The 283332-nt window shown below is 38.5% G+C and overlaps 1 protein-coding gene across 10 annotated transcripts; it reads left to right on the forward strand.

Moving 5' to 3' along the window:
* The first annotated feature begins 38359 nt into the window (after nucleotides 1–38359).
* Nucleotides 38360–177529, forward strand: EYA4 (EYA transcriptional coactivator and phosphatase 4). Of its 10 annotated transcripts, none has more exons than XM_066315414.1 (20): nucleotides 38360–38510; nucleotides 55994–56095; nucleotides 112121–112170; nucleotides 133230–133354; nucleotides 134493–134561; nucleotides 140067–140159; nucleotides 145609–145675; nucleotides 147596–147738; nucleotides 147888–148031; nucleotides 148898–148977; nucleotides 149363–149543; nucleotides 155079–155215; nucleotides 156186–156269; nucleotides 164196–164285; nucleotides 170369–170427; nucleotides 170541–170701; nucleotides 172792–172906; nucleotides 174102–174223; nucleotides 175417–175517; nucleotides 177226–177529. In XM_066315414.1, exons 2-20 carry the CDS (start codon nucleotides 56063–56065, stop codon nucleotides 177304–177306), a joined length of 1935 nt encoding a protein of 644 aa, XP_066171511.1. In that variant the 5' UTR covers nucleotides 38360–38510; nucleotides 55994–56062; the 3' UTR covers nucleotides 177307–177529. The 10 variants fall into 10 exon arrangements, with proteins under 10 accessions (XP_066171511.1, XP_066171508.1, XP_066171513.1 ...); XM_066315411.1 differs by lacking the exon at nucleotides 175417–175517 and adding an exon at nucleotides 175557–175657; XM_066315416.1 differs by having other exon boundaries at nucleotides 149363–149525.
* Nucleotides 177530–283332: the final 105803 nt, after the last annotated feature.

Genomic DNA, 283332 nt, shown 5'->3' on the forward strand with positions numbered 1-283332 from the left:
AACAATCCTGTAACACACTAATGGCTAAAAGTGGAACCTGAGCAAGCATGCATGTTGACAGCTCTGAAACGCAGAGAAAGGAATGGAGAACATGGGAGAGGTGTGGAAGGGGCTCTTACTGACAATCATGATAAATGTTTGTGGCTTTTCTTTCACACTTGGAAGTGTAACAAACACCAGACTAAGCATTTGCAGGTAGGAATTTGGGCAATCCTTATTTAATGTTAAATTCTATGTGTAATACTATTGTGTGGCTTTATTACTACAATCTGTTTCTACCTTTCCCTCTCCTTGTGCCTGCTTCCCTCAGCTCCCAGTGCAGTCAGACATGGAAACTATGGATGACCTGTTTCTACTGACATCCTTCTCTCACATCTTTAGAAACAATCATGCATTTTTAAATGGCTGTAAATATAGTTCATGTAGTACTGCTTAAAAATCTATCCAGCTTTTATTTTCATAGGAACTTTTTTTCACAATATCCAACAATCCTTCCTGTTGGTAGCTCTTCCAAAAGAAGGAAAAGTGTCACAACAGTAAGACATCAGAAGTAAAAAAAGAAAAAAAATAATCAGAAAGGTTTTCCATGGCATTACCCAGATAATCCAGTCCACATGTAGCTCTGCACATGAGTAAGTGACCCCATGGACTGGAGCAGATCTCCACACACATGTGTAAATCAAGGCAGCACAGTTTTGTTTGCAGAATCGGAGTTCTGCTTCAGTTCTGAAACAGAGTAAGATTCACATGGTTGTGATTCACATTGAGTTTGAGCCTCAAATTTGAACATGCCAGCTTGTCATCAAGCTAGCTGCCTTTATTTTATTTTTGGCTTTTTCTTTGTCAGTGCAAGCTTCTTATATTTCAGACATATATATATTTTGCGAGGCAGCTCAGTCAGCTGAGCCAGGATCTTTCATCAAGGAAAGAAAAGTGCATTGCTTGATTCTTAGAGAAAGAAGAAAACATTGCTTGCTTTTTGGAATGCATCCAAACTGTCTGTGACACCTTAAAATACCATACAAGTAGTGCAATTTGTCATAAATTAAACTATAAATAGGCTTTAAAACACACATAGTCTGATTGGCATGCTACCATGTATAGTAGTCAATAAGCAGTCAATAATATATCCTGATACAATTCTACAGCTCTAGTGGTCTCTAAGGATTTTCCTGAATCTTCTGTGTTTAAAACGAATAATGGATTCACTGTTTTGCAGCATAATTCTCATTTTTGTTTCAATGTGCCTCCTAATTTTCTCCTCAAATCTTCTGGAAGCCATGGTTTAATGTTTTTTCATCCTTGTTCGTCAGATCTCCATAAGCAACAACCCTACCACCACAAAAAGAATCCCTAATCCCGAATTTTGACTCCGTCATTAAGATATTAAGCAAGCAAGCAATCAAATAATATTTTCTTGTAAGGAATCCAAAATAGTTCACATTTCCATAGTGATGGAAGAGCAAAAAGAAAGATGGCTACCCTTTCCAGTTCTGCATCATGTCCACAATTTATCTTCTCATTACAGGCCGAAGGCTGTGGCAGAGATTCCCACTTCAGGCATGCTGCATCACTGTCATGACTGTCTTGTTTGAGGACAAGTAGAGGATCACATTTGGACAATCAGACTAAGATTAAAAGATGAGAAACTCACTAACATCTCATGTCTGTAAAGACATGACCATTAAAAGAAGCTGTATTTCTGCCTTTCTTCTCTATCACAGCCCTATGGAATTAAGTGTCAATTAAAGGATGAGAACATAATGTGCGGCCTTGCTACATTATTCCAGAGTTCTAATCTGTGCTAGGAAAATTTGCCCAGTTTCCTCCAGGTGGGGTTCCCTCACCCAGATCCATACTGAACATCCGATATTAGCCCTCGGGAAGACTTCATTGAATAGAAGTCACATTTTAGTTATTTACAACAACTTTAGAGTGAAGAAAACTGAAAATTTCATGTGAAGCTGCAAACTGCTTTTCCGCAGAGCTGCTTTTATGACATTTGTCTATTTCTCACAATTACAGTAGAAATAAAGAAAAAACCATGAGTGCTATGTTTTATTTTATTTTACTTGAAATTTAATGAGCAGTTTTCATTATCCCTATCACACAGAGACCTTCTTCATAAGCTACACTAATGTATTGGTGACCATGAAAAAACTGAAGAGAAAAAGCAGAATCTCATCTCTGCATCTCCTAGTCAACAAAAATAATGCAGTAAGTATACATTAAAACAATAGCACTTTCCTAATTTAATATTATCTGTATGAAATGTCATATAGTGTGGTCAGCATTCTTTGAACTATAAAATAACTTTATCTCTTTAAAGGATAGAACCATACAAAGTATTTCATGTAGCATTTTATAGCATACCAATATACCTTTGAATACATGTGCCAGAGAATCAAAGAGATCTTTTGACTGCATACTATGTGATGTTTTCATTAGATACTTTCATAATGTCATGATGATTTTATAATTTATCTCTCTATAGTGTACTCCATTGTCTAGCTCTTTTTCGCAACAGCTTCCTAATGGCTAGGTGAAAGTTTGAAAACTTGGGATTACTTCTAAAAAGCATAAGCAGAAGAGAGTTGTTCTAACTGAAAACAATTTTGCTAAATAAAGAAGAATGGTTCTATATTAACTGTAGAAACTGTAGACTTCCTTAATTTATTTGTTTTCAGATCAGTTCTGCTTTTATGTACTGGAGACTGTAGAACACTGTACAAAATTCAGCCCTTTCATATGACCATATTGAAATCAACACAATGGGATAATTGTGTAGAGTTTCCAGCAAATTACATAAGCTTAAATGAAATAAAAATAACACTAGGATAAATCAAGTCCCTAATTAGATAATTGAAACTGCCTTTTCCTTTCCCTTCCCTTCCCATCCCATCCCATCCCATCCTATCCCATCCCATCCCATCCCATCCCATGAAGGCCTAGAGGATGATGATGAAATCTAAGTAGTACTTGAGCCCAACAAAGACAGAAGCCTGTCAGTTAAGGCTGAGTAATTTGACTACTTCCAATTGAAAAAAAAATACATGATGCAAAGCTAGAGCAGGATTTGAACAGAGGAAGAGTCAGCAAAATCAGAAACAATTCGCAACTTCTAACCGCAGCCACCAGGGAGAATGCAAACAAGAAGTTGTATTCCTTGGTTTGCTTTGTGTTTTGCTTTGGGAACTTTACAGACACGAGACTTTGATTTTTCCCAACCAGGAGTGGGTACACGTTGAGTTTTTAAAGTATATACTTAGGATATTTATGGATACCGTTTCCATTTCAAGTCAAAACACCACAGATCCTTCTCTGGTATGAAATACTTCTTTCAGAGAAGAAATGCCAAGTAACACTGGTGATTTTCAAGTCACATTTGGGATCTCTGCCACAGGTCAAACAGCTGTCAAATTTATTGCTGCTCCAAATCAACAGACAAAGCACACATTTTCACATCTGTTCAAATCACCAAATCAATTGTTTTGTCTTTTGTTTGCCTGCAGACTAAGGCTAAAAATGCAGTTATGGCTCTGTGTCCAAACCATGTCAGAACTATAAGAGTAGAAAGCATATCTGATAGTAAACTGAGGAAAGGCTTACAAAGATGAAAAAATGGGACACCATTTTGGTTAAGCTCTGCTTCAGAAAGAAGGAATCCATGATATACAGTCTGGCATCTGGCCTAAATTATTTAATCTGTTACACGGTTGACAGTTTTGGCATCTCTGTCTTTCATTGTTCCTTACAAATTTGTGATGCCTGGGTCACAGCCATCCCTGGTAGGCTCTGGGAGCCCTTCCCTACAAGGAGGTTGTTCATTGTTGTATCTCTAAGCAGTCTGGGGTCTCCAGCTTCAGACATAGAGCTGCCCTTGCAGCAAAACAGAGTGTGTGCTGTTAACTATTTCACTGTTACCCAAATGAAACTCATATATTGCAGTCTTAAGGTAAAAATAAAACAGAACAACAGAACAGTTTTAATTGCTATTTCTACAATAAAATTGTGGCTTATTTATAAGTTGGGATTTTATTACCTACTGCAATTTACACACACTTTATCTGGACGTTCATGGTGGGCAACAAAGGACTGCTCACATTCTTTTTTTCATAATTTTTCCGTGAAAGCATAACTGAATCTTAAAATATGGTAAAGTAGTTTATAAGTGAAATGAAAAAAGCTTACATGGAAGATTACATAAAAGACATCTGTCTTTTCAAACCATTGAGATATATAAGCAACTCATTAAAAACTGAAAAAGCCAAAGAAAAAGACAAAAGACCTTTTAATGAGAAGCCATTTTGAACAGATATTTTTCTGCTTTTCAAAAGACAGGATGTTACATTGTTCCCGGGAAGATGATCTCAAATGATCAGGAAAAATACCAACAATTTCAATGAGCACATAGAGCTTATGCTAAAGTTTACAAAAAAAACTTTGCAAGTAGAGATGTCATTTTAAATAGAATCCAGGCTCTTATTTTTCCATTGCAAAGAGTTTTCTTTTATGTCAAATGAAATTTTAAGATCACCTATGAATTTGCAACTGAGCCCTTTACTGCCAAATCTGATTCCAATCCCTAAAAAATCTGTTTCTGTAATATGGCCAGCAATGCAGTAACTTCTAAAAGGTAGCCAGACATATTGGCAAAAAATATATATGTGGTTAATCAACTAAAACTATGTAGTAGTTTGGGAACAATCAATCAATTTCCAGAACCTTTAAGGCATGCAGTTGCTGTGAGGATATCCAAGAACAATAGTAATACTAATGGCTAATGTACACAGATGTTTTTGAGATGGTCTTTCCTTTACTTTTTTATTTTCAAGATATTTATGCACAATTTTAGGCTCTACTGTTAGACAAAAATAAACCCATCACAAATAAATTCCAGATAATAATACAAATGTAGAGGGACAGTAGGTGTCACTTTGCACCAAGGTAAAATAAGCACTATCAAAAAGAGGTTTGTGTTCAACCAGTGATGTTTTCTCTATCTGTGCTTACCCACATAAGGGCTTGGAGGCTTTAACAGGGACTTAAGCAAAAATGCAGAGAACTGCATACAATGCTGGGATACTGAAAACTCCCCAAGTTAGTCCTTGAGGCATCATTGATGGTAACTTGAATGATGCTTAAACAAGTCAAAAACTGTTCTAAATGCAGAAAATGTCTCATTTTCAGTAAACAAAGCTGAGCTGCTCACTTCCACCTTCACACTTCAGTCTGCCTGGCATCCAGGAACTCTCTGCTAAATTCCTTGAGGGGCTCATTAAAATACATTGTAGAAAGTCACCCCTAAAACAGGGCAGTAAGGAACAGTAACCCATAAAACATAGTAGCACTTTCTGAAGTTCTTTAGAATAGTTGGGGGAGGATTCCAACCACTCTTATGCTCCCTTAATATTGTAACACTGTGGTCCGAGCTCTGACCGAAGAGATGTGTGACCAAGGTTCACTTCCTGGCTATATCTCAGAGGATTTAAACTCCTGTTTACCACTTCCTGAATCTTTATACATCAGGTTGCTGGCTTCCATCCTGAGAGAGGTTTGTGTATGCATATTACATTAAACTCTTCTTGGATAAGTTAGCAGACACAGCAGAGGATCCAAGAGATAGGTAAAAGCAGCATCCACGTGAGCACAGTTCCTAATTCACTGTGTGTTCTACTGTAAATTATGGAATTGCCTTTAATCTCCCTAAAAACACTTCCAGAAATTTGTGATCCAAGTAGACATAATAGCTCTGTCACATGAAATGAAAGCTTAGATTTTTGCATTTAAACCACCATAATCCTATTCAGGTCATCTGAGAATGAAAAGTGTTTGGGTTCTACAGTTTTGCTTTCCCTGATGGAACCAGCTGCTTTTCCACTCTAGAATCCTGATTCTGGTGGAGGCTATTTGCTCCTCTGGCAACAAACACTGCAGTAATGGTCTTCTCTTGAACTGGCATCATCTAGGTGTTTGGGGCTTTTTACTGGGATCAGTGGGTACTGGACTTCCTGCCTAGCAGGAAGATGAACTGAAAATGACTGAAGTATTTTTTTGTAAAAAAATCTGTAAAAAATTGTGCCAAACACATTGCTTTGGTTTTCTGCATAAATTTGGCAAGTTGCATCATTCTTAATATGATGATTTTTAAAATCAATTTAAGATGTTTCCAAAGCTACCATGGTCATCCAGATCAAGGTGGAAGATTGGGTTAAACTTTACCTGAGTATTTTGGAATCACAGCTTTTATGACATAGAACCCAATTATTCTTTTTCCATGCTTTTTCTCCTGCCGTAACTCCATTTGTTTCAGAGGTCACAGCTAAAATTTAAAAATTTTCAGGTGATATTGATTCATATTTCCTTGATAAACTTTAATAGAGCAGATCAGATTACTCTGCTCTATGAATCAGTTAACTACGCTCCTATTTATTTGCGGAGCAGTTCTTGTTTTCAGGTATGTAAAAACATTTTATAACCTCGAATATTTTTTTCCTTCTCTTAAAGATAGGCAGTAATTCTCTTGTACGTGGAACATTTGTGATCCCAAATCATTAACAGAATCTGTGTCTAGACTAAATACTACATTTTAAAGCAAAGTATTTCAAAAACCAGCTACTCCTCGATTTACATACCCAGGGCTTAAATTTTAGGTGTTTGTTTCCACTGTAGCAGATGATGATGTCATTAACACCTAAATCAGGACAGAAAAATGCCTGGTTTTAGGTGTTAGTGACATCATAACTAATTCAGGGAGCACATTGCACCCAGAACTTCTAGGCCTGGCAAGAAAAAAAACTGATGTCAAAACACACTTACTTGTGTGTGTTATCTTGTAAAAGATACTCATGTCTAAGACAAAACTAACCAGGATCTCACAGCGGAGATCTTAAAAACTTTAAAAAAATAAGTTAAAAAAAACCTGCTGTTCACAAAGAAAAGGGTTGAAAATATGTGTAAAACATATGTTTTGGTGTTTTGAAGTGGTTTGCTTCTAACAATAGAACTGCATACTCATCACTGGTCATGGGATAAATGTGGTTTGGGGAAACTGTGTTACGCCAAGACTCAAAGCATTTAATGTGAGCTTTGTTTTGGAGCAATGGCAACAGCAATAGTGAGCTGACATGCAGACAGTGGTGACTTCAAGCTTCTGAAAGCTACATGATCACTTAAGACCCAATGCTTCGAAAGTCCCGTGTGACATGAGAACATCTGACCCACTAACCAGCTGCAAGGCTTTCCCAGACTCTCCTCAGCAGATGTACCTTCCCAAGCTCTGCTAGAGCCCAAAGGAGGGTAAACTCCCTTCCTGCACAAGTCTTTTGCAACTCTCAGTGGGCTGTGCTTCATCTCTTTGCATAAACTGACTGGTTTATGTCTGTTACTGGCTTCGTGCAGCATCTCCTCAGAGGAAAAGCTCAAGGGCTGCTGGAGCCTACAATAGCTAATTAGCATAGTGTGCCAGAAAGCACAAGTACACAATTATTTTCCAAATGCAATGTGCATTTTACACAGACTTAAATATTGTGTGGCTATGGGTATAAATCCAGACTTTAGGATATATATTCTATCAATTACCCATTATGTGTATTCTCCATTTTGTGTGTCCCTGTGTACATTCACACACTTGAAGAGCCACCCATGTTATCTGCACATTTTTCCCTGTTCAGTTTTAATCTGTTGGGCCCCAATTCCTATTTGTAATGGGAGATGATGTTCAACGCAGACACAGAGCCCTCAAGAGTGTTTGACTTCTCTTAATCCAGATCCATCTTTTCTTCTCTAAGGCTCTCTGCCCCTCACCCATGCACCTTATAACTCTGCAAAATATGGCCACATCTAAAAGGCTGGAATAAACTAAGAGGAAATTTAGGGTCATCTGAGAAAATGAAACAAAGAGAACTAAGAACCTTTGAGTGGCTTTGCTGCTGTCCTGTGACACCCATGAAAGTAATGAAAGGAGCCAATGTTACCTTGTTTCTTCATGAGGCTCACACTTTGTTTTACATTAAATTCAGATAAAAATGTTCGGAATGACAAGCCCAGCAAAAACAGGTCATCAGAACAGTCTGAATTTGCTTGCCTTACTCAAACAAGTAAATATCATGATGTTAACACACAGTAAAACCCCATCATCCCCACACATGAAGTGCTTGAAGGCTTAGGTCTCCCACTGGAGACTCAAGTGCTTCAAAACAAGTAAATGGTGAGGAGAGACAGGAAAGGAGAGAAAAAAATTCTGATGAAGCATGAATGGAAAAAAGAGTGGCAATAACATCAATTGCTGAAGTACCACTTATGTTCATGATATAAGGTCTCACCCATCTGTCATTTCATTTAACAGCAGAAGGTGGGGGCAGCCCCTCCATGTCCAGTCCTGTAGTCTGCATATTTCTTTAACCTTTAAAATCACTTCCGCAATTTCTTTTAAACAGGGATTACCAAACTGGCAACAAACTATAAAAGTAAATGCATTTACAATATGCCCTCTAGATAGCTTTACTGTCACGGAAATAGTTTTGCTGTGACCATGGGCTGTAGGAGCAAAAGACTGGCAAAATTACATGGTTTGCAATGACAAAATTCAAGTTTCAGCCAAACATTCTGCTTCTAACCTACAGCCATCTCAGCTGTGAAGCGCTTATTAAGCTCCTTGCGTGACCATAGGACCTGCAGTTTGTAAATGCTGCAGGTGTGAAGGCATTGTGTGGCAGTTGTTTTAGGTTAGTGAAAGAAGATTATTATTCATGGGTGAAATATTCCATTTATTCAGTGGAAGAGGAGTAATGTGTGTGGGGGTGGAGAGTGCAAAGCAGATGATAGAAAGACATAAATAGAAACAGACTTCTTCCGAGCACCTCAGCCATTCCATTGTATTGCTGCTTCAAACTTTTAAGTCTCCACACAATGGCCAAGCACTGGGATTTTTCCTCTAATGACACAAACTTGCTGTGTCTCCTGCCACTAAACTATTTTAAAAGTTTACCTAATCTTAATTAATTTTTACTGGTAAGTAATAGTGCCAGACCATGGCTTCTGTATCTTTTTTCTATATCTTCTGTAGAGCTGAGTGTGATTAGACTGTCAACCACTCTCATTCACATAGGAAGACATCCTCAGAAAGTTGTGACTGAGAGCAGGCTTCATAAATACAGTATTATTTTAGAGTTCTATACTCCAAAGTTCGTGGAGAACTTCCGATTGACAAGTGTATTTTTCTGCTTTCAATGAGATCTTGACAGTGTCTCTGATGTATCACTATGAAGTCGTTAAGGTAGAATATATGAATGTTTACTGAATATTTTGTCAGGCCAGCAATGTAAAAAATACATTACATGTATATATACTATATGTATCAAAGGGCAGAACACTGAAAAGTATTTTTTTACACTTAATCCTTCATTTTTTAATTTTCTTTTTTAACTTGGCTACAGGCATGTGGGAGTGTGAATTTTTCACCTCCAAGCATGCTGCATTTTTAAGTCAGCTGGGGAGGGGGGAAGCAAATATGCTTGGGTTGTAATGCTGGCTGACACACGGAAGTATTGAAAAACCCCACCGAAAAAAAAAAAAAAAAAAAAAAAAAAAAAAAGAAAAAAGCATATCAAGGTAGATTGTGTGGACAAACATCTAACTTAAGTTCTAAGACAATTTCTTCTTTAAAGAGAAGTTCAGAAAACTGAACTAAGGTGAGTTAACACTAAAACCGCTCCCGACTGAGTAACACAGCAGATTCCCTTGCTTACATCTCTTCTACGTTACTGGCAGCTGCTGAGTAGACAATAATATTTCTTATTACTAACATCAATATTCTATCCCTGTGAAGCTAGGAGAAACTTAAGCAAACCTGAATTCACCTAGCATTCACATTAAAGGGAGGGGGAGTAGGGGTGGTGGGAGGTGTCTCTGCCAGGGCACCAGCTTATTTTCTGCTAGATCATGAAATCTTTACAATTGTCAGAGCCTCAACACCTCATTCACAAGACAAGGACATGATTAAGTACCGACTCAAGTAGACTAATACCTCCTCTCCAGTTACCAGCACACATCCCCCTACACCATTTGCAAGACCCTAGGCATTGATGGGAGCAAATACTGATCAGCAGCATTCCAGAAAATCACCCACAATAGCACTAAAGTTGAAAAACAATAGTTATAGCAATAGGAAGAACAACGGTACATTCATCTGTTTTTTAGCAAAGTTGTGGGTTTTGGTTTTTTTTAAGCACTTAAATATATAACAGTACATTACAAGCCTGAATCAAAAGACAAGTGGAAGAGAATTTTGAACCCTCATTTCTTTCAGACGCACATTACTCCAGGCATTTGAAGAAAGTGTTGAACAGCTTCCCCACCCACTTTCTCAAAGTGGAGGAGAAATTGCTCTCAAATGTTGGTTATAAACTTGTAATCTGAACTCCAGCCACTCGGCAGGGCTGCAGAAGAATTTACGATGTGCTAAATATTTCCTTTGTTCTTCCCAGTGGTAGCCTGCTGTAGCAATTAGAAAGCAACTGACTGCACATGTAAATTGTGGCTCTTTTCTAAAGAATTGTGGATAATTGTTAGAAGCCTTCTCAAGCAGGCCTTGATCTGCTAATTCTGCATTACTTTAGGTGTGCCTGTATTAATTGTCCGTGTGATTTTTTCTCATCTTCTAATCTTAGTCATGTAGTCTAGGTACCTTACTACTGGGACAGAAAGCAGACACAACTATCGACCCTTGCTATAATTTAGTCATTACTAACTGGGCTCCTGAATCCCTCTGTCTTTATTGGGCACCTAGGCAGCTTCCATAGGAACGATGCATCGTTCGTGATCCAAACCACTACAACAACATTTGTTTCCACTGCTGCATGAATATAATAAAAAATAAAACCCAATTCTTCTTGATTCCAACAAAGAAAGCAGTGTCTTAAGCCATTCTGTTGCACGCTGAGAGCACAGGATATCGAACCCCATGGCGGCAAATTTAATGTAAGCTTGCTATGAAGGAAATTGCAAAGAAACGTGCCTCTGAAAGACTGCAGGTTTTGAAAATAGGAAAGATAGCTTTAGGAGATATTCCCCCACCAGCAACCATTGCCTTAGCCATGACTCCAGACAAGGTAATAAGCAGAGCAAAGTATGGTACAGCCACTATAGCAGGAGCACAGGACATGTTGAAGGTGGAGGCTGCTAGCAAGAAGATAATAAACAAATGCACTAAGCAGTGACACCACTGCTCTCCTGGGAGTGAAAGCTCAAGCTGAAGAATATGTTAGTTCTGCTGGGAGCAGCTTTAGCAAGCCTTCTGCAGTCGGTCACCTCCTGCCCAGGGCTCAGTATGCAGGTGCTGGCCAGGAGCCAAGGGCAGCCCCACAACCTTGCTGCCTGTGCTGCCTCTGCAAAAGAGGTTGAGAGCAGCAAGGAAGCCAAGAGGGAAAGCTTCCTCTGCGTGCCAGCAGCAGGATCCATGGGATTTGGCCTTGGAATTCCTGTGGAGTCTTAACCACTGCATCAAAGTCAGCTCCTTGGCATTTGTATGCTATTGCTTAGCCCCCTGGCTTTCCTAATCTCGGGGATGTTGTACCACGTTTTCCCTCTGAAGCCTGAGGGAAACAAAATTCCCTAGTCAAAAAGCAGCCAACATCCATTGAAAAGACAGCAAAATACCACCTCTGGCAGGTGACCTTCAATGTAAATCACCAGACATAGAAGGTGAAAGCAAGCTTTCACATACAGGCTTTGATGAGAGCACACGCTCCTCTGTGGTGGCTTTCGCCCTGCTGCACCACCTGGCAATGTCTGGAATCAAGTTATTTATAGCCTATACAATGAGAAGTCTTGGATGGTTCAGCGTTTTGGTAATGAGATACAGAGATGTCTGTTTTGGGCTTGCAGAGTCAGACTCAGGCTGGACTGGTGTTAAGGAGTGGAAGTCATTGCTATCCAATTGCTTTACAGCAACACATGTGAAATGGACTTTGTTTGTGCACCCTTCCTTTGAAGGCTCTGCAGACAAGCCAAGGAGGAAGGCAGGCTGAATACTCTCTTTCTTCCCTAGATTTGACCCTTAACGGGCAGAGCAAAGATGCTCCACAGCCAGTGCTTTAACATCTTCCTAAGAATGCAGTGAGACACGTTTTCCAGAGCAGATCCAAACTCCTTGTGATGAAGTTGGTGGAATGGATCCCAGCTTGTGCTACTGCCTCCTATACTTTAAACGTTAGCTTGACTGAAGAGACACTCCAGACAACACTCATAGCTATATCCATCTATCACAAAAACAACTCAGTGCTATTGAATTGTTTGTGGTATTTTAAACACAGTCCTGCCATGGATTCTTTCATTCAAGACAACAAGCAGTTTACTTCAATTGGCCAGTTTCACGTTGCTGGTATGAATTTGTATTTCTTTGGAATTTTAGGGCAAATTAATAACCTTTGAGAGCAAATCACCCTCTGTGCCAGTGTAAGCACTGAATATCATTGTGGTTAGTTGTTACAGAACTAAAGGATTCATCATCCTGACACTCCAGTCTCATAAGATGCTTTGAAGCAAAACCCACCCCCATCTGCCATGTTACAGGAAGATCCTGATGATCCCATCTTTTTACAATTTTAGTAGTGATATGAACGAAAACTCAGTATTTCCCTCCTTTTGTGTCATCAGCAAAATACTGGTATATGTGTCCTGGATTGCTTTTAATATTCAGCTTTTTCATATATAAAAATAAAGATACACCAAGTGATAGGAAGAAATCAGAACAGAAAATTCAGTGGGACTTGAAGAAAAAGGTAACACTTACAGGCTACGTTCAAAAGACTGCAATCAGCACATGGAACCAAGGGCATCTATTTGATATTCTTAGTGCTCATTTATTACTTGTTTCTAGGAGATGTATGCTTCTGTCTCAGCTTTATATTGCAGGAGCACTGACATCATATGCATTCCCTCACTCCCTTTTTTTTTTTTTTTTTTGGTTTGACCTACTGAGACGAGCACTTTTCTGTAGGCTCTGCCAGTGTAAGAGGATATCACTTCTCTCCTGGACTCTAACTTTCCATCAAACTGCAGTTGTAAATCTAAGCACTAAATTGATTAATTTTTAGCACTATGTGCTAAGGCAGAGCCAACAAGGCCAAAATATGATTAACTCATTAGGTACCACAGACACATTGCAATACTCCTTGCTGCAAAGAGTTTCTAATTCAAACAGGTAAGACAGACCACAGATGTAAGGAAAAACAGAGGCAAAGCGAACAAGATAACTCATTTAAATTCTAGAAAGAGGTCCAAATAACACAATACATTTGGTGATACATCATCAAAAAATCTAAATGAGATCCCACATTTTGGCTCTTTTTTAGCAGAACTGCATAATGATGTTTGAAAGACATTGTGTCATGTATTTCCTCTTATAAATGGATTGTGGATGTCATAGCATTTAGATAAGTACTCTCTTACCCAATGATTTTAAACGACTACCATTTAGTGCAACCTCCTCATTCTCCAATGCTTGGATAAATACTGATCTCAATTTACATACTGAAGCCTAGAAAGTCAGGAGACTGGCTTAGCATTCTTCTAAAGAATTCAAGCCAAGGCAAAATTCCAGGAGCAAAATGTGTGGTTTTGCCTACTCAATAGGTGACATTTGCTTTGCATTCTACTGACCTATTTTGTAGTTATTCAGTGTTGGGGTCATCACTCTCAAGACTGAAAGTGTGTTATTTTAGGCTCAGAGGTGTAGGAAAACTGGATGGAGACAGGGGAGGAATAAGTCACCGTCTTTCACATGAAAGACAGAGCTGTGGAGAGTGGCAGAGAAAGCACAGGTTAATATGACAGCAGTGATTAAACAGCTTGTGCGATGAAAGAGAAACCCTTCTCATTAGTTTTTTAAGGTAGCTCTGTTAAAACATGGTCGTATGGTTTATTTTTACCTCACTGATCACTGCATTTAGAATATTAGCAAGAAGCACTCCAACAATGAAATTAAAGTTATCAAAGTGCTGTTAAATTTCATCCACTTGAACATCAGCTAGAGTCACAGTACCTTGTGCCAACAGCCTCTGATTATTTTTATACTTTGTTTGACAGACACTTCTGGAAATGTCTTCTTGTTTTACGTCGTCAGCAGAGCTTTCAGGCTAAGTTCCTTACGTATCTCTCAATGCTGCTAAGCTGATTGGCATTTACTTGTGCCCCCTCACTGTAAGAATCATGGAGTCTGACTTGGCAAGAATCATCTCTTTTTTTTTTCTTTATTTTGTTTTGAACTGAACAGCTGCCCTCCAAACTTAAACCCATCTGGTCTTATTCGAAAAATGAAGGGGCAAAAATTGAAATCAGTTTTCACTAATTAGAGGCAAGTTGTGCATAAACAATTGAAAGGTCTTTTCATACTTACGGCCTGACATTTCCACAAAAAGCTTAATTGCTTGCATGGGTCTAAAGGGTTATGTTCTTTTTTAAGTTGCATATGTTCTCTGCCAAATACTAGCTTGGACATGCTGTGAGTGATTTTTGGATCACCAGCAGCTCTTTCTATTTTAGGCTCTGTCACAGCTTGAAATTGTAATTAATTTTGAGGATCCTGACAATCATAATTACGACCATCCTGGTTTCTGATAAGGGTCACTTTGCCTGTTTTTGGTAGGAAATCTTTGGGTTTAGTATTGGGAAAAAAATTCCATACTGCAAACTATCACACTGCAATAAATTTTAAATTTAGAAATTAAACACCTGCCATAGAGTTGGGCAGGAAACATGGTACTTGTACCATGAAACTAGTAAAGTTTTTATAAAATGTTCCTGTCATGAATTCAAGATTCTCTGAAGCTCTATTCATAACATCAAGTAAAGGAAGAGCCAATCAAAAGTGACTTGTCATTGCAGTTTTGGATGCTTAAGATGTATAAAAGAGACAATTTCAGGTTTATGCAGGTGGATCTATATTTTTGTAACAGTAAACACTAACTTGAGCTGACACTTTAACCAACAGCTTTCTCTGTACCTGGTTAAGTTTCTTTTTGCTATTCTGGGGCTTCTATGACTCTTTGTCCATCATATCCTTCAGTCTCTCTCTAGTTTTGATTAGGAAATCTGATTAGCTTTGGACCCGAGAGATCCCAAAATACTGTACTGAATTGGTGAACCAACTGAGATTTTCCATTCCCCTGCATATTTTCCTGTGGGATAAAAAATACAAAGTTTTGAAAAACTCTCATTAGTTCCCTGAAACTTAAGAAAGATTGTGTTCTTTTATGACAGGTGAAAACTCATGATGCTTCCAGTATGGCTTTACATTTTGACTTCACATTGCTGGCAATTCGTAATAGCAATAATGGCAGGAATACTTTTACTTTCTGTTTTTTTAGAGACACTGAACTAAAAATTCACTGGAGTTGGGTAGTGAAACAAGTATAGAGTAGAAAGAAAATATTTGTTGGACCTTTGTATTCACTTCTGATGGCCCTGGGAAATAATAATGTCCCTCAGCTGTTCTGTGGGCCTTGAAGAGAGAAAAAGCAGACTTCATTTGCCTAACTGGTTAAGTAAGGACATGCGTCACACTGTAGTCACTGTTTTCTGAGATTTATCCTCCCTCTTTAGCAGCTCCCATTAATAGCAGAAGAAATGACACAGTTACAGAAAGGGAGGATGTCCCTTCTGAAAGAATACTGCTGTGTGTTATTTGAAATACAACACTCAAGGCCAGCTTGTACCTTGCAGGTTTGGGCTGATTAAGGATACTGCAGAGCCTCAGTGTAAGTAAGGAAGCAGCTCAAGGAGCTTCCTAGGGTATTCCTAGCCTGAGATGACACCTGGTTAAGGAAGTGAAGTTCTGTGCAATCCCTCGCCTGTGGAAACAGAGAGTTTGGCTGCCCCAGAGTTTAAGCAAGAGAGAAAAGCATTTCCTACCTTATTCTCTGATCCAGGGGCATTTCTTCCATCATTGAGATCAAGAGAAGCTTTTCCTATGTTTCCCCAGCACAGCAACACCAATTCTACCTGCTTTCATAGCATGTTTTTGTTTTCCCTTGAGAAAGAGTTAACCTTTAGAACACAAAACATAAGTCTGCTTTCCTATTTGTACCATATTCAACAGCTATTCCAGGAACCCTAAGCTCTAATATCATTCACATTTGAAAGGGTTATTTTAAATGTTTCTTAATAAATAATGTGAGTTTCCAGCTCATCTTTCTTCATCAAGAGTCTTCTGGTGTAAGCTAATTTGATACTAAATCCTGTGGGGAAAATACCCTTAGAAACAAACAGACAATGAAAAGATCCCATTACTTGTTAGGGTTTCTAAAGGAACTTTGTGACTTCATTTGAATCCAGATTTTTCAATGCCCAGAACTAGTAAACCTGGTTACATATTCACAAACAGAATAAATACATTCAAATCTCTCCTTATTTAACTTGGAATGGGTAAGGGGGCTTGGAACTGACCATTTTTATTCAGTGAAAAACTCAGATCTAAACATGGCCAGCTTTCATGTCTAAGCATAGATACGAGAAATCCATAGGTGATATCATAGATCCACTTCAAAGCTACAGCCATGAAGAACCTTTTCATCAGGGAGATTTTAACCTCCTTCTCAGCTTTTGACCAATCCTATTTAAATGTTTTATTTTAAAATTTCTAAGCAGCCAAAAATCTGCTGCTGGATGTGCCCAGAAACCTTTCTTTACAGGACTAAGCAGGTTGCTATTTTTTTTTCATTCATGAAGCTCAATGGGATTTGTAAATTAGTTGTGCCCTCATTGGGCTCTCAAATGAGATAGGCTCTGGAAGCCAGTTCTTTAATAACCGTAAATACACAAACCCAGCAAAACCATAACCACCAAAGAGATTGGGAGTGGCTACAGTATTTATACAATTTTGATTCTATCCTTTATCTACCTGTTTCATACACAAGGCTACTGTCTGTCCTGGAATATGAATTCTCTCTTCTTAAAACAACTCCAGGTTTTCAAATGAAGCCATCACTTGTAGTAATACTGGAAACCAAGGTGCCTTTCTTGTCTCGGGTGGTCTGCCAAGACATCTGATTGTACGCAAACTTTTATTTAGGCCAGTATATTAAAATATCTATTTTTCTCTCCCAATGTAGCCTCTAGACCGGCTGTTGCAACATTTTCTTGAGAATGAAAAAAAATAGTGAACCCAGAGTGGGAAGCACTGAAGCCACTGGGTGACTAATGACAAAGAAGGAATGAGATGTATAATAGTTATAAGCTCTAAGACTGTACTTATTGAAATGCCACTTTAGATATTCCACTTTATTTCAAAATTAATTTTTACAGCGTGTACTTGATTAAGGAGCAAGATAATGAAGTTTCACAGAGATACTTTGGCATCAAATTCTGGGTACTTGTCCTCTTCTCTTCCTCTCCACAGCTGTCCATTCAGTGTAAATGTCTCATCAGTGCTGCCATTTCACTCTGTTGTATTTTGATTTCAGGTTCAAACTATTGCACTGCACCAAGATTAATGCACATTCTGAAATATCCCAGAAGTTTCTGGCATGCAAAACATCACACATTGTGGATCTCTGCATATATGCTTTGTCAAGCCTGCAGACTCTGCTGCATGCAGCCTCTGAATGTGACTAGGCAAAGCCCTTGGGGGCACCTCACCAGTAACAGTGACAGATGTAAAAACAGAAGCATAGCTACACAAGCTCTGAGGGCAAATATCCTGTTTCTTGTGCTTTCTCATATATTTCCAGATTGGGGGATTCCTGAAAGATAAGTAACATCACCTCCTCCTATGAAGCCTTCAGGAAGGATTAAACAACTAATCCTCGGTTGTCAAAAAAAGAAAGAAGAGAAGATACCTCTTCCAGGTACCTCGCTCCAGGAGGGGACACCACCAATCCTGCTGCACTGCTGCCAGGATAAAGCATCTGTGCCCTAGAAAGTCCTGACACACCATGGTCCCTGCTCATTGTGCCACCTGCTGTGAATTCCTCCAGGCCCTGAGGCAGGCGGGCACTGCCATGGAAAGAATTACAAGGCCAAAATTTCTTTTTATGCTTTGGCCCGCGGATGCTTGAGATTAGGCAGAGCACCACCCTCTGCTGCCAAGGAGCCCTTTGCAGGCTTAGCCTTTAGAGTACAATTTCCCTCCAGATGTAAATGTGTAACAGGCGACTTAGGAGGTAACCACTAATTGTCCTTTAGCTAGTAACTCCCTGTCCTGGTCATTAAAACATTTTATATACTGCTCAGAGTATGTACATTGTAGTAGCAATTATACTGAAATAGATAAAATAAAACAGACTGATAAACTTGACTGTTTGTTTTCCCTTATTTTCTTTCCAGACTTGCTATAATTGTTTGCAATAACAGAAAGAGTAGCAATAATGCTGGTTAAAAGGGTTGTTGTTAAGGCATGGAGTGGATTCTGCTCAAAGTTCATGACTGAATTCCCATATATATCCTGAAACAAGGCTTTCAGTCTTTTTGCAAAGGGAAAAGAACACTCAATTTTCTCCCTATTTTATGTGTGCATTGTGCCCTGAGAGATATTTTGTTGGGGATTGACTGCAAGATCTGCCATGGAAATCTTCTTTAGAACATTCTCTGATTGTTCAGACTCCTGTTTGGGCTCAAAACTTTACTCTATTTTGCAACTCCCACCAGTACTTCACTGTGGTAGGACTGCATGTCCAAAATCCATGTGGTACAAACCCAGATGCAAAACCTTTTCTCCTCTATAGAAAGAGTCTGTTTGGTGTATCCTATACCAAATAATTCACTATCATTTCAATCAAAATTATGCTCAGCCTACTCAGAAGGTTGTGCAGAAATGTAGCTGAGTAACTAACATAAAACCATTAAAAAAGGCACTGCATTTATTTTACTTTAAAAAGTTTAATATGATAAAGTGGTGCCTCAAATAAAATGAAGCAAAACAAAACCAAAACACTCAGTAGTATTAATTTTTTTTCTCACAGAAATCTAACCATTCATTAAAACATCAATTAGTTTTGTCATTATCATCCATATTATTACAAACGTATAAGATTTATAGATTTTAAATCTAAAAGGGAAAATTATGGTTTATAACCCCAAAAGGACATAAATTATTCAATTACATATAACTCTAACTCATGAGCAAAATAATGCTTTTCACTATGGCATCGAGACTTGTTTAGAAAGATACAAAGAGATGGTGCAGGTTTTATTTCCTCAGGGAGTTTGATCCAATGACAAACATACCTTACATATGAAAATATGTGGGTTTCAACTTCAATGCATTTAAATTTTACACATTTTTTCTTCCTAATTCTTTTTCCTACCACATACAGTAGGTATCCAGTGCTTCTCTTTACTCTGAACATCAAAACATCACTGAACATCAACAACATGAAGCATACCACCAGTGGTCTCCACAAATGCTTAAAAGCAATTGGATTTTCTGATGTGCTCCTGGGAGGAGATCTGTTTCCAACTAGTTCAGACCATGCCAAAGTCCAAGGCTCTTGCAGAAAATGCCTTGCATGAAGTCAAGGACAACAAATCTTCTAAGATTTGAAATGCCAGTCCTAAATAGGAATTAATATCTTGAATTTATGAATAAGCAAAGATAAAGATTAGAAAAACATTGCTAAAGAGCCTGTGAAATCATAATTTAGCACAATTCTCCATTTATTAGTAAAGAAATAAATGGAATTGCCCTTACTAACTGAAATTGGTCAAGTACTCTTGAATATTTGCAAAGAAAAAGAGAAACTCATTCCCAACTTCAAGCTGACACCAGAAGGCATCTAGTTTGTTTTGTGAAGAGGGATCAGTTACATGTTTATTTACAGCCTGTGAACCAGGATGACAAAATGTGGGCCCATACCTCGGATGGGCTCCCAACGTTTGCTGTTGGAGTATTGCGCAAGAGCCCACACAGAGCATGTGGTCACCCTGCTTTTCAGGGTAAGAATGCAACTGCTCCTCTGTGGCTGCCCCAAACAGCAAAGGTGTCCAAGCAAGCCTGGCATAATGTAGCACTTCAACTCCTCTCATCTCCTGAGAGCTAAAGTTGAAGGTCTAACTATGCAGTTATTCTATTCTATAAACATGATATTTATATTTATTCAGTTAGCCTTTTAAACTGATCCTCTTTTTCATTAATTTCCTTTAGTTTCCTTACAATACTTTTGTTGTTGTTGTTGTTGGGTTGTAGAGCAGCTTCTACTGTTTGAATCATCTGCATATTATGTAGTCACAGAGCAATATGAGAGAATCCCTCCAGCCTCAAGATCTATGTTCCTGACATTCCTGTCTGGATTTCAGCTGTAATTTGCTTCCTATTGGCACTTGGGAAATAGAGCCATGGCAAAAATGAAAGTCTGTGCTGTAGTAGAGACACACTGCCTAGATGAGATCCTGTAGTTAAAGAGGTCTTGATAGAGATAAATTCCAAAATGGCATCATGGGTCCTCCCTTTCATTTGATGTGACAAAGATGTGAAGAATCCAACATCACCTGATGTTACCTTACTCCTGCCTCAGCTTTTGTCATCTCTTTGATCTTGGAACCAGAATCAAGACTCAAACATTATAAAATTAAGCATTGGCCTAACTAACAGTACTGTTTTCCAAAGAAAAAAGTTTGAGGTGTCAGTGCACCTTTATAGGAATGCTGTTTTACAGAGCCATGTTTTTTGTAGTTGAATGAGGAACAAAATTAACTACCCATTTTGCAATCCTCACATCAGCAAAACCCACATGTTGAGAATCACCAAAATCATAGAATCATAGAATCATCAAGTCTGAAAGAGACCTTTAAGATCATCCAGTTCAACTGTCCACCCAGCACTGACACTGTAACCCCTAAACCACTAAACCACATCACCCAGAGACAGATCCAGACACTTCTAAAGCACCTCCAGGTGGGCAACCTATTCCAGTGCCTGACGACCCTAACAGTGAAAATTTCTTTTCTAATATCTAACCTGAACCTCCCCTGTCTAAGGCTGTTCCCTCTGGTCCTCTAGCTGCTGGCACAGCAGGAAAGACTGGCCCCATCTCACTGCAAACTCCTTTCAGGGAGTTGTAGAGAGCAATGAGGCCCCCCCTGAGCTTCCTCTTCTTGAGACTAAACAAATCTTCATACACATGTTTTCTAGACCCTTCATGGGCCATGTTGACCTTTGCTGGATCTACGTTAGCCCATGCTTGGATTGTGCCAGGGACATGCTTGGGGGGAAAACCATGGTATCCCTAGGACAGCTGCTTTTCCAGCAGGTTCAAGAAAACCAGTAGTTTCAAAACCATTTGTTTGTACTGAGAATTCAGTAGATGCAGATTAACCTGGGGAAGAGACGTCAAAGAGGCCTGTTAGCATGAGCTGCTTTTGCTTTGTGACAAATGTGCTCTTATAGGTCTGCACAGCCCTCCAGTCAGACTGGACCTCTGTGGCTGCAGCTCATTATTTTGCTAAATATTTCTGAGCCTATAAAAGTTGAAGAAGTTTCCTGACAGGCTCTGGTTTTGGTAGTTGGAGGAAAGTATTCAGAAGTGATGATGGTACTTATTTTTTAAAGGAAGAGGCAAGGAAAGAGCACATAGATATTTCTTCTTAAATAAGAAGTGGGCAAATGTGTGATGGGTCCCAGCCAAGTCCTTAATAAAAAGGATGATGTCTGTGTTCCCCAGAGGGCTCATGACGCCACTTTGGAGTTTGCACTCAGCAAGAAGCAGCTCATATTGCACACCGCATGACACTGGATTAGGACTAACAAACATCAGGAAGTCCCCAACGGCTGCAAATTTGGCAGTGCTGTCTGAACTGGCCCACTGCAGTGCTCACGGACTTTGTGAGCTTCCTTGGGCCCAGTTTCAAGCAGATAGCAGAATCCTGGCTTTTTGATTTAAGGCATTTCACTGCTTCAAAGAATATGGAAACTGAAATAATACAGGTTGCCTCTGAAGCCCAAGGTGCACTGGCTAACTCATAGGGAGCTGAAACTTGTACAATGACTGTCTGGTTTAAATAAGACCATTAACATTCCTCACTAGCATTCATATGCATGCATTCATATTAAAATTCTAATAAAAATATTCAAACCACATCTGGGAACTAGTATTCTAGGTCGGCACCACTATTGTAAATTTCCAGCTAAGCCACTGACTTCTCAAAAAGTTTCTAATGGAAATGTTGACAGGCCATTAGCTAAGTACAGTGGTGAGAATGGCACTGACCATGAGACAGTTTAACAAATAATAAAATACTAGTAAACAGATGAGGTTTTAAGCCTATTCATTAGACTCTCTTTCTGATGAGTTAAAACAGACTGCTTATTTCTTGTCCATAAACACCCTCAGGCAGTGGAAATCAGTCATGGGGTAGGGCTGGTGTGACAAAGTTTGTTTAGTTCTAGAATACAGTAGTCAGAAATATGCAAGAAACCACATATGGTGACATAGTGCCCTTAAGTCTGTAAAGTTGGAGGGAAATTTTCTGCTTAAAAATTCTGATATGTTATAATAGCACGTGTTATCCTACTAAAAATTAGATATCTGTGGGACTAGTTTAGAACAATGGGTCTGCTAAGAATATCATTACTAAAAAGTGAGACCATTGTCAGAAACAGTCTCCGGCTGGAGGGTTGTGTGGTGGGAAAATATTTTAACGGGGTTTCCTATTAGTGTGATTGTTTTCAAGATGTAGCACTCATACTGGAATACAGTGGAATATTCACCATGTGCCTCTCTCTAATGGATGGTAAGTACTTCATGGTGATTTGGTTTTTAAAACCCTTTCTTCCTGAATTTTGCTCCATAAATTCACTGGCTAACACAGCATGTGCTTACTTGAGGTACTTACACCAGAGAAGCAAATATTAAAGAGCAGGATAGGCAGATCTGTGGAAAAAAGAGGAAGCCTCAGAGCTTAGGATACATATTAAGACAAAAGACTTTGCCTGATATAGCTCATGTGATCCAAAGCCAAGCCTACCTCTGCCAACAGTTCTTAGCCAAAACTTCTTAGCCTGCAAATCCTGACAATTTGCAACTACTCACGCATAAAATATTTGCAGTACAGTTCTGCAAGCAGATAAAATGTAGGTAAAATCTGGCAAAAGTAGGAGGGGAAAAGAAGTAAACTGGCACATTTTTATTAGTTCCATTCTTCTGTCTTGCCTATTGGTCATAGTACATAAACTTGTAACAAATATGTTCCATTAGTAGGTTTATTTATACAGCAGTATGTTCAAACCCCTTTTATATATCAGGAGTGGATTTTTACATTGATGGTGGATTTCTGTGCAACATAGCAAATACATGCTATGGTTTCGTAGTTTTGGTGTTAATGAATGCTAAGATATTTCCATGTCACAATACTTTATTTATGCCTAAAGCTTCTTATACTCTTATATTTTTTCCAGCCCTGTGAAAATAGTTTTTCCTTGAATAGGAATGGCAGAACAGACAGTTGCCCAGTGAAGATCTTAAGTTAAGGTGTAACCCACTTTTCCCACTTACAAAACTAGTAGCTTCTGTGGGCTATCCTAAGTACCCTTCCAAGACTGGTGATCCTTTTTCTTAAGAAGATCTTCCTCAAAGAGATCCCCTTTCGGATGACAAAACTGAGCAGTTTCATCCTCTTTTCTGAGCGCTGGTCTTCTAAGTGGTCTGCCTGCACTTCTCCTGCCATGGAGGTACATTTAAGATAGGCGACTATAACTATGGACATTGAGTTGTTTCTTACTATTGAGATTATAAATACAAACAAAGGAGGATGAAATTCCTCAGTTCAGCATTATGCAAATGCAACATGTGTACAGCAGTTCTGCATTTCTTTGGAGAACACAGAATTTATGCTAAGATCTCTGTGAGTACAGCCTGTTTGTCTCCTACAGAAAAAACCTAGATTGCAGAAATTATTCATGCAGATGTTTTGCTACAGTTCTATTTTTAGTTGCACTTGCCTTCAATTTCACTATTCATGCAATTTATGGAGAGATCTATGTTATCTAAAATACAAATGGAATTTGCACTGTACATATGTCAATGCATCAATGGCATGGCACTTTCATGAGTCTAAATTACAGTATCTTGGCCTAGCTAGTATATACATAATTTCGTTTTGCTTACTATAAATTCATGCTGAGTGAAATTCTGATCCAGCAGAAGTCAATGGTAATTCTGCCTTTGATTTTTATCAAGTAGCCCAGGACTTCTGTGTTTCCAGTGGGGTTTTGATTTCTTTTTTCAGAGCTCTATGTTACACTAATTCCTTTTTTTGGATGACTGCTGATAGGTGGTTCTTGCTTTGGTTGCTTAATTTCTAAGCATTATGGATCCTATGCAGTGGGGAAAACCCACTGTTTAAAGCATTCATTTCTCCTATTAATTCAGGTTTCATCAATATTACGAAAACTTAAAATGTAAGTGTTTTATTAAATGTTTCTCAGATTCCCTTTTGTGCTAGGACATTCTATTCTCCTTCTGCAAGTACTGCTTCGTGAAATTGGCAAACATCTTCTCTAGCACTTGTCTTCATAATTTCAGTGGTTTTTTACAATGTGAAATCTATCTCCTTTCACAACTCAAAACAGTTTAGACTTGTTTATTAGAAAGAGAGAAGAGCAGTACATCCGTGGCAAACATTTTCAACATTAAGAATATACATGCCTTTGAAGTTTTTTTCATCGTTCCATTATGGCATAAAGTTTCCTTTAATATAAATGTCGTTCTATGGTGTCAACAGATTTCAAGAAGAAAAGAATTTAGCAATAAACTGGAGATTGAAACTAAATTCTCTCTTGTGCCAGATTCTGCTTTGCTTCTGTAAGGCAGTCTGAGGAGATCCACTGAAACCTAGAAGACTGTTTACGGAACAAGAGCTAATGTAGTTAAAACTATTGATATGTCTGGCCTGAGTTTTGGCAGAATATCAGGCTGTCTTACTGATCAGCATTTGCTCATCTTCCAATTGTACACTCCTCTGTTTTTTTCAGTCCTGACTACCTCTTCTCCAAGCTGTCAAAAGAAGACTGGCCATCTCATTATGGTTGCCAGGGCACTAGCTCTGTACCTCACTACAAAAAAGGTATCAGACCTTTTTAGATCTCCTGGTTTTGCTGAAACTTCTACTAAAAATACCCTTCTTGAATATTGGGGCCTGGTGGTAGTGGCTGCCACCAGGGACAGAAAGCATAATGTCAGGTTCTCACATGAGGACCTCTGCCATATGAGACAAAAGTGGTCTAATTTCAGGACAACTGAACAATGCTGTGTTTATGCAGTACTTTTACCCAAATGCTTACTAGGTGAAGAAAAATATCTTAGAAAAGTTCTTAGGATAGTCCCATTATTTAATCCCATGCACTTTTTGTTGATATTCATACTCAAGCTAATAAAGGGACCACTCTCTTCTACATTGTGGAAGTGATTGAAATACACTTTTATATCAAAGTACTTCCAGAGCCACAGAATAATTTCTTCTATATTATTACTTTAGAGAGCCTGCCTCCGTAATTTTTCCTTATCAAACAGATCCTTTGTCTTTAGTATGAATCCTAGAACAGCATGTGTTGGAAGGGACCTTAAAGACCATCTATCTCCAATGCCAGCCCCTGTGAGTAGGCATGATTTGTCCATAAGTGAGGCTGCACCGGTTGTCTCGGATCACCTCCTTGTCTTGCACAAGCCTTGATGTTTCATCTGTTTTTTTGAGAAATAATGGCAAAATATGAAGCTAACAGTGAGTTTATATACAAAAAAAACATTACCAGAGGCTGTAAAATAGAATAGAATAAATTTGGCTGGTGTATGCTCTTTAGGCTTCCACAGGAGTTTTTTGCAGACTGCAAACTTTTGTACATTCACAGCTGTTTACACCCTCGACAGTGACAAGCAACGCTTTTGAACTCTTTTGTTTCAAGATGGCACACACTTTCTACATATAAGTGAAATGTAAGTGAGAAAAATTAATTTTATTCATATTTAAACAATTCATGTGACTTTACTAGTTGTACTTTTTTAAAATCTCTGACTTTGAAGGGAAAAAAGGAAGGTCAAGCACAAGAATTTATAAAAATCTTTTCCAGCTTGACTTTTCAGTGCATGGATGGAAATTGAACAGCTATTTGCGCTGAAGGGCAAAATAGAGATGTTGTGGTGATGGAAATAGAAAGAAAACAAAAGACTAAACAGCCTTAGTAGTGAAACAACTTTTCTATATTTCACAAAAGCAAAATCAAGAATTTCATGGAGGCTGAAAAACACCTTGGACCTTTGGTGTTCATAAAATTACAAATTATTATTTTACCAGACAAAAAATTAGATCAAACCAAGAATTAGAATTGTATATCTTCAAGAGTTTTTCCACATCAAATATTAGCAGCTGATTAGCAGCTTCAAATAGTTTTTAATCCATCTGTTGAAGGCAATTCTAATGGGGAAAATGCCTAGCTTCAATAAGAATATTAGAGGATGTATAGAACATATTTATCCTACATATAGAAATAAAATACATCCTTTCTTAGTGCAGTATAGACTTTAAGAACTAGAATGACCGGTTTACAAGGTTTATTTTTAATCAGAAACATCTGTATTAAGGAAAACAAAATAATATGGTACCAGCAATAATGGGGAGGTAGGTCCTAAAGACTGTAACTAAAGACACCTGACAAGATTTTTAGTAGAAGTCGCTACTTAGACAAGCTTTGTGGAAAAGTTATTTCAGAGGCATGAGTTTAGATTATGCTGGAGACCATCTTCCAGCCAGGTAAGGCAAGTAGGTACTTTGTCAGGCTGAGGAGCCAGATCTTACCAATATTTTAAGTCAGTCTGTTCATTACTGACTATACTGCCCCAAGCCTGTCTTAGATCAAAATGTGTTTAGACAACACTGTCAGGCACATGGTGGGACTCTTGAGGTGTCCTATGCAGCGCCAGGAGTTGGACTTAGTGATCCTAATGGGTCCCTTTGAAGTCAGCACATTCTATATTTCTATGACTCTATGACACAAGCTGTCTTGACCATTCAAGCCTCTTGGGCAAGTTGGTAATGCTTTGAAAACTGGCAGACATACAAGCCCTAGTCATAAATGAACCCAGGGCAGAATGTTTTTTATTCCCACTAATTTCTTCAATCCTCTACCCTTATTTCTCCATCATTCAAGCAGAAATGCAAGATGAATGGAGACAAGCGCCCTAAGTTTTATGATGTTTCATGAGCTTTTATCCTGTTTTTAATCTCTGATAGGGATAGGTTCTTGTTTTATGAGTTGAGCCATTGTTCTTCACTCTGACATAAAAATCACAGGTACCTCAAAAAAGGTATGTGAGAAGAATGAGGAAGAGGCCTTTCATGATTTGTGGTGTTTTCTTTAGTTCAATGCTTTGAGCTGAAATGGATATCTATAGTAGAAGCAATTCAACTCCATTAAGACTGAAGCACACTGCAGCGTGTAGCCCAAGCCATGTAGGGCTGTCTTGTTCATCTGTGTAAACTTCTATTTTTTAAACCTTGTGATTTTTTAAAATCAGTTAACACATATTTACAAGGCTGCTTGTAGCAAAAGATATATACCTATTCATTTTGCCCACTAACATGATTATTCTATTAGTCTATTCTAAAAGTCTATTCATTTTAACAGAGCTGCAGTGCTAATGTCACAAACAGTCCTTGTTTTCCTCTACACAGAGTATAGTCTTGTGTGGTCTATTCATGCTAATAGTTAATGGTTATTGTAACAGGAATGAAGCCTAGAGGGCCACGACACTTCAATAGGTAATGCAAAAGAGAAGATAATTCTACATTTTGGAAGAGGGGGGGATACAATTTATTCTCTAACTCTGAAAATTAGAAAAAGAAAAAAAAAGCCTAATAATTTGGGAATGAAAATTCCTACTTATTGTACTTCCCATGTTTAGAACGCATTATACCACAGGGCCAATATGGTTTGGCAGGAGGCATGGTTTCTGCTTCAACTAATGGTACTGAGGAATTGTTTCACTTTAATTATTCTATGTTTGTTTTCCTGCACCCTTAAATCTGAAGTTCTGCAGCGAGGTTCTTTAATTTTCATTTGATGGTAATTTAACACCCAATATAACAAGAGCCCCAACCTAGAGACTGATACATATTTTATTTCCCAAAGCAAGAATAAATCTGGAATTCTCTATTTTTATCCCACTGTAGTGTTAATTTCAGTTGTATAAATCTCTGTGACACATATGGAAACTTTGGTATGGAAGCTAGGGACAAACAGCACCCTGTTTGGCATCCCTTCATCTTCATCTCATTAACCCTGTGAGGACTTTACTTGCCCACCTTTGATTTTTCTTTGTTTTATTTAATAGCTTTTCCTCAGGATTCATGCAATATATGACATTTTTCTATTTGATGGGGGCTGACAGGGTTATTTTCAGAACTCATCAGTGCTTCTCTTCAGTTAGCCAGAAAGACCACTGCTGAAGGACAGCAGTATATTCTTCCCACAGGTTTCCCTATCCCAGCTACTACAGGGCATGTGAGATGGGACCTAAAGGGCAGCAGGCAATTTCTGCTTTGCAGACTCACACTGTCAGCAGATAACCTCCCAAAGTCATGAAGCCAGTACTACAGCTGATGAAAGGTTTTTCAAATTAAGATTTCTGATGCTGCAAACTTTCTCCCCTCTTCCAGTAATTGTAGAGTAATGATAAGAAACATGTAGAAGGAAATAGCCACTAAACCTCTTGATATTGGAAAGATATATTTTTTACGTATCCGTGGCTTTCTTTTTTCTCTTTTCTTGACTTTTGACCTTTTACTCATATACTTACTATTTACCACTTGCCCAAGAACTAGGGCAATTACTAATTTAGGATTCCTGTGGAGGTGTAGGAAGTCTTGTTGACAGCATTCACCACCTGCCTCTTCTCTAAACAGAGGGTTTGTTTACAGCCTTATGACAAGCAGTACCTGAATAACCAAAGCTCTGGACCTCTGTAAGGTCTGCAAACTCATATTTTGTAGTTTCCTGAAAATAATAATTCCTGCTTCATTTCCTTGTTTTTCATAAAATAATGATAGAAATATTTATGCACATTACAAGGGGTACATTTTACATCACCGATGTATAATTGTCAGGGAAATATCTAAAAACTCTTAAGTATTCCTTTAATTAAATGCAGCTTCTATATTCTGACAATACTAATGGAATTATGCCACAATGTGAGTGGAAGATGTCAAATCTAAAATTAAAGTAATCAGAGAAAAAAGACAGAAAATGAACTGGCTGTACTCAAGAGAGTAAATTAGGGCATCTAAAGAATGGTGCCTTAATCTCAAAGGAAATTATACTAAATGTGAAGTATTACTAAACTATCCAATAATCTTGCTAAACTGACATAAAGTTCTAATTTAAATGAAATACAAATATAATTTAGAGAATTAAATATAATAAATCTATAAATCTCTCAAGTATTTGTGTACAAACTACAGGCGTGATATTTGCAATACAAACGTGACACATCTTGAGTCACATCAAAGAGAAAGAGGAATAAGTATGGGCCAACATCAACACCTTTTTATGTCAGCATTATAAACTTCACCAAGCTCAAGTGTGACAAGCTTGTGACTGTAATTCTTTCTTCCATTATTATCTTGCAGATAATAATGCAGGCTGCAAGTACTACAGAACCTCAGCAGAATTCAGAGCAAGAACTCTGTCCCACCAAAGATCTCTTTTAATGTTCTTCTTTAGGCCTGTTTCTCTCTTAAAATCTGTAAGAATGTAAATTGCCAAGTACTTCTCAGAATTAAAATTTTTCTTATTCTAATTTTCATCCAAATATTAGTGACAATAAAGGTAAAAAAACCCTCATCACATTTCTACTTAGAGAGACTGAGAAAATTCTTTTTTCCTGATGGAGAATTCTACCCCCTCTATGGGGAACTAGGAGGTATGTCAGGGCAATACTGCTTTGCTTTTCCAGATTATTCTACTTGAGAATAATTGCTGAAATAATAATAAGGATTTATTTTGTAATAAATCCTTCCTTTAAGAAAATATTAATTGTTTCAGCAGTACTGCTCACTTCTAGAAATCCTGTTTCCCATTATGTTTCATTTAGAGCTGTATGCATAATACCAAACAGGACAAGTAAGAAGTGTCCTGGACACTTCAGCAAGCTTACTACCTCACTTGCCTTCCCTTAGTCTATTCCTCCAGAAAGTCTTTTATTATCACAACAAGACTTTTTTAAGCTTTCAAACAGGTGAAACCAAACCTGATACAAGGACATTGCTGATTTTCTCCTGGCACTCTGACATAGATGCTGTTACCATTCACCTTCAGAAGCAAAGGTTCCAGGAAGGAATGAGAGAAAACATCTCTGTCCCATCATCTGGAACCTGGTGGATGAAGAAAGGGCTCAAGCACTTGTCACCCTCCTCATCAATTCATCAAAATTAGTTCATCTCTGATTTTGCATAACTAACTGCATGTTTACACAACTGAAAAAGCATCTTCTCTTGCTGCCAGCTATGGTAATGCCATGTCTTAACTCCTACACTTAGAGCAAAGCCATGATACCATACATCTGAGTATTATAACTGGGGTTTATATTATCTAAGATATAAAAGTGTTTATTTATTCATTCCCACCCCCAAGTCAGTAATATTAAATTCCATTCATAATACATTAAAATTATTTTAAAACTTGTTGTCTGTTTCCAAAAACAAAACTTAGAGAAAATTGATACATTTTAAAAAAAGAATAATATTATTAATAGGATACATGATGAAGAGGACTGCTTTAAGGATTGTACTATTTGTCTGCTGAGGTTGAGTAAACTGTCTATAAATTACTCAGTCTTCACAAGCTCTGAGCTTGTGTAAAACTGTTATTACACTTTGCACATTATGTACCTCTAATATCCAATTTGAAGTTCATTTATCAACAATTATTCTTGTGTAAACAATCCATGGAGAAACCTGACTTGTTTTTACTTGTTATTGATGATCTTTCAAAACTCAGAAATTGCCTCCTCTTCAATTTCCTACTGAATTCTTAGGTAATCACCTCATCAATATTTCTCAACAAATATAATTGTTTCCAGAACAAAACTTTTGCCAGAATTTAGGTCCTTTAGGCTGGTCCCTCTCAGAGCTTCAACAGTGTGAAAAATGAAAATGTGTATTTTAAAAAAATCTCAGGATGTGTATACGCTTTTATGAAGTCAGAAGTGGAGAAAAGTTTTCCCAGAACAGGATATGGGGCAGTGAAAATGAAATACAGGCCTTTTAGGATATGTGTTTCGTTTTTTTTGTTTTGGTTTTTACCATGAAGTTCCATCTTCATTTACACAAGAGTAGAAGCCATTCAAATGCTAATAAGGCACTTACATTTACAATCAGTCCCAAGTGTAGTCAGCTAATGGAAAAAGTGATGAAGAGAACTTTGTATGCCTTTTAATGAAGTGATGTGCTATAGGACAAGGAGTGGAGATTTACACTGCTTTGTTCTCATCTGAGGTCCACTTCCCTAAGTAACCATTTCCTCCACTCTCTCTTTTTCACCATAGTAGCAAATATGCTCCAAAAGCAGGGCTGAAGAAGCCACTTGCAGGTCTCAGAACAATTTAGGAGCTGTGGCAAAACCTACACCATTTGGTTTTAATTGCTAAAAAAATGCGAAGTATTTGTTAGTAGGAAAAGAAGAATATAATGGGAAAGGGTGTGGAAGGATAAAGGTCTGAGAGAGCACATTTACCTCGATGAACCTCTGCCTGCTGTTTTAAACCACACAGGACTGCACTGGAGATGCCAAAAGAATCCTTTTTCTGTCCCAGAAAAGCTGCTGCCCAAAAGCAAAGTAATGGTGAGAAAGACTCGCAGGTACCATTGCATCAATATTCAATCACACACAGCCATGTGTCTGACAAGTTCTTCTACCCCAAAACCTGAGAAGGCACATGATATCTTCTCGTGCAATTTGGGAAAATCAGCAAAGTGCTGCTCAGGTAGCTCTTGTAGCTCTTGATGTACTGACACTGTTCTGTCAGCTGAAACAAAGTTATTATGGCCTTATGTAGTTTCACATAAGTATCTTCTCATCTTCCTTTTAAGTAGGAGCTGGTGGTTTCAGGAAATACATGGAACGATTGGCCACTTCTCTGCTGAAAGACTGTCATCTGTGCAGTCCAGCAGTTACAGTAAAAATGCCCCCACAAAACCTATGGATATACACCAAGGCATGTTCCAGTTAATACTAGAACTGAAGTCCTTCTTTACATCAATTTCAATGAGTGGATAACCATGCCAGAGGAAATTATATTAGCAATTTCTTTTGTGTGATTTTCATGAGGATGGCTGGTACGATCACTGGGGCAGGGACTGTGCCTACCTCTGCATTTATCAAGTGCAAGAAGGACCTCCCAGCAGAATGTATAAATTATGGGTAAATGTTAATAAGAGCCAAACATAAATATAGTAAGTACATTAATAACTACCAATATATTACACAAACAGATTAGACCCATTGGAAGAATGCAGAAACCATGAACATTACTTATTAATTCAAAGTACACTTATTACTTCACAGCCAGGACAAAACAAACTTCCCTCTTGCTGGAGATCTCAAGATTTCAGCGTATAAAGAATGATTTAACAAGATATATAATCTCACGATTAACTAAGAGACATATACAAAACAGACCTCTACAACTACTGTTTAAATACCCTTAAAATAAGTTAACCACTTTATTTCTAATTTATGTCTCTGAGATTCAGGATGAGGTCCTCACAGAAACCAACACCTAAAGAGTCTGGTTAGGAGTATCCCAATGCAGGACAACACTGCAGTACTTGCTATAAAGGAAGGGTAATAGCCCCCAAATGCTATGCCTGGCTTTCTGCCTACTACCATTCTGACAGTGCTACAAATAAACTAGCAGTTTAAATCCATAAATGCTTATAGATTATACTGGAGCTGTAACTTACACGTTCAGAAATGTCTGAAGTCTTTGAACAGAACATTTTAACAGGAGAAAAGAACTTGTACTTTGAAATAAACCAGGTTTTTTGAAAATACTCTTTGCCATGATTTTTTTGAATCTCTGCTTTTCATTTTACAGTTTTTCTCTGTTTCCTTTCTCTATTGCACACCACCTGCAAATAAATGAATGAAATTGCCTTCATTTAATCTTGTGCTACTAGGAGAACTGAATTCAATCATGCTTCTGGAAGTAACAGTGTTATTTTTAGTGTAATGGTAATGTAAAATGCCATTTGTAGCATCATTTGGCAATGACATTTTTACTTCTATAAAACATGTTAAAAACTTATGGTGAATCATTCCTTGCTGACTATATGTTATTATATTATAACGCAATACAGCAACAACATGATGTTACAGTGTAGTAAAAAGATCTTGGTATGAATCTGTATTTGAGTTTATTGCATAACAAGCTCTATCCTGCTGACAAGGACACTGATGAATGCTTCACTATTGGTTTCACTGGAAACCTCAACATGCCTGAAAGTTGACTAACACACACAAATACTGACTTACCCAGACCATTTCTGATCAATGACAGTAAAATGAAGTCTGTGGTTTATGCCACCTATATATGTAATCAAAAACCATTTTCAAAAGGATGAGTTTTACATCTCACAGATTTTGAAGCTGCTTTAAATAGATTTTTGGTAATATTATGGTAGCCATCTCAGAGTTATTCCACTGAAGAATCTTGTAAATGGATAAAAATAACCAGGGAGAAGTTTTAAAAGATGGTGGAAATTCCTAGAAGTAATCAGAAGTGAGGAAAGTACATCTAACATAAAACTGATTAAAAAAGCAAATTCAAGGGAATTACACTAAGCAGCAGCACAAACATTTAATGGTACAGCTTAAAATGTTCACATTTTTATAAATCATCCAAGGATTGCTCTTTATTTGTAATGAAATGAAATCTGAAACAAGTTTCTACAGCCAGAATAAACACGGATGGATGTGGGGCACACCCTCAGTCCTCCCCCAGTGCCAGAGGCTCTGGAGGTGAGGTAATGCCAGCCCTGACGTTTCTCCTGCCTCCCCAACAACCTGACCCTATGTTGTCTCTGGAACACATCTGAGAGTGACTTACAGGCTACATCTGCACAAGGAAATTTTCTGAAGATTGCTCTTCTGACCTAAGGCCATCTCTCAGAGCAGTGTTTCTGTAAAGCCAAAATTCTCATTATCAGCTCTCTCATTCTCCAGCACAGGATGGATGCCTGAACAAAGACAAAGAACCAGGAATGGTCCTTGATCCACATCACAATCTGAACTGGACCAGGGCATTTCTTAGGAGAATGCTAACTGGTGAGAACAAAACTGTAACAAGAAGTAAGCTACAGATCTGTGTGTTAGCCCTGATCAGTGTAGACATAGGTTTTGTATCTCACAAGGATCAGGGGACACATGGATCATCAAACAAATACATATGACACAACGTTTTCCCTGGGTCAGCTCTGTAGATTCATGAAACTGAAACTTCATGAAACTTCCATGAAACATGATGGAAAGGTATATTGCAGGAAGCAGAGCGTCTCTCCCATGAAAGAAAAAAAATATCCCGGTGAAATGGCAGGATACAAATTAGGATTGTCAAGCACACCTCATTCCGCCTGCACAGGCAGTTGAAACAATGCAGATTTTCCTTTGCACTTAGCCAGCTTCGTTTTAAGCAAACTTTAGAGACAAAACTTGCAGTAGTTTCAGTGGGACCTTTGTCTGCGTACGGTACGCAGAACAGAGCCCTCTCCTGGTAAGCACTGAAGATAATTGAGGACATCCCTGGCACCGTATTTGGCACGGTCTGCAGCACATATCTCTGTGATGAAGTATTGAACGTAGGCACTCAAAATAAAATATTAGAAAAGCTCAGCTATTTGGAGCCACAGAACTTTATGATTGAGGTCAGATTTGTTTGGATTAAAAAATATATGGAAATCTAAGTAACACTGAAATGATGGCATACTTGAAAATTGAAACTAAAAAATAGGTTATATAACATACTTAAAGGCACAGTTGGCATTTCAAGATCACAATGACTAGCCAGTTGTAACCTGTTTTTGAACCCACAGCTGAACCCTGCATGTTGAATTACTGAAAAGGGTGGGTCACCTTCTTTTTAAACCTGAAATTTGATAACCAGGTCAAAAGAACCCCCATTCATTCTTTCTTTTTATGACTATAAAGCCATGAAGCACCAATAATAACCCAAAGTATGTAAATCAACACTTTTTGCCTAATTAACATGCTTTTGGATTTCATACTTGAACCTGAAAATAAGAAACCGTATTTCAAAGCCCTCCTTTGGCGAAACAAAATTTGCAACAGGTACCTAATCTGAATGCAGGACATGGTATGCACTTAAATAAATCATATTAATGATCCATTGCCAAAATAGTCACTCTTTGTCATTATCTTTTCTCAGAATTACTTTACCATAATTGCTTTGCTTAAACAGCAACACAACCTTGTCACTGAGATGCAATGCAAAAGAATATTGGTTTAATTTTAAAATAATTTATTAGTATTACAAACCCCATATAGTTTTTTAGTAAAATATGCAAACATGATTCTCCGGAGCCACACTACTTATGGCTCCAATCTCACTAGATTTCACAAGGTAAGTAGGGTTGGGTCTGTAGTATTTGCATGGAAGACTTCCAAGGAAATTCCAGGTTACTCTATGAAATGGTATTTGAGCAGGATGGCATTCAGACTGCTGGTGCAGTATTGAACCAGAAGAAAGAATATGATTACAAGTGCTGTCTTTAATTAAGAGGTAAAACCAAGGATACTGAACACTTGTGGGCATTAAACAGCCTATGGCAGTTTTTCCCAGTGTAGGAGTGCCCGGCCAAATACCAGTCTAGATAATTACATCCTGCCTACTTACATTCCCATGTTGCTTTAAATGGGTAAGGCACTATTCTTCTATTCTAGTGTAAAAGTGGATCCTGCAGCCCTTCCTTGGGCTCTGTTAGGACTATTTCTAGCATGACCTTCTCCATGGTCACACAGAGTCATCTAGGTGAACTAGTGCATTTTACTACATTTTGGATTTGCCACCTTCTGAAACCACTTCCACTCATGGGAATTTACTTCAGCCTAAAGACATTGATTTAGCCAACACCACCATTTAATTACTGCCTGTGAAAGTCATACTTACAATTAATCTCTGCAAAAAATTTTCTAATTATCAGACCAGTTCCTGTGGGACTCCCTTCAGTACATATGACAATCAGTTTTGGCATGACCCTGCCCACTCTCACCAAAATCAGCAGAAAACAGCAGCATGATTCAATGGCATCGAGACCAGGCTCCTTACTGGGAGATTTGCCTTGGGACCACACCATGTACCAGCAGTGCAGGCCTCCCACACCTCCTCAGTTTGAAGCAAGTTACACGGAACAAAGATACAGATAATCTTTTTAAGTCAGCTGTATGCTTTAAGATAGAGCACAACAAATGGTTAAGTGTTTGCCTTAAAGTGATATGCCCGTTAAAACAACCAATGTTACAACAGGGCTGTTCTCCACAACAGGAATTCGCTTCACTGAAGTGGAAGGAAACCAGACTTCACAAAACCTTCATTACCATGTTCCAGTACCTCTCACTAGACCACCGTGCTGCCACTCACCAAAGTCCCCTCGAAAGGAAGGAGTTGTTAGCATGTTTCCCTGCAGAAGGAGCCTGTTAGCAAGATGGGCGCTGGCATTACTCACAACTTAAATCTGTGGCAGGATTGTCAATCATGATTATCCCTACAAATCTGAGTTTTCTCCCCTTCCAATTACTCTCTAAACTCTCATTTTCAAAATTAATTTCCTATTTCTGGCTCGTCCTACACTGTGTCAATTTGAAGGCTGACTTTAGGAGGCTTTTTTAGTTTTAAAGTTTTTCTAGCTGTATTTGTATAGGTCAAAAGAGTTTTCCAAGTCTGTTCTCTTTCTGAGTGGCGAGTCTCCCAAGACAGAAATACAGGGCTTTTACAGACTTGTTTTCATGAAGATTAAGTCATCTGAAATCTGAAATTATTTAGGAGAAAGATGACCATGTTAGTATAATTCATCGAATACAAATTATGAAATTCAAAGTCTTGAGTAAAGTTAAATAGCTTTAAATAGTATCATCAAATGCAAAGTGAGAAAAGAGGAGGCAGGTAGGAAAGAATTTTCACAAATCCATACTTTTCCCCCCCTCATTTCATGCGATTTGCTGACCTCAAAAGCTTCTAGCATTCATGACTTTTGAAGCCCAAGACTTTTCTCTCACATCTCTCTCCAAATATAGGGCCTAACTTTTGCCTCCTCTTTTAAATATTTTACTTAGACCCGTTGGAGAGTGAAGTTGACTTGACAGAAAGAGGGAGATGCAGCTGGTTGAACAAGAGCCACTCAATCCCCTCAGTGAAACTGTAGTCAAAAGATAATACAAGGTGAAGGGTAAGAGTATGAAATGTGACTAAGCAATTAGGGATTTTCTTCCGCTTCCCCATACAAAGAAGCAAAGAGGACCAAATGCAGCTGCTGAATTTCTTGCAGGGCAGAGTGCTCAGTTTTAGACCAGGAAAAGGCCTTTCCCTTCATCCACACTGACCAGCTTGAGAGAAAGGAGGCAAATGTATCCTGTAAAAGGGTACTCCAACCAGTCTTGTCATGTAGCACTTGATTATACCTGATCATTCAAACTCAGGATTACTTTATAGTGTCAGTTTCTCCTAGAAAAAAACAAAGGGGAAAAAGTGAAGTGCGGCTTCACTACCTGTACTCCAGTGGATTGGCATTAATCAATTACTAACTACCCTTCAGGGCCCCCTCCTTTGCCTCCATCACTACCAACTGCAGATGTCAGGGAGTAGCGAAGTTAAAAGGTCCAGGCCCTGGGCTGCGAGGCCGAGGACGGCGGGAGGGACACTTTGGAGTAGTCTGGTGGCCGGGCCAGCGGTGTTCCGAGCCCGGGGCAGGGCAGTGCCGGCGAGCTGAGCGGGGCAGGGCGGGTGGGCAGCGAGGCCGCCGTGCCGAGAGGGGCCGGCACAGGGAGCGGCCCCTGCGGCAGCGCCCGCCACAAGTGCGGAGCGGCGCCCCGGGGCTGCGCCGGCTCCTCGCCCCTTACCTCTGCGCTCCCGGGACGGCCTTTTTGGGCGGGGGGGCGGGAGGGGGTTACCTTTTCTTAAGGAAGTCCCGTCCCTTGCCAGGGAAACTTTTTTACGTTCCTGTGCATGAGAGGCAACTAGTTGCACTCACTGAAGTGCGAGGAGTGTTTGGCTTCTCCCGCACCAGCCTCCTCCTCCATCTAACCCCCCCCGCCCCGAATTTCCCCTCCCGTTTTGCTCCGAGTTGCGCTTTATTTGTGTGTGGAGAAAGGGGTGGGGGGGACGACTTGTAGGGGGGATGTTCTGTTTTTGCCAGAGGAACAGTGTAAAAGGGTTGCCTCGGCTCGGAGAAGGTACGAGAATAAATAAATAAGGAGCGGCCCTAAAATAAAGGTAGCGGCATATCCCGGCAGCGAGAAGGTGAGTGTCTGACTTCGCCGTCCCCGCCGTCTCCCTCCCACCCCTTCTGCTCGGAGGTGGAGGAAACGGGCTCCCCGCCGCATGTGCATGTGTCCGTGGAGGGGGTGTGTGCGTCTGCTTGTGTTTAGCGTTTATTTAGCACTGTTTTCGTGTCGCTTCGATGACAGCAACAACAAAGTTGCTGTAAAGCAAATGCGATGGGAGGGAGCAGCGGAGCCGTCCGTCGCGGGGTAGAGACGAGCTTTTACCCCGGCCCCACGCGAGTTTAATTCCAAAAGACCAAACTGGTTCTCCGTGCCGACGGGGTGACTTTTTCCACGCCCAGCCGGACTTTCTGCCTCTGCCCAGGTGATATTCCCTGCCGTTTTGCCCCCACCGCTCTTCGGCTGGGTTTTACCGGTGCTGTTGGGGTAAGCCCCAAGACAGGAGCAAGCCGCGACGGCTGCCGTCGCATTGTTCCCCGCCTGCGCCCCCCGCCCACTCCCGGTGCGGCGGAAGCGGGGGTCCGGGCTGCGCCCCGGGAGCGGCCGGGGGCTGCGGGCCCGCCTGCGGTGGGCGACACGGCTCTGCGACCGTCAGGTCGCTCTGCCGGCCGCCTGCCCCTGCGAGGGCCGGCGGCGGGGCCAGCGGCAGCTTGACCGGAGGGTGTGGAGCAAACAACATCTGTGGCCGCGGGGTCCCCTCCGGACAGAGCGGCATGAAAACACGCCGGGATGGTAGTCCCTTCCTGAAACTCTCGCTCCTCCAGAGAGGGTCCGGGCAGCGCGGGGGCGAGGCAGCCCGGCCGGGGCGCGGGCGGCAGAGGGGCCGGTGGGTTCCGCCGCCCGCCCTCGGCCCCGCCGCTGCCCCGCACCGGCAGCGCTCGGGGGTCTCCGCTGCCCGCCTGCCCCGGGGCGGAGCGCTGCGGGCGTGCCGCGGCCGGGGTGCGGGCGGCCGGGGCCGGCTGCCTCCCGCTGCCTCCTGGCCAGAAGCCGCCGGGGGCTCCGGCGGCCGCTTTTCCCAGTGTCCGGAGGCAGCGAGGACAGATCTGCCCGTTGTTTTCGTTCCTCTCCGTTTCCTCTCCCTGAGGGATGTCTCTTGCCCTTCCCCTCCCCCGCCCCGGCTTGTTTTTCTTGTGGTTTAAAGACAAAACGTTGCATTTTCGGGTCGTCCCACCGCGCCCCCGCCCCTGCCGCGGTCCCCGCTGCGCCGGCGGACGGGGCACGGGGAAGCCCCGGCGCGGGGGTCCCGCTGCCTTTTCCACCGGGGATGCGGGGGCTTGTGTTTTGGTTAGAAAGCGTTTCCACGTGGGTAAGCCTTGTGTGTGTGTGCGGGTGTGTGCGCATATTTGATCCGAGAGGAGGTAACAGGATTCTCCGTGTTCAAAACCAGTGGGCTCTTAGCCATTAATCTCCTTCTCCTGCTGTCATTACAGACACCTCCAAAGTCAGATACCCGCGGAGAACCGCCAGCTGCGTTTCACACGGCGGTTCTCCCGGAGCCGCGGGGGTTCCGCGCCGTGCCCGGCCGGACACGGGGCTTGCCCTCGGAGCAGCCCCGCGGCGCCTTCCGCCGGGAAGGGAGAGTGGGATCCCACGGCATCGCCGCTGCCAATCGGTAGTTGGCATCTAAAGTTTCATTTACATTTATGAAAGTGCCGGCCCGAGCCAAGCAGGCGCGGTGCTGCCGGCTCCGTACCCCCGGGCAGGGCTTGCAGCCCAGCGCACGGAGAGACGCGCTGGGCTCGCCCGTGGCGGTGTGAAATAGCTGGTATTTACAAAAATCCTGGGACGCACGCTGTACCAGACAAGGGAGCGACTTGGCCGGTTCCAGTTTAAGTATGAAGTCATGCTAGAACAGTAAGGAAACAGTATTTACAGTTTTCTGAGTTTTGTTTTACGGGTTTCATTTGAGAAGACTAAAAAGCGTATCTAAGATAAACTAATCAGCAGTTTAGATTTAGAGGGAGTTATACAAAGAAGGAATTTTTTCTGTTTGGCACATAGATTTTCTGGTCTGACTTCGGAGTTTGATGTTAGAAGCATGTACTTTGCAATAAATCCAGGCCGTATGTTTGCTTTATTTCCTTAACACTCAAAAGTTTCGCAAAATTGCTGTGGGTTTGACTCTTCCCCTAGTATTTTTTAAAATTTTGCCGAATAACTAACGTTTGCATACTTGCAATATATATCATACTGTGAGTAAAGTGGAAGTACAGACTGACATTTCTCTCTCTTCCCAGTGATTCTTTCTCTGATTGACATCTAACATTAGCTGGGCTATGTCTGAAACAGGTTTTTGTTTTTTATTTTTTTGAAAATCGTGGTGTTTATGTTACCAAATGTTCTTCGACCATATTTAATAGAAATGAAAGTGGAGTATCTTTTATGTATCTTTGTTCGGATAATTTGTATGCAGTTGTTAATTGTTACATGTCTATGGTGGTATTGATAATAAATTTAGTTGAAGGTTGCTCTTGCTGGGTTTGTGTTTATTAATGGCCTCATAACACTTTGCAGTATAAATTTATTCTGTATGGATAATGTCAATGGAATAAATAAATCCTAAACAAGCAACGTATTGAGTAGGGCACTGATGGCTTCTCAGTTCATTGCAGTTTCCAGTTAAAATATTTCAAACAAGGCAACTGTAGAAATACAGCTATAGATAGTATCATGTGGCATATTTTTAGCGTCTGATGCAAGTGTTAAAGTTTAACTCTTTAAACTTTATGCAGCTTTTTAAACTTTATGCAAGTCCTAGAATTAATGTTAAACATTGGCATTTAGTGAGGGAAAGGTACCTGTTTCCTTGATAAACTGGTGGTATTGGATGATGTGCGCAATCCTCCCGTGTTAAAATTTAAACAGCATTTTACTCTTAAATATGAAAGTTACCACAGAAAGAAAAAAGAATTTCCTGGAATTTCTGTTAAACACTCTAGGACACAGCTAATAGTTTTTTTTCCCCTGTGTTATCTTTTTCCTTCTTGAAAGTAAGGATTTTATGAACTCAGGGTAAAGCAGGTCTCCTTTTTATAAGGAGCGTTTATTCAGCATACTTCTATATTGCAGCTGCTGATCATATTTCATGGAGCTGTTAAAGCACTTAAAACCTAAAATTAGGTACTGTCTGGTAGTAAATATTTCAAATCACTCCTTGAAGAAACGGGCTTAAAAAAAGAGACATTTTGAAATATATCGTTGAGGAAAAGTAATCTTGCGTTGCTTTTACTCAGTGCAATACCAATCTAAATCACTGGTTTCAACACAGTGTACTTTTTCCTTCTTAATCTCCTGGATTTTTATTTTGATTTTATGCTGACTTTGGTGATATCATAACCAGCTACTTTGTTCAAGATATGTTTACGATGGCAACGCTTGAATTAACAGGTGTCTAATTAACTTCTAACATACATGTATTTCCAATGAGTGGTCTTGTGGTACTGAGAACTGAAATATAAGTTTCCTCGCTTCCTGGTCTGCATGTTTCTGGCTGTTAGTTGCGGAAGGTGTACGCTTGCTTTTTTCCAGATTTTCAATGAGTTAATTTACAGATTAGTATTTTCAAAATGAGTGATGGTGTTAGCTTTGTTTTTCAGTTGAGCATAGGAATAGGTTTATTGGCTCACTAGCTTTCACTTTTGGTACTGTCAGGGTTTTCAGGAAAATTGCAAACAGTGGGGCATCAGACTGACTGACATGTGTCACGTTGGTCAAATATTTTTAAAACTTTTGGGATGTTCACCACCAAATCAAGGTTGGTAGCGGCAACACTCAAGATGTCTTTGTTTTTTTCTTTGCACTTGAGAATCCAGTAGTATTTCTTCTATCTAATATATCTGTAATATTTTTGACATTTTGTGTTAAAAAATCCTGGCATTTATGGTATGTAACTGGAAGAAGGGTGTTGATATTCAGTCATCGATCGAGATTTTTATAAGTATGCCTAATAAGTCCTGTTTTTCTTTTTTGGATTTAAATATTGTGTAAATGTGTGCCCAACTTAACCTTTTTCTGTCATTGAAAAGTGCTAATTGATCTTGCTGACCCTGACATAATAGTATAGTTTGATATTCGAAACCTTTCAGCTTTGGCATGGCCCTTTTATCACCCCTGAGATTTCAGGGCATGGTTCTACTGAAGGCATAAACTGCTGCTCTTTGAAAAATTGAATAAAAATCATTACTGAAAATAAATTATGGTATTTTAAATTCAGTAGATGTTTTACCTATCAAAGCCTCAGGCTTTACAATATATGTTAAAAACTTTCTGATTTACTTGTATGTATTAGGTGACATTTTAGATGTTGCTGTACAGAAATCAGATTTTTATGAAATATTTTTTGGCCAATTCCACACTTCTGTGTTGCAATGTTATTAAATCTGTCATTAAATCAGAAGTGGTTAAAGGAACTTGGATACATTTTGCAGTGCAAAAGCTCAGATAAGAAGAGTGCTTATATGTCAAATAAATAATAAAATCTATCTGAAAAGACAGTAAACCTCATATTTTTAGCCTACATTGTAGTTTGCAATACCTGCCAGAAGGATTGCTTTTGGGATGCCTGTAATATAGGACCTTAAAGGCAAAAACTATTTTAAAGCATTTTTTTTCTTTTTATCTCTAATCCTGAAAAATGTGTGGAATAACTGGCTGCCTTTTTGCTTTAACGTTAAACAGTGAAAATTACTTTGATGATTGATTATCCTATATTGAAATATATCACTGGGCAGTCTCAATCACAGGATTGTGGAGGCTAGTTATCAGGCTTTTGAGCAAAATGTCAAGTGCTAATGGCTGTCTGAGGAATACTAAAGTTTAAGTATTTTATTTTCAATTTGGTAAAAATTTCCTTATTTCTCCAAGGGAAGATTATAGTGACTAGTGATTATCTTCAGAGCTTCTCACTCCATAAACCAGTGAGTCTTTTTTGGTTTTAGGCTGTCAGGCTTGGGTACTAGACACTAAAGTTTGAGTTAGGCTGTAATTAGCATGGATTTGAAAAGATGAAATTTGAAGGATTTCTATGCATAAATTAATTTGGAGATCTATATCTTTTACCTAGAACTAACTAACTAAATACCAATACAGTGACTTTTCATTAAGCAGCTGTCTGTAGAACTACACTGGAGAGCAGTTCAGTTGGATCTAATTTAAATACTGTCTCTGAGGAACTTAGTCTCCCTGGGCTGACTGAGTATCTCTTTGCACTGGGGTTGTGCAGAGCTATAGTTAGACTATTTTGGAGCAGAAAATTACAGAAAAACCTCCCCAAGCAGCCTGAAAAATATTCACACAAAGACTGATTTTTGTATAGGTGTTGACTTATTACTTATGTATTTAAGTTAGTATGAACGAGACTTTCTGGCAGCATTAAAATTAAATACTATTGTGATGTGACCCAGTATAAGCTCACATTCTCAGCAGTGTAAAAAATTACTGCTGCTTTTTTTTTTTTTTTTTTTTTTTTTAATTGGGTAGATCAGCGAGTAGCTAGTCTGCTCTTGACATACATATAATTAAACCACAAAAACATACATTAAAATACCATGAAGGGTCTGATTGAGACCATAAAAGTAAAAGAAACACAGAGCTGAGTTTGCAATTTTTCAAATAATTCTCCTCTATGACTATGTGTATATAACTATTGAAATCAATGCTGGTGCATGAGGTAATTGGAAACTTAACTTGATGTTTTGTGCCAGATCCTTAGCTGTTGCAAATTGGAGTAGGAATGCTGAAATTACTGGAGTGGTCTCACATTATGCCAGATGACTATCTAGTCCTCTATTCTTGGTTCAGTCTGTTTTTTTGGTGGCGTATTGCAATATACATTATATGTGTGAGATCACAAACACAGAGAAATGATCCTGCAATACTTAGGAAAAAAAGAGTTAAGTATAAATGTCCAAATTATATATTTTTTTCTTCCATTTCAAGGCATTTTCATATGCCTATGTTCAAACTTTCTTTTTGTAGTGTTTTATAAATGACCACAGAAATGCCTTTTACAGTAACTGTATTTTTGAAAACGATGCAGTTGGAAATATTGCTAATTGTCTGTATTCTTTTAGTTCTGTTAAGGCAACTTTGTTGTTCAAAGGAATGAATAATTAGGTTGTGTTTATTTAGGGATATTTCATGAATTCCAAGCCTATTCAGTGAAAGGCGTGAAATCCATATTAAATCCCATCTGGATGTTTCTTTTTATTCACTGTAGTATATACCCAGAACATCACCTTGCTCCAGAGAGAGCAGCTAAACCAGCCTCTGTACGCTTCAGTTTATGCATCCTGACATCGTGCTGTATGTGAGGTCTTCCTTCCAGCTCTTTTGAGTGTACCAGCATAGACATGGTCTCACAAAATCAGGCATAGCTCGGGGAGATTATGCACATTTCTTCTGCCAAGTTCTAGCAATGCAACTCAACCTAGTATTTCTGTTATGGTATTCTTAGCACAGAGAACTGGGTAGCTGAGAACTAATAGGGCTGAATGATAAAGAGGTTTTTACAAAGGCAGTGATTAAATTCTGGGAAAGAGTCTTGAAAGTAACATTTCTTGTTACCCCAAGACAAGATCTAGACTGTGGTAGGTTTTCCAAATGGGAAGATGAAAGTACTTTTCAGCCGTCTATTTTTATGTTTGTTCTAACCTGGTGTGATAGAAGGATCTAGTATAATGTTCAGATTAAATTTTTTTTCAGTTAATGACACCTTCAGAGAAGCAATTTTTGTGTTCAAAGCACCATCTGAATCCTGAGCTCACTGTGCAGCAGTATGTCTGGGAGTTACCTGCAGCATGAGGTCTTTCTGCTGCAATGGCTAGATGATGTGTTTCTTAGTAATTTCTGGTATCTAGTTAGCTATGATTCAGCTTGTTTTCCAATTTTCTGACTAAATGATAGTCTGATTTCTCCAAGGGCTAGATGGGCAGTAAAATTTTTGGCATAAAGCAAATGAAATAGAAGAGTTTGCTCCGTGATAGTTGTGAAACTGCCCAGCGTTTTGAAGGAAGTCCAGGACTGGAACAGCAGCTTGCGAGATGCTGTCAAATCAGAACTGAGTCTGACATAGTTTGATTGTAAGATCTGTAGGAAGAGATCCAGCATTTTGCTCTGTTTTTACATCATTATGTAGGGGTATTGGTTCACATAAGCATCAATAGCAGTAACCTCATGTGTGGCTAACCCTTTCTGAAGTCCTACTTCTGTCTGTTTCCTGCGGTAGAGGACAGAGAAGCGTGAAGCCGTGGTTTCACATTTGATGGCAGCGCTTCTAAAGCGGCCCCTTAACCCACCTCTGCTGGCCACTCGTTTGAGTTGGATCCGTTCTTGCTGTGGTTCACAAACAGCTGTGCTGGCAGCCAGGCAAAGGTCGGAATGAGTGGCAGCACCCGTGCTGCTGAGCCTGGCAGCGGTGCTGCAGAAATAGCTGCAGAACCACAGTCTCCGTTACCTAATCTGCCACCTCTGTTAACTGAAGTGCAGGGTCAAGTCTGCGGGGTAGGTGGAATTTTTCAGAATGAAAACATTGTCTACAAAAATGATCCCTTGATCTTTAATCAAAAAGTTGTGTTGGTGCAGGGGTTTTTGACTAAAATCGAAGTAGCTGCAAATAATTTGCAGATACGCATGCAAGTTAAAACAATGAGGAAGGTACTGGGGCCTTTGGAGGGGACAGTGATGATTTTCTTGAAGGAAGGCAGGAGTTCAGACGTGATACCAGATGACAGAACTTTTCCAGATCTTTGCACTGCTGTCCAAAAGCTGGGCTTTCAGGGAACAGGCGGAACATAACTCCACTAGAAGTAGGACGTCACTGCCAAGGGCTGCAGCGCTTGTGACAGGCAGCATTCTTTTATCACTATTCCTGGGGAAAGAAGTGCAATAATTTCTCAGAAGTGGCCATTACGTAGCTGTCACTGTAGACAAGTGCTTAATTTATGGCAACTATTTTTTATTAGTCTCCACTGTCACAAAGTATTAACTTACAGGCTATCACGTTCCAAATGCCTTTTTTTATGTTGTTCCCATATAACACGGAAATATGCAGGCTATACCGCATCACGGGTTTATGAACACTCAAGCAAGCCAAACCAGCGATATTATTTTTGATGTGAGTACAAGTTTGATTTCCAAAGATAAGTGTAGTGATGTAATAAAGTTCTGTAAGTCTGTCTTGAGTTGACATGACTTTTTGATTAATAAAGTTGAAGGATACAAAATCAACTTGGCACAAATGAAATGGATTAAACAGCAAACGAAAGCATAGATTTCACAAATAGTTACTTGTTGGTGAGTCCTTAAAAAGCATGCTATTACAAAGGGTTTTTCAGGGATCAATCATCAAATCAAAAGCTATTTATTATTTTAACAGTGACACTAAGATTAGTAAGTTCTACAAGAAGTAATAATCTTGAACAATTGCTGACCTAATAAAAGATATTTTTCTTCTTATGAACTTCCTTATACTTCTATTGTTAGACTGTAATGCCTAAAGTACTGCTACTACAAAGACCGAGGGATTGGTAAATAATGAGGGGAGCAGATTGATGAGAGTAGTCTGGCTCATTGAGTAAACTGAGAGCAAGCAAAGAGTATGTACTTCACTACAAGCCAGCAGTTTATTTAAAAACAAAACAAAACAAAACGACAAATGGAGGCCATAGCAAATGATAATGATGGTACTGTAATCCAAAAAAAGTGTAGTAATTTAAACTAAATACTCAGCAGAGTGGGTTACATTAGCTGTGTAGGTAATATGGGTGCAGCTACTACTGCAAAGCTGTACTCTTCCTTACTTTTAGAAAGGAAGCTTTAAAAGATTAGAGGTTTCAGATTTAATACCAGAGGAGTAATTAACTACTGGAAAATATTTCTTCCTGGGAATTAACCAGTTTTCATTGACCATAGGAGAATGTAGCATAGTTCGGTCATAGCTAATAAATATCTAAATGAGGAAAAGGAAATGTGGTAAAAGATGCATTGTCAAAGCAGTTGTTTTAGTTAAAATCTGAGAATAGCTGGTTTTTACAATTACTTTTTGTGGCACACTTACTGCTGGCTCATAGTAGAAGAAATTTGCCTGTAGGATGGCAAGCTCCTCCATGGACGTCGCAATATTTCAGTTGCCTATGGGGACTGCTGATGGGCCAGGAGCCGAAATGGTGCAGACAGCTCATGTGAGGATCAGCAGCATAGAAATGTAGATTACACAGGACATCTGGTATGGGGTTTTGCATTTTCTTTGTGTTGGACAAAGGTGGTACACAGAAAATTTTCTGCTTTCAGTCATTGCATTCTGATGGTTTCAGTTTGACTTGATGGCTGGGGTGGAGCAGTGTGAGTTAGGTGAGTAATAATTGTCATTCTGTTGTGTCAGAAACACCCGAGCTGCATGCTGGCACCAGAAGGAGTTCCATATGCTGGGACAGTTCTGCATTCACACTTTTTATTTCCCTTTGTTCCTGGAATGAAAAAATAACAGTTCCTCAAATGCAATATTTAAGGGTTACTGTCAACTTTAGTTAAGAAAAGCATTTCATTTCTTCTACCAAGCCAGAACCAAAGTACCCAGGTTTCATTTTGGTGAGTTTACTGTGTATTTCTTTCTGACATTTCAAAATGTTCCGTTCAAGAATTCATGTGAGACACTTGGCAGTAACAGGAGTAGCAGCTGCTGAGCAATGACTCTCACACCTAAAAAGGATGGGCATGCTGCAAACTTCCTCCTTCACCAGGATGTTTCTAGTAAGCCCAGTGAGTATTTGAGTTTCTGCAGTAACTCTCATTGCATCCTCATACTGCTGAATACCCTCTTCAAACTGTGTCGTGGATTTTAAAGCAGATAGGATGCATAAGTACTATGCTGTCACAGCTTTCATGATATCATGTGGTTGGGTTCTTTGCATGAATTTTTTCAGCCTTGTAAAACTGTTTGCTTTTACCTTGTGGATATGCTAATTTTTAGGTTATCCTAAATTCTAAACCATTTTTCTTTTAGAAATAACTTTTATTGTTACTTTGTGTCACAAGGTTTCTGAGGGTTTTTTAAATATGTAAAAGGTAAATTTGACATGTTTTTAGAGAGAGGGAATAAGAAATAATATTTTCAAGTTGACAGTGTGTCTTTAAATATTCTGGCTAACCAAGTATAGCCTTTTCCTTTTTGTTTTCAATGGCTTGTTTATAAATAATTGTAATGTTTTCTTTGGTTTGTTTGCAGCCATTTTCTATTAAAAAAAAAAAGAAAAAAATTGTCTCAGAAGTTAACCAAAATGTGCTGTGTAGTAAAAACCAAAATCCTTCTTCTTAAAAAAGTCTGGTTGTTTAAAACATTGAAATGGCCAGCTTGTACAAAAATAAACTAAAAATTTTAATTAAAAAATTGAAAAGAGAGTGCATGTATCTGTGCTATCTTTGCATTACTTGTTTGGGTTTTGTTTCTTCTCCTTGGGAGCTACCTTTCTTATCACTTTATTTTTAGAGAAACAGAGTTGGGGTCTAGATTAGATTTGTTTATAAATTGAGGCCAGAAACAGTATCAGCATTTGTTTTATTCATTCCTATCTGGAAAATTCTGTAATTGATTAATTTGGAATGAGATAGACAAAGTCTGTGTAGCTGCGTGCCTTATCTAAGCATGAGTGAAGAGGTTTCTCAGGGTTGGGAAGCCCCCAGGCATCAGTGGATTTGTAGGTCTTGTCTCAGTCTTAGCAACTTCACAGTGTATTGTGCATTGCTAGGAAAAGGGAGGTATTGCTGAGTTTATAATTCTGTATTCTGAAATTCTAAAAGTTATTCCTTCTTATTCATTACACAGGTATGGGATGGGAGGAGTAGAAAGAGTAGGGGAATCCATTTTAGTCATATTTGGGTACCTGTAGATTTGCTGCCCAGATCTGCAAAAGATAAAATGCTGCACCGACACGTTCTTTTACAAAACTAAAGTAATTGAGATCCAGTGCTTGCAGTTGTTTGCTGTTTGCCAGGAAGTCTTTCTGTTTTCCCTGGTTTTTTGTTGTATGATGCTAGGATCAGCAGGCAGATCTGTCATAGAACCTTTCTGTTCCTTACCTGATTTTCATACCCCCCTGATGCAGGGACATCATGATCTGTGCTGCTCTTTTTTGTCTTGATGTCTTGGTGCTTTTGACTGGTACCAAATGGTTTTGTAGTGGTATGACTTGTTTCTAAGTTGGAATTACCTGATGCAGAGGGGCATACTATACTAAGATACGATACTGTCTTAATTTTTCTTGAATAAAATGTCCACAAATGCTACACAAGCAATGACGACCTTCAGCAAACTCAGTTCAAGGAAGCAAATTACACTAAACTGACAATTATACAAATATTTATTGAAGACCATGCAGAATTTGCAAGACTGTGTCCAACACATGTATAGTGATTTGCATGAAAGTCAGTGATTTGATTTGAATTTTGAGGAGTTTTCAGTTTATTGTAGTTTGGTGGCATGAGTCTTGTCTGTTTTGATTACTGTATTTAATGTCTGGCATGAGTTCATATGCTCAGAAAGGAAGATAGAAATAACAAATTATGTCACAGTTAGAGATGTGGGTTTTTTCAGGAGAGGGAGAAGGTAGAAGGAAACTAGATGAGCTCAGAATTGTAAATGTGTGGTGGTTGTTGAAGACCCCATGCCTGTTCTTAACATGCATCCTTACCCAAGATCTGAAAATAAATGTTGTGTTACTAGGAACAAACACCATTTCATCTCCAACAGGGATCATAGCAATACTTCAAACCTAGCAGTGTCTGACATCGCACCTTGAAGCTGAATAATTTCAGAGGCACAGTTTCTATATACATTAGAATATATACCATATATCCAGTTTAGACATATGCACGTCCATGCTGGATACGTGCTGGGATGAGGATGCTGAGTGGGTCCTAAAGGGTGCCCTGCACTGTCACCCAAGTATTTACTGGGAAAATGAGGGCTATTTGTAGAGAAAGCAGCTGGGTGGGTCCTTTTGCTTTTCAGCTCATCCTGGAAATTCCTCCTGTATTCCTTCCCTGTTCGCAACAGCGTATGTGACTAAAACAGGGTATTCATCAGTGTTAAATTGCATGAGTTGTTCTGTGAAATCTCAGCATAATTAAGATTATTCAAAGTAAGGAGTAATCTATCTTGTCTATTCAAGCAATGGATCTGCAAATGCAAATAGATGTAGGCAGGTGCTCAGCAGAGCACAAAACCCAGGGAAGACTATTTTGTTCCACCAGGGCTTGCTGTAAATGCCTGGAGCTAAAATCGGTGGTACATGGTGTTACAGCATGATGTCCTCTCCACTGCATACCGAGGGCTCTGGGTGAAGAAGGGGCTCAGTTTTTCGGAAGTCACTAATATAGAAGTGGGAACTGGGTGTGCTGCAAAGGGTTCCAGAACACTTTAAAACTTCTCTGAGAGTAAAATTCTCATCCTCAGCAAGCTGAAAGTAGACTGAAATCAAACTGATCCAAAGACAGCCATATTTAACCCTCTACAGAGGAGAGACAAAGAAAAGGAAAAAAGTGCTAGAAGAAGAGGAAGGGAAATACTATATTCTCATTAATTCTGTAGTCTGTGGAGCAAGATTTGTTTCTATAATGAAATAGGAGGTTTTCAGGAGGCTCATTTCACTCATATTGATATCAGATAGTAGACACCAGCTAAGGAAAGGGCCTCAGCTAAACCTAAATACACATGCAAAATTCCTGAGCCATTTCTGCTTTCGGCAAGAATTCTTCTGGAATGAGAGAAGAAAAAAAAAAAAAAAAAAAAAGAGAATTAAAATTACTCAGAAATTCTGAATTAATTTCTGTGTAACTGCCAGTTTTCCTCAGGAAAGAGCACATGTCCCTGACAAGATCATACTGTCAGGATGGCTTTGTTTGGCAGACAAAGTTGAAGTTCTAATAAATCAGCATATGGTTTCTTTTTAATTTAGGTTATGTTTTATTTTTTTCACATGAGACTTCCTGTTATAGGCGTACAGACAACTAGAAGGATGTTTTCTTATGTAGGAAATTACTGAATATTAGGCAGTGCCTATTTGTTATTGCCCATACCGTTTCCCCTGTTCCTTCAAAGAAATGGGTTTCATGGGAAACAAATAACATGAAATAATCTAATTTAATGAGAATGCAGTGCATATTCACTAGTTTGTTGTACTGATTCTAAAGCAATTTTCTCATTACCTGCCTTGCATAGCCTTTCATAGTGCTTTATTTGTACTCAGATGTTCTGTAAGAATGGTGGAAACCCAAAGTGAGACTTGCCTGAGAGACTGAGAGTTTGAGCTTTGGAGCTTGTCCATACTTATTGGTTCACATCCTGCATGAATGCAGTGGCAGCTATCAACATTGAGTACTAGTACTATCACAGGTTTCTGAAGTAGAGCACTAGATAATGAGAAATTTCTCTATTTGTGACCACTTCTCTCTTAACATTTTGGCTCCCAACCTGTGGCTGTGACAGAAATGAGTTCTTCTTTGTGGCTGAATGAATTGTGTAAACCACAGAAGCATCCTTCTGCTAGGCTTAATTACCAACATGTTTCAAAAAGTGTTAACCAATATAGTATATTTGTCTGAGCTTATGATATTACTGAACTACATTGCCACAGCATCTTAGTAGAAGTAGGTATTCTTTAGATAAAGCAGAATAAAAAGAATGTGAAAATGCCCAAGATGAACATAATGTGAGGGGAAAAAAAAAAAAAAAAAAAAAAAAAAAAAAAAAAAAAAAAAAAAAAAAGTGGTAGAAGCTGAGGATAATGCTCCCTCTGCCCCTGAATTTCTTTTCAGAAGACCAGTTCCTAGTGGCCAAAGAAGGACTTTCTTCCCAAGTTTTTGTGTTGAAGTGAAATGGGAGAGATCTTTTGTCTGATGGCCAAACTCCTCTTCCAGACGGTGGATTCTTGTTGGAGATCCATATCTCCTTCTGGCCAGCTGGAGGACCTGAAGCAGCCGCTGAGATATTCTTGAGAAACATACAGTGCTTTAATGCTGGTTTTTACCTGTGGATCCCCAAGATTCACATTCTGTCCTGAGCTTGTGGAAGTTGCAGCACAGGATCATAGGAGACATCCCATAAAAAATGAAATTGCATTACACTTTCAGTCATTTATAAAGCAGTGTGCAGCAGATCCTCAGGTAGTTTATTTTCTTTAACTTATGTGTGTATCTCTGGGAGGAAACACATGTTTCTCCTCATGGTCAAGTCCTGGAAGTTGCAGTTTAAATTTGATGAAGTGTTTTATTCCCCCAGATAAAAACAAATAAATAAAAATTAGATTTAAATGCATTTGTTGATGAGGAAAGTCAGGAATCCTCCTAATTAAGACATTTCTTAGAAAGGTAAAATTTTTATCTGGGAGCATAAAACACTTCATCAGTTTTAAAGCCACATCTGCAAGGAGTGGATAAAGAGGAGAAACAGGCATTTTTTCTTCATTCTGGCTTGTCTGTGAGTTTAAGGCTTTTAACAGCAGTTTTAAAAATATTTAAACCCAGTTACAAACACTTGCAACATAATAGGGATAAGAGTGCCCTCCCTCCCTCTGTTTTTAATCTGGTTCTCTTGATGGAATAAACTACAAGGTTGAATTGGTAACTGGATTATTGCCTCATAAAGCAGCACGAGGTTACTATTATCCTTTAATTTTATATCTTTATTAGGGAGTAATGTTGGTCTTATTTAAATCACTGACTTCTCTAATGGTTTTTCTCCCCTTTTACAAATTTATAAAACTAAACCGTAAAGGATTTGGTCTAAGTGCAATTGGCATAACTGTGATTATAAAAATCTTTGCGTTAGTAGTTGGTTACAATCAGCCACTTTAACTGGGCTCAGAATGCAGCAGGATTTAGCTGTTGATAGGTATAATAATAATACTGATAAAATATTATTTCTGAATTTTATTTTGAAAAGTTCCATTTCCAGTAAAAATTGCTGAATTTTGAGGCAGTGTGAAGATGAAGAGCAGTGCCCTGGAAACTTAAAATTCAGCAAATTTGTGCAAACGATGTATTTAGGATATTGTATATTTCTGCAAAGATTTAAAAAAGCTCGTGTTTGTCTTGCAATTCAGTAAAGTAACTTTGAAAATTCATGAAAGTTAGTCTTTTTTAGAAGGCAAATAATACAAGTGGCATATTTGATGATGTGTTCCAGTAAACACACCCACCTGAATTTTGGGACACAACACATACTGTGGGTGAATCATTAGCAGTTCTGAGTAATAAAACTCCTATTGAATTTGTATCATCAGGATGTATTTAAAATTTTGATACTCTGGGGGTTTTTTTTGAAAAATGTGACATCCATCTGTTGATCTTAGTGTGTTTTGATTAAGTATCCATCAATAGGGAAAGACACATTAGTCTGTCTGTTCTGGTATAGCTCTGTATTTGAGTTAGAGTTTTATACAGAAAGTGAAGCATCTGCCACCTTCAGTGACCGACTGATAGAATTAGAGCATTTACTGTTTGAGTGTGAGCCAGGTACTGACTTTTCAGTTCGTACTTAAAAATTAGTCAAATAATTTGGTACAAATTTTGTATTTTGACCATTTTTTTCTGCAGGCAATCTTACCAGTGCAACAGCATGAACATACTACAAACTTTTAATTAAACCAAAGCAGATCTTATGTTTAAGTTTTTAATGGAATATTTTAGTATCAGTCGTAAAAATCTTTGTGTTTGCAGTTGCCTCCTTTGATTGAGACTGCTGCAGGCAATGCCATGTAGAGCTGCTTTCTCTTAAAATATTCATTCTTCATGTCAGGCTCCTTTCTGAAATTTGCCTAGAGTGGATGTTTTGAAGAAGCCCTTCAATTCCCCTTTTAAATTCATTGAACAAAGACTGGAGAAAATATTTGCAAATACAGGAGTGTGGGCTCCACATTGGCCAGAAAATCGTGGGACGTGATGACAGTTTTGGTGAAGACATTGTGGGGGAAGAAACTGTCGTCTTGGATCCCTCTGCAATTGAGAGGAAATTAAAACCATTTTGAAAAACAGGAATTATTTTCAGCTGTCTGATATGGTGAAATACATGCAACATGGTTTTCTTGCAATTTGTCTTTTCCTTATGTAACATCAAGGCAAAAATAAATGTGAATGAAAATAATTTTGAAACTTAGGCAAGAGGGAAGAAAGACAGGAGGGTGTCATTTGGTGGAGGAAAAATCTAGGTGAAACTTGAAAGCCAAGTAGACTAGGGCTATGCAATTGTGTGTGTTCTAGAAACTATCTAGTGCAAAACAAAATGAATTTTTGTGAGTTACATTTTGGGGGGTAAGTGGAAGTGTGGCGAGTAAGTGACATTTGAGATTAAGAGAGGAGATATTCACAAAGCAATGCAGGGCAGTGGATGAGAATATGTGGGTTCTATGGCTTGTTCCACATAGGTCCCATGTGGAACATGGGAACCCATAGCTCTGGTTCCTTTCAAATATTCTGCAAGTGCCGATACAGCTGTACATGTTTTACCCTCTGTTGCTTGCTGGTCAGAATTCAAAACAGAGACCCATAATATGTTTATGTTATTGAGCATAGTCCCAGGTAATTCCTTGTCATGCCTTCTTGATAAACAAATCTAGGTAATACTGACAATCAAGTCCAGGATGTTTGGGTTCCTTAATATATGTGTTTACATATTGATTTTAATGTAACATGGGCTTTGATTAATAATATGATTATTGCATATATGAAATATCCCTGCCAAAACCAATTTTTTTTGTTCTAAATTATGCAAATTTGCATAACTCCAGAATGGATCTTTCTTTAGAATTGAGATTGCAATATAATCATGTAGCTTTATAGTTAGGGTTACCATGATGATTCACAGGCAGAGATCCTGGAAAATAGAATTTTCCTATTGAACATCTCCATATTTGATGAGAATGATTCACTCTATCAGAGAAGGCATAGACATAGCAGATAATTAGGATAATGTCTGTCATTTAGCACTTTGTAGGGAACTGCTTGTTATAAACCACTTCGTGTATTTAATTTAATCCTAAAGGAATTTAATGAACGTTGGAGAGGGGACTTCATGCTGATAACTGCATAATAACCTATTTTTCTGCCAGACACTTAATGGCTAAGAGGTTATCATTAAATGTGTATTAAGTGGTTCTGTTCTATAACTGTCTTTCTAAGATGTTATCTCAAGGATTATAATTTATTGACTACTTAAACCACTGCCTGTATTCAACATTTTCACTTCTTTATTGGTTTGTTTTCAGAGCTATTTTTTCTCTTGCAAAAAGTAGAAAAAAAAAGTTCTTGTTTCTTTTGGTGTATTTTAGATAGTTCCCAAAATAATACTGAAGGTGTAGAAACACTTTACATTATATTAGTCTTCATATGGGAACTTAGGCTTTTAGTGAAACCACAACCTCAGTTAGCGTGTTTGTTTATTGCAGAGTTGCTGTAGAAGTGAGGACCGTAGACTAACATGCCATTTTTTAATCTTCTGTTTTAATTTAGAATACTGAGCTGTAAATTGAAAGGAAGACAATTTCTGCTTTTGGAGGAAAAGAAAGGTGAATAACCTCAATGGAAGACTCTCAGGATCTAAGTGAACAGTCAGTAAGTACAAATGTTGTTAAATTGAATGGATTAAATTGAACTCTGTTCAACCAAGTTGTGTGAAAGGATTTTATTTTGGATTTGAAAATTGTAGTAATTGAGGAAATCTTCTGAGCTCCTTGTTTTAAACCTTTAAGTTTGTACATTAAATGAGTGGTTTTAATCTTTTTTCCCTGTTGAAAGGAACAAGATCTTTGTTATATAAGATTTTGCAGATCTACAGTTGTTGGAGGAATATAATTCAACGACATTGGAAGAATAAAATGTTAGTGGTATGTCTTGTTCAAATAATTGCATTAAAATGTATATCCATAGTGGTCTGTCAGTTTTTCCAAATCAAGAGTTATCAAAAACAGAAACAAAGTATTTCAAATGGTCAGACTGTGGCAGATGACTTTCATGAATTTTTACAGAGTTCTCTTGGATTTTTAGGGGTTTGTGAGGATTGGTAGTCTGTCCCCCGTCCCAGGTCAGAGAGAGATTCTTCTTGTCACTGATGACATTCCTGGGATTAATGGGGTAGATATTCCTTTTCCTTTTTCCTTTCTTATTTTTTTCCTGCCTTTAAGGATATAATCTGCATACCTCTTCACCACCAGACTGCAGTTGTAGGAGACAGCAGGCTCTGAGCAAATTCAAAGCTATCTGGGCTTGCCATCTGCTGTATTGGGCCTTTTAGCATCTTACTTTTCTGCTGTTTCTTACTGGTCACAATAGGGACACATTTTACCAGTACCATGATCCCTACAACTCTCAGCCTGTGTACACAATTTAGTGTACCAAGGATGAACAAAGGGATTAAGTTTTCTATTTCTGACATGCTGAAGGAGGTTATCCATGCAATAAAATAGTTTGAATATATATATATTTAGACTTTTATGGGTAACACAGGTGCAAGGAAGTGGGAAGAGTTGCATATGTTTTTAAAATGTCAGTAATTTTCTTTAATAAGGGGTACTTCACCCCTGGCTGGGTAGCTCCTGTCTGAGACTTTATCTTGGACTAGAGTTTTATTACTGATTTTAAATGGTACAGAACTGGAAAGTCTTAACAGTGTCTTAAGTCCCCATGGTGGCACTACTTGGGACAGCTGCGCATATTTATGTATTTAAAGTGTTCCCAAGCAAAACTTTAGAGCCTGTAAAAGCTACATGGCTTCATAATTTAATAAAGTTTTATAAAGGTCATAAAAGATTAGGCAGAAGTTCATCTCTTGCATGAAACAATTTTTCTGTAGAGTATTCATGGTGTGGTTATTAATAGGAAGTAGATGAGCCAGTTAAGGTTACTGCAAAAACATCTTTCCATAATAGTTAAAATGTTTTTGCGACACTGGATGCCTGATAAATGTATATTTTAGAAGGATTTTTACTACCCCATCATAGTATAATCTCTGTAGTATTTCTCATAATTTTTTCATAGCTTTATATTACATGTGAAAATGGCCTGCAGATTCCAAATTGAGGTGAAATTTGTGCTGTGTTGCATATGAAGGTAGGATTTGCTGTTTTTACACTATAGTGTCACAGAAAATCATGATTCAAGACAAGTTTATTCTTACTCTTCACTAACAGTGTCAGAAGTTGAAGGTAATGGGTGGGAGAGCCATTTCATCCCTCTCTTTATCCAGGTGGGCATTGAGACTAAAATCTCACCCAGAGCTTGGGCATTGTCCTGGGCAAAGGAATTGTGTGAGGCCTGTCTGCCTATAGCGGGCACTAAGCCTTCGTTTACCACTTCAAAAGCCATTTCACTGTTACATTAAACTTCTCTCTCAGCCAATTTTCAAAAAAGAAAAGAGTGTCTCTGGCTTAGTTAAAAGCCACAGAGTATGTCTGCGGACTAGAGATCCCAGGAAGCAGGAGGCTTTGGTGGTTTAAACTCTAAGAAGGTATCAGATGTATCTGCTTGAAGTGTAGCTGGTGGTGTTTTGTAGTGGTTAATGTGTTCTATACTGCTTAGCTCTGGGCAGTTTCTGCTCATCAGGCAGGATTTCTAATTCTTGACATGTTCAGGGAACATAAATGCTTCATTGCAGCCTCAAAATTTCTTTTGGGACCTAAATGCATAACATTTAGAGCATTAAAATTCATGGAGCATAAGGATCTGTTGCATGTGTATTAGACAATGTGAATAAACATGAGTGCAAGACTTGTGCTCAAAACTTGTGCTGGTACCTTGGCTTCAGTCTAGTCCTTGGTTACTTTAAAGACTGCCTTTCTTTGCAGCTGAGATGGGCTAGAGGGTTAGAAGGCTTTTGCATGGTGTGTTTGATGGACAGTTGAGTTTTCTGAGGAGAAAGACTCTTTTGTTGTCCCTGGGCGTTCTGTTAAAGAATCTTTCATCCTTGGGAAAAGAAGCCAGGTACAATTCCTTGGTACAGTGAACAAGATGAATTTTCAAGTTTTTATTTAAAGAAAGGAAATGATTCTAACTTTTGAGAGTGATCATCCTCCTGAAGCTTTTATTTTGACAGTCATCTCCATAAGTTTGAAATTGCTATTATTATTTTAGGTCAAAAAAATACACCAATAAAAAATTGGTTCTGTGATTCCTATCCTGAAAATATATCAGCTAGGTGAAACTTGTATGGTCATACCTATAGGCAATTCCTCAGCATCCTTGTTGCAATACAAGAAATAAATTCTTCCCCTTTCAACTCAGTGCAGTGACTATCTGACCACACACTGCTTCAGAAATCTTTGCTCTCCAGTTCTCAGAGCCTCTGAAGAATTGTATTTGACTGAATTGAGCAGCTGCTGTTTTCTGAGATGCCAGCTTGATTAGATGTAATATATATATATATATATATATATAAATTATGACATTATGTTAGTAATTTATTTGATTTTCCTAATTTTGACCAGAAGTCAGTCTACTTGCCTAAGACTTGTGCTGTAGACCCTCTTGTGCCTCCTTTCTTTTGCCTTCTCCTGGGTGGCAGAGGTAGGGGAATCAAGTCAAGATCATTCAGCGAGAAAAAGAGTCAGAATCGGAATAGAGTTTATTACACTTTGGCTTTCCTGTCTTTACTCATAGCTGAATAGGTGAATAGCTCTATTTTGGATGAGCAGCAGGAAAATGATACAAGCTGATGCAGAGGTGAGCTGGGATGCATCAGGTGCAGCTGAGATCCAGTGGATCCTTGCAGCTGTCGTGGAGCAGTCTGGAATGAGGCCTGTCATCCTACTGTACTTTCTAGGGTGGTTGTGTGTCCGAAAAAGCTCACAACTCTCTTTTTCTTTACAATTCAGATGCAGAATATATTTGTACATCCATGCATGGAATTTCCTTTTAATGTATGGGAAGACTCAGTTAATAGCATTCTGAATGAAAAAGAGGAAAATAGTAAGATGTGTATTGCACAGATAGAAGAAAATAACCAAATGGTCCTTTTCATTTTCTGGTGTGAGGTTTGTCACCAAGTGCAAGCTGCTACTTACCAAGTGAAAGAATACTTAAAAACTCATAAGTTTGTCTTACATGGACAGATGAAGCTATGTTAAAAGTTCTCTTTGTTTTGAAATGGAAGTAAAGGAGATTTTACAGATCTTGTATTTGTGAAGAGTCTAGCAGTAGGGAGTCAAAAGCTTTTCAAGACTAGTCTTGGAGATTGTAAATAAAATGATAAATTTGTAGCACCTAAATAGTTCTCTGATGTGCTTCATTATAGCAGACGTACTTAGGATTTTGAGAACTACAAGTTTACACTCTTTGTTTTGTCTCTTTTAGTCATCACTTTCTGTTCAGTCTGTATTAATAGAAGAAGAACAATTTGGCTGCTAACCTGCTAGTTTAGGGTTTCAAAGGGCCTTATTAGAAACTGGTGTAATTTCATCCCCTGGCCCTTTTATATAACAGCCTGCATATTTAGATTACTTCATTTTAACCTAGAATTAAACAATAGATTGCAGTGCTATGGGACAGGACACTAGCAGATGTGAAGCTAAACCTGAATGAACAGGTTTTTATTTTTGTGACATTTGGACTATCATCTCCCTTGTGCCCTGGGTAAGTTATTTGTTTTTTATCAGATTGTGCAGACGGTTATATCTGTTACTTGCATTTATAGCCCACTTGCAGATGGACAATCCTTGGCAACCTTTTTTGGACAGTGTTGTTTCCCCGTTTTTGTTTTGTTTTAATGTGTGAAGCTGTCAGATGTGATCCTTTTGCAAATCAGTTGTCAGCTGCAGGCTCTGTTGCACAAGCCGTGTACCTGCACCATTCAATCTTCCCCATCTCTGGGGTGGGCAGCCTGCTAGCAGTTTGGCTGGAGCTCATTGCAAAGAAATGAAAATTAGTCTAAACTGAATTTTAAAATGCTTTGTTTTGCTGTTCTGCATTGCAGCATAGCATGTTGTGGTTCTTATCTCTGTTACATCAGTATTTGTAGGACTTAGAATATTACAAGCAATTCATCTTCTCAGGTTAGTGATGTTGCTTAAAAGTTATCTGGTCTAGCTTCTGGTCATGAAATGCTGGCAATATGCACAAATACTTCAGTTAGGAAAGCAAAGAACATTTAAGATAGGTAAGTGAAGAAATTATGGATTATATAAAAAAAAACCTGATTTCCTCAATGAGTGATTATTTACTTTTAATTAAAATCAATCATTGAAGAAAAATGCTGTAACTTCAAGTCAGCTGCAACAGAAAGTAAGAAAAATTAGCCTGTCTTTTTGAAGATTTATTTCAAAGTATTTTTTTGAGTTGCTTAGGTATTTTACTACCTCTGTTCTACAGACACAGTAACTGGCACAGAGAGTTGGCTTGCCATAGAGGATCCAAAATTATCACTCATTTTGAATGACAGTAGATCAAGAATAAAGTGTAATACCGTAATTCCTTGTCTCCCATCAAACAGGAATTTTAGGTAGAAACATCACTGTTCTCTCTCAGCTGCAAGACCTTTACATATGACATAACAACTTCTATGAACTCTTTTTTGCTTTTTCCTTTGTCCTCTACCACTTCAGCATCCTGTCATTTCTATACAATAATCCACCACTTTAAATTTGAAGGCACTTTTTTCAAACTACATCAGTAGTTTTATGTCTGTCATTTACCAAATGGGACAGACCAAATGAGAGAGCATTCAGAAGCAAACAATGCTTTTGACATACAGAGTAAACTGAGTTGACTTGTGTGTCGTATGAATTGCATATTGTTGGAGAAACGGTTTGTCATGAAAGATACAAATGTTCAGTTTACATACATGTAACAGAAATGTGCATTTTTTCTGAGTTGATTAAAATTCTGATTTGAAAGCGTGATTCTTTAAAAGCTAAGTAGGCAGTCTCATAAAAATGCCAAGAGTATTCTACAGAATAATATCCATGGCTTGTAAATTTGCAAGATGGGATGAGAAGAGGGATTGGCAAATAAACAGAAATGCTCCTGTCATTGTTACTGTCATGTTTCCCCTGGTTCACCTCCTGTCTCCTGGAAGATGTTACCGTGTCAGTATCAGAGGTTTAAATGGAAAGGCACTGTATGGGCTTTATTTAATAACAAGGAAAGCCATTAAAAGAAAATGTTCGGCTGTCACATACTGTCCTTGGACTGCTGACAAGGACTGACACATAGCTACTGTATAGTTTGTTATGGCTGGTATTTCTGGCTCCAGAGAGGCCCCATTTTAGAATTTTAGGGATAGAACTACTTGCGAAAATTGCTGCTGTTATAAGCTACAGGAACTTTCCTCAAGGTAGATGCCATTTTCTGCACAGGGGTCTCCAGGGTTCCTGGAACATGAAATTATCTTATCACTAGTGATGTTACAGCCCTGATGAGATATGGGTATCAGAGGTGTCTTCTATTGTACTGGGGCACATAACACCACGAGAAAAAATAACGGCGAAAAGTTGCAGGTGAAAAAAACGGTTTTCAAGGCCTTCTGAAAACGAGGCCAGCTTTGACCTTCTTTGAGTCCTCCACAAGGACTTGTTCACCGGAGAAAAGGTTTGTATCTATACATGCAGACGTAAGATTTGAAACATATGAGTCAGTCTAATAAAAGTATTATCTCTCTCTATAAATGGTGGTGTTTTTAGAATAAATCATCGAAATCACAGAGACATATCCCGAGCTCTGCAGATGAATTTTGCTTGTATGATAAAACATTTGTTCAAACATTTAAAATACCAAATTTATAAATGCTATACTTCTAATTGATTTTAATATTGAATTTTAACTCAGAATTACTCAGAAAATTTCCAGAAGTGTCCACATCTGTTCTATTTGTGAATGCAAAGTGAAAATACAAATTTCCTTAACACAGGGAATGTACATCAGAAGCTTAGGCTTCTGATTTTGACAGTGTCCAGGCGGAGTTAACATGTTCAGAAACGTTTTCTTCTTCAGTAGAATGGAGTCAGGGTTTTGTAATGAAAACAAAATATTCAACAACATGACAGCAAATCAATCTTCTCTAGCTTTTTCATTTTACAAGGCTAAATGCACACTGCCTTCACGCTTATTAAATAACTAAATCTACATTTTCACGTGAAAAGTGTGGTTTACACTGAATATACATTTGGCTTCTACTCATTTATAAAGGCAAGCTCTAGCTGAGAAACTAAGAAACAAGGTGTGTTTAAGTGAAGACTGAACAATCATCTTCATAAATGTGGCAGCAAATCCAGTTTATCATATCTCTCCCTTTCTTTTTTTGTGTGTATAAACAGCAGATGAATGAATGTCAGCTATGATTTTTTAATTCTTTTTTTTTGTTGTTTTGGTTGATGGGATTTCTGTCATGAAAAAGAGCATATTTTATAGTGCAAGTCTTCAGTTGTTCTTGTTTTTGTGAAACCTTACTTGGCTTTAAATTTTTAGTCTTTGGTCCTGGGCCACATGAAATTTTTCTTCATGTGATTCAGTCAAAGTATACAAGAGAAGGAGCTAAAGCAAATATCACTTACTTCTGAAATGAAAAAGAATGTTTTTCTTATTTCAGTTAGCAATGCTGTTAAAAAATTATCCAGGTTTTCAAGTTTCGGTTTGTCATGCAATCACCTTCCCTGTGGGACTACTCATGGCTTGCAGTGAAATGTGTTGGGCCTCCACCTGAGCATTTTGGGGATTTACATGGTAACAGCCTGCAGCCTGGGAGCCTTGTGTCGCTGGACATGGCAGTGTAGATACTAAATTCCATCCATTAAAAAGTCAAACTCTTCTTGTAGTTCAAAATCCAGTAATCTGTGTTTTAACTGTTTTTCAAAGATCCTTTTTACTGACTCTGTGCAAATAGGATTTGTGCATTTACTCGCCCAGATAGGATCAAGTGTGAGAAAGAACTTGCACACTAAATGGTGATGGTCATAGTGTCTCTCGAGCAGTTAGGAAAACCTCTTTTTTCCATCCATTCAAAGATTCTCCTCTGTTAAAATTCTTCCAGCAGCCTGTGCCTTGAATGCTGCACATTGCTTTCCCAGCAGTTGAGGCCTTGGCTTGAGCGGAATGTGCTGTCATTTCCTCTCCTCCTTTTTAGCTTGTTTTCTTTCAGCTGTGAAATAAACTTGATAGTATGACAATTTTTAAAACAGTGAAATGCAATGTGTGGAGTATTTCTATCATTCAGTGGGTTTTACCATCAGAGGGAGCAATGTGTTCTGTAGTTAGTTCATTTGGTATACTCTGTTTTACTTCAGCAACTATTTAACTGCATTTATGTCAACAGCCTGGCCCTGAGAGGCCCTGATGTTTTAGGGGCATCTGAGCTTCGCTTGCCTTCACTTGCTTGCCCTGGTTGCCATGGACCATTCCAGGGTACTTTTAATTTCATGGACTAGATTCACTGAGCCTTCACTGCACTGGACACAGGAGCCTCTGTTCTCAGGAAAGTCCAGCACACAGGAAAGAGTGGATGCTGTGCACAGGCAGTCAGATGCTGTATACAGGGGTACAAAGTGTTCAGGAGCTCGAATCCAACTGCAGTTTCCCTTTACATATGTTTAATCGGTTTCTAATACACACTGAGCTGGTGGCTATCCACTTCCATTATCCATTTATTATCTACTTTTCAAGAGATTAATTACTCAGGCTAAGCTCAAGTCATTGGCACATTCACAAGTTCAGCTTATGCTGAATAATCTTAAGAGCTGTATTTGTTTATGTCGTTCTGTATATACGTTTTCTTCCATGTAGTAAAAGTGGTTGTGGTGGTACTGGAGCTTCGGTGGGTTATGGACATGCAGATATCCTGCTGTTTATCCTGTGATCTAACTGCATGTCTGACATGTTCTCAAATTCATTGCCCAGGTTAAACAGCTTTGATAATGAGTTTTCATGGGGTTTTACCACATCAGTGTAAAACTAATGATTAACCTGTAGCTTCTGTAGTGTGGCACCTGCATCTAGAAGTTTCATAAAAATGAAACTAATTTTATCCTCTCATCCCGTAGCTTTGAAAGGTGCAAGTGTTTGTAATTTTAAATAGAGTGCTTATTAACAACTGTAGTAAATGATAATTTAATCCATACTCCTTGGGGCATCACAAATGAAAATCATAGGCTTTCAAGAAGCTGATACCATATTGCATTTAATGCATAACTTGCTTTTAAGTCAAGGAATCCAGAGTTTAATTAATTGAAGTAAAATTATACATTTTTATTGTAAGATAATATATTTAATTGGAAGATAGCTGCAAATTGAAAGTAGAATTAGAGGGAATAGTCCTTGTAGGATTAAGGGCAGTTATGTGATGCACCATTGGCTGATTGTTCATAAACTCTTCAGTTCTTTTCTCTTAGTACTAGAGTTGGACAGTATTCAGTTTTGATAAAAGCAAACACGTGAAGACTTAACATTGACCTAAACTTCCCAGGTTGAAATAATACCTAGTTTTAGAATAAAAAGTGTAGAATTAGCTAGCATTTTATACTTTATACTGAACTATTTACTGAAAATCTCTCGGTTCATGTAATTAAATTGTATTTTAAAACATGTCCATGGAAGCAGATGTATTGCAGTAATGATACACTTCATCTGCTTTTCTGATGCTGCTGGATATCTTCTGTTTCGAACATTAACCATATAAAGAGTTCTGTTGAAAGTCCTGGTGTTGAGCTGTGATGAATAAGACTGAATAATTGCACAACAAGATGTGCTACCAAATATAATAGATTTGAAAAAGTGACTTGTTTCCATTTGATAGTCTACAGATCTGCTCTGTATTTTTATCTAAATACCTGTATATTGATGAAAGAAGACTTAGAATTACTTAGTATATAGGCATTTGGAAAATTTTGTAGCAATGCAGCTGTAGTTAGCCAGTTATTTCTGCAAAAATTGAGTGCAGATCTAGAGCCTGATTCCAACAGAGTTATGCAGCTGTAAAATTCACCTGTTGTTGATAGCCCGTCAGTAGGTTATCAAGCAGACCTACCATCCAAAAAGCTTATGTCAGCACTTAAAAAGAGTAGGAGAAAAAAAAAGAAGTGTGTCTAGGTTGTGCTAATCACTACCTTCATGTTCTGTGGTGTATGGGAAATTGTGTGTTTTTTCAGACAAGGAAACCTTGATGTGGTCAACATGTGAAAATATACAATAATAAAAATCAGACTATAATGGTCAGGAATCTTGTACTACATGCTCCTTAATGGATGAATTAATTTCTCATGCCTACTGTGCAGGTCAAAAAGACCTGTGTAAATGTGTCTGTTCCATTTGTAACTGGTCTTGCAGTAATACTGAGTCAGTACTGCAGATATGACCTGCAAAACACGCTGCAAAATTCAACAAGCTTACCTGTAAGCATATGGAACTGAGAAATAAATGTAATTGTCCCAGGGCCAGTGCTATATTCCTTGCTGTGTGGTTTCACCTTAACGTGATGTGCACTGAAGAGGAAGGCTGCCAGATGGTTGTGAAAGGGCTGCAGCCCAACTTCTTTAAAATCACCACTTACAGAAATCTGGCATATGCCAAGAGCAGGAGCTGACCAACTAGCTGCCCTCTGATTTCCAGCAGTCTCAAGAGACATTCTTGAGGCCTTGAGTGAATATGTGATGCAGTGTCTAACAAGGAACACTGTAGCATTTCAAAACATCTGAAATGTTCAGCTGAGTGCTTCATAGTCCTCAGAAATTATACTTACTGATAGCATGGTTTCAGAAAAAGATAAGAAAAAATATGAACATCTGTAATACCTTAGTTCTTTTGGAAAATTTACATTTTCACAGAGGAAATAATCAGTGAAGAGTACACATAGGAATGCATGGGTTATGGGTGATTTTCCTGCAAATTTTCAGTGCTGAAAGAAAGCAAAAGATGGAAAGTGGCATCCATGGGGAAAAAAATGATGACTGTGAGGATACTTTGACCAAGTATATACAGCAATGCAGAAGAAAAATGAAATGCAGCAATACTGCCTGCTGGGGTGAATTATACAGACAGGGCTCCTTGGCTGTTGGTTTCACTAAGCCACTGTGTTTACTTTTCATTTTTTGTACTTTTTAGCGCTTCTGCTGTAGCAAAACATCAAAGTGCCATGACTAATGCTTAAAAAATGAAATGTGTGTCATCTAGGGGAGGCCATTGGAATATTGTCTGAGATTTGAAGCTAACTTTGTCTGTTGCTAGTATTCACTTATCCATCACTACTAGCTGCTAGGAGAGAATAGGAGAATCAGTCCCTGCTATTCTGCCGCTCAGTGGTAGCTTTTGAGCTTAATCTTAACAAAAAATGTATCTCAGACAATCAGACCATCATAGAAGTCTCAAAGCTCATTAGAGGCACAGATGAGTTAGTATATGCAGAGAAAATCTCCAGCTGCCTAATCTTTATTTTAGGTTGGAGGTTCTTGGTTGGGTTTTTTTTTTTTGGTTGTTTTGTTTTTGGGTTGTTTTTTTTTTTTTCCATATCTTTCCTTCTGTCTCTCTCAGGGCAGCATAAACAGTTACCCTTGAAATTTGGGGTCAGAGAACGGTCTTCAACGGATGCCACAGTGCAAAGCAGGCAGCAAAGGTTTGTGTGTAAATTTGTGTAGAGAAGGGTGTTTTAAGATGGTGATAAAGACCTCTGCAGTAATCTTTCCTCTGCTACAAATACTCTGTAGAGATGAGGCCTTTGTATTTGGCTACATAGGGAGGTAACTGTCATGTGAACACCAAAAAAGTTCCTGCCATTGTCTTCCACTTCTTGGTCTACAGTAAACTTTGTCCAGCTGGGGGAAAAGACTACACTGTCTTCTCATCTATAAATGTTAGTAATGTCACCTGGTAAGTTTATATATATGATTTTTCCACTTTTCCAGAAGAAAATGCCTCCATTCAAATTAGAGAAGCCCAATGAGCGATTTACCCAGTTCCAGACTAAGGTATGCTTGTGAGTTTGAATATATGAACTCCACTGGAACTTGGCTTTATTCCCAGGACTTCCCATTTAACATCATGCGGTACATACTGTGAAGGTACAATACCCCGTAAGTCAGAGACTTAATGATGTCAGATTAAAGGGGAAAACGGAGAAAAGATCCATCTTAGAAATTAAGAGAAGCTGTAGCTGCCATCCACATGGAAAGCAAATGATGGAATAAATCATTCTTGCATTCCTGGAACAGACAGGACTATTCTGCATTAGTGAAATGTGAATACAAAAAGTGCAATAATGGTATCATGCAGTGTTTGGTGCTGTTTTTCACTGAAGGGATACATGAGTGGGTAGATGTCATGTGGGCTTGCAATCATCCTTCAACTTCTTTCTTCTTTTTGTACTTCTCTTAGTTGCCTGAAGAAAGCTACTAATACACACTTTTCCAATGACAGTATTTACTAGAACACTCCTCTGTGCTTTCTCTGCTCAGTACCCACACAAGGGATGTGTAGCAAAGAAGATATGCCTTTTTGGTGCAGAGAAATAGAAATCATTGTTGCACAACTAGCATTAAAGGGTTCTAGTTTAGGTGGTATAATAAGAAAGCACGAAAAATATCTATCTGCTTCATCCAACAATCTCTCTATCCCTGTCTACCTCTGTACCACATAAAGAAACACACTTCTCACACTTGCTGTCAGTGTAAATATTTTAATGTTTTTATTAATTGATTTTAGCATCTGTTACATCTCCAACAAAAAAAAAGTCATTGTTTAAGTACTGAGGTATGTTAGTATTTTGAATATTGAATTGTGATAAGCCAGCAAACATCTGCTACTTCAGTAGAAAATCCTTGATGATCAAACTAACAGTAAACAAAGAAACAAAATACGTGGTAATCAAAAAAATGAAAAAAAAAAAATCAAAAGCAAACCCTACAGATCCTTCACTGTATTACGCAGTGGAACTAACTAGTATGTCAACTTTATGTGCCAGTGTTTTGTAGTTCATACTGGAAATACTTGTCATGTGAGCAAATTCAACCTAAGGATGAGAGAAAATCTGGCAAATTTTTGAAATGCAATCAAGCATTTTTGCACTACAATAGCATGTGTACACAGCATGTATCTGTAAATTCTTGTAATGTTTGTACTTTGGCTAGTAAGAGAAATTAGTGCAAAGAATGAGTTGAAGAAAATCATGAGGAAAAACAAAAATCCAACCCCGAGTATTTGTAATTAGCATGCCTGTAGGATGTGATGGGCTTAGAGGACAACAGAAGGAAACAACCTCAGAGAAGCTGTTAGGCTGTAGTCTTCATACTCAGAGAAGAGGAACTCCTGCATCCTTATTTGCCATACTAAAAGCACACAGTTAAGAAACTGCTGCATGATTGCATGGGTTTGTGGCTTGATACATAACCCTGTAGAGATCCTTCAGTGACTGTTGCATGATGATAGGTAAGGCCTTCAGAAACTCTAAGTCAGACTATGGTAGCAATACATTAATTGATACACAGACTTTGCAGCCCTCTGCTGTTTCTGTCCTACCTACTTGTTATGTTGCTGTGACTTAAAAGAGCCTTGCTTCTCTCTCTGAAGTACATTTGCAGCCCTGGTGTTCTGCTCAGGTTATACACAGCTTTCCATTACATAGGGTTGTGTTGGCCATCGGGATCTCAGTTCATGAAGGTTGCCCATTTAAAAACTATTCTGTTGATGTAGTTGCATGATGTTATGATTTGTTAAGTGTAACTAAAAATAATATCTCATTACTGTGGCTTCCAGTTTTTCAAGATTGATTTGAATAAGTACGCTTGTAACACTGCAATTGAATTGTACAAAACCCTCTGCATTTTAATAGGTGGACTGATTGCAAAAATATGTTAGTAATGTTGTGAGAGTTTGTGTATGTTCTGGTTTGTGAAATACAAAGTTTAGAGTATCCAGTATTTAATAAAATTTCTGCTGGTTTTCAGTGTTAATAAAAATTTCCAAGGAATGAAACTGCAACATGTATTAAAACTATATTTCTCTTGCATTGAAGGAGGTTCCAAATCTAGCCTTTATCTCTTTGATCAAAGCTCTTGTGGGCAGCAGCATATTTTTAAACTTTATGGCTCTCAGTGTAAAGTTTGAATGGTTCTGCTATTACATAGTTTTATTCAGCTTAAAATTGTTTTTTAGTGACAGAAAGTCAGTGTAAACTAGGTGAAAAAGGTGTCCCTTTTTAGCAGAACAGTCATTTGAAACTAAATGAGGGATCTGGTATTCCCATATGTGGGCATAATTACCATTCTAAGACTTGGGTTTCCCCAGTGCAGACCACAGGGTTTTCCTGCTGCTTTATAATCACATGCAGATATGGCAGCATATCTAAACTTGGCATTTTTCTGACCTTCCCAGTGGCTCTTAATCTACCTGGCCCCTTGTGTGTCCTCGATCAGCTTCCTGCTTTGCCTGCAGCAGCTGCTGAGCAACTTCACTTGCTGGTGACCAGCTTTTGCAGCTTTGGATTTGTCAGAGAGCAGCGTTGAAAGGAGAGGAAAAGGCAACGTTTTTCCTCTGTAATAGTGCTAGTGAAAAAGGAATGACCTTCCTGGAGACATCTTCCCTGTTGCTTGATCAGCGCATCCAGAGTTGTTTCCTTCCTTGCCTCCCTGTTTGTGCTGGCTCTAACTGGGTGTGCATCAGTGGATTCAAACCCTGTGACAAACAGCTCTGGCCACCAGCCATTTATCCCCATTACATCGATACGCCCAAAGACGTTCATCTGCTGGAAAATGAAATAATGTGAACAAAAGGTGCTCTGCATCTTTTTCAGCACTTTTCTGCAGTGGATTAGGCATGTGAAGATACCAGATGGGTTCTGGGATCTGATTATACTCAGGTCTCCTTTTGTCCATGTTGCATTTTACAGAGTAGTATGTTCTGTGTTTTAAGCATATTTTTATATCTTAAAATTATAAAGGTACATTAATGAAAGCTTATGCTCTGGACCTAAGTTCTCAGTTACTTTTACTCATGCATTTTATGTCTGTTATACCCATTTCCTATGGTACTATGGACCTGATTCAGAAAAGCATATAAGCATGTGCTTAATTAAGTGCTTTCCTGAATAGGTATGCTTTTCTGAATTGGAGCCCATGAGTAACTGGCATGTGGGCTGTAATATCCCACCTGGGACATTCTGGGGGTGGATATTAGAAGACAAACCAAGTTTTTTTCTGCTTTTTCTGCTTTCTGGAAGCCTCTTCCTGCTCTAGATGATTTCAGTTTTTGATAAACTGCATTCATCTGTGTGCTGAATCAGGCTTTATATTTATGGTATTCATCATTTAAATCCCTTTGTTTTGAATAAATACAGGTTGTAATTGATAGAAAGTATATTTGCATTTCATGCTAGAAATGCCATTGATGCTCTTAAAAAAATTAAAGAAAGTTTTCTTCTTAATCTGGAAATCACTTTTCTGGCCTTGGTTTTGGTATTTAGTTCAGCTTAGGGTTTTTTTTAATTTAGTGATTTCGAAGATCATGTGATCGACTGCCCAAAGTGTGTTCTTTGGCACAGGTCCAGATCCTTGTTCTCTTTTGGAAGTGTTACAGCTGTAATAAATTTGATTTCACCCTTGATAATTTCTATAATGTGTAGTAATAATATATTGCTGATTTAGTGTTGTTGCCTTTCTACTAAGGAAAAAAAAGGCCACAAATCACAAAATCACAAATGTTATTATATTTACCACACTTAAGTAGTTGCATATACATGAACTTCAAATACGCTTCAAGATTTGTTTGGTGTCTAGTTTTGGAAGGTTATTCAAATAACAAACTCTGCAGTTTGCATGTTACTTGTCACTTCTGAGAATTCTGGTTGGTTCCACTGTTTCCTTCGAGGTCTCTGTTGAGTGTTTAATAGAAAATGCAAAATAATCTAGAAGATTTGCCTCTATGTTTATAAAACACAAAATATTCTATATACTTGGCAATGTAATAGAATATTACAAAGTACATATATAAAAAAGGATCTTTGGATGGGTGGAAAAAAAAAAGTTGGCTTTTTATTTTGGTAAATAATTTAAAATTTTTGTTCTTTTGTTTGGTAAAGCTGTTCTGTGGTCTTGGTGGGTTATGCTAATTTCATAGTTGCCACATTTCTTCCAAACTGCCTTTCTGTTGTGTAGTTAACAGCAATTGCATTGCTCACATCTCAATACTGTAAGCTTATTTTTTCTTCTCCCTGGAAAAACGTTTAATACTTTACAAACTTTGCTAAAGGGATTATCTCAGGAGGGAAACTTAGCGTGGGAGCAGAGGGGAAGACTACAAAAAGGAGAGTGACCAAACCACTCCTCCCAGGTCCCAGTGTTCAGTGTGGTAACGTGGGACTTTCTCCACAAAGGCTGGTTGAGCATTACCACCTCTGTGTTTAGTCCCATTGAGGAAAATTTTGGCAGGTAAGATGGATTATGTGCTTCCCCTAGTTAGCAGTTGTTAATGTATGGGTTTGTTCACTGCTGTGCAGCCCTGTGGAGCACAGGTTGTTGAAAGGCTTGACACAGCCCCTGGTCCTCCTGCCATGCTCATGTGCCACCCCTATGTGGTCATTGCCTCTTTATTTGCATATTTAAACTTGTCCTCTGCTAGAGACTCCTGGTTGTAGTTCATGTACCTGGTAGCAAAGAAGGGAGTTTGGACTACTCCCTTTTCATGGTGTTTCTACCTGCTACCTGTTTTACAGCTTTTTAGGAGGAGGTATCAGTAGAGAAGAGACAGTTTCCTTGTACAACCTTTAGGGCATGTGATGCTGTGATCACACTGGAGCAGTAGCCTCAATTTTGTAACCCTTGAGGTGCAAGAGCCACTGAATATGAAGAGGATCATGAGACATTATAAGTCAACATAACCAGGAAAAATAGTGATTTCCTCTGAGGAAGAAATTTATTACAAGATGACACCTCTGTGTCTTCTGTTTCACCTATTTTTTATTTTTTTAATTATTTTTTTTATTTCCCTCTTCTGTAAGTAGAAAAAAAAGGCAAAAGGCATGAAACAACCTTTCAAGGGCATCTTTCCTCAGCTGCCCATTCAACCCGACAGGTTTTGCGAAACCAGAACTTTCCTTTGCTTCATTAGCTGCAAAGGAAAGTCCTTCTTTCCTTTTTGTTGTTCAGAGCACATCTTAAATAATTCAATAAGCACAAGTGATTAAGGCATTAAGAATTAAAGTAGCTTCAAAACGAGACTGTGGTAATGGAGAAGCATTGCCTAAGTTCCCAGCTGAGCAGAAAATGGGAAAAAGCCTTACCTATTCACCTAACTCTTGTGAAAGAGGGAAGGGATTGATGGAAAGAACCTAACTCAAACTCACATTTTTAGAAAAATTAATTCAGAGCAATACTTCTTGAATTAAATTTTTATCTTCACTCTTCTGTGAGTTTATCCTTAGAAAGCAGAAAGTATTTTTGGCAGCATGTATTTTACTACAAAATACTGAAATAAAAATACCAGTCCTTACTTTTTCAAGATTTGGGTCATCAGTGTCACCCTAACACTCTTTCAATTCTTCATTAATAGTTGAGTTTTCTCAGTCTTCACAGACCATAAGCTAAATAAGTAATAGAAAGACTGTTAATGAAAATGGTTTTATTATTCGATAGATGCAAGAAAAATTACTCTGAGGGGAAAATATTTGCATCAAAATGTAAATGAATTAGTGTTTCACTCTGTATCCAGTGGATGCAGAGTTGTGCTCTGTCTATAACACTGAGTGTCAAAACAAATATCTGCTAATTTCTTGGTCTGCTGCTGAATTGAGTTAATATGAACAAGTCTACGAAGATATAATTTGTGCTAAAATGATTTCACTTATTTGCTGAATTGCTAAACTTCAGGGAAGTAATTAAAAGAAAAACTGGTAAGAAGGCAATCTGGTTTTAGTCGTGGTCCCATAACTATATATAGTATAAAATAAAATTATTCCCAGAGAGACAAAATCAAAAGGAATTATAATCAATATCCATAGGAGATGGAAAGCTCCCAAGAGGTGAAATAAGCTTTTCTTTTTTAAACAGAGCTTTGAGACACTGAGCAGAATTACAGAAGTAGGTTCCTTTTTCAGTCTTTTTGCTCTTCCTCTTCCACCTCTGTTCTTTCTGATTCATGACTCTGGCAGTATATTGGTGGAAAAGAGTTATATATCTCATTTCTTTGAGAGCATTGTTTCTTGTTGCTGGTGAGTATTGCTTTCTTGCTGCAAAGGCCCTGTGGGAGGTCCTGTGGCAGAGGGATTGGAATTCGGTGTTCTCTAAGGTCCCTCCCAACCAGACCAATTCTATCATTCTAAAGGGAATGAGGGCAGGGAATGCCTAACAAGCCCAAATCTTTTCAAGTAAATGCAACCTGAAGTACCAAGCATCAAATGCTGTTGTCCTTGGACTACTCCAAGAAATCTCTGGGGTGTGTTGTCTAAAATGTAGCATCGCTCTTCCTTTGAATTTTTCTATTATTAGTATAACATGGTTTCTGTGCAAGAGACAGCAATATTGCAATTACCTGTTTGAAGGCAGGGTGGCTGTGAGCTCTGTAGCTTTTCTCCCTGTGTCTTTGCATGCTTTCTGCTTTTGTTCAGTTGCAGTCATTCCTTGCTGGAGAAATGGTTTTTCCGTCAGAAAAATACAAGTAGAGGTAGAATCAAGAGTGAGCAAGGTATGTAAGGGAGAAAACAAATTCAGCTCTGCTCCACCTTAGTTTAGTGACCAGAGTGTAATTTCTGATATACTCTGATACTAGTGATGTCCACTCATTTTGATCTACAGTAAGATGGAATTGGCTGAATTAGTAGTTGCTGCTCCCTTAAACCATCAGTACAGAGTTCTAGAGATGGTGGGCAAAACACACCTTTGATTCATACAGGCTCAGATAAATGGGAGCAATGCACTTTCCCCTAACTGTACAGCAGTTAGGTGGGTATTTATGTAAGTATCATTGTCTTTAAAACTCCACGATAATATCTCAAAATGTTTTCTTGGTTTAGTGTAAAGTTACCACAGGGAGCACTCTATAATTCTTCAAGAAAATAGGATGACATAGCTCATACATCACATTTTAATTTCTTTTTCCTGCTGTGCCAGAGGAAAACCAGAAGGTGTGTATTCTGGTGAGTACAAAAGCACTTTGCCAAAGCTTCTTTAAAAAAGAGAAGAAATAATATGATTCCATCTGCTCATTACTACTTTATCTTAAAAGCACAATAAAGGTGTAGAATATCACTTCTCTGTGTGTTACCTTTACTTTCAACTGCTCTGTAACAGATTTTTTTTGTCTGGGTTTGCTGTCAATCCAGAATGTCAGTTTTGTTTTGCTTTTATTTTTCTCCTTTGCAATGACACTTTCTTTGAGAAGTTACCACTTGAAAGAACTGGGCATTCCTGCACTATGCAGTGGTACAAGGCAGGAGTACGCAGCAGTGTCTGGGGTAGTTAAAGGACTGGAACCAACATGCTGAGCCCTGCCTGGTAAGATGTGTGGAAATGTAGATAGAGTGTGAAACTGGAGACATGAGGAAGAAGCTTTAACTGCTTTAACAACTTTAATTGGGGTGAAAAATCACAGAAATGGAATGTTACGGTTTTTTCTATAAAACTAATAATAACTACTAATAAAATTTTCAATAAAAATATAGAAACCAGAAGAACAATTAAATGGGATTTTCCCCCTCTCATTTTTCAGAGGAATAAAGCCATGGAATTTCAGAAAATAAGGAGATATCTGCCTCCCTTTTTTTTTTTTTTTTTTTTTTTTCCCCGAATTTTTGGAAGAGAAGTAGTAATTTTGATAACGAGATAAATATTATAATGCTTAAAATTTGACAGTGATTATTATTTTTTGATGATGAGCTATTAAATGAAAGTGTAAGTGAGACCAGGGCTTCAGATTAACTAAAACACAGCTATAGGAGCAGAAGATGCTACAACATGCAGCAGAACCATGAAACTGACAAAATTAAACAGTGATTTTTTTTGTATTTCCCATTTTAGGTAGTAGTTGGTTGCTGAGAATCTAGTCAAAAGGTGTTAAATGACTGATACATTAATTTTGCAAATGGTAAGAGAGGGTTAGAATAGATTTGTAGAACATAAGTGTTTGTTTTTGAATAAACATTTTGTATGAATGCTTTAAAAATTTATACAGCTATTTAACGATTTAGAGCATTATATATATATGTATAAAAACAGTTTCCAAAGTTGCACAGTAGTAATGTAATTTCTCTTTTACTTCTTTTAATAATGAGGAGCAGTTTGTTTTTATGTTTTTTATAATTTTGATAATGAACAAAGCAGAATCTATATTTGCAAGAATACTGAAGATGCACCATTGCATGATGCTTCATGGAGATAAACCAAGAGAGTTTTATCAGTTTTTCAATTTAAGACAGTTTTGGCTTTGTGCAGAATGAGAGATACAACATCACGAAGAATAGCACCTATTAAGCAAGGATTTTAACCAGTGCAATTTTAGATGTTGGCATGTAGTGCTCCATTCATTACCCATCTCACTTTTGCATAAAAGCCATTAGAAGGCTCCAGAGGAGTTCAAGGAAGATGGTGAAAGGTCTTGAGGGGAAGCTGTATGAGGAGCAGCTGAGGTCACTTGGTCTGTTCAGCCTGGAGGAGACTGAGGGGAGATCTCACTGCTCACTTCCTCATGAGAGAAAGAGCCAGGGCAGGCACTGATTTCTCCTCTGTGGTGCACAGTGACAGGGCCTGAGGGAATGGCCTAAGGTTGTGTCGGGGGGGGTTAAGTTGGATATAAGAGAAAGGTTTTTCGCCCAGAGGGTGGCTGGAACAGGCTCCCCAAGGAAGTGGTCACAGCAACAAGTCTGACATAGTTCAAGAAGCATTTGGACAATGCTCTCAGACACATGGTGTCACATGTAATGTGGTTCTGTGCATGGCCAGGGCTTGAACTCCATGATCCTTGGTGTTGTCTTCCAACTCAGGATATTTTATGATTCTATGACTTCATGGGGCACAGGGTGTTAAGGTCCTTGGGCGATATATCTGCATGTGTGTATATCTGTGGGTTTTTTCATTCCTCTGGGAAATGAGAATTGAACATCCTTCATGATAAGTTTCTTGCTGCGTATCGGTCAGACTGAGAACTTAAATATCTTTATATCTATTGCAAACTGTCTTTTTTATTTTTTATTGGAGTACACTATCCTAGCATTAAAAAAAAAAAAAAAATAAACAAGTCTTCCCTAGCCACCTTACTGGGCCAGGTGGGTTATTGCTGAGAAGCCAAGCCACAAAGCAATGGATCACTGACTTAGGGGGTTAACAATCCATCCCGTTTCACCTGATCAGTATTTCCCACCAAGTAGATGATTACAGCATTCTGACTGCCTTGTCTTTCTACCTCTTTGGATAATAGATGGAGCCCAAAAAGTAAATTCGTACTCAAAATTCTACTTAATTCCAAATATCTAAAATTGATATTCTAGCTGTAACTTGTCTGGTGATCAAAAGAGCTACCAGATCTATCACCTGTGAGTGAACTACCTTGCTTATTCCCAAAAAGAAACAGGAGCAGTGGTGTTCTGTCCACTGAGGGTTTTGTTAACAGCAGTCCTGTGGCAGAGTTCTGATGGTTTGAATGGGTCAGGGACACCCAAGGGAAGTACAGCTTTTGCATTCAAAGTATTTCGGGTGGTTTTCTATCAGTACCAAGATGTTTCAGTTCTGAAGGATAACTTGCACCTTTGTTTGGAGTCCTCTGATGTGAACAAAAGACTGCTTCAAGTGGAGACTCCATCTGTGCCTTCTCTGTGCCTTATTCTCTGTCTCTGATATATTCAAAGATTGCTTGGTGATCATGAACTTAAACATATGTGATGCTTTTCATGTACTAAGTTGTGTTTTGGTAGAGTAGTAATATGTACCAGATTGAGAACAGGCTGCTGTCATGCCTTAGGAAAATGCAGTTGCCTAAAAGTAGCACTGCTACGTGCACATGCACTGCTAGCCCACATGCACATGTTGGAGTGTTATACCCTAATAATTCAGCTTCATACTTTTTTATTTTTCCTTACATTAAGAGATTTAAAAAAGTTTTGTGAGGTTTTTCTGGAATTTAAACCGTCACTGTGAGATACAGGACACTATATTAAAGAAAAGAATATTAAATATGTTATATTATTATATATATAAAATATTATATAATTATGTTTTATATATTAATATCAATGTTGTATTTATATAGATATATATATTAATATTAAAACCTTTCCACTGTTTTGAACCTGCATGTCATTGAATTTGGCGTCACTACTTGCTCTTTGTTTTGTTTGCTCTGTGGTTTATGAAACAGCTTCCTTATCAGGCTTGTTCTGATTGGGCTGATTCACTAGCAATAGCTATTCTACTGGATTATTTTTTCTTTTTTAGTTAATTATCAAGAGAAAAACTGCAGAGCATTATGAAAAGATTAATAGGAAGTATGGTACAGCCAGGTTCATATTCCTCTGCTACCTGTGACAATTCTTGTTTTCACTCCTCTGTTTGCCGCAGTTCTTGAGACACTGGATTTGGAAATTTAGAGTATTTTCTATTAAAATATCTGAAATACATTTTTTGCAGCTGTCTCAGCTGCTTTGTGCTACAAGGAAGAAGCTGCTTACAGTACTGACTGATGTGTATGATCCTAACAAGTTCTGAGATTAGAGTTCTTTTAAACAAACTTAAAGCTGACCTTCTTATACTTCTTCTTGTCACACAGAGACAGCCATGTACCTTTGTTTATACTTGGACGTGCCCATCTCACATCGTGTGAATAAAATTTAATTTTGTGTTCTTTGCTTACAAAAATTGCTATAAATCTGTTAAATAATGTAGCTTTTGAGGTTGGGAGTAAACCCTTATAAATCTGTGTCATCAGCAGCATCTTTTAAAAGATGGCGCAAATGGTGACATCTGGGAGCCAATTCATCATTTAATTAAATTATCCTGTAATGAAATCTGCCTTAATGAGATTAATTTTAATTATTAATCAGGAGCTGACATGGACACAAGGCGCCATAAATAATAAATGGGAGCTGCGTCTGGTCTGTTTCTAAGAAAAGACCTACTTTAGAAAAGCAGTGCTTTTCATGAAGCTGTGTTATGGGTTTTTTTTATGCTATCATGATGTTTACTTTGTTGAATTTGATTTCTGTTTCAAATTTTAAGGCAGAATATTAGTCCTCTTTCTGTTGAGCAACTGTTCTTTTAATATTTCATTTGATTCAATCCTTTTATCACCATTCACTTTCATTCTTCAATAAAGAAATTCTTATTTCTGTACTTAATTATCACAAGTATATTTTAGAGGTAAGCAGTGTAGGTTTAGTTTATTGAGGCTCTGCCCAAAATGTGTGAGACTTTTGGCTAGTCTGTGCTGTCACACCTATGTTTACATGCGTTCATGTGCTCACAGTGGTGCAGCTTCTTTCACCATGTAATGTCAATCTTGTGGACTACATTAGTGTTTGTATTATGAATGCTTTTACAAGGACTTTTGTGCTTGGCCATAACAGAGGTTTTATCAAGGAAGTTTGGATGGCATAGGAGAAACAATCTTTAAGGGTACCAACCACAAATGCTCCACAAGTCTTACATGAGGAGTGAACCTTTTTGCCTTTATCTCCATTAACAAGCAGTACACACCACTGTGCACTCACTTGCCAATTGCAAACTGGTTGCACAAGTCCAGAGCTGATTATTTGCTGCTCTTAGAGTGTTTTCTTCTTGGCCTTCTGGGCTGGGCTAACCTGCCATCTGTATTTGTTTCTAAGGAGCTGCCACTTGTTTTAGTTACAGCATTTCATAAATTTCCCTTCATTGTCTCTTGTTGAAAAATCATTTTGCTTTAGAAAGAATCAAAAGACCAAAGTTAGAACAAGAGGTGTTGATGCTGAGGAGTGTCAGTAACAACCTGCCACATAGAGCAGCTCCTGATTGCAATTTTTGTACGCTACTATTAACTTGGTAGCACAACCCACATTTGGACCTCACTGGATGAGAGAAGGAGAAAATACAGAATCCCAGAATGTTCTCAGTTGGAAGGGACCTGCAAGGATCATCAGGTCCTAGGCTGAGGTAACTATCATATTCTTCAGTGGCACACAGCACTTGTCCCCAGAGCATTCCCAGTTTTGTCAGCAGTGGTGACTGGAGAAGGTAATAAATTCTAGTACCACTTTTATGTAAGCTTTCCTTCCTAAAAAACTGCATGGTCACACAATAACTGTGTGGCTTTTTAGAAAGGAGAAAGGGATTTGTAATAAAATTCTTTACACTGCCAGGTAGGTGATAGAAAGTGGCTTTGTTTCTTCATCCCTCCTAAACTCTCCAAACATAAATATACCATTACAGCAGCTGGACCTTATGATGACTTATCACTTGCATCAAGCAGTGGAAAGAGCAGAAATAGATAGAAATAATAGACTGAAATTACTTCCTCTCATTTTAGGACTGTTGAAAATTATTCGTAACAGAAATCATTTGCATTCCAGAGATTTTCTTGTCTGCATCCCATAGCATTCTTGAGTGCCAAGGATTTTGGAAAGGACAATTTTCACTCTTTTGTTGACTTTCCATAAGAGGGAATAATTGTTTACATAATACAGTGGTGTCTGGACTGTTTGTTCTGTAGAGTCCATGCCATATGATAGGAATAATTAAAAGTATTATACAGGATAATTATATTATGCTTTTTTACTGAATTGTATTATATAATCTACTTATTTAGAGTATGCAATATGATTCAGTAAAATTTTGTAAGATGCAAATTAAAGAAAGAAATGTATCTCAGCCTGAAAGAATTCTTTGCCTCATTTAAAAGTAAATCCTAAAAGTTATGACAAAAATCCATCAAAACTTGAAACATGCCAAACTCTTGATGAATTTTTTTTTCCTTTTTACTACAAGAAGATATTTTTTAATTAAAATAATACAAATTTCTCAATATGTATGGCATATATCATATACTTTGGTATGCGTAATTCAAAATGAACTTTTCATCCAGTAAGAATTTTAGGTCTCTTCTTGTCCCCCAATTCCTCTTTTATGGAATTGTAGAGAAGAGAGTTAAAGGGCTTGCATGCCTCAATGTTGTTTTAGAATCCTCTCAGGAGAAGATACGGATGATCAGTTTTTCCTAGTTTCAAAGGTATACAGAAGTGTTTTGCATGGAACTGTTTGCTAAGGACATTAGACAGGCTTGGGAGGAGAGGGTAAGTTCTCAAATGGATGAAGTTTTAATTTGAAGGTTAGGAAACAAGTGAAATGATCGAAAGAGATTGGTTGACATAATGCAAGGAATTATTCTTAATATGAATATGTCATTTTAATAGTTAACATCTAAAGATGAGAGGGTTGGAGAATATTTTGGGGAAACATCACTATGTGATTTCCTTGTTACACATTTTCAGCATCTGCTGAAGGCAGGATGTTCAACTCAAAGAATTTTTTTTTTTTTTTTTGGTATTTTGAACATCTCTACTTAGGTTCTTAAACAGAGAGCTGACTGCAGAAAATTTTACATTAACTTGGACCATGTCTGGTGGAGCATAATGCAATAGCACAGTCTCCCAAGCAGACTGCAGGGAGATCACACGTTCTGGGAATGCAGTGTGACTCACTCTGCTAGCACAGTGTGTATCCATTTGAGATCTGCATGTGCCTTCGAGCAGAATACCTTGTGCCTCATTAGAGGTGCTCTTTTCACTTGATTCTGAGCCACTGACCTCAGTGGCCAATTGGCCCTTGTGTCAGTGTGTTCTGTGAAATGCAGGATGTACCACTGTGTGTCAGCAGACAGGTTTATTATTCTGCATCTGGTGGATTCCTGCATACATGTGTGCATTGCAGTCAAACTTTAAGTTGGCTTTGTTTTCCAGAAGCTGATCCAAAGCTCACTGATGCTTAGAGGAGTCTTCCAAGTAACTGCTGTAGGGTTTGGAACAAGTCAAGTATTATAATACAGGGCTGGGAACATTCAAAGAAAAGTCACAGTTTCACACACACACACACACACACACACAAAAACTTTGTTCAAAGGATTCATTATCCAAAGGCTATGGAGACTATTTTGTTCAACAAACTGCACATAAAAATAATACTCTCCAGTCAGAAGAGAGAAAACTCACTTCTGGCATGGTGGCTTGGCAATATCTGGTTTGGAGGGTGGGTGTGCACCCACACCCAATGTGTCTGTGTTTGCAAAGTTGTCTGCTGATCCAATTCATTTGCAGCATCCAGGGAGAACTACTATTGCAAGATGTCAGTGATCTGTGGATTTATTTTAAAGGTTGTAGTTTTCTGTCCAGCTTCTCCCAGATGCATTCCATAGATGACAGATTTGAGAGTAATACTGGCTAGTCCTTATATATTTAACACTCTATCCTGTTCTTTCATCAGGCACATACTGAGATCCGGACAAATGTTTAATATCATTGTTAAGTTGCAAAATTAAACCTTGGCCAGTGGGACACCTTCTCCTTGGAAGAGTGCAGCTCTGTAGAACCTTCTAGTGTTCTTGGGCAGGACAGCCATAATGCTGTGCAGTCCCCTAAAATTGCTTTGGCTCAAATTCAGAACAGTCCCCATGCTGTTACCTTAGCCTTCCCTTGACTGCTGAGAAGTGGCTGCTCCCCACAGGATGTGGACCTAAACTCTCTGCATTTGGACTTGTACTCGTTTACCTTTTTTTCCATGTTCTGCAGTCCCTGTTGGCTCCTACTGAGTATAAAATATGCCATTTGAAACCATGTTTTCATTAGGCTTATCACCCTTGCATACTGATCTGCTTTTGATCTCATGGGGTCTGTGTCTGTTCCATAATTGGTTTGTCCACATTTCCTAATGTATAAATGGATAAGGAGATTTTAGGTGAGATATCTAACTTGCCAAGAAATTGGAATTTGTAAGTTCAGCCAATCTAGATTTCCACCCAGTTTCTGCTGTATACATGTGAATGTAAATTGGTTTCAGTCACTTTAATTTACATACCAAAGAGCCAGAAGAAGGTGTAAGTTACTATAGGAATGGATAACTAACTTACTAATGTGTGCTCCTTTTAGTTGCATTAACTGCTCATCCTTTCTCCTCACCCTACACTGTATCAGCAACATTTTTATAAGCTGAAACATATTTAGTAATTTGAATTCAGAAATTATATGTATATATAAGAATGTAGTCTACAATCTGTGAATGAGTATGAATATAAATTTGCCTATTTGATGACCGTAGAGTCACTCATACCAGTCTTAAGGCCTGTTCTGCCATCCCAAGAGTCAAGACAGGATCTAGCCTATGACATCCATGGCAGATCTGCTCTTGACTTCAGTTGTGGCAGATCAGATGTTAAAATTTTATTTCTTCTTGTTGTTGTATAAGACTTGTAGAATTAACTCAAGTCAGTCAGCTTCCCAGGATTGCCTGGTTTCAGTCAAAATTTTTTAAACAATTCAAACTGCCGTTTGAACCCCCCATCAGGAAAAAAACCCACAAAAAACCCCCCCACAAACAAACAAACAAACAAAAACCCATCAAGACTTTATTTTTCTTTTTATGAGTATTTTAAAATTGGATTTTTCTTCTCCTTGACAATATATTCATGAAATGTTTACCTGTCTCACATGACTCCTGAAAAAGAAGTAATTTTGTAGTCTTACTCGGCTTCTGATTCTCGGTTTAAATTTTGTTTTAAAAAAAAGGATACTACATTTGTTATTTTTTTAGAAATCTAAATTTGAACTAATTATTTGGATCAACCTGCAGTTTGGATATAAATCAGGGTTCCAGACAAATGCAAAAAAACAATATTTAATTTCTTTTATTAAAATAAGTTAGCTGTAAATAGTTTGAATATATAACAAAATTTTTTTCATGGAAGTCTAAAGGATTTATTAGACAGGAGAATTATTAATGGCAGATACTAAGTGAACTAATCATCATATTTAGACAGACTTTCAAAGCCATCTGGATACATGAAGGTGTTGAAAGATATACACAAGGATTTTCATATGTTACAAATTAAATTAATTGTTGACCTCTGAAAAAATAAGTTTGAATTGCCAATTAGGTTTTTTCCTGCTTAGATGCCTTTGAAGATCCATGTATCAGAAACCTTCAAAATATTAGTTTGACTACTGAAGCTCAGCTCAGCTTCTAATTTTTTGTCCATTATATGGCTTGGAAAAGGAAAAAAAAATCCTGGTTTTGCATTTTGACATTAATTGAATTCCTTTATATTAGAGGTATAAGGAATTTATTTCTACATTATTCATTTATACATTATATACATTATATACCTTTATTATACATTAGAGGCAGGAGGATTTTGTTTCCCTTGCTTTCCTGTCAATCTTCATAAACTGAAATGAAAAGTGTCTAGGAAAGCTCATTCCTGTGCAGGTGACAAAGTATTTTTCTGAAAAACAAATAATTGCAAGATTTTATCCACTATGATTAAAACAATTACCTATTTGGTATAGTTAGATTTGTAGTTTACTTCTTAGTCTTGAGGTATACTTAGACATTTTGTCTTCCTATTTGTGTGTGAGATTAAAAATGGAAGTTCTTATTCATATCTTTAGTAATGTCTCATTAACACTATTTTTTACATGCCATTCACACAGTAATTGTAGTAAGAGTTGCTGTTCATATGGAACTGTAATTGCAAATATAATTTAACATACTTGAAAGCAAATAAAAAATATTTAAATTGTAAATACCTGTACTTTGAAATGTGACTTCTCTGACAGTTTTTGTATATGGTAGACACAAGTCTTTTAAAATGTTTCGATACCTTTCATTATTTCTGCTACCTTTCCAGGTACTCTAATAGCCCTTTGAAGAAACTGGCCCTCATTTAGCAAGACAGATGTGCAGAAAGATAGCCAGAAACACCACGCCTTGGGATAGTTTGCATGAGTGATATTGGTGCCTCCTTTCCTCCTCAGTCTTACCTTGGTAGACTTTCAGACCAACTTAAAGTTGGAGGGGCATGTGAATCAGCTCATGAACCTGTTCTTCATAGCCTTCCAACCCTGTAAAATTTAAACACTAAGACAAAATCTGAAAGATGCTTCTCTGTAACCTGTTGTTTATCATAACATAACAGCCTCCACTGGCAGTGGATCAGGGACTAGGTGGTTGTTACGGTCCCTTACAACTCAAGCCATTCTTTCATAATGATTATTCTCATTTACGCTCAAAGTTAGTGAATTTTAGTTGTATTTTATAAAAATATGATGTCTTTGGGGTTTTTGCGTTGCTCTTCACTTAAATTTTTTCGTGTAGATTCAATTAGTCATGTCCTTTTGTTTAGCCAAGAAATGACTATGAAAACTCTGTTTTAGTGACTGAAATGTTAAAAACCCCTGTGATTTAGTGCCCAAAATTCCTAGGTATGTATAAAAAATCCTCTGGACTGTAACATTTTTGTAGTAACCATTTTCTGCCTTTTTACTGTTTCCACAGCTCCTGTTTTTATATTCATTCTCATTTTTATTCTCTTTGAGTTGATTTAGCCATCTGAATTTGCTCTCTGGCCTTCAGAAAATGTCTTCTGTTTAAGTTAATTTTGATGAAGAACTCCTCAGCTGATTTATTTATTAAATTCTGAAATTTAAAAATCTGTAATATTTTATTAGAAAAACAGAGATTTAATGAAAAAATTAAATTTTCCATCTTCAACTTTTAAGGACCCCTGATTTCATCTTTATCTGTGCTGAGGATTAGCTATGATAAACATCTAGAGAAAGCAAGACACAGGGGTTTTTTCATGCAGTAGGAAGCTGTATGATCTTTTCACATAGTGTCAATAGGAAGGCATGAGTTAATGCTTTCCAAATGCTCAAGGTTGATTGTTCATTCACACATATGGTCTTTGAAACAGTCCTTCAGCTCTTATTTCTGTTTGATTCCCTAGATTCTGTTGAGGTGGTAGCTGTTTCAAGCTACTTGTCCCCCCCTCTGGAATTCCTCTTTGTGCTGGTGCTTAGGTTATTCTTAAACTTGGTGCACCTCCAGGTCCTATTTGTGTTCCACTCTCAGTAACCAGCTCTGAGACAATGTGTTCTCTGAGCTTGAAAAACTAACATACTAATCTGTGGTTGTCACTCCCTTTTTGTCTATATGGTAAATCTTATTATAGAAACCAGAAATTTAGATTTTGTTTAACTAACACCTAAACTATCAGCCTCAAGGTTCAGTGTTGGGTTTCCTTTTAAGTAAAGAAAAAATGGAGTCCATGCCTCATGTTCAATTCTATTTGCTCAACATGCTAAGGATTTGGAAGAATTACAGAATTCAGATACGGGAAATGAAAATTAATAAAGATATTCAAACCCCTAACCCTCTTTTATGGACTGTGGCAGATACAGTTGACAGATGAGTGCAGTAATGTGTATGCAGTAATGACTACAATAGAGACAGTGGGTCAAGTGATGCAGTATAGGGAGTATGAAGAGAAACTGAAATATATTTCAACTTAATAAAAAGGAATATTTTTCTACCAACACGTAATAAAGATTTGGAATTCACTAGCAGTAGAGAATGTGGATGTCTTTATGCCTGAAATTATTTCATGAAAAATAAAACATTCAGAAATATTAAATAATTTTGTTTTGTTCAGATAGAAATATTTGTATTTCACAGCAACAAATCCATACAGTATGTAGGTATGTTTGAACTTCTTGTACTGGCAGATTGTTTCATAACTTCACCAGACCAGGGACTGACCCGTGGATCTACTTTAAAAATCATCAGTAACATCCACTTTCATAAGCCTGTCATTGTATCCTGTATTACCCAAAGATCTAATCTGGTAATCTAATTCGTAGTAGAGAATGAAGGCAGAGATATCACAGTTGGTATCTTCTAAACTGAGCTCTCAGCCAGCTCTGGAGTGCAGCACTCGCTGAGGAAAAAAAGAGAAGTCTATTCCTTTTCTGTTGGCAGTGGTTCCTGCTGCATTCTCACACAGGAATTCTGGGCGGGTGGACTGCATTTGGGACTGTCTGTTTTCCTACCCTGCCCTTCTGTGCAGGCATAGCCAGGCATTCATATGATTTTTTAAATGCACTTGGGAGGTTGTTTCAATTTTCCTTTTATCTCTCAGTTGTTTTAGCACAGCATTTGTGCATTTACAGCAGAGACAGAAAGCAGAACTGCAGTTACACCCAGTAACAGGGTACTGGTTAGGGTTGTGACTTGCTCTGTCCAGATGTGACAGTTTTGGGCCAAATCGCCATAAACCTTGCATGCATGCTTCTCCCAGTCAGCCACTCTGAATAGGTGATACCATTTTTCTTGCAGTGAAACAGTTCTGCTTTATTTTAGCTACATATTTTCATTGCCAAGTTGCATATTTTCTCTCTCTGCTGTGCACCTTAAGTTATTTAAAATACTCCTTGGTATTTTCTAATATTCCCTTGAACTCTTGCTAAAACTGAAGATATTTATAGCTGATTCATTTTGAATTAATATATGTGTGCTTGAAATGTTTCAAATCTCTGAAGTAATATTTTCATCCACTATATACTTTTTTTAGTAATATCTCAAGGTGTTTGTACATCTCTAGAAGTAAGTGTGAGCAGTTAAGTCTCATTTCTAATTGCACATACTACAGTGCTATGTCTTTTTTGCTGAAAACAAGTATTACAAATCTGGATAGGAGAATAGACTGAAATCCCTGGTAGAAACTTAACACTTTTTCAATTCACATTCCATTCATGTGGTGATTTACACAAATGCCTAACTGCATGCTGAATTAAACACTTACTGAAGCTGGTGAAAGAACTCACATGTGAAGAAATAATCACATGCATATGCTTTTTAATAGATTATGTTGAATACTTGTATTGGCATGGAAACCAATATTTTGAAAAAAAGTGATTTGCTTAAATGCGTATCTCCAAACCATTTCCCTGTATCCTAAAAATTGTTAAAATACAGTTATGGCTGTCTGAGAGAGAAGAAAAAGGTTTATTTGTACTCTCCTTGTAAGGCCAGTGACCAGAATGACCACATTACTTTCAAAGTTAAGAGAAAATGCTTTCAGGTACTGTGAGGGAATGCCATCAGTGGTTTTTACCTGTATTTCATTTGGGTTTAGTACTTGGCTCCCAGTTTGGACAGAAGTTTTGTTTGCATGAAAAATTTACTAGATTTTATTCTTTCATTTTGTGTGTTTATTCTTTCATTTCAGTTCACTTATTTCTCTGCAGAATAAATAAAAACACCCTATTGAAGTCTTTGCATTTTATTCTCAGTTTTTAAAATATTTTTTTGACGTGATGAAAAGTCCAGTTGGAAAAGCAGAATTCAAAGAATCATGTATTGACCTTAATTAAAACTTTGAGCAGTCTGTTTTAGGAAAATATAAATTTTGAAGTATACAATAAAAAACCTTCATTGTGGTTTTTCTTTTTTTTTTTTTATTTGAAGCACTGTGTAAGTAAAGTCTCATGGCAGTGACAGAAACCTGATTTCATTAAAGCTGCTGAATCATGTTACAGAATACTGATTCGTGGTATTTTATTCTTCATTTATATGTGCAGATCTAACTAGTAGATAAAAGCAACTTATTTTCATTTCTGCACTTGTGTCCAGAGATAGAGATGATGATGTAAAGCAAGTAGTTCTTCCAAATGCTTGTGCTGATGCTGAGAGATTTGTTATGATGATGAAGGATGTTTGCTTTCCAGCTCTAGTCACTTGTAAGATGATCCACCTTTGAAGTTGCAGTAAAAACTCTGAAACACTATATTTTTGAGGAGGGTGGTGTTGAAATCCGTATCCTGATCCAGATTTTGTTCTCACAACAGTGCAACCCCATTGATTGTAGCAGAATTGCAAGTGTGATGAGAAGAAAACCGGATGCAATGAAATAAAACTTTATACTCAGAAATTTTATTCTTTATACACAGAAATACTAAGTAAAAAATAAAACCCAACAAGGGCCAAGTTTTGCTACTGTATCATGGATAGTTCTGGATGGATACATTACTCAAGGAGAGTGTTGTCATAAAAGGCTATTAATGCCATTTTTTTCCCAATTTCAAATCTATATGTTTGAAAAATACTGAAGGAGTGTAGAATTCTTAGGTGTTTTACGAACTTTAAAAGCTTGTAGTGTTTAGTAACACTAAGTTAGTCACTCACTACACTGCAGTGAACAGTTTAATGCAATGATATTTTGGCAAAACTATCCACATTCTGCTCCAGATTACTAGGGTGCATTCCACCAAAAAAAATTATGAGTGCCCCTAAAGAACAGTACATGACCCTGTGTTTGTCTGTGTTTCCTAGGAAGAGAAAATTAACTTAGGCTTCAGCATGGAATAGCTTAAAGCAGAGGGAGAACGTAATAAAATTGCAGAGAGGGAGGAGTAACAATATGCTGCCACTGGAGGAGAAGGGAATAAAAGGCTATAGTTTAGCACAGCAGAAAAAAGAGCAAACTGTTGAAAGCTTGGATAATTTGGGGATATAGAGATGTCACTTCCTCCCTTTGCCAGGCTGTGAAATTCTTTGTAATTCCCATTGGTAAAGTTGCCAACACAAACAAAGGCAAAAATGGGAACTTCCGTCCAAGTACTCTTTTGATGAGTAAAAAGACATAGACATTCAGGGGAACAAATTTGTCAGCACCATCTTCCCCAAATCAAGAAAGAATATAGAAAATGTGTCAATTATTTATGCTAAAAGATTGTTAGAATTCCACTTCTAAGAAATTATTTTACTATCAGATCTGTATCTAAAAAATGTAAAATACTAACTTGTCTAAAAGTTACAGTGTCATCTGTAGCTTTGGGAGAAAAATGGCTGTGTGATACCAGAGGATTTTTTTTTTAACTAGCTGTTAGCCTCTTTATATGAAACGACTGAGACCTCAATTGTTATTATGTCTCAGCAGGACTTTCAGAGTATGGATTTTTTATTAAAACATTTGTAACATATTGCAAAAAGGCTATAAAGAACATTGCATCCAAAAATTGCAAAATTTTTTTTTCTTATTTTTTATATATATTTTGTTAAAAATAGGTAGGACAGTGTTTTGTAATTGCCTGAGAAAAGCTGTTTCCAGTAAAGGCTCAGTTAACTGACCAATAAGCTACATATCCAGCTGGAATGTCCACATGTAGGGATGGAGAAGCCCAAGAATTTTCACCATGTAACTCATGTTTGTGGTACTTTTTACTTAAGGCTTCCTTTCAAGTTATGTATGCAGCAAAAGTAATTTCTTTATATAAGGTGACTGGCTTCCCTAAATTTATGAAAGATAAGCTTCATTCACTCACAACCATAACTTTTCTCTGGTTGTGTTTAAGAGAGTTACTGTAATGCTAGATTTTATTTTCTTCTTTTTTTAAAAAAGAAAATTATTATTTTACCAGTGTAGTTTTAGTGTGTGCATGAATTTTACCTTGTTTCATTGAAAGTTTATATTAAAAAAAAAAGAAAATGGAATTTTTCTTACATACTTGCGTATTGAGGGGAACTGCCCTCAGTAAAAACTGCTGACTGTATTAATCCTTTAAACTGAAGACGGCCTAAAAGAGTTTATTTGCTAGGAAAGAGTCTTATAGTGGATCTTTTTCAAAGTCAGCCATTCTTTAATTCCCATGTCTCCCAAGTCAGAACCTAAACACCATCTTTTCCATCATGCAGAAAGCACTTCCCCTACCACACTAGGTTTTGCTCCAGGCACAAATAAACAGTGTGAGTCCTAGCGCTGTGCCCAGAAAGGTCGGGATCTATTGCTGCTGCTCCCACTTTTCCCTGCCCCAGCACAGGAGTACCACCTTGAAGTGGTTTGCATACCGCAGCGTAGGAATCCCTGCCTTGGTTGTCTCCAACCTGATACCTCTCCAACTTTCTGTTGAGAAAGTCTGTGGTAATTATGGAGGTGCCAGTCAGCTTTCAAAATAAACAGTGAGTTAAAGCAAGGAAACAGCCCTTGTTTTATCTGAAAGATCTATCATGCCATTCCTCAGACCATCATTTTGGACCGTGTTCACTGTAGTTGTCACGTTAGCACAGAGGAAGAGGGGGTGAGGGAGGAGAGCTGGTCCTGTCACAGAAGCAGAACAAAATCTGAAAGAAGTGCTCCATACAGGCGGTGAAGAACATTGTACACATCTGGAAAGAAGAGAGATACAAGTGGAATGACTGCATTTGGTGTACTCAAACTGGATGTTACCTAGAATGGGAGGTATGGCTGAGAGCAGTCAGATACACAGATGTTCTCGCTGAGTGTCTTTGAGCACATAAGAGTTAAAAGGATAGAAAATGGGGCCAGATGATAAGGAGTTCAAGTCAAAAACTCTAAATGGTTTGAGCTCATCCTTCTCTTGAAGCTTTTGAGATCCACTTTAAAAATTGAAACTCATTCTGAACTTTCACATACAGTCTCTCCTGTACTTAAATAAACTTTTTATTTGGTCATAATATAAACTTGGAAGATTATACTAGAGTTGACTGTAGACCCATAAATAAAACTAAGCTTTCAGAGTTGAGATCATATTTGTGCCCTCACTGATCACCGAACACATTATTCATCTTGATTATAACCCTAGAATATGTGATAAAAACATGTAATAATTAGCAGGGATTTGAAATTTTTTTTTTTCTCCTTTGGATGCCTTTTAGAGATAGGGTGACATGTATCAACTTTCCCAAAGGAGAAATTATGTGAAAAATCTTTTCAGAAAGTTTGCACCTTGAACTTGATGTGCATTTTGTAAAGCTTAGATTTTATTTATTTGTTTATTTCAAATCAGAATTAATATCACAGATACTTAAAATGTCAGGTGTAAATGACTGATAAATTAGTAGTTTTTAGAAAAAGATTCAATGAAACTAGTGGGAATAATGGAGATGGAGACGAAATATTTTGTTGCCCGTTGCAGTAATTTTATTGTGTTGGTCATTAATGTTTCAAGTTAAGGACTTGATGTTTTGGTTTAAAGGCTGAATTGCAAGACTGCAGAAATAAGTCAGAAATTACAGGTGCTCCAAAAATAGAAGACAAAATAGACCGTTTATTTAACTTTCATTTAAAAAGTGGTGTTGTAAAGTTCTTTCAGGAATGTTATTTGTAAATACGTACGGTCTGTTGTTCTTGTAAATTTTTGTTTACTACATGTAATTCTTATTATGTTTATAAACTTTTTCAGTTACCACTGAAAATCTGATATGCTCAGTTGTCTATTTTTTCTTTAAACTTAAAATTTAGCTACCTTCCATCAGTTTTTCAATAATTTTATTGAGATTTAGAATCAGAATCACAGATCTTTCTTTCCTCTCTTTTCAATCTCTTTTCTGAGATTTAGTCAGTTTTTAGTTTTTGAAAGCAGTTTCAGTTGTGAAAAACGTTCATATTTTTAAATCCAGCTAGTATCCATTGTTTTGTTATTGTTTTTTGTATCCAAGAAGGGTATCTCTGCAAGGCCAAGGGTGAACAAGTAAAGGGAAACTCGTGGGGACTGTGTTGGAACCACAGGCTTTGCTCTTAGAAGGCTCAGGCTGCTCAGTGCCCATGCAGAACGTAACACAGCTTTCGTGCTGGCTGGAAAGTCTAGGAAATAGCATTGTTTATAGATACAACCATTAGAATATGAATGATTTTATTTTTATCCCTTGATTTTATAGACACGACCTGGAGTGGGTGGGAGGCACTCATGAAATGAAATTCAAATGGTAGTTTTTCTTTCCATAAAGTCTGAATTCATTTAAAGATGAATTGCCAAAGAAAGCTCATATAAAACAAAGAAAAGAAAAGTTATGAGTCAACAAAGCCATCTTGGAGAGCGGTGTGGTAGTTTGGATCTGGGAATTTGTCATTTATCTTTGAACTAAAATACAAACTAACAAGAAAAGGTAAAAGCAGTTGAGTTAGTTTCTTGGAAAAAGCTGGGCATGTTGGAGGCACCATCATCCATTCTGTGGCTAAAATTTGCCACCCCAGGGCCTGGGTGACTTGCCAGAGCCAGACAGGCAAGGAAATGTGGACAGACCCCAAAAAGGGGAGAATCAGAGGATGTTGCAACTCTCTTGGTCAAAACAACTTCAAACCCTCTGAATGCAAGATCTACTAAAGAATTCAGGAACATACCTACTTGTATGAATTTGATCTTCAGTTATGAAACTCTTTACCAACCCAAAATCCCACAGGCCTCCTTTTCTCCAAAAGTATCTCTACTTACATTCTTTCTTTGGTGATTTTTATCATTCTATTGTTTGGAAAATATACTGAGTCAAAATGGGAAGTTGGTTGTGGTGGTTCTCAGGATGTATTAGAGAAGGTTGCTCAATGGCAACAAAATCTGCAGCTGCTGTGTGTTTCTCCCTGCAGTGTACATTGAGAAGTACTTTACATCCTATAATGAAATATGAAGGAATAGTAAAAAAGCAATTCACTTGCAACTCAGCAATGTCAGTTTGTGACATTGCTTAAAATGTAAAGGCTTGCTGATAAGGTTTTCTTTTTGGTTCGATATTCTCTGTTTTGCAGGCAAACAGTGAACAGCATCTAATACAAAGTTTAGAATAGGAAAAAATAATAATGGAAATAATTTTCACTACTGTGACTCTAAACCAAGCAGTTTTGGTTGCAGAACTGAGAAATTCAAAATACTTACCATTTCATGCTTTTATATTTTCTGAAATGACTGAAATTTTCTTTGCTAATGTCTGCTGTTTTTCTTTCTGTTACATTTGTGTACTTAGAATGATGTTGTAAATAAAGGGTATGAAGAAGCTTCTGATTTACGTGTCAATAAAAAACATCTCCGGCTTTGTAATCGCAGTTTGCAGAGAAGTTAATCCATCACAGGCATGTTGGGACAGTGCTTTCCCTGTCAGTCATTCTGAGAAAGGAGCACATGCTGTAGATGTAATAATTTTCTCTGGTTGTCTTTAGACACTACTAGTTTGAGCACCAAATTTTGGCATAGAAAATTTTTATTGCCACTGTGTGGTAAACACCTTTACAAGTGTGTGGGACTGTACTTTGCCTCCAGGCATCCAGACCTGAGAAACAATAAAATTGTCTTGTGTAGCTGGGAAAAGGAGGAAGGCTGGTCATTGTTTCATTGGTCCATTTGTCCTGGTGTTTGTGTGTGACAGAGGACAGCAACAGAGGGGTGAAGTGGTGGCAGGGAATGGCAAACAAAATGGTTTGAAGCTGCTGAGTGAGGACTTCCTGCACACAGAGGTGGGCAGAGGGAGTGGTGGTGTGCTCCTTGAGGGTTGGTGGAGTCCAAACCCAGGCTAGTTTTCCTCTGCTTGATGCCTGGGAGAAGAAGAGGCAAATTTTGTTCCTTATCTGCTCCTTCTTATCTCCACTACTCTGAGGACTCTGCAATTCGTTGGAGCCTTGGACCTCCCTGTTCATGTACATCGTAGTGCTTTCAGTCTTCGGCAGCATGTTTTGCAATAGCTTTTTCCTTTGTTTCCTTTCTTTTGGTGCTGAAAACCCTAACCAATCTTGATTAGCCACCTTCCACATCTGATGTGTTGTTTCAGCAGTTAAGAATGAGGTTATACCCAAAGCTAATGTCAGAAACAACATCTGAAAGCTGATTATGTTCTTCTCACTGCTTTAAATATACTTCAGTGGGTTTTCATTGTCAAAGAGGTGAGCCTTCATTATGCCACATAATGCAGTAAAATGAGGATTACTTGGATTTCAGTGCATGAGATTATAGCAGCTGAGAGGCACCTGTTTAAGGAAGTATATTGTATTTCTAAGGGCAAGTATTTTATAAAAATTGAGCGAGATTTCACATGAAAAAGCCTTTTGTATTTGAACTTCATTGGTAGGTTTAAGTACAAAAAAAGGCACTGGGGACTCTGAATGGATGTATTTATTAGTGGCCCTTAAAATCCTGACAGTCCGTTCTAATAATAAAGTGTGGAACCTGTCAAATGATGGCACAAATATCCTAATCTGAACTGACATGGCTTTCTAGCCCAGTTCATCAATCATGTTTTATTAGCTTTAGCAGAGCCAAGCTGCTATCTGTCATTTTGATGCTGCAGTGGTGACAAAAAAGGGTGCCGAAAATGTGCTACAGGTGTAACTTTCACTCAAAGAGAATTTCTGAGCAGCAGTCAGGCTTGTGTTTGCACGGGGAGAGAGTGCCATCTTCAGTTTCACATCCCCGCTGAAACAAGGCTGAACTTCTTAGTGCTGCCCGGTGGCTAAGGAGTGAGGAAAAGTACTGGCAGAAATTTGGAAATTTTTTTTTGTAAGACTTCTAAAGGAAAATACCAAGCAACTTTTTTTTGTCCTCATTTTAAGATACAGTTAATTTAGATCTATCTGTTGTAATAAGCAAGTTTCAGGTAGTTTATTCTTTTGGTTTGCAGTGCTGTATGAAGAAAACAATTGCCAGTGGGATCACAAACCTCTTATAACCAGGAGCACTTGTATGCCTAAAAAACGGGAGCTAGGAGGCTCTACACTGCTGTGGATGTACTGTGTTTTGTAAAAAACATCAATTCCATGTATTCTTTCCGCCCAGAACTCACTTGATGTTTTCACTGGGGTCCTGGCACTTGACCCTTGTTTTTCTTGGCTCTGTATCATTTTACAGCAGAGCTCGAGGACACTCCTCATCTCTTGTTTCCAGCATGTTAACATATTCAAGTAAATATTATCTGGCACAGACACATGCATTATCCTTTTGGGGAGTATTTGTAAAAGTTTTAAATCCAGATCAAACAATGACATCCATCTTCCTTCCTCTTGAATTTCTTTTATTCACAAGATGAATGTTACTGGCAAAATTCTTTGATCTTTTAAAAGACTTTCTGTTGCTAATATTCACAGACAAGGTAAGCACTTACAAATACCTGAATTACTTGCAGAATATATGCCCAGGTATGACTTTTCTGTATATTTTAGCACTTAATAGGGCTTTGCACAATAAGGAGCAGATGTGTCATAGTGACAGCAGGCGAGCAGGGACCAGGAAGGTGGTTTCATTAAAAGAGCCTTGGGATAAATGCAGCACATTAGATACCCACTGAAAGACAGGAGCTGTTGATGGGATGACCTCTGAATGCAAGTCATCTTACTATAAACAGGAGGGTGTGGAAAGCCATTGGACAGAGCCAAGCTTGTTTACTATCTAGGTCTCCTCCTAGTTAACTTAGGAAACTGGACTGTTCTGGGCTCGGCATGACAGTTCAAGGAAGAACAAAGTGTCTTCAGTTTTCCCGAGTTTAAAAAATCCTAGCTGACCAATGCGAAAACTTTTTGGTCCCGAAAACCTGCCTGCACACCTTAGCTGCTCTACAGTGGAAGTTAATTTGTGTGAAACGTAACAGATATTCTCTTCTCTTTTTTTGTCCTGGAAACTGACTTTGCATATCTGGGGAATTGGTTTCTGTTCTTCAGAGACTACTGAGGTAAGGCTATGATGGATTTTAATTTACAATATTGCTGCAAATGTTTAGTGATAAAATGGGAAATGTAAATGAGTATTAATTCCCATTCAGATTTTGTTTTGAAAAAGAGATTTGATTTCTGTAGTAGCAGTTTCGAACTTGGTTTTGGAGCAAGGTATTTGTTCATAGTGGCTCTAGAGTGCAGCAGTTTATATAGGTCACAGGACTGGGTACATCAGGTTCTTTCAGGAACAGCTTTTGTTTACCACAAGAGGTTACTTGTTAAGTACTGTAAGAAATAAAATGTGTCATTCTGTAATGGGGTGCAAATATCACGTTTTGTCAAATCTGTGAGCAGTTCCTCGCTGTGTTATTCAATAACATAAGAGGCACTTAAAGGCCAGTAGGCTGAGACAGGTGTCTAGACATAAGTGGAATTCAAATTAATTATCCCTAAATTACAAAAACTGTGGATACAATGAAATGAATTTATTTTCCTAATACTTAATTCAAATCCATTTATTTATTTTCTAAGTTGATTAGACATGCATTTAGAACTAAAAATGCCAAAGTGTAAATATGTTAAAGCATCGGTCCTACCTCCTCCAAAGGTCGTTGTCTCTGCAATGTCATCTATTGTTTTTAATGCACTTTGCAATTGAACAGATCGTTTTTTGGGAATAAATTGCGATTAAAGCTTTCTTCAGGACACCCATGTGTATATGCTGCTGTTGCACTCAGATGCTGTTCTCTGCCGTGGGGAGCACGCAGCAGCAAGAGCAGCAGTGCAGAGGCCACGGTGGGAGCTGGCGTGGGGATTGCTGCTCCTTAAATGTCTGTTTCATTCAGGGAAACTCAGCCGGGGTTCACTCTGGGAGTGCTGCTTTGTTATCCTAGAGCAGCAAGCACAGTCCCATGAAAGAAAGAGCGAGGCAGTTTGGTCCAGCTGTAAACAGGCATGTACATCTAGAGGGATCTTTAATAGGTAGGGAACCTCTTTGCAAGAAAGGTATGATAAATTCTTACAGCCAGTAAGTTCTCCGATTTTGTGCCTGTGGTCTGATAAGCAGCAAGCGGCAGAATCCAGTTACATGTTTCTTCTCTTGGTCTGTTCACTATTTTCTGAAATACATTTCAGCTAAACAGCTTTTGACTGTCTCAGTAACCTTTGTGCTGTTACCATTTCTTCTAATGTAAATCAAATGTAAATTTGAAAAGGGTATATAAACCAAGTAATATTTTAAATTCCTTAATTGAAAAATAGTTCTCGCCAAAACATTTTTCCAGGATAATTTGAGGTTGATAAAGGTATATCTTGTTAAATGGTACAGCAAATCAAATAGCAAAAACCTTGTGTGAATGTGGATAATACTAAGCAAAAGTACTTGAATCTGGCTTTGGAAAACATTTGTATGTTTGTATGATCGTGCACGCACATATATCTATATATCTGTATCTCTATATCTATATCTATATCTAAATCTATATCTATATCTATGTGTTAGAGTGTGCATACAAGGAAGCTAATTCATCTGTTACAAAAATTAGAAGTCAAGGTTATTTTCGTAAACAGAATGTGGTTTCTGAAAATGTCTGAAGATACTGTTAAATAGAAGAAGCAGAAAAAAACCATGTTGCATACTATCTCGTTCACATGCTCACCTATCATTTTTATATTTTTTCTGTTATTTTCTTTGCAAATAGCTCTACATAATTTTATTGAATTCACATTTACTTTGGGAGAATAGAGAAAATAATTCATACTTTGTTCTGTTTTAAACTTTGAATTGTAAAACTTATTTAGTAAATGTTATTCTCAAGGGATTAAAAATTTAACATGTTTCAGTATTTTTAAATAAAAGGAGAGCATGGCTGTATTACATTTATGTACAAAAGGTATGTGAGCAGTTTTCAGAATTTAATGCTGTAGCTAATAATGCTACTTGTTTCCTTTTTATATTTTATTTTAGTAAAGATATTTTTTAAATCATATTGCTGGAAAAAATAAATAATATACATTTCAGTAATAGCTTAACTAAAGATAATATCTGTGTGGTTTATTTCTCTTTGCAATGTTCAGTCATTGCTATGAATTAATTCATAATTAAACAGTATTCAATTATAAGTAAGCATCTGCAGGAAAGGTAAAGATTTTCTTAAAAGCTGATTTTAAGATGGATCCCTTTTTAGCCCCAGAAGGATGCAGTTAAAAATACACATTAAAGAAGAACCTTGATTGATTTAAAAAGCATAATTATGGTATTGTTTGTATTAGTTTGAACAGAAATTGCTAGGCAGAATCCCAGGATAGTAAAATTTTCATATTATTTTACCAAGAGTTAATAGATGATTTTCTTCCTAGATCTTGAAGAAAAGTCCTTTGCTTGTGTTCATAGTGAATCTGTAATTGTTCTTCACATTAATTTCAGGGATATTTAAAATTCAATAACTGACCTTTACAATCACATAAGTTTGGCTGCTCATCTGGTATAACTCATAATAAGCCTTGGAAGGTAAAATAATCTGAAGTGATTTAATGTAAACAGAGATTCTGTATGTATTACCTGTATTTATTTGCACACATGCACCAGAAGGTGCTTTTGTGTGTTTGCATGAATGATTGAACAATTCATGTTATCAAGGGTGTTCTCATGGATAAAATTAATTGTCCCATTATGAGACTTTTGCTGTGCTTAGAGTATTTGTCCTGCTATTCCAGGTGAGCTCTGCATTCAATTAGAGCCACAGCTAAGAACAAAATGTCCATGTTGCTCTGAACATTTAAACTGTTAGCTCCACTGAAGCACAGTTTAACTTGATTGATACTTGGATTTTAAAGCAAATAAGGACTAACTTTTGCCCGTGGCAAAATATCTTTGAAGTTCCATGCCTGTGCCGAGGCTGGATTAGCTAAGTGATAGCACTGGGGCTGGGACTGTGACCCTGTTGTGCTTGGCAGGTTGTGATAAATGGGGGAATCTTTCTTAACCTCATGGCCAAAACATTCCAGGATCAGGTTGAGGAGACAGGGGGAGAAGGGAGGAGAGTGGAAAGATGCAGGAGATTTGGCATGTTGAGCCGGAGACAAAGGACACTTGCTCATTTGTCTGGAATAGGAGTGAATGCACAGACTCTTGTGGGAGAAATGGCTGCACATGGATTGAAATATATACTTTATTGTAACTCCTGGGCATTGCTCTGGACGCATAAAATCCATCTGACACTGTGAAGCTGTCTCTTTTTTTTTTTTTTTTTTTTTTTTGGTTTTTTTTTTTTTTTGTTTTTTTTTTGTTTTTTTTTGTTTTTGTTTTGAATGCTTTGAGAGTTTAGGGAATCTTGGTTGTTATATTTTCCTAAACTAAAGGGGTTCTTTTTCTTTAATACTTGAGATGGGTATATAAAACCATCCAAAATAAATTGGAAGAATTCCTTATTCCAAGTAATTGCCTGCTGGCTAAAGAATTTACTGGAGGACAGCAAACATAAGACAAGTGGTATGAATTTGGAAAAACAAACCCTGAAAAAGTTAAGAGATTGCTTCTGGAAAGCTAGTTCAACTATTTTGTATATAAGTCACCTTTAAAATTAAAACATACTTTCAAATATTTTAAAATTACGCATTTTAATATAGCAGTATTAATAAAAAATACGTAAATTGCTTTGGATATACAAAAGATTGATAGCGAGATATTACCAGTCAGAATTTCAAACCTGAAAGAGGAGACAAAATTGGCCTACATGTGAGCTGAAATATGATCTGTCAAGTCGTTCTTTCTTGTGGCAGCATTTTAAGAGCTATATTGCCTCTGATGTTGTCTCCCTTGGCTAATAATGAAAAATATATTATTAGTAGATAGTTTGAGATTTATTTACATACTTTATGCTGTAAATGGAGCTGTTCTGACTAGTGCTAGGAACTGAAGCATAACCCAAGTGACAAAACCAAATTTAAATATTCAGAAAGTGATTTCTAATTGTGGTTGGTGTTGTTACTAGTATACAACCAAATGCATGTTGTATTTGAGTATAGATACTATTAATCATTTATCCTTTTATGATTCATTTCCCTGAATAACATTTTATCCCTACAATATTAACAGGTTTTTTAAATTAATGTTGTCTTGTAAATGTTCATTAATATTTGAAAAATCAAATCTAAGTCTCACTGCATAGAAGTTTGCTTCTGTGATGCTCCCTAGCATACAGTAACTATAGTGCATATTATGTGCAGTATATTTTCCTATATGTTTATTAGAAAGGATTTTATCTGTGGTTTGCCTTTGCTAAATTATTATTCTTTTACTTATATCTCTAAAAAAAAAAAAAGAGACCCATTTCCTAGCAGCATTTTTTTTTCATTTTTACTGACCTGTTCCAAAGGCACTGAAAATTAAAGTAACCAGAAACGAAGTAAATTTGGTTCCCTGATATAAATGCATGTGAATAGGTCTTAGTTTATATCAAGTGTTTGTGAGATTTTACACTGCAGCATTTTGTGTCCTTTTGTCTGACCTCTAACAAAATTTTTTTCACCAGTTGGATAACATCTGAGCCATAAAAACCTGATTATTTCATTTTCACCATCAAGTAGTTTGAACTACAAATAATCTTTCACATTCTTACTATGAGGGAAATATGTTGTTGAAGTGCTTAGTTATCTGATGTAGTTTATAACTGTTACAGCAGCTGCTAGGAATTGTTGCTAAAATTCTAAACAAATTAGTCTACTTAGAAAATTACCAAGTAAATCTCCTGTACACTTACAGTGAACAGCTGTGCTTTTTCCTAGCTTCATACAATTCTGCTCTCCCACACTACAGAAGCTGTGATGTGCACTTATTTTTTACCTTCTCCTTCCCCTTCTTTCAAAAGTTTTGAACACACTTTTTAAAATAATTTGTAGCATAGTCATTTGTATACACTTTAAGCAGGTGGTTTTAATTGGAATAGCCTCAGTGCATTGTGCAAAAAATACTAGTGCTGTACAATTAGCTGATGACTTCAGCTTGGGCTGTTTTCATAGACCAAATTATTTGTTCATGATCAGATTCATAGATATTATCTGTGGAAAAGTCAGATATTTATAGCTGAATACCTTTGATCTTCTACCAGGAGAAAAGCTACCACAGGATAGCAGAACAGTTTTTATTGTTGGGACTTTGTGGTGGGTTTTTTTTTAGTTTTATTTTATTTTTAGTGCTGTTTTAACGTAATTCCCATCTTCCACAATGCCTACAGGACTGTGCCAGCTGTTAATAGGTAGGCAGGTGCTGGGTTAAAATCATGTTCATATTACCTGCTCATATTACCTTGTTCATCTCCTTCCAACCTGTCTTATTGCTCTGTCCACCTGTTGCTTCCTGGCACTAATTGAGCCTCCTGTCCCACAAAGGCATATTCAGACTTCCCTTCGTTACTCTGAATTGTTGCATTGACAGTAACAGGCCAAACCACTGTGATCTGATTTAGGCCTGAGCTTAAATCTCTGTGGCTTATCCCAAGCTTGACAGCCCCTCTGCTCAGGGAGTGCTTTTTGCTGGAGGAGTGAATACAGCATCACCTCAGGCAGCTGTTGCTGAAGCCCATGGGGAATTTGGCAGACCTGGATCTCGCTACACAGTCATTGCAATTGGTCACAAAGAGCCTCTCTGCATTCTCAGGGCTCACCATAAATGTGCTCTTGCTTTTCAGGATTGTGAATGAGTGCAGTGAATAACAGGTATTTTTTACTGATAAAAATTATCAACATTTAGGTAATGAGGAAATCAGATGCTCTTAATTATCTGTGCATTATGTTCAGTTACATTTTCTCATCTTTCTCATACTTTGTGTTGTTTACAATACTGTCAATTGAATATGGTTGTCTCTGCTGAGAAATGAAGAAGGATCCAAAAAACAAAGAAATTACTAGAGTCCTTCTTACTAGCTGCACACTAAGAAGTGTACTGAAAATCTGCAGTAGTTTCTCTCCTTTTTTGAAGGACATGTGCAATTTTACCTCTGATTCTGTATGACATACGTGGGATGGACAGGTCACACAGGGTGGATTATGCTGGCAGACACTGCAGGTAATAACTGGTCTCCTACCATTACATCTGGCTCATACAGCTTGGGTGAAACTTCCAAAAGTGAAGAAAAGTTGGCTGAAAAGTATCTGAGCAAAATTGGAACCGGTGAACAAGTGGCTAAACTTGGAAGGGCTTGTAGGAAGGCTTTACCATGTTGTCTGGAATAATTCAAACCTCAACCTAGGAGCTTTTTTGGATTACCAATAAATCAAGCTGTCATGTAGCTGAATCCATATACAATACTTTCAGTGTGCCCAAACTATTCCATCCCATTCTGTCAGACCATGATCTGAGTCAGGTATTCATTCATTTTTAAACAGGTAGTACTGCTATGAAGAGTTTAGTGCTTGAAAACTAGTTAGTACAAAGGTCACAGTAAGTAAGGGTATTGTGAACACATTAGAGCTGGTTTGGTTTTTTTTCCCTGAGCTTTTTGAATACAGTTCAAAACCACAATCCTTGACTTTAAGGTCCCTTTAGCTCTGGGATGAAGAATGCAGCTGATGAGTATGCTTTTCCAAGACAGAGAGGATAGTGAAACTGATGGTTTTTTAGACATTGCTTACTTAACACTGACCCAGCGTTGGCGGGTTAACTCTCAATGGAGCTAAGAAACATAACATAAATGTGACCAAGAATAAGGCACATTTTCTGGGGGCTCATCTCCTTTAACCATAGCACATGGCAGTATTTATATTAAAAACACAGAAGACAAACAAAAGAGTACAAGGTGAGTAAAAGGAATTATTTGCTAAATCAGAATATTTTACATGTATGTATTTTGTCATTTGTAGCGGGGATGAGTATTTGATACATGTGAGATCATGTTGTTTTCTGCACTGGGGTATCAATATGCTCCTTGGTAGAAACCAGGATAGTGAAGAACAGAAAGAAGGAGATGATCGACAAGGCCATTTGTTTAAATTTCAGCTAAGTGAGGGATGGAAAAGTTGTGACAAGTGTTCTTTGATCTCAAGGGGAAAGACAGATTATTTTCTGATGAGGCAAAAGAGTCAGGAGAGAAGTTGTTCTTTGTTCCTGCGGGGGTCAGTGTGTAAGCTCTTGGGTGACCTAAGGGGAAGCTGGATTCGAATGAGACACCAGCATTGTCAGAACAGAGAAGTGCCTTAAGGCAGAGATACTTGACTTGTGGTGGAGAAGTCAGCATTAGCAGGAGAAATACACTGTACTGTTCCTCATACAAGTTGATTTCCACATGAAAAGAAAGCAGCATGTTTTATTATGCTTTATGGCACAGTACTATAGATCTTTAACAAAATACCTTGAAGTATTTGCATGATCTGTTTGCAACATGGCCAAGTTAACACAGCCATAGGAACATTAACTTTTGAACTTCCTGACTTTCATTGCTTTAAATTTCAGCTTCAAAGTTTACTCTTTTTTTCTCTGCATTTGTTGGCCCTGGTTGGTTTTGAAAAGCAGGAGGAAAGAAAATAAGTTCAGGTTTTCCGAGGAGGCTCTGAATTTTATGCATATAACAGGAGATGACTTGGTATTCCTTTGAATATTAAATGATATCTCCAAAGCAGTTTTGATACACCTTGTTTACTTACAGTATTTCTGTGGAGCTGAGGAATCAGATGATGAAATCTAGAAAGCATTGCACAGCATAGCTCTTTTCCTGTATTTCATTATGTTGGGGTTTTTTTTCTTGAAAAAGAGATCAATGGTATTTGGGAATGCTGACATTTAAATAGCAAACACTTTTAAAAAAATGGTGTGATTACAGCAAAACTGGAGGACAAGTTGGGAACATAACTGAAGTAAAAACAGTAAGCATTTTTCCATGTCTAGATTAAAAATGGTATCTTCTAGCCGATTGCCAGTTTGGAGATACCAGGAAGACACCAGGAAGACAATGAGGGTATACTTGCAGATTCAGCTTCACTGAGATATAATGCTGAGTTGAAAAGGCAAAAAAATCCGAAGATTTGTGTTTAGGTTGCTGTGGGCATTTTTTAAGAGATGGTGGGGGTAGGGGGGAGGGAGAGAGCTAGGAAAATAATGTGTGATAACGGAAAGGAAAAGAGAATAAGAGAAAAACAGTGTTAGTGCTTTAGTATTTTTTCCTGAATCTGAATTTGTTGATAAATGGGCTCCAGGCTGGTGGAGTTTCCAAACCTTTGGCCTTTGGACCATCTGAATGGGGAGCTAATGCCTTCCTTCCTTTTTCCCTTCTTTTCCCTTCTTTTCCCTTCTCTTCCCTTCTCTTTTTTCTTTCCTTTTTTCTTTTCTTTTTCAAAGGGAGCCAGGCCCACCCTCCCAGCTGCAGAGAAAAAGCATTCTGTGAGCTCTGAGCTATTAGGTAACCCAGGCTGAAACAAAAAGTGCCATTGTAGTATGGCATTTGCCCTGCCTGACCCACCAGTTAAGGGAAGGCATATTTCCTTCTTTCATTGTACACAAACAAAAAGAAAAAAAGAATGCCAGTTTTTCCCACAGTGCATGCATAAATGCTTTTTAAAATGTAGAAATTAGTACTTTAGGGGTTCCAATCGCTTAAATTATGACTTGACTGTTACACCCTCTGATGTTTTTAGTGAGCTTGTGCCAAAGGCAATTTAAAATGTGTTTTTAAAATGTTTGCAGGTATAAAAGATTTTAAAGACGCATAGAGGTCTGAACTGTGTGAACCCATTAGTCATGTTGCAAAAACAAACACGTAGGAAATGCTTCCACTAGCAAGAAATTACCAAGGAAGGAATGTTTAGTCCCCAGTGAGAGCATATGAATAAGAAAATTGAGGAGTTAAACTTGTCTCAGATGTTATCAATTGATGTCGCCTTAATGATACTTTCATTCTCTAAAACTTCTCAATAGAAACAGAGTTTTATATTGGATAAAGCTTTCTGATTTATGTTCTACGAAGGCTTGTGTCAATGGTAAGACTGTGCAGTGTGCCCAAAACAAATGATCATTATAGTCTCACTGGAAGTATGAAAAAGACATTTACCTGGATTGATTAAATTGCCATTAACTTCACTGTGTATGTAATGTGCACACCAGCAGGAACTCTTGTGTGTCACTGCTCATCATTCCAGCCTGGTGAAATAAGACCTAAAGGAAATGCAATGGCTCTTTGCAGCCCTTTGGGCTGTCTCTGGACTGGTTCCTGATTTGTCCACACTGTTCTTGCCAGCAGTTTGTACAGAAAATCCAAGACATTGTGAGAGTCATGAAGATTGTCATCTCAAGAAGTGGAAGCATTTAAGATTATTGCATACTTTCTAAGTCATAGCTCCTTCTTAAAATTTTCAAGTTCAATGACTGGTTCAAAGGAGCTGAGGCTCGAAAACATGCAAATTCCATGGGAGCCATCTCTCTCCATTGTTATGATCAGTGTTGCCAACAAAGAGAATTTCATGGAGGATGTCATGAGACACACATGCTTTGTCCCTCTCTCTTTTGCAGCACCATCCTCAGTGTTTCCCAACTACCTGCATTTCAGCAGGTAAGTGGAGAGTAGAAGCCATTAGTCACAGTTCATTTGATGTAATTCCCCTCTAAAATAGATGACTACTCTAGCACTGGTGAAATACATCTGTATCTTTCTTTTAGATGTAAAGGAAGCCTTACATGACAAGCCTAGACTGATTTAGATGCCTGAACTGTTGGTATTTGATACCAAATATATCCCTTCTGGATTAGTTTTCCTTGCAAGTTAGGTGTGCATCTCATAGTGGTGCAGACCAGTTACTACTGTACTACTCTGGCAGGAGGAAGGGGAGGCAGTGATGCATTTCATCGAGAACAAATCTGTCTCAAGAAAGGTCTGCATGGAAAACAGCAGTGATAGTGGAACAGCAGTGACTTTCCTTGTTCCCATCCCTTGCTCTCACCCCTTAGATGCATGGAAACATATCTGATGTTTTTAAACATGAAATCTTCTCTACTGCGGTACATAAAATGCAAAGGTCAACATCAGTGGTCCGTGTTCATATTCAAAACTTTAAAATAATTTGCACTTTACTTTCATTTATAAAAATGCATATTCAGACCTCAATCTTGTTTTGATTAGAGTTGTCAATTGTAGTTGATAGCATAATGATTTCATTGCTAAGAAAATAGAAGAGACCACTGAATAGCTAAACCTAGTTTAGGTGATGAGCAGAAATTTTGTTTCCACTAGAGAACTGGCTCATTTAGACTTTTAAGAAAAAACAAACCAACAACCAAAAAACTCCTTTAGTAGCGAACTTCAAATTAATTAATGTAGCATAGTTTTCCTCATTCTTCCATCTTGCAATCAGAGCTCTTGCAATCCATTCTTGCAATCAGAGCTCTTGTTTTCAGATCTGCTGAAATATGACAAATCTACTTCAGGATATGATTCAGATAAAATACAGCTATGTATAGTCTTTGCACTGTGAAAAATAGGGGAAAAAATCAATTTTCTGTTGCTTCAAGTTCTTTCACTGAACAGTTGCATCAGTGTTTGGGTTTTTAACTACATCAGAAATGTAATTAAAATTTGCTTGTGCACAGCTGTATAGTCTTAGATTTTCATATGCATTTTAACTTCATTTAATATTATATTTTAGTGCAAATTTTAAATTAAATAATTTTATTATTGTCACTAAACTTAAGTAAGTGAAATCCTTATGAAATTTATGGAAGTGTGGCAGAATAGTGAATTACTGTGAAAAAATCAGAACTTGGGATTATTTAGAATTCTTTTCAGATGTTTCTCTAGGTCTACTCAGCATATGTTTGATTTTGCAGAAGCTTCACTGAGATTTTGTCTTTACAGGACATACATAGTTGGAGTATTATTTCAATTCAGTCATCAAAAAACTGCTTCATTTTCAATAATATTTGCTGTTTGGTTGTGTTGTTTTTTTAATTAAATCAAAAGCATGTGTATTTTCTACATGGCTACAATTTGTGACTAAATCCTCGCTCTGTATCTGTAAGGAAGCCCTTGCCCCATTTTTATTGGTCAAGCAAATGACATTATTTGTTTTGTGGTATCAATGACATCATGGCAGCAAAGGAAATCTCTGGCAAATAATATATACAAAGGCATTGTAAAGACAGTCTCTGTTAAGGTTTGTGTTGTCAAGAGAGTTCTAAAACTCCATGTAAACACTCCCAAAGTCAGCATCTGAAAAACATTTGAGAACTACTTTTCTTTTTTATTTTTCTTTTCTTTATTTTCATTCTCATTGCAGCGTCACTAATATCCTGAGTTATATTCTTCTACCTGATATTTCCATCAGATTGTTCCCCTGCCTGTGCCATCCTCTCCTGGAGTTGTTCTGCAGACAGTCCCTTCCTTGAACAGCCAGCAGAGATGGGGTAGCTTTCTCCCAGTTTGCTGTAGGGAGTCATCCAGGCAGACAAAGTGCACTTGCCCTGTCCATACTCCAGAGGAATCACACAGGCTGAGCAAGCACAGAGATGTGCTTTGAGTTTGTCCTTGGGTTTGCAAAAAAGCACTTTTCTTTCTTCATTCTTGTCTCCTTGATGTTAGAGCCTCCACAGCTTCACCATGCATAGCTGCTTCCTCCAGGCCCAAAGCATTGCAGGCTCTACTCAGCCCTGTTGCAGCTCTACTGATTTAGGAGAGATCCTCAAGGATTAGTGCAGTGGATGAGGGAACTCAGCAGATTCATTGCCAGAATAATTTAGTGCTGATGTGGCAAGATTTTTCAGCTGTAAGTGTTAGAAGGGGTTTCTCACCTGTGTTGCATTACGAGTTTAATACCACCAGTGTGTGTGTGTGTGTGTGTGTGTGTGAGAACACCTCATAGAAGCAGGACCATTTCATGGTTTAACATTTAGTGTAATGGGGTCCAATAAAATCATGTTAAAAGATGTTAATGTTGCAAAGAAAAACATCAGAAGCAAGGAAATGCCAGAATTAATATGGCCTGTGGAAATTCAGCCTCTTACACATTATGGTGCAGATCTTATTACTTGACATCCTAGGCTTTCCAGGGGATGTCTTGTTTTTTTCAGTGAATGCACAGTTAGATTTTTCTTTTAATGTTCCCCACTCTATCTCTGTTAAAGATGAAGCATCCAAAGCTCAATCAATATAAAATCCTTCATCATGTAAATATTTATCATATATGTACTCTTATTGTAGTTCTTTGCTGCCTAATAAATGCATGTCTTTTCCACAGTAACATCGAATTATCAGACACTTTTAACAGAGCTGCTATTTGAATTCCAGTGAACCAAGCCAGAGGTGATGGTAGAAATTGTATGAAACTTCGATTATTTTAATAAAAGTTTAAGACAAATGAAATTTTCATTTTTCTACATAAATGTGATGTTTATACACCATCTTCTAAGTTCAAAGTGTAGTTTCCCAGCTTGGATCATTACTTAGGTCTTCAGTACAGCTGGAGTAGCAGAACTAGTCAGCTGCTCTGGGCAGACTGATCACTAATGACTTCTGTAACGAGTTTCACAGGTATCTGATGAATGCTTAGGCTTGTGTTTGTGGTCTTAGTCCCAGAAGAGATGAGAGCAAACTGTGGCAGTCCATCTCAGCCAGTCCCAGTATTCTTCTACTGTCCACGCCACATCCCTACATCTGTCACATTTTTTTCACTTGGCTTCTGCTGTCCTCTAGTTTTGCCACTATGGAGACCTCATTCTTCTTTTGTCCCCTGATTTCTGTTCCATCTCCCTCTTCTTTTTTTTTTTTTTTTTTTTTTTCTGTTTTTCCTCCCTTCATTTGAGTCTACATGGGTTTTTTTTTTCTTTCTGCCTGGGTACCCTGTACCCAGGGTTCTCCTGGCACTCAGAAATAATCCTAAGGCTCATTCAGCACCGGCGTCTTTGAGATGGAGAGTATTCAATGCAAATAGAGTCTTCAGAAATTCGGGAGCCAGACTGCAACTGGAGTTCACCAACGGTGTGACACAGGCCTTTTAGAATCTTACAAACTGAAATAAATGTGGGCACCATTTCACAGAAATTATACTTCCTGTGTATTAGTAACTCTTCCCTTTCAGTTTTGGGATTTTGCCTCCAACTTTCAGGCACTGAAGCCAATCAGCAGCATAATGGCTTGATATTCAAAACATGAACACAACAGTCTGTTCTCACAAATACTTGTATTTAATGGGTTTTAGCTGAACCTTTTGCAAACATTTTGTAGCAGGCAACCGGAGTAGGAAAGTTCAGTGCAGTTCAATAAAATTCAAACTGAAACTGGAATCTTACTCTTGTGAATGATTCTCAACATGCATTTAACTAAAATGGTGAGAAAACCTGTGTAAACACAGAGGGGGGAAAGGAAAACAGAGCAGGAGTAAAGAAAAAGGTTCTTTTTATAGCATTTAACACATGAGAATGTAAATAAATGTGGTGTTAGTGGAAGTTAATTATTTTGAAAACAGTCAGCAAGGCAGATTAAGAGGTAAAACAGTGCAGCTGAAGACAAAGGAAACAATATTTAGTCTTTGATCAGACGTTTTCACAGTGATTTTATGTTCACCTTCAAGGGTGGCATAATTTTATGAATAACAGAATTTGTTTTGCTACTTGAGTAGCCTTGAAGAGAAATAGTGTTCATTCCATATGGCCACTTGAAAGAAAATCCCATTCCTGTTCATTCTTTAAGAAATAACATTTTTATTCATTAAATCTTTTCTCTCAAGGAGGGACCCTAAAGTTACACAATGAAGGTTGCATTTAGTCTCAGAGGAAAAGCCAAATCTATATGCTGTGCTTCTGCACATTTCTTCAGATAATGATCATAGATAAATTCCATCATCTATATGCCAAGCAGCAAACCTGAAATATTCTCACCTTTTAAGGTATTTTGTATTCATTGCAATATTCTTAAATAAAAAATACTCCTTTTTTCCTCCCCAAATTTGTTGCATCACGCAGGAAGTGAATAATTTTGATACGACCGGTCAGTGGCTTTTCTGCTATGACCTTTCAACTTTTACCAAAACTCATCAGTTGGGCTATTTGTTGGTGACTTTTTTGGTTCTTTTTTAAATGTTTAATGTTAATTTATTCAGATAAAGCATAATCTTTTGGTTATTTCAATTGCTTTGTAATGTTGGTCACAATAAAATGCAGTAGTAGCGTGAGCTGTGGTAGGAAAACCTGTCTGTGAGTACTCAATGACTGCATCTCACATCCCTGCCCAGGAAAACCAGGGATCTTAATACATTCTGTGTATTAAAAGTGCTCAGATTATGTTAATGCGTGCTGGAGCTATCCTTGGGGTTCTGTGGTCGTTGCCCACCACAGGACATGTCATCACTTTGCAAAATCTGGGTGTTGAGGGTGTCTGGGTGACAGACTCCCCAGCAGCTTGTGAAGATCAGTGGTTGAACTTTCCTGACCTGAGGAATAAGATCTGAGCCCCAGTGCAAATATGAGAGACAGTGCTACTGGTGGTTACCACAGAACAGCAAAGAAATTGGAAAGGAATGTATAAATGCCAGTAGATTTAAAAGCAAGGAGATAGCAAAAATATGCTTTAAGTGAGTATATGCTAAAGGGACATGGAAGAAGAAGGTCAGCTAGGGTTTATACTATATAGCTACTAGGCATATACTTGTTTTTCTAATTAATTTTAATTATGTTGTGTTATTGCATTTTAGAGGTCTAAATACATTATGTTTTCAATAATTTTAAATCATACTTTATATGTGAATTGAAAATACTGTTTTTCTGGTCAAATACTCTGTAACTCGGTTGAGACCGAAGTAATACATGTCCTGACAAGGAGAGGCTGTTGTAATTTCAGGGTTTTTAAATGATTTTGAATATATTTTTGAATAGTTCCCTCTGATACTGACACTCAGGAGACACTCAGTACAGTATTCTGAATAACTGTTTATCATGTTTGTATATAATGCACACTGAAGGCATTTTGCATGGTAGATGGTCATTTGCTTAAATAGCTGAAGTATTTTGTTGTATTTCAGATGTTTGCTACTTTAGTAACAATATGGTTAACATAAAACTATAGCAATGATGTTTGCACCTGAATGTTTATGAAATAGTGCCTGTCAGGTTTGCATTTATGTGAGCCCTGACTGTGTCTCATGCCCTATGAGTGGCTCATTTCTATGAGTGACATTTGACATTGCATTATATATATATATATATTATTTAGTGTTAGTCTATATCATTTTTCTCTTGAGCCTGGTGAATGCTTTGTCATTTGTCAATAATTTCCATAGAACTGAGTCATAGTAACTTGTTTTTTTCTCTGAAATACTTTTAAAGTAGCAAATAATTATAGAAGAGTTTCTTGATGCAAGGTATCCTGAAACTTGTCATTGAACTGGCTGGTTGTAAAGGGAATGTTATTTTAATTGTGTCTCTCACACCAAGTGGGCCTCTGCAAGTGGTATTTCTAGGTGGCTTTAAAACTGGAACTTTGAAACCTCCCACAGAGCCCTGGATTTTGCATTAGCAAGCTAGTGAGCAAAATGTTTTTATCTCATCTGAAAATGCAAGTAATTTAGACTACCAGAAGGTACAATTAAATTTTTGCTGGAAATCATGACGATCCCAAGGAGATACCTAATCTGCAAGAGAACAGTTTTCTATTTTTTTTTTACAGTGATGGATTTTATCACCTCCAATCAGCCTATAGCAGTACATTGTGGAGATCAAATTGGAAGCTAAAATTCCTTTTATATATTGTAAATATGAGTGAAAACGGTGCATGTATTCATTGATGGAATAGGAAAATATAGTTAACATACAATTAGCAGATTCACAAAATTAAAAGTACCGCATGAATTATTTAACTAACGATGCACTTTGCCCCAGAACCTGGTGTTTATTATTTTGAGCTTTAGCAGGAAACAGAAGCAGTATCAGTTGGGGAAACATTTCTTGGCCAAGCTGAGAACAGTATGGCTTTCTCATTTCAAAGTGAGGACCCTGGTTCTTTGGTTTCTTTGTTCCTAGTTAAGACTACTCCCCAAGCTATTTTAGCTGGACATTTTACCTGCAAATGGAGCCTGGGGAAGTGCAGTTGGCAGCTGTTCATGGGATAATAATGAAACACACTGTTTAGTACTGCAAACCGCTGCTGTAAAGGGGGGGAAATGTTTTATAGAGATCACGGTGAGCAGAGCAGGATCTGCTTTAAGTTCTGCTGTAAGTGCGTGAACGGGGAGCAACAGGAAGTTGTGTTTCAAGTGAGAGTAACCAGCAGTGCTTTGCTTTTGCAGGTGAAGAAGCCGTGCCCAGAGTCCGATGGTTCAGAGCCGCAGAACCCCAGGTATGGCACTGGAGGGCCAACGCCAGCTGACAGTGGCGCGGTGGAGGAGGGTGAGGCCGAGCTGTGCTGTGGATTTGTAGCATCACATTTTGCAAAGAACAAGTGCTTGGATCAGTTGTAATGGTTTTCACTCTGGAAAAGGTTTTTTTTCTCTTTTCCCAGTCCAAGGTGCAGCCTAGAGTCTGCGTTGTTGAGTTTAGATGATGGCGCAACACTGAAGGGTGACGTTCAATTAAAAAAGAATCCCAACTGTTAAATAGTGTAGGGAAATTTGTGCGATCAGATCTCACTTTCTTCAGTAATCCCTTTTCTGCGTACCTGAGTCTTGAAGTTTATTGAAAATATAGTTTATTTCCAGTGTGGAAATATCCTTCATTGCCCTTACCCTTCATTTTGTTTTCACATGTGAAAAACATGCTGTGTTCATAAACTGGAAAGAAGCCATACATTCCTTTCCAGCATAGTCATTTCTAATTTCATGTACATGGGAAAAGGAAATGGATTTAACTTCCATGTTTCGCACAGGTATGTATGTGTATGGATGATTTTGAGCAAGTGAACTAGTACCTGTTTTACATCTTTTGGTGGTTAGTAAACTAATGGGTAGTTTTCTTCAATTTTTAGAGTGCTTTTTGTCTTTGTCTTGCTTCTGTGTAGAAGACTATTTCAGTGTCATAAAATCTCAGAAGCTTTCATTGTGAGGAGAGAGCCACAAAAGCAACCTGATGTTTCACTGGCACAGTCACTAAGAACTCAGAAAAGACAAATAATTCAAGGTTTGCCCCCAAAACCCATCCTTACCTATATCTTCACTATGTTCCTTAATTATTGCAGCAGGATCCTCTCAGGGTCACCTGCAATATCCAGGGCCATTATAGTATCTGCCTTGAGCTGCACTGTGCACCATCTGAATTTCTTTGATTAACTCATGTCTGTTATTAATATGTCTTTTCGTTTAGTTTGGTAAGAACTGAAAAAGGAAGAGATAGTTCATTGCCCAAGTGTGCTTTCAGTGTAGTCAGTAGCAGTTTTACCTGACTTCAGTGGAAACCTGCTTTGCCCTTCAGTACTTGTAACTTTTAAATAAAAAACTTATCTGCTGTGCTGCTGCTCTGGATTAAAATTTACTATAAAGATAAAATTCTTTCTGGGTATTTTGACACCATGGAGAATCTCAACTTAGCATAACACTCATATTCGAGTACGTAGTTTTAATTGTTGTGATTGCCCAAATGAGACTATTGCATCTCAAGCCTTTAAAAACTATGAATTCCAGTCTGACGTAATCTGACTTAATTTCATCATAGTCTGATGAAAACAAACTGTAACAAATTTGAGGACCCAGAATGTGATGTACTGTTACTATCTCTGCACATCAGGAATTTTTTTACAAGCTCTAGTTAAATTCTTCATGCTGAGTCTGAGAAATAAGATACGTTTTTTTCCTCCTGAATGTGCAAGAGGACCCGTGTTATAAATAGTCAATCGTGTTGTTTCAATTTTTGGAGTGCGTTTTCAAACAGAAACACTTTTCATTTTAAGCTCTGCAGCCTTAGTTGGAGGATTTATCAGATAGAGCTGAAATTAGTGTTCCTAACCTGAGCATACACAATGCTGCATATACAGCCTGTAGTGGGATTTTTTGGTTGAGATGTGACTTTTGGTCTTGGAGGGGAATGTCTGACAGACCTCAGGCTGGAGCGGCACTAGAGGGCTCTGTGTGGCACATCACACTTGAGAGCCTGGAGCAAGGTAATTCTTCTCTAAACAAGGCTTAAGTGAAAACACTGCACATAAAATGAAACATCAGCATAAAAATGAATGCTGGAGACACACAGCCTTACAGAACAGCTCCTGGCTTGGGACCTAAGGCCAATATCATTCATTTATTTAGCTAGCTTTATAGTCTGTTAGTTTTGGATTTGAAACTATTACAATAAATGCAGATGGAAAGTGTTTTTACAGTAGGGAAGTAATTAAATTGGGTGTGGGAACTTTGTCAGGAGAATTCTTGGAGTGACATGTGTGTATCAGCAGATTCTTTGTCTTGCTTGGCCTGAGTTTGTCTTCTAGAAAGAAACATTCAAACTGCAGATGTGACTACTAAATTTTTTAAGGGATGTACTAACCCATGCAGCATATCAAAAAATGCATTTCAGAAGTGACCAGCTATACATGCAGTAAAAACCAACCTTGCCAGCATTTATTTAGAGAAATAAATGCTGTTGTTGTCTTAACAGACAGGTAAATTGCATAGAGGGAGAAGGATCTGTAGTTAAGAATTGAAGTTATGGTGAATGGACAAGTTGTAAACACAAAAGGCAACATATGAATCTTCGATGTCACTTACAGACATTTGCATTCACAAAAAACTTCGTCTTACAAATTCTGTCAGAGTTTCTTGGGATTTTTTTTTTATCAAATCCCTATGAAGGGGTTGTGAATACTTCCTTTTATACCTTAGTGGTGGCATTATATCTTGCTGTGGTGGTATTGTGGCTGTATCAATATTATGGCATTCTTTCTTCATAATTCTGTCGTAAAAATCAAATTCAGCCTGCAAGCCGAGATAGTTGTCCATTCATACAAAATGCTTTCTGGGGATGTTGGTATGTGACACAGAGGCAGTGAATATTTGGGATTTACCAACTGTTCCACCACAAGGCTGGATCAGGCAGGAGTAGCATGGTGGACAACTCTGGCATGCTGGCCCTGTATCAAATTCATTGGCAAGGTTAGGGAGAGAAGTTCCTGTGTTCAGAGCCTACAAACATATATTGTTCTTAATTTTCTCATATGACAGGTAACTGCACAATGGTATCAATCCTGAGTGTGCTGAACAGCTCCTACATGAAATTTAATAGAAGAATTCATACAAGAATTGCTGAAGTCTAGTGCAGTGCTTGAAAGTTAACTTGTTTGCAGTTATCAACAATCTCCCTTTTTACTTAAATAATAGAAAAGCCATCTTAATTCTAATAAGGAATAATTTTGGTGCCCTAACCATGTGACCTGTGAAAATGTAGGATATGTATGATTCTGAAGTCTGGTAAAATGATAAATACGAAGTTTGAGATTCCTCTTCACACTCAGCAAGAGCATGTTCTGTTTGGCCACATATCCCATGGCAGCCTCTTTCTTTGAGATAGCATTCTGCTTGATGAATGTATCTCTCCTACCCCCAAGTCCTCCTTCTTGTACCACCAAGCCTGCCAGAGATTCCCCTGTAAGACCAAAGTCATGTCAGGAACTGAGGTGTGAGCAAGTATTGGTTTTTCTGGGCGATAAAATTTAATAGGGAGAAGAGAAATGAAATGAAGGAGAGGAAGTCACTGCAAATGGAAATTCAGCAGGGTCTTCTACTGCTTCATCAAAGTTCAGTGATTATAGGAACAAAAATAATGGGTTTTTTTACCATCTGGAGAGGATGGAATAATGCAGAAGAATGAAGAGATTTTTCTGAGAGAGTTTAAACACAGTTTCTTTTTTTCCTGGAAGGGTAAAGGAAAATGGCTGGCTATTTCACATACTTTCTCTCTTTAAACTATGGTATTTATGTTGGGATGAAGCTATCTATAGGTATACGTATGTATGCTTAGTATACATAGTCTCAAAACTATATTACTTGTGTATTTCTAGAAGGTCAATGAATCTTTGTGTCAGTAAGTTAAAATAAAGCCCTCTAGAGCAATAAGCCCTCCATTTTATTGTATGTGTTTTACTACAAACCTGTGGATCCAATATTTCCAGTAATATCCATTCTTCCTGGCTTTTACTTTACATACTTTAAAAAAAAAACCCAAAAGCAAGGGAAAAGTCTTAAATAAATCCTTCCACTTAAAACTTTATCAGATGCTGTAAGAAGAGTCTAAATCAGGGGCACTACAGTTACTGCATTGATAGCAGTTAAATGGGTTACACATCCCTATGTGTTACCAATCTGCAATTTCACCAGTGATGATCACTGGTAAATATTGAATCGTATGCGCAGATGAAGTTACACAATAAAGCGGTTATGCAAAAAAGCACACAGGGATTTTTTTTATGTGTTTAAAAAGACCTCCAATATTTCAATTTAGTATGAGTTTCAGTGAGGTTCTTAGCATAGATTGCAGCTGTTCATCAGATGATTGCTGTTCCGTTCTTCAACACCCACACTTTTGTGTGCACAAAGATTTAAAAGATACTAATTCCTGTTTCTGTTCCATCTTAAAAGTCTCTCTTAAAACTTTTGAATGAGAAGTAGGCTTTCACATTTTCTCACTGGTCTCATTTTGATACCTACTCGTAGTTTTTCATTGGTCAGGATACAGAGGGCACATACACATCCAGAGAAAATTATTGTCATTAATGCATTCATAAGTAAATAGATAGTATTGAATGTCAGTGAGAGCTACCACAGTTTTCCCATTCACTTCACTTGACGAAAGTTTTCTTCCTGTGCCATTTGGGCACACTGTTGTGGATGCAATGTTCACTATGTTCACTGTATCTGAGCTGTGCTAATGCTGCATGTATGCATTACCAAATGGTGTTTCCATGACCATTCATACACTTTAAAAAAAAAAAAAAATAACGTGTCTTCTGCATCTTATTCCAGACAACCAGATCATCATCTCATTCATTCTCATCAGTTTCAACTAAAATACACCTGAGATTTCTTTCACCAACTAATTCCCTCAACAAAACCTTAAGTCTTATCTCAGAAAGATCCCTGTGATGATTCATTCTTTCAGTGAGGCATTGGCTGGCCCATGTTTACCCCATCTAGCACTGTAACTCCTGAGCCCAAATCCAAGCTTTACAGCCATCTGAAAAATTCTGTGATGAAGCTTTCATGCCTTTTCCATGACTGAAAACAGTTGACTGTTTGCATACACATTGCGAGTAGGGTGGGATCAGCAGTACCTACCCATTCATTTGCCATTCAAGAGATGCACAGCATTATTGCATGTTGTGTATATTGTACATAGTAAAGAGGAGCTTATGATTGAGCTGCTGAGGAAGAAAAGCCAGCAATAGCTATGAAAATTGTGATTAAAGTTTCAGCAATTAGAATAGAAAAATAAATAGTACTGGTTGTGCAGTAAAAATGAGCAAACCAGTCTACCTGGCTTTCATATATGTTGTTTAAACACATCAGGCTCCCTAATTTTCTTCTCATCCATGTTTTAGAAGCTTCTAAGAGAGGCTTCTAAAAGAAAGTAAGGGTTTGTTGTCTTGTGAACCACACGTGGCTTATCTTGACCAGAGGATAATGCTGAGTCAGAAATGTACCTCCACTGTGTTCCATACTGAATAATCTGTGGATCATAATGATGTGATAAATGGGCCTCATTTGAAGAAATGAGTTATGGAGAAGACTCTGATTTAGACTTTGAAGGTGAGATTCCTCTCATCCTGAAGTAAACATGTAAGGTAGGCACTTTTGAAATGCCATTTAATGTCATTTATTTGAACTTCTTTCTATTGACATCTTACTGTATCCCTCTTCTCCTGGGAAACCATGCAGACTCCACCAGCAATCACCTGTTGATCTGCTGATTTATTGTAAGACCAACTAGATACACGATATGACCAAAGGAAATGAAAGCATTTCTTTCAGTTTTATAGATTCAGCATTACTGGTCAATTCCAGAAGGGAATACCTGCAAAAGTAAGATTAATCTTTAGCCAGGAAAGAACAAATTTTGACTGGTTTCTGGTATTTCTTGGGTTTGGGGCAGACTATAAGGAGGAACAGACACAGCAAAACAAATTTTATATGAAAAGACAGGATAATTAAATTGAAAGATTGTCACAAATAATTTTGGGGACTGGAAGAAGAACTAGTCAATGAGAGAGATGTTGTATGTCAGAGTATAGCATTCATGTCAATGAGGCCACTACAGTTACAAGCACGTCACCTAAGAGAAATGTTTGGCAGGATCAAGCCCAAACTACTCAGTCAAGACAGTGACTGGCAGAAAACATACAACAATTTTCCAATTTTAAAATAACTACATTGTGGAATAAGATTTCTCATAAAGACTGCATTCTGGGACACCGAGACTTAGCTTGCAGAAAATGTTTTATACAAATCTGGTACTTATTAAAGTTTTGGTGCACTCATTTAGTCTGCATGCCACTTAGGAATCAATCAAAGTAACATGGTAGGAGGTGATTCTTCTCATACATCTAACTGAGTGACACACAGCAACTATGACAATTGCACTACAGTTCCTACAAGGAATAGTGCCTTGCTATGCAAATTATATTTTCAGGCATGTAGTTTTCAGGCAATGCAAGTTTCTCCTTTTTTTAGATCAGTCTGTGTGGTATCTCTGCCTTCTGTGCACTGATGTTCCCGTTCTTTACTTTAGAAATTCAGCCTTCTCATTACCCAAGGCCTGTTGAAGCTGGTCACTGTCTGCCCATCAGATTTTGTTGGCTCAGGATCAAGCCCCCACAGAGTTCTAAATATATATGTATATATTTACAGAAATTACAACAATCTATTTAGAGTGCAAATACATGGTAACTGATGACATCACAAGGAAGTATTTTAATGGTTTATATTAACAGATCCCCGTGGCTTATAACAATAAAAGTAATTTATTTTTTAAATTTCATGTCTGTTAGAAATTCCTGGGTTTTTTGTTAATATTGGGCATAACATACTTTCTATGATATTAATAATAATTTATCCCTGTGATCCAAAGCCAGATCATGTCACTGTTAAGACTTCCATTAACCTTAGTCAACCGTGGGTCGGACTTTGGAATGAATGAAAGCAATAAAACCTGAGTTTTGAACAATTTATTTTATTTTTTTTTATCGCCACATTGAAAAAAATTGGATAAACAAGACGTGTTAGTGGAAGTGATCTGAAGATTTTGGAGATCAAAGTGCCTTGTGATTTTTGAGTTTTCGAAAGATAGCAGGATTTTTGGATTAATTAATGTATTTATCAAACTTTTATAATTGTTGAATCTGCAGGAATATTTTAGGTTGGGTAAATACTGGTTTTGATTGAAAGAAGATAACCTAGGATTGCACCTACAAATGTTTTTGCTTAATCAAGTAGTCTCTTAGAGCCTTATCCTAAAAATTTTAACTGGATTTTGAGCCATAAAATAAGAGTGTTTGTTCTTACATGTGCAGCACATGTAATCACAATGAGAAGGAGTCTGTTTCTTTCTCATGTGGTCTATTTTTTGCTCTGTCATATCACATTACAGCAGTACACAGAAGAACTAATTCAGACTCTGTTCCAGCTTCTTTGACCTCTTGTATACTCTAAATATATTTTACCATTGGTGAGCTTGAATAGTAAAAGTATTTGATTCCACCTACTTTGCACTTCAAATATAGCTGAAAAAATCCAAGAAGAATGTAGACAATAAAAATAAAATGGCCATTGAGATCCAGACCGCCTGTTCTGAGATTGGTTTGCTTTTTACATGAATCACATTTTTCCTCAAATATTTTTAAGTGTAATTTCTTGGCTAGATGTTTCACATTTTAAATGTAGTCAGTCAGTCCTCTGTACTCATTAAGCATTTAATTAACACCATACAGTTATTATGCTGTGCTTGTATTTAACATACTAGAATTCACCTTTTTACCATCCTACTAGGCCCGGATTAGTCATTAGAGGAAAAAAATAGTTGGAAATACAAATAGAATTGTCATGGTTTATGCCCAGCTAGCAACCAAGCAGCATGCAACTTCACCCTCCACACATCCACCCCAGTGGGATGGGGAAAAGAATAAAAAGTAAAATTTGTAGCTCGAGATAAAACTGTGTAATAATGGAAACAAAGTAAAATATCTAATCATAGTAAATAATAATAATGATGATGAAAATAAAAAAGCTGCAAACAAGTGAGGCACAGTAGAGTTCCTCACTGTTTGCTGAATAATGCCAGACCCCATCCCAGAACCCAGATAATCCCCACTACTGAGTAATTGCTCCAGTTCATAAGATGGGCATGATATTCCATGGTGTGGAATATCTCTGTGGCCCATTCAGGTCACCTGTCCCAGCTATGCTCCCTCCCAGCCTTTTTTGCATATCTTCACACTGGCAGAGCGTGAGACATAAAAGAAAAAGATGCCTGACTCAGGATAAACATGACTTGCCAAAACCAAAATATTCTCATGCTGAATCCAAAACAGCCCTGCAGCAGCTACTGAGAAGAAATTAACTCTATGGCAGCTAAGGACAAGAATGAACAAAAAAAATCCACATAAAGAGAGATCACATGCAAATAAGGTGATTGCAAGTTTGCTTTTTTTTTTTTTTTTTTACCATCTGCATCTTCCACACATTACACAAATGCATGTTGGTATTTTAGGCAGTAATATTTTAGGCTTTGCCTTCCCTCCTTATATTAAGACAGCCTTATCAGAGAGCAGTTCTGTAGCTCAGCTCCCTCCACACACAGCGTAGTCTGAGCACCAGTCAGTGTTGTTCTCCTCTGGGAACAGAAGTTAGAGGATCCAGATGACAAGGAGGGAAAGAGGCTCCTCCAAAAACAGCATCTGGCTCTTTGGCAGATTTGTCAAGCACTTCTGCTAATGGGTTTGGATTTGCCCAGGGGTCTTTTATGTGGTTACACTGCAGATGGTCTGTCTGTTCTATCTTCTCCTTTTGAACAGTTTTATTAAAAAAACCCTAAACTGATAAGGTTCTTTATGGGTCTCCCAAGATGCCTGTGCAGGCTCCTTTCTGTTAGTCTTTGCAAAGCTTTCCATATATCCAAACGTGTGTCCTGAGTTTTGTTGGCAATTCTGTACTTAGTTCTCCAGTTTAGCTGCCAAGTGATATAATTTACTGTGATCTGAGTTCGTATTATTGTCAAATTTCTTTGGGAATTTCTTAATGTCATTTGAAGAGCAGAAGTAACTTTACCTCCCCTTAAAGCATGAAATATACTTGCCTTTCACTAGCCATCCACCTTTGAAAACATAAGTTTAAATCTGGTTTTGGTTAAACGTGAAAATTAGCATGATGGTCTCAATCTAATTCATAGGGGATTTGTGTCTGCCATTTAAGAGAGGCCCAGGACTGAAGCAGCAAGTCTGTGGGAAGGTATGTTTGGCAGAGCTATGGAGAAAGGCATATGCAGTGCCCAAATAAATAAAGCAATTCCATGGATCAACTTTTTAACAGAATTATTTATTGTGTGGCGCGAGTGCAGAAGAGGGCAGAGAGGGAGAACATCCTGTTTGGTGAATTCCGTTTTAAGTTCTGTTTCAATTCACAACTAAATCTCTGTCACTTTAATTTTTAAGGGTTTTGGGATTTTATTTGCTTTTCAGTGTAGAAGTAATTGGCAGGTGACTAGACATAAGATCATGTTTTATTCCTATGTTATTTCAGGCTTATGTCTTATTTTCCTTCTAATTATGTAGATTAAATTAAATAGAAAATAAACCCCTGTGCTCTCAAAGATGTAGCGCTTTTCATGACTTTCTCAAAATAGTACCAGAGAAGCACATTCATCCCTCTTAGCATTTCATTATTATACCATGTTTCCCAACAGCAATATTTTATCCTTTGCTGAGAAACAACAATAAATGTACTATAAAAAGCAATCATGTTGTTGTGAACATCTCACCCCCTGCCCTGTCTCCCAAACCAGGTTCTTGGGGAACCAGTGGGGAACCTGTGCTAAATGCAATAAAGTTGCAGTCTTGCGCATGCAATATGGACGTGGGTGGACATAAAAACCATCAGCACTGTAGGGTTTGTTTCCTGCTACCTTGTTTTTCCCTCAGTACTTGGACAGAAGTGGATATTTAATGATTTTAAAAGGCCAGGCATTATGTCAGAAGTCTTGGTGACAGCCAGCCATTTGGTGTTTTGAACGGAGGGAGCTATGAAGGAGGATAACCAGCAGAGAGGCTGGTTCCCAGGGCTGCTATGTATGTGCTGGGGCAGTGAGGGCTGGAAGGGTGGCTCTGCCAGTGCCCTGCTGCTGTGGCTCAGGCAGGTATGCCCTGGCCTGGGGGCTGGGTTATCAGCATGCAGGCTGAGCTGGAAATGGAGGTGTTACAGATTTGCAGCTGCTACCTGCCCCTTCCTGTGGCCCAAGGGGATAATTCAGGGGAGGGGAACTGTGCCCCAGAGTTCTCAGCAATACGTATTTATTAACTCTTAGAAAAATCACCTACTTCACCCCAAATGAAAAAGGTGTGTATGCTTTAAGTTTCAAATTATAAAATAACTTGGGGAAATCAAACAGCAAAGCAAAATGAAGTCTAGTCATTTTATATCAGTTGTAAAGAACAGCCAGCATTGGTGCATTTATCAGAGCATCGTTCTCTCTCTTGCTCAGAATATTGAATTTGCTTTGAATGTAATTAATTATGCAAAGTTCTTTTGGATTCTTCCAGGCAATAAAGTCATCCTCGGCAAAATGACAAGGAGTGTGTGCAGCACTTGCCATCCAGAATGGCTGTGCCCAGCTACACTTTACAGTGATCAAATGCTGAAGCAGTTCAGTCAGCAAGTTGCATATATTGCTTTATATTCTAAACCAAACTGGTTGGGACTGCGATTAGAGAACAGAAATAATTGCTTTTGACACAAACTCTTTTGGAGCCAAACATAATGTGCTCCACATGAGGTAAACTACAGAATATTTGTCTTGGGAGCCAAGAATCAGATCAGGTTTGACTTATAAGGGGAACTTCACTGTTAAAAGTGAGATGTGTTAATGTTTCCTATGTTAAGACTGCTTGCCAGTAACTCCCTGCATTTGTATTTACCAAGAGAAGTTTCAGAATGTTTGCATTAAAATATGAATAGAGCGTGAAAACTACAAGTTTCTGGCAACTCCTGTATTCTACCTAGTCTGTCATCATAACTCATCTTTTCTGGAAGCTGATGAAGTTCTTGCAAGGCCCCTGTACTGGTGGCTAAAGAAATCACATTGAAATGAGGTATGGTCACTCTTAATACACACACCTGAAAGAGCTTCTTTTGCTTTGGACATTCCCTGGTGAAGAACCATGTTACAATAACTAGTTAGAAATACAACAGGCTTGATTTATGGTGAGTCAGACACAACCCATCTGTTGCTCTTTTTTTTTTTTATGAAAATATGAGTTCACACATCATGCTGTGACGCTCCACTGAAGCCATCAGCAAAATTCCCAGCCCATCACCCCTGATTTCCCAATTTTATATTTGCTTAAATATTGTCTGACATGAATACAGTTGAGATTATTATATTTAAATTCATAATATTATCACTGCAGTAAGCAGTGTCATTTTGAAGGCTGTATTTTAAAAAGGACAGATGAGTAATTGCCAGAGCTCATCATCTCCACATTCCTCTGTATGTACAAGGAACAGTTTGTGCTCAAATCAGACACTAAAGAAAGCCACTAAAGAAAGACTTTGTGAGATCTTCAGTCATTGGGTTTGTTACCTGTTCCTTATGTCCAACCAGGTAATCTCTCATAGATGTAGAAGGAACTCTGAAATTTCCAGCGGATTTCTCAGATGTGACTCTGAGCAGTTGTTCTGCAGAAGTGGTGGCATAGGGGGGAAGGCCACAGGCTTGCTGTTTGCATTCCAGCCATCTCCACAGAAGTGTTTGTTATTTGTTCATGACACAGCACATCATGTTGTCAGAACCACAGCATTTGCAAGTTCCCATCACATCTGGAAGTGATGAGAAGCTGTTGGGTGAACTACTCTTTGAAAATGTGGCCCTGTGATCCAAAGACTTGCATTGAGATTTTATGTATCTGTAAACTGGTAGTTTGTATTTCATGCAAGTTGGATACTTGACAGCTCCCCATGGAACTGTGGTGTCATTATCACTTTTGATTTACTTAAATACTCACATAAGGACTAAAAAAACTACTTTAGTATTTTGTTTTGTTTTGTTTGTTTGGGGGGGGTTTTGGTATTTTTTTGTTTTTTTTTTTTTTGTTTTTGGTTTTTTTTGGTTTTTGTTGGTTTTTTTTTTTTTTTTTTTTTTTTTTTTTAAGAAGCAGCTGCCTGTGTACCTTTATGTGCTTTCTGTTCACAGGCCAAGGCTTGGGATGGGCCAGTCTCTATGTGGTGTAAAAGAATTGAGCACCTAGCCCCTCTTTCTGCTATTTCAGTCCCTGGTCCTTGACACTTACTAGTGTTGGTGTTCTCTCTCTGGTTCTTGGAGTGATTTTTTCCAACCAGCTGCCTTTTACCTTGAGAAGAAGCGAATTATGTATTCAGACACCACAATACCTCTTTCCAGATACTTCCTTCAGTGACTGGAATGTAAATCCTGAGCTAAAAGTGCATTCCATCAAAACTGTTGATGCCACATTAGGATAGCCCAGAAAAGAGATCTCAAAGGCTGGGATGCTGCTGGCCAGAGGGTATTGTTCTGCACAGCTTTGCCTTTTGTGTGTGCATCAGTCTATTATATCAGAATGGAACAGTTTCCCATATAAAACTATCATTTACTTTCATCATCTCACACCAATTTTAAACTTCAGAGTGGAGAGATGATGTGGAAGAGAAGCATATGGAAAAAAAGTGCCTCCTGTTCTTTACCTTTGCAGTGTCAGCCTGCCTATTTCCCTACTCTGAATCTGTGTTTTGTAATTGAACAATCTCCTGAGCATCGAACGGGTGAGCTGAAAGTTTATGCTGAGGTAAATAACTTAGTATGTTCCACTCTCCCAATTTGTCTTGATTTTTATTTATTTATTTTAATCCTTGTTGGCTTTGGACAAGTCAGCTACATGTCCAACATGAGAATCCAGAAATAGCTCCTAAGTATTCTATGTTTTATCCAAAAGTGTGGAAATCCAAATTAATTTTACATTGTCTTTTAATTGTGACAGGGAAATGACATTCATTCCCAATAAAAGTCAGAAAGCAGTGAAAAGTTATTGTAATGTGGATTTGTGGCTGACTGAACTGCACTAGAACAGACAGTTTTCTGTGGTTTTTTGAAAACCACATTAAATGACATGAAAATGAAATAAAGTGTCTCAGTCAATCAGAAACAAGGAAAACCATGCAGTTACTGACTTCCAATCAAATAATAGTTTTCAGCAATTATATAGCACAACAATCCAAGATGTCTAAATTCATTGGTGTATTTAATCATAAGAGCAAAACTAAAACTCTAACTTTGAGGCACAAGAAGAACATTCCCATTTTTCTTTTCTGACAAAAACAAACTTGAAATTTTAAGCAATTATCTTTCACAGTATTTAGTCGTATCTTCTCACTAGAGTCACAAAGAACAAATACATATATCTTTTCTAGTAAAAAAAAAAATAGTATCAGCTTATTAGTAAAGGAATAGCTATGTACTAGATCAACAAAAGCTTCAGCCTTTGGCAGTTGTTCCTGCAGTGAGAAAAGAGGGAAGCATAAAATTAATAAAGACAAAAAATATCTGACGCCTAATTGTTAGGAAACACAGAGAAGCTCAAGGTGGCACAGGGTCAAAAAAGGGAGGGTGATAGCAGAAACTTAACTGGGGAGATGGGAATGGGGGGCGGGGAAGAAGCTGCAGTGCTGTTAAAAGAAATCTCTTTTTCTCTAGCTGTGAATGGTGTAAGTTACAATGCCGGCCTTTGTCACCAAACCTGCTCGCCCACGTTCTCAGCTGAGCCCTCTGCATCAAGTGCATCTCAGGCACTGACACTGTCTGCCTGTCAGACAGCACCTGAAAAATAATACTGTCTGCATGAGGGTTTTTTCCTCCTGATATTAGGCTTGAATAGCCAAGGCAAGAACAATAGGCAGGAAAGCAAAACTGAGATACAATCTCAACTTGTGCCCCTTTATGCCCCGAAAAAATTACCTAACGAGTCTCCATCCTCTGTAAGACAAGCAGTTTATTTGAGATCGAAAAAGCTATTAAACAAATTCAAGTACTTTTGAATTTTTCTCAAATTATTGTTCCTTTGTGCTAGAAGGACCCTCTCCACAGTGTAGTTACTGCAGTATCTGGGTATGGGTTCTTTTCCTGTGAGCTTGAACTCATGTGTTGGGAAGCTGCATGGTGGTACTCAAGCTTGTAGTAATTAGTCCATAGGGAATCCAGTACAGTCCTTACTTTATACTTCAGTTTTGCAAAGCTCAACCTTGTGATATTTTTACTTTTTTATTAACTATGTGGTGTTTCGTAACATGGTCTAAAAACTTGGATGTTTGAAGTCTTTGTTTCACTAATTCTTTGTTTCGCTCCTTTGATACCCTTTGTCTGATTGACATTGGTTGTAGATTGATGGAAGTATTTTTATTCTTGGAATATCAATATGGCTTTACTTTTGCCTCTTTCCATTACTTTTTTAATATGAATGTTGACGCTGTACTTACAAACACGTAAGAAACAGAAATTATACAGCTATAATCCACCTCCTATCCCCAAATGATTGCAAAAAGTTTAACACTTGTTTTCTGTATTGCTAAAACAATAGAAGTAATAAAATAAAACTCTGAGGAGCATTTGCTGATTTTATCCATATAACATGACATTATTTTACTGCTTCTTAGCACTGTATTGCTTTACAAGTTAAGAAGGGAGGCCTCAAGGAGAGCAGGAAGGAGGTCCAGAACTAGTATTTGTTTTTAAATCTGGCAAGCTTCCAGAACTTGTGTGTTAGAAGAGCAACTTTTGCAATATTGTGCCTAGAATAGCAAAAGTTCTGCTATTTTGGCCATCTACTTAAACTTAAGAAAATCTATAGGTGGGCTTGATGAGCTGGGGAAAACAAGATGGGTCATTGTCTCAATGAAACAAATTTATCTTTTTGGTTGTGCTCTTCTTTTCTTACCTTTTACAGTGACAAAAAAATGACAAAGGCTGACATAAACAGTGTAAAAGCACATGGAAAAGAAAATATTAACTTGTATTTTGGGGTTGATTAAATGATTGGTAATGTTACTCATTTGAGGAGTTTATTTTGGCTGTGTGTTTCGTTGCACTATTGGTGACGATCTTCCATGGAAACGTGTTGGGAAGTTATTTCTTGTGTATACACTTAAAACTCTGTATATCTTGTTGTGTATATTGTGTATATTGAGCATCAAAGAATTATTATAAGATTGAATGTATCTGTGTGTTAGTGTACATGAATTTGTATACAGCTGTATATTCCCTGGAAACCTGTCCATCGTCCAGAATCTCTCTCCATCATCAGAATCTCACCCCTCTTTTTTACTGCCCACTGTAGCCTTTGAAGGGTTGGTATAGCTTCTTTTTAACTGCATTATTTACAGTTCTTGTAGATGCAATTAGAAATGAAAAATATCTGGTCTAACTATGAATGTAATTTAAACAAACAAACAACCAAAAACCAACAACCAAAAAACCAACCAAACAAAAAAACCCATACCACCAAACCAAAACCAAAATCCCAAAACACTAGAAAAAAAAGCCTTTATAATTCTAGTGTTATCTAAAATATTGATTGTTTTAAACTTTGTTGCAGATTTTTTGTAGATTAGACAAACGATATTTGTGTATGTGCATCCATTTTGATTGGTTTTGTCAGAATAAAGGCTTGTATAAGCTAGTTCAGACTGCATATGAAAGAAAGGTGAGCTCATTTGTCCTGTTCAGAACATGGCTGAAAGATGTGCCTAAAAATACTAATGTGAGAAATAGAAAAAAAAAAAATCTACATGTCTTCAGAACAGTGCTGAGTTGAGCTGATACCAGTAGGAAACAGATTTAGCTTAGTTTGAACAGTTCTGTTATCCAACTTTCCTGTTGCACTGAAAGTTAATTTGAAATAAAGAGAAAGTCCCTGTTTGCTTAAATTCAGAACCTTCAGGGTAGCTGATAACTTAAATGGACAAGACTCCAGGTTTCTGTGAGAAAGTATGGAATGTTTAAGAGTTGGTGTTACAACAGGAGGTATGCTAGAAAAACAGGGGGAAACTAACCTAACAATAACAGTAATAGTAATAATAACAATAACAATATTCATTTTTGCCTCAGTGAAATTTAGTGAGATTCTGCTAAAGAAATATGGCAAATTTTCTGTCAAAGAATTTTAAATACTTTACAAAGTTTTGTTATGATTACTTACAAACTAAACTCAATTATTCAATTTTCAGTAGTCTGTGTCTAGTCCTTCTTTCAGTTCTCCTGTAATTTGGATTTACTTCAAATTCTGCACAAAGGAATTTGTATTTATAAAATGTTCTGGTTAGGCTGTGATTTGAAGTACTTACTTTTCATGTCAGAATATTTATTCTTTTATAAATCTTTGGTAAATCATTTCATACTTTCAATCTTGTTGGTAAAAGAAGTTTGAACTGGATTTTGGAAGCAAGAAGTTTACAGTTTAAAACATAATCTCTTTCAAGAAAATAATGTAAAGATGTTCTACTTGTAGAATTAATAAATAATCAATGGAGTTGCAAACTGTGGAAGGATCCTCCTCTTAGTCCACGTAAATAACAGTTAAACTGGAAATGCAGATGGATAACACAGTTATAGCAGCCCAGATTTTCTGTAAATAGATTTTATTCCCACTGAAGACAAGCAGTGCACAAATTACTATGTGATTGTAATGAAGGGGGAAGGGAGAAAGAGGAATTTTAAAAACAGCTATAGAAGCAAGGCTCAAGCTTTTTACCTTTAAAACAACACAACTGAAAACTATACAGAAATAGAGAGATGCGGTTGTCAAATGGGGCAGTCATAATTATTAGTCCTACTTACACCTTCCTGTGCAAGGTTGGGTTATGGTGCTGGTCTCTGCACTCTGGTGGTCTGGGGTAGGGCACAAGTTCTGTTCATCCACACTAGTAAAGACGGGACAGAAGAGGGTAGAATTTATCTTTGGATTCTCTTCCTTAACTCACTTCTGAGCATAGGCTAACCCTTGAAAATATGTAATTTCAAGCTGGGGAACAGAATATGCTCTCATGGGGAAGGCCCAGAATCCCCACACAGACATATTTTTGATTCAGACCTTCTTCAGTTGGGTAAGGTTGTCCACACGTTGGAGTTAAAGCCCACTGAGATCTGGGAGACTGTTCTGTGAAACGGGATGTTTTAGAGATTTTTCCCGTAAGCCTCTGAAATGATCCACTAAGCATGTGCAAATACCAGCTTTCAAAGACTTTAAGCGCAAAGCAGAATAAAAGACAAATCTGTCTTGCTAGGTTCCAGGTTTTTGCTCAGAAGCTGGGCAAACCTTCCTCAAAAAATAATTAAAACATCTTCTATCAAGCAATCCATTTCCTGACAAAATGCATCTTTTTATACAATGTAGAATTTTACTTACTCTAAAAAACAGTTTGAGACATTGCAGGACAGGGAAAACTAAAGCTCAGTTATGTGCCTGGCAGAGAAACAAAATATGTAAAATAAAATCGTACAGTGTAGTGTTTTAAGCACCTTTTACAGTAAACTTTATTCCACTTAAATTGGAACACACTGCATTTACTAGAAAGCAGTCTTTAATAAATAGCTGTATAAACTTAGAAGTATTAATTACTCCTTCAGAGATTTCTTTTAACCTTTTTTTTTTTTTTAGTGCAGGAAAGAACATACTGAACATGAACCTGCTTCTGATTAAGTCAGTGAAAGCAGGACTCTGATAAACATTTAGTTTGACAAAATGAATTCAAGATGTTGGAATTATTTTGTCCATTTTACAAAGCATTTTTCCTGAATCCTCCATTCACTAGAAGATAAAATTTTAGTAAATCTGTTACATCTCTCTGAGAATTTTTTAGGCTAAAGATAAACTAAATGCATCCAGAAAAGTGAATTGAATTGTACGTGTTGCACAGAAGGCAACGTGCACTTCTGTAAATAAATCACATAGGGATATATTAAAGTAATCCCTGTACTTGTTCACACAGGATGGAGCACCCAGGATCATACAATGTATACACATGATTTTGAGAAACTTTTTATTGGTTTGGATATCCTTTTTATTCGTAATAGACTACCAATAACTACAAGATGTCTTCTACTGATACAGAAAAAAATGTCCATTTATGAAGGCACTACTTTTAAAATAATTTTAGTTAACTGACTTGCCATGTCTGTGGATGGGATGCCATTTGTTACAGAAAATAAATCAGGGAGATAAAAATACTTCTCTGCACAGAAGCTTTCTTGTTTATTTGAAACAAAAAAGTATTAATTCTACAAAATTGAATTGTTTATATTCTTTGCCAAGAAAATGAGAGCTGGTGTACCTAGTTTTCTGATTAAAAAAAAAAAAATCTGATTTGATTAAGAAAACTTGATTGATTTGACTATGGAAAGTGCTTAAAATGGATACTTCTTAAAAAGACTAGTTAGGTGAACCAGTAATTTTGCTGCTAAAAAGCCACTGAAGTATTTGTGTCTGTGGCAATGATATCTGCCTGTCTGAAAAGAAATTATTGTGACTTTCATGCCAACCAAGGCGGAAAAAACACGTATGAACCTTCTAAGCTGGAACCGCCCATTAGGTATCTGTGTGCTGATCATACTTCAACAGGAAATCATGATATTTAAAACTGCCAAGTGAACACGTGGGGAGCATTACGCTGTATATGCAATGAAACACGCATTGTTTATTTTGTATAGCATTCTTCTGCTCCCTTAAATACATACAAGATGGAAACTCATAGACTTTTTTTAACCTTTAACTGCTATACTTGTACAGAAACTGCTAAACAAAAACCTGGCAGACTTGTAAACAGCCTGAGTTCATTTTATTTCATCTAACACTGATCACATTTCCAGTAGACAATAAATATAATGCACTGCTGACAGATGTGTAGAAATGCATATACAATTAGATGAAGAAATCGGGTTCAGTGCAGTTCAAATCTCAGTTTATGCCTTTGCATTTCCTTGAATATGGCTGTAAAATTCTAATTTGCTGATGCACGGCCTGCAGCAATACCAGTTTTTTCCTGCTCATCCAGAGAGCTGCTGGGCAGGCTATCCTGCCAGTGGCTTAGCCAGTGCATCTCATTGTTGACTCAGGCAGTTACTTGAGTAAATGGGTTTCTTTGCTTCATGTGGCTTAGGGTAAGGCCTTCATTTATTTTCCCAGTTGAGATATAGTATTTCCTACATTTTCTTGAATATATTCAAGACATGAAAGCCCTGAATCTCTGTCTTGAGTTAAATGAATGTAATGTAAGGGAGTAAATCATCCAGGAGATCAGCAGAATTAGGAGCACAAAAGCCTGAGAATTTCATTTTCTGGAGGGGAAAAAATCAGATTCAGCCAGCTGACCCATATTTGATGGAAAGATAGTGGGGTTTTGTTTGTTTGTTTGTCCACAGAAGGAGTATGTGTGGAGCAGAGAAGATAGGCAGTTTCAAAGTGAAACTTGAAATAAATTCTTAAGCTGTTGGGTGTTGCCCTTAACCATTTGCCATTGATTGTCATGGTCAGAATATGAGTACTTGGGAGCTGTTGTTCCTTGTATTTCAAGTCCAAGATCCCCCTAATTAGGGCTTTTTTCCTTTCGAAGTCCTGTACCAGTGTTTAAAAGATGAGCAGAACTTGCAGCTCAGTCCTAAAAGGTGTTTATTAAATTTTCTTATCTCAAAGTCTGTGCACTGCCCTACACCAGGCTTAGTGTGCTGGAAGACCCCACTGCCAAGAACATGAGACCTGGTCTTCAAGGTCTTTAAAAGGTTTCTAATCCAATTAACTCTTAAAGCGTACTATATTTAGTTTTGTGCCAATAATCACTACCAATTCCGGCCAATTCTATTGTCTACTACTAATTCTAGACATGCAATTTTCTACATCACCTGCCTTCTACCAGTGTCTCTGCCACCATCACAGCAGAAGATGGAGTCAAAGAAGAAGAACTTAAGACACTTCCCAAAAGTCTCCATCTGACTCCTACCTACTTTCATTCTAAAATCCCAAAACTACAAATTTTTACCCTTTCACAAACTAAACTACTATGTAATTAAATTTTTTGTTGTTTTTATTTTATCCGTAAGTGTTGCAAGTTTTTCCCGTGGACTAAGGTCAAAGGCAATGCTTTCCTGGGGTCCCAGCCAGGGTCTCGCCCCCTCTGGGCAATTTGAGAGTTTTTCCTCGTGCTCTGGACTCCAACAGTTACTGAACCATTCCAACTGTTCATCTCTTTCCTTGCCATCCCAGCCTTCTACAGTGTAATTGGGCTTTCACATCCTCTGTAAAACAGTCTTTCTATTGGCCTTTGGAGTATACATATGGTAAATCGTTTTCTTGTTACAGGTGGGCTGGCAACTTTGCTTATATATATAGCAAAATTGTTTCTCTGGGGAAAAAAAAAATCAGTGTAATTAATATATGATGCAAGGAATAGGTGAGCACACAGTGCAAATTGGATTGCAATTACCAGTCTAACAAGAAATGTTCCTTGTCTGCTCTGTCTTTGTCTGAGAAAAGCAGATCTGTTGTCACTGCATGAAAGCCATCTACAGTCCCCCAGTGTAACTGTGATGCTGGAATTCATTGCAGTCTAAATCCACTTGAAATTTTGCAAACTTTCCAGAAATTACATGGAAGAAGGGAAACATCAAGTGATCCAAGAAGAACATGCACATTTGTAGGAGTGAAGAATTTTCCAGATGTTACATGAATGTTCTGTTCATTCACTTGTATGGTCTGTTCCTGTAATTTACTGTGGATGCAGTAATTGCTGGTGGTTGGAATACAGATAATGAGAGGCAGAAGTTCCTGTTTTGGCTTTCTGTGTGACGCCTCACTTTGCACCTAATTTCTCTTATTTTCCTCTAAGAAACACCTATATACCCAAATTTGGTCATTTATCTGTCCATCCATATATGTGCACTACATTATGCACAAACTCTGTGGTGTGTTTCCAGGGCAATTTCATAATCCTGTGTCACTTCATAATACCTAAAAGAAAAGTGGAAAATAGTGGCATTGTTGCTGTTACCTACTTTCCTAGGTTAGGTAAAAAGCAAAGATGTCAAAGGAACCTGTACTGATTTGTTAATCTGGATGCATTGCAAACTCTCTCTATATTTTTTTAAAAAAGGTTATTCTAGAAAAATCGGATTATTTTACATAGTATCACAATGCATTAATACTGTCACCTTGGTTTTTAACAGGTCTATGGAAATGCAGGATCTAGCCAGTCCTCATAATCTTGTTGGAAGTAGTGATGCACCAGGTAGCTCCAAACTGGACAAATCAAATCTCAGTAGCACATCAGTCACAACAAATGGAACAGGAGGTAAGTATAAGACACAGCTGGCGCACAAAGTTTCGGCAGGTTTTTAGTCATATGCATTTTTTACAATAATTTCAAGAATGACCATACACCCGTTTATAAATCCAGCAAGAATTATGAAAAATTTGGCATCATACAAGTGTAAATTTCCAATTCCAACATCACTTCTTTGACTTGCACCAACTGAAGTAAGAGGCAGAAGTGAAACAAGGTGCAAAGATAGAGTAAGGAAAATTTTTGAATGGTTGATTTGAGCACAGTGTTAAATGTTTGCTTATACCTGTTGGTAACTTACAAAATAAATTATATTTCTGTGTCATACTTCCTTGATGAGTAATATTTTGCTCTTATATCCTGAGTTACATGCATTTATGTTAAATTAAAATGATTATCAAGAGATGTGCATCAAAATTAGACTTAGGATTTTTTTTTTCTTTTTCTGATAAATGCCATTTTTTGGGAGGTAATAAATTTCATAATAAAGAGATTGTTCGATTTTCCTCAGCAGTAGCTGGTCATTGCTGCTGTAGGTGTAGGTGATACTATAGGGACAGCACTGCCATGCAACTGCAACACAGATATTCCAATGCTTTTAGATCACCTATTCTGCCATAGCAGTGGGAGGCAGGGTGCCACATTCTGAGGTGCAGTTCATGAAAGTGACACCATGGATATGAGTCAAACTAGAGTTTTTTATTTAGATTTTATACATTCCTGTCTATTTTAACAGTTGGTACTAAGAAAAAAGTTTTTGGTTTGTTCTTTCTGGCCACAAGGCATACCATTTTATTCACTTTCTCTATTTAAATAAAAGTCTGTCAATGTCAATATAAAGTGGATGTGCCTGGAACGGTAACACCTCTGCAAAGAAGGGCTAAACCATATTTTCAAACAGAATCCTTAGTCCAGCATAAAGAGAAGAAAAAACTTAAAGCATGCTATTAAAGAGCACTGGTAACTGGATGCCTCTATATTATACAATGTGCATAAATACACCAGTTAAAATAATACCCATAAAACCAATACAGTTCCTTTAAAAGGCTTGACTTGAAGTGCCAAAACACTGATTTGCCTTGAAGACCGTTCATTTACACTGAGCAGACATTAGGAGAATGAATTGTTGTACCATTCCTGTTCTCAGGAGACAACATGACTGTGTTAAATACTGCAGACTGGTTGCTGAGTTGCAGTACACCCTCCTCTGCAACAAGTATGAGAGATCCTGGTACAGTGCATGCGTGTGTGGTGTCTCCATGACTGCTGTGTGACATCCCCCTCCGTTTGCGCTGGTGTTTTCTTGTCCAGTTTTGACATTCTCATGGGTTTCCCCTCACCCCAAGCATTTTTTTCCTCCCCTTTCTCAAAGACTTTTCCCACAGCCAGAAAACTGTTAGGAAGTTGCGGCAAGTAGTTGTCTTACAATGCTTTGAAAGTCATTTGATGAGCAAGGAGAATTTAACCCACTTATAATTAGCTTAGCTGTCTACATGCTCTGAGTGACTGGGATTGTCTCGTGATGTTCAGCATTGCTGGGAATTGCCAGTAGCCAGCATTGGTGGAAATCAGACCAGTGGAATTTTGACAGAATGCCCATTTGTTTTTATTTTGTTTTTAACTAGAGCATTGCATGATTACCTGAGCACAAGTTCAAACAGTATTGTTCTTACTCCTGCTAATAAGACTTGCATCATTAATCAAAGCTTATGTCTAATGTGCTGCCACATTTAACTTGCCATTTTGCGAAATTTTGGCCAAATTTTCCAAGCTGTTGTTTTAATTTATGAGTTTCTTGACATGTGTTATTAATTGTCCTAAGTTGTAAGGATGAATAATAACTCTATATGTGACATTGTTGCAGTACATATGGGATTAATCGTAGGTGTAAACATGCATCACCATGTTTCTCTACAAGTCATTGCAAAGGTGCTTAAGTTGTGCAGGTTTGCACTACAGTTAAGTAGATTTCAAAAACTTGTCCTTTTAAAAATTCCCTCAGAATTAGTTTGCCATTTGTAAAATACATGTGAAAAGAAGATTTACAAAAAAAAAAGTTGACTTGAGCACAAAGATCATTTGCACTAGAATAATAAGTCATTCCATGTGAATGCTTCTGCTCAATTACAAGATTTTAAGGAAGACTGAGATTACTTGGTCTGTCACCTCATTTAACTGTTCAGCACGTTCAGGTAAATGTGGAAGGTAACAATTTAAGTACTAATAATTAATAGTAAAGAAATATGATGTGTTACTTGTATTAAATCTGATTTTCCATAGGCGGTATAATGTTTAGAATTGTGCTTCTTGTTGAGTATTCCCAGGAAATCTCTTAAGGCTTGTTAAAAGAAAAAGGAAAAACATTCCTGTGACAAGCTGTGTGGTTTATTGTTTTACATGAGCTTTTAAAATCAGATTTGTTTCCTGTAACTTGTGTTGCACTTGCTTGTCCTCCTTCATGCCTAGTATTAGCACCTTTTGCCTCTGAAACTCTGCATTCATTTTCAGTCCTTAACACAGAGGAATGCTTCAGAGAAAATAAAAAAGGGGCAGCAGAGTAGCATTTTGCTCTTCTAAGTCCTTTCATCGAAGTATATTGCAGAAGCTGTTGCTTGTTGGGAGCTGTATTCTGAGTTAGCCTTAAAATAATGAAATTTGGACAGGGTCCCTGGAGGTCATTTGGGCCAAGCACTGCTCAGAGCAGAGCCAACTTTGCTGTTAGATGATGTCACTCAAGGCAGCATTGAATTTTCCTCCTACATCTAATTGGATTTTTCCCTTAGTGCAGCTGGTGTCTGTTCCCACCTGTTGCTTGTCCCTCCCAGGGCACCTTTTGAGGTGAAGGTGCCTCTGTTCTTTGTCATCTTTGCACCTTCCCATTAGATAGCTGCAGACAGCAATTAGCTCTCCCCTCGGCCTCCTCTTCCTAGGACAGAACAAGCCCAGCACCTTGTGTCTCCCTGTATATCATGTGCCTCAGCACCTGATGATGTTGGTGGCTCTACTTTGTCACCATGTTGTCATGGTCTATGCCCAGCTGGCAGCTAAGCAGCACACAGCTGCTTGCTTTATCCCAGCTGAGAGCAGAACTGAGAAGCAGTCTTCACTGTCAGCAGCACTCAAATGTATTTCCAGTTAGAGATTGCTTTTCATTTTATTTTTGCTCTTTCAATACATTAAACAAGCAAAAAAAAATTAGTTCGCTTGAACTGATGTTAGAATATTTTGTTTTTCCTAAGTTAGCTTTGTGCTTTTTCCCCTCTTTATTTAATGACATACAACATAAAGAAAAATGGGTCAGAGTCAAAATCTCTAGCTACACTGAGGAAGGACCTTGATGAATTCCTTACTGTCATAAAATCTGAATGCAAAAAAGTAGAACTGTTTAAAATCAAACACATATAAAAACACTTTTTATAGATATTTTCCAGCAAAACTCCAATATTGGCACTTGTTTTTTCTCAAGGTAAGTACAGGAGATACTTTCTTTTGTTTTGGATTATTTGCTGGACAGGGAAAGAAAAAAGATGGTGTCTGTGCTGATGGCAGTGCAGTGCAGCTGGCATTAACCAGAACTAGATATAATTCTAAAGTAAATGTTTCAATTCATGACTGAAGTTTTTGCTAAATATAACAGTTAAATGCTTACTATCTTCTTGGATGCAGTATTGAACATTTGTAGCTCACTATGGAGAAATACCTTCTTGAACAGAAAGAGATAAATATATTAAGTCCTTTTTTTCATGTAGGTAGGTGCCCAGACTTTGCAGAAGTACATAAAGGCATCCATATTTAGTAATCAGAAAATAAATTAATTTAGATACTTTCGATACATCAGGCAATGATGCATGTTCACAAAGCTGAGCAGTTTAGTGGAGGCCATCATTTTGTGACAGATGACCCTTGAACTTTTTCTTGATTTTTTTTTAATTGATATGATGAAAATAAAATCACATCCTTCTCAAATAATTATAGAAATGGGAATGACTGATTAAAATCAGTATTACTCCTAAGAATTATGTTTTTTCATTTTGGGTTGTTTTTGTCGCAGCTTTTTTTTTTTTTTTTTTAATGAAAAGATAATAGCTAGCAAAATGACGAGTGCACAACAGCTTGAAAAAATGTGGCTAAATTCTTCCCTAATGATTACATATTGAATTAATATTCTGCTGCTTGGAGGGAGACTATTTGGACGTAGTTTTATGAAAGAAACAATAATGAAAAGCAGTTTATATTCCAAAGACACACATTCAAAAATTTGTTACTCTCAGACACTAAATGGAATGATTTAACTGTATGCCTGAAACCAGACAGTACTACTTGGTTTGTTTGGCACTGGTGCATAGGTAATGCTGCAGGGCACTCTATCAGTCACAGTGATAAATGCATCCCAGTTTCTCTTGCTTGATCCAAACAGATGTCCCTCTGAATTCAGCACAGGTCACTTGTACAGTTGTAGACATCAGCAGTATCCCATGTGACTTCCTGAATTAAGTTCTATTAGACAGTGTGACTGGAAATGGGATGTGATTTTGTAGGAGAAGTAACTCACACAGGGCTTACCACAGGCAGCTTTACCGGTAGCTGTGCAATTTCTAATGAACAAGTCACGGTGCTCACAGTCACAGGGAAGAATAGCAAAATGCTATTGCTATTACTTGACTGTGTCAAGGGAAATATAGGTTGGATGTCAGGAAAAAGTTTTTCTTTGAAAAAATAATGAAGTACTGGAATGGTCTGCCCAGTGAGGTGGTGGAGTCACCGTCCCTGGATGAGTTTAAAAAAGACTGGATGTGGCACTCGGTGCCATGGTTCAGGTAAAGTGTTAGGGCTGGGTTGGACTCGATGATCTTGGAGGTCTCTTCCAACCGAGTGATTCTGTGTGAAATCTGTGTGTGAAACTTGGGGATGAGTTTCCTGAAATGTACAAGTCTGAAATGATACCATACAGAGTTTGACTGATGACAGGATTGGCCTCACTGTTTTTCTACAGCTGTAGGACAGAGTCTTAAGCTGTGCCAAGGGAAATTTAGACTGAAAGAGTGGTAAAATACTGGAATTGTCTGTCTGGGGAAGTGGTGGAGTCACCATCCCTGGATGTGTTTAAAACAATGGATGTGGCACTTGGTGCCGTGGTTTAGTTGAGGTGTTAGGGCTGGGTTGGACTCGATGATTTTAAAGGTCTCTTCCAACCTAGTGATTCTGTGATCCTGTGATTCTGTAGTGGGTCTATAGGTGTCGTTCTAGACATTTTTTCTGTGAGGAAATGAAATCCTTTATTTAGCTCACACACTGCCTCTTCTGCTGCAGACTGTATGAGGGATAGTGAACTTGAGGGCAGCTGATGCCGTACTTGGACTGAATCTCAACCTCTAGAAGTAACTCTCTGTCTCAGCTAAACATAAAGGGAGACTAGTAGGCACCTTTTACGCTTGATTTAGGTGACTTGAATCTGAGCCACAGTTTTTAAATACATTGCCAGCTCAGAACATGAAATTGCCCCCTTTCCCATACTGTTGCCAGCGCAGTCAAACGTGGATGCAGTGATGTTGACAGATGAGAGCTTTGGGCAGCTTAGCTGAGGTCTCTCAGAGGCGTCAGGTAACCAGCTGGCAGAGAATGCCTTTCCTTGGCCTGTGTTAGACCTGCTGGGGAGCTGTGCCAGGCTGGCTGTCACAGCAAAGGCTTCTTCACAAATCCCAGGCTGTGCCCTTGGAATTTGGATACCTGGCATGCAGCTGTTGGTAGTTGCTTGTGGAGGTCTTCATTGCCTCTTCACTCTCTGCCCTCAGGCACCAACCTGTGATATCCATAAGCATGTGGTGAATGTCCATGCCCAGCCCTAACTGACCTTCATGAAGAAATCGTGTTCAAATGGTCAGGGTTCCACATTTGCCAGTCAGACAGCTGATAGAAGCTGCAGTGTATTCTCTGCTGCTGTTTCTTACCACATCAATTGGATGAATGGTTCCCAAATTCCATTACAAAAGTCAATGCCAAAAGTTCTGTCCAAATAACATGTTAAATTACAAAATCTGCCTCTATGGTGCTTTTTGTGCTTTCAGTTACAGCTTGGATGGTAAGACTGCATGATGATCCCTAAGAAATAAATTTGAGTTCGGAGTAGACCAAACAGTTTGGTAACCTCTGAGTAAGAAGCTGACTTGTCCTGGCTGTCATTTGTGTCCTACTCTAGTTCTTTGGCTTTTTTTTTTTTCTTTCAAACTTCTCTCTTCAGCTATGGAAAATTGCTTGCCGGTGACCTAGCTCAAAAAGGCCCCCACAGACTCTGTAGGGAAAGGCAACATGCTGAAACTGTGAAAATAATTTGCTTCTATATTAGCATGAAACCATGCTATAATTGTTTTACTTGTCAGATAAAACTCTTTTTGTTATGTGCTATATGCCTTGACAGCTGATGTTTCCTTCCTCTGTGCTACTCCTAGGGAGTTGTTAGAATCAATTAGGTTTAGGTTGAAATCTCCCCAGAAGATATTCCAGTTGCTAAAACGAATAGCTGGATGAATGCACAGATACAGATCTGTGTAGATAAATGGGCATTCCTGTCAGATTCCTGTTGATTGTCTCAGTGTGGTGCTAGAGTGAACATTGAAGCTGCACGTGTGCTTGTTTGAGCTGGGCTACCCCTAGTGAGACTGGCATGGGGACTCCAGTACAAATCCAGAAGTAAAATCTCATGTCTGCTTATTCTTCTATGTAGTGTCTCTTCTTGCAGTCAAAACAGAACCCATGAACAACAGTGAAACAGCAACAACGACTGGAGATGCATCACTTGACACTTTTACTGGGTCAGGTAAAGCCATAATAAAATGACATTTTGTTAGATGCACATTAATGCAGCATTTAATAACCCTCACTAATGAACATTTGCATGGAAGCAATCTTTACAAAGCTGCTATAAAATATTATAGTATCTTATACCTAATAATAATAATAGTAGAAACAATAATAGCTTTTTCATTCTTGTAAATTCAACTCAGCAATTTACATGAGATGTGATCTTTAAGAATGCCTAATAATGATGCCTAGGACCACTGTTGTTCGCAAAAGTCTCAAAATAATGCTGTATTATGGTATTGTAGATCTTTTTTCTCAGCATTAGTCATTTATGATATTAGGGGAAAAAAGGGATTGTGTTTGCATTAGCCATGCAACAGTTTTGAACAGTTTTAAATCTGAAGGTTTATACTTCAGTGCTAATCCTTTTACTCCTGTTAGCAGTGGCTTAGTTTAAACACTGACCAGATTGCTGTGTTAGTCTCTTTCCACTGAGATGAGCTACTTTCTTTCCAGGAAAATAGTTTTACTTTAAATAATCATAGGCTTCAATTACTTCTCAAAAAAATCAAACACTGGTTTAAGTAAAGCCCTATAAATTATTAAAATGTAATGAGCTGTGGAAAAGTACAGATAATCAGCCTTCTAATCATTAAGTTGAATCCTGTTCATAATAATATTAAAAAGGAAAGGATGGAGAATAAGTTTTGCATCTGAAAATACCAGTTCATTAATGTCCTAACTGAAATGTCACCAAAGTCACAAATCACCACTCCACACTGATGCTACTATTACTTTGGTAGACTTAGGTAATCAACCCCTATTTAAAACATTCTGGAAATCACAATGTTTCTGTGTAATTAATTTTTTTAAATCGGGCGTTGGAATTGTCTTTTAGCCATCAGTTAAACCCTGAAGTTGATTATTCAGAAAAGTATAACTAAGGCCTGAAGAAAAGGTATTTTGTGAGACTTAAAGCATTTACTATTTCTGATGAGAAAAATGAACATTGTCCTCATTATAATTATACTGAGAGGAACCTCAGTTTAAAAGCTAAAATGTTCAATAAAAAATTAAATAGTCTGGGCTAAAATTTAGATTCGCTTTTTCAATCTGTTTCTACTCAGCGCTGAAATTTTATTAGTAATGATTACAAATCAAAAAATATCCAACTCTATATGTGATTTTTTCGTTCTAGGTGAAGCTTTATCAGCTTCTACCACGTGTTTAAGGCAGCTGAATTGTATTCTATGGCTAAGGCAACATTGGAGTGCCAAGAGTTGCAGCCTTCAGCTCAGGTTTAGATAGCTAAGTAACAGCTTGATTTCCCCAGGTGCCACTCACCCGTCAGCTTCTACTGACTTCAAAAGAAGTCCTGAGATCTCTACGCTTTGGATGTTCGGAAAGTTGGTGCCTCAAAAAAAAAAAAAAAAAAAAGAAAAAAAGGCAGGAATTTGAGCCTTGCACAGTCCTTTTCTGCCTGTTAGCCACCTGCGTACTCAAAAGAAATATGAACCTGATTCTCAGTTTAGTGCACAAACTCAAGCATTAAATGAGTACAGTCATTCTCAGTGGGAAATCAATAGTCTGCCTGTCTGGGTGACGTGCAGTCGTCATCATCAGAGCAGGACGCAGAGCTGCCCTGATAATGCACTCAGACGTTCATAAAAATTGACTATGTTGCTTTTGCACTTGTTTTTGCTTGTACTCCCAAATCAGACAATTTTTTTGCTCTTACTTTATGGGAGAGGTGCTAAAGAGCAGCAAAAACTCAGCAAAACCAAGATTTCTCTGATTTTTTTTTAACCTGACTGGTTAGTTGGGAAGTTCAGTGGGTTGCCAAAGACTTACTGAGCTCAGTAAATGCTGAGTAGTAGACAGATGTTGTTGCAAATGAGCCGCTTGTGACTGAAAAAATTTGTAACAAAACCCAACACTGAACAGTTTATTTTTTCCTTAAAATGAGGGACATACATGTGTTACTCCCAACTATGGCAAAGTCATGATGCCAGCACTTCTCTGAATTTTTTGAAATAAGACACGGGTGAAAAGAGAACTCCTGGTGCTGAGACACATTTGAGAGTCTGCCACGCAGAAATCCTCTCCTTCAAGCACTCTACCCATTAAAATTGATTTCCCTGCTGCAAGGGCAATCAAAACACATAACCTGTCCTGGAACTGAGCAGAAGGCTCAACAAGCCCTGTGGGGTAAAGGAGCCATCTCTGTCTCTAATGAGCAGATGTAAGTGATGGTCAAACAGATTGTGTGAGGTATGGGGCAGGAGAGACAGATTGGACTTCATAGAAAACTGATTCTGTGAACTACTGATTGAAAAGCTGAAAAGGTAAAGCATGTAGAACTCCTAAATTTAGAGTAGCCAGTTCCCCTGATGTCCTTACCCTGGCTACTGGGATTGGCAAGGTCTTGTCCAGGACTGCAGCCCATGTGTTGCATCTCATGCTCATGTTTGTGCTGCAGAGCTGCCCCAGGAGAGCCTGTGCCTCTGGGCACGGGTTGGCCTGGTGAGGAGTCATGTTGTGCACCCCCCTTCCTCCTTCTTCTTCTTCAGAGAAGTGGTAATTAGTGTCCTCAGTTTGCAGCTCTGTGATTCTGCAGCACAGTCCCACTGAGGTGGGCATTCACAGGCCTGGGAGAGGTGCACAGCCCTTAACTGAGATTTTCATGCACTGTGAATTTGTTGCAGCTGCTGTACTGTAACAGTGCGTATATATTGCTTACAGCAGTGGATTAGTTTGAGAACTGTTTCATCGCTTTAGTGGAGTGGAGACAGAGGTATTTGATGTTCTCATCCTTTTTACTTAGTATTTATTACACACAGGATATAGAATACAGTTTGTAGATATAGAAAACAATTTCTGAAGGCTATAAATGTGAACTTAGGGAATGTCACTGCTGTTTAAGCTACATTTGGTTCCCTTGCGCATAGAGATTGTGATGTCACTTAAATGGGGTCCTTTTTGCACAGAATTTTCCAGATGTATAAGGAAAAAATACAGACCTCCAGTCCATATTAATATATTGAATCCAACACATGCTATTAAAACAGTTAATAGTCATTTAAATCCTCCACAACCGCCTTGGCCATTTGAACTAAGACAGTAACTCCTAAGAGCTGGCTGTCAGTTTACCCCCTCTCTGAAAAAATGCTAATGGAACTGGAGAGATCAAGGGTCTTATACCTGCCCTGAAGGGAATTCCTCTGGTAATTTCAAGTACTGAAGTCTTAGGAATATTTGAGTTTTTCAGAGAATAAACAATTTATTTTTTTTTAAACATAAGCAACACAAAAGAGCATTTACCCCCATTCATATAATGCCTATATAAAGTGGAACAAAACCCACAGCACCCTGCCTCCACCATCTCCTCCACTGCCAGCAGTCCTCAGGGGAGGGAGACATTAAGAGGCTGTCCAGCAGCCAAAGCTGTTAGTTTGATAACCCTTAGAATTAGCAGTTTCATCTGTGAGATAGATACAGGTGTGGTCCACAGGCTCCACTCTGTCATAATGTTCTCTTATGATAGGCCTTACACTCTGTGTTTCTCAAACATCTCACAGTCTAAAATGTAGTGGACGAATTGCAGGGACAAGCTACAGAGAAACAGTGAAAAGAACAGAGGTTTTAGTCTTGCCTCTTTCTCTTCCTTACGACTGGTAGTATCATTAGGGAAAATTGGGGATAAGACCAAGGAATTTTAAAACCAGACACATTTCAAAAGTATTTTATTTTCTTGTCTGAATTTTAAAAAAATGAAGCAAAATGGCAAAAATTATACTATAAGCTGATAATGGATCACAAAAGTTCCTTGCCCTGAGAATCACCAAGGTCACTCTGCTGCTTTTGTCTTTAGAAAGGTCACAGAGCTGCAACGGGGAAGACTAATTACTCATCAAGCCTTAAATAACCAAGAGCATTCTTTAGAATTCTATGAACCAGTTAGGTTGATAGAAACAGCTATAGGTTTGTCAGACTCTGGGAATAGCTGCCTGCACATGTAGTGGATTGCTCTGTGGGTTGAGCCTAAACCACAGAAAGGCATTCTCAAAAAAAACCTCAAAAACAATATCCACACAAAATGAAATATAGCCGATTTCCATCACAGGCAAACCCTCAATATCTTTTCAAACAGCAACTCTTTTATGAAATCTAATGGCACATATTTTAAAAGTTATTATCCAATTCTTCCTTGCTTTCAAGCCATACTTAACTGCACATTTTAAAAATAAGTTAATTGTTTTTCTTCTACTGTATTTTCCTTTCAAGTCCTACAGATTCTAAATGCATTTAAACTATCTTTAAAAATATGAGGTTCTGTGTATGTTCAAAGCAGTAGATCTGAGGGACATTAATTAGGGCTGGAGTAAAAATGTATCATGTTTCATAAAATAGTTAGAAACCTAAACCTATTTGTCACTTATAAAATTCTGAATGTTCATTTCTACTACCATTATGAATAACTCAGGAAGAGGGTACACTTTGAAGTACAACTATGATTGATTAGACTAAAGAAATTCCAGTGCTTCATTGTGTACTACTTTAATCTTTTGAAAAGTGAATGAACAGCAGATGGCCTAATAAAGACACTCTGTATGTTTGCCCAGTATGGATTTGCTCTGAAGGGATTGGTTCAACACTTTAGAGTACATATATTTGGAATACATCTGTCTTAGTCAAGACAGATGGCTAAAGGAAAGGGAAACTTCCAAACACTTGGAATTAATCCAGTGTGAGCACTGCTTCTGGATGAAATTTTAATGAGTTATGACTATTGTTCTGTTAGCTTTCTTGGAAGAATGCAGCTGTGAATAGTATAGATACACACTATTTGGACAGCTACTGAACAGGACTGTTTATGCATACTTTAAAATAAAAATGCTGTTGTTAGGGGTTATTTTCTAATTAGCCTGTTTATAAAGAGTGGTAGTTGCTTTCTAGTGCTCAATCTAGTATCTTCCATCACCTAACCTAACTAAAATTAGTCACAGCCATATAAAAGACACTTTTCCTATCCAGTGTTAAAATTGAACTTCTTGTCAATGTGAGACTATAAAGGTATGGGTACGTTATTTCAATCCCATTAAATATGTTAAATCACAAGATTCTGTTTAACTATCCCTTTTAATACAACTTGCAGATTTGAAAGATCAACAGTGTGTGGATCACAGGTGATGTATGAAATATATGCCTTTGCAGTGTACTCAGAAATGTTTTAGTCAAGTTGAGAAAGAGTGACACACCCATGCTAACTGAAGAGTTCTGCACAACAGTGAAAGATTTGGGAGTTTTTAATTCATTTTTTTTAAGATGTTGCAGTTGTGGTGACATCTGCTTCCTTGAAAAGCTGTTTATTTCAATAGGCTTCTCTGTTAATGTTGCTGCTTTAGTTCACACTGTGTGGCTGTGTAGGTCTCATGGTGTTTCTAACTTTGTTTTCTGTTTTGCAGTAATAACAAGTAGTGGCTACAGTCCCAGATCAGCGCACCAGTACTCTCCACAGATATATCCCTCCAAGTTAGTGTCTGCACCTCTTCTAGTCTTTTATAGACCTTGGCTCTGGGCAGTTTTGTGGTTTGTTGCAAACAAGTGTTCAGCAGGAGAAACAGAGAAAAAGGAAAATTCTTAAGCCACGGTACTGACTCCGGTACTGGCTCCCTCTCCAACTTGTTTTTACCTCGTGTGTCTACAGAGTAAGATCCTGCTTTGTGCAGTATTGCTGCACAAGAAATACCCTTGAATATCAGCACAAAACAGAAGTAAAATAACCAGACTATTTCATTCTCAGACATCAGCATATTAACAGCATGTGCAGGGAATATATAGGGATATATTTTGAAGAAGTTAGTTTATATATAGAAATCACAATTGCATGCACAAGTTGCATACAGGGGGGGTAACCCTGCCCCTGACCCGTCCATGGCCAGCATTGCCAAATGCTTCCAAACATTCCACAATCATGAACCACCCTTTCTTTGTCCCTCTCTAGTATCATAAGATTTAAAAATCAAATAAATTGGATTAGCTTTTAATCTTATTATTTTTAAGCTAACGGATGTTGTTAAAAATTTTCTTTGCGCTTTTTTCTTGGTGGAGGGGAGGGCGGAACTGACTCTTGGGTAATCACACAAATCCAGGAGTGGGAAATTAAGGAAGAAACACCAAAGATGTTGTATGAAACTGCTGCAGTTGGCAGTATATTAGTTTGCTTGTCCTGTGATCAGTGTTGTGCACAGGGGTTCTTGACTCCAGTATGCCATCTGTTTGTTTCCATGTATTTGATACAACTGTCCATGTGACTTTGGTAGAGAGAAAACATTGAATCTAAAGATTCAAGAGCCAATTATGCTCTTCCAAGTTTTTTTAAAGCAAATTTGCGTTCATATGATGGTAGCCAAAATTTATTAATACAGAAAGTAGGTGCCTGAAGTAAGAGCACTTAAAACAGATTTTGGCAAACTATATCAGATACTTTTGGCCAAATACATTACAAGGTTTAATAGAATTTTTAATCTGCTGTTACAATTTTTTGGCATCCAAATTAATGAGTAATCCTTTTCTGATAGTAAATGCTGCCAACTGTACTGAATTAATTAGAAAGAAAAAAAAATTAAAAATTGGAATCTGAAATTTAGTCATGGCTTTTAATGGCCAGGTTTCAGTTAGCGTAATTCTGCAGAGTGTTTATTCAACTCTTGGTCCATAAAGTCTTATTTGACTTACAAAATAATCCAAGAAAAATGTTTCTCTGTATATTTTTGCAACTCTGGAGGGCAAAAAATTTGAACTTGATTTTATTCAATCTCTCTATAAAACCTCAGTATTCATAAATAAAAGACCATTTTTATTTCCATTCTATTTTCCTAGCCCGTATTTCCCGAACATTTGAAGCCCATCTGGTTACCAAAGTATGGCTGTCAGTATTTTTTATGCTGCTCTCAATGAGTAGGATCCATCTCCCATTGAAGCTAGATGCTACATGTCTGTTGAAGCAGAACCTACACAGATAACATAATGTACTAGCTTCAACATTCACCTCTGTATTTCCTCTGTTCTTCTAGTCCAAGTTTCCTTCCACTGGATTAAAAAAGTGTGGAGGCTTTTCTAATTGGAGCATTCTGATCTCGGCTGAAAGGCATTAAATCCATATCAAGACATGCAGCAGTGGCACAGCCCATCCTAAAGTGGACGCAGTAGCTTAAGAATTAAATTGTAGTGATGGGACAGCATAAAATATTCAGCGTGCCTTGGGGAATGTGGGACAGGCTGTCTTTCAGCTTATTTCAGTGAGGGATGGAATAAATCCCAGAAGAGGAGCAGTTGGCAGAATAATGAACTGCCTTTGGACGTCTTTAAACCTTTTTTCTTTACTTTATTGCTTGAATCAACATACAAAGTATTTGTTGCCACAGTAATGCTATTTTTCCTGATATTTAGGCCCTATCCGCACATTCTTTCTACACCAGCAGCTCAAACCATGTCTGCCTATGCGGGACAGCCCCAGTATTCGGGAATGCAGCAGCCAGCGGTCTACACAGCCTATTCACAGACAGGACAGCCCTACAGCTTACCCACTTACGGTATTTCACCACTTATTGTTCTTCACTTTACCTAGAACTAAAAGCAATGCTGACTGGAACAGGTTTTTTTTCTTTTTGTTTTCTCTTTTGTTTTCCCAACTGCGACAAAATATTTTAAAGAATCAGTTGAAAATTAATTTCTTATACAGATTTGGGTGTAATGTTGCCAGGCATCAAGACGGAAAGTGGGCTCTCACAGACCCAGTCTCCACTGCAGAGCGGGTGCCTCAGTTACAGCCCAGGGTTTTCCACCCCACAGCCAGGCCAAACACCCTACTCTTACCAGATGCCAGGTGAGTAGCCACCTCTAAAATCCAAAGCTAAGTATTTCTTCCCAATGCTAGTAGGCTTATGTGTATTCACTTTGATCATCTGTTAGTTTAGATCTGGTCATGGAATGCAGTCCCTATTTGCACCTGCTTTTGGATTTTTTAGTGGAGTGAAATCCATTAATTATTTTAGTGGCAAGACTGGAAGCACTTGTCATATTTACTAATATATACAAGTCTCTTTTCCTTGTTTTTATGTTCCTGAGTATGACATCATTTGATACTTGTTTTTCCTTGGATTAACATAATTTTTTAGAATTTCTCCTTAATTGATATTTATTATTTCATTTACTATTCAGTTAATAATTCATTCATTACCCTCTGGTCATCAATAACCTATTTTATTTGGATAATTTTTAAGCTTCTTATACAATGGTTAATCTTCTGCATATTACAAAGTGCAATACGAACCACCTTGAAAACAAGGACATGCCTCAATACAGATTGATTTAAAACACCCAGATATAGTCTTTTGAAAAGGTTTTTGTTTCACAAACGTAACACTAAAGTATTAGAAATGAAGGCAAAAGAGAAAAACAGTGTTTGAGAAGAGGTGAGAATGCAATAAACTGAAAAATGCTTTCTAAATTGGTGAGATAACTTATTGCTGATATCTTTGTTGCATGGTGTGAAGAGGAATGCATGCCTTTATGCGTGGAAGTAGCATTTAATTTTTTTAAAGTTTCATTACAATGTTTTATACTTCTAACAGAAAATAAAAGTTGTTTTTTGTTCTGATTCATATTCATCTTAACATGGAATATTCTAAATAGAATTTTATTTTGATTCACAAACAAGTTCTCACAGTTAATTGTATTTCTTAATTTTAGGTTCTAGTTTCACACCATCGTCCACTATTTATTCAAACAATTCTGTTTCAAATTCTACAAACTTCAGTAGTTCACAACAGGTATGAATATCACCATTTTTAATTGCCAGTTATGAAAGGGTTTATATAACTCCAGAGATAGCATGTTATTTTAATTTAAATCTTTTATGTTGAATGAGACTTACTGTGGTTCAATGCTATTTTCTGCGTAAAATTATCCAAATCTTACTGGAAGCCTAGTTGCATATTTTATCACTTAAATATTTCAGCAGCTTCCCTGTAAACTTTTAGTAAATACCTTTAAATTAAAAAAACACTAAATATTCTTATATTTTTTAAGAAAGCTAATCCAAGCACTCAAAACACTCACAAAAATCATATGATTGTACACTTAGAAATATTTAATCGGAAAAAATTTACTCATTACTGTACTTAACTGAGTGCTGTGCTGCATCTGCTGTTTCAGGATTATCCATCATACACAGCTTTTGGCCAAAATCAGTATGCACAGTATTACTCAGCATCAACATATGGTGCATATATGACCTCAAACAACACGGCTGATGGCACTTCATCATCATCAACCTACCAATTACAGGACTCTCTCCCTGGCTTGACTAGTCAACCAGGTACAGATCTACATTCAGGTGAAAACAATTTTTTGTATTTTATTTGCTGCTTGTATAAAGACAAGATTTCCATATTCAGCTTGCATGGATATTGATATTTTAAGTTTGTGCCTTTCAGAAAACTTTGTCATGTAAACCACCCAAAAAAGTCTTTCTTGCTGCTTAGTTAGGAAACTTGTCCAGTTTTTTTGCTAATTAAAGATATCATTTTGTAGACTGAGATGGTTGTCAGTATCACTGGCAGTGGAACAGTGTTGTTTCCATCTACACATTCTGAAGTATTGCTGTAAAGAATTTAAAACAATACCATTTCTCATTTAATTATGCCCAGCCATGCTGGCAAGAGCACATGGACTGTATTCAAATGTGTACAAGCCATGCTTGCTAATTCACTAATTTAATTAACCAACAATAGAGAAATCACCATTATTAGCACCCTAAAAAATTGTATTGAAGTAGTTGAATTTGCAAGAGGAGCATTATCAGGGGACATGAGGAGGCTCCCTTTGCCTGCCCAGCCCTGCCCTCTTGTGCACAGCCATCATAGCACACCAGGCTGCTACTTGTATTCCTAGGACATTCCTGAAGGGAAGTGGCAGTTCTTCATTTTTCTTCAGCACTCTCAGTGTAGTCTCTTTCAGGGACACTAGCTTCACTCAGCCAGCGTGGGCAGTGTCTACCATGCCCACAGACTAAGCATTTCTAAAAAGACTAACAAACTGGCCTTTGGATTAGGCTCTGAATAGGGGAGGAATTTTTGCTTTGGTCACAAAATCACCTTATTGCATAAATCTTCCTAACAATTGCACCATCTTACTGAAAAATACTTACTGAAAGACTAATGTATTATTGTAATGAATTTGTACAAAGGAAAGGTAATACTGTGTAGAAAAGTATGAGCAAGGAACCACACATAATATAAACTGCATACATTTGCTAAAAATAGTGGAGTTTTAACTAAATTAGTTGAATTTTTTCCTACCCAGATTTTCCTCAGGCTGATTTTTAAAGTGTAACAGTGCATGTGTTTGTGGGTGTATGTTTAGGGTGGGGTATGGATGTGGTATGGATATGGATATGGTATGGAATGGCGATGGGGAGATACATACTCCTTTCATTTTTGATGAAAAGTGTAATGTTATTCAGTAGTCTCAGAATGCAAATCTAGGAACAGCCTAAAGGTAATGTGAAATGAAGTGAAATTTCAACAGGTGGAGGATATCTATAACAGACACAAATCATATGTAAAGAATTTTTAAAAGAGTACAAAGTGTTCCCACAAGTTACCTGTCTTGATAATTGTGTATGTCCTGTGTAGTTTTCCTTGCTGCTTTGTTATTCCTTCATATTCTTATTTGAGAAAATCAGACAGTTTCTCATGTTGTTTCTCCCCTAGGTATCTGTTTCCTAGAAATGCTGTGTAAATGTATCATGTATTATTACAAGTACCATTAGTATTGAATAGAACTGCCAAAAAAAAAAAAAAAAAAAGGAATCTTTAATAGCTTGAAAGTGTTGAAAAAGTATTGAAGGCCTCACATTGGGAAACAGTGAAGATTTTTCTTGGTTGTGGATTGTTTAAGCATATGAACTTATTCTCTCGTTAAGTAGACTGTGCATGAGTTTAACAAATCCGCCCCCATCTGCTCCTTATTTCTGTGCAGCATTGCAGTGATCATGCCACCCTCTGCTGAAACGCCCACTTCGTGAATGCATGACATGCCTGTGCCCTTCTGTGTCACAGTAAAAATAAATTTCCACTGCTGAGGGGCAGTGTCTTGGAGATAATTTCAGATGTCATAGATCATAGTTCAGTTCTTTAGCACTCACTGTGTTCTCCTGCTTTCAAACAAGTCCTTAAGACTTACTCTAGCAAAAACCTAAGACTAAACACAGCAAGGCACTTCATTCTTTTGGCATCTCTACTAGCTGTCAATTCAAATATTTAATCAAAGCCTCTAGTACTATCTGCACATACAGGATTTCTCACTTTCATAATAGATTGATTAGATCATTAGATCAAGAGTTAATACCAGCTACGATTTTGTATATTGACTGTGTAAAGAAAATGAGATGAAAATTGAAATAGACTTTTTCTGTTCTTAATGACAAGCAATAACACACTACAAGTCAGGAAAAAAAGCAGACTTGTAATGTTGAAGTTGTCTTCTGGTTGCTCTGTCTGGTAAGGATATGTAACGAAAGTCAATCCATAAGGACACTATCATCCATTCCACATCTGTGTAATGCTCAGCTCCTTGAACCAGAGGCTTCTCTTCTGAGCTTGCATTGAGCCTGCCTTATATTAAGATTTTTCAAAATGCACTCATTACCACAGAGTATTTGTGAGATAAATAGGGTGTCTCCTCGGGCGCTTCATCTCAAATAGGAATAACTCAGACAGACTGGGAGGTGAGGTCTCAGGAGATAAGCACACTGGAGTATATTTGATCAATATATCAGTATGTTTTATCTGGGGCAGATAAAACTCTAGCAGAGAATATAGGCCTGGATAAAAGCTTCATGTGAAGGCACCTTGCTATCATATAACCAGGGTTAGGGGAGGCAAAACACTGTGGGATATTAGCTACCATTCCGTTACTGGTATGCAACAAAGCTTAATTTGGTACCCAGAATGAAATCATTCTCTGGGAGGTGGCATTAGGTTTATATTCAGACTGCACAAACTCTTTTTTTTCCTTCTTAAGTTGTAGAACTGTGTTTTAACAAAGAGGAGGGGATGTTCACATCATCAAACTCGAGGTGGGAAACAATGTCCTGGATATGGAAGACCCACCTCCATTTGTAATGTGGTAATTACATTTGTAATGTGTAATTACAAATAATTCTCTTTGTAACTTGGTGCTGTAATTCCTTGTCCTCTAACTGGAGCTGCTGCAAGGTCTCCACAGCATGAAAATCGTGAAAAGCTTCATATTCAAGTGTATGAGTGTAAGTGATAAAGAGGCCATTCCATATTCTGGTTTTAACATTTTCCTGTTTTCTTGGATGACTGGCACTGTTCACAGTCCCAGTGGGAAGAGGCTATGAGGTAAATTTATTAGGCATGTGTTGAATATTGAAAAAGCAAAAAAAAAAATCAAACGTTGTAATAAAAATTTCTGTCTATTATGAGCTGCAGTAGGAGCTCTTCATGATGGTAATGTTTTCAATACTCTCTGGTACTAGAACTTCTCACATTCTTTTATGTCACAGGGCTGAGTTTTTAATAAGTTTTCATTTTGTCAGCGTTTATCTCTTTTCTAAAGCAAGCAGAGGATAAGACAAGTGCAGTTTCTCCTTTAGACTGCTGTTGGTAAAAAGCAAATCGAGCAATTAAGCCTACAGTTGTTTAAAAAAACAAGCACGACTGACTTCTGCAGTTCTAAAATAGATGCATACCTTGCACTCAAGTAAGAGACAGCTGCTCATTCTGATTTAGAGATTAGTATAATGAAATAAAGTTGGCTTTAAATATCTAGACTTTACAAGGAACAGCGATTAGTTACAGTGCTGATTAATAGATAATTATCCAATCATATACAGCATTGACCCAAGGAGAAGCCTAGAGCAACTGGTAATAGCTAATGCTAAATGAAAATTGGAGTTATTTACTTCAGTTGTTGGGCAATTTCAGAGAAGATTTAGAACAGGGTTGGGTTTTTTTATATTTTATTTTTGGTAGATTAGAATGAACACATTGAGAACAGATGTTTTAATACATTACTGTGGAAATTAGTCTTGATTTTGTTGTAATGTGTTGAACTGTTATAAATAAGAAGACTTTTGTGGTAAGAATGTAAACATCTTCACTTTCTTAGTTTTTGCCTTTTTTGTCTTGGGGGTTTGGTTTGGGACAATTTTTCCACTACATCATAAAAGTCTAGGAAGCTGTTGTTGCACAGAGCTCGTGCACAGCCAGAACTTATTTTAAAGCCATTGTAGGTCTTTGCTCCACAAGGATTCTGATTTGGATGCTCCTTGTACATTTGTAATTACCCAAGTAGATTTTGTTGTTCGTATGGAGAAAGAGCCAAGATAATGTGATCCTTATTGATTGCTTCACTGCCTGCTGTGACCTTGCTGACATCAACACCATGCTGGGAATAGAAATGATTAGTCAACAAGAACTGTCTCTCTCCCCCCATTCTGTAGGGATTTGTGCCTGTGTGTCTTGTCCTTTCTCTGCATACCTCTATGAAAAGTCACTTAGCCTCTTTTACTATGTGCTTGGCCCCCTTACCTGTCATGGTGACCCTCACCTGAACTAACTCCAGTTTGACAATATGTCTCTTCTACTTGGGGACTCAAAACTGCGCATTTTTCCAGATGTGGCCTTGCAAGTTCAGAACAGAGCAGAAAAATCAGTCTCCTTCATCTGCTGGACACTCTTTAGTAAAAAAAAACAAAAAACAAAAAACAAACAAACAAACAAAAACAAACAAAAAACCCAAACACCCTCGGATCCCAACTCAAAATCAGATGCATCATAGATGATTTTTGGGAAATGTTTGTACCAAGTGTTAATTTATTCTGCATATTTACCATCGTGAGCACTTTTAAAAAATATTACCCGTGGCCCAGAAATGCTCAATTACAGACAGCTCAAGGACTCTCTTGAATCAAAACCTGTATTAGATGTCAGATAAAAGCTGTACCCTTTCCTCCTTTAGTGGAGAAAAATCAAATCGTTATTAATAGGATAAATGACGAAGTAGGGGGTTTTTGTCATTTAGTACTCAGGAACCTAGCCAAACTGCATGTATTGCTAGAAGTTTTGAAAGCTTCATTAAATGGGCAAGTCAGGGATGGGCATGAGTATGGTTAAGACCAGCTGTGCCATACCAGATCAAAGGCCCATCCAGTGCATCTCTGTGGCAGTCCTCAATGCCTCATACTTAGAGAAAGATGATCAGAGCACAGCAAGTACAACTTCATCCTCTTTCAGGTACTAACTTGGAATATTGCATTTAATATTGTGACTTCCCTCTGACAATTTATGGGCTGAGTTTTGGTGAAGAAAAAAGTGAACTTTACTAAACAGCAGGTGACATGTGAGGAGGACATGAAGCTGGAAACTGCCTGGCTTTTCTGGATCGTGGATGAGTGCCAAAGTGTGTTCCGGTAAACGTAACACTGGACTTGGAAATAAGCCTAGCTGAACTGAAAACATGGGAAATTAACTACTTTAATTAAAAAGCACTTCATGTTTTGAGAAACCATTAGTATGACTTCTAAAATACACCTTTCTTGGATATACTGATTTTTGCCTGGACTCGTGTGTATTTGTGTATATGCACATGTATATGGGTCATTTCAATTTTGGTCTTACTCTGCTAAGGCTTACAGTGTTTCATTGGTGAAGTCAGAAGTGTGTGTGGCATCTGCTGATCCTGTCTACATAAGACAGGCCACATTTCCATTCTTTTTATAAAACATTTTTACATGTCTCTTGTCATTGAGTTTGCATACAGACATGTTGAACTTTGATGGGAAAAAGTTAATTATTTAAAAATCCAGAGCTAATTTTGACATGAATGGTTGACTCTACAGGGGAGTTTGACACAGTGCAGAGCCCCTCCACGCCAATCAAAGATCTTGATGACAGAACATGTAGGAGTTCTGGGTCAAAGTCTCGGGGTAGAGGGCGGAAGAACAATCCATCACCCCCTCCGGACAGTGACTTGGAGGTATGTCTGTGGTAATTGATGAATGTTAATGTGGAGATTTCTTCTGATGAAGTGTAAATTCTGAATACTGCAGCTGTGAAAATATCTTAAAGCTAGAAGACATCATGGACTTAGTCTCACTAACTGAATGTAACAGAGAGCAGTAGCTGTTTTAATCAACATGTACAATGAGACTTTGCTGTTCTGTATGACAAAATTAGGCAGAAAGGTAAGTGTGTTTCAGCTTTGTGCTTTCTAGTGCTCAGATTACAAATCTGGCAGTTTCTCATGCAATAGAACCACAAATCTGCGCTCAAAATTGTCACATTTTCGTGTAGTTTTTTGGATAGGAAATCTGTAATAGATTTCTCAGCTTAATTACGTGTATTTATTTTTCTTTTCAAAGGATTCAATTTTTCCAGTGAAGAAACTAACTTCTTACAATTCAGGATTTCTTTTGGCTGGTTGGGTTTTTTTAATTTATTATTTGTATCAGTGAAAATCAAAATGCATGGAATTGAATGAATGAAACTGAGTTTAAATAATCAGTTTTATCCTACAGTATTATTTAAATTCTATATGACAGTGGGATATAGCACTTTTATCTAAGATATTAGTTATACAGTAGAAATAAAAATAATCTTGAATCAGTAAGACTTGCAGAGAAGTATCTGAAAGTGCTGTTTATCCTTAATTATGTTAATTATGTTTGACCCCCCCCATCACATTTCTGAAATCTCTTACAGAGCTTTTGTGAAAAGCCTTTTAGAGAACGAATAAGAAATAGTTGAAGAGTTAAAAGGTTGCTGCCTTTTGACTTTTTACCATGCATGATACACTGTTATTGCCGATTTTCAGAGAAAACCTGCTCAGTTAATAAGTACTTGGTTAAACTTCTAAAACTTAGTTGACTTCTAGCCTCCCTGGGTGGTGTGGTGGTGGGTCTGTGATGTTATTTGTTCAATAACATTTTCCTTAATTCTGTTTGCAGCGCGTATTTGTTTGGGATTTGGATGAAACAATCATAGTTTTTCATTCGCTGCTTACAGGATCATATGCACAGAAGTATGGCAAGGTATGTGAGCTGTGAATTTTGTGTCAATTTACTGCAGCTGTCTGGCCTGACTCCATACATGTTTTTTCACCTCTGTGTTCTTTATGGCTCTTATGGATGAAGTTAAAGTGTACAGTAAACCCCATTTGCAGAGGGTTAATGTGAAGAAGTCAAGGAGAGAAATGAGACACAGACCCTAGGTACAGTACATGAGGCAGGGCTGAAGCAGATGCTGCAAATGAGAGGAGAATTTATAGAGGAACAAGAATGAGGTTCCTGATGTGCGTTGGAAGAGGCATTGCAGGGAGATAATAGATGAAGTGCACAAGTGGAAATAACTGGTGTCTGGAAGAGTAGAGGCAGAAAGAAGAAACTGGCCTGTGGGTGAATTTACAGGAAATTTATGAATAGGATGAGTAAGAGTCTCACTTATTTCAATGCCAGCTGCAGATATTGTTCTTTAACTCCCCACCTTTTTCACTGAATATTTGATTTCCTTGGCTGGCTCTGGGATGAGTAATATTGGGGAGTGAAACCCTCTCCCAAGTAGTTTTAAGCATCCTCTCCCCTCCAATGAGTCCAAAAGGAGTTCAGGTCACAGAGCAGTGAGTGGGAGAGCAGGAAGGAGAATGAGGGAGGCAAAGAGTGACAGTGGCAGACTGCAAGAGCAGGAGCTCTGGGCTGGTGCTGGCAGTCCAGGGAATGGCTGCTTGGACAAGGTGAGAAGAGTCTGGTATGTAGCAACAGAAGCAGACTAATGGTAGAGGAAGAGCTAAAGGCCTGGATAAAACAAAAAATCAAATAATGTGGAAGAAGGAAAATGGAGAAAGGGGATGTCAGTATGTACATATATTGTTTTCATATATTGTTTACATATGCCTTTACATATATGCAAAAGCATTTCTTTTTAAGAACATAATAATGTCTGTATTGTCTCAGTTAAAGGGCTTGTTTAGCATGTTTTCAGCATCTTTATTCCAGCCAGAATCAGATACTTAAGAAAAAAATGTGAGAAACAGTACATTACTGAAATGCTTTCCACAACCCCCTCCTCTACCAGTGGCTTAGAAATGTCCTGAACTAGAACCTGTGGATTATAACCAGAGATGGGCCAGTCTTCCATGCAATCAACCTTTTGCGGTTATTAAAAAAGAAAGTTAACAGGAAAAGTCACAGGCCAAGTGCAAAATCTGAATTTCTGGAATGCTGAGATAAGGATAGGTACTCATGTCTTGTAAAAACAGCCTTCCTTGCTTTGCAGCTTCACAGTGCTAGATCTGTGCACTTTCCAGTACTCTGTCAAATCTCCTGTTCTGCTGTTTTTCGGACATTGTAGCAAAAGTGACTTTGTCAGAACCATTTCCAACTAATAGTTATCAAAACAAGAGAGAAACCTAGCTGACTATAAACTTTTAGGTCACTTTGAGAGTAGCCCATAGACAACCACAGGATTTGCTGAATTGTCACTGTGATAAATTTATTCCTTTCATTCTTTTTTGATTGTGCCCTTTGGATGTTTCCTAAATCAACTGTAGCACATAGTTTTAAAAATCAGATCACATTTTATAGTTCACAAAACATAATAACTTTAAAAACTGTCTTGGAAACAGCAACAGGAATATAATTCCTCTTGGTATATTAGTAATGGCATATTAACAGACAGTAATGCTGACAATAGATAAAGTGTGACATAAACCAGAAGTGTCTGAAGGGTTAGTGAAGTTAATGTAGTTATACTGCTGAGATCAACATCAGGGTTTTTTTTGTTTGGGGTTTTTTTTGGTACTGGTAGGTGACATCTACACAAGTAGGAAAAGTTATTCATTTCCAGAGCCTGTAAAGTAAAAATAGTAGACTTTTTCCTTCTTGTAGTGATTGCCATTGCTATATTTACATAGGACTTTTGTGATGAGTTATTACCAGGGAAAGTCAAATATAAATATTGTTGACTGCCAGGAAGCTAGAGCAGTAGGAAAGGGAATACAGGAAGAGCTTATAATGGGTAGGATTTAGCTTTTGCATGTCATTGTGATGCTGCCTAAATTTAAGGTGGGATGTATCTCAGCCTAAGCATCCAAGAGGTTAGAAAAGGGAAAAGTGAAAGATCCCACAGACAGACTTCACTCAGTCTCTGATATATGACATGTTTAGCACATATGGTCCTTATCTTTTCTGCATATGATTTCCATCTGTATACAAGGTCTTAATCCAGACTGAAGACTGGATTGTTATGAGAATAGGGTTACTATGAGAGTAAATGCTCCAAGAATTGTGAGGTTGTCAGAAGTCTTGTTAGCACATACGTCTTTCAAAATTCTTGAGAGCTGTTTGTCTTGGAAACATGGTATAAAATTGTTGCCTAACAGTGAAAAAAGAAACAGGGTAGTAAAAACAGTGGAGGTAGTAAATTATTTAGCTGTGATGATTTGATGTCTAATTTTAAAAATTAAAGGCATATAATGTCACACAGATGCTCAGCTATGAATACCATGTTCTTCCATATATATTTTGTGAGCTGATTTTGTATAACATAATCAAAGTACTCAGAAAAAAAAAATCTTGCAGGACAAGCAAAATTTTCTCCTTCTCCCATTTCTAATTTTCTACATGGAAATGTTGTGTCTTTATAGCAAAAATTACTTTAAGGGAAGACAATTTCTTATACCAAGTGTTCTCACTTCATCCCTAGAAGGAGTGTGATGCTGGGTTTAGAGCTAGTGGGAATATACAAACAGGCAAGGATACTCACCTTCAGTTCCTTCCCATGTACTTATTGACATGAAAACTTTCATTCCTTGCTTTCACCAGCTTTTTCCTGTTTATTTGAGTACCAGGTAAAAAAAAAAAAATCAGAAATCAGTCTTTTAATCTCTCTGTTCTGCTGCAGTTCAGGCTGCACAGCCATGCAGTGAGAGAGGTGCAGCATATTATGGCCTGGCACAGGGATCCACATGTGAGTCCAAGAGCACTTGAGAGCTGCAGGTGTATCCAGAAATAAACACTTCCAAAAACTTTCTAAAGTTTAACAAGTGATTGGAATATAAGAAAAAAAAAAGAAAGTCAAACCAGCATCTCCTTAGGCAAGGAGGGCTTTCATTGGCACAGATTATTTGGAAGGCCTGGATCCAGTAGTCAAGTTTCAGGTTGTGTATTTGTCAAGAGAACAGCAGATTTCTGACTTATGCCTAAGGATTTATGAAGCTGAGAATGGACGCTCTCCTTGGTATATACTTACTCAGCACTTTGCATGGTATGATAATAATTTGATGTTAGAATTTTCTAGGATAATTATTTGATGTCAAAATTTTATTATAACCATGTTAAAACAGAATTAGTGATTTGCTAAAGGATGTAGCTGTAAGTATTTCATTTAAAAATGGGGCAAATTGCTGCTACTTATCTGAGTGCCAGTAGAGTATATCTTTAAATCCAATTGAACTGGGAGAGATTTGGCCAGAACTTGGCCAGTGTATCACTTCTGAATTTAAAATACAAAGCTTTCCCTGAAGAATATTCCACACCTTGCTGTTTTCTACCTGTGGCTGTTTATCTATGGCTCTTGTTATGTTGGTTATTCTACTAACATAGAAAATAAAAACTACAGTACAGCTGTGTTAGGTTTCAGGGAAGCTGTGCTGCCTTCCAGCAGTAAGATCACCTCTCACTTTTCAGCTCATTTGCTCATCTGCATTGTACTTCATGAAACCAGTACACATCTATTTTTAATTATTTACTGCAGTAGCAAATTGTGAACGTTGGCATTGGAGCTGTTACATTATGACTTGTGTGGATGATGATGGTTTTTGCAGCTGAGCACCAGTTGACAGATATGGTCTTCTACAATGCTGAGCTCTTAAGTGAGCATTTGTTGATGTGGCAGGACATGTGTTAGGAGATGTCATCATCTCTTAAAAGTTTATGAGGTACATTCTTAGTCCCTGTGAACAGTGTGTATTCTTTGTTTCATTGCATTCCAATTATTCTTGCTGGTTGGAGGACAATTAAGCTGGACTTTTGTCTAGCTCCAAGTGCTTATATTTCATTCATTTCTCCCAGGTCAACCTAGAGGGCAAAGATTCCCAGATAAATGCTGTGACTCAAAGTGCAACTGTTTAAAAAAAGAATAGAATTCCTTTGTGAGCTTAGAAGACAGATTGTGATTTCCAAGTGCAAAAATCAAAAGAAATCTACATTTGATGATCATATTTTGCCATTTTTTGTAGCATTGAAATGACAGCAGGTTGTCAGGAAAGCCTCACTACTTTGTGCAAAGGGAAAGGAAAGGGCTCAGAAGCTTTTTACTGCTCACTGTCTGCTTGCCTGGTTATTAAACAGAAAAACTTTGTCACCATTAACACCCATAATGACATTCCCAAACTCACTCATAAATATTCTCTTATCCACCTGTATTAATAGTGTATCTCTCATCACCTCCAGTTGTCCTCTCCATTCACTCCCTCCTTGTCTGAGACCTCTGAGTTGATTTTCCTACTGCCTTCTAGAGAGCGTGGAACAGAAACTCCCTATGGAGTACGTGAGTTTTCCTTCATCAGCCACCAGCTACGGTTATTAAGAAGAGATGTGTTCTCTTCTTCCATTGCCACCCATATGAATTTCTCCTGGGACAAGTGTCCCCTGTGAGAGAGTGAGGGCTGAACTTAAATCTGAGATTCCTACATAATACAGAGAAGTCTCTTTAAGCTAAAATATTGGTGCTTGACTTGAGCATTTCCACTTTTTCCCCCAGGTCAGTTTTGTTTTAAGTCTGTTCAGACAGCCACCCATTGAAAATCATTTCTTAAAATTTTGCTTGTTTTCTTGTTTATTTTTAAGGCTTCATGCATGCAAATGCCTGTCACAATGAATCTACCTGACAGTCTATTTATCTCTTTGTTTTCCACGGTTTTACTAAAGTCACTTTGGTGTTTGAAATGTTTTTTGCCAAGAAATGAAATTATTTTGAACATGCACTGAAACATTACATTCCAATACATTATTACATAGATTTCTTCCACTACTGGACACTTAGCTTTTGAGGTTTTATTCCAGTTACTCTCCTCTTGATCAAAAATTTAAGTATTGGTCTCCCAGGATGTTTTTATCAAGTCTCCCAGAAGACATTCCAGTGCATGGACCAGTCTGGTACAGAAGTCCACGGACAGACAGTCTGGCTCCAGTTTAGTGCCTTCATCCTAACATAACTAAAGCAATTTGTATTTAGGTGTACAAAAGAGTTGTAGCTGATCTTGATTCTTCTGCACACTAATGATATCTGGCTAACATCATACCTCTGCAGGCCAAAGAGTTGTTCTTTGTTCTGTGAATTATCAGGGGAAAACTTCGATATTTTTTTAAATAATTTTTTCCTCTATTGTGTGTGCTTGTGTAGAGTAGCATAAAATACAATTTTGCCAGAAGTTCACTCTGACTCTTACTAAGTTTTTCAGTTTGCTGCGCTAAGATCTGTATCAACTGCAAGTTTCTTGCTTTCTTTTCAACACTCACTCCTTTGTGCCACTTGAATCAGTCTGTAATTTCTGCTTCAGGCTGAAAGACAGTAAAATTATGATTGTCATGTTGCTCCATATTGTGCAAACACTGTAAAGCCACATGACTCTTACAAATATGCTTACTTGTCTGTTTTTTTTTATGTGAAGGAAAGAACTTAACATGGCAAGAGCTGGATGTAACATGATATTTAGTTCTTGGTAAACAGTTGCAGTGCAAAGTTTTGGCCAATTTATTAAGAGAAAAGTTGTTCATATCTTGAGAATTTAATTCCAGCAATTCTCCCTAGCAGAAGTTGTTACAGGGCAATCCCATAGTGATTTTATGCTAAGCTGAAATGAATTCCCTTTGCTTTGCTTCGCTTCATTTTATTTTATGTACTGTACCTAGCAATAGGCTTCTCAGGCCTTTATCAAAACAGGAGTGTAGGAAATATAGTTTTAGTAGTAATAGTCATAATAGTCGTAATTCTAGTAGTAATAGGCATAATTGGTTACAAAACTACTATTAATAAGAAAATTGTAAGAGCTTTGTCACATTTACATCTTTCATCTATACTAGGTAAGGCAGGAAATTGTCATGTATAGTTGGTAGTTTCTGTAAAAGCAAATTGAATTATGGAAGAAATAGAAAACATTATAGGAAATTTCTGCATTCAAGAGTGCTTCTACCCAGGAAGGGATAAAAAAGAGGCTGAGATTTAAAAGTCTGAGATTCCAGTTTTGTAAGCACTCCAGTGAATAACTTACATAAATAATAATGAGTTACCACCTGTGCATAAAATTATGCACATACCTTAGTGTTCATAGGATTAAGATAAAAAGGAGTACTGCAAATACTCTCTGTTATATTGTACCTAGGGAGAAAAGAGTTAAAGTTTACAATGCACAGAAAAGAAATGCAAAAGAAAGAGACAAACACATGTTTATATGTGATGACATTTTGATAAAAGCGTTACAGCTTGATGAAGAATCTCATGAGTCCAAGGTATTTCGGTGATTTGTGTTCTCAGTGCCTAACATGAGTTTTGCTAATCTGTTAATGGTGTTCCTTAATCATCCTCTTGGAAATCTGACCTTTGCACTTGGTGCTGCCTTCAGCCGTGTGACTTTCAAATCCAGTGAATATAACTACAGAAGACAGAATGGATAAAAAATCTGTTGCTGGGCACTGCATTTGTTTTTTTTTCCTTCTGAAAGGTAGTCTAGACCACTTCAAGGGTAAACTTAAAAATATTTCCTTTCAGTGCCAGAGAATTGGGTCTAACTTTGGATCGTTACAACTTCTTGAACACTGTTCTCCCCTTCAAGTATGATTCTTTTCATGAGCAAGAGTCAAAGTATGTCAAAGTGTTTCAGATTTTATCATTAGTTATTAAGTGCTCAGATACAGAAGCCATCTTTTATTCTGTCATTGCAAAGCCCTGGCATGGTGAGTGTCTGATCCTGGTTGGGAAGGCTTTCATCTTAATGCTAGCAAATGATCATCTGAGTTTTTGTGAGATTTTGTTGCTACATGCTGGTAAACATTTAGACTTTAAATCTCAAGGTATTTAAAAAGAGATTTCTGAAAACTTGCTTATGTCAATCAGAGTTTAAGTGATTAAATATTTTTTTTCATACTTTGATGAGAAGAGGACCGCATGTGTCCACTGCAGTATGTTAAGCATAAAAAAGTTAATGGAATCCCACAACCTCAGGCAGATGATTAAGGCAATAATCAAACTAATTACTAGGTGTCAACAAAGCATCAGGGACCGTTACTCTAAACCAAATGTAAGGTAACACAAATCTGCTTTACCTCTCTCTTAGCAAATCTAGAAAAGTTAGATTAATTACTTTGCCTTAACTGTATGCCTAATGTTCTCAGACAGTGTTATTGCACATTGGTAGATTTGTGGTGTCTTGCTGAGGCAGAGCAATTTGATAGTGTGAAAGACAACCTACAAACAAAGGCAACATTTTGAATTAGTCTTATCCAGGGATGGGATTCCTGTGTTTCATCAGCAATGAAGGGATGATCTGTCACAAACAACAAACTTAGATATGCTTTCCACAGGAATCTATGTTCCTACATGCATCTTTTATGAAAAGTACTGTCCCTATTTCCAATCTTCTTTATACTTGTTTATGTTCATATTTATATATATGTTTATGGCCACCAGGGTTTTTTCCTGTCAGTTCAGCCAGATTGCAAATTGCTTGGCTTTAAAAAAATTTGATTTTTCAACATCCACAGCTCTCTGAATTTTCTCACAAAGAGAGGTTCAGCAGCATCTTTTTATAGAATTATGTTAAAATAGCTTAACACTGAAAGGATTTCGGGGAAGTTCCTTACAGTGTTAATTTTTCAGAATACTTTGTATACATCAATTTTTAAAATAATTCTGATATAACTTAGAGGTGTGTAATTAACTTACCTTGTTTTTTGTTTTGTAAGGATCCACCCATGGCAGTGACCCTTGGACTGCGAATGGAAGAAATGATTTTTAATCTTGCTGACACACATTTATTTTTTAATGATTTAGAGGTAAGAGTCAAAGGAATGCTAGCACCAGTATTCCTGATTTTTAACTTAGTGGCTTTGTTGTGCATGAGTGTTTATTGTGTGTGACATTTCTGCCTGTGTAGTCTTTGGGTTTGTCATATTCTAATCAGAGAGAGGTTAGCCAGGTGGCACTGACTTCCAATGGCACCAAAATCCTTCTGTGAAACTCAGTGAGAGAAAGAATGTGCAGACCACCTATTCCTTTTTTTGTCCTGTAGCCATCTTTTTTGGTTTCCATCTATGTAAAGCTGTCTGCTGTCATCTCCAGGATGGTAACGTACATGCCTCACATTCTTCTCTTGAAATTCTCAGTATTCATTTGCTGAGTGGGTGCCCTCATCTGTTCTTCGCTTAATGTACCTGAGCTGCCTTTTGGCTATAGGCCCCTGTTATTTGTTCAAATGTAGAATATTCTTCATTCACCATCATCAGAAGATGCATCAGAGCATCAGAGAGCTGGGGCTATGATAGATGTTCTGATGTTCTGATCAGTGATGTCTCTTGCCAAGATAACCAGGCAACCAATGTATGGTGGTATATATATTTGCCCAGGGAATATAATTTGGCAATTGGTCAGAAAAGGGAGGAAGTGCCCTCTGTTGGCAGCTCACCTGTCAGAAGCCCATGGATGGACTCTCACAGGGACAGAGAGTGGTCTGGGAAGTAGCCTTGTCAGCTGGCCTTCACAGGCCTTTTGTTTCACTCTTACAGTCTGGATCTGTTAGCGTGGACAGTGACAGCCTACAACCATGTGTGTCAAGACATGGGGTGAAAAACAGTTTTCAAATTAACCTAGGGGCTTTTCAGACCTTCTGCTGGCCTAAAACGGTTGTTTCCTTGCTCAGAGTAGATTGAAAACTTCCCTCCATGGACAGATACTTGCCATGAATGGGAGTTGGAAGACTTCAAGGTTTTGTTTAGAATCCCAGAGAAAGATCTCTGGTGAGTGAAAAGGCAAAATAAAGATAAGTGAAATTTTTCCATCCACTGGGATGTTGATTTTGTCTTTTGTTCCTTCATCAAGTAGCAGTAAAAAACCCAGAAGGTACCAGTCTGTGGTTCTCTTAGTCATCCCTTCCAGACCTCATTTATTCTCTGCTCCTTTTAAGTCAAGAAACTGGAATCTACTTCATCCCACACCTGAACTGCACTTCCTCCTTCCAGCAGAAACCTAAGAAAGTAAAGGCCTGGACATGCCTTCCCAGTGTGTGCTTTATTGCAGTCCTAGTGAGGCATCTCTTGACAATGCAAGTACATTCAGTGAACGTCTCCTTCTTGGTGCCCTGTTCCAGGTAGAGATCCCAAATAAATTTTTCAATGCATTTCTTAGATTTCTGTTTAGCAGACCTTTGCCCCTGAAAAGTGTTCAGATTTTATGTGGCGTGAACGAAATTTAAGCCAGTCTGTAGAATCTGTTCTTCAATGTTGTGCTGAGTTCAGGTGGAAGAGTTCAGCAAAATGGAACTTTGCCCTCTTTACATACCTCTTTATTCTTGTGTATGGCCATTGAAACGTCATTCTTTTCTCTCGTTATTTATTTTGTCTGTAGATTACAAGTTCAGCTGTCATAGGTGGATCATTATATTTTGGCTAATCTTCATAGGACAGTTTTAATACCCTGTCCGAAAACTCATATGCCACCTCATTACAAAGCTTGAACAGTTCCCAGTTTTAGATAAATCAAAAAATACTACTTGGGAGCTGTCTTCGAGAGTCTCCTAAATCAATCAGTTTGATTTGATTAAAAGCAATTTATATATGTATTTAATAACTGCATTTTCTACAAGAAGTTTAGTATTTTATGGTCCAGAATTCATCTTGGTCTCAAAACCAACTCTCTTACAAAACTACCAAAATTCCAAAGTTCAGTTCTGAAATGAGTTCTATGCATACATTTCAGTGTGTGGGAGAAGACCAGCAATTTTCTATCTTCTTAGAAAACAGGATAAAGTGCCCAAGTATGTAGAGGCATCCTTTAATAGGCTGCTGAACAAACCTGTCTGTTTAAATCTGTTTGCAGAGCAGATGGCCATTACTGAATATTACAGTGCATCTGCATGATGTATGTATAACGAATACTGAGAATTCCCAGAGTCTGACTTGGGGTCTCTCCCTCATCTTCCCTCCTTTTCCCATCTCTCTTTCTCTGTCTTTCTCTCTCTGTCCTCCCCCAGGGGAGCAGAAATGAGTGCTGAGCTGCTGATGACCGTGGCCATCGAGACACAAGACCTTCAGTTCTCACAGGAGGAAGTGAAATAAGCCTTTATTTGCTAGGCAGATAGATTGCTTATCCGTTCACCATGTCACTTTTTTGATGGTGAGCCCTCAGGTCCCACACCTTCTGTCTTGCTTTCATCTTCAGCCCACGGTAAACCTTGCAGCTATGGACATGACTACTGTAAAGTACTGCTGAACCAGTATTGCAGTAATATTTGTGACTCCACTCACTACATCCTCTAAAATTTTCTTTTTTCTCCGTCTTGCTTGGTTACAAACGCCACACAGCAGGTTCTCGGAAAAATAACCAAGTCATTGAAGTTATCACATAGAAAAATAAAGTTTTCCTTCCTCTATGTAAATCTGTCTCACTGCAACGACTGCTGATGCAGAAATTCCAATCTGCTGAGACATTCCCTGCTGACCCAGTAACCCATGTTCTAATCAGCCAAGTTGCAGTTTTATTTCAGGCTAGGCTGTTCTCCAGCAATTGCATTCTCAGGGTATAAATTTTAGTTAGCTTGAGAAGTATCGCTTGGGAGGGCAGTTGGTGTTTTGCCATGAAAATAGAGGAGTCTGGTGCTCCAGAAAGTTCATGTGCCTAAACAACACTTTTAGAGATGGGACTCAGATTTATAATAATAGCCAAACTAAGGCATTCTCTTTTCAACCAGGTAAGGAATAAAATTGAGTTTATCTTCATATCTCAGTATTCATTTTAAGATAGCATTTAGAAATGTTGGTAAGGCCTATTATGCACACCAAAAAAAAAACATTTCTGCTAATTGCCAGTAGTAATTCAGACATGAATCTTCCAAATCCATTATTCCTCTCCACTCTCAGGTCAATGAAGAAAACAAAAGAGTATTCATTTCAAACAAAGTGAATTACATTTCTGTTTTTATCATTATCCTACCATATTTTAAAGGAGATTTTGTCCTCTTTTTTTGGTCATTAGAAATAGAAATAAGAAAATAAAAATAGGATTTAGATAAGTCTCAGAATTTAGGAGGCAGGTAAAACTAGTTTTAACAGACACTGAAGCATATATATTAAAAGAGGTTTTCTGTATAAGAAAGCAGAGAGCTGAATATCCCGTCATTAAAAACAGTTTTGTGTTCAGCATGGTAAGTCAGTTTTTTTACTGGATAATGAAATTACTGTCCAGCCCAAGGTAATTTTACATTTGATGTGTTGATTCTTTACTCTCAAGTTTTCAGGCCCTAAAAATTGCTGCAAAGAATTGACTGCACTCAGATATAACTTAAATTAGTATTGTTTCAAGCAAAAGCTAGATCTTATACCTAGATTCCTTTCATGTATTTGCTCTAATAGGAAACGTATTTTTATGTTTCTAAGTTTTGACATTGCACTGACAGCCACTGTGACTTGAGCTTAACCATTACTGCAGCTGATGTGAAAAGTATTTTACCTTAATATTTAAATTGACAGAGAGCTTGCTTTCTTTCCTTCTTTCCCGTAACTGCTTGACATCTTTTAAAAACAAACTCAGATGTAGTGTTGTGCCACCAGTTTCCTGTTTCTTTTGAGAAAAGTAGAGAACTATCTCAAATATGCTCAAACTGCCTGCTTTTTTTTATGGGAAGTTTTTTTCCCCACCATGTAAGTGAATTTGTAAAAGGTAAACGCTTTAGTTGAAGTGGATATGTAAACAAGAAAGCAAAGAGAAAACACGGAGTGATGGGCACATGAGCTTCTTTGTTGGTCAGAAAATGTGTATTGCCAGCATGTGGAGAGAAGGTGTTCCATAGATCCAGAGGAGAAGAGGAAGGGGGAAAAGGAGGAAGCTGGAGAGTGCTGTTTGGTGTGATCTGCTATATAACATATATGTTGACTTGTATGTTAACAACCTTCTCACAGGGACAAGGGAATGAGTAATCAGAAAACTGCATGGTCCCCTCATCCTGTTCCTGGAATCAGTCAGAGAAACACAATGAACAAACTGTGAGACAAAAAACATTGAACAGCTGAGCCTTTGCCACCCACTCATATTTAACTTAATAATGAAATTATCAGCACAACAGTTACCTAGAATTTTCAAGGCTGGAACAATGTAGCTGAAAGGCTTAACAAAATCCAAACAGCAGCAGACACTCCTTATCCATCAAGGCTTTTGTGTGTCCTCCATTTAATTAGTACACCTTCATATCCACAGTAATAGTTTTTAAACTTTCACACTTAATGCTTTCACCAGTTCCAGGGAAATCTGTGAAGGTGATTAGGAAGCCATATTTTGCAAAAATATAAAATCAGAATTTTTCCCAGTAGGACTTTTTGTCTGATTTTTGAGTTCCTGTCCTACACTGGGTGAAGCATAGTTGCATTTTTTTCTGGACTGTAAATATTTGATAAGGATTAAAAAATTAGTATTTTATTTCAGCTGCCGCTCCCCTTTTACTTTTTCTCTTCATCTGCTATTTACAACCAAAAGTAGCTTCTCTAAAATATTCTATGGCTCAAAATAATCTCCTCTGACAGAACTAAAAAAAATTATTTCTCCAGTGAGGGGAAGAATGCTTCATTTCTGTTCCTTGAACACAGCACTATTATCCTGTCTTAATGGATTAAGCCACATAAGCAGAACTTGGCAACTCATTCTTTTAGCTTTGACGGAATATTATAATTGCTTGCATGATGCAATGAAATTATGTATTTGAAAATTAAATTCTATGTATTTGTTTAATACAAAATTGCCTTTTTTTTAACAACTTAGTTCATGCGAGTAAAAGTCTCTTAAGTTTTTGTTCATTGCAAAGCAAACAAAGCAGAAAGATGGAATGATAATTCCCTAAATTCACACTCTAGGAACTTGTGGCTTCCACATTTGGAAATCACTCCTTTGTTCAGATTTATCCTTTGTCTGTACGATTTACCAATGTTATGAGACAAAGAGTGGAAACTTCTTAGAACAACATACTCCCTGCATGTCACAGAGAGCATGAATTATGTGCTGACTTAAAGGGACACTGAATTTTACATGTGTCTTTGGGTTCAGATGTTAGTTCAAGCAGCTACAGAAAACAATTATGCATAAATAAAACAAGCATGATGGCTTGGCTTATATTTTTACTTTTGTTTTCACTAGAGTTTCTTGTCTTTGTGCTGTAACCACTGTGCAGATAAGGATATTTGATAGCTGTCCAATTATAAAACCATCTCGGAGGGGAATTCATTTTTCCAATGTACCTCAGTTCCCTCGAGTTGCTTCCATCCCTTCCAAAGCAGGAAATAATCAAGTTCTGTAGAAATGCTGATTATATGTGATTTTCTAGCCAAAGGCACTCACATAAATTAATAGAAGGACCTGATAAGTGTCCAAACTACTTAACATAAGTTTTATGCCTGTTGAGGTTTACCATCAATTGCTTTTAGGGAGCGGGAAAATAAGGTTTATGTGATTTTCAAGTATTGCTATACTCGGGAGACTACAATTTTTGTGGCTTTAAAATTAAAATAAATTTACTCCCTAAAATCACACAAAAAGTGCATATTGCTTTCCTAAACGTCTGTTTTAACTAGTGAATTAGACTGTGGAGGCGTTGAAGGTTATACTATTTTAAAGATGTTGATGGCAGTAAGAAACTGTGGGTGTGCACAGGCTGCCATCTTCTGGTGCAGCCAGTGGCCTGCACCAGTCATTTCTTCATCTGTGCTAAGCCTGTGGTGAGCAGAGTCATTCAGGTTGGAAAATACTTCTAACATCACCTAGTCCAACCATTAGCCCAGCCCACCGTGCTCGCCAATAAACCCATATCCCAGGAATGGTGATTGCACTATCTTATAAGATAAATTAGTAATTTGGGTTTGCTTTTTTTTCTTTCTGACAGGAATGTGATCAAGTTCATATAGATGATGTTTCTTCTGATGATAATGGACAAGACTTAAGGTAAGATACAGATTTTTTTCTTTCTTTTCTTCTTATTGTTTTTAAGATGAAATAATTTGAGCATTTACAGGAATACATTGTATTTATTTTTACTGTATTTTGGGTGTTTGCAGTACCTACAGTTTTGCAACTGATGGCTTCCATGCAGCTGCAAGTAGTGCAAACCTTTGTCTGCCAACAGGTGTAAGAGGAGGGGTTGACTGGATGAGGAAGCTGGCTTTCCGTTACAGAAGAGTAAAAGAGTTGTATAATACTTACAAGAACAACATAGGAGGTGAGTTCAGCTGTCAAAAACAAATTCAAATGCTGATCAGTCTAAGCTGCATGGTGATGAGCTGCCACCCAGGGAGGAAGCCTGGGAATCCACAGAGGGAATGGAGAGTGATGTGACTGAACCACGGGCTGTGGAAAGCTACTGACTGTAATGGCAAAGCCATGTGCTGTTGTGCAGGTGAAATGCAGTTGGGAAAACCAAGCAAGCTGCCATTTAACTTCCACAGAGCCCATTTTCCTCCTTCAGAGCCCCCTTACTGATTTGTTGAACCACTTAATCTACCTCAGATTTACTCTTGTTCTAGGAAAGATATTGTATAGTTTCACAGCACAAATTGGTTGTGGACAGCCATTTCCATCTTACATTTTCATGATCTGGTTGGTGACAACACTGTCGCCTAAACTTTCTGCTGGGTACCTGCTAGTCTGTTTTCATCAGTGGATGCAAGAAAATTCTATCACTGCCATGCCAATAGCGCCCTTTGTTGACTCTGTAGCTACACAGTTTTGTCTCCAATAAGTCCAAATCTCATTTAGGACAAGAACTTTGCTGTTACTGTTTTAATTCATGGGCTCACTTATGTCTGCACCAGCAGATTGCAGGCAATCAAGCAGCAGAGCCAAAAGAATCTATTCTGGAGTGTCCTGTGTGACTTGCAGAGACAGCCAGCCTTCTTCTGAGGAGGGGAATGTGTCAGCTGACCCCCTCAACAATAGACTGTGAGGACAAGGAATACTTAGAAGTCTTCAGTAATTGCTACAGTTACATATTTCCACTCTTCATAGTTCAGTCTCTCCTTACCTCAGGAGGAAGCAATAGGACCAAAGGGTGGTAGTAGGGGGCTGACTTTCACTTGTCCTACTTTGCCCTTCATTGATGTTGTGAATAGAGTTTTTATATATTGATAATTCTTGAAACACCGTTAACCAAAAGTTTACTGAGTTTTCTTACATCTCCTGATGCATCTAAGATTCTAAAGCGGCTGCCTTTCATAAAACCTTTAACACTGATAAGAGAACAAGTCCAAGAGCACAGGGAAACACACTGAGAGGAACAAAACACTGCAAAAAGAGTGCAGATATGTGGTGCACTGGATTAAGATTTTTATTGTCTCCCACATATCCTGCATCTGAAATATAAGCCATCCTTAATGTGTCTTCATTTGTCCTCCATACCTTATAGCCTTTTTAATAATCTTCTTTGCTCATATGTATCTGTCTATTTCAAAAGAGCTGCTAGAAAGTATCAGAAGGCAAGATTAATCCATATATTTTTAGGTTATTTCACTTCTGATTTTTGAAGGCAATCATCATCACTTGTTGGGAACATAGGGTGTGAAAGAGAAGAGGGATACGAAAGGTCAGGAAGCCTATTTCCCTGCTCTTCCATGACCAGATCTGCATTTAAAAGACCTTGGTTCCAAAAAATTCCTGTGTCAGCATTCAGTAGGCTGGTATTTTTAAATGCCTGACAATTTATACCCAAAAAGAGATTTTTGAGGACTAACTTTTAAGGACTAACTGAGATATGAGAACATAACGTGCAGCCGTTTCAAGCTGTAAATGCTGTAAAAGAACCAACTAAAACAGGACATGAAGACTAAGCCATTAGCAAACAAATATATTTCCATATGTGTAACCTGAGGCTCACACTACATGCAGAGTCATAAGCAGGTCAGTTTTAAACATAAGCAGGTACTGCAAAGGTCAGTTTATTCTAAAGTATCTTCTTTTGTGACCATCTTCATCTATGATCCTAATGATCCTTGTCACTGCTTCTGATAATTTGAGAATAACGTATGTGGGAGGAGCTGGTTTAAAAAATACGTGTTTCTAAAAGGAATACTTTGAAATACAGCCTGAGTTATATAATGAAATTCAACTAATTATTATTATTATATGAAATACTATTTGACATTCCTTGATATAGTGAATTAAAAATAAAACCTAAGATTTCCTGATTGTTGAAGGCAATAGATTTTCTCTTTGATTTTTTTCAAATTGTAGTGGAATTTAAAATAGAAACAATGACCATAAACCCTATCTCATGCAGAATTTAATTCTATTTTTCTCACTTTTCTTACATAAAAGGTCTCCTGGGTCCCGCTAAAAGAGATGCATGGTTGCAGTTAAGAGCAGAGATTGAAGCTCTAACAGATTCCTGGCTAACAAATGCACTTAAATCATTATCAATTATCAGCACAAGGTATGTATCTGAGTCTGCTGTAAAAAAAGCTTCCAGGCATGTAATTGATATTTTTGTACATTTTAAATTACAATAAATTAGCTCTTTTAAAGAACAGAACAGGTCTACTATGACTTTTGAATAGGACATAGGAAAAGTGTAAAGTGGTTTCTTTTATCCTGATTCCAGCATTTTCTGAAGATAGTATGAAATGTCTTCTCAAATGTGTGTACATTGAAAGCGTATGGTAGAATTCTGAGACAGCTTTTAATTTATTACCTTGTGGACAGCATTCTCGGAAGTCCACAACTCTCAGTTCTGTCCTTCAATGTTTGTGCCTGTTCACAGTGCTACCTAAATTCTGTATAGATACCAGTACATAAGGGCATTTTTCTTCTGTCCTTCTAAGCAAACCAGTATATCTTAGTATAAATCTTAAGTTTTCAGAAGACCAAAAATGTCTTTTAGCTGAGTTAAAAGTCTGAGTTCCCAATATTGAGACATAAAATGTATTGTTCCTCTGAAGCAATCAAACTGTGAACCCTGCTGCTACTTAGTAAGCTATGAAATATGTGTTTTACCAGATAACCTAAAAAATCCTGGTTTTAAACCACAAAAAAGAACAACAGTAGGTCATGTTGCTTTCTGAACATGTCTAGGAAAAGACTCAGTATCAAGTGTAAAGAACAAACTTGGAAAGACACAAAAACCTTAATCTCAACATAACTTTTGCAATATGCTTATCTCTTAATTGTTTATTTAACAAGGTGTGAAGCACTTCAGAAAAAAAAGTAACAAATTTGTGTAAGCTATTGTGTTTAGCTCTGTATTTCTTTCTGAATTGTTAGTCTTCAGAGAGACAGTTGAGCATTGGTAGATGAGTCTGGAAAACTGTTATCCTTCACTCAGGATTGTTAAACAATAGTCTTTTGTCATGTCTTCAACGAAATGTACAACTATAAACCTTCAGAAGGTACCTGTGAGTCAGCTAAACATTACTGACTGATACTTACTAACAGGAAATTGAGATACATCAGGGTGAAATTAGCAGCCTAGGGTCTTCCTTGGAATCTGTGGAAATGCCAGAAGGAAAAGTCATGAGTATTTACTTTCAGCTCCATGCCCACATCATGGTCATGCTCATGTTCCAGCCTGTGAGTGCATTGGGGTATTGTTTTTAAACCTGTTTAAACTTAAACTATTTCTGTCATTTTAGGAGTAATTGTGTAAATGTGTTGGTAACAACAACCCAGCTTATCCCAGCACTTGCAAAAGTTCTACTATACAGTTTAGGAGGAGCATTTCCTATTGAAAATATATACAGTGCAACCAAAATAGGTAAGAAAATTCTTCTTTCATCCATTTTGACTACACTACATTACCAATTATTTTTTTCCAGTAATAGATGTATTCCAAAACACTCTTCTGATGCTTAGCAGTTTTAATTATAAGATTTAGGCACTGAATGTGTTTAGATATGTTTATGTCAAAGAATTCCAAATTCACCTTATTTTCAATGATGCCTAAATGAATAGAGATGCAGATTAAAAGCCTCAGAAACTCCTCAAATGGTGCAGAAAACAAAAAGCTCGCAGAAAAGAATGAAGAAAAGTTTTTTGTGAATTCATATCTGAGTATAAATTCGGTTAAATTCTGCTCTGACTTTCAGCTCTATGCAAGCCAGGCCACAGCTTCACAAATCTTTTCCTGAGGGATAGTATGTCAGTGATGGGATGACAGCTGTTACTAACAGAACCTGTGTTGCTGGATAACAAAAGGGCATTTCCCCGTTCTATTCACAACTGTGTGCCTTTTTTGCATTATGGTTTAGAAATGTACGGTTTCTGGAAATCGCATCCAAAACTGTAAACCAAGAGAAGCTGTCATTCCTGTGAAATGTGATGTAGCATACAATGACGGATAGTTTTGCAGATTTTACCAATCATCAGTTCAGGAATGCTTCTTTTCTATACCTACGACAGCCTTTATAGCATGGAATGTGTCACTTCATTGACAAAAGCATTGCAATATGTTTCCTGAATTCTTCTCACAAGGGAAAAAGCGGTGCATATTCTAGCAGTGTCAGGCAAAACTATTACCTCAGTCATAATTTAATTAAGGTTTTTCATTACTACAACACTTACTGTTGCAGATACATTAGAATTAAAATGTCTACTTTCCTTGTAAGAATATTATTACAATCATAAGTAAATATTTATATTCAATTAGTCCTTCACTAACCTATTCATTTTTACAGTGCTGCTAATTCCTTTATCTTAGTGGCTTTCCTGTAATGATTAAGTAATTTCCTGTAATGATGAATACCTAATCATTTCCTGTAATGATTAGTACCTGAAACATCTTAGTGTCACTGAGGAAATCCATTGCTTCTTACCAGATTTGGCTCTTGATCCCCAGGCTGGGAACTTTTTAAAAGTAGTAGTGGCAATGTCTTACCACTGCAAAAATCCTCTGTAAGGCTTCACCATAACTCAGTTGATAGCTTGAATAAATAGTGCATTGTTTTTCAGGCAAGGAGAGCTGTTTTGAGCGTATAGTGTCCAGATTTGGCACTAACATAACTTATGTTGTGATTGGAGATGGCCGAGATGAGGAACATGCAGCTAATCAGGTAACTTCACTCTGAACTCTTATCTCATTTATCTTCCAGGAAAAGAAAGTTGCTTTGAACGAATAATGCAAAGGTTTGGCAGAAAAGTAGTATATGTTGTAATTGGGGATGGTGTAGAAGAAGAACAGGCAGCAAAAAAGGTAACCTGTCTTCTGAAATGTTGGTGTGATCCATAGCTACTAATGCAAGCCTTCCTGTTTGCATTTCTGTCACTGTTGCACAAAATGACAAATAATTTCAGTCCACAGATGCAAGCCAACAAAAGCATAATGAGATCAACTCTTAGAGTAAAATGAACCATTTGGACTCTAGCATTTGCTTCACTTCACTTTGGAAAGAAAAAAAAACACCACAGAATTATTTTTAAAACAGATGGAAAAATAATGCAGCAAAAATGTCTGACAAACTTCAAGCAAATTAAAAGATAAACAGAAGAGATAGAAAGAGTTATGGTTGGGTGGTGTTTTTCTTAAAATGCTGAAATTGGGGATGTTTCAAGAGAGGTGTTACAGAGAATGTGGAAAACATCTAAAGAACTGTGCAATTTTTTTTTTGCTAAGATAGATGAAGATCCATAGTTTACTGGAGCAAATATGATAAAAACATAATTTGCTTCAAGAAAGGCATATCTGCTAAAGAAAAAAGAACACGATGTAGAGATTGAGCACCAAATCTGTGTTTCCAAAAAAGAACTGTTTCTTACTTTCCACATCATGATAATTCAAGTCTAATTTCAGCAGGAAAGTTTTAATGTTTAGAAACAGATCAAATTAGTAATTTGTGCCATGCTTCCCAGTATAACCCCTGGAAGTGTGCAGAAATTGAATTTTTTGCCTCACAATATCTCTGCAGGACCAGTTATGTAAATCTTATTGTGCTAGGAGTAGCAAAATAAAGCACCTTCTTAGCATTGTAGTTGGAGTGGAAACAAAATAGAAATAATCAAAATGCTCATTCCAAATGGTTCCTTAATATAGGTACAGTACTGGTGATGGGTCCTTTATAATTTTTGCTAAACAGTGGTGGTTGGATTGTGTGCTTTCTGGTTGGGCATGCTTTTTCCTTAACATTGGCTATATTGCATGGATAGATGTAGAATTCAGAGAGATGGATGAATATGGTTTTTTTTCTGTTCTGATGAATTTTTGAAGGAGAATAGTGCATATACCTGCATCTCTCACAGATGCTGATGCTTTCTGCAACACAAATTATCTTTTCTTAAACTAGAAATGTTATTTTCTTATCCAGAGAGATTTCTTTTTCTGCCTGGATGGAGAAAAAATGTAATTCAGCTCTGTTTTGAAGTGTTGAGTGAGAAGCATCTTTTCACAGAAGTCTTATAGTCCTTTAAATGATGATTCAGTATTTTGCAGTCAAATAAGCAGACCGTCAAAGGATTTCCTGTTAATGCTCCTTTGTATGGGCTTGCATGCTAACAATAAGCAAGTAGTTCTTACTAAGTAGCAGCCATTTTCCAAAGAAATTATTAAGAAGGACTGTCATCTAATTATTTTAACTTCAGTTGAGCTACTAAGCTCAGAGCTTTATTGGTCTGATTTTTGTCAGTACTTGAATAGCAAAAATCAATACAGAAACACAGTGGTGTAAAATAGTTGCTGATAATCTCTAACTATCCTTGTGTGTCATATGCCACGCTGTGTCATGGTGTTCATCTTTCCTGACCTTTTCCTTCCTCTAACAAACACAGCACAACATGCCTTTCTGGAGGATATCCAGTCATTCGGACCTCTTGGCTCTCCATCAAGCACTGGAACTAGAGTATTTGTAACTATGTTCTAAAGCTGGTGATTCTTTTATATATATATATATATGTGTAAATATATATATATATATATATATATTTTTCAAGTACACTGAATTTTTATGTGTGATTCAATGCCTCTGGCTTTACACATATGAATTGTCTTAAGAAGGGAAGAAATATTTGGAATTAAAAATTCCAGATTGAAGAATTCAGATTGCTGAATGAAGTTAAAACATTAGTGCTACGTTAAGAAAGCTCTATGGTCTTATATATGCAACATTTTTAAATGAATTAAAACTGTGGAGGTTGCTGGTACACACCAAGTGAGCCCTGACAGGAGTGAACAAAGGACTCGAACTGGCAAAGCACCAAAACGCATTTTCCAGCCAACAAGGTGGTGTTCAACAACATTCCTCAAAATGGGATATATTCTCAGCACTGAGGTTTGAACCAGACTTTAACCTACCTAACCCAAAAAATCTGAATTGGAATGCACTCAGACTGTATAATGATAATCCTGTCTAGACCTGTAATTTGTGTAAATTATTGATGAAAATAATTTACTGTGACTTTATTAGCAGCTGATTTTGGAAGTGGATGCAATTTTTCTTTCTTTTTTTGGGGGGGTGGCAGGGGAGGGAAGGGGTTATATAATATTGTCTCTTTTATAAGTTTGGCAAACAGAATGTGCATATGATGTGTTGTGCCTTAAAGAGAAGACTGTGTTTGTGTGTTATAATGTAATTTTGGTTAAAAACTATGTAGATAAACAAAAAAAACCTTTGTGATAACTTCTGACATGACCAAATTTGAAATTCAACGAAATCAAAGAACAGGGCTGCACCAAAGAATTTAAGTATTTGTTGCAGTGAGAAAAAATAATAAAGGAAAGATTGTGTTTTTATTTGGATTCTGAATAATTCCACTGATTTTTTGACGAAAGTTAAGAATATATTGGGAGATTGATACTGGGGACCGCTGCCTGGAAAGCTAAAAAAAGAAATAGTACTTAACACCTTCAGCATCATTTATTGATTCTCCAGGAAGAGAGCTAAGAGCCATATTCATTAATTACTGAGTCCACTGAAAGCCGTAGAATCAGTGCATCTGCTGTGTATAACAGAACAAAGTTCCACCCAGCAGACAAAGTGTTCAGGTGGCATTACTAGAAGGTGAAAATGTGGAGTTAATCCCAGATGGGGAATAAAACACAAGTTCATTAGGAATGAAAATTTACTAAAAAAAGATCTTATCAGTCAGATGTGGAAATGATGCTACATTTAGCATATTCAGGATCAGCAGAAGCTGCTGAAATCGCTGGCTTGATGACATTGGCCATTTCAGGAGAATAGTCCACTTTGGTAAAGAAAACAGCATTTTGACAGATTTTCCATTCTGTTCCACATTTTTGTGTATTTTGTTTTGGGTCAGCATGATTTTTCTCATCCATTTTTGATTGCTCAACAAAATTACGCATGGGCAACCCTAAATGTTTTTGAATCAGAAATTTCAATACATGTCAGGCATCTGAGGAGACGATAAGGAGGGGATTTTTGTGAAGAAACATTGAGAAATATATCACCCTGACTTCCATAATTTCTATTAAAAGTTGTGGTCCATGCAGCAATAATTATCTTGCAAGTTTTGGACATCTTTCAGCTATGGAAAATGAGCAAAATCCATATTGCACACAGGGCTCTTAATGTTCCATGTGCAGCCTGAGCACTCTGAAACAGCAGCAAGTGGTTCATCTCTCATGGCAGAAGATGGAAACTACTTTTACAATTCTTAACACTCTGTGTGGAGACACCTGAGGCTGCGTGTGCGCTGACTGCGTGAAGAGGTATTTGCAAGAGAAGATGTTAAAGGCAAACTTCAGGATGGCTGCACAAGCACAGTTGTCAGCACTGAGGTGAAAATCTTGCCTCTTTGTGCTCTTAAGCCACTATATGCCATAATTACCAAGTAGTAACTTTGTTCATTTAAACTTTGTTGACGTTTTAATAAAGTTACTTACTAGGTGAAAGCCTGGAGCTACTGCAAGTCTCTAAATTCATAAAAATGGATTGCTTTGCTGTGTTGGAATGGGATATACAAGTCACCACACAACAAACTAACAATTTTTTATCACTGGGCAGTTTAAAGCCATCACATGAGACTCGCCACATATGAAATCACTGTAGACTAGGTAGATATCTGGGTGATAGATTTGTGTGTTCAAAACACAAAAAATTATGCATACCTTCTTTGTATTTTCAGTACCTGGAAATATATGTCATAAAAATCTGTAGTACAGCCTTTTGTAGTTTTTCAGGTGGGAAAAAAGTGTTTCTACTAGAATGGGAAAGAACTTTCAAGCCCTTCTAAAATTCCAGTATTACATAAAAATCTCAATGTAAAAGACATGATAAAACAAAAAGTTTGTATGGTTAAATAGCGTTTTTTATCTTTTTTTTTTCCATGTCATAGTGTTATTTAAATGCATGAAGTAATGTTATTTCTCAAGTTATTTTTTCAGCTTTTCAGTGTTCTTTTCCTAATCAGTTGTAAGAACAAAAAGTAGCCCAGCAACAGCCATTGGTTCTTATTAAAGGTTTGCAGTGCCTTCATTGGAGTTGTGCTTAGCTTTCTGTGGCAGATATTAATACATGGACTTCTAGAGAGGAGATGGAGGCAAAAGAAGGGAAGTTTTGAAAAGCGTGACAAGATTCTGTGTGCTTCCATAGCAGAAGTTAATTGTTAAAACAAGTAATCCACACAAACATGTATCCAAATAAAATTCAAGGATGTAGCTCAAAAGGCTTCGCAATACCAAAACCCTCAAACAAAATTTCAGAGCATGAATACTCTCTTGCTAAGCAAAAATTGCTATATATTTTTAAATAAAATTGTGTAGTATATGCCTGCCTTGTAAAGAGAAACTAGTCTATTATATTGTCCTGCATGAACAATACAGAGGAGAAAATAACCAAGGTAGTGACAATCACACCAGACTGTTCCAGACGGGCCTAAGAAGATTAAACTGAAGGTTGGTCACTTTGACATTGAGTGCATTTTAATTCAGGAGCATATTAATCAGAAACTACCTTCCCTTCAGCCTCTCCTCAACAATCAAGATTGAGCACAAGGTCCCATTTGCCCATATTTTGGGCAAATGAAATATAGAATAAAATATCTTTTGCTGATATTCTAGCAATTCTCAGTACAGAGCTTGAACATTCATTAGGCATTTGAGTGGTCAGCTTGCAAAATACAAATATTGTGTAATTACAGTCATGGGATAGTATCTTAGACATAACTCTGTGCAGTTCAGCAAAAGAGGGCAGAAAAAACCTAAAAATTATGCTTATTTTTAGATGCCTTTGAAGATTGTGCACAAAGATATAGGTAGCAGCTAGCTCCCAGACCTGTTCCCATTCGCATCCAGTGTGAGCAGCAGTGTTTGCAGGCTCTGAAGCAGATGCAGAGTGTGTTCCAGTGTAAACATTGACAAGGGAGATGAGGCCAAAGCAAAGTCCTCTATACAAGCACTCTTCATCTTGGGGCAAATGAAATGTTCCATCCCGTCGGAACTGCAGAGTTTATGGAGAATATAGGCTTGACCCACAATAGGAAGACTGAATTTTAGCAGTGACGTTGTATCCAGATCCAGGGTTTCAGTTGAAAAGTCATCTGTGCTTTATGGGATTGGCACCAGGCATATGCTGTAAATGAATATGGTGTTTAGTATCTCTGAAGAAGAGCTGAAGTGACATTAGCCAAAATCCCAACAATAGCAGCATTTTGGAGATTTGAAGCCAAGGGTCTCTGTCATGTATAAGCAGATTATAGTTTATTAGGGCCTACCTAATTTAAGAAAAATGTAAATTAAAATTAAAAGCTTGTAAAATTATGTACATCTTTACTATTCTCAATAAATACACTTGGAAGTGTCATTTTCTGCACTATACAATGTTGTAAGTTGTTTGGTTTGTGGTTGGAAGGTGCAGTGTCTCTTACAGGAGCTGAGTGTGAGCTGGGATTCTGATGTTCACGCTGCCCCTGTCACTCATGCCTGGAGAAGCCCTGAGCCCATGTATATCCTCTGGTAGACACTGGCTCACTTGTGAACTGTGCTTTGCTCCAGATGCAACCTGAGAGACAATTAGCAGCTCTTGTGCAGTGTCCTTGAGACAAAATACAAAAAGAAAAAACCAATTTGATGTAGACACACAGTGTACGCGTTTAAATCTCTGTGCCAGTTCACTCGCTAATGTTATGCTAATACCTTTATGGTCGTGGATTGTTCAGGAGACTGGGCTACTGAGGAGCAAGTAGCCTTTCCAGTTGAAGGTAACCCTCATGAAACTCTGAATATTTTTGGGAGCAGTACTTCATTTTTTTAGTGAGGTACTGAATTTCATTTGGAGGAGGCAATCCCTCCACAGTCTGCTAGCAGAGGGCAAAATGAGATCACAGAATTATCAGCACACTTAGATGTGACATTATGATCTTGGCAACTACATGGCAAGTGGCAGAGTGTTGGTAGCCACAGTGATTCAGCCACAAGAAGCAGCTTGTAAGTAGTGGACTTCTTTGCAAGGCGTTACATTAAAGCCTGTCCCTTACAAACACAGCAATTCTGTACATAAAAACTACTGACTTCTCACTTTGAGGAACAAAAAGGAAAATCTATCAAAAATCAAGTGGACAAAATACAAAGAAATCTCACATACTGAGCAGACAAACTCATAGTAAATAATTTTACAGTGTGTCTCCCAAATGAGTTTGCGTGTGACTCCAGAGAAGAACCATTCAATAACATTTCAGAAGAGTGAGTCAAAAGGTAGTCAGATAATGGGTGATAGCACAACATTAACTTCATTTCTCATTGCTGAGAAACTCAGTGCTCTAAATGGCTCACATTGTGCCCTGCACATGATGTTCACAGGGATGGACTAAAGCAAAAGCATCATACTGAGAACATTTATGGGTGGACACTTCCTCATCTGGGTGCAAAAATGCTTCTTTGTCATTATCCATTACCTATAAAACTCTTCCAGAAAAATGCACTGTAGGGTTGACTTCTATGATTAATTTTCATTTTTTTCCAAACAAATAATGGTTTCTGAAACATTTTGGAAATGTTTATAAGTATGGGAGAACATTTTTGACTTTCCAAAAGCCCAGGCAGTAGAAGGAATTCTGAGAAAGTCAAAACATCACAAGTTTGTTTTTCCATGTTAGTTTCTCTACACATTTCAAGGACTGATTTTCAAAGGACTAAGTATCTAACTTGAAATAACTAAGTAAAAAAATGAAGAATTTGTTTTTCTGGTTGAGAAGTAAAGGTAGAAAAGAAAATACCAGAAAGTTTCAGAAATCGATTTTTAAGTGGACAAAGAAACTACTTTGGTACGCAAAAAAAACATTTCTCAAATTATCTGGATGATTTAGATATCAGACATCCATCTAAACATGGGCTGTTAGAAATTCACATATTCACTTCAGTAAACATGAAGCAAGAGAGCAGGAAAGTATGAAGGAGAAGATTTATAGGAATTATATTAAGGACTCAGGCTAGAATGGAGCTTAATTAGATTCAATTTTTTCTGCTTTGCTTGTAGTGTCTGGGAGAATTGGAGTGCAGCGGAGAGGCAAATGGAAAGTGATTCATGTTTCCTACACTACTATACAATCTACTATGCCCTTCGCCAGGAAGCACACACTTTTTCTACATGAAAAAAACAAAAACAACTGGAGCTATTTGGAAAATATTAGAAATTGTTGACTCATTGAAACCAAAATGTGTTTTGGGAGTGCACACACCAGTGTCCATGAATGGAACATTTCTAGTCCTATTTAGAGAAGGAGTGAATCAAGGGCCCACCACATCAGCCAGAAAAACAGTCTGAGCCATTGCAGGAGTCTGATGACTATGGCTCTCAGCTGACATATCAAGCCCCTGTTCTTTGCTTTGAACTTCTCTGGATTAAGATCTTGGTTTTTAGCTTTCTGACTCAAAACGGTTCTAATTTGATCCAATTGTGACCAGCATTGTCCCAAAAAAAAATCAGGAAAAAAAAAAAAAAAAAGGTGAAGAAAAAAAAGAATAAGCACAAGGAGACCATGTCTAGTATTTTGAACGTCCTGGACAGTGGAACAAACTCCTGGCACTTAGCAGTAGGACTTCTTTGCAGGGGTTTTTTTTGGGTGGTGTTGGGGTAGCCTTGGCTAGCAGCCAGGCTCCCACCCAGCCACTTTCTCAGGGACTGCTCCGTGCTGGGGATGTCTGGTGCCAGGAGAGGCCTCTGCCTGTATCTCACCAGCATATGCCATGAGCAGCCTATTGTGTTATTCTTATAAGGATGCATTAGGCTCAAATGCCATCTTTCTCACATGGAAAGCTTTTAGTTTGATTTGGTTTTATGGTACAAGCCATTGCTGCAGCATGTGTTATACCTCTGCAGCTCATGCAAACCAGAAACCCTTAATGAGATCTGTGCCTCATGATCACTCATGTTTAAAAGCAAAACAAAAGAGGGAGGAAGAAAATGGGAGAGGGAGAAAAATGGAGCCAAGTGCAGAGGGCTGCTCCAGTCAAATGACATATACACACTGATTAATGGAATGCAGTCCTATTCTCAATAATGACCACAGACCACTGATGCATGGCAGCTGATAGAGGTCGGGTAATTAATTAGCAAGCCCAACCTCTCCAGTTACTCATTGGGAGCTAAAATTAATTTATTACAAGCTCTGAATGGTCTTGAAGAGGAACATAGTCATGTTCAACATGGAACTGCCTGCTGCCACCCGACCCACATGACCAGTTGAAAGGACAAAGAGCCAATTCTGCACAGGTCCCGTCTCAAGGGGGGCAGTCAGTCTGTGATAAAGTGTGTTTGTTCACTAAATCTGGGTGAAGGGATATAGATGCTTTGCTCACTAGAAGGGTGAAGGGAAATAGATGTTTTATTCACTAGAAGGGTAATAGGATATAGATGTAATAAAGTACATTTGTTCACTAGAAGGGTGATGGGATATAGATTGTAATAAAGTACATTTGTTCACTAGAAGGGTGATGGGATATAGATGTAATAAAGTACATTTGTTCACTAGAAGGAGTGAAGGGAGATAAGTAAGGTATGTCCGTTCACTAAATCAAGGATGAAGGGAGATAGATAAAGAATGTCTGCTCACTAAATCAAGAGATAGATAAATTGTATAACTTTACTGACCCCTTCCTGTTGAGATAAACATTTTCAGGGACACGCTAATTGCGATGATTAACTGCATCTGAGGAAAGGCTAATCAAGACCCTAGCAACACAGGATGGACATGCGCAGAGTACATCGAGGACAGTCACGTCGACAAGGAACAGAACTGTATAAGAGGACACCAGAGACCCCGGATCGGCGCGGCGGGTTTGTGGGACGAAGAGCCCACCTGTCGCCCAGCGCTGAAACTGCTTTTGCTTTGCTTGCTGTAATTAATAAAATTTCAATTGGAAACCATAATTGGCTTTTGGTCATAAATTGGTAACAATTTGGTGCCGTGACTCGGATGGGAATGCTGGTGGACTCGTGAGGGGCTTGAGGAGGCGCCCCACCTACAATAATAGGTGGCCTTGGCTCCCGGTCTTCACCCCACTCCCACCGACGATCCGAAATTCAAAGCAAAGGCAGGGAAAAGACCGGTCGACCCTATAAATTCTGTGCACAGGAGTCCGGACGAAGACGCAGGAGCGCGTGAGTACTGCCCGTTGAGCAGGGGAATCCGTTCGGTCGGGGTCGGGAATCCCGGAGTGTGACGTATGATGTGTGCGTGAGAGGGAAACCGGCAGCCGGATTTCCCAAGTGAGAGCGGACCCTCAGTAGTGCGTTTCTCATTGCCCGCGAGGGCGTGAGCCACGAACCAGGGGAAGCGAGTGAATACGTGTGAAAAGAAGGCACTCCGGAAGATGGGACAGGGGAAAAGCAAGCCCCCTCCACCCATAAAGCCCCCTCCAGTACTTAGGAACTCCCCGCTAGGATTCATGCTGGAGAATTGGGAACATTATCCCGGGATAAGGGAGAAAGATAAGTCTAAAATGATACATTATTGTGTAAAGGTTTGGGGAGGGCAGAAAATATCAAAAGATGTGTGTTGGCCGATGTATGGGTCAGCTGATGATTGGGTACAGCAGTTATTGAACTTTTGGGTGAACTCCAAAACCCCTTTCAGTCAGGAGGAAAGTGACTATGCGGCAGTTTGGCTGACGACACCAGGGGTCGCTATTTTCAAACTTTCAGAGGAAAAAAGATCTAAGGAACATAAGGCTCGAAAAGAGGAAGAAATTCCCATGGGACCCCCACCTTATATACCCCCGTCACCACTGGCTCCCCCTCCGCCTCACCCCGAGCAAAGTGAGCAGGAGGAACTGGAGCAGGGACCGCAAACACGTAGCAAAACCCGGCAACATAACCTATTTCCCTTAAGGGAAATGCCGATGGGGGGTCCCCAACCACAGATGGGATTTATATCCGTACCTCTTAACTCAGGTGACGTACGGGATTTTAAAAGAGAGATGGGAAACATCCTGGAAGACCCTTTAGGGGTAGCAGAAAGAGTGGATCAATTCCTAGGACCTAACATATACACATGGGAGGAGTTGCAGTCCATTCTGAACATATTATTTACCGCAGAGGAAAAGAATATGATCAGACGTGCTGGGATGCGCATTTGGGACGCCCAGCATGTCCAGGGGCCCTTAGCCGATACCAAATGGCCCTTACAGAATCCTCTCTGGAATCATCAAGACCAAAACCATAGAGGACACATGCAAGACCTTAGGACTATTATCATCCAGGGTATTAGAGAGGCTGTTCCAAGAGGCCAAAATATTAATAAAGCATTCAATGAAAGACAAAAGAAAGATGAAACCCCCACGGAATGGCTGGAGAGATTACGAAAAAATCTGCAGTTGTATTCGGGCCTAGACCCTGAAACACTGTTAGGACAAGCATTACTAAAAACACATTTTGTAGCAAAATCATGGGAGGATATTCGGAAGAAACTTGAAAAATTGGAAGATTGGCAAGATAGAGGTTTGGATGAGCTATTAAGAGAAGCACAGAGGGTATATGTTAGGAGGGAAGAAGAGGGTCATAAGAGACAAGTTAGAATGATGGTGGCTGCAGTCAGGGAAAGTAGAGAATCGGATAGGCAGGGTAAGGGGGAGAGAACCCGGAGACCACCCCCAAAGCAAGGGGGACCGGTAGAGAAGAAAGAAGAAAAGACTTGCTTCTATTGTGGTAAACGGGGACACTTTAAAAGAGACTGCAGAGTCAGGATACAGGATGAAAAAATGTTTAAAGAAGATTAGGGGAGTCAGGGGCTCTACATATTGGGGACCCCGAAACATCCAGAGCCCTTGATAAAATTAAAACTAGGTCCCCAAGCTAAGGAGGTAGAGTTTCTGGTGGATTCGGGGGCTGAAAGGTCCACCTTACAGAGTCTGCCTCCCGGGTGTAATTCATCACGGGAAACAGCCCTCGTTGTGGGAGCGAGTGGGATTCCGTTCAAAGCCGGGGTGGCTAAAGACATTTTAATAGAAGCAGAATCCAAACTGGGGGTGGGGGATTTTTTGATAGTACCCGAAGCTGAATTTAATCTATTGGGACGAGACTTGATAATTGAATTGGGAATAAATTTGGAAGTTAAGGGAAAAGAACTGAAAATAAGACTCTGTCCTCTTAGAGTAGAAGATGAACAAGAAATAAATCCTGAAGTTTGGTATACACCTGAAAGTGCAGGACAATTAAAGATACCTCCCTTTATGGTCAAAATTAAAAACCCTGAGATCCCGATAAAATTAAAACAGTACCCTATATCCTTGGAAGGTAGGAGAGGATTAAAGCCTGAAGTAGAAAGATTAATAAACAGGGGATTGCTAGAACCCTGCATGTCCCCATTTAACACTCCCATCTTACCAGTAAAAAAACCGGATGGGACATACAGACTAGTCCATGATTTAAGGGAAATCAATAAGCGAACGGTTTCCCGGTTCCCGGTGGTAGCGAATCCATATACCCTACTGAGCAAACTGGGACCTGATAATTTATGGTATAGTGTGATTGACCTAAAAGATGCCTTTTGGGCCTGCCCCCTGGACGAATCATGTAGAGATTACTTTGCCTTTGAATGGGAGGATCCTGATACCAATAGAAAACAACAATTAAGGTGGCGAGTTCTTCCCCAGGGCTTCACGGAGTCACCCAATCTATTTGGGCAGGCCCTGGAGCAACTCCTGCAAGAATATCAACCCCACCCTGAAATAACATTAATCCAATATGTGGATGATTTATTGATTGCAGGAAAAGAGGAAGAAAAAGTCAGAAAAGAAAGCATTAAATTGTTAAATTTTTTGGGATTGAAAGGACTTAAAGTATCAAAAACGAAATTACAGTTTGTAGAAGAAGAAGTGAGATATTTGGGCCATTATATCAGTAAGGGGGAAAAAAAGATAGATCCGGAAAGAATAAAAGGAATATTATCCTTACCAACTCCGGGGAATAAGAAGCAGATCAGACAATTGCTGGGGTTAGTAGGGTACTGTAGGCAATGGATTGAGAACTATAGTAGCAAGGTAAAGTTCCTGTACCAGAAACTTAGCACAGACGGGTTATTAAAATGGAGTGAGGAAGATAAGGGAAAACTACAGAGGCTACGGGAGGATCTCGTTAACGCTCCGGTCCTAAGCCTACCAGACTTAAAAAGACCCTTTTATCTGTTTGTCAACATAGATAATGGTACAGCTTATGGGGTCCTAACCCAAGATTGGGCAGGGAAAAAGAAGCCGGTGGGATACTTGTCAAAGTTATTAGATCCTGTGAGCCGGGGATGGCCCACTTGCTTACAGGCAATAGTAGGATGTGCCCTCCTGGTAGGGGAAGCTAAAAAAAAATCACTTTCAATAGCAATCTTAAAGTACTATCTCCCCACAATGTTAGGAATGTACTCCAACAAAAGGCTGAGAAATGGATATCGGATACTCGGCTCTTAAAGTATGAAAGTATCTTACTAGAAGCCCCCAATCTGACTTTAGAAACTACCAGCTTGCAAAATCCTGCACAATTTTTGTATGGGGAACCAGATGACACAAAATTAGTACATAATTGTCTCCAGACTATAGAAGAACAAACAAAAATTAGGCCTGACTTAGAGGAAGAAGAATTAGAAGAGGGAGAAAGGATTTTTGTAGATGGGTCCTCCAGAGTAGTGGAAGGCAAAAGGAAGTCGGGATATGCTGTGATAGACGGGAAAACCCTTAAAGTGTTAGAATCAGGACCCCTGAGTGGCACCTGGTCAGCCCAAGCCTGCGAACTATATGCTGTATTGCAGGCCCTAAACAGATTACAAGGGAAGGAAGGAACAATATACACAGACTCCAAATATAGCTATGGAATAATACATACTTTTGGAAAAATCTGGGAAGAAAGAGGGCTAGTAAACTCACAGGGGAAAGATTTGGTGCATCAAGAATTAATAAAGAAGGTGTTAGTAGCTCTACGTAAGCCAAAAAGGGTAGCAGTGGTACATCTCAGAGGACATCAAAGGGGAGTGGATTTTAAAACCAGAGGGAATAACGCTGCTGATCAAGAGGCCAAACAGGCAGCATTTAAAGAGTTAATTGTAACTCAGAAAGAACAAGAGGAGCCCAGACAGGATTCCTCGGCCCTATTATTTACGACACAAGAAGAACAGAAATTGACCCGGATGGGTATTTCAAAGAACGCAGAAGGGAAGTGGCACTTAGCAGATGGGCGAGAGGTGTTATCTAAATCAATAGCTACTCGAGTGCTAACCAGGTTACATAAACAAACACACTGGGGAAGCCAGGCTTTGATAGACCATTTTGCCACCAAATACATGTGTATCGGACTGCACGACTTAGCTAAGCACATTACCCAGGGATGCCCCACCTGCTTGAGAGTTAACAGATCAGTACAAAGAAAATTGCCATTGGGGGGGAGACCTTTAGCTACCAGACCATTTTCTAAAATTCAAATAGACTTTACTGAATTCCCTAAAGTAGGAAGATATAAATATGTACTAGTTATAGTAGACCACCTAACCCATTATGTTGAAGCTTTCCCTACCACTAGAGCAACTGCGCAAACGGTGTCTAAAATTTTGTTGGAACAAATAATACCTAGGTACGGGGTAACTGAGGTTATAGATTCTGATCAGGGACCACACTTTACCTCCAAGATAGTCAAAAACCTTGCTGAGGCTTTGGGAATAAGGTGGGATGAACACACCCCTTGGCATCCTCAAAGTTCTGGAAGAGTAGAAAGAATGAATGGGGAATTGAAGAAGCAATTAGCCAAGTTAACGATAGAAACCAAGCTCTCTTGGATAAAGTGTATTCCCCTTGCCTTATTAAATCTTAGGGCCCAACCTCGAGCTGATATAGGAATATCTCCTTTTGAGATGTTATATGGAATGCCCTATGATGCTGGAATACCACAGGATCACCCTGGAATTACAGACAAAATCATTCAAACATATATTAATGAATTGATGAGATACAGACAAGAATTATGGAAAAAAGGACAATTAATCCAGCGTCCCCCTCTTGATATTACCTTACACCAGGTAAAGCCCGGAGATTGGATCCTTATAAAAACGTGGAAAGAAACCACTCTGCAACCTCGGTGGGATGGCCCGTACTTGGTATTATTGACCACCAATACAGCGGTGCGAACTGCAGAGAGAGGGTGGACTCATGCCAGCCGCATAAAAGGGCCTATACCCAAGGACGAGTGGGAGGTCAAGAGCCCAGCCGGAGACTTGAAACTTAAACTGGCTCGTAAAGGGGGGGGGAACCCCACTTGAGAAAGACACCGATTGAATCTGACTGATTCTGGTCCTCTTGACTTCTACATCTTTTAAATACAGACATTGGGGAAACATACAAAGGATACATATATATTGTTTAACCTTATGGAATAAAAGAGAAGTGGTTAATGGATAGGGAACATAAGCATAGAACCTTTAGAATAAAATATTTACCTGGGGCTAGAAGGGATGATAAGGGGAATGTATATGCACAAGATGTGCAAATAAAGTGTACGGATTTATATTGTAGGGGAACCTGTTATCCATTTGTATGCTATCAATGCTTAGTGTGTAAAGACAGGTGGTGGACCCATTGTAATAACGGGTACCCACCAAAAGGAGTTTGTTATTCCTGTTGGTCTCTCCAACGAGAAATAACTAATTGGACATTGGCCCAGAGGGTGGCCACTGGAAACTTAATATTAGGATCTAATGAATGGTGGAATATTTTTGCAGAAGGGGTTAATCCGGACCTTTACTGTTATCATTCAAACGAACCAGTGCCTTTCGTGGCGCACATTATAGCAGGACTGTGCCGCAAAAGGGCAAAGAGCATCAATTGTAACGTTCCAGAGGTCAAAGACCATAATTGGAACACTTACATTCAAAAGACAACCCGAAGGGGGCAAAACTCCCCTCCTGAAGAATACTCTTGCTGCCGAGAAGATGGTACACCCCGTGGCTCGAAGCAACCGAGTCGACGGGCGAGGCAGAGGAGACAAAGACTGTGGAGGAGGTCGCCCCGATATCAGTGGAATCAAGAGGTTATGGTCCAGGAAATGCCCCAAGAGTGGGAATGACCCTCCTATCCAAAATCGTACCTGTTATTACAAAGGAGAGACCACTAGTTTAAGGCTGACAATTAAGATGACTATCATGTTAAGTTTATTTGATGGAGCAGACAAGAGCTAAAGCGATTTAATGAACAAAACAAAATAGCCTGAAAGAAAAAGGGGGGATTGTGATAAAGTGTGTTTGTTCACTAAATCTGGGTGAAGGGATATAGATGCTTTGCTCACTAGAAGGGTGAAGGGAAATAGATGTTTTATTCACTAGAAGGGTAATAGGATATAGATGTAATAAAGTACATTTGTTCACTAGAAGGGTGATGGGATATAGATTGTAATAAAGTACATTTGTTCACTAGAAGGGTGATGGGATATAGATGTAATAAAGTACATTTGTTCACTAGAAGGAGTGAAGGGAGATAAGTAAGGTATGTCCGTTCACTAAATCAAGGATGAAGGGAGATAGATAAAGAATGTCTGCTCACTAAATCAAGAGATAGATAAATTGTATAACTTTACTGACCCCTTCCTGTTGAGATAAACATTTTCAGGGACACGCTAATTGCGATGATTAACTGCATCTGAGGAAAGGCTAATCAAGACCCTAGCAACACAGGATGGACATGCGCAGAGTACATCGAGGACAGTCACGTCGACAAGGAACAGAACTGTATAAGAGGACACCAGAGACCCCGGATCGGCGCGGCGGGTTTGTGGGACGAAGAGCCCACCTGTCGCCCAGCGCTGAAACTGCTTTTGCTTTGCTTGCTGTAATTAATAAAATTTCAATTGGAAACCATAATTGGCTTTTGGTCATAAATTGGTAACAAGTCCATTCACCTGGCCCCTCACCTTGCCCACCACAGCCTTGCCTGCCACCATTCCACTGGGGAGAGGCAATGACCCAGGCAGCATCACATCTCCCTGGGTGTAGCCCCAGGGAGCAAGGGGTGCAGCTCCCAGTGCTTTGCTGATTCTCTCTGAGTTGCTTTTATATCCTTCTTAAACTAAGTTGGTTCTTGGTAGAGCAGGTATCTTAGCTGGGAGGCATCTGTTCACAGAGGAAAAGAAACAGCTAATTTGGGGCTTCAAGAACTGCTCAGCCCAAAAGGTATCCAAGCACTTGCCAGTGTTGTTATTTTTCCTCTACCTAAATGCTTGCAAGTGAGTTTTCTTCTCTGGTTAAACTGCGGTTTCTTAAAGGAAGTTTACTTATAATGGAAAGGCTGACTCAACCTTCACTCTAATAACCAGGAAAACACAACAGTAAAATGAAACAATAAATCATTGCTCTGACAGTAATGAGGCACTTGCTTAGACATTTATCTGTCCTTTTACAGGGCAGCAATTTTATGGTTGAAAAACCTTGGCTTAAACTTGTGTTTGCAAAGAAATTGCCAAGCCCTGGCCAAAATTGCCTCATTTAGCAGTGGTAACATTGTACATAATTAGTGTATTCATTTTCATTCTTAAAAACTAGTAAATGCAGCTTTTTTGAACTTCCTCCTGAAAGCTGAATTTATTAGCTACAAAGCATTGAGACTGTGCCAACTGTTTCAAGGAGATTATGCCCTCTCTTTCCCCTGTTTTCTTACAGTTTTCCACTAATACCACCTAGGTGGCTTTTGTCTATAAGAAACTTCAGCACAGGCAGCAGCTTCCTCTTGTCCCTCTTGTTGATTCATATGTTTTCATGATAAACATTTCTTTCCTTTACCTCCATCTAAAAAGCAGAGAGGCTGCCACTTGTTTGCTGAAAATGACTTTAAATTCATCAGCTCTCCCAGACCTAATAAAGTGACGTGTTTACAGTGCTAAAGGAAATCAGGTGTTTTAATGTTGAAGGGAAAAAAACCCATATTTATGTAGTGTTACAATAATACTGTTTGCCTGGCTTTTCTCAGCCTATTCATCACCCAGCAATCTCCTCACAAAATGCTGTGGATTCAGTGTGCTTTAGTGCCATGCAATACTAAGTGCAAATTCATCATAAATCACCTATTGCAGTGGCCTCCCCCTCGGCTGCTGGCAACTGCTGCAGTGGGGCACATGTAGGGAAAGAGTCATTCCCAGGGCATGTGGCCATGAGGATGGAGCAAAGGAAACCCAGAGGCAGGTGGACATTGCTGCTGCATCCCCCTTCTGCTTCTCGGGTAAATCCCATTCATGTTACTTGTCTCGCTGCACCCCGCCAAGAGCTGCAATGTTCTACCACTGAGCACGCCCTGGTGAGAGCTTTTGGGAAGGCAGGCACAGTTCTCTTCTTCCCTATTGCATGGAAAGATGCTGTTACTTTGTTCTAACACACAGGTAACTGAGGCACTAAGTGATTTTTGCTGACACATTGTGGCAGGATATGAATCACACACCTGAAATTAATCTCAACTCTTTGCCCTTACTGTTGATAAATCCTGTATCTATTATTCTCGGGCCCATGACTTCATTAATCCTTGTTGGAATTTTTTATTCTGCTCCATGTGCAGAGATAGGTGTAAGTCTATAATTAAAGGGTTCTGGATTTTAAGAGGAAATAATGCTCCTTACATATGAGCTGAAGGAGATACTGAATTTCTATCTAGTATTTCAACCACTTTCATAGAGGTGGGTAGAACATGTGAATCTTTGATTGGTAGCTTTCTCTTGTCCCCACCCCTTTTGAACAACAGGCAGACTCTACTCTGTGGTTTTATGCTAGAAAATATCTGGAGAACATGTGGTTCTTTACTTTCTTCAGGTGGCTGTCTTTATTGATTTTCAATCTTCCTTGTAATTCCAGTGGTAGTGTGCATTTAAATACCTTTTCTTGCACCTGTAGATATCAGAGCCAGCAGGTCCTTCATTCAAGTATGCAAATCTACAGACACCCAGCACTCAGATTGACCACTGGGGTTAGTAAAGGAATCTTGTCTCTGCTATGAAGACTCTGTGGTAGTGATCTCTGCAGTGATGCAATAGCCGTGACCTCTATGGTGATACAATAACACCACAGAACAAAACATCTGGCTGTAGAAAGCAGCCACTGGGCTCTGGGACAATAGTTCCTTTTAAACGGTTTTAAGGAGATGAGGTGCATAAAGAAGTGGATGACATTGTTTTGGCATATTTCTGAATGAAAAGAGGGTGAACCTCTTTATCTCTGGTAACCATGGATTTCAATATTGGGATGCATTACAAGAAAAATATTGTCATGATAAATCATCACATTATTCTCCCAGCCTTGTAACTGGAAGTCTTTCTTGACTCTCACAGCAGTGAACTGACAATCTGTCTCCACAATGTTCTGTCATCTGGAGAAGTGGTGTTTTCAGAGTTTTTATCATCGTGGATTTCAGGATAATATAATGAACAGAAGAAGCCAGAAGTCTCTTCACAGTGTTGGATTTATAGAACAATGAAATACAAAACAAATGTGTTCCTATTTGCTTTGTTGGGAACATCAAACTTAAATAACACAGCAGATTCTCTAGTGTAATCCTGGCTGAAATTTTTCTTTCCTGTTTCTCCCTTTGTACTTAATGCAGAGTTCCTCAGTGGTTTTCAGGGTGTAAATTACTCCTCAATGCAGAGCTTTTCTCATGGTCCAGCTTACAATTCCATGGCTGATCAGCTTCTTCCCCCTTCAAAGCAGCTTAGAACTATGTAACACTAATGCCTGGTTTGGAAAACCCACATACAGTCATTTATGTTTGGCTTCTTCAGTGTAGAAAGGCTCACCAAAGGAAAGACAACTGCCGTATTTTCTACAGATGTAAGCAGATGCTTGGAGCACTGTCAGGAATTCCAAAGCTATAGCTGTGGGAAAGGTTACTTTCCACTTGCCTGCTTGCAATCATTTCTTCTGATAAACCTATCTCCCCTGCAATTTTCCATATCAGATCTGATTAGACCAACTATCCAGGAGATCTAGCTTGTCTACTTATATTAAGTGGCATGTCAGAAAAGGGTAATTGTATTTGGCAACAACAGTGTATTTTTCCTGGTCCCTTCTTCCTCCTCCAACCTTTCATGAGATTTATTTTCTTGAATATTCTGCAGTGCATAGCTGTGCATTCAGCAAAGATGCCTGGGATAGCTGAAATAAACATTTAGATATTCCACCTTTTCTTGACGTTTGCTGCTGGACTATCTCTGTTCATACAGCATTTTTACAATTTATTTTCAGACTAGTTCCTAATACACTTCCTACTCTGCTTTGCAACGATTGTGCATTAAAAATTATCTTGATTATAAACATGCATTTGCATTATTTCAGAATTATTGTTTTTCTTTTAAAACCAATTTTAAACATTTCATTCTATTAATGAGTGTGCTAGCTGCTTACAGTCAACACTGAACACTGGGTCAAGGTAATTAAACAGACTTTCAGCTATCTTATGATGGCTCTTGCAGTCTGAGATTGAGGGGTGACAAAGAATCACTTCCATAATGATTCAGCAAGTTTAGTCATCAAGAGATGTACTGGGTTTGGCTAAGGTAATTTTTTTCACAGTGGCAGGTATAGGGCTGTGCTTTGGATGTATGCTGAACACAAGGTTGATAATACAGAGATGTTTTTGCTCACACAGAGCCAAGGCCTTTTCTTTCTCCTTCTGTACTGCCACACTGGCAAGGGGCCGGGGGGTATATCGAAAATGTGGAATAGACACAGCCAGGACAGGTGACCTTGACTGTCTACAGGGATATTCCAGACCATTTGACATCATGCTCAGTATATAATGTGAGGAGAAGGAGGAGGAAGGAGGACTGATGTCTATGTCTTCCCAAGTAACCATTGCATGTGATGGGGCCCTGCTCTCCTGGAGATGGCTGAACACCTGCCTGCCCACAGGAAACAGGGAATTAATGCCTTGTTTTGCTTTGCTTGTGTGCATGGCTTTTTCTTATCCTATTACCCTGTCTTTATCGGAACCCATGAGGTTTCCAGCTTTAACCCTTCTGATTCTCTCCCCAGTCCAGCTGGTGGGGGAATGAGCATTGTGGCTGCATGGGGCTTGGCTGGGGTAAAACCACGGCAAGGGAGCAAAGATCCATTTTGTCTCAAGATTAGTACACCTTTAGGACTACTCAGACATGACCCTAGAATGTGGCAATAATATTTTGGGGGCCATTTGAAAAGAAGATTGTGCTGCTTGACCCATTAACTGAGGTAGCAAGTGTCTGAGAGTTACTTGAGAAAACCTCCTGGAATTGCTATCTCTAAAGCTGATGGTCATCCAATAAACTGTGATTACACGTGTGTAACATTACCCAAGTGTCAGGTCCCCAGCATGCTGTCTGCAGTGAAAGTTTCTCAGACTTGTGTAAGCCGTCTTGTGATTTGTTTGAGAGATGAGGGAAGACGTGCACTGTAACATTTGGCCTCGGCTGCAAGACGATGACCTCAGTGATGGCAGACAATCCAGTAAGTGCATTTGTTGATACAGTATGCCTCTCGGCCAGACAAATGCTTCCACTGTAAGCCAAATTTATGTCTCAGACAAATTGCAATATTTGTCAGCAAACCAGACCAGACCTCTTGTTGCCTACAGAAGAGAGCCTTCAGAGATGGCACAGGAGTGTGGTCCAAATAGTTTGCAGTGCAATGTGTGTGGCTTTTCCAGCTCTCAGGGTTAGAACAGGCAAAGATAAATGGACAGACTGGGATCTCTTTACCACCCTGCGCGTAACAAGGCAATGAGTTGGCCATAGAGACAATGCCAGGAGACATTCCAAAAGCTCCCAGGAGCCAGGACCGGATTTTCAAAGAAGCCAAGATTAAAGCGCAGTATTTTCCATGAATGAGTTTCCTTTCTACTGAGGTTATAGCATATTGAGAGTGGGTAATTCAGCTATCTGCAAAATGTTCCGGCACTCTCCCTAGCTTAACAAAAAGAGCCAGCATTCCCATGCTCTTCCTGTTGAGAGACTGTGTGAAACAGATTGTCAGCAATGTTAAGCTAGCTGTGGCCCTGTCTTTTTTTTATACACCTGTTTGAGTTTGCAAATTTTCTCTGTATTGATTCATTCTAAAAGAAACAAGTGAAATGGAGAGGATAGGACAATTTCATAGGTATCTGATATTCTCAAATTCCTTGAACCTCAGCCATTTAAATAGGTTTATTCATAGCATTATTCACAGGAGTTGATGGTGTCCAGAAGATTTTGCAAGTGCTAGTAGATCTTTCAGCAAAATTCAGTTCAACTGATCAAGAGCATCTGTTGAGCTGAAGAGATATGGGAGACCAGATATATTCAGTTGTTTTCTGAAAAAACAGGATAATACTGAATGCCTCCCTTATCCAAAGGTTTCTAGCTATAGTGACTTCTTGAAGACTTTACTATTCAGCATTCTGATAAAATTGGTGGAAAGAATAGCAAACCAATGTCAACTGCAGTGTTTCAATAGCAACCCTTCTGGAGTTACTTTAAAAAATTCACAGTTGTTACCACTTTTTTCCATTTCCCATTTTATTCTGGAAGCTGACTGAAAATTATTGGTAGTAGCAGATACCTAGGTGTTCTCAAACAGTGAATAAAATTTGTACTCATCAGATAAAACAAGTATTTGAGCAAGTGTCTCAATGGAAGTCATCCATACAAGTTTTTGCTAAATGTTTTCTAAGTTCTTAGATCCTCTGGCCTCACCATTCTGCAGTCTCTGATACAAACACATTGACACAAATGGAAAACAGACTACAGCTTTTCATTGTGGAAGGAGAATTGATCTTATTATCATGATGCTCCAACACAGAATTTTGTGAAATGCTTTGCCACCTCAGACATCAAACAAATAATAATGAAAGCACAGACTAATGCATCCCCTCACTTTCTGGGCAGACTAGTAGCCTCAGATAGACACATCACTGGTATCAGTCAGAAAAAATGCCAGTTCTGTTTCTCAAAGGTGACTTGGACTCTCTGTGGAATCACAGAATATTCTGAGTTGGGAGGGACCCAGAAGGATTACTAAGTCCAGCTCTTCAGTGAATGGCCCATACAAGGATCAAACCTACAACCTTGGTATTATCAGCACCATGCTCTGACAAAGTAAGCTGAGTCCAGAGATGCTTAAGAATTGTAAAGGAACTGATAGAAGAAGATGGATCCAGAGATTAATTTCTGGCTTTTGAAACATAATTTCAGGGAGGAAGGAAAAACTTTTGCAAAAAGCTGTCTGTTGTTGTTATTGTTCTTCAAGAAAAGATAAACTAAAGGGTCCCAGCGACTCACCCACTTTCACCCTGTGAGTCCCTGAAACTTGAGGGTCTGTAGGGGAGATGTCACATGGGATCAAGCTAATGAAGGAGAAGAGTTTGGGAAGTGTGTCCTCTCCTTATTGCCAAACTAAATCAGGTGCACAAAGAGCTATGGGGATGAAACTGGGATGGGAAAAACACAGAGTGGAGTTGGGAAAGGGCTGGGGGTTGGTACAGATCATGACTTGAGATCCATATAGACATTTTTTTTGCAGCAGCCCTTGGAGTATGAGATGAGTACTTGGGATATTAGTTTCTGAAGTTCTGTGATGCTTGAAAGCAGTTGTCTTCTCTAGCCACGGTCTAGTGCTGAGATGGACGATGTCCCTTTCTGCTTCACACTGAAACCCCTCAGAAAAACATGAGTTATTTCCCCTGTCACTCAGTCCCTGGTAGCAGAGATGAACCATCGTGGGTACAGGTGAACAGCGATGTGATTGTTCTTGCCTAGAACAGTGAAGCCTATGAATGTTTGCAGTCTATTTCTCCTATATTTTTTTTTTCATATAGCTTGATCCCAAGCAGATACCACTGCTTTGAGCCAGCTTCTCATTCCGCTGTGTCAGCAGCACAGAGCTCAGAAGGAATAATTGCAGCCTTCCTTGTGGCTGTGTAGGTCCTGACGCCGCAGTGTGGGCAGCAGGGAGCGGCAGGGGGTGGGCAGGCAGCCGGGCGGCTGGAGGAGCGGGAGAGATGCTCCATCGCCTGGCCAAGCACAGGCGGATCACCACGACGGAGCTGACGCCACAGCCTGGTGCCACTGCTGCCCGCCAGCCTCCAGCCGCCAAGGTTCTCCTTCACCTTATGGCGAAGGGGCTGTCCAGAGGCGGAGCTGAGGGTGCTGGGGGCGGAAGGAGACGGTGGCTCGCTGCGCTTGTGGCTGGCGCTGCCGCAGCCGTGAGCGCTCGGGCCGCCCGTCGGCGGGGAGACACTGCCACCTCCCGACGGCGGCCCGCTGAGGGAGCCCTCTGCTGCCCCTGCCCCGGGCACGCTGCGGGGAGAGCCCTGGGCACCTCGGGTCATCCCTGCTCTGCATTCGGGGCGGGTTTGGAGGCCCGTCCGCAGGGGCCGCGGGGTGGGAGTGGCGCAGTGGGACGGAGGTGACACAGGGAGAGAAGCCCCAGTTTCAGCGGGACCTGGGAGGCACACCGCAGTGCCTGCAGCTGGTAACTGAGCCGGCTGTCACAGGCCATTCCTGGCACCGTCACTGACAGGATGATAGACAGGAATCACTCAATTGTGTGTGCTCCTCCTGCCCATCCTCTCACTGCACCTGATCCACCTTCCCGAAGGAGAGAATGCATTTAAAGGAAGCAATAGCGTGATTTTACGCTCCAAAAAGACACTAATACATGCTGGAAATCAGCAGAAATTCATGTACCGTTAGGTTTAGCTGTTACAAATAGCATTCCCACCTAAGCAAACCAAGCTTGGGAAACAGAGCACCCCGGACCGTCTGTGGGATGCCGCTGGAAGGGCGGCTCCGTGCTAAACTGAAGGCCGGCAATTCCCAGCAAAAGCACCAGGGGTCATTCCACTCTTTAGCTCCACCTTAGAACAGCCTCTCAGCACACAAACGCTAGCGGACACCTCTCCCCTTTTCCTCTCCCTCCCGGCTGCCTACGATAAACCTGAACTGCAAACAAGGTTGTGTTTAGACAGGAAAGTGGTGGGAATATTGTCTGAGTAAAGACAGGAGGATCTATCCTGGTGGAAAGGCTTTTGAATGGTTTACAGTATTTGCCTGTAATTGTACACATTCCTTGAACAAATCACATCCACTCATTTATTATCGTGCTAAACAACGCAGTAGGTCTAGTACACAGGTGTGTCATTCACCCTGTTTCAGCCTAGAGGCATCTGCAATGGAATGCGATTTTTCCACACAGAGTTATGTTAATGCAACATCAGAGGTGACCAGTTTCGGGAGACGAGGAGAAAAGGGAATACAGGAGGAAAAATAATCTGAACAAAATGTTCATCCAAACATGGAATAAAATTACCAAGAACAGGTGTTTGCTTTCTTCCCTGACATGCGAAAAAAGAATAATAATAATAATTCTTTTAAAAATTTAAGTATTTTTCTAACTGGTGATAGTTTGGTCTGAAAGGTCTGATAATCAATGGGAACATTCCCTGGACTTTAGATTGTGTCCCACATGTCAGCTGGATTTATTTGTCCTATGAGTAGTAATGAGGAATAAATTTTTTAAGCCTAGAACACCTAGGGCTTTGCCTCTAGTTAAAGCAGGTTACGCATGTGAAAAAATGTGTGCCTCGTGTCAACTACTGTGAGTGTTTTCCATGTTAAATGCAAGGTGTTTGAGGCCAACAATCCCACAGAGCAGAGGTGCAGGTTTAGGGGAAGGTAAAAGCTACACACACACACACACACTCGTTTTGTGCCACATATTTCTATGACTTAGTATTTCATCTCATACATGAGCAATACAGTACACAAGATTGATGTGCTCTGGGTGAAGAGCTGAGTGCTAACCCAGCCATACCCATCAGAAAGTTAACCCCTTCCTTCCTGACCTTCCTCTGCACTCCACCTACCCACTTCAAGAAAAGGTAGGTCACTCTTCTCATAGATATTTTTTTCCCCAGGAAGAATGGCTAGAAAAACAAACATCCTCAGTTCCCAGTGTATATCAACATATGAGTTTTGCTGTTCTCACAGTCTTTAACACTTATTTGCTGTAATGGGCTTTAGTACCTCACTCCATGTCTGTCCAGCACTCACCCAGATAATATAGCCTCAAGTCCTTAATGGATGCCTAAGATTACACCACGTCGGCACTCACTCTCTGGCTTGTCTGAAAGTTTTTCATCATCTTGGCCAAGGGTTTCCATTCTCTTTAGTCTCCAGAATCATCAGGCAACCCCTATGCAATTTATTGCAGTTTATAGTTTCTATATATGAACGTCACTTCCAAAATATTCATTAGAAAAATTAGTCATTTACAATAAATGTTACATTTTTACAAGAAAATGCATCAATTCTCTATTAAGCATCTGGATTTTTTCAGCACCACTTCATAATGAGGATGAGCCTGAACTGGAACACCTGATCTAAACCCTCTTTTGACTTTTGGAGAATGTCAGATCCAAGTTTTTAAGAGCTGGGATTGTCTTAATTTTGAGTCTTCCACAGCTCTGAGCACATAGTTGGCACTTAACAAATAAACAATAGTAATCCAGAGCTGGACCAGAAATTAATGGCTAGACTGTATCTGTACTCCATAAAAAATATATATGTCTTCCACATTACCCATGCTATATCAAATGCAATGCCTTCTTTCTTTTGTAACTATATGTGATTGCAACTAGAAAATACAAGTTCCAACCCACAGCTCATGGGGTTGCTAGGGGAAAACAGCATCCTTCATGTGTCGTGAAGGATAATCCAGAGGTGTGATTTGGAGTGATGAAATGAATTTTAGACAATGACATTGTTGTAGAGAAACAAGAACTTGTTTCTCTTGCACTTGCTGCAATAGACTGTGGCTCAGTCTCTGACCTGCAGCCACACCTGGCTGGGAATGAACAAGCTGTAAATGATGGCACAAGGGAAATATGAATTAGTGACTTAGTCTTATCACAGAAATTAATTCATGTCTGATTCATTCCCGGCTCTCCAGGAGGACAGAGAAAGTGGCTTACCCAGACTGAATCTACATGGATACAGCTTCATGTCAGCACTCTTAAGAGAATGAGCACTTTGTATATGTAACAGTCTCACAGAGCTTCCCCTTGCAAGGTATTGCCTGCCAAAACCTTCCTGCTAACATCACTGCTATTTTACATGACCTGGAATTTAGGCCACTGGAAGTGTCCAGAATTGTAAACTGAAAAAAAAGAATGATTGATAAACATCTCACGTTTTCCTCCCTCAGTAAAGAGAAGTGCCCATACTAAACAGGGACAGGCCACAATACAGTAGGACAGCAGCATTTGTTGTAATCTGTATTGCCTTGGTCAAAAGCCTATACTATATTTTCCTTAGCATCTGCTTTTGGGTGTTCAGTCTTCTCTGTGCTTCACAGTGGAAATGAAGAAACTGTGAAAACTTCTGGCAGTTTGCATAGAACAGAAGGAGAGAACATAGATGGAAAAGTGATCCAACAGAGGTGGAGTAATGGCAACTGATATGCAAGGGGAAGTCATAGGAAACAATGCAATCTAACTTTTTCCAGCTGCCTGAGCAATCACAGGGACAGTGCCAGATGTAATATAGCTCTGGTTAGCATGAGCTGAGATCTGGGATAGCCTCCAAAAGCAAGGACAGGGAGAAGAGAAGCAGCAGCTTGTTTGTGAACAAAAGACTAAACTATTTGGTTGCTAAAATATACGAAAAGGAGGTATCCCTTCCCTTAGCCCCATGTGCAAATCACATCTAATCTGGGAAAAAGACAAAGGAAAAAAAAATCCAGTTTGTGGTTGTGCTGAATACATTTGATAAACACTGGAGACCATGCTAAATGGGGAGGAGAGCTTGGAGAGTGTTATTTTTGTTGGGCAGCAATTGAGTCCGATGTTTTTAACAAACTACTGCTGCTCTGTTTGAGAAACTGCATTTTTAAAATGTGAATCAACTGGGACAATTCACAACAAGGGGGCAGTTGTGAGAGCCCCTCCATTAAGTGTATGGTACATGGATGGTCAGACCCTTCCATGATTATGCCACGGAATGGTGGGCTTGAGTTACCTTGGAACTACCTACCTAAGGTGCAAATTACCAAGCACTGTGGTAACTGAGCCCAGCCTGTGCACCAAGAAAAAGAACAAATAATCTTGTTCTGAACTTCCCTCTACTATCTCAAATCACTTTATACTATGTTCAGTCACGTGTATGACTGTTGAGTTTACCTTTCTCCCTGAGCCATTTATATGACAAGGGAAACCTAGGAGTACTGTGTAGATCAGATTACCTTGTCAATCCATCCTCCTGCTTGCAGCTGTTCCCCAGACTGTAAGAGCATGGGCAGAACAGTGTCAGTCCTGTCAAACACAGCACCAAGCCTGCAGCATTGCTACCCTGCAAATGCAGTCACAGTTCGTGATTCACTGCAGCACTCCAGTGCAAGAGCTGTGCAAGAACATGGGCAAGACAGACAGCAATTTGAATGCCTCTGCAGAAATGCTTTGCAAAAGAGCCTTGCTGTAAGGAAGGGTCCTTCTGACTTGGTGTCCAGAACACAGTAAGAAATACCTTCAAGATATTTTTCCATTTATAACTTGCTTGTGTTTTCCCCATGAAGGTCCAGCTGCTCAGTTTGCTCCAAGTATAAAGTCAATCTGCATGAAGTGGTTTGAAGAAAAGCATTCTGGTTTGTCTAGACTAAATTTCAAAAGAACTAGACAATAATTATCATTATTGGTTTATATTAAATGCAAAAAGAGGCAGAAGATAAAAAACATTATAATCCTCATTTTACAGAAAGAATGGAAGACCTGGGGAACTCAGACAATTTTCTTACTTTGGGGTGTTTATCCAGCTCCATTCTTCCTCTGACACAGAAGTCACAGCTCTGAGGGGGGCAGCAGGCATTGCACTAGTATAGGCCTGCCACTCATTACCATTCTCAGCTAGGAAAGAGCAGGACCAGACCATTCAGTTTTGCAATCAATGAAAATAAAAATCCGAAAAGCAGTGTTAATTCTTCAGTGTAGCAGCAGAGCAGCTTCCACAGAAAAATCTCTGCTCCATTCACAATTTCTGAGCACTGCTGCGGTCATCCTTCCTGCTAATATGATCAATTAACATATACTTGTTAACATTTGTAGATGTTGCCACATAATGTAGATATGGCTGCTCCTTCCCCCGCAGACACAGACACCGTCTATTTGAGCGATAAAAGCTGCTGCTTTCCTGCAATCAAAATGCCATCAGTCTTACCAGTATCAGATCTGCGTAGAGTTCTAGCCACAGAAACACTTTACATTTATCACCTGGCATGTGCCACCTCTGTGCCCTTTTTCCCAGGGACACCACTTCTGTGGAAATGTTAATAAATGACAAATTGCATTTGTGTAATCCTGTGAAATGTTTTGACTACTAAAGTTGTTCTATAGCAGTTCATTAAAGGACACATAAAGTATTTAAGTTTACATTTTATAAAAAGATCAGGAATGCTCAGGCTGATAGCTTTCTTTCTATCGACCATCTGTTTCCTATTTTTTTAACAGTTTACAGCAGTGGTTGGCCAATTCTGCACTAATAGTTGATCTTAACTTGATCAAAACATTGTAATTTCTTAACAAAGGTTAGAGAGTGTCCTTCTAACACAGCTTCCTATGGCTGCAACTAGCAATGTCTGTGCATCAACATCTGGTTTCAAAATATTAAAAATGATAAACACTTCGAGATACAATCCATCTGGTTTCACAAAATTCTACATCTGCATAATTTTGCTTTCTTTTTAAAAAACAAACACAGACTTAGTTTGACCCTGTTACATTACTGAAGAATCCTCCTCCTTTTCAGTGTGGGGCAAAGCCCATGGTCTAGTTTTACTGGAAGTGGACATCCTTATCTGGCTGACTGTTGTGTCTAACAGCGGCTGTGTTAGTAAGCGACAAGCGGAAATTCTTTCTTTGATTGGCATACGGAATCTGTGTGAATCAGAAGGAAGGCTGCAATGGAGAAGTCCTGGTGAACTGAAGGAGCAGTGAAGTTTGCAATGCTGGCTGTGATCAGGCTTTTGGAAGCTGTTTGCTTACTGCCCGTCTGCATCGTGTCAGTCCCCTCAAAGACAGAAGCAAACCTACAGGATTTTGCTGCCCTGTGCAAATGCAGTCTCAGTTTGCAATTCACTGCTTTGCTCCAATGTCCCCGGCTTTCCTGAGCAGCATATTCTTTGGCTCCAGCACCTTGCAGACAGGTCTGCAGCACTGCAAGGGTGAGAGCATTGGAAGGGGGATGGACCACCCCTCTCCCTTTTGGCTAGAGATGCTTCCTGTGGGATGGCTGCTGCTGCTGTGACTAAACAATACCGGACTACTTCCTCTGGCTTCTCTCCCCTTCCTTTTCATTTTACATGCCAATTCAAGGATCCCTTGTCCCTGACTGTTTTACCCAGATGGAAAGATTATTTGTATTTCATATGCACAAAGAAATAACAAGCCTTTCTTGCACAAATAAATGTGTGCAAAGTACAAAATGTAATTGGTTTCACTATTTTTTAATTAAGGATTCTACTTACTGTTCAACATTATGTATGTAAAGAAATGGTGAAATGAAAAATAACATATGGAAATTAATAGTTGTGTGGGAGATCACTACTCCAAGTCAGAAGTTCATCTTATCATTTTTGTGTCCCTCAGTGCTCTGCTTTGCAAGGAAACAGTGTTTTTCTCTGACCTTTTAAAAAGCTAAACAGGTTCCAGTAAGCTCTGAAGACATGACACTGAACAGGCCTTTCACCCCAGATAGACTGCTCCATCTTAAAGCTGAAGAGGTACCAAATTGGGAATTAACACTTCTCTCACTCTTTCAAGATTTTACTAGCTCTGATGAGAGCATCTTTATTTTAATGGCAAGGACAGCATTTTTCAGACCAGGACAATGCCCAAGAAAAGTCACGGCAAGGTTGCCTACTTTGACTTGGTTCGGAGATACCTGAGACCCCACGGTCTGTTGCACAATGCCAATCAAAAATACAGTAAGTGACATGGTCATAGCCTGAATGGAATGGGCGAAAATGTCAACCACAACCCCCAAAATATTCATTTCATTAAGGAAAAAATTCCATTCAGGCCAGTCAGTCTAAATGCTTCATTGTGTTGTCATGCTCATTAGTTGCATGTCAAGTCCAACTTTCTACGTTTGAGGCCAACTTTCCTGAAAAATGAGACACAATAAGCGCCATCCCAACACCGTGCCTAATCTGTCATGACTGATGTGGGTGTTGCTAATGTTTCCTGGAGTGATGATGGCTTGCCAGATGCTGAGAAACAAAGGCACAGTCAGACCATGGAGTAAGCTGAGTAAAACAGAATTCTCCTTCTGCAGTACGAACATATATATATCTATATAACCAAAAAGCTTGGGTACAACAAATCAATGAGAAAACCCTAGAACAAACCACAAACAGTTAATGTCAAACAACCCCCCAGTTACCCACAGCAGCCATCAGAAAGCCAGGCAGAGAGGGCAACTCTTCTTTCTTGAATGAGATCTGAAGCGGCTCATTTTTTGTACTGTTCACACCTAGAGCTTCCTTCCCTTTCCATCCATATTTTGAAAGACATTTGAGCATAGCTTACCTTCATTTTGAAAGATGGGATAGTTCAGTCTTGACAACAATTCTTTTATATGCAATTTAAGCAGCCAAAATAGAGTTTGCCCGTTAGTGAAAGAAATTCTCAGGAAAATAGAGGTGTTGCCTGGGGTTCTTAATGGCCCTGAACTGCCAAAGTCACAGAATACAACCATCCCAATATTATCACTGCATCACACTAGAGTTTAATTAATTTGATAATTCGATAACAAAGTCATTAAATAACCACACATAATTCATATGGTGACAAATACCATCGTCATATGCATCATCCCTTGTTTTCACCTCCTACCCTGAACATTTTTTAAATGTTAATCTTTGAAGTCTTTTCATTCTTTCCTCCTCATTTCTGTTTTTACTTCCTTCAACTTTGTCTTCCCTTTTCTCACAAAGGACATTTTCCTCCATTGCAAACCCAGTAATTTTACTGTGATAGGGGCGTGTGTTTAGACAAAAATGGTCACAAAACTTATGTTTCCCATCATTAGCTGAGGAAAAAGATGACATAAGATGCCTGGATTAATTTACTTTAAATTGTCTGTAAAGGAAATCAGAACCAAGTTATTTTCTCTATCTTTTTTAAGAGGAGGGAGTAAGTATTCAGTATATTATAAATTGTGACCATTGCTTCTGAACACCTGCTATCCTGCCTCATTCCTAGGAGGTGCATAGGGCTCTACTCTCTCTGGCTTGTCTGGGCACCCATTTCAATATAAGGGAAAATTCTATTCTTAAGCAGAGTTCCTGTAGATATGAGAAGAAAGTAGGGAGTACAGTGGCTGTTGTCAGCCCTGCTGGGAAGGGATGCTTATAGTCCCTAAAAAGAAGATTCAGAAGGCTAAAATTAAGAATGAGGATGCAAGATGAGTCAAGATTCAGGATTCAGAACAAACCATAATTTTAAGCAGTTATTTCAGTATTGGTGTGAGGGTGAAGAGCCTGTCTTCCTAGGTGGAAAGCAAAGGTTTCATCCTCTGATTTCTGAGAAATAACACTGCAGTGGTGAAGCAGTTCTTGCCCTTATTTTAAGACTCACTACAAAGAAAACCACCTTGAAGAAGGCTTTTGAGGAATCCTAATACTATATCTGTCTTAAAATATTGGTAAAGTTATTAAAATAAAACAAATATAAGATTACATTGAATAAAGTAGTCTTAGCCCTTAAGTCTGCCTCACAGATACCTTTCTCTATTTGGCATGATTTCAACAAACTCTCATTGACCTGCATAGAGGCAGGTGCCCTGTGTTGAGACAGAGGGACTGCTATCTAAATCTACAGACTTACTACCAATTATTTTGTTTTACTATGCACTTAAAAAAACTGAATAAGTTTGAGGTTATTTGGCCAGTTTTATGGTCTTTTTTTTTTCTGCTGAATAAATTTGCCACCATCTATGTTCACTGAGAAAAGGATGTAAAGGCAATATTAAATGTTTTATTTGATATCACAGAATAGTCAAGTACACTGCATAATGAATTGTGTTGACCTTGGAAACAGGAGCCTCAGAGTTATTCATTTACAGCCAAACTTTGGCATGATCTCTATTAGAATAAATGTTGTTGCATAGTTAAATATGCCAAAGTACTTCTGGAAAAGGCATAAATAATTTCATAATTCAATGTAGCAAACAAGCTAAGAAAATAAAATAGCCTCAGCAAATAATTTGTTTTCCTAGGCAGCTCACAAAAAGGAAAAGAACCAAATCAGATATTTGCATTTCCATATTCTCTAGCTCTTAAAAGGTTTTTTCCCCTTTATAAACCAGAAATAGTTGAGTCAGAATCTGATTTTGTTTCTGTTGAGACTAATAGCAATAGCATGACTTCTGTAGTAAGGAAGCAAACCCATTTTGCCAAAGAAATGCTGTAAGAACTTATCCATACTCTCTGACATGTAGATAACATTAGCATTTGGCTTTTCTGTCTGATAGTATTGTTTTAGTATGATATTTAGTATTATATTGCTTTGGAAATTTCCTTGGTCTGACCTCAAGTTCCCTGAAGAGTGATGGCCTAAAATTATTTCATATAAAGATTAATGAAAAGAAAAGCAAACTATAAGGAAATTATCTTGGCTTCAGATTTATCTGCTCAAGTGTCTAGGTTGCTGCAAATCAATTTAAAATTGTTCAGAAGCACATAAAAAATACATTGCCTCTTCAGCTGTAATTTTCCCCATCAGCCTTCATTCAAACTGTAGCCAACTAAATGCTGGAAGACAGAATAATATTAATATAGAGATAAACAGGATATATATGCAGACATACAATCCAGCTGCTAGAAGACTTTATGGATGCTCATGAGTATGAACAGTTAAGCTGGTATTAAGAACTAAATACCTTTGTTCAGTGGTGCACTTAATGAAGTTCCTCAGTTCCATTACGTACCAGATTTCTGTCCATTCCATTTTTATTACATGTTTCTTCAATTGTGCAGTTCAGTCTTATAATAAAGGAGTGTATTTTGTGCTCTGGGTAAATATGTAACCTCTATGGGATCATTTACACTTGAAAATTAGCGTGGCACAAATGCAGGGGAGAAACTAAACGTTACCTTTTTCTGTGTAATTCCTTCTGTAGATATTGTTATTGCACATTGAATTATTCAGGACCATGGATTATTCAGGAATCTTGATCTAGATCTTTTGTTTCAGTAGAACTGAAATAGGTGCAATATCACTTTCAGAAAACTCTTTCTGATCTATATTCAGGTCACATAAATCAGAAAAGGAGTTAAGACAAATGGGCTGAGCTGACAGAAAAACACTAACAGAGATGCCCAAAGCACAGCCAAGCCTTGATGTTTTAATTCCAAAGATTTCACTAATTTTTGCAGATTTAACCTCAGTGAACATATACCAGTGATGAGATCAGAACTATGCTTCCTTGAAATCTGTTCTGCCCTTGCTTAATTGTATGTTACCTCTCCTCAGGGTAGCTGACAGAGGCAGATGAGAAGTTAAAGTGTTTGTACATCACACACAGAAATTGCATTGACTATTATATTAAAGTAATCAAGAGATGCAATTTAATCTCAATTTTAGGGGCAATTGCTCAGAGAAGTGAGGAGGGAATTCTGCTGCAACACTCCACTTGTCCTAGTTGCCTGTCATCTCATCTAGAAGGGTGGCTTCCTATTCTTCTCTCCTAAACTTTGAAGACTGGCCTCTGAATAAGGGACAGCTGAATTAGATCAGGTCTCCATCATGTGAAGAGGGTTACTGAGATTTCATGTTGGTGAATCTCAACCATGTGTATGTGGTCAGCCCCTGGACTGGATGAATTAATGATCCTTTATGGCCCTAACCACCCAGAAACTTTGCTGCTCTCAAAATGCTCCTTTCTTGCTGGGAACCTGGAGAATGGTGAGTTACACCTCCAGCTTGTATTCATTCTGAAATGCAAACACAGACTTTTTGGCTTGTCCTGGTGACTGCATTGTCTGCAAACATCTGTTAACTACCAAGAAGACCTGTGGAGTTGCAGGACTGTGACAACAGTGGAGATCCAAGCATTGAATTGAATGTTTACAAGACCATAAAGAACTACTGGAAGTTAAAGCTTTGCAGCTGACTGCTGGTCACACATGCCCCTCTATTGCCCGTTTCAATCAGGAGGAGTAGCAGGAACATTTGTGGTTTTGGTTGCCTAAAGACAAAAACTCTTTGTGAAAATACAAAATCTGGAAACAAGCTGGCTGGTGAGGTCCTAAAATATTGGCTGCAAATCAAACACAAGAAAGGTATTGGTGAAGGCTGTGTCACACAGAGGAACACAATGATACTCAGCTTTGGAAACTTCCTTGGGCTGTGGAAACAAATCAAGCTTCATTTAGACAAATTATATTCACAACTAGACAGAGTTCTGCTTTGCTTTTGTATTTTAAATGTAAGCATCACTGTAAGAGGGCATTGATGACTAAATGAAACTGTACTTTTGCTTTTTGTACAAAACGATGGTATTTTCCTAACACCTATCCCAACCACATTACTCAGCAATAGCCCTTACAAAGAGTGTCTCATTTGAGAAATAAAAAACGATCTAATAATATTCATATGGTCACGCTTGCTTCAGATACTTCTTGCCCCTACAAAGTGATAGACCTATAAAATTAGGAGTTGTACACTAAATTGACCTTGACCTCTAAGGGTAAAATTTGTCATTGATTTAACTTCTCTGGATAACATGCTCACACAAGCTATCATTTTAATTGCTGAGTGCTTGACTAGGTTGAGAATATGGGCAATCTTTTAATTTCAGTGAGGTGATTCTAGGATTATCATGTAGGTAAATATATGCCCCAAATGTCATCTTTACTCTCCATTAAGAAAGAGTTAAACAAAATGTTTCAATGGAAAGTTTAATAACAAAAGACATTTATGATGTTTACTTAAATTTTCTGGACCATTAAGTCCAAATGACATGACTTATTGGATGCTATATCTGGCCAAAAAATCTTTTTGACCAGTCTAAGTTTTACTATGTGCTGAGCTGCCAGCATCCCTATTAGAAAAAAAAAATTAAATATAAATCTATGGTCAAATCCTACTTTTCTCAGTGAAATCTGGATTCAGAATAGCCATTCATGCCAGAAAGTACCTTTTGAAGTTTACATTAACATGGATATTTATTTATTTTCTCTCTGTAACAATGACAGTGGTTGAAATAAACTGTTTAATTCTAAATAGAAAACACATCTGCTGTTTCTGCATTGTTTGTGGTTGCTGGAGGGGTGACAATTTAAACCAAGTAGCACACATGACATTTTAAGTGAGATGTTGTATGAGGATTTGCAGCTGCTGTACTTTCCTATTTTCCTCTCGCCTGATGGCACCGCTCCATTGCAGGGCCTGCAAACTTTTCCATCCCCAACACAGCTCCCAAAGGGAAAGATTATACGTATCCTGACACAGATGCATGCCTACTTGCATAGATGTGATATTTTTGACATGCTCGTGTTCATTTATTTTGGGGGCAAGAGCATTTTCTACACTGACTGGGATCTTGGAGGTAAGAACATTACTGATGGGGTCAGATTAGGCCAGACTTTGGTGATGACTAGGTGGCAAGCAGGAGTCTCCAAGCTCCAAAAGCAACCTACAGTTAAGTCCTGACACCCAGGCATTGGACAACATGACGGACTTGGAGATCAGTGTGTTTGAAGGACCTCTGGGCAGGGAATTTTTCGGTTCTGGAGAACAACAAAGCAGGCCCTGAGCTGGCCCTCTTCTCTCTGGCAACATCCCCATTATCTCAAGGCTGCTGCACAGCATTGAACAAACAAACAGTGCTGTGGGATTGGACTGAAGAAGATAGTCAAAAGTTAGAAAAGCTGGCCCTGCTCCAGCCAGGGAAGTTGTGAGTACAGACAGAAGCCCTGGTTCCTCACTAACATTTCACCTTGCCTGTGGAGGCTTTAAGGTGAGGTGTCATCTATCCTCCATCCCAAGTATGTGCTGGCTGAGTAACAGACTTAATTTGTGCCCAAGCAGCTCAGAAGTGTCAGCCGTAATCACAAAGAGTGAATTGTACCTCTGAATGTCATGCTGCAGTCCCAGCACCTAAATTAAGTTATTTTTTTTTAATGCCTGTAGGGGCTTGGTGTCAAGATTGTAATGATCCTTTCAGGTTAATGAACTTGGCCCTAAATAAATGAAGGTTACATTTCTAAATACTTTTGATAATCTTGAAATTTTGCCTTTTCACTAGGCTGAGACAGTGAAACTCCCTTCACTCCCCTGTTCCCACACTGCTTTATGTTTAATAAACCCCTGAGGTCTGACAGAGCAGCAGTGCAATCCATTAACCATAAAAACAGTGTGGGGCTGATATTTGACTCCTATATTATGGCTGAAGAGACTAAAATACTCCCGAGTAATGTGAAAAGCTTAGGCAAGCACCTGAAATAGGGCAGGAGCCCAGGAGTTCCCAGTACAAAGCTCCACCTAATTTCTGCCAATTTTTTTCTTTTCAGTTCAAAAAAGGGCATTTTCTTTTGCCAGATCTTATTCGAGAGGAGGCTTCCTCTTTCTCTGGAAAAAGTCCTACCTTGGATCTGAACAGAAATTTATGACGTTTTCTTTGCTGTTATGGGATATTGTGTTTATTCCTCTGTGTTGTCTTTCAGCAAAGCAAGAACTCCTCTTTGGGTCTTATGAAATGTCTTGAGTAGAGTAAATTATTTCCCTTGGGAGGGACGAGATTACAACAAACTGCAAATATTAAAAAAATAAAATTCCCAGGGAGGAGCCTCAGTATCAACCTCCAGGTCATCTTCCCCCACAGCTCTCTTGGCATCATACAAACTGAACTTCGTCCTGCCCTAGTTGCTAATGTGCCCAGTCCAGTCTTTAGAAACAAAGCATAAACACACCCAGCCAAATGCAAGCTTAATATAAATGTGCTGCCTCTTCCTCTCGTTACACTTGTGAGAAATTGTTTGTGCTTTAAGAGGGAGGACAGGGAAATCAGTTCCCAGGTCAGGTCTCACTATAGCCCTGCAGGCAAGGAGGACAGAGGCCAGCTCCAGTGCAGGAAATCTTCAAGCCCTGATATTGTCACACACTGACAGGGTTGTGCAGGCCCATGTGCTCTCACAGGGTCATGGCATGTTTGGGTTTTTTCATAACGCTGGCCCCCACACAGCAGCCACAGAGAGCGAGGCCATGGTTTTCTTTCAGTTCAAGGAATCACTGGACTGCCAAAGAAACCACATAACAGCTATTCTGCAGATGAACTCAAGTAATGGCACAGCACTTGGGTGGCCATATTTATACTGGGCTAGCCAGGAATGTCAGGATTCCAGCATTCACAAAAAATGCACTTCTGGCACAAACTGTCTGTGTCATTTCTGCTCCACTCCTCAGTCTCAAATGATCCATATTGTTAGGAGAGCTTTAGTGTTTGGAGCAGCATGTGTTTCCTCTCTCCATAGGTTTTGGGAGTAAGGAAATGAATCCTGCCCAGCCGTCTTCTTCGGCAGTTCTGCTTTTCTCTAAGTAAGCAATGGCAAACATGAGATGGGAGAGAGATACATCTGAACTCATGCAATCTGTCACAGCACAGCATCTCCCAAGCACAGGCTTTTTACCCTTGGATCTGTCCCATCTCTGTCTGCAAAGCCATATTTCAAGGATTTGTCACGGGTCACATCTGCCAGCAATCATGTGGAAGAAATATAGAAAATGAGCAGCGTGCATTAGCTCCACTGTTTTCCTCCAGCAGCACTCCTAGGCTCTTGACAAACAGACAAACTCCCATTCTGAAGACAACCAGCCTAATCCCCACCCCAGAGAAGTAACTGGGGAGTCCCCATGAGCCTCAGCAGATATTATCTCACAGGATCAGAAGTCTGTGAACTCCACTTGCTCATGAGGAGTTTAGGAGATGAGCAACAGCCTCAAAGGTCCCCAGAAACATCAGCCCAGCAAGGACACTCTGAGCACTGCAGCAAGCAAGGCAACCATGAAAACTCACTCAGAAATGAGTGCCTAGGAAAACTAATAAAGAATTGTGTTGAGTGTTGCCTAGGAATACTAATAGAGAATTTTCGACTTGCTCAGGATTCCTGGGGATCTATCAGGCCAGAGGAATCATATCTATGCTCCCCCTACCTAAGTGCTTAGTGCTTTGGAGCCCTGGGCTTCCTTTGTCCATGCAAGAGTAGGTTGGCTGTACCAGTACTCCCAGTGACTCCAACAACTCTCAGCAGTACCAGTTTAATTCCACTTGATCTACATGACTCATTTACACTCAGGCACAAAATCTAGTGTACTTTGAAAGCCTCAGATTTAATGCATGTGTGCAGTCTACCTTCAGATCAGACATCGCCTGAGAGAAGCATGTTCTTTTGTACTTGGTTTCTAGACCGGGAAATCCCAGATAGGAATATTGATGCCCTGATTAGGATTAAAATGGACAAATAAGCGACTGCTGTAAATTAATAGAGGAGCAGCATCAGCCCTTCAGAATAAGAGTATTCTTGTAGATCTTTTACTCTCAATGCCCTCTAAAGTTTGACTGTTGTTCCAGACTGCTTTTTCGGAATTGTTCAATTTCTCTGTACTATGGGACAAAATAACCAAGGAAGATTTAAAAACAAAACAGAACAGAACAAAAACCACTTAACAATCTTGGATATTGGAGTACCAAAATCAAGCACTTCTAAGTGAAGATTAATTTAATCCTTTTAAGTAAAGTTTTACCATCACATAATACCAGCTCCATAAAATAGTACTGATGTTCCTTGTGACAATTTAGGAGTTTTAACCATATAATTGCAAAAGTTTCTAAAGCATTAGAGGACTTGGTAGGATCTCTTCTTTGTGAGATCAATGAACAACCAAAGCCACCTGGTGTTGACACAAATATCTTTTTAAACATGGAAGCCTGACAAAAACATCTCTTCAGCCAAGGCAATGGGCCAAGTGTTTAAGATACAGGATTTGCCAGACTGCTTAGAGCTTGAAATGGAACCAAGACCAGAGAAGCATTCCATCTCTTTGCAGTAGTTTAGTGTCTCTTCTACAGTTTTTGCTTTGTTTTGTTTTTTTGTTTGTTTGTTTGTTTTTGTTTTGTTTTGTTTTGTTTTTGTTTGTTTGTTTTTCTTTTTGTGTTTTTTTTTTTGGTATGGTAAATTCAGCTCAGAAGAGAAACCTTCATGTTTTCCATTGAACACTTTTTTCAAAAGAAGGAACAATAGCTTAAGTAAGCACCAAAGCTTATTAAAATATTCATACCAAGGCATTATTTCCTTAATAGAAAATGTTTCATAGATATGCCATCAACAGGAAATATTTAACCCAAACAATATACAAACAAACAGAAAATCCTCAAAATCCCAGGTCTACTCAAGCTACTATCAAGTTTGCCAGATCTTTCCAGGAAAATCTAGATTTCATCTGCTTCATAAGGAGTCAGTCATAAACCACAAAAAAGCCAATTAACTAAACCTCTGGGCATGAGGAATGACAAATGAAAATCAGAGAAATCCATATGCAGTTTAGTGTCATGTTTACAAGTGTTATTCTGGAAATAAGGCTAGAATGGGAAGGCTTACTGATTCAAGCCAACTGTGATCACTAAAAGCCAGGGTTAGGCTCAGCAGTAACAGTCATGTGTCAGCCACCCAGCTGATAATTGACAACACAAAATGTAATTTGTGTTGTTTGCCCCCCTGAGGTTTCTTCTTCCAGTAAGTAACAGTATATTTGAAGAGCTGGTAGGCAGAAAATAGAGACAGGAGCACTTCGCACAAATCATAAAGTCCTTTAAAAATCAATCCCCAAGAGCATTCAATGGTTTTACATGTGACCCAGGCCCACAGGAGTCTTAACCTGTGCAGTTCAAGTTACTCCAAACAGAGCTGTACCACTAGTAATCCACGTGGTATGTGAAGCTGGAAAAATTTGAAGCATTTGGACTTATGTTAAATCTCTGATAATATTTAGATTAAAACCCCATTGAGTATGGACAATCTCCTGCTGTATTGTGGAGAGCCTAGGAAAACCTGTGAGGGAGTGAAGACTGAGGCAACTTCCCTGAGTCTATTCCAATGAGAATTTCTGTTTCTATTTCTGCTGCTCCTACATCTGAAAAGGGTGACTCAGATTATACTGAAGAAAAAAAAAAAAAAAAAAAAGCCTAGCAGCGAAATTGGTTATCCATGGACCTTTTCCATATATAGGTTGGATACTAATACCACTTAAATATTATAAACCCCTCTGAGTAAAGAGGTTTAGAATAGAGTGGCTGCATGGCACCAGGATTATCCACAGAAGCTGTTTCTGCATGATACTTTTTTTGCCCAGGACCCTGTAAATTTGTAAAAAAGGCAGAAGTAGCTGTTTCCTCTTTGCACTGGATACACAGTGCCAGTGAGAGCAGAGAAAGGCTAGGACCTTCTTTGTGCTGCTGATCTGGTGTGAGCAGATTTCATGGTGGACTGCAGTTGTGTCCCAGGTAACTGTTCAGTATTGAAAAAACCTTCAGTTTTCACCCTTGGTCTCCCTGGCTTGATTCTGTCAAAATGGTTTCCTGTTCCATGTTAAAGAGAGTGGAAAGACTGGGTGTAATCCAGGTTTACAAACTCCCCCACACCTGCTGCTTATGTCTCCTGAAGGAAGCCTTGCTGAAGAGGTGCAGCAGTGATCTGCAGCTCCGGATAAATGGGAGCTCGGGACATGCCATGGAGCAGGCAGGGCTTCTTAGCCCTCAGTAGTTCAGTTAGTACAGCGGGCTCCAGGAATTACTCCAATAAATCCAAATGCTTACAATCTCTTTTCACCCTAGTACATCCTCCTTGAGAGCGTGTCTTTTCCTGTGCCAGCAGTATGGAAATTCACTTTTTGAAGTCACATTTGTTGGAAGTGGTAATCCCTTTTGTTACAAATGATGAATCACCTCAGTCGTGCTATACCATTGGGAAGATTACAATATCCAAGAAGTTTGTAAGCCTCAGATTTTCTAAAGCCCTTCAGTTTTACCTATGCCTCCTCTATCCATTTCAGATGACCGTGTGTTTTTAGGTTTGGCTGGATGAGTTACTGAGACAGGATTCACGGACAGTTGCAGTATCGGCTGATTGGATTTTCCTCAGTGCTGTCTGTTTGTCTCCTTTTCTGGTTTTCATGTGGTCCATTGCACTGCAGAGACTGTAGAGACAGTAAGTCTTAAAGGGTGCGTGCAGTTGTTTGGATATTATTTGCACAGAAATGTGTATACAGTTGGTTAGATCCATGCTCCCAGATCTAGGCACTAGGCAAAATACCCAACTGTGGAGTTAACTACCCATCCTTTTTTTTTCGCCTGATATGAATTATGTTCTGGAAAAATCAGGAAAATTCCTTCACACCAAGGTATTTTCTCTGATAACTTCAGAAATTTTACTCATCAATATACACTTCCAGTCAATGGAAGAAATTTGCTCCTGAGTGGATGCAGCTGCCAGAAACAAACAATGACACATGAAGCTCCAAGAGAAGACTTTTAATTCTAACAGAACATGTCCAGGAAATACCAATCAATTCATATAGTAACTGATCATCTTCACCCTTAAAAACTCAAGCTAACAGCTGTGCACTGTCTCTTCTTCCAGAAATTACTCCAGGTCCCTTTTGACCTGGTGTACACTATTCACTTCTATTGTAGATTTTGGCAGTTTGCTTCATACTTTTAATTATACCCTCTGAGCAATGAAAGTCATCCTGAATAGTTTACAGCCCATGCCTCATCTGCAAGCTATAACCTCTTTCTTTGGAATTAGCAACAAGTCACACAAACTTTTATTTGAAACAACCCATTCCTTTTCTGGTGTATACTGGGCTATATTTCCTGCAAATTCCAATCCATTCCAGCTGCAGTAGAACTTTTCTCTGTTCACTTGAACCCAATGCACATATTTACTACATAGAGCCTAGATTTTTAAAAGAAGAAGCAATTGTATTGTCTAGCCTAACTTCCTGTAAAATTATGATGTTAAAATTTCATTTAGCTATTTGCAATATGAGCCCTAACACATTGGACTGACTAGAATGCATATTCTTCTATTTTTGCTAAAAGTTGATATGAAATACAGTCATTATTGCATTCTTCAGCTTCCATATTCCATATACAGGCCTGTACATGACTCCACAAGGTGTTAGACATTGAAGAATCACATCAAAATTGTCAAAGGGTTTTAATCTTTCCTGACCAGTTTTCATGTATCACTGGAGAATCACAACAAGTTGTTGCAATGCTACAGTCTTGGGACAGTGTCTGGAGAGCTGCCTGGTAGGATGGGTTCTGGTCAACTGCTGGCTGAACATGAGCCATCAGTTTGCCCAGGTAGCCAAGAAGGATAATGCCATCCTGGCCTGTATCAGCAAGACTGTGGCCAGCAGGACCATGGTCATGGTTGCCCCCTGTGCTTGGCACTGGTGAGGCCACATCTTGAATCCAGTGTTCAGTTTTGGGCCCCTGACTTCAAGAAAGACATCGAAGTGCTAGACCATGTCCAGAGAAGGGCAATGGAGCTGGGGGAGGGTCTGGAGCAAAAATCTTACAAGGAGTGGGCGAGGGGGCTGGAGTGTTTAGCTTAGAGAAAGGAGGCTCAGCTGAGACCTTATTGTTCTCTACAATTGCCTGACAGGAGGTTGTAGTGATCTGGAGGTCAGTCTGTTCTCCCAAGTAATGAGCTATAGGACAAGAAGAAATGGTCTCAAGTTGCACCAAGGGAGATTTAGATTGGATACAAGGAAAGATTCATTCACTGAAAGAATTGGAACCGGATGCCCAGGAAAGTGGTTGAGTCACCAACCTTGAAGGTATTTAAGAGACTTGCAGATGTGGCACTTTGGGTTTAGTGATGGGCTTGGCACAACTATGTAAAATGGTTTGGCTTGATGGTCTTAAAGGTCTTTTCCAACCCAAATGATTCTAAGTTTCTGTGATTCTATACATAATGCTTTAATTTTCTTGTTTCAGGTCTCAGTAGAGTTTCACTGCAATCTGTATATAATCTCTGGAATAAAAAATTAAATAGATTCATGAAAAATATTATTATCATAATGTTTATGGAGTTTGGAAGGGATCTTGCTAAATCTATTTTCAATTAAAAATTATTTTAGATGAGTTTTTTTAAATTATTTGGTTATTATTGCTGTTTATTGATAAAAATACTCAACTTCAGGTGGGAGAAAGCATATTAAAAGATTCTTCTATTGGGAGTGAAAAAAAAATTTAAATGGTCCCAAATTGTGAAAATTATATATTAGAGTTGCTTTTGAAGAGGCTTTTCAAATCTTTCATCAAGACCTTGCACTGTAGATGATATCTGCAAGGATAGCAGCCTCAGATTCTCAGGCTGATGCTACAGACTTAATGAGAAATTTCAGATTGGCTTTTGAAGAGTTATCTCATTGTGAGATACCTTTTCCTAAAAAGCCGAGACAGTTTATGTTGAAAATATAATAGAAGTACAAGAATGATCACTCCCTGTCCTGCATTTAGATCAGAGTTCTCAAGTATCTGGCCTGAGTGTGAGAAATGAGGTAAATGGCCAAAAGCAGGTTCTTGTAGGATTTGGCATTTTTGCAATATTTGCTGTAGCATTAGAACATAAAATATTATTCATCCTTCTCTATCTCCCATTCTGCATTTATTTCCCACTTTGCCTAAAACTTGAAAGCTTAGATACCTGTTAAATTTTAAGTTTGGCTTTAGAAGCTGCTTTGATTTCAAATCACTTTCAATGCTTGAGAAAGCTGTCCCAATAAGCTGGACCTTTGGAGGTTATCTCCTGCACAATTTAATAAACCAAACCATGGCATAAAAACGTTGCTTAAATCTGCAAGAGCAGTAAATACGCCATTCCAGCTGAGGGACCCAGAGGACACTGTTATGATCAAGTGGGTGAATTGCACAAGCTATTTCCATATCAGAAAGTTGAGCTTGCCCTAATTTATTTAGGAACTCGGAGTGAGTAGTCAGCATTTTGGTATTAATGGAGGTATAATAATCTTTACAAATGTCTATCCAAAGCCATAGAAATCTGATGTAGGACTGGCTTAGTCATGCAGTATTAGAATATTTTCTTCCCTGGAGGAAGTATCAAACACAATATAATCTCTCATAAAGATTCTTTAGAATGACCGTTTGCAATCCTGTTATTTTTCTTCTTTTTTTCTTAGTATTGATATGAGCTGGTCTCCTCCAAATTATTATGTGATTAAAAGAAAAATGTAAAGAATCATAGAGTATTAAATTATTATAGACTGACTCTTGCCCTCTATCCTACTTGTTGTAAGCTCTGTTATGCAATTGAGTGTAGTGACATAAATAGGATATAGGCCCTCTTTATCTTTTTGGAAGAAGTTATAGTGTATTCAAAAGATTTTTGGTATGTAAGTTACTTTATCTTCATTATAAAAACAACTTGGATGTGGGCTCTGGGGGAATTTATAGTTTCTCCATGACACAATTAAATTACAAATGTCTCATTAGAGACTGCCAGTGTACCTCAGATAACGACTCTAAAGTATTCATCTTAAAGCTCATTTCCAGATTGTTTTTCTTTTGAACTCATTGTACTTTAGGATTGTACTAACTTTTATGAATATGTTTTTAAGGGACACTGTCCTTTAGGGCATGCCATAAATATTGGTGTGCTTGGAAGAAAAGTTGTTAAAGAGTCCAGAGAACAGAATAAGGGGAGAGGCTGCAAAAGAGAAGCATAAAGCCAATCAAAGTAGCAAAGCCCAGTTATGAAAATTTTTGGCAAGCATATGATCAAGAAAAAGTAGTCTTGAACACACAGATACTTTATCCACTGCAAACTGCAGTTAAATTGCAATTTCAGAAGATGAAACAACTAGAACAAGAGAACATATTTTCTGCGATTCACTGCACAAAGGAAGTTTGATGCCAGTTTTTTCCAATACTGACCAAGTTTTACAAAGTAGCCCCTTCAGTGAATTTTTCTTATATTTTTAGCTTTTTCTTTTGGCACCAATAATACACTTGATTACTGAAAAAATAAATACTAATGAATTGGAAACTAACTCTTTTCTCCAAACTCTGACATTAGGTAGTGAATCTAAACATCTAAATGAATAGACTTAGATTACTTGTTGGTTTGGTTTGGTTTTTTTCCTAGCTCATAGAAAATACCACAAAGCTGTATTATTCTATCTTTCATGTATTCCAGGAAATGAATAAATCAGAACAATGTATCCTTTGTATGAAAGCTCAAGAAAGAATTTCTGATCCTCTTCATATAAAGCATCATTTTTACAAAAACTGAGGCTTTGTTTGTAAAGAATGAACTACTGTTTAACGTTAAGTAGAGGTAACCTACTTAAATTTAGTTCCCTTCAATGATTGCACTGGTGAGGGAAGACACTCATCATCCTGCTGCTTTCCCTTAACATGTCTGTCTGAAGGAAACATACCATATCATCTGTGTGGAAAGGCAGAAAGTAGCTCTAGGTTCTCTAGAGTGGAAGAGGTTCTTTATGTCTGAATACTCTGTTCCCTTTCTTCTGACATCAAAGAAATGAGCCCAGAGCACTATATTCCTATCAACTCCCAGAAAGAAAATCCAGCAGTCAGCAAGCTTGTGAAAAAGCCTTCTCTCTCAGACTTCAAACAACTGATACTGTTTTGTAATGGTTTCAGGAGCTACAACAGAGGAGTGTTTGGCTCTTCTGCTTCTCTATTTCTCCCTTAAACTGGATGATACCAGGCACACTGGCCACTCTATATCATCTGTGACACACACTTGACAATCTATGTCATCAGTCATTTCTTGAAACAGCGGTAAATGAATATGAGGAACACTATGAGTTAAAAACAAACAAACAAACAAAACCCTGCCAGGTCCATACAAGTTATGATGTCTTAATTTTGTTTAAAATTTTCCATGGGTTCATACACTGTTCCGAATAAATAAATTTTAGCAAAAATTGCTACCTGTTAACTCAGGTAGCAGTTATTTCCTGAAGATGAATAATGTGAAAGAACAGGCACTGCTTTATGCAGCAGTTTATGACCTCTGTTTTTCATCCATTTTTTTTTTCCAGGAACACAACAGGACACAAATGTTCAACCAATGTGACAGGAAAGAGCGTCAGCACTTTTAAACTTATTCAGAGGGTACAGATATGAAAATAGAAAGTCAAAATACAGGTATGTGTTGGGGAGAGGAAATTATTGAAGAATACCTAATACACAGCACTCCATTATCCAGTAACTGCTAATATCTGGTGCACTCCAGCCCATATGGCTGTGGAGAAGAGCTGACACATACAACCAGTTATATCTCAGAAATCAGCAGGCAAAAAGAAGGAAATAAAAGTACTCCAGTCTCATAGCTATTTCCCAGCCTGACATATAAGTGCTAGAAGCCAGGAGTGCTGTACTGTTATCTCTTAACAAAAAGATAGCTTTTGCTCCCCTCCCCTACATTTGGTAATTCCAAAAGGGGTTGCATGTGTTATATCAGATTGTGGCTAGTAGTGGCAAGAGTGATATGGCAGTAGGCTTTATTAAGGACACTAGGAATGTTTAAAAGTGCTAAGTAGGCCAAAAACACATTTAAAATATTCCAAAGGTGAGCTAAGAGAAATGGCCTTTTGGACGCTGTAGAGCAGATTCTCCAGAGAGCTCAATATCTAACAGCTCCACCTTAGGTACTTAATGGCAAGGCTGAGCTTTCCAAAATTCTAAGCTCCACAGCCTGGTCATGGGATTAGGCGCCCTGCCCAGCTAGGCAGGGTTTTCATTTTTCATCCCAAGATTTCTTTGAAAGTCCAATATTGAAATCTCAGGGAGATATTTTCCAAGTATTTTTTTTAATGACGAAAATTAAACAACCTCCGTGTGTTTCCTGGTAGTCTGGCAGGACTCACACTGTAATTGTAGACAGATAATGTCCCTGCAGATCAGGTCTTGCACTGTAAAGAAAAACTATACAAGGTGAAATTTACTTGTACTACCTAGCAGTAGTATGGCAGTATGATTGCCTGTTGTAATACTGTATTTAAATATTCAGACACAAGCAACAATCTTTCCTTTATGTGTAAGTAAAGGAAAGATTTATACAGCTATAAGTGAAACCATTCTTCTGGAATAAATACTATTCTAAAGTTTAGAAATCCTCAGGCTATTTTCTAAACAAAGATGTGGGAAACTATTACTGTTTATATTAAATATTCCCATGTGGATCTTTTGGTCCTTGTGGAATATGAATGGCAATCTCTTGTAAAATCCCTACTGCAGCTGTCAACACTTTTTATGTGAGGCATCCCAGACACAGAGAGGAGGGGAGCATGTGTGTGTGTGGGACATACCTGTTTCCTTAAGAATCCCTCACCCGTCTGGTGGCAGATAGGTTTTCTGAGGCTACACAGATATCAGAGCAAAGTCACTAAAGTGATTTTTCATAGGGGAGGAGATGATAACGCTTCCTTATTACCAGCTTTTTGAAACAGGAGATCTAGCCCTGATTTAGAGAAGAAACTTGAGACTAAAAGGTTTGCCCTGTACCACAGAGTGACTCTTCGTTCTCACAAGCCCCATCTTCTACAGTCAGCACACACACTCACCAGCTTCACCTTGAACCCTCCCATTTTATCTGCTGCCTTAAAGTAAACCTGACCCAGAAACCACCTTCTTCTTTGAAGCCTAAATTAATTCCTGGACTGTTTATAACTATTTCTTGTGACATTTTTTTTTGTCTGTTTAAACTTCTTCTCTTCCTAGTATTTCTCCTCTTCCTTGTTAGTGTATTTGTGGAAAGTAACCTTGTCCTCTCTTAGGGTTGCTGGCCCATGCCAAGCTCTTCTGGTCTCTTCTGCTAAAACAGGATGCCCAGTGGGTCCTTTGGTAGGGCTGTTCAATGAGCTCTTAATCACCCCATGAGCTCTTCTCTGCTCTTATTCCCTTCATGTGGGTCTGCTCACAGATATTAAAAAAAACCCCCAAACATTCGAAGTACACCAGAGGACCTCCCCACACTACCTTGGAGAAGGCCAGTCCCTACTAGAAATTGATAAACTACAAGTTTTCCTTCTCATGGTCAAGAATTCTTTACAATTTCCACAGTCTTTTTTCATTCTTCTATTATTTCCAGATGATGAGATCTGACTTTATCATTTGTAGCACTTATACAATTAAGTGAGAGGTGAATAAGGGCCAGGTTGTTTGCCAAAAAACAAGTTAAACTCAAACACTTCATGTCACTGTTTATTTTCACACTCCTCTTGAAGAAATATCTAGGTCAGCTATACCAAGCTTTGACTTCAGCATGCCTTGTATAAGACTTAAGCTATATTGTTTATACCTTTCTGGATGAATTCTCGAGACCAAAGTATATTTGTAGCCCAAAGTATACTTAGTGGTGAGAATTAAAACAAAAATCAAGATTAAAAGTTCTCTGTTGTTTCTGTATTCAGAAACATAAAGCATTACTTATAATGTGTGTATCTGATATTATTATTTTATATCTACACAAAGAGATGTTCTTATTCTGTAGGAAATGTTTTTCCCTGGAAATCAATGGCAAAATTCCTGCTGAGTTCAGTAGACCAGGATTCTTTCCAGAGTCTGATTTACTAGTTCACTGCATGAGTTTTATGCCACAGTAGCTTTGCTGAAATCACTGGAATTCCCTTGGCATGAAAAGCAGTGAAATCAGAAACAATCCCAGTACTGGGAATCACAATAATTTTTACTGGAATAAAAGGATTACAACTGAGGGAAGACAGTTTTGGTAAATGCCAACTAACTGAGATATTGTCGGCTGGCTCATTAGAAAGTTTCACACTGCAATAAAAGCCAAATATAAATACATTTCATGTATTCATACCATTTTGTAAAACTGGAATATTGCATAGACAAAACAGGGAAACTGCAAAGACTTACATCACTGCTAAATTACTTTCTCTTTAAAAAGTGTTCCACGTGTTTTAGAACCAAGAGCCAAATTCTACCCCTTGACATACACATGCAAATTCCATTAAGTAGCTGGAACTGGATATTTGTGCTTGTGGGAATGATTTGGCAGTGTAAAGGCAATTTTGGGAGCATTGACTGTGAGGGCTGCCCAAGAACTCACTAGTGAAAATGCTTTTTGGTTCTATTTTGTTGTCAAAAACTGTTGATTTGTCAAAAATAAACATTTCTGCACAAATATATATATAGCCTGTTTGACAATGAGCACATTTGTGGTCAAGAAAAAAGAGAAAGCTAATATCCACAGCACAGCCAACAAGCACGTATGCCAAACTGAGAGCTAACATCCATACATAAGCTTTCCCAGACATACTCCTTTCTCTTCCAGTCCATGATGAATCCCTTGACCAGGACAAGTTGTCATTAGTCTTCCTCACTTGAGCTATTTCACACAGCTTTATAAATTCAGTATTTATTGGGCAAAAAGTCTGCCTAATCACCATTTCCCCATCTCATAGCTTTATGCTCCTGTTATTAAAAACAACTACTTGAACTCTTCCTCCCTTCCAGGGGATTGTTCTCTTAGCAGACACTTGTCCTTAAGTGAACAAGGCATTGGCAAATCTAATATCTGCTACAAAAGGAGAAAACTTTTGACTTATCAGAAATGAGATGAGATATTTGTTTTCTTGCAAATTTCACTCAGCCCTTTAAAAATAGTAGCAAAATAATAACTTGGTCTTGGTTTTACTTTGAAAATGTATTTATTTGTCTATATCAATAGTGAATATATTTGCTTCCCACCTCTAGTATTTCAGAAATTGAGTTAATACTTCACTGTGCTCTCAGCTTTCAAGGTGCTTGGGGATACAAACTAAGTGACAGACTTTTTACATTCATACGTGCAACACCAGCAGCAGGAGAGACACCATGCCTTTGCTGTGCTATTTGCCAAAGCAGCTGACACCATAGGTGGGGGGACAAGTTGGGAAGAGAGGAATTTAACACTAATAGTGCATTTTATGGATGGCTTATCTGGTTGACCTTTGGAAGGCAGAGTGATGTATTAAAACTCAACTTGTCAGGAGTGCAGCCAGTAGGTTAGGATCTAAATCCATCCCGACGTCAGGGAGTGAGGCTAAAACAAGACCTGCATGCCAGTCCTGCTTAGTCCTTTCTGTAGGACTTTTCCAATGTGTGAGCCCCAGCGTGGTGATTTCGTGCCCCCACAAATGGGAACCTCCTCAAGGGAAGTGCAGCAGACATTATGAGACATGAATATCATTGCACATTGCAATAAATATTTTGTGTGACAAATGCTGGCGCAATCAAATAGGCCTCCCATTTCCCAGTTCTGGCAGCTCAGAAAGGAAGTCTCAGGCCCTGTGAGCCACTTTTGCTGGCTGACAAACACAGGAGACAGGACTTACAAAAAGAACAAGTTCTAGTTCTAGTTCTTTGCATAGCCTGAATTTCCCTCCATGCCATTAAAAGTAGCAATAATGACTTTTGGGGCACTATTAACCTTTTAATTACTCCTTAACTGTTTTTAAACAAATCCTTACTGCTTGTCAATGAAGTTAAAATGAAACATTTTTCCCTCTCTCTATTTTTTAAAAATTGTTTGCTTGCTCTGGAATGACAAAACTTTTTTTTTGGTACTTTGAAGTTCTTTTCTCTTCCTTTCTTCCTCTCTTTCTTCCTTTCCCTCCTTTCCTTCCTTCGTTTCCTTCTTTCTTTTTTCCCTTCTTTCTTTCCTTCTTTAATTCTTTCCTTCTCTTTGCATCTTTTTAGTTTTAACAATTTCACTTCTTACCAAAGTCCAAAGCCTGTGGGGAAATGCTTTCCCTTCAGCTGGGCCTCTTCCTATCTTATCAAATAATATTAGTTTGCACTCCATTTGTACCACATAGAGCCTTAGAAACTCTCATAGCTTTTAACCTGTCATGCAGATTAAGACCTCATTAAATTTCTTACTACCTTCAGCATGATCGTGTAACCTAATGCTAAAGATTTTGGGGCAACATAATGAGTACTGATACAGAATGAAAGCAGAGGGATCTTTCATCATGTGGCTTCATTTGCTAGAAAGAGAATTTACTGTCTGGTAAATTCAGTTCAGTTTAGTCTGTGTTTCTGCATATGTTCTGTCTGGACAAAGCATGCCTTGCATTTCCCCTCACAAACACTACATGACCTGTGCTTCTGAGTTTGAGTGAAGATGTCTATGTTCATAGCTAAAACATGGGCATTTGGGAATTAATAATGTATGTGTGCATGTACAGATGCATGCATACACATGCACAAATTTGCTTTATAAATAGGTACTGGATGACTGAGTGTACATAGGGACAAGGATAACATTACCTACATTTTATTCTGTCTCTTCTCACACATTTGCAAAAAAAAAAAAAATTTGTTCAGAGAGAAATAATTGGAATCAAAGGGAGAATACACTTTTCTGCTTCAGTGTTTGCAGCACGATAGCAGCTATAGGTGACTGTTCCCAGACTGGACATTTTTGGTGTGAGCACTGCATACACAGTGTTAAAAAGACAAGCCCTGTCACAGAAACTTTATAGTTGAAGCAGGTTAAACAAGATAAACTACTGTTTTTCCAGTACTATTAGTGAGAATAAAAAATACCAAATGCCTTGTTCTCAGTCTCACAGAAAAACTGAGACAAACTTCTGTCACAGCTAATACCTTTACTACTAGTTCTATCTTTGAAGTCTACTGTCCTGGCAATATATGTAGTCCCCTTTCAGAGATAGATGCAGTCCCTTTTCAAAGATAAAGAAAATACTGAGGAAAAAAAAAGAGGAAAAAAGAGGCCTCAAATTTACACCGCACGTGTCCCTCAAGAATATGGGCATCTCACAACAGTTCTGTTTGTTCTAATGACAAACCCCCTAACTGGGAAGTAAGACATGACTGACATAGAAATGGGCACCAGAGGCAGAGACTGTGGGCAGGAACAGCCCATGGCACTTGAGGAAATGCAGAAGTTGAATGCAAGTTTTCCCCAGATTTGACCTAGAGCTTGAGCATTTGGTTCACCCTTTCTCACTGGGTGCTTAGCTAATTATCTCAGAATCCTTATCAGCGCATTACAAGAACTCCCTACAGGACAGCATTGATTAGCAATCACTCTGATGAATTTTTCCATGTATTTTCTTTCACCTTTAAAATTACTTTTTCTGTTCCAAAGGCCACACAATGACATCATACAATTTTCCTCTTGGACGTATACCTTGTTGGGTTGAGGGACTTGTTTAGGGAGGGGAGCAGTGCCAACTTTCTCCCAGCGTATGGGACAATCCCCTTGCTGGTGGAGGTGATTGCCCCTCTTGACCTGCCTCCTCCTATCCCCATTTCCTTCCCTGCTGCCTGCCTGCCCAACAGCAGCCACCTTTGGCCTGGGCTGGCGGAGGCTCTCCCTCCACCAAGCCCAGATAGCCACTCAAAGGACTTCCCCGTGTCACGTCTGCTGTAAACTCCACCATGCTTTTCCTGTGTCTGCACAACATCTCAGCTCATTAGGAGGACACGAGATAGCAGAGGACCCGATACGGAGCTTTTTGGATCCCCCCAGCCCGGTAGATCCTCCTTCCCTTACCATGCATGGGACCCTTAACTTTAACCCAGCCGTGCCTTTTGTCTGAAAGGGAGAGACTATTTATGAGGAGTCATACAAAATAAACACAGAGAGTTCACCATAAAATATGACAACCACTTTAAATAATGTTGACTTAATTAAACTTTAAACTTTATTTATATATTTTATGGCCATAGTGTGAGCTCTTCTCGGATGTTTACTTCAGTGAAAAATCCATCATGTGAGGGCCTTGAAAGGAATTAATCCCCTTACCCCTGGCACAGAACTCAGCTCCAACAATTCAGATCTAAATATTTAGTGATGGATGATACATGTTTATAGAACAGAGGGCAGCATGACATTTAAATGGGATCTGGGGTTGCTATAGTGAGCGGACATTGTTGAAAAGAAACTGGAAGCTGAAGCCATGCCAGTTATCGGAAGCCAATAAGTCAGTCCCTTGTTGCCTGATTTTTCCCTTCCATCTATTCTTTCTGGGTTTTTGAAGGCTTCTTCACTGAAAGTTACGAGCAATTTTCAGAAGGAAAAGTTCTGCTGACTCTTGTACATTTGGTAGTGCATCCCATGGTTAAACTAATAGCCTTGTTGGGTGTCAGCCAAAGGTTACAGGCCTCTCAAAATATTCTTGGAAAAAAAAAAAGAGTTTATCACTGAACTGAAGTTTCTCATTAGTAACCCTGTGTTGTCTAATCTGTGAAATTACATGATTAACTCTTTTGCAGAGACAGCTTCAGCCAGAGTTTGCAATCCCACAGGAAGTTATTAAAAGTATCGCCGAGATAATTTCCCTGCTTTGTACTTGGCCCTTAGGGTAAAGGAAATACATCATTAGATGAGTACTTTATAATAAAGCTATAGATCACTAACAATTATTAAATGGCTGTCAAGAATGATTATTATTTTAAAAGTTGAGCGCTGTGCAATTTGAAAAAACAAATAAAAAACCTTGAAAGAAATTACTTCCTTTGTTTTTGTATAGAAATTAGAAACATGCCTTCCCCGCCCCCCCCCCCCCCCCCCATTCTCTTTGAAGTGATTATTGGAATGTAATCTTTCTCTGTACACAGCCATCTTACCTTTGACATTACTATCTGAAACTCTAAAAATACACCTATGGAAAGCCACCTCCTGAGAGAATATTGCTCAGTGGCACAGAGGATAGCAGGGTCTTTTTGCATAATCTGAGAACACCACCTCAGGTCACAAACCCTGAACCCCTAATGCCTCAAGTTACCCAAGCAGAGGTAGTGGTTCTTGCCCAAGAGCAATCCTTGGGCTTTTGGTGAAAGTTGAACTTGGAGCTATCTGGGACACAGAAAAGCCTCCTATTATGTGTTATAGCTGAAGTCACTTGCAGACGTTTTACATGATTTGTTGCACTTGGTTTTGGCTTTCTAATGAATTCCTCCCAGATCAATGGGTGCTTTAGTTTGCATCTTTTGGGAGGAGAGGTTAGAGTTCATATCTTTTTTTATCTTCCCCAGCTACCCAGCTAGTCACCAAGACCTTTTTTTTTTTTTTTTTTTTTTTTTTTTTTTTTTTTTTTTTTTAACCATTAATGAAAAAGTGAAGTGGTGAGAAGCAGGAGATGCTGACAACCTGACAATGCCCATGAAGTCAGTCAGGCTGTGACACAGCTGCCCTGCAGGGATGGCCATGCAGCATCTGGCTGGACTGCATAAAAGACAAATAGTTGTGAGGGGTTTGACAGAGGTAAAGTGTGTGGAAGCAAGAGCCAACAAGAATTCTGCTGGAGCTCAAATCATATTCAGCCAAACAGTCCTATAGGATTCAGTTATAAGCCAGTTGAAAACTAAGCTGGAATTTGAAACATCATCATTTGGGCATTCAGGAAAGGACAGCTGCTACCAGACACCTCTGAGAAAGCTTATTTGTACTTGTGTGAAAAAGCCAGATCTTTTAAAAAGTTGTGTTTAGGATTTAACATGCAGCCCTAAAGGCCCTCCCCTGAAGTGCACAGCAGGACCAAGCTCACAGGACAGCTTTTGTGATTGCATCACGTTATGGTGCCCCACTGTGACCAGTGCACCCACTAGTTTCAGCCTAAGAGTTAGAAATAGTGTTTTAAATCAGAAGAGATGAAATCTAATATCAACTGTATAAATGCAGGTGAAGAGACTTTCTCTTTCTAGGATGGATTTTTTTTCCCTAATAACTTTTTCCTGACCTTAAATAAGCCATGATATCCTAGGAAGAAGTTGGTTGACTTGCACACATTACAAAAAAAATATATGTTTATACATTTTCAATATAAGTGCAGTTTCAGAAGAAGGAAGAACTTAGAGACCATCTTCATTCTGCATCACTTGAAATGGTTACAGCTTGTATCCTCTTTAAGAGTTTAGAACAAAATTCGTACCAATCTGCTCATTCTCTTTTTGGAACTGTGGTCAGACAGTGGCTTGGATTAATCCCTAATGCTTATAATGGTCAACATAAGATCTACATGTCTAACTCTTTTCAAAAAGCTTGAATTGGTGAGAAGACTGTCTAAATTGTTGCATACACATGAAAATATTCTTATTCTAGATCTAGCCTCTAAAAATAAGATGACTGGAATCAATTCGGAAGTGCAGGGTAGGATAGCCCAGTCTCTGCAACCTTTCATGACCTTCAAGTGACAGAAATATTTTTTTACTGCATTATGTAGTAAAGAAAACGATGATTGGTGCAATTTCCCCTACTGTTTGTTAACCGATTAATAAGAGACAACCTATTTTTTTCCTCGAGAAATTTAGATACAAAAGGTTCTGGTATATATTCAAAATCATACTTAAATAAAAGCAATCTGAATCTTTTGAGGTTTGTTTATTACCAGTATAAAACTGGCTTTTAATATGAAAAGAGAAAATTCTGGAAGAATTGTAAGGAAGAAAGTTGCTGTAGGCATGAAAACCAAACCTATAGCCAAACAAGAAATGCTTAAGCTGTCTATGCAAGTATCCATATTTCCATGAGAGAAATTTCTGGAGCCTGGAGACTGGAAAACATTGAAAATATTGATGCACATTCTACATGAATGCTTTCAGAATGGAAAAGCATCACAGAACAAAAGCAAAAAAAAGCTAACAAAAAATCTCACAGTCTAGTCTCTTGCTTTGAACTGGAATGTTACAACATAGATGTCTGAATTTGTAGAAGATAACCAAGCACACACTCCAGAGCTGATCAAGAAAGCAATATAAACAAAATTGTGACTTGGGAAACGAATGAAGAGTGCAATTTTCTTCATGTATTTACATATCCTCAGGAGATGTGTTCTGGCTGATATTAATGGTAAAAAACTGATATACATGCAATTAGAGATCCACAACAGCATATGACAGAATAAATGCAATTGGTCATCTATAAAATTCCCATTCCTTCAGAGAGAAGTTTACCATCCTTGCATGGCATGGCAAATACCTAATTTTGCTATTCATTTCTGATGGGCATGGGGTATCATAGGGGGTACATGAATTTTCCTTTGATTTTACTGTGAATTATGCCTTTATGTCTCTGGGGTGAGTTTTTGTTCAGATTTGATTTGAAAACCAGCTCGTGACAGATAAAAACTGAGCAATATGTTCCTTTCTGCAGTACTGGCTTATTTTTCTTGCACTACTGATTTTTCTTATTTTTATCATCCAAAAAAGGGATAGCTCTTTACACATAGGAAATATGACTCCAATATCTAATTAAATTTTTATTTTAAATCACTACTGTTGCTTTTTCAGAAGTCTTGTACAACTATCCTTTCACTAATTAATGGGTATGACCCTATTAATTTTAAATTGCTGTTTTTGGTCCCCATTCTAATGATTTTGAGATGTTTGATCTGGCTACTCTTGTCCTAAACACAATTTTATGAGCCAGTGAAAGCTCATTCTCTGTATGTGTCCATGGAATTTGAAGAAAATGTTTCTTCTGCTGAAAAAGGAGGAGGAATGCTCTCCTCAGATAGGGCTGGATGTTTCCAAAGGCATCTTGTCTCCCTGTCACCAAGTGACTGTTTTACATTGCTGAAGGCAGCAGGAATGTAGCAGTTCCCAGGTCAGGGTCAATCTCCCAGCTTCTAATCACACTGATTCAAATAAAGGTTATAATATTCTAATCATACCAAAGGTTTATTCCCCAAAGTGTTAGCACCCTTTTTACCACAGAAATAGGAGAAAATGGCCATTCTCCTCTGCTAGCAGGGACCTGTCACCTTTTAATGTCACAATTTGAGTGAGGCTTTGAAGATGAAGAACAGTGGAAAAGGAAGATGCAAAAAAATAGTAGCTATAACAGATGTGCAAAAAAACCCCAAACCCCATATTTTCATTGAGTGTTTCCTTTACACTTTTTGACATTGCAGGCTACTCATTTTCCAAAGCAGAGGTTCAGTTCATTTCTGCCAAAGCAAAAAACTTTTTTGCCAAAGCAGAAAAGAGAATCACGCAAAGCATGATCATAGCCTGATCATTCATATCTGCAATTACTCTTACACTGCACATGTGGGGAAAATCCATTATTCATAATACTGTGTTTTAGTTGGTAGAGCACCAGGTTCACAGATGATTAGTGATAGTTGACGAAATGAACTTTTTCTGAAGTTCAGGGGTCTTGCGTTATATAAAATCGAATTTCTAAAATCAGTGCCTTTGATGTCTTCCCAGTACAAATATTTTACTCACAAATAAGTACTTGGGACAAAAGTCTGAGAGAAGGGGGAGACAGAAAGGGGAGGGGAGATGTGGTTAAAGGCAATCCTCAGCAGGACAACTTAAAAATATGACTATGATTTCTCAATAGCTACTACTGACTTTCCGGTTTTCGTGAATTTGCCAAATGTGTTTCTTTGGGTCAAATCTTACTTATCTTGCTCACAGAATTATTCTTATTGGCTACCCCAGAGAATAAAGAAATGCAAATTTTGCTTGTTCTTTCTGTTTTGCTAGTTCTCTTAGGATCAGTTCAAATAAACTGGGATCTATGTTGCTGGATCAGTCAACAGACTATGAAACTATACTAGTGCTCAGGTTAGCTAAATTTTCTTAAAGGAAATATGTGTGTTAATTTCCTTGGTTCTCAGAACAAAACAAAAACAACAAGAAGAGAAGAGAAATGTTTGTCTGCATTTTGAGTGGAAGCCCTGCTACCCCCAGTTGTGGCTTATCCACATGCTGTGTCTAGCCCAGCCCCAAACAGATGCGGCCACTTTTACTGTCTTAATTTTGTTTGGTGTTTAATAGCTATTTTTCTCTCTTTGTTTAGTCTTTAGTCAAATCTTTCATTTTCAGTGCAAAATCCAAAGGTGGTCTATGTGAAGGCTAAGTCTGCATGTTGACAGCCACAGAGCTGTAATAAATTGAGCTTTTGCAAATCCCAGCAATGATACAGCCTCACAGTGTACCAAATATCTATCACTTGCATTTATACCTGAACCTGTGTGCATACTGCATGTCCACCTGTACCTGCATTATCAAAACTGCTTTTGTACCTCTGTATGCTCTATTTTGCACATAACAGCAGTCTCAGATAGTTCAGGCTATCCTGCTGAATCTCTTTGGGGCAAAAAAAGAATTTGTAAGGACATAAAGTATAGCCTTCATTGCAAAGTAAACTAGGAGCAAGCATGATGGATGAGTTAATAGTGGAAGACTGCAGAAAGATGTGAGTCTGATCAGGGGGAGCTGGGTTGAGATTCCTGGTGCATGGAATTATTTCTAGAGCATCAGGTAGGAAGACTGAGGCGGCTGGATAAGTGGCTTCTCACATTGTTTTAAATCTTGCTTTGCATGGAGTTTGAACAATCTCTCATTCTATAAGCCTGAGGTAGTGCCATGAACACTCAATTTCCAGCATATGTCTTAGGTGACATGATGTATTTTTTTAACCTCAATATCACCATTCTCTTTCTAATTCACTGTCTAGTGTTTTCAGCCCCTGCTGATTCAAAACCTTTTGAATTTTTTCTAAATTTTTTGTGCATGTGTGTTATAAAATCTCATGAGGAGGAACTTTTCCTTCTTATGTAGATACAACGCTGAACTGGTTAAGACATCAATTTATATTCAAGAATATTTATCACTACCTGCCACTAGATCAGACCAAGGACTTTGACCTTTACTTGAACATTCTGTCTTGCCCTTGCCTCCCTTGCCTAGTGAGAAGGTCTGCTGCAGACAAGTGCACATCTGGAAGAAAGCCTCTTTTCCTTGGGTGGTAGGAAGTTTCCTCCTAACATCACACAAATGGCCACATGGATATTGTCAAAATCCCACAAAACTTGCCCTGCAGAAGAGATGAGTTCAACTCCCAACCTTTTGCCTGGGGAGGTGTTACTGAGCTTGGGGCAAAATAGTTTTCAGTCTGTAAACAAGAAGTTTGACCTGCTCATCTTAGCCAGCTTGTATAAACAGATCAGTTCATCAGAGAAGTGATGCAGGCTTCAGGAGGCAACAGGGCACTCCCTGCACGCCTGGGACAGATTGTGCCTTGCTGCCCTGCTCTCCACTGAGCAAGTGACAAAGCCATTAAGATGTCTCTTCCTCCAGGTGAGCCACAGTGGGAGGGGAGAAAAGGGAATTTCCTGAGGGTGTCTCTGGGTCGGTAGGCACTAACTGCCTCAGGGCAGGGGAATAACCTCAGGGTACTAGGCTTTTAGCATTCTCATCGGGAAATGGTCACAGAAGATGGAGGAGGGGGAGTACCTGTTGCCAAATAGCTGTGATTACAGCGGTGGCAAACTTCCAGGGAAACGCAGCCTCAGTTCTATCAAGATCCTTTGTAAATTGCTATTAAGAAGTATTTTTCAACAATCTCATTTTTATTAGCCGTTTGTGCCCATTATAGTTTTCTAGTTGCTAGTTTGTTATGGCTGTAACATAAATAAAGGTCTAAAAATGTCTCATTTGAGGAATTGCAGAGCTGGGCATTCCATTTTGACACAGATAAAAGCAGATGTAGAGGGCTTTCATTGTAATGGGTCTATTTTATATTTAATAGAACTGTCAAATAAACCTAGACTACCATTTAAAATGCAGTTTCTAGGCTATAAAATAAACACCATTTCTAATATTGCTGTTGGCTTTCACCTATGGGGTACAGTTCATTAAAAGCTCTATAGGGCAGTTACGTGGGGTTACCATATGATTTACAGTCTAGGAGCCACGGCAGGGAACAAATATGTTTCTCTCCCAGCCTAGGAAACAGTTCTTCAAAAATATTAATTCTCCCTGCAGGATCACCCAGCCATGTGTGATTTGCATGAACAGCAATGCAGGGCTGGTTGAGACTGACACACCTTCTCTGGCAGCAGCTCTGCTATGTGCAATTGCTTCCTTCAGGAAGACTAAGCCTGAGAAACACTTTCACATTCATCTTCCATTACTGAGGTTTCTAGGACAAGTGTTACCACAAAAAGAAATGTAGCCGGCTCAGGCTTCTGTGGCAGGACTGCCTGTGCTGGGCTAAGGGATTAGCTTGTTTGCTTGCCCAAGCTGAGATTAGTGATTCTGGAGGAGTCAACTTCTCTTCTTTGGCCATAAGAATGGGTATCTGGTGTGATGGCTAAAATAAGTGAAGCACCTGAACATAAATTCTGCATTACTGATGGAATATGAAATTCCAAGTTTGTGGACATTGCCTGACACGGTTTTCAGTTTCATCCTCGGATTGAATGCATTTTTCTTAGTGGATTATTTCTCCAAATGCCCCCTTGCTTTCCAGGAGGCATTCAGGCTTGGTGGAGAAGGGGTCCTTTGTGCTGATCAAGTATGAATTATTTTTTGACAAGATTCTAGTGCCTTGAAAAATCAGACTAAGTGCACTGAATATAGAGCTTGATTTTAGCAGCTAAAATTTTCTCAGTTCATTCTCACTAATTATATCTGGCTTAAGGTAGGACGTGATGATCTCTTTTCCAACCTGAGTGATTCCATGTTTCCATGATTGTATGACCTTTTCACAGAAAAATGGTCTGGTACAGACCAGCTGATCCTCCACATTACCCAGTAATATCAGGACCTTGCCCAGCAATGCTGCTCCATGACTGGCATGATCTGAGTGGCAGGTGGGATCCAGATTTATAGGGTGGCACTCAGTCCCCTGGGCTCTCACTGTCACAGGAAGACGGGACAAGGATCTTGGAAGGGTAGCCTGAAATTCAGTGGACAGAAAATTGGTTTGGAATGTGGGGGGGAGGCAGGGGTTGACACAGTGCACAAGGACTATTAAGGAAAAGAAACTGGGAAGATATAGGAAGGTCTGAGGGTTCTTGATTGGGCAGACATATGGAAAAAAAATATGCATGGTGGATGCAAACTGTGTAAAAGAAAGAAGAGTGCCTGGAAGAAGGAGAACAGCAGAGAAGAGGTGAAGACTTCAGCAGGTGGAGTGGAACCTAAGCAAACTGAGTTTTACTGTCCTAATGCCTTAGATCCCACTGGCAAAGCACTTGCCTTGTCTTCTGCTAATAGTAGTCGACAAGGAAAATAAAAAGCAACAAGTTCTGTCTGTCCCTCTGTTGATAGGAATAGAGTAAGTATACTCAGTGAAAGAAGTCTTCAAAAATCAGATACATATCAAGGCATATTGGTTTCAGTGTGGTATTTCCAAGGTTTTGAAATATAAAGTAGGAACACTTCCAAAACTGAACTTCATAAAATTACTTTTAAAACTGTTCTTGTATCAAGCAGTCATAAAGTAAGAATGCTAGTGGTACAGTGGTCCAGGAAACTCCAGCTAGGGTACCTGTTACAAGCTTGTACCTTGTAACAGGTTGCTATATACATGGTAGTGTTTTAGCAAGACTTTCTGAGTAAATGAGACTGATTGGCAAGTGCATAGTGGGCACATCCATATGTGTGTACATGTGCATCTCTCTGTCTTTATGCAAGTCACTAACCCCATTACCCAGCCAGAAGTCCCTTGGTTTATTGGAGCTGTATTTGACTGAGGGACCGTACCCCCGAGATATCGCACACAGCTGCTGGAAGTGTATGGCAGCTGTGTGTGAAGCCAGCCTCTAGCACAGAGATGCCCCAGCCTCTAGCACAGAGATGCTTGAGGAAACACTGCAGGTCTAGCTACAAATGCGCTGAAAAACTTCAGTCAGTGAAGTTTTTGAAGTTTCTGCTGTGACAGAAAGGTCTCAATAATAGGGACTCAGTAATTTCACACTAGGCCTTGAGGATGCACAGAAACTTATGGTTCCACCCCTGGGGCCTCAGTTCCCTATCTGTCCATTAGGTCCCGTCACTGAACAGCAGTTTTGCCAGAATAATTTACTATTTGTGGGACAATAAACAATCAAGTCAATAAACATTCAAGTTATTCCACAAAGGAATTCATAGAGGGAAATTCATCATTATCTTTCCATGAGACTATTCCTATGTGAAGATAAATAGTCAAAAAGTATGTTCACTTGACCTTAGACACTTCACAGCAATCCATATGTTAGGATCCAAGTTGTTTTCAGATCTTTTTAAAGTAGGTGATGATCTCAAGTGGCCAGACACTCTCTGGAGATATGTTTCTCCTCCAATTACAGAGAGTCTGTGATGATCAGACACCTCTCTGGAGTGCCTGAAGTGGGTGGGATGAGCTCAGAATTCAGCAGCAGCTCTCCAGGCTTTCCTTCAAACATCCCACATATATATGGGAAAAGTCTGGGCAATGGTGCTTGATGCCAAGTGAGAGGGAAGCAAAACTGGTTTCCAGCAGTGATAACTGTCTTGTCATAATTTTTAATCTTTTCACTTGGGTAGGACCTTCCAAAGTGTCCTCTTTCTAAGTGAATTTTGTATTATATGGAAGTTCCTGAAAGCCTCCAGATCAATTGCCCCAGGTATTGAACAAACCAAATTGTGACTTATTTTCCATCACTGATGGCTGCAAATAATTCTGTACTTTTATTCAGATTAAGTATTTCCATTAACAATGGCTGTACAGCCATTTTTGGTCACACAAACAAGCACCATGAAGATTCAGAAAACTTACCTGTAAAGATCAAAAAATCAGGTGACTTTTATTTTTAATTGAATATGCAAGGCCCCAAAGCATGTGCCATGGATTTGGCACATCCATAAGTCACATTGAAGTTAATGCACCACTAAAAGCATCACTTGGGATGTCACACAGGACTGCGTGGCAAACAGGGGAAATGGTGCAGAGACCAGGAGTGCTCACAGAACTGGAGAGAGTTGTAATGACTTCCTTATGACCCATCTCCAAACTGCTGAGTAGAGCTCTGGCACAGGAGAGAGTCTGGCCCATAGTATGTAAATAAATAACAACGAGCAAGTCAAAGCAGAGATGAATGAAGTGATTCACACAGCATGGCTGTAATTCTAGGTTGTCTCCAGGCTATGGAAAGCAACCCATTAGACTTCGGTTTAGGTTCTCAAAATCATTTTTAGTGCCATAAAGGGTGACTTTTTTTTGCTTGTAAATGAAAGCCATATTCTAGAGCTGTCTTCTAAAAATAAATAGAGCCAGGAGATATAGCACTTTCAACAAAAGCATAAGTAAGTTACTGTCACTACATGTACAAATGTAGTTTTGGACTGAAAGCAAAGTATAATTAATTTTAAATTAATAGGTCAATCTTTAATTTGATTAATTTTTTTTAAATAGTCTGTATATTGAATTTTTCTAGAACTTGCAGAGAAGCCTACTTTCTACCTAAAGACATCAGGAATATAATTGCCAGAAGGACTAAAGGAAAAATTATAAAAGGGTACACTTTTAAGCAATTGCAAATCAAAATTGGCAATTTGTTCTCATGGATTGCATTAATTGTATGCATTTTCAAAAATTCAAACTTAGCCCTCAGACTACTGAAGTGGGAACATTTAAATTTTGCTTGTCAGCATTGGACAAATTGTGTCCAGACATAATCTGTAATCTCACCAGCACGTCCAGAGAGGGGTGACAATCAAGGAATACACTTCAAAATGTTAGCAGGATGATGAAAAAGACATCTGTGGACAGACGGCAGACAGCTCAACCAGCAGATGGTTGGTATCCCCCAGTGTGGAAAGAGGGAATATCTGTAAGAGTCTGGAAAGATGGGTGGTAGATTCCTCTGCATAGGAAAATGTTATTTTAAATCTTTGTTATCTCAGTAAAAATCTATTGAAAGAATGCCATGTCTTTTGGTTCTGGCTGAAAGAACATAAGGGGAATATGGTAATAGAATCATAGAACAGTTTGGCTTGGAAGGCACCATAAAGATCATCTAGTTCCAATCCCCCTGCCATGATTTAGCAGGGATGCCACCTGCTAGATCAGGTTGCTCAGTGCCTCATCCAACCTGGCCTTGAAGGAATAGGGCATCCACAACTTCTCTGGACAACCTGCTACAGTGTCTTACCGCCCTCATATCCAAGAATTTCTTCCTAGCATCTGAGGTTAAGAAAACCTCCCTGTCCAGTTTTTCATCCACCAGAACTCCCAAGCTCTTCTCTACAGGGCTTCTTGCAATGGTTTCTTTTCCCATTCCATGCTCACATCTGGGATTGCTCTGACCTAAGTGCAGCACCTGGGACTTGGATTTCTTTAACTTCATGAGATTCTCAAGCTTGTCCAGGTCCCTCTGGATGGTATCCCATTCTTCAGTTATGTCAGCTGCACTGCTCAGTTTTGTGTCATCTGCAAACTTGCTGAGGGTGCACTCAGTTCACTGTCTGTGTCATTGGTAAAGATATTAGAGAACATCAGATCCAAGGCAGAGCCCTGAGCACCACTGCTTCTCACCAGCCTCCATCAGAAAATAGAGCCACCGATTACAGCTCTCTGGATGCATCCACCTAGAAAATTTCTTACATGCTGAACAGTTCATCCTTCAGATCCATGTCTCTCCAATTTGGAGATACAGCTTAGACTGTGACTGTGTCAAAGGCCTTATGGAAGACCAGGTAAATAACATCAGTTGGTCTTCCCTTATTAAGACTTGCAGTCACTCCATCACAGAAGGCCATCAGATGGGTCTGGCACTGTTTGCCCCCAGTGAAGCCATGATGCTCCATAGACCATCTAGAAATTTCACCTATAGCTTTTGGGCTTTGTCAAGCCCTGGGTGGTGGAATGTTCCACTGTAGGGGCAGGGATTTGGGATGCATCTCCTCCACTGAGAAGCTCACTTCGGTCACCCTCTGGCTTGTCACCCTTCTCTTCTTTGTGTAGCTGGCATGCAGATGGGAGTTTTGAATGAAACAAACTGTCAGGTGCCTTGAACCCAGTCATTTGGCTTAGAAATGACCCAGTAACACACAAAGAGCTGCATCGAACCTCAGAAAGCAAAAATATGCATCATCCAGTTGTCCAGATCCCAAATAACTGAGACCCCTAAAATGCCAGTATGATACTGGATTTTTCTGTCTGGTGGCTGGACTCAGTAACTCAGTAAGAAAAAAAGTATGAAGGTCAGTCATGATACAGAACAGGCTTCTAGGTGTTCTCAAGCTACAGAAAGGACCGTCTCTTTCTAGAGGGAGGACATGCAGACTGTTTTGTCCAGAGAATTCTGCAGACAGTCTGGACAAAAAGAAGAAAGCACAGGCATGAGCTGGCATTAGGATCCTGGTGGTTGGACCGGTAAATTCAGGATAAAAGGGAATTTTTCCCAAGACAAATAAGCCTGCTGTCTTAGTACACCTACAAGCTTGTCAGTGCATTTTTTGTGTCTTTACAATCTCTATTCCAAGACTGGATGGAAGGCAGAGACATTATATTTTCACCTGCTTCTTTTGGGTTTTTTTCTTGAAGAAGACTAAGAGAAATTAGGAAAAAACATAAAAAGACCCTCCTCTGTGGGCTGAGGAGTGGAGATGACTGAAAGCCTGGGCTGAGAGAAAATGTCTGACTACCAGAAATAATGAAAATAATTAAGCTCTAATCTGACTTGTCTGCACAGATGGATTTCCAGCATAAGGGAGCAGTGAAATAGCACATTCCCCCATGGAGAGCTCCTGAACAGGGAAGCATAATTCTTCCCTGAGAGTTAAGTTTCAGTATGGCTCTTTGCTGTGAAATTACTGCACCACTGAAAATACACACACAGACACAGGCATACTGACATTAGAAGAAAAGCTGTGTTGGCATTTATAAGATTGTAAGGTCAAAGTTAATTTTGTCAGATTTACTAATTGTTTTCAAACTGTGTCTTTTGTTTAAGCTTATTTAAAACTACACTCTGACATACTGTGATTTGATTTTAAATACCTTTTGGTATCAGTCATTCTGAATTATAAATAGCTTCATACTTCTTTCTTCTTATCACACTTTGACATATGCAAGATAATAAGAAGGATTTTAGAAATATTGATGCAAACCAGCCACCTCTGAATAATGTCAAGTCAATAGTCCCCAAATGTTAATGTTCACATCATAGAGGGAATGTGTAGAAAGGGGTTGGAGAAGGGAGAGAAACTTCTACGGATTTTGAGCCCAAAATGATTCATTATTCACTCTGTTTAAAACTGTTAAAGACATTTTTTTGTAAGCATGCATCCGTTTCCCATCTGCATAGAGAGTATGGCAGTGTGACCACAAGTGAGCACAGTTAAATGAAGATAGACATGTCTTAGTGCATGCTGTAAGTGGATTGCTGTCATCACTAAGGCTAAACTGGGGGGACTAGAGGGAAGATGAGATTTCATACTAGCATTTTTCTACACTTGTAATCCCGTGAGTATTTCTGAGTTTTGCTTTGTTCCTTGAGGTAATAATTTTTTCATTCTCTGAATAAAGATTTGCTAGATTTGCTTTCCTGCATGAAATCTTCCAGAGGCTGGATGAGGGCTATCCTCTCCTTAGAAATACTACACCAGATTAACAGAAAAGCAGTGTCACAAGAGCCAAGAGAAATCCAGACTCCCATTTGGAGTTTTCCATTGTATTTTCTCTGAAATATCTTGGTCTCAATCCTTCAATCACTATCATGCAACCAATATTTTTACACATAAGCATGGTCATTCATTCCTATGGGACTGCTCCCATCAGTAAAATAGTTCATATAATTTAAGTATAGAAGGACTGAATCCTGTGTAAAATGGAGATATTTCCCAAATATCTGCAAATTCTGTCTTCTAAATGTTTTCAAGTCATGATCAGTCATTTTATTGCCTTGTCAAGCTTTTCCTTGGTGAACCAATGGAACTAGGAGACTGTGCTTGTCTAAGGAAGAAAGATGTGATGTTCCTGCAGAAATGTAGTCTGCAAGACTTGTAAAACAAACCTCTTATCCCACCTCAGCACTCAGTTTCAGCTGGAGACCATAATTCTGGGCATGGTGCTTCAAGAAGACTACAAATCCAATAAAGACAGAATCCAGAGGTGAGAAAATCGAATAATCAGAAGCCCAGAAGACATTACTGTGGATGCAGAGGATGTGGCATGAAAGGAATTTGCTTAATCTAGAGAAAACAGAGGGAGACATGACAACAGTCTGCAAGCATGCAAGGGGATGTCACAAAGGAGAAAGACTTAACCTGATTTCCATGTAGACATAACAAAAAGAGATGAAGTTCACTTGCAAAATGGGAGATTGATAACCCTAAGTATTTTAATATTTTTCTAGTTTTAGAAAGAGGATAGTGGTCAGCTTTTTTTGCCTGGAAAAGAAAGATGGAGATAGCAGAATCTTCTTCACAGAAGGCCTTTAAACAAACATCTCCAGCTATGAATATTGGCAAGGAGATGGTTAGTAGATATCAGAAGGTCCCATTCATCCCAATCTTCTGTTAATATAATCAACAAAATTCACAGATACATACTAAAGGCAAGATTCTAATTACTGTGAGTAGAGAAAAAGCCGAAAGTATCAAAATACTGCTGTCAGACCTCAAATGGAGCTTGTAAAACATCAGTAATATTCTGTTTTGATCAGGGAAAGGCAAAGACATGACCTGAAAAGAATAAGCTCAAAACTCTAATAGGATCTTCTGGGAAAATATTTTCTTCCTACTCCAGCATTCCTTGATCACTTTTCCTCCTGGCTTTGTTATTTTTATCTCAAGGTGGAAAATGGAAATTACACCCCCAAGATGGCATAAAGGCAGTTTCACACTTCAAAGACTATTTGGCAAAGATTTGTACAAACTATAATTTGTAACAGTGATGTTTATAATTATAAAATTTACAGTCTTTGCTATGTCCAAAACACAAGTAGAAGACCTGAGAACAAGCAACACCCACTGTCAAGCTACAGTAATTCAGCAGGAATAAATACTTGCAAATCTCTTTCTAAAAGTGAGTGGAAATGGGATCCAATGGTATTCAAGTAACCTACTCAGGCTGCTAAGGTTGAGCAGGAGATATTTTTGAGGAAAGTCTCAGGCTGAGTGTGTACTTAAAAATGCAGAAATGAAAATATTGTTTTTCTTTGTTATTGCATGAATTGGCATCTGCATAATGCTTAGGGAGGAATAGGGCTGCAAAAAAGTAGGGAGAGAAACTAATGCAAAAGACTATAATGAAATGGAACTGTCTTGCTCCTAAAAAAAATAAAAAAGGGAAGGAAAAAAAAAAGTTCAGCATGGATCCATATGGTGTGAGATTTCTCTTCTGTGACATTTTTATTAAGGTTATGTATATGACCGTTCATCTTCATTCTGCTGGTGCTAATTGCTGTCTATTGGACCCCTCGCTACTGTGTACAGAGAACACATGCTTCCCCTCGACACTGCCATCGCCAGTGTGCTGGGCTGGGCTGCTGTCCTCAGACAGGAACCTGCTGCTGCTGCCTGACCACAACAGCTGGGAATATTCTGCTTTTAAAAGCTTATCTTGTTGATACTTGAGTTGAGCTATTACACAGTGGAACAAGCAAACAGAATGAATGGACCTTCTGCGGGCAACTTATGGTAACAAAAAAAAAAAAAGCTTCCATGTGCTTTTGAATGTGTCTCTTGTCTTGGAATTGACAGTGATGTTTAGCATAGATGTTTCCTGCGACAAAATCATGATGGTATAGAGCCAGAAACAGGCTAAAAAGAAACATCCACAGAAGACATGTTCAGCACTTAAGCTTCTTTGCAACTCTAAGCAACATCGATACCAGTCCTGCAGAGGTTTACTCGTGCAGATGGTTCCACTGAAATGCAAGGGACTGTTTTGTTCTCTAGAATGGCTAATTTGATTAAAAGTTACTTTACGCACAAAATCAGTGGGTAAAGCATATTTCCTCAATCTTCTATGGGGCTTTTAAGTAATCAGACTGAGAATCAGGTTATTTATTTATCAGCATTAGGTCAATACACACACATATATATTGCATGTACAAGCAGATCAGAGCAAAGAAACACAAATATTCCCATGATATGGATAGACCACCCAGGGAAATACAGAAATCTATTAATTTTGCTTATCACTTAGACTCAAATTTAACAAAACATGTAATAGTGTCATGAATTTTTCTGTCATGAAGGAAGTGTTACAATCATCTAATCTGACTTCCTACATAATCTAGACTAATGTATGATTTCCCCAAGTAATTCTGACTTGCACATTCATACATTTTAGTTCAAACTCTAAAGTTAGCAGTGGCAATAAAAATAATTATCAGAATTAGATTCATGAATTAGTGATTCTTAAGCTGTTACCTTAACACATTGCCTTTTGTGAATGGTGCTGCACTTAGCCATGCCCTGAACTACACACCAGTCTGCCAACAGACTCCACATGACCTCTAGGCAGGAAAATCTCTCTTCTGAAGTCTTAATGGAGGTGTTGTCTGAGCAAGCACAGGCCCTGAGTGACATGTGCATTATTCCGCGCATGGACGAACATCTGAAAATTTGGCTCTGAGACCGCACTGGGCAGTCTGTGAGAGTTGAACTTGACACCTAACAGCCAGAGCAGTGGTAACTTTGGCTCACAGTGACGGTGATTCTTGCTGTATGACCGCTGGTTTAACCCATTAGTATCAGTTAAGTGGCCACTTGTAATTGACACGGCCTAGCCATGGGTACGTGGCCTTTTCCTGCTCTTTTGGTGGCAATTTTGGCTAAAGGAAAAGCTATTCTCTTCCCCTTCCATACCACCTTTTCCTTGTGTGACTTTCTCATTTGTGCTTATGCAAATGTTTATATGAAAAAACTGCATAAAGCTTAGAAGTAAATCCATGTATCTCCCTGTGCTATTAATAAGGTGAGAGATTTTCTTTAAGAGATGTAGACAGATTTTTTTAAAAAGATAATTTAGAGTCAAAGCAACTTAATTCCTGTTTTCACATTTTATCATTATAATGAAAAATTGAAAATTATTTGCACCTTAAATTATTTTTTTTTTAATGCATGTACCCACTGCTTTCTGTCCCTGGCACTATTTAATCTAATTATTGTATTTCTAATTATTATATTGAGATTATGTTTGAAATGATGCTCCAACAAAAGTGCTGAGGACACTTGAAAATGGAACATCCCAATTATCCTTCTATTTATTTTCTTAGCTAAAAAAAAATGAGCCTAATTCAATGAAAATTTATTATTTTTACACCATTTCTGTAAATAACACATTTGAAACATTTATATTATTATTAATACTATTATTTTCTAAGTCTCATTAAGGGTAAATAGCACCTCAAGAGACTATATGATTGTTACTCAGCAGTAACAAACACATATATTTTTGCATATGTACACACATAAAAAATATATAAAGGTAAATTTTCAAATGATAACAATGTTACAAACAACTCCAGAAATAACTACCAAAACAAAATCTAAGAAACAAACCTCAAACCGAATTCCCTCCCTAAAAAATCCCAGAACAACTAGAAAAGTAACAAACTATCCATTTTAACTGCTTGCCTGTGGTCAATATCATACCTTATCACTTCGTGTGCACTGCTCTGGGGTCCTGGTCAAATTCATTTTGATTTTGGGGCTGTGATGCTACCCAGGTGGGTCTAGATGCAGCACCCCATACTTTGTTTATAAAACCAGTGGTTTTGTGTGCTAACTTCATGTCTGCCCAAGAGCTGGCTGCATTTTAGATGATCAGGGAAAGTGGTTCTTGCATTCACATTTTTATTTAGTTGGAAAAATTATCTGCTGTGCATCTAGGAAAATGCAATTCAATCTTTTAAATTTTGTGGCTACAAATGTACCTAAAAGTTAATCTTGAGTAATATTTTTCTGTCCTTTTCTTCATCTTCTCTTTTTCTTTCTTCTCCCTATCATAATCCCGTCTTTGTTCTTGCTTGAACACTTCTTGCCCCACAGGCTTAAGTCAAATTACTACTCTCTTTGTTCCCATGTACAGGAAAGCAAGGATGTTGTCCTTACTTGGGGAATAGAGGACCAGAAAACACATTCATATAAGTGCCTTGCCAGCTTTGAAAGATCTTGCAGAATTCTGTTAATGTTTCTCTGCCATGCATGAGGCTTGCATCAAGTGCCTTTTTCAACAGCATCACTGTAGACAACCATTTATCAGGTGTATATTGTATGGCAGTGTGGTGTTTGGAAATTCCATTTGCCATATGTTATTCGTGATCCTTGCTCACAGCCTTCATTTGTCAGGGGATTTAGAACTCAGCTGTGTTTAGTTTTTGGGGCTTGAGAACAAGTTGACCCACAAGCAGACACCTAATGATATAATTTGTTCAGTGCAAAAGGTTTGACTGCCCTCTATCAACCTTTATGCAGACAACTCCTTTGAATACAGTAATGGATGACAATATCAAAAGCATAAATCTCGGCAAACTTCAAGGTTTCCTGGAAAACATGACTCTTAAACTTTAGGCACATAGACATTTGGCACGATGTCAGAAACTTTCTGGACTATTCATTTATCCAACTCTGGCCAAAAATAACCAAAGACTCTATGTGTCTGTTGATTTGTTTTGAAATCCATTCAAAACGGCAAAGAAGTTAAAAAGTAAGAGACCAGCAATTGAGAAACAAGACTTCTGAAGTATGAAAGATCCTTTTCTGTATTTTACAACATGTGGTGCTAACAAGCCAGGTCATGTCCCTCTTACAAAATGCTTTCTGTGAACTTAGTGTGGTTAAATTAGTGAATAGAAATTACATAGTTCAGGTTCCTTAAGGGTTTAGAAGGTAGTAAATAGAGGCCTTGCCAGAGGACCTGCTTCAGAGGAGAAGAAAGTGCTGATGACTGTGGGCTCATGTCCATGGGCATGAGAGAGCAGCCAGGGTAATGGTCTTCTTAAGCCTGATGGATTTCCAGGGCCACAGTTTCCCTTTTTGTAAAATCTATCCCATTCTTAACTTTATGCCTCCTCTGTGACATTCCCTGGCTTTTTTCCTCTTCCTCTTCTACATAGGCCTCTTCTTCTTTCTGCTGCTCTACCTCTACCAATGGGAGGCAGAAAATCTCATCTTCCTCTTCTCTACGCAGCCTCGCTTTGTCTTTCCCCTTGGTATGCATCCTCCTTTCCTAAGCAGAGTGGGTTGTCAGGGAGCACCAAAATGCTACACTTTCTCCTTCTGTTTTGTCGTCTCTCACATCTCTTGCTGCCCTGCCTGAGAGGACCTGCTGCTGTGCCAATGGATAGCCTCAACTCCAGAATGGAAATGTGGCCTTGATAGCACATGATGTCACTGTTGGGAGTTCAGCCTTTCCATCACTATTAGGTTTCACTTTAAACTATAAGGAAATTGAAGAAATTACTATTATCATTATTATTATTATTATTAATATTATTATTATCCTACTATTATTATTATTATCCTAAAGTCTCTTTAAGGAACTTGAGTAGCACCAGACACATATGAAGTTGGCTGCACTGTTCCTCACCTTTCCTGCCATATATCCAGCATCACTTTTAACAGCTTGTGGTTTTCTTCATTAAATCCTTTTTCACTCTCACTCATGCCAGAATGCTTACATATCCCAACAGGAGTGATCAGAAAAGAAGGGCAATTACTATAATTTATGAAAAACCTATTTGCTTTGTTACTGCTTCATGCTATTCCTCTTGTTATTGCACAGATGAAGAGTTACAGTATTTTGCATTTTGATTTTTATCAACGCAATCTCTACTGAAAAAAAGCCCTTATTTCTGCATTTCTTTTTGGGACCCTTGGCTGCACAGTAAAATCCCTGTAATAGTTCCAGTAGGAGTAATAATGCAACAAAATATAGAGAAGTTTTCCAAAAAATACAAAGCACAAAAGGCACACGTTCTTGTAAGGGTAAGGGGTCTTAGATAAATGGGCTGGCAAAAAGAATTGTATCTTCTGATACCATCTTTTACAGGTGCAGATTTGAAGGAGCAATAACATTTCTCTCTGAAAGTCAAGCTGCCTATGAAAGAGGAAGGAATCAAAACTATACTCTGCTCTTGGAAAGAAAATATTCTGTAGGCTGCAAACATTGGAGTATGTCTTTTAGGTACCTTAAGGGAAATCACACTTTTTTTGTGTGTGACTGTTCTGTATACATGAAATGAAGGTGGCCAAGGAAGGCCAGCTGGCTGTGAAGAATAGGAAGTGGAAAAGATGAAAAGACAGAAGAAGAATGGAAGAAAGCTATGGAGGGGAAAAAGGGAAAGAAGGTAGCAAGTTTTTAAGACAGGGCAATAAATCCTGGCCTGTATGTAGCTTGGAGACTTCTGTGTCTGCCTTTGAAATATACCTTCAGTACTGCTGAAGATAATATTTTGTGTTTCTCCAGCTATAGGAGATCCTTTTCTGACAACCAAATGAAAACCACTTACTACTCCAAGCAAAAGATGAATAAAAATGAACAAGAAAGATTATTTCAATATTCATATAATGGCAATACACATGCATGAGAGATATCTACTTCTACTTTTCTTCATCAAGTGTTTACTGCAGCTATACAGCTGTGTTAACAATATATGAACACAGCCAGGCTTATGAAGGAGTGTGACATCTTTACTAAAGAAATGCTCTGAGTCTTACAGGGGGCCCAGAAACAGCAGCATCCTGCTGCTAAACAAGAATATCTGTCTTGCTTAGTGATCCTATCAGGTAATTCAATTTTTTACCAAGTCAGATTTTGAGGTGGAAAGATAATGAAAAGCATAATTTCTGCATTTTGATGTTTGCAAGTGGGAGATGTAGAGCTCCAGAATTTGGCTTGTCTGAAACGGCTGAACATGTGCATGGTTTGGCTCTGCTTAGAGCACAAGTTATCCCATCTTCTTCTCTGAATTATTTGGCAGTCTTTCTTCCCCCTGCCCCCAAAAAACTGACAATTTTCAGTAGTATATCTCAGCTCTGAAAACTCCATCCTAATTGTGCATCCAAGCTTGATATAAATCAATTGGTTTCTTCCAGTGGACCTCTGCAGGTTTCTGCCAACTCAGCATCCAGCTCCGATTGTTTCCTCATATGCATTGTTCCTTCTGGTTTAACCAGTCCTTGCTCCCCTCTCTAACTAGGCAGTGGCAAATTGTAGCAGACATGTCCTAATTTCCTCATCACAAATGAAACTCCTTTTCCTTTAAAATTCCCTGTACAGTTTGGCAAGGCTTCTCTGACCTTATTCATCTCTGTCTCATCTTGGAAACACCACTAAGGCACAGTATCGCCAGGCAGTTTTATATTTATGGGGAAAGCCTATCCCAGAAAACAGATAACTCTGTGGTAATTGGTTTTGGGCAAAACATTTCTGCTCCTAGCTAATCAATGTCAGGGCAAACATGAGGTGCACTGAGATGATCCACTGCAGAGCAGCAGGGGCTAGCCCTAACTCCTCTAGAAGTCTATGGTCCCTTCCAGAGAAAAGTCGAAAACTCACTAAGAAAAGAGCCCCTATTTTTTCTTGTAAAAGTGAATGGGAAATCTTTAAAGTGAATCGAGATGAGATCTGAAGGCTATTGCAGTGTCTGGTTCATGAAAGACATTACAAGTTCACATTCATGCAAGGCTTCAAACATGAAAGCTGGTGGAGTCACAGCTGGTGGCAAAAAAGATTTTGTCTACTGCCACTTATGGAGGTCAGGCCAGATCCTAGCACTGACAGTGCTTTCTTTGAGGCTTGACTACTTATATCTTCAAAGGAAAAATATGGCAGCTACCACCTGCAACTTATAAGAATTCAAAAGAGAAGAGAATCTTCTCCTGAAGCAACCTTTGGAGAACCCCAAAGTGAGGGGAGTGAGCACAGCAGAAGTGGAGGGGTAAGACAAGAAGCATGGTCCTACTCAACATTTCTGCTGTCGACTTAGTCTGCCTTATAAACCTAAAAAATACTTGGCTTGGGACCTGCTTACAATTATAAACAAATATTTACTCAGTCTTGACAAGTTCATTAACTCTTGATGTACATATCCTTATTCAGAGTACAGCCAAATCTTCAGAAGCTCTTGGCTGATTTTAAACATATATTTATATGTCAGGAAGTGTAAACTTTTAATTTCATTCAGCTTTTACTTAACTGATTTGGCATCTACAGACTGTGGTCTGTAAATTGGCACAGGAGTACTGCAATCAATGGACCAAGAAGTTCTCAGTAACGCAGGCTTTGGCTGTTCACCTTTTGGCTGAGAGTCACGACTTTCAACTCAAATACTTCAGATTGTAAAGATTGTTCCTTTGGCTAAGCATTGTAAGTCATGACAGAAGTACAGAAAATGTGCCACTATAATCTATAGAAAATCACAGGGAAAGGGTTGTCTAACAGAAGGATATTTATTTTTCTGTGTACTTACCTACACATGAATTCAGTTGGGTGCTAATTTTGGGTGCTGTGGAGAGTGTATACATTATGCACATACTCTGTACTGAGCACTACAGTCTGCTGCCTTTATAATCTATAAAAAATTACAGGGAAAGGGTTATCTAACAAGAAACTTTAAGTTCAGTTTTTCTCGAGATTCATAAAAAAAAATCAAATAACTCTATCAGAGGTTTGCTGCAGGAAGGAAGCATGGCAAGGTAAATCCTCAGGGCAGTGGCAAACACTAGTTCACAGCCACTTTTACTGGAGTAATGAACTATGGGCAACTTATATTTCATATCCTTCCAAGGATACTTTGAAGGATATTCCATGGGGTTGACTGATGTTTTTTCTGTGTCTCTTTAGGCACAGAGATCTGAGCTAGATTTTTATTATTATTATTATTATTAATTTTATTTGAATTGGCTAATTCTGTTAGAAACAGCTAGGATCAAACACATATTTTCTTTCTAGAAGATGCTCTGTGTCCTACTGTCTCTTAAGCCAAGCAAATAATAGGATATGCACAAAGGCTGCCAAAGTTTTTTAAGCAATGGCTTTAGTTACTTTAGAAATTTATTTTAAGTGCCTTCATGAAGAAAATTTTCAGTGGGACATACAAAAAACAACGGAGCTTTTTTGCCACAGCTCCTGTCTCTCTCTCTCCAGCTGGTGCACCCTGCTCCTCCCCTCACTATTTAGAGGTCAGCAAAGGCACTTTAGAGCCCAGCTGAATATGATGGAGGCAGTATTGCCATGCAATTCATTGGGTACATGTCACATTTCTAAGTATCACTGGCAGTTAAAAAGGAAATTTTGGGGCTGGTGACTATAATTTATTTACCCTCCTAATAAATCTGAGGTTGCAGTGTACATACATGCATAGGCATTGTGATCAAAAGCCCTCTGGAAAATTCCTATGATATTTACAGCATATAGCTGAACCCGTAAGAGGAGTTCTGTGTGGGACTGGGGAGGATATGTGGGTGATGTGACAAATGGCTCTGATTCTTGAAAAGGACAACTCCTCCACACAGGGAGAGGAAATATAATCAAAACAAAAGTAAGTCACCATGTACATTTAATATTTTAGGCAAGGTGGATTTTTTCCTCATGGCATTCCATGAGCCTCTGACTGCCCCTTGTATCTTCACAATCATCCCACAAAAAAGCCACCCTGCCTGTAAGCACCAAGGGCTCTGCCTCCTCAAGCCAGACTGAAGAGGAGAGAGAGGAAGACAACATGCTGATACAGGAGAAGCAAAGGAAAACAGAGGGAGAGAGATGTGAAACCTGATCCATCTAATAACATCAAGACAGATAGTGATTTTCCACTCTATCTAGTAGGTCAAATGATCTTATAATGCAGTGTTAGAAAGAAGATGGAAATATTTTCATTTTCTCTCAGAGTCAATATTTCCCTAGCTGGAAATTAATCACTGTAGAAGAAGTTTAAGGGGAGTCTGTCAAGGTTTATTTAGGCTTCAAAATAACTTTTTAAAACACTGGCTTTTGTTGTTGTTGCAGGTTTAGAGGTCAGAGTTTCCCTCCACAGCATTCTTCTCTTGACAAATGATCTTTTCAGCAGTCAGCCAGGTATTTTTTTTTATTTTAAAGCCACTTCTTGTGTGTCCTGCCATAAGGAAAACTGTGCAGATACAGTGGAAAAGGTAGAACAACCACAGCCAGCTCTATCAGTGTCTGATGAATCAAACAAAATGTCTTGCCCATTTTTTTTCTGATTTTCTTTTTCTTAAATATAATTGCAGTGAATCCTCACCTATGAACCTTCTATCTGATTCTGAAGCAATTACATTTTGAATTTAGGTAATGCCTTATGAAATGACTTAGCCTTCTATTGCTAAGTCACAGACACTTCTAGTGAAATGACTGGATTAATGGCAGCTGGCCATTACCTGTAGATGTTCAGATTATCTGTAAACTAGCTGTATATTGCAAGATGAGCCTGAAAAACTATATCTGAAGAAAGGGTGAGAATAACTTTTCCATCTACAAAATAGAACTAATCTGTCTTTTCACCTGTCTCTCTGTGCCTTTGGGAAATTCAAGATAGAAAGATACCAAAACAATGAGTCTCTGCCCATCAGTGATGTCTAAATTGGATTACTCAGGCAAAATTGGGGCTTTGTGATACGGCTGCTTTCAGGAGCAGCCTGGATCTGGGAATGAAGGGAGCACCTCAAGGAGGCAGCAATTAGCACAGCTTTCCTTTTGTCACTTCATTTGTGAAGCTGAATCAGATTCTGTCCCACACACCAGAAATAGCCCTCAAAAATCTGAACAATTCACCAGGAGGGCTGTTGAGACCCACAGCGGGAGCAAAGCTGGCTGCACCTCCCTGTGACTTAACCACACTGGAAGGCAGGAGCCTCACTGAGGGCCTGTGACTCCAAAATGTTATTTCTTCTTATCATACATCAGAACACATCTGTAGATGCTTTCTGGCAAAGATGCCAGATGTTTTGGTTCCCTTTATCATCATACATTGATTATTTCTTGTTTGTTCAAGGCTTGTTTATGGTTTTACATTTTGTTTCTTCAGTGACAACTTCAATTATTCAGTGATAGGTACTTGTTATTTTGCTAGAGACATTTAATGTTCTGCTTTATATTCCAGGGGAGCTTTACCAGTTAGTAATAGTAAAAATATTAATGAGCAAATAACATTTTAACTCTATCTTTTCTTGCTGCAATTTTTCGGCACTCCTTATTCAAAGAACAGCTTCCCTTAAAAATTCACCTAAGAACTACAGATTGTGGACTGTGTCTAGTATAGATTAAGTTCACTGTAAACATAATGGTCTCTTTTCATCCTATATGCACTGGAAGATAGCAGATCTTTGCCTGGGAGGCAACTCAAGAAAATCACAATGACATCTCTTATCTGGAGGCTCAAGCTGGGACACAAAGTGCCTCCCACACTGCCAGGGCCTCTCTTGACCACAGCACTCCACAGTTTCATACTGGTTGGTATAAAATCTGTTTGTTACAACTGGCAGACACTGCTTTACACTGAGGGATTAAAGTCTAACCTACCAAAAACCAGCTACACAAAAGATAATTGCACATACTTCTGTATGTGTCTTGTTTCGTAAATACTTGACTACCAGTGAATTACTGACACCAGGCAAGGAGGTGTCTGTCTGGTAGGTTCACTAGAGCAGTGTGTGGGGTTGCTGAATACACTTGGTGGGTGGAGTTGTGGGTGAGCTGTTTGCCATAAAGCCCTGTTAACTGTGTCAGGAACGTGTCTGTGTCTCCCTGCAGCTGGGTGTGGGCAGAGAAGGGTGAAACGGGGAGCAGGGGAAGGGTTGAAATGGAGGACCAGACTGAGTTCTCTGGAAACTAGGGATCACAAGCCATGAATCATCCAGTAAATGCAGAGCCAAACGTTTGGATGAACAGAGCCCTTAACAATTAATTAATTGTTGACTTTAACTGCCTGTGCTGCAGATGTGCTATCATTTTTACAGAGCAGTCCCTCACCAATCTCTTTAAATTGTTTACAAAGTAATTGGTAGATGCAAAAAAGAAAAAAAGGAGTTCTTGTATGAAAGTTGCTTCCACAAATGCACGGATGCGTAGGCGTGCACACAATGAAAATAGGAGAAAGGTTGCAGTCTGCATGATGTTTGATTTTATGAGAGTTTATGAATGTCCCTTGGAAAAGACTTTATGTCTTATGCTCCCATGCTTCCTGGATTTTGATGTTTCCCATAAAAAAGCAGAATATCCCTTCATTTACAAAATGAGTTGGATTTAACTCCATAATTTGTAAATATTTATACATATTTCCAAAGAATACATGGGCTGAACTGCATTTTTTCCTGATTACTTATATGCCTCAATATATCATCTTAGCTCCCACATCTTGTACTTGCAAAACTGAACTTTCAGATGAAAAGTCTGTACAAGATTACAACAAATTGGCAGACTGTTGCAAGAGGAACAATCTAAGTGGCATGCAATTCAGACCTGGGCAAATGCAATATGAACTTATTTTCCATTACAGTTTTTCAGGTCTGTTGGTGCAGAAGAGGTCTCTGATATTACACGCAAGCCCTACAATCACTTACTCACGTGCTAAACGTTTTACACCGTCTTCAGAGATTATGTTGTTCCACTTCACTCCGCAGAATTAATTTTATGCAAAGTTCTTCCAAGCTAAAGCTCAGTGGTTTGAGGCTTATGTGCAACATTGACTACAGAACATTTTTAGAATATATTTCTTCCATTTATATTTCCTTTGCTGCTACAGCAGTGAAGCATTAACTGTTTTTTAAAATTGTAACATGCTTATGCAAATGAAAAATGTTACAAAAAATGGCAAGAGAAAGCTGAAGCACCCAAAACTCTTTGAAGGGAAGCTGAAGCAGGTGTTCAGAATCAAAGATGTCATGTATGCTCCATCTAGGATTTGCACATATACTCTGTTACTCAAGAGGATGTCTGCTTACACCAGTGGGTAGCCTCACGGTAAGATCTTAAGGCACTTAATTCCTTTTTCACTGAGACACTCTGCAAATCCTTCTAAATGGGATAGGACACGGTAATCAAAGCAAGTACTTAAGCGCAAAATCATTTTGCTTTGATTTTTTACTATGACCCTTCTTTTACTCCAGGTTTTCTATTTCTTTGAATTCATGTGTTTTCCCTCACTCCTAATCATTAAAAGGGTATCAGTGTACATGTGCATAGATGTGCATTTCTGTTAAATTACCAAAAAATGTGTAGAAATTTCAGTGTTGATTATTCATCTTGAGAGGTATTCATGAGCGTGACTTAGCAGAGGCATGATTTAAAGAGTGCTCTCACATTTGAAAAGTCAGATCATATTTGTTGGTCAGTTTGGAGACATTTAAAAATAGATTAGAAACGTATCATTCTAATCCTTTCAGAGAGCACCCATCATTATCTCCCTCTTTGCCCCACTGGGTGCATGTGCTCAGAGGAGGAGACATCTCATGACTCACCACACTTGCTCCTGGAGCTCTGGATTGCAGAAAAGTTCACTGATGTTTATAGGATGTTTGTGGTGACCCCTGGGATACACTCTTGTAATGAATTTCAGACTGTCTACCCAAGCCCTTCAACTATCTGTCCAATCTCCCTGAATTCTTAACCTCACACTTCCTCCTACTGCATGTCCTTCTGGGAGACACTGGATACTCGGGATGAAACATTTTAAAGCCAGTGCCTGCAACCTTGTCAGTACATCCAACACAAGACCGGACTTGTTGTTTATTTTAGCACAAATCTCCACCCCCTTCACTTGCTCACAGGAAAGGCTTTTTCTTACAGATCGTAGCCCTGCACTTGAGAGAATCCTTTCTTCCTTTCTTGTCGGTCTTCTATTTTTCTCACCAACAGAGGGAAAGTACTCTATAAGAACAATTTCAGATCCTGTTTTACTGGGACACAAAGTACACTTTTTTTCAGCTGCTTTATGTAATCCCAGCATTAATTTTTATAACTTAAAAAAAGAAATAACCCCTGAATCCTTACTTCTTCAGAAAGCCAGCCTTTAGTAAACTGACCTAATAGAAACTGGAAGCCCTAACTAACCCCTTGGCTGATTCATGATTTATCTATGCCAGGGTGAAGTGTTCCACATATTAGCTGGAGGAAATGCCCTTCTAGTTTGTAATCTTGATAAATAGTTACTGAACTTATTTATTTTTCAATGCTCATTTTAACTATTCATCATTATTTTGAAGATCTTTTACAAATATTGCCCAGAAACTTCCGACAAGCGACTATTTGTAAAAGGAAAGCTGCAGAAATGAGCCAAGTAAGAAGAAACTCCCTCAAATGAAAGAGGCATGCCAACCCACCAGACAAATGAACATTAGCACTGGATAAAACAGACTGCACATAAAATACATTAACATTGCAGGTGGTTTGCTTTGACCATACTTAATATTCTGTGCTTCTTTTATGAATGTCTTATGAAGGGTTAATGGACTACTGGAACAGCAAGCCAGTGTAATTCCCCCCAAACCCCAAAGCTAGGGGACAGGATTGCAGAGTAGAAAAAGGGAAGATAGGTGACTCTGGCTTTACGGAGAATAACTCATGTGGAAATGATTAAGTGATTTCTATAGCCTGGACTATTGTTTTTTCCTTAATGGCTTGTTAATAAACATTCTTAGAGTGTGTTTATCAGCATCACCTGATTTCAGGAGAGTACTTATAAGCATGACTCATCTGTGTGATTGATTAGCAGTTTTTCTGAACCTTTTAAAATGTGTTGTCCCACAAAGCAAGATTATTTTTATGCAGAGATCACAGATTTGAGTTGCCTCTACTACCCTGTTGCTTTTACAGCAAATGGTGAAATAAGGATGATGGAAAGGCTGAATGATCCAGCACAGTATTCAAACCTCTGTCCAAAAATCATGTTTAACCTGTTTCTGGGTATGAAAGATAGAGTTTCTAAGTAGAAAGCAGTGGAGGGGTTCTCAAGGCATTATTTTCAGGGAACACTTTGCTACCTGATATTTAAAAGGTGGTGATAAATAACTCTAAATCATTCTCTTGTAATTAACGCCACAATAATAAGGAGAGAACTTAGACATTAGGAAGGACTTTTTTTCTCCTCCACCAAGAATAATGAATTGGTTAAATGACCTCAGGGGCAAAGTTGTTGGGACAAGGCAAAAGGTCAATCAAGGAGCAATTAAACGTTGTCCTGTGGGAAAACGGTAAGTGCAGTCAAAAGGAGTGAGGTAGAAAAGGGCTGGAGTAGAGGTAGAGGAGGAGAACATCCCCTGACAGCAACATTATGTAGACTCATGATCTTTCAGGAAGAAACCACAGAACAGGAGGTCTGCTAGGACTGTAATAAATACTGAGTTATCAGAGTAAGAGGGAATTTGGATATAAACTCCAGATGGATTTAAAGCACAGGCTCATTACTCTCACCTCTCACAAACTGTGCAATAAGCCAATGCACAAGTCCAGGCATTAGTCAGCTGTAACTGTTCATGTTAGCCTGACACAAGCAGGTAGTGGCCTGCAGATGCTTGGTCAGTGTCAGTCCCTTCAATCTTGGTGATCTTCCCAAAGACAACATCCATAAACGCAGAATTTTAAAGCATAGGGCAGTGGCAGATGCTGTTTCTGTTGCCAGGTAGAGGCTGAGGCAAGTCAGTCTCATTTACACTGAATTTGCTGGCCCCAAGTTACAGCCCTGTGCAGGGTATGGAATACCAGAGCTATATAGACAAAGGGCATGAGGACTCTGCAGTCTGTGTCCTCAGTGGTGTGGCTGTACCTGAGTCAGCAGATCAATGCCAGGCACTATTCCTGCAGACACAACTCTGTCTGTTGTCTGTCCCTGGCCACTTTCAGGGGCCTGACACAGATGTTACCCCTTTTCTTTCATCTTGGGTATTACTCGGAAGCCATTATGTTGGAGACATATGCTGGAGAGCACTCCCAGCCACCATGAAGGAGGTGGTGGTGGATGAAGTTCAGCTCCTTGCAGAGCCCATTCCAGGGGCTGGATTTGACACTTATTATCTACCTGTACATGCACAGTCAGAAACTCTCTAGGAGATAAGACATTATGAATCCTGGTCAGAAAGTAATATTAACCTCAAGAAGAATAGTGAAATTGTTCCTCTCTGTGATAAAAGACATGGGGAAAGAGAAAAAACTCCACCTGTACTTTGTGGGTTTGGTGTGGTTTCTTTGGTTTTTAAGAACGTTGAAACACCTGCAAATCTTTCATGCTGGTATCTCTGATACAGAACTATCTTCGGGAAAACAAACAAAACAAAACAAAACAAAAAAAAAAAAAAAAAAAAAAAAAAAAAAAAAGCCCGCAACATAGCATTACTTTAAAGTTGAGAAATAGCAGGATGGGCAAGAACACCACAACCAGGCACTGCTCTTAGGTGGACAGCAAGTCTGGCTCTTCTTCCAGCCAGCAAGTCTAGTTAGATTCACAAACTAGTGGATCCACAAACTAGCTCAAAAATGAGCTGCAAAGCCCAGCTGAGTAGAAGCACGTACACGAGGCTGTGACTAGTACTCTTGTGAGCAGCTAGAAGGGCCTGAGCCAGCCTGGATCAAAATAGGTTAAGAGCTCCATTCCACTGTAGTGCTCATATGCCTCAACAACTCTGGGTTTCTTCAAACTAGTTAATACTTGTAAGAGTGATTATAAGTAGACTTTGGATGAGCAGACTCCTGAAATAACGTTTATGTATCCAAATGTTAGCTTTCTCCCTGTTAGTTGCTCCCCCCATGCAAACAAAAACTGAATTTATTTAAGAGTTGGAACCAGTGATCCTTCTGGGTCCCTTCCAACTCAGACAATTCTGTGAGTATGTGACTCTGTAAACTGACAAAGATACACGTTCCCATCAGGCTTCCTCTTCCCCATGGAAGAGGAGAACGTAAAGCAGGGATTGTTTGATTCAACTGCTTGCTACATTTTCCCCCATGAAAGTTCAGGGGCAGATAGTCATCTGGGGAGGTAGATGCTTACCTACATACTATTAAAACCCTGCCAGGTTCTCAGTAGTGCAAGAAAGCACACAGAAGAGTGAGCAAGAGCTTGAACCTCCTACAAGCATAATTCTACTCTTGATAGCTTCCATTTTCTTTCTCCACCATTTTTCTGGTGAAGGATATGTCAATCCTGGGCTAATATAATACTCCATCAAACTAACCCCTTCGACCCAAGAAACCCTATGTATAAAGATGTATCTTCATATTAAACACTTCAGTATCCATTTGTCAATAAACCTTCACAACTCTATCTCTTATAGACTTCTAGAATTTAAAAATATTTGAAAAAAAATAAGCACAGAGTAGCAAACAAACAAATGCAAACTCTCTTTATTATCTGAGGTTCATAAAAAAGCCTAAACAAGAGTCCCTGCCCTAAACAAAAATCCAGACTCTCTCTGCCAGCACTCAATGCAGTTTCATCTATTTCCTTTTTCTAATCCTCCTTTATGCCCATTAGCTGGTCCTTTTAGTGTAACATGGCCCAGCTGCATCTGCACCACTACTATTTAACCCTCATTGCCTAGTTCCATGCTTCAGTATGTACAGCAAAGAGGAGAAAGGTAAAGACCTATGGGTTGCCATAAATAGTCTTATCTGAATTACAATATTTTTAAATATCCTGAAATTATAGGCTCTTTTTACTCAATTTTTAGTATTTATAGAAAGAAAAAACAGCCAGTATATTTTGGCATAGAAAAAAGTCAACTTCAATCTGAATCTCGAGCATGAGAATGGGATGCTAAATTAGCCAGTGTTTACTCACAGGTTGGTGATGCTCTTAAAACCAGGGGAATTTAACCACAGATTTGGCTGCTTGAGGTTATCATGAATTCAATTTGTTAGTCTCAATATGCTGCTTATGTGCTTAAAACTTCTTCCCTTCTTTCTCTTAGCTACAGATTTACCAAACAGAAACTAAGCAGTCATTAGAATACACTTAGAATTTAGATCTCTTTTGAGGATTCACTAGGCAATTCGGGTCCAGTTAGACTCTTCCTGGGAGAAACCATTTGAATGGTTTTTTGAGGCAACCTGGATTTAACACTTCTAATTGTCCATACTAACAGTGAACAATATTCATGTATGGCTAAAAAGCACTGACCTCTTCCACATAATTCTTGCTTATTCTAAGGCTTTTTATTAGTAACTCAGACTACAGCAAACACACACTAGTAGTTGATTAATATAGCATTTAACTATTAGATGAGGTGAGATGTGAAGATTGCTGGGGTATGCTAGTTACGTAATTTGGAAATCTTTACTATCATGTCATACTACACTTGAAAGTGATTAATTTTTGGGTGCAGTGTTCATGTTATCACAATTCAGGGAGCAAATTTTCTGAGTCTTATGATGTCAGGTTTTACACTGATTTTTGTATATTGATAGTGCTAGGATTCCATAGCCATATTAAGAAACCTTGAACAAATCCAGAAAATACAGAGCTAGCCCCAGAGGTGGTAGCTTTTGCTCCTCATTCTATAAAATTGACTAATTTGCTTAATGTGTGAGCTATGAGGAGCCCTTTTGCCCACCACAACACTTCTAATTTGCAGGGTAAATCCAGGTCTGAATATAAGCAGGACTCTAATAAGATAGCCAGAGCTACTGGCTGGACTGACCTCTAACCAATGATTGTTGTTTGGTGATTTGCACGTTTTTAACCATCAGGGTATACCTGAAGACAGCACTGTTCTAAGCAATCTAAAATGAACCTTGAGCTATGCTGAAAGGCAGTCAATGCCAAATGTTTCTCATGTATAGGTCATGACTTGAGAATTTTTTAGGCATGTGGGTGTGATTATATTCTTCTACATTATTTTTCCATCTCTGAACTGTAAAAAAAACCCCATATAACAGGTGAGATTTGATCATCTCAACATGGATAATAGTGAAAATTCCATGCACAAAATGCTCCAAATAAAGTAGGAAGAAAGAAAGAAAGAAAGAAAGAAAGAAAGAAAGAAAGAAAAGAAAGAAAGAAAAGAAAGAAAGAAAGAAAGAAAGAAAGAAAGAATTTCCTAACTATCTAAATTATATTTATCAGGATTTTTATTTGTAAGATAAATGTTAAGTCTGTTATGTTTATATTGTGTTCTAGATAACTAAGGAGTTATTCTAAAACTTTTGAATAAACTGAATTTAATCCAAATCAAAAAGTCACACTTTTAGTCAGATGTGATGTCAACTTTGGAATAACAGTGTTTCATTATGAGGTATTGTTTATGTATTGCAGAGTTCATAGGATCTTTGTCACAGCAAAAGTCATGAAAGCTTGTTTCTGAAAGCATTGAGTGTTATTGTATTTGTTTAGAACTATGCTTTTAGTTGGTTTTCACTGCTCTTTCATCAAAAGGAATAGCATATTCTGATATGAACAGCAAAATATCACACCGCCTGAAAGGAAGGCTCTAGCTTCCCATTTGTAATGAGTAGGACAAAGTCTGTTGCAAACATACTTGTGCAGAGATTTAATCAGCCCTTTTCTAGTAAGTTATGAAGAAAGATATTCTCATCAAAGCTGAGATACAATATTAGAGTGTGATCCACCCCCTCTCAGCTGTCTTTTAAGCCATGTTTTCTGTCCAGAAGCTACTGTTCCACTGAAGTAGCATGACTTGATGTGGACTACCTTTTGTTTCTCGCCTTTCCTGATTTGTTCTGGGTTAGAATGGAAGTGGAGATAGTGGGAGTCGGTGGAAACCATCCTGAAGCATTAGAGGTCAGTATACTGCCACAGCCCATGTGTTAATAAGAACTCAATATATAAGGCAGGACTGTAACAGAACTAATGTTTGCCTGAGTTTCTGAAACAACTACCTCTTTAGAAAAACTTAAATGTTAATCTATAGAGGCAGAGATGCCCAAAGGGTTGTATAATCTGAATGACTGAGAAGAATTTCTGAAAAGTAAAACTTGAAAAGGAGGTGTTCTGGAGCTTCCTGTAAGCAAAATGGCATTATACCCTATGCTGAATAGCCCACTAGAATTTAGAAAAAAAAAATCCCACAAGATCAGTGTATTTAAGCATTTTTTTGCCTTGCTCCTTAGGTATTTTAACCTTCTAGGAGCAGGAAGCTAACCACCAAGCACTGGTATCCTTATTCTCTGCTAAGAAATGCCCTGGTGAGGAGCACAGAAACAAAAATAGTTCTGAAGATTTAAAAAAATAGGTGAAATCACTTTAGATATTTAGAGAAGGTTTTGGTTGACTGGGACTTCGCTGGTGTAATTCATCCTCCTCAAGAAAAACTATTTGTTTGTTATACTCCCTCTAACTACCATTTCCAAGAAAATGAAAATAAAAAGAGGCAACAGCATCCTCAAAGGGAGGACTATTACAGATTTTTGGCACTAATCTTCTTCCAGATTGCATCTATTTTTTAAGCATTTTCAAGGTCCAAGAGTATGGGGACTCCCAGATCCCACATTAGTTCAAAGAGTTAAAACGTTCAGCAAGCTAAACTCCTTGCTTTGGCATGTCTATCAAAGGCTTTGAGCCTTTAATGTAATTGAAAAACAATTGTCCCAGTGGGAGGTCTAACACTCTGACCAGTTGCAGTTAAATACTTGAACTGCCTGAGAAAACTAGAGGGGTTATAAGGATTCAAGGGTAAACTACATGACACAGCTCTGGTGATAATAATGTTCCAGAATTTATATTTATTAATATTGCTTTCTTTTGGTCAGACCTCCCACAGGAAATCCTGAGGCTAACATGTCTCTGGCATGTTTTATCTAGATAGTTCCCATCCTTGTGGTATGCGCGGCTGATAGCAGGACGAAGAGTACCTTTGAAAATCTCTGGTCTTTATAGAAGCTGCAGATGACAACAAACAGGACCTTCAAACACTCTGGGAAGACAATCCATCTACTTTCTGTAGTTATCATTAAAATGTCTTTCAGACATAGGTCATAACTGGAAACCTATAAAGGATGCCTGTGTATTAGGCACTTCCCACAAAGTCTAGGTCCCAGCGATTAAATTATCACATTGTTCTTCTGGTTACAAATACTGCTGATATGTGTCATTAATGCAGAGCACTGCTCATAATATTTTGACTTTACTCCAAACATTTTTTTATATTCCGAGTTTCCCATAAAAAACCCACTCCTGAAGTTTTTAAAGGCACACATTACTTTAACATACTTAAGCCTGTTTTAAAGGTCATTAACTATCTATTTTCCTGTTAAATGTACACTTACACAAATTATTAGATGAGAAGCTCCACATCCCCCACTCTGGTACCTGTGATATAGCATAGAGCAGTTATTGTGCATAAAATCATACAGTGTTATCAGTATATGGGGCAGTTTATAAATACTCCATCTTCTTAAAAGCCCTGTCCTGACTAAGGCATTGCTTAGAGGTGTCTCTTTGAAAGATTTCTGGTTTGCCTACCTAAAATTTTTGTACAATTTTAAAATTTACTGAAAAAGAAACACAGCATAATTATTGTCTGAATCTCCCTTTCTTTCTTGAGTTATTTGATGAAAGCTGTACTAGATCTCTAGCTGTGAGCAACAAAGCCCATTTTTCAAATAAAAATTTCAAATTGCCTATTTTTCTAATAAAGAAGTTTACAACATCACACCACATACTGTTTTTCTGTGAATCATAGTGTCATAGAATGGTTTAGTTTCAAAGGGACCTCAAAGATTATCCAGTTCCAACCCTTCTGCCATGGATAGGGACACCTTCCACCAGCCTAGGTTGCTCAAAGCTCTGTCCAGCCTGACTTCAAACACCTCTGGGGATGGATGTGAGTGTGTCTCTGCCCATGCCCTTAGCTGTTGAACCCCTTGATCAACTGTAACAAGTATTGAACAAGCAGCAGCCTCATATACACACATAAATCTTTTGTGGAAATAGTTGATTGGGCATTGTGTTGTTTCTGAGGAGGAGGCTGATGCCTTACCTTTATGGGACATCGAAGAACCCACTTCATAGCACAAATCTTCCTGCTGTGAGCCCATTCCTAGGACAACTGACAACTTGCTACTTGGGACCTTGTCCCACACAACATTCTGTAGGGTGTAGCTGAGTCTGGCACTGAAAAGACAGAGGACAAATAAGGACTGACACTGGAAAGTAAATTTTATTTTAAGAAGAATCAGTTTGCAGGCATAACAAATGCTACATGCATGAGTGTCTGATATAGAAACCAAGTAACATATTTTGCATGCTGCCCTCAATCTTCTTCTAAGAAGCACTAGAGTCAGTTTATTCCTTAGAAAGCTAACTTCTTTGCTTGTCACTCACCTTCTCATATCTGCTATTTGCTGTCTCATCCATCTTTTATGTTTCTCCTTCCTTTGATCTAAAGAAGTCAGTTCCCATTAGAAAAGACATTTTGTTTTCTGCAAGCCAGGGAGTACTGCACCCAAACAAATAAAAATGACAAAGATTCTGCCCCATCTCTCTGATTCTTCTCACTAAATGATATATTTGAGAAATATGGGAAAAATTAAAAACAAAAGATAAAAGTTTAAAACTTAGGCTGTGGTTTCAGTTATCTGTGCAAAGAGAAAAGTAGTTCTTCTTGCATCTTTGGATTTCACAGCATCTTAAAATAAACAAGCAAAAACAGTGCCTTTACCTATGCCCAGGAAATGAAAACATTCTTTTCCTTGTTCCCAAATGGCACCACAGCAGTTTCTGTAAAACTAGCAACATGTAAAAAAAAAATTTGCTGATGTGTGAATAGGCTATAGCCTGATGCAAAGAGTATTGAAGTCTCTCTGGCAGGTCTGCCAATGCCTGCAGTGGGCTTTGGATCAGGCTCCACGGGATCCTTGAAAACACTCCAAAGGAAATTATTTTCCTGTTATGCCTTCCTTGCAGCCATTCCCACAGAGAGCACAGCTCACTGACTATTTTCACAGAAGCCCTGGAAACAGCATGTACAGTATTAGAAAGCCAAATGATAGAAGGCACTGCATTTTGTCCTTTGGTACATTTCCAGTAGAAATGTGTTGGTTCCCTTACCCTAAATATTTCTGGATCAGTTTTGTGTATATTTGTGGGCCTTTACAGGGAGAAGCATCCCTTCTCCCTCAACACCAAAGGTGCTCCAGCACAGTGGCTCTGCTGAGCCCTGTTGAGAAACAGGGTGGATGGTGCCTGAAGGACAAAGGCTGCATGCTGGTAGGGCCGGGAGATCCAAATTTCAACTCCACCCACAAACTCTGAGGACTTCCTGTGACTCATACTGGAATATGACTGCTTCACAGAGAGAGGAGAAGAAGGTGGATATAAAGAAGAGAGGGTAACTCACATCCAGCCAGGCTGGATTGCATGGGGGCCCCCAGCATATGAATACATGAATTCCACTAGCCTTGTGATGTTTTGAAAAGTAAACTATGGAAGAAAGACCAGAAACTTCAAAGAAATTCCTGATTTGGAAATTGTCTGATGTAAAAGGTGTTAGCATAGAGGAGGGTAGAGAAATAGCCTGTTCTCAAAGGCACTCTACAAGAGGTCAAATGTTGGTCTGGCTCATATGGCCACTTTTTCCAGTTGTACAGTATATTGTGTAAACTAAATATAATGTAAAGATGCAAAAGCTTCCAGAAATGTCATCTTACAGACATTTGCTTGGATGCAATCCATGATTATGTGAAAACATTTACTTTGAGATCTAAAAGCCATGGGTTACGTGGGTGTTCTGTACATTTTGCATTGGAACTTATACTATAGAGCCAGAAAAGACTGAGAGATTTAATTTGAAATTACTTGTGTTAGTATACTGGCCTGTGCTGTACCCAGATGTAAATGTGGCTGAGTATATGTGACAGAAAAAAAGGATAGTTCATGGTATATTGGAGAGAACTGCCAGAAAACTTTACAAGTGACTGGGAGCTCAGTCAAATCTCTGCTACCAATCTCATGCTTGCTATTGCCCCAAAAACCAGGTTACTAGAAAATGTCTTTACCAAAACAGAGGTAAGTTTTTCAACAAGAATTACACTTATGATGTGAATTTTGAACTGAGTTCACCATCATGTTCTCACATGACAGGGCATGCATGACATTAGGCTCAAGTGTGGTCATGCCATTCAAGGGACAGAGGCTAAGAAATAGACTTTTAGAGACCACAAATGAATGTCAGTTACTGTATTAAATAATTGTCTTGCAACTCCTGCAACAAGCACAAAAACAACATGCAAACTTCACTGTTTCTCAGCGTTAAGCATGTATTTGTGATGGGCTGGATCAAGCAGCTGTGCTGCAGGGGCAGCAGATTGCAGAGAGTGATGTACATTTGCATCAGGACTCATCTTGCTCTACTCTTAAGACTATTAAGTTTCTTACTTATGAAAGTACCCCAATATCCCTTTACTGTTCATAATTTGCTTTATGCTTATTAAAAGAGAAAAGTTAAGCATCTCTGCTCCTCATGCAGTCAATGCAGAGATGCCCTAGAGCTTCTTCTTACTAATTACAGAACTGCAAGCTGTACAGCTGCACCTTTTAAGGCTCTAAACAGATCATGCCATTGGAATTGAACATACTCTTCATGGATCTCACCTGGTATGGTTACTGTACAGCACCTGAGCTGCTCTGGGTAATGTAACAGTTCTTTTGTAGCCAGATGGAGGGTCTACAGCACAGGTGTAAAAAGGTGCTCAGAAAAGTACTCAGTAGTCTTCAGCAATGGCCAAAAGCATGTCCTTGGCTATTGCAGTGGGTTTGGACCTCAGGTGCTCTTAACCCAAGACAGACCATCCGTGCAAATCTTCAGAAGTGTCCTCCAATGACTGAGAATAAAACAAGTTTGAAGCCATTTTGCATCTGTCTGTCATCTGGAATGAATGCCAGAGGTACTGGGGAAAGAGAGGTTAACTTCTAGCAAAATCTCTGTCAGCATTATGCTCTCAGCCTGGAAACAGGCTGGATTGCCATGAAGTCACGGTGTGCAGCTGTGGCACGGGGGAAGTTAGAGTTAGGGTTCTGGCAGTTTTTTGAAAGACTTAAAAAAACTCTACAAAAGTTCAAAAAACAATTCCCAGAACACAGATTTTTAAGAGTGAAATGAACACAAATGTAGTTATTTAAATTAGAAAACAATGAGAGAAATGGGAGGGTCAAACTAGTTAATGCCCATAAAATATACAGAAATCTCATTTGGATTAGGATTTTGAACTCTTACTGCTGTGTCAGTGCAGCTGTGTGTGGGATAACCTGCTATACAGATTGAACCCAAGGGCTGGGTCCTGGCTGTTTGCTATCTGCATGCCATGAAAATTTAGCAGGGTTCAGACTCAGAAATCTGGACACAAAGCAGATTCAAAACCTGCAGTATCAATATCTTGATAGTTAAAACATTTTTAAAGGTCACATTTTATCTGCTCATGGGAATAATAATTTAAGAACATCAGGAATAAGTCTCTCTTCTAGTCAAAAAGTTCTTCCCATTTCTGTTAGTGGATAGAGATTCACATAAAGAACTTAAATTTAAGAAAGCCCCACATATCTTGGCCAGTATATTTATATTATATATTATATCATTTGGCATAATACTTTTTCTTACTAATGTTTATGCCAAAACAAGAATCAGACAATTATGAACTGAAAAATTATGTACTTTGTTTCTTTCAACATCAGAAGACCATATTTTATAAATCAGAACCTGAACAGCATAAGAAATATAAAATCAATGAGCCAATATCTTTTCTGAAATTCTGAACAGCCTAAATTTAGTTTAGAGATATAAATTTAGCCAGACAGCTTTTCTTAAGCTGATAATTATCCCTGATCTCTCTCTCAAGCTGATAACTTTCTGATAAACCTCAAGCTGATATACCTGGAATACTGCATATACTTCTGACGTCCCCAACATAAGAAGGTCTTGGAACTCTTGAAGCAAGCCCAGAGAAGGTACATGAAGTTGGCAAAAGGATTGGAGAACCTCTTCTACAAAGGCAGTCTGAGAAAGTTGGGGCTGTTCAGCCTGAAGGAGAAAAGGCTGCCTGGAAACCTGATAGCAGCCTTCCAGTATCTGAAGGGACCTACAGGGAAGCCGGGAGGCAATCTTTTTCAGGAACAGCAGTGATAAGGAGCAACGGGTACAAATCAAAAGAGGGAAAGTTTAGGCTAGGTATTAGGAAGAGAATCTTTATATGAGGGTTGTGAGACACTGGAACAGGTTGCCCAGGAAGGCTATGGATGCCCCAACACTGGCAGTGTTCAAGGCCAGGTTGGACAAAGCCTTGAGCAATGTGATCTAGTGGTCTAGCCCACGATAGGGGAGGTGGGACCAGGTGATCTTTAAGGTGCCTTACAACCCTAAACATTCTATTATTCTATGATTCTATAAAATAAATGAAATAGCACTGAAACAGTTCTCGTGTTGCTTGTCAATATTGCCTATTTTTTCTCTTAAAAAATGTCATGGCATCACAGAACTGCATCTTCCCTGCACTTAGTGGTAGTTACTGCACTGTATTACAGATATCTGTGTGTGGAGAAGGTGCAAATTAATTCAAATCCCAAAGTCATTGCTTAAATGCATTAACCACTTAGCTTTGTAAGACACTGAGGCAAATATTGTTTACTTCATGTCTGCGGAAAATGGGTCCTGGATTTCCACTGGAAGCTGTGTGAAAATTGAATCATAACTACGAAAACTGGCAGCGAAAGTGTGCCCTTTCATTTAGTGAATATATTTGTGACAGGGAAGGTGGAAAAAACCAGGGTCAAGCTGCCTAAAGTGAATGTTTTGAACTTCTATATACTCAGGCAGATATGGATTTTTTTCCTCTAACAGAGCAGGCTAAAACCAAGGCCTTTATTTTATATTCACTTAAACATTTTGAGCCAACATTAGCTGAGGTCACAGCTGAAAATAAAACAGAAAGTCCTGTTCTACTTTTTCATGCCCCAAGAACATCTCCACCTTTTGTTCCAAAAATGCAACAGAAAACTAATAAAAAGTATTTTTTAATCAAGCAGTAGGGACAGGACAATTAAGGACCAAGGTTTTTATGGTAGTTCTGACTTATTTTGGTTTGATGTACATGCAGTTAGAACCTCTGTTACACCCACCTGAAATCTCCTGATGTCACAGTGCCTGCAGGGAGAGGAGAGAGGAGAGGGGAGAGAGGAGAGATGAGAGAGGAGAGAGGAGAGAGGAGAGAGGAGAGAGGAGAGAGGAGAGAGGAGAGAGGAGAGAGGAGAGAGGAGAGAGGAGAGAGGAAAGAGGAGAGAGGAGAGAGGAAAGAGGAGAGAGGACAGGACAGGACAGGGGTTTGGGGTGACCTAATTGCAGCTTTCCCATACCTGAAGGGAGCCTACAAGAAAGATGAAGAAAAACTTTTTACAAAGACATATGGTGACAGTACAAGAGGGAATGACTTTGAACTGTAAGAGAGTTGAGAGATTTAGATTAGATATTAGGAAGAGGTCCTTTATTGTGAGGCTAGTGAGACACTGGAATAGGTTGCCGAGAGAAGCTGTAGATGCCCCATTCCTAGAATTGTTCAAGGCCAAGTTGTATGGGGCTTTGGGAAACCTGATCTAGTGGAAAGTGTGCCTGTCCATGGCAAGAGAGTTGGAACTAGATCTTTTAGATCTCTTCCAACCCAAGCTATTCCATGATTCTGTGTCTGCTACTTGAATATGTTACTTTCTATGGAAGAAGTTCTACTTAGAGCAGAAAAGAAATTAACTCTAGAGATTAGGAAATTCATTAATACCTAAAAGACTCACTCACTCTCTGCATGGAAAGTGGGAAACAGAAATAAAATTGTGTCATTTAGACTGAGACAAGTAACACTGCTGAAGAACATGAATTTCAGAGGAAACTTGCTGCACCTCTATGTCTAGTCAGTACTGGTAGAAACATAGGAAAAACCAGGGGGGACTGGCTGTAATTAAAACCTTGATTAGACAAAGGGTTTTTTTAGTTTCAGTTTTCCAAAATCATGACCACACTTGGTTTTGAAATTGCATCTGGATCTCAGTTCTGTGCAATTTTGTTGCATTTTAATGGTGTCAAGCATTTTTTTTTCACTACCTATATTGGGAAGTTTGGCATTGTTATCAAAATTCCAGTTCTAGAGGTAGCTTGTAATAAGAACAGCTTTCTTTGATGCTAACCAAAATGATTATTACAGTGCCAAGATTAATTTGTAAGTCAAATATATTTTTGAGGCTCAGAGACCTCAAAGCATATAAGGCAATGCCATCTAGTTATCATAGCTGATAATTCCCTAGGAAATACAGCAACTCTAATCACCACTAATGATTCCAAGATGGATATTCTTCCTAACTTAAATGAAAAGCAAGAAAATTACTCTTCCTTTTGCAGCTGATCATTTAAAATCCTATAATTAGGCATTTTAATGTTTGTTTTATATACTGTTATATGTAAACAGTACCATTTTGTGCTTTTAATGATGTCTTTGCAGCTTCTACATTTTCATGCATTTTACAGTTACAGGCTTTCTTTTTTGGCATTTCAATCTTCTTCCAGACATACATTTCTATAACCAATGCTAATTGGTTTCATTTTCCTTTGACATCATGGAGAGATACTGAATTTCTTTAAAGAGCTCATGTCCAGGACCTATGAAACCCCTCTCTTTATTTTAAGAGAGCAGTCTTGCCCTCTGCCTTGACCATCTGCCTAACATTTAGGTCCACAAATAACATTCTTTGCAAAAATGCTGTGTTTTCACTGATACCAGGGCAGTCCCACTTATGTATATGCTGGGTGATTGCAAATGCTCCCCTTCTGTGGTGGCAAAGTTATGCTATAGAAACAAAACCCTACTTGGCTTCTTTCCTAGTTAGAGATCCAAACTTATAACTTACTGTGGGCCACAGAGATATGAGAGGTGTCTCAAAGAATGACCAGATTATGAGCTAGCAAACAGCTGGACACAAGGCCAAGACAGGCCCTTGATCATACATACTGACTAATTGCTTTCTCATTCCCTCGTTTTGGTTTTAAACTGCCCCAGAGATCTTTCTCCTGGGCTGTACACTGGTACATTTTGCCAGTTCTTCACTCCAGGGACCACTCCCAAACACCTTGGGTCATATCATGCCTGCCCTCTCTTCCATGTTCTAAAGCACCAGTTAGGTGTCTGTGACAATCTTTTGGATACCTGAAATGAAAAAGCATTTACAAAAGGACATTTTTATTTTAGGGCCAGAGGGGATTGACAGAACTGTTACACTCTGTGTTCATCACCCCCCAGCAAGCGAGCCCTGAGCAGAGCGAACACAAGTCTGTACAAAATGCTTGGATTCCTGCCCCTCTTTTACTTATCAACAAAGATATGACCTACAAACTATGTAATTCAGTGCTGAAGCTCTCACCTTGGATATTTGCAGCATTAAGACTTTTTTCTCTTCCTTTTTATGCCTCTTCATTATCTTTTCCAAATAGCAATGTTCCCTATCTATATACTTAGACTTATACTTCTATTCCAAACCCTTGATTTCCATGACTCTGATGGATCATGTTTTTCTCAGCTCTTTCCTGAGCTTCTGTCTTATCAGGCTTCAGCACAGGTCACTAGTCTCTAATGAATTTTATGGGTAATCTGGAGAATGTTTCTAATATGTTACAAAGATTCTGATAAGCTCTTTATTCATTATCCATCCTAGAGTGTGACTCTCTGGGGGTGAAACCACTTCTCAGGGTTGTTAGGTTTTTTAATGCTCATATATTTATTTCTTAAAGGTCAATAAGATCATGCTGGCTGGCTTGTAAAGAAGTAACATAATTGCACCCACTACTAAAACCTAATGCAATACTGATTGTAGTCAATAGAAAGATGAAAATGCCAGTCCTTTTTCAATGAAGATATTCTGATAAAAATCATGAGTGCATGGAACTTCACATAAAACAGTGACTGCTCTCTGTCCCAAGAGATTTTCACTTTTTTGTGATAAACGTTGTACAAAATGGACTGAAACAATCAAACAATGCAAATGATAATGGGTGATTTTTCCCTTTGTTTTTTCAGAACAAGCTACATGGAGGAGGAGCAGAATCACTTATTTGTGATCTTATCTCTCTCTGTGACTTTTTTTTAATATGTTCTGAAGCCTGAAGATGTGAATTGAGGGGAAAATACAGTTAGTAACAAAGACACTGAAGCTGATCTTGGTAGGGAAAGGAAAAGTTTTTCAGAGTTTGTTCTAGTGAGACATCTAGCTGCCCTTGCATGCTAGTATCACTATAAAGCAGAAGGAAAATGGTTGCATACAAAGCTGAAAGTTTCAGGTGCAAATAGGAAAAAATATATTGTATCAGTGAGAGTAAGCTGAAAAATCACATCTCTGCTGTGGTCCCTTTAAGTCTAATACGTGCCTAAATTCAAACATGAAGGTTCCAGCACAAATAATCAGATTATTTTCACCCTAAGAGTTAAGTGCTTTTCTGGAGTAAGATCTTTATAAAAGGACCAAGTCTACCCAGCTGCAAGCCTGGTGAGCTCTCACCCGGTTTGAATCAACTCCCAGAAAGATAAATGGCTGTGTATCCATATTTTAATGGACTATAAATATCAAGAACGCTGCTGATGCCAGCCTGGAGTGTACAGTCCTCATTCAAGTGACATTTCCGTTGGCTATGAGATGAGTGGCCTTTAGAAAAGGACTACAGGACTGAACTGCCACAGCTTAATTTTTTTTTCCTTAAAACCCTCTATGTCCCAGTTCCTGTGCTTTCTCATTGAAGGTTTTCAGCTTGTTTTAGCAGAGTTTTTTATGACATGCTGTGACTGAAACAGCTTTAGCATTTGAAAGATTAAATGCAGTCATGTTACTAACATGGGTCTTAGCACTTGCCCCTTTACCGAGATTGCTGAGGGCTAAATTTTGCCCCGACCCATTCAGGTTTTGGGCTCACAACAGAAGTGTGGCACCTGAAAGGGAAGACAGACACAAGAAGTGTCTATTCTGAGTTCATTCATGAACTGTAGTTACTAAATCTTAATTAGGTAATGACTGTTTTGGTTCCAGTTCTTGGCATGTTCAAACTGTGCCTCCAAAAGGGAACAGAAGAGGTCAAAAACTTAGATATTACTTCATTATAACGACAAAGTTTAAAAAGTCCAGGGCTTTTATTCTGAAATTTATTATGCATTCTTTATTTTGGCAGGTCTGAGATAAACCAGCAAACATACTAACGAAGACAAGAACTGTCCTGAGGAAATACCTCCTATTAGTTAATAAGCAGACACAGTGGCCTGGATTAGGAAGAAACATGACAACACTGTTGAAAATGAAGACATGTATCCTAAGTGAAGCCAATGGGTTCACAGAAGCCAGGGCTGTGTAACCTGCTGCTGCACATCAGGGTTCCAGGAGAGGAAATGAACATTACACATGGTGAGAGCAACAATACACCAGGGTGAGATAAATTTACTGCTTAACTGCATTTCATCTCAGAAATTTAAAAGTAGCATTTCTGTCCTGAGAGAGATTCCGGAAGAATGGCTGTCCAGTGCAATGTGCCTTCCAAACGGGAAGATGATTGTCAGCTCTCTGGTTCGTTACTTTTTATCTTCACTGATAAATGAACATTAAGTGGTCAGTTGTTGACAAAAGCCCTCTTTTTAATTAGATATGTGAACTGGACATTACATAACCTGGCAACATACTATCATCCCTGGACCTTGTCACTCAGATAAAGCCATCTTGGCTCCTACAGGAATGTGGGTGTTCAGTGTCGACATTTCTGCTGTTTGGTGGAGAAGATCCCAGACACATATATGCTCTAATATAAAAACAGAAAATCTTCCAAAGTTTTAGTTTAGTAGAAATTTGCCCAAAATAGGCAATAACCAAGGGAATTGCATTTGAAGCCAGCTATAGAAAGTTGCATAGCTTGCACGTTGTTCATAGGTCTGGAGGCAGATATGACCAAGCACACTGAGAGCTGTTTGCAAGAGGTTAGCAAGAGACTACAGAGCCCCTTAGTCAGGAGTTCTGCTGTCAGTTGATCTCTCCATGGACCTCCTGAGGAAGAGGAATTCAAGGTGTCACAAAAGAGACTGTGCCCACATCTGCCAAAGCTTTCTTTGTTCGTGGTGGGTCCACTAGTAGAAAGAACTTGCCAGTACTGCCCCTTTTTTTTTAAGAGTTCCAAGATATATTCTAAGAGAATTTCAATGGCTGTGAAAGCTAGAGTTCATGAACTGCATATTTTTTTGTTTTGTCTTCTGGATTTCTTTTTAGCTGTTGATTTATCTCTAGCTGGGAAATCTCCCAGTCTTTTGAAATACTTAAATTTTTGTTTTGGAATTGCTACAGGTCTGTATGAGGGTCAGTCAAATTCCCCATCACAACAGATAATACTGCAGACACTCCTCCTTCAGCTTCGGAACAGCTTCAACTGTTCCCTGCATAGATGGCAGTTCCAGCCTAGTCCCAAATCCTGGCCATCACCCCGCTGCTACCAGTGCTCAGTCCTACACAAGGAATGCCAAACAGTCCAGGGCCCTCTCCTCACCCAGAACTACTTTAGACAGCCAAAATAAAATGGTTAGTTTCACATCTGTGTGATTGCTTATTGAGCCCATTTCATGGCAAGTGCTCACAGAGGGTGAACCACCAGAACACCTGAAAGAAGTCTACCTACTGGCAGAAGAATGGTGACAAGCAGCTGGAGAACAGCAAGGGCAGATCCCATCTGCCTTAACATAGCTGGAACTGGAAAGGACCTATGACCACAGCCAAAACATCCCCCCATTTGAAACAATCCTAAACATTCACTAGAGAGCAAAAGGTCAGCCTGTCCCTCACTATGTGTTGCTGCCTTCTCATGCCTCATCTTTTGAGCGTTGTAGTACTTTCTCTTCTGTAAGATACACATCACAAATTAAGAAGTACTGAAATAGGACCACTTTTATGGTTTGTGTTAGCAGTCCATGGAGCTCTGAAAAGACAGCTTCTGCAAAAGACAAGTTACCACAACTGGCTTGTCAAGTGTGCTCTCCTGGGCTCTGCTGTGTGATCCCACTGCTTGATGCAGTTCCAGGAGGCAAAATCATCATAACCAAAAGAGAGTTCAAAGAAAGGAGACTGATAATAGGCCTGGTCTTAATTTGATAGCTGCATTGCTTAATTCCTAATTTATTTTGATGTTAGTTTTAATGACCCAGACTGAGTGATAGTCCGGGGCTTCTTTGCTGGGTGTTGATGGATTTAAGTTGTTGAGGTTTTCTTTTTGTTCTTTTTCATCTATTTCAATATGTTTCAGTTTGTTTAACTAACATAATAAAGTTATTAATAAAGTTAAATCATTTCTGTCATTGAACAAAACAGTTTAGAATCTTTAAAGAACTGAGGAGAGATCATCCAGCCAACTTAAAAGCCTGTCTTTAAATCTTACTTCGTAAACTCATTTAAATCACATGTTCTTACAAGTTCTGTCACTTGAAAGTTGTTTCCTTTGAAACTTTCTTCTTTATGCTTTCATACAGGAAATACGATAAACTTGTTTATTTCATTTGTCAGTTTTGTGTTTCTGAATTTCTTCATCAAATCTGTTATCTTCCTTAAGTATCCAATCCTTGCCCAAGTTATGTGCAGAGAGGGGAATCGTTCTACTGCTGTAATTCCAGTGCTGGAAAGACAAGAAAAGAGCAAGCAGAGGTGCTGACTTCTGAGAACTACAGAAAAAAAAATTAAATAGGCATTTTGTTTTGGATGCAATCTTGCAGGATGATGCGATCCAATCTTCTTAGGATGATGCGATAAATTAATTTTGGAAAAGTCCTCCAGAGGTTAAATGGTTCAACTTTTGCAGTCTAAAGATACATCACAGTCAAATACTTGCTGATCTCTTTACTCCTTTTCCTAGCCTTGTATCTTCTTAGTTAACTCTACCTTCTATTGGTTTTTATTTTGAATTTGCCTTATCAAGTCATTAGCATTTACATAAGAGAAGCACATTTTATTTATTAGTGAATTCAGAAGAGCTAATTAGAAACAAACAATCTGTAGGTTGGAGATCTGCTGAAAGCAGCAATAAAGGTAATTTTTAAAATATACTTGTGAAGAGGATCCTGACACACGTGGAAGCCTCTCTCTTTCCTTGAGTAGCGTGGAGTTTTTCAAATTCTTCAGCATTCAGAAAGGGGAAGAGGATGATAGGCCTCAGACATTAACAAACCCTAGGGAAGGAGAGAAACAACAGCTTTTCACAGCTCCATTTTGAAGGGGAAGGAAGACTGGGAATCCCCAGGGTCTCTTTAGGCAGGAAGAGTTAGTTTAAGAAGAAAAATATGATAACTGTTGAGAAATAAGCAATTTCCAAATTTTTTTTTATCATTGCATCATTCATTCCCAGCAAGAAACTTCTCCACTTAATACCCTGAAGAGGAGAGACACTTTCTACTACAGAAATGTTGGTATGGTTATCCATACTTTTTTTGTGCTTTGGAAACAACAAGAAACGCCACATCTAGATGCAAAAAAAAGGCCATCCTTATTTGCCATTCCCTGGTTTTCACCAAGTATGTCTTTTCTTTTCCAAAGTCTATTTTACTGATATAGTTTCTCCCGCTGTAATTTCTCTAGTGAATTTTCAGAGAGGAATACCAAAGCTGTCTCTGTTTTTATGAAAGTGGCAAGGACTGATTACAACCACAGTGTAGAGGAAGTTACTGAGCTTATTACAAAGCACTGCTAGGAAGAAAACTCCTAGCAAGTCTGTGCTCAAGCAGCCTGTGAGCAGATGAAAGGTAACAGAAGTGTTCAACAACGTGCACTGACCCTCCGCTAGTTAGTGAAGTGAGGCTGTCAAACACAACTCGGCAAACTGCACCCCCCATGGTTTTATTTTGCACTGTGTATGCCAGCCTTGGTGTTTCTGTTTCCGTGGCTGGTAGCCAGAAATTATTTTAAAAGCCTTTTCAGACTGTAGCAAGGAAAAAAATTTGCTTCCCCAGTTTGAACTTGGGAGTCTAATAGACATGCCCTTTCTGTCTAGATGACAGAAATTTGTCATTAGGACTGCCTCTTCCCTTAGAGCTTGCACAGTTCACATCACAAATGGATACTGATTAATACCTAGAACTTTCCACACAGAATGAGCCCAAATTTTTATAATGATTATAGCAGGATTTTAGCAGTCATTAACCATGAATATTTACTTCTATAAGTTTTCTTTCCCATGCAAAACACGCATACATGTGGATGCATTTTTAAAGAGTTGGGAACTATTCAAAACAAAAGTTATTTTGAGGGTTAGGAAATAGCTTGTCTTACAGCTGCCAAGTGATTTTGGAATAACTCTTTGCATGATGGAGTGGAGGAAAAAATGGAGATAAAAACATCAGTCCTTTAGTTCAAGGAGACTAAGATTCTTAAAAAAGGGAAGAGAAATAAGGAAAGGAGGGAAGGAAAAAAGCTTTTCACCTTCTTCTGCTTCTTCATCTAGATCTGCCTTAATTTTTCTGTCCTGAAAGTGGGAGGAGGAGCTTCATCTACATTCTCCTGCCTGTGCCCCTTGGCCGGCTAGATAAAAAAGGCAGGCAGCCCTTCTCCTGGATTTTTGTCTCTTTTACTTTAAGCAGGTTTGAAAGAGAGAAAGAAAACATGCATTGATGGGCATGTGGAAATGTCATTAGTCACATTTAGATAAGTTTATAAATGTACAAAGTAGCTGGAAGGGTGAAACATAGGGTTGAGGTGAAACATCTGAGCCTCAACCAAAACTAGGGACCTTCAGCTGGTGTAAATCAGGTATTGTGATACATTCCAGCTGAGGCACCAGTATCATCTCCACAGCCTGTAAAGTTCCTTATTTATATTTAGGATATTATAAAATGTTAATAAATAGTTGCAATATGTGAACACTGAAAAACAGTGAACTGCAACTGTCTCTTTGATTAATTTTGTGATTATTTTGTATTTTAAAGCAGGAAAAGAGGATCCTTTCCTTTCCTACCAGCACATTTTGTTCCAATTTCACAGGATGATGGAAAGCCTTAGGATGGGCATAGCCATTATGATAAACACTGTCTGACTCCAGCCTTGTACAACCTATGAAATTTGCATACAGATACCAAGTAAACCATCACTCTTCCATTCTTTTCCTTCTTCCTCTTACAAAAAAACAAACAAACAAACAAAAAAAAAAAAAAAAAAAAAAAAAAAAAAAAAAAAAAAGGTGTTTTTGAGAGTAGAAAGATAAAACCTGTGCTACAGTGGTGCTTACCTAAGGTCAGGAAAACACAGTGGAACTTCCACAAAACAGTATTTTTATCATAAAGCATATAACTACAAAATAAAACAAAGAAAAAAAACCCCAGGACATTAAAAGTTGTAAGTATTATTATATCAAATTGTTATAATTCAAAGTCACGCCATTAGTAAGTCTGTTGCTTAACAGATATTATTATGCAAGCTGAACACACAAATGCCCCCCCGCCCCCCTCCCTCCAAATCTTGGTTACTTTTTGTCCTGTCTCCCAAAATTATCCTTTTCCCCAAACATAAGAGTATTCTTTCTGGAGGTGGAGAGTACGTAATATGTTCAGGATGGTTAATCTGATCAATCCTGTGGACAGGTAAGTTTTTAAATATGTATTTAGGCAGTCAGAGAAATTAGTTTTGGAAATACTATCTTTTCCTCCCTCAAAGTTAGCAGGAAAGTTAAGCTCTGAGATAAAGTTTATCAGTTTAAAGTTTACAAAGGAGCAAGGGAAGAGGAGGATTGAGAAAGAGTATGTCACTGAAAGAAAAACAAGCACCAAGCTTTTTAAAATTTTTTGAGTGTAAGTTGAATGGCCACTACTTCTTGGTCAAACAAAGCAGTCATCTCTACTCCTTGATATCAGGGCACATTGCTTGTGATATTAACTCTTTTGATTTGCCATTAATGGGAAACTTCTTGCTTGGATGTTGCTGTAGAGTCAAATGTCAGGGAGAAGATACATATTCTGCAAGCACAGAGGAACAGGCACATACAGTTTGTCTTCAAAAGAAATCTGAGTCCTTCACCTGGCACTGTCAGGTCAGAAGGAGATGCCACACTATGGGAAGCCTGCTGTGTGGCATTTCGTTTTATCAAACCCAGTCCCCGCTTCTGAAATCTGACGTGTGGCAGACAGAGCACTATCAGAAATTGTGGGGACAGTCAGTGTGGGCTCTCACTAAGTCCCGGAGTGCTGTTTACACCGTGAAGCACTCCTAGCCCTAGCAGCTGCAACCTATTTTCACAAATATCTGACAACTTTCTTTGGCTTCCTGCCAGTTTGAGCTGTCCCAAACACTTCTCTCCTTCCCCTAGCTCCACAGTCCTTTGTAACTGCTGCTCAAAACAGAACATGTACCAAATGAAGCTCCTTTCCTCCCCAATGTGCAGGCATCCCACCCCAATTAATTAACCCAACAGTGGCTTTGTCTCTAGAAAGCTGTGACTTCCCACACTTTATCCCCCTCATCCAGCTTTAAGACATCAGCACATTCCTGACTTCATCACTTGTTAACTCCCTTTTGCTAATAGCCAGTGCATCCTCTCTCCATGGCCTCCTCTGATTTCATATGACTTGAACTCTCATGCAAAAAATGCTGAGGGCTGTTCCCTTGCTATTATGGCATATAAAAATCTTTAATGTTGTGCCTTAGCATGGCTTCTGTATCCAGAATTGAGAGGCTTTCAGATCTTCTCAGACTGTGTTCAACACTGTTCATCTTGCAAGGAGCAGCCTGGATCAAGGCTGACCATGGATCAAGGAGCAGAAAACCTGAGTGACAGCAAGACCTCTGCTGTTTTGTTTTCGATTAGTAATGGTTATTCCTTTAGAAAAGTGCCAGAGGACTTAATGAAGGTGGCAAATGGGCCATTATATAAAATATCAAGTGAAAAGTTCTTTTCAGCAGCTATTCCAAAAAATCAAAGGCCACATTCAATATAGCAGCATGATGCGTCTCTAAACAGATTTTTAGCTATGCTACCAAACCCTAGAAATTATGATACTTCAAAAAATTACATTTCGATTCTCCATTTATATTTTAGAAAGAATGATAAAAAGTATTTCAGTAGTCAAAGGGTTTTCCAAAGACTATCTGCAACATTCCTTTGCCTAAGTACAGGTTAATTTACATCTGTTTCCTTCCACACTTGCTTGCTCAACATGATCCTTAAAAACCATCACTGATGAGGATCCCCTGATGGAATTCTCTTCTGTTCTTGAAATAGGTTGGAGTGTTTAGCTTTGCATTTGATAGAGAGATTTTAGCCTGTTGGCTCCTAGAATTTAGTGTGGAAGTAGACAGCAGCAATAGCTTTAGAAAAAAAGTCTGAAGTATAAGAAGCTAGGAAAGTGTAAAAATATTAAATGTTTTTTAAAATCAATGTAATAATATTCCACAAAATGTCAGGCACACTCAACTTGGAAATTCAGAAGAAGCACATAAATTTTTAGCTGCATTTGACTCCAGACTGCTTGGATTAAAAGTATTTAGATGGTCAGACAATAATAAGTATTCCCATAAGATTTCTTTCAGCAATCTTCATATTCAACTATAATAAAATAAACTTCACCTGAGATAATCAAGACAAAAGTTCCTGAAGTCAGGGATGTTTTAAAGTGAAAAAATGAGTTCTTTGTCCTTTCCACACTACACAAAATATATTCCAAACATTTCTAGCTGACTTTTTCACCTGTTCAGAGGATAATCTAAAGACGTATTTGTTTCTAAGCCAATAACCTCGAGTTAGCAGCAGTATCAAGCCCCAGTCACTGAAGGCTGTACTTCAGCATAATATTTCCTTACATAATTTTCTCTTCTTACAGAACTAATTATACACACACCTGAAAGTCACTACAAAACCAACTGCATAGCTGGCATTTTAAAACTGTTATTAGAGTTTATGTCTAGTAGATACTTTGGTATATTATCTGTTTCTCTCCAAACAAGAGACTGAAGGCACAGTCTCTTGTGCCTTCATCACTCCCACGTCCAAAGGACTCTTTATTTCATACATCACCACTATATTTCTTGGCTCTCAGTATTTGCTGCAATTTTGTAGGTATTTATCACATGGATATCACCAGACCAAGTTGTTACTGTTATTAGCTTTCCTTTCTGCTTTGAGCTCTCTAGGCTGGCTTGAGGGGGAACAAACTGACTCTGAATAGGATTGCTCCAAGCCATTCCCTTTCTTTCCTTTAAGCCTTAGTTTCTGCCAAGGACTGGACTGCAAGCAGGAAGAAAAACATATGGGAAAGCTAGCAGTCCTGCTTGATGGTTGCTAAGAAGTGTGCAGACAGCTGCAAATTAGAGCAGCCTCTGTTATATTTTACAGCACTGTTCCTCTGAGCAAGCCAAGACCTGAAGATGAGAAGGTGCTGCTCACTTTGGGTTGTGAGAAGAGGGGCATCACAGACCCTAAACCCAAAGATCCTCAGCAATGATTTTTTCCCCTACATTCTAGACAAGAGATTGCCAGGACAAAGCTGTGAGGAACAAATCAATGAATATACATGTTTCACCTGATAATTATCTCTGTTTCATGAATCTGTTGTGACATTTCACAGAAATTATTGCAGTCACCAGTTGTGACAGGACTTAGGAACTGCAGCAACAGGTCAGAAGCTGACCTGCAGTTTGGGAAAAGCTTCTGAAATGGAGAAGCTATGTCCAGACTGAGGTCCACATCTCAGCTTCTAAGCCCTAGCTTTCAGGGGTTGACCGTGGGTCAAATTTTTTTTACAAACTAGGCAGCCAAGGCACTTACCTCTCCAGCCTTTGGAGTTCACTTTGGAACTGCTGTAACCTTGAATTTTGTATGTAGAAAGAACAATGTCTAAGCTCATTTTTTTTTCACAGAATATTGCAGAGAGTACCAGTCAGAAAGGTTTTACTGACAGGAATTTCACATCTATAGAGTGAAAATGAAGTCCATGCCTGCAGAGTACTTTCTTACAATCTATGTAGATTTTGCCCTATGAATAGTCCTTCAAATTTGCATTTCCTCTTGCTTCCTTTGAAACCATCACCAAAACTCCTAACTAAATGAGAGTTGAAATTCTTGCAGTTTGTTTGTTTTCTGTCAGAACCAATTGGGCACAACAGTAAGAAAAGTTTTCATCATACCTGTAACTTACACATTTTTTAGGAAGCAAAAGAAGAGTTTGACTTCTGGAGATTGGTATGTTTGCCTCTCCATTGTAAAATGTAAGTAACAATAACATAAACCAGCCCTGTTTAAACTCTTGTTTATAAAATTCAAGTAGTATTACATTTTTTTGAATAGCTGGCCTAGAATAAGCATTAAAGTAGCTTTCATGCAACTCATAATGCCAAAAAATAAATGCAATTCTGCACATTCTTTGCTGAGAGCATCCACAAATGACGTGCAAGGCATACACATTGGCCAGAGGCCATGAGCAAAAGCATTGTGTTAAAACTTTGTATGACATCAAGCCAAAAAACTACTTAGCATTTGTATCTCAGATCTGAACTGAATTATGAATTAAATAACCAAATCAAAACAAAAAGCATACAGCACACTACATCATGTATCTTGGTTATACACACACATATACACATGGGTGAAAGTGGCATGGATCTGTTGTGAATGGATATAACCTTGGTGTTCTCGTGTGTGTGTGCACTCGAATGCAAGACAGGGACAAAAAAAAAGTATTTGGAGCTGC

The sequence above is a fragment of the Sylvia atricapilla genome, chromosome 3 (assembly GCF_009819655.1).
Source record: "Sylvia atricapilla isolate bSylAtr1 chromosome 3, bSylAtr1.pri, whole genome shotgun sequence".
In the NCBI taxonomy this organism is placed as follows: domain Eukaryota; kingdom Metazoa; phylum Chordata; class Aves; order Passeriformes; family Sylviidae; genus Sylvia; species Sylvia atricapilla.

Coding starts and splice junctions, on each gene's coding strand:
- EYA4 (XM_066315414.1), top strand. CDS start 56,063: ATGGAAGACTCTCAGGATCTAAGTGAACAGTCA. Junction 112,171..133,229: donor TCAGAGCCGCAGAACCCCAG/GTATGGCACTGG, acceptor GGTTTTTAACAG/GTCTATGGAAATGCAGGATC. Junction 149,544..155,078: donor AGGTACAGATCTACATTCAG/GTGAAAACAATT, acceptor TTGACTCTACAG/GGGAGTTTGACACAGTGCAG.